This window comes from Bos indicus x Bos taurus, chromosome 27, assembly GCF_003369695.1.
Source record: "Bos indicus x Bos taurus breed Angus x Brahman F1 hybrid chromosome 27, Bos_hybrid_MaternalHap_v2.0, whole genome shotgun sequence".
Classification (NCBI taxonomy): domain Eukaryota; kingdom Metazoa; phylum Chordata; class Mammalia; order Artiodactyla; family Bovidae; genus Bos; species Bos indicus x Bos taurus.
In genome coordinates this window covers 32891071-33177894 of record NC_040102.1, presented here as the reverse complement: position 1 = coordinate 33177894, position 286824 = coordinate 32891071, and the positions used below count along the sequence as shown (strand labels likewise).

At 45.1% G+C, this 286824-nt stretch overlaps 5 protein-coding genes across 28 annotated transcripts; 3 read left to right on the top strand and 2 right to left on the bottom strand.

Annotated features, from left to right (window-relative positions):
• The first annotated feature begins 67246 nt into the window (after nt 1-67246).
• Nucleotides 67247-118809, top strand: FGFR1 (fibroblast growth factor receptor 1). 14 transcript variants are annotated; one of them, XM_027529679.1, is made up of 18 exons: nt 67247-67593; nt 76127-76305; nt 102543-102809; nt 104165-104254; nt 104515-104687; nt 106371-106494; nt 107467-107657; nt 108664-108814; nt 112033-112235; nt 113047-113192; nt 113390-113511; nt 114019-114129; nt 114640-114830; nt 115418-115540; nt 115694-115764; nt 115970-116107; nt 116275-116380; nt 116562-118809. In XM_027529679.1, exons 2-18 carry the CDS (start codon nt 76215-76217, stop codon nt 116736-116738), a joined length of 2475 nt encoding a protein of 824 aa, XP_027385480.1. In that variant the 5' UTR covers nt 67247-67593; nt 76127-76214; the 3' UTR covers nt 116739-118809. The 14 variants fall into 14 exon arrangements, with proteins under 14 accessions (XP_027385480.1, XP_027385487.1, XP_027385485.1 ...); XM_027529686.1 differs by lacking the exon at nt 108664-108814 and adding an exon at nt 109969-110113 and having other exon boundaries at nt 104165-104248; nt 112033-112229; nt 116562-117356; XM_027529684.1 differs by lacking the exon at nt 108664-108814 and adding an exon at nt 109969-110113 and having other exon boundaries at nt 104165-104248; nt 116562-117356.
• A 1788-nt stretch (nt 118810-120597) lies between these two features.
• Nucleotides 120598-139115, bottom strand: LETM2 (leucine zipper and EF-hand containing transmembrane protein 2). 5 transcript variants are annotated; one of them, XM_027529696.1, is made up of 11 exons: nt 137427-139115; nt 137056-137196; nt 136129-136209; nt 134480-134933; nt 133763-133906; nt 130788-130925; nt 130182-130382; nt 128875-128994; nt 125177-125290; nt 122893-122985; nt 120598-121907 (listed from the first exon to the last, which is right to left on the bottom strand). In XM_027529696.1, exons 3-11 carry the CDS (start codon nt 136173-136175, stop codon nt 121854-121856), a joined length of 1365 nt encoding a protein of 454 aa, XP_027385497.1. In that variant the 5' UTR covers nt 136176-136209; nt 137056-137196; nt 137427-139115; the 3' UTR covers nt 120598-121853. The 5 variants fall into 5 exon arrangements, with proteins under 5 accessions (XP_027385497.1, XP_027385501.1, XP_027385498.1 ...); XM_027529700.1 differs by having other exon boundaries at nt 120598-122630; nt 137427-139100; XM_027529697.1 differs by lacking the exon at nt 137056-137196.
• Nucleotides 139116-141519: 2404 nt separating this feature from the next.
• On the top strand, nt 141520-245196 carry NSD3 (nuclear receptor binding SET domain protein 3). 4 transcript variants are annotated; one of them, XM_027529669.1, is made up of 24 exons: nt 141556-142070; nt 176575-177296; nt 185393-185464; nt 185915-186077; nt 192052-192206; nt 193923-194438; nt 196356-196482; nt 200980-201080; nt 203390-203435; nt 206430-206560; nt 207164-207292; nt 208105-208231; nt 214025-214222; nt 214917-215090; nt 219209-219355; nt 222575-222731; nt 227359-227561; nt 228581-228693; nt 229249-229518; nt 234740-234856; nt 236355-236496; nt 237494-237600; nt 238226-238430; nt 238784-245196. In XM_027529669.1, exons 2-24 carry the CDS (start codon nt 176619-176621, stop codon nt 239023-239025), a joined length of 4320 nt encoding a protein of 1439 aa, XP_027385470.1. In that variant the 5' UTR covers nt 141556-142070; nt 176575-176618; the 3' UTR covers nt 239026-245196. The 4 variants fall into 4 exon arrangements, with proteins under 4 accessions (XP_027385473.1, XP_027385470.1, XP_027385471.1 ...); XM_027529670.1 differs by having other exon boundaries at nt 234740-234823; nt 238784-240635; XM_027529671.1 differs by lacking the exon at nt 219209-219355 and having other exon boundaries at nt 238784-240635.
• PLPP5 (phospholipid phosphatase 5) lies at nt 241477-250524 on the top strand. Of its 4 annotated transcripts, XM_027529678.1 has the most exons (8): nt 241477-241565; nt 245311-245402; nt 245793-245901; nt 246263-246353; nt 246714-246777; nt 247243-247367; nt 248277-248447; nt 249358-250524. In XM_027529678.1, the coding sequence occupies exons 3-8, from the start codon at nt 245842-245844 to the stop codon at nt 249519-249521; spliced, it is 675 nt and encodes a 224-aa protein (XP_027385479.1). In that variant the 5' UTR covers nt 241477-241565; nt 245311-245402; nt 245793-245841; the 3' UTR covers nt 249522-250524. The 4 variants fall into 4 exon arrangements, with proteins under 4 accessions (XP_027385479.1, XP_027385477.1, XP_027385478.1 ...); XM_027529676.1 differs by lacking the exons at nt 241477-241565; nt 245311-245402 and adding an exon at nt 245544-245653 and having other exon boundaries at nt 245793-245871; XM_027529677.1 differs by lacking the exons at nt 241477-241565; nt 245311-245402 and adding an exon at nt 245544-245653 and having other exon boundaries at nt 247243-247337.
• Nucleotides 250525-250803: 279 nt separating this feature from the next.
• Nucleotides 250804-281025, bottom strand: DDHD2 (DDHD domain containing 2). Its single transcript, XM_027529674.1, has 18 exons — nt 279406-281025; nt 277928-278155; nt 277092-277279; nt 276171-276260; nt 275373-275493; nt 273016-273105; nt 271925-272060; nt 271372-271580; nt 271018-271085; nt 267977-268099; nt 266793-266888; nt 265661-265771; nt 265397-265552; nt 265040-265142; nt 264729-264899; nt 263688-263850; nt 253485-253592; nt 250804-252719 (listed from the first exon to the last, which is right to left on the bottom strand). Exons 2-17 carry the CDS (start codon nt 278145-278147, stop codon nt 253511-253513), a joined length of 2127 nt encoding a protein of 708 aa, XP_027385475.1. The 5' UTR covers nt 278148-278155; nt 279406-281025; the 3' UTR covers nt 250804-252719; nt 253485-253510.
• Between the last annotated feature and the right edge of the window lie 5799 nt (nt 281026-286824).

Sequence of the window (286824 nt, the reverse complement as noted above, 5' to 3'; positions counted from 1 at the left end):
GTAGGAGTCCATCTAGAAGTTTCCCTAGAAATTGTGGTCCCCAAAGGGAGTCAAGCCTAGGCACTGGACACTATGTGTGAGCACGAGCGCACGTGTGTTGGGTGTGTGGGTGTACAGCGGAGGGCACGGCCACAGTGGACCTTTGGGAAACTCACTCTGGCCTGAGGGAGGGGATACAGTGAAGGAGCAAGGAGCCGGCTCCAAGAGCAGGGGAGGCTCTCTTAGGTACCTGGGAATGATCAGCCAGGTGGTGGTGACCGGGGATGGAGAAAAAGAATGAGTGATGTTAAAGGACTGGGGAGTGTTTGGAAGTGAAGGGTGAGGAGGGGTGGTACTCTGGGTGTGAGGACAGGGCTGGACAGCCCCCGCCGGCCACCATCGAGGATGAAGGCCCTGCCAGAACTCTCCTCCCCTCCCCAGCCGGTCCATCCACCGCTGAGATGCCAGTGAGGTCACACGTGCTGCCACGGTCAGGATGACTAACTAGTCACTGCGGAAAGGAAATCGCGTATACACATGTGGGAAACGCTCCAGGCTCCAGCTGGCCCCACAGGTGGGGGCGGGAGGGCGAGCTCCAAGAGGAAGGGACCAAAGGGAAGAGATGCTCCCCCATCAAATTTTTTTACAAAAGTGCAAGTGGAAGAGGATTTTGCCCCAAGGAGCAGCTAAAGCAGAAGAACAGGATCTTCAGTCTCCATTTTGGAGGCAGCTCCCTCAGTGGCTGGTAATTTTTCTTCTGGAAGGTGAAGTGTTTGCAGCTCTTGTTCCAAGAACTTGGACCCCACGTCCTTTTTTTTTTTTTTTTGCAGACTTTGGCTTTGGTCAAATGGGAGATGCTGGAAATCTTTCTGCAGGAGACCGGACCAAGTTGCACTCTTGGCCACACTTCCTTGGGCTGGGCTCCAGTTGCGGGGGGAAGAGGAGAGGGCTGGCGGGGGTGGCGCTGACGGAGCGGAGAACACACAGGGGGATGACAAAGCAGGGATGGACAGCTCTTCCCAACAGCCCTGGGAAGGAAAGACAGGAAGGAGAGTCCTGGCAAAACAGCTAATCCTCCGTCTCTGCTTCCTCGCTCAGCATCCGCAGGCCTGGACTTCTCACCCTCTCACTCCAGGTGAGAAGGAGGCGGAGGAGCTGTGGATGCAGCATGTTTCCAAGACCCCTGCTTTGCCAAAACCAAGGCCACCAATCTGGAAAACACGAGGCCTTGGCTCACCGCAGCCACACCTGCCTCCGCCCTCGCAAGTGAGGCGACCCGGGCTTGTGTCTCCAGGATGTGGTTCACATCCGACCCGGACGACGACGAAGGGAGGAGGACCGGGAGCTGCAGCTGGCTGGTGGACGCCTGGCCTCGATGCTCTGGCCTTCTTGTCTGCCCCCAGAGCAGCGGCAGAATCTGGGAAGGAGTCAGACGCGAGGTCCGTGACTATTTTCAGAAGATGCTCAAGGAAATCTCTTCTTCAACCTAAAAACCTCGCCACCCAATCACCAGGAAGGCCACAAGGTCAAAAGCGGCCTTTTGGCTCCTACTCCGCCCCCTTCTTCCCTCTCACTGAGCACCGAGAATAACTTCCTGCTGGGGATGAGGTGGGTAAAAAAAGATTTAATTACAGTTTCCGTTTCGGACCTATGCTCCCCCACCCCGGGGCAGCCATGTTGCCCTGCCTGGCTGCGGTGTCAGTGAAAGGGCACCGGCCTGGGCCGCCACCACAGGCCAAGACGTCACCCAGCAAGAGCCCGGGAGGTGGAGGGCCAGCTATCTCCTCGGCCAAGCTCACGCGTTCTCACAGCAACCCCTGAGCAATCTCTGGTAATGCCTAAACATTTGGCCTTGGGGTATCTTCTCCAGATGCCTAAGGCATGATCAGTTCAGTTCAGTCGCTCAGTCATGTCCAACTCCTTGCAACCCCATGGACTGCAGGACGCCAGACCCCCTGTCCATCACCAACTCCCAGAGTCTACCCAAACTCATGTCCATTGAGTCGGTGATGCCATCCAACCATCTCATCCTCTGTTGTCCCCTTCTCCTCCTGCCCCCAATCCCTCCCAGCATCAGAGTCTTTTCCAATGAGTCAGCTCTTCCCATCAGGTGGCCAAAGTATTGGAGTTTCAGCTTCAACATCCGTCCTTCCAATGAACACTCAGGACTGATCTCCTTTAGGATGGACTGGTTGAATCTCCTTGCAGTCCAAGGGACTCTCAAGAGTCTTCTCCAGCACCACAGTTCAAAAGCATCAATTCTTCGGTGCTCAGCTTTCTTTATAGTCTAACTCTCACAGCCATACATGACTACCGGAAAAACCATAGCCTTGACTAGACGGACCTTTGTTGCAAAGTAATGTCTCTACTTTTGAATATGCTATCTAGGTTGGTCATGACTTTCCTTCCAAGGAGTAAGCGGATGGAAGGATTCTAAGTCTTTGAAAGGGAGGGTGATTTTCCTCTGGGTATCTCTAGGCCAGCACTGTCTTCTCCCCCAGTTTCTTAATCTCACCCTCTCCCCCCGCCATCCTTCCCCTCACCCCATCACATCCTTGCCGCTCTGTGGCTGGCCACCAGGACTGCTTCACGCCAAGGCTTTTTCACATGCGACTCTCATCAGCATCGGATGAGGCCCCACATTGCGTGGCCTGCCCTTCATTGTTGGCAAGCCCAGGGCACACACACCTCCCTGGATCCTCCACCACTCCCACCCACCCACCCCTCACCTCCAGCTTCCAGTGGGAGATGTTTAAAAATCCAATATTCACAAAGCAAACATTTTGCAAGTCCTTCTCTGCCCTCATCCAGCCCTTAGCTGTCCTGTTAAACAAGCAGGTGAGGTGGGCCCTTCTCCCCACAAAGTCCCCTAACCTCCTCAGAGATGCCTTCTAATCTGGTCATCAGATATTTCTGAAAATGAAGACTGGCCCGGATGGGGCATCAATGGAGCTGTGGTAAAGAATGTTTTTCTGGTTTGGGACTTCACCCGCTGGGTTTCCGTTAACTGTCTTTGTTGTCCAAGAATGCAAGTTAGGAATCCCTCCAGAAGGTGGGAGGGGTGATTAAAATGAAGAAGAGAATAAAAGCTTTTAAACATGGTCCCTCGGTGCCAAGAACAGCTCCCAAGGCTTACAAGTACTAGCAGGCCCATCAAAGGGAAGCCAGGCCAATAGCTCTTATTTGTTGACTCGGTGAAACACTACGTCTCAGGGTTACTGCCATTGAAAACATCTCTTCTATCTGGGATCTTTTCTACACCAAATGCACAATTGCTTCATTCATCTCCTCGGAGGAATCTGTCACCAAATCTATAAACTGCCTCTGCCAGCAGGCAGGGCAGGACACCCACCTGCCCGGCCTCTGCCCACTGGGATGAGATAAGGATGTGGTTCCTGGGTTAATAAAGCCCAGATTCTCTCCCACCCTGTGGGAGGCACTCTCCTCCTTTCCCCAAACTAGCCCCAGCCCCCCTCACTCTCATAAAGAACCAAGGCAAAGGGAGAGGGTTGGAGGCAGGAAAGTGGTCTCCATCAATGTTCGGGGAGCTTCATGTAAACATACGATGTATTCCTCCCCACCCCAGAAAAGAAATCTAACCTCACAGTGTGCCTTCAATGTGCCAGACATAAGCTGTGTCACACGTTTGCTCTTTACCATAACCCAGAGAGGCGGGTCTTTCATGGAGGGAAAAGTTGCCCAAGAACCCAGTGGCAAGAGTAGGACTCGAGAGCAAGTCCCACCAGCCGATGGTAAGAATGTGGGCAAACCATGGAGAATCTGAGCTTTGTATCACCTGCCTCTTTACTGAAGGTAGTAATGGTACCTCCCCACTCCAGCTCCCAGCTCTGACTTCCTCAAGCGAGATGGGATCTCCTTCATCTCCTTCATGGTCCAGGTACCATGATCACCCTCCTTGGATGTTTGACTGGAATGAAGCGGTACCCACATCACATGCCATGGGGAGCAAGGAGAGACTCACCCATGGTCCAGAGAAGGGTATCAGTAGGAGCCGGGGGCTGGAGGGGGAGTGCCAGGCATCACGGGGCAGACCAAGGGGCGGGAAGGTTAAGCACATGCCCTCTTCTGGGAGTGGGAAGCACTCAAGGGTACCCTCCCCCCACCCCCAAGGCTCATCAGTTATATCAGTCAAATCTGCAGAAGTCTTACAGGGAGAGCCAAGTGACCCCATCACAAGAGGTGAGAGTGGAACCGACATCCAAAGCACCCTCCGTCTGATGGGACAGTGGGGTGGGCACAGGGGTGACACCTGCCTGGTGCCACCTTGAAGAGACCCAGCAGTTCCTCAAAGAAGGGCGGCCCCTGCCGCCTGGGTGGGACTCATCCATGAGTAAAAAGGGCAGGTTTTAGTCCGAGGGAGGGGGTTCCCCACAGAACCACCTCAGTCTAGACCCACCTCAGTCTAGACCCACCTCAGCCCTAGCAGAGGGGCATCTGCGGAGGCACAGACATTGCCCTCACCTCCTCCTCTGCTCCCTGAGTGAAAGACCGAGTCCCCAGGGCACTCCTCTGTACATTTCAGGGCACCACCTGCATTCTGCGTTTTGCTGAAGGCCCTGCTGTTCTGTCTTTTCTTTGTGGAGCCCAGGGCGGGGCCCTTATGCCCGCCCCCCGGGTCCCCTCAGCGGCTCCAACGGGCCCCGCCACGGATCCCCACCACCCCGCCAACCCCGGTGGAGATGAGGGTGGGTTCAGGTGAGGCGGGGGTTGGGGGCAGAGGAAGGTGAGAACGGCCCGGTTCACCCATGCTCCCTAGTCTTGCCCACCCACCGTCCACCCCAGGCCCCGAGATGGCCCACCGGGGTGCCAGGCGCATTTCAGCGGGGGTGAGGAGTGCTGCCCCTGCTCTCTGGCCCCCGGGCCCCCGGGCCCCCGGGTGTGAGCCCAGCGCCGCCTCCCAGCCCGGCAGGAAGCGCTCCAGCGGCTTCACCGCGTCTGCATCACGGCCGTAATTGAGCCTCGCCCTCCGGGGTGATGTGTGTGTCAAAAATACGCCGAGGCTGTAAATCAGGCGGTAGGAAGCTCCGTCTCCTGTTTGCCTGCTCAACCAGAGGGGGACGAAATGTCCTGTCACGGGCTCCCCGAGTCTGCGAAACCGCGTGTGATTTCAGGAGATTTGTAACCTGCATTAACACCGGCCTGCGCCTGGGGAGCCGGGCTCCCGGCGCCCTGCGCGCCCCCAGCCCTCCTCCGCAGCTGGGGCCGAGCCGGCGGGGGACCCGGGGACCAGGTGCCGGACCAGCCCTGGTGTTCAGCAGCAGCTGCTCCGGCTCCTCCCCAGGAGGATCTGGGGGGAATTTTCCATTGCCCAGTTCCATGGAGCTTTCACCTGCCCCGACTGGTCACAGGGAGGAGAGCGGGGGAAAGTTGCGGGGGGGAGCCGCACGGAGACCCCCCCAACCCGCATCCTACAGGCATCTGTGGGGGGTGGCAGGCGGGCGAGTCCCGAGAGTGGATTTTGTTTGTTTTCTCTGGCCCTGGAATGCCGAGGTGTGTGGAGGTGGCTTGTGGGTGGGAACCCGGCATCCTTTTTGTGGGGTAAGAAAGGACAGGATCCAGGCCCAGGTTTCAGAGAGCGAGCACAAAAGCCAGCGAGAGGCCTGAGCCGCCCAGCGTGGGTGAAGGCTGCCTGCGCCTCTCGCTGTGGCCTCCCTGCCTCCCTCCCGCTGCTCCTCCCCCTCCCGGAACCCGCCCCCACCCTCAGCCCTGAGCCGCTGATGCCCTCGGGGTTCTGTTTTCATTCCAGGCTGTGGATCCGGTCGTGGGAAGCAGGTAGGAAACCATGATTCTGGAGGTTAAATGAAGAATTATATTTAGTGCTCACAGAAAGCCAAATATTGGGTTAGCAGCCAGGAATGGAGAGGGGGAAAAAAAAACCCAAAGCAAACAGCAGAGGAAAGAAATTCCTACCAAACAAGGTTCCTATTCATTCTCCCAGTCCCAGGTGCAGAGGCGAGACCTGGCCCAGTGGAAGGGGTCTGCCTGTCGTGTGTTCATGGCTACAGAGAAGCTGTGGACCCCAGACTTCTGTGCCACCCCAAACTCTGATCCCTCACTGCCTGTCCCCATGGGACCAAGGGACTCTCAGGCCTGCCCACAAAGGTGGTCAGCAGCTTGGCTGGCAGTGGTACCCCAGGCTTACTACATCAGGAGGTAGGGATGGAGTGGGGAAGGGGAGAGCAAAGTGAAACGCCCCTGCCTTGACTTTGAATGAGTGATTCAACCTCCCTGATCCTCACCTATGGAATGCAGAGTTGCATAGTGATTTCACAGGGCATCACTGACTCATCGGACAAGAGTGTGAGCAGACTCTAGGAGGTGGTGAAGGACAGGGAAGCCTGACATGCTGCAGTCCACGGGGCTGCAGAGGCAGACACAACTGAGCGACTGAACAACATCCTATTATTCTGTTCTGCCTAAAATAAATCATAAAAGTAAGAGTGTGAACAAGACCACCACAGCAGCACCCATCTGCTTCCATCAGAGCTTAGGGTGAGGCCCAGACGTGGCAAGCTGCGTTTTAGCTGGTTCCCCATGACTTCTAGGATCTGAGCTGACTCCGCTGGACTCCAGTGATGTTTCTGGAACCTGCTCTGACTGCTGCAAAATCAGACAACAGCCTGGGCTGGGCCGGGGTGGGGGAAGGACTGGAGGTTCAGGAAGAAATTGTGAGTAGGTGGGAGAGAGAACGGACAGAGGAGGAACCATCACAGACCCCGCCCCCGCCACCACCTTTAGCCAGCATCTTCTGTGGGACCACGGAGATGGCCATTTGTTTTCCTAACTCCAAGGCTCATTTCTGTCCAGCCACTGGATTGTTTAATTACCTTCTCCCTCTGTGGATTTCTCCCATAGGGGAGATCTATGGTAGGAGGCTGGATCCCAAGTGAGAAAGGACCTTTAAAAGCAAAATTGCTAGCTAGTAAGGACAAAATTCTGACCAATCCTGAAAGGAGAGACAGCTCTCCTAGGTCTGTCTGTCTCTGTGTGTCTTTATTTGTTTCTCAGACACTTGAGTCTGTCTGCCTCCCACACTCTAGTGTTCTCTAATGGGCCCAAGCTTCAGGCAGAATTTGGGCACCCGCACACCCTGTGGGTAGGAAGTGCCAGCCTGAGGACTAGCCTTTCCTGTATGTTGATGATGATGAATGCGCCCTCCAAGGAGCCCAGCCTAAGGGCACACTTGTTTACTAGCTCATCCCCGGCGCATCCACAATTCCCCAGGTTCCAGCCCGCATCAGCCAGCACTCAGAAACAGGCATCGGTCAGGTGAGTCAGACCAGAACCCGGGGAGAGGGCACCCAGAGCCCACGGACAGAATTGTAAGATAAAATGAATTCTCACAAACCTGCCCCTTCCTTTGCATGCCTTAAGCTCAGCAAATAACACCGCCTTCCACGAGTTTTCTAGAAACTAAAAATCATCCTTGACGTCCATCCAATCCACCACCTCCTATTTATCTCCCAAGTTTATCTCTATAGTCTCACCACCCCCACTGCCACTGCCCTCGTGGGCCCTTGGACGATGGTATCGGGAGGATGAAGGGACAAAATAGCATCTGCATGTGGTGAGAAGCAGTGGAAAGAGCGCTAAAGCCTTATTGTCCATGGAGGGAAGTCTATCAATAGTACACAAAGCTGAAAAATAAAGAGGTAGAAATATAAGCATATTATTTGGTGTTTACAAAGGTAAACACCCAAAGAAGCAGTTAAAGGAGTTGAGGGACTTCCCTGGTAGTCCAGTGGCTAAAACTCCGCACTCTCAATGCAGGGAGCCTGGGTTCGATCCCAGGTTGGGGAACTAGATCCCACGTGCTGCAACTAAGACCTGGTGCAGCCAAATAAATAAAAATAAATATACAAAAATAAAACGACTGAGTAGGAATAGATGATCAGATAAATACAAATAGCATAAGACAAATAGAAAAGACAGATAAAGACAAATAGAATAAAGAGCCCAGAACATCAGTAGGGAAAGAATTATTTGGTTAATGGTACTAGGGCACCAGAGCCGTGTCCAACTCTGTGCGACCCCATAGACAGCAGCCCACCAGGCTCCCCCGTCCCTGGGATTCTCCAGGCAAGAACACTGGCGTGGGTTGCCATTTCCTTCTCCAGTGCGTGAAAGTGAAAAGTAAAAGTGAAGACACTCAGTCGTGTCCGACTCTTAGGGACCCCATGAACTGCAGCCCTGGAAAAAAAATTAAATGGCTACTTCACACCATATAGAACATATAAATTCCAGGTGTTCAAAAGACATAAATTTAAAAAAGAAAAATTTTACAGTTTCAGAAGAAAATATGAGGAAAAAAGAAAATAGGATACCTTTGTGATCTCAGTGTTGAAAAAGAGTACTTAAATAGAATACAAAAGCCTGATCCATAAATGAAATTATTCATAAATTTACTGTAAGAAAATGTAATGAAGAGAAAACTAAAAGTTTTAAGACAAGAACTAGGAAAAGATACGTGAAGCATGCACAACAAGAGTTGAAGGACTTCCCTGGTGGTTCAGAGGGTAAGATTCCACACTCCCAATGCAGGGGGCCCGGGTTTGATCCCTGGTCAGGGAACTAGATTCCATATGCTGTAACTAAGTGTTCAGATGTCACAGCTGAAGATTTCATATGCTGTGATTAAAGATCCCACATGCCTCATCTAAAAGATCCTGCGTGGGCCTGGCCCAGCCAAATAAATACATGCATATTTTTAAAAAGAGTTTAATAAACTAATACAACATTGTAAATCAACTATATCTCAATTAAAAGTAGTTTAATGTAAGTATTTCATCCATATTTGATAAGGATCTCTTAAAGACAGTTTAAGAGAGGTTCCAGTTCCAGTGGATGGAGTAAGCATGCCCCATCCTCCTCCCCCATTAAATACAACTATAAATCCCACACAGACTGTATGGAGCAGGTAACTCTCCAAGGACCCTGAAAAGTAAGTGGTAATAAGTTGATGGGGCTTCCCTGATAGCTCAGCTGGTAAAGAATCTGCCTGCAATGCAGGAGACCCCGGTTTGATTCCTGAGTCAGGAAGATCCCATGGAGAAGGGAACAGCTACCTACTCCAGTACTCTGGCCTGGAGAATCCCATGGACAGAGGAGCCTGGTGGGCCTACAGTCCATGGGGTTGCAAAGAGTCGGATACAACTGAGTGCACGCGCACACACCCACACACACAATGGGCTAATGGGGGAAGGATGCCAGAATTCAGAATTTTACCCAACCGGGGTTGAGGTTGTCAGTTTTTCCCCTTCAATATCACCTGACCCAAAGGAAGCTCGAAACCCAGAAATACATAAAGATGAGCACAGAAGCAGCTCCCAGAGAAATCTCCTTTTTCTGGTCTGTGGGAGGGAAAATGGGAAGGGACATGACTTAGGGTCAGAACGGGTTCCCTGTTTTTGTTGGTTTTTTTTCCTCTTTTTTTGCTGTTCTCACTCCAGTCACCAGGCAGTACTGAAGTGGAAGCATGATACCTGTAGGTGCCAAAGCCTGGAGGGACACAGAGAAGCAGAGGTCTCCAGACTGGGCGGGGTTGGGGGGACATATTTCCTGTTTATTACTCTTTGATTTGAATGACTGGCGGTCTCTCATCAGATACCATGGAAGCTAAAAGGAGGAGGAATGACATTTATAAAATGCTAAAAGAAAAAATAAATTGAACCAAGAATTCTATACACAATTCAATGCAATCCTTATCAAAGTTCCAATTGTGTTTTTGTCAGACATAGACAAGCCAATCCTAAAATGTATACAGAATTGCAAGGGACTTTTAACAGTCAAATCAATTTTTTTAAAGAGGAATAAAGTTAGAGAACTCATACTTCCCAATTTCAAAACTTACTACAAAGCCGCAGTAATCAAAACAGTATAGCACTTGACAGATGAATGGCTAAAGATGTGATGTATATATACACACAAACAATGATACACAGTGGAATATTACTCAGCCATAGAAAACAATGAAATAATGCCACTTGCACCAACATGGATGAACCTAGAAAGTATCATACTAAGTGAAGTAAGTCAGAAAAGAAGACAAATATCATATCATTTATATGTGGAATCTAAAAAAATGATACAAATGAACTTATTTACAAAACAGAAACAAATTCACAGACATAGAGAACAAACCAATGGTTACCAAAGTGAAAGGGGGGTTAGGGATAAATTATGAATTTGAAATTAACAGATACACACCACAATATATAAAATAGATAAACAACAATGATCTGCTATTAAATATATGGCACAGAGAGTTATATTCAGTATCTTATAATAACCATAATGGAAAACAAACTGAGAAAGTATATATATATATATATTCTTTCTTATATATTCTATATCAAAGACCCAACTGTAAGAGCTAAAACAACAAATCTCTTAGAATAAAATATAGATGTAGATCTCTGTGATCTTAAATTTGATAAGGAAGTCTTAGATATGTACAAAAGGCATAAGCAGCAAAATAAAAATAGATAAATTAAACTATCAAAAGTTTAAACTTTTGTAAATCAAAGAAATGAAAAGACAACCTACAGAATGGGAGAAAATATTTATATGTCATATATCTAGTATCTTTGATATATAAAGAACTCTTACAACTCAACAACAGAAAGACAAGTCAATTAAAAAATGGGCAAAAGACTTGAACAGATAATGACCTAAAGAAAATATACAAATGACCAATAGCACATGAAAAGATGCCCAACATCATTCATTATTGCTGCTGCTGCTGCTAAGTCACTTGGTGCTTGTGTCCGACCCTGTGAGACTCCATAGACGGCAGCCCACCAGGCTCCCCCGTCCGTGGAGTTCTCCAGGCAAGAATCCTGGAGTGGGTTGCTCTTTCCTTCTCCGATGCATGAAAGTGAAAAGTGAAAGTGAAGTCGCTCAGTCGCGTCCAACTCTTAGCGACCCCATGAACTGCAGCCCACCAGGCTCCTCTGTCCATGGGATTTTCCAGGCAACAGTACTGGAGTGGGGTGCTATTGCCTTCTCCGTCATTCATTATTAGGAAAATGCAAATAAAAAAGCTGAGATACCACACCCATTAGGTTGGCTATAAAAAAATAAACAGGAAAAAACATGTAAGAGTAAGGATGTGGGAAAGTTGGAACCCTGATACGTTGCTGGTGGGAACACATAATGGTGCAGCCACTGTGGGGAACAGTTTGGCAGCTTCTCAAAGGTTAAACAGAGAATTACTATATGACCCAGCAATTCTAGTCCTAGGTCTATATCCGAGAGAATTGAAAACAGGTGTTCACACAAAAACTGGTACACAATTGTTCATAGCAGTATTTATTCATAGTAGCTAAGAACTGAAAACCACCCAAATGTCTGTCAACTGGTGAATGGAAAAGCAAACTGAGATATATCCATACAATGGAACATTATTTAATCACAGTAAAGAATGAAGTATCGATACATGCTGCAATGTGGATAAACCTTGAAAACATGTCATGGGAAGGGAGCCAAATAGAAAGATCATGTATTATATGATTCCATTTATATAATGTGTCCAGAATAGGTAAATCCACAGAGACAGAAGTCGGTTAGTGGGAATGGGGGGAGGAGACTAGGGAGTAACTGCTTAATGAGAAGAGTTTTTTGGGGAAGGAGGGGGTAATAAAAGTGTTTTAGAGGTAGATACTGCCAATGGTTGAGCAACATTACGAAGGTACTAAAAGCCACTGAACTGTGCAGCTCAAAATGGTTACAATGGTGGATTATATATCACGAATTTTACCTCCATTTTTTAAAAAGCATTCTAAATCCAGTGAAAATATTCTTCAAGAATGAAAATGAAGTAAAGACATTCTCAAATAAAACTAAGAGAATTTGTCTGCAGCAGACTCATTCTAAAATAAATGCTAAATATTTCAATAAATATTTGAAGAATAATTTTTACAATAAATGCTAAAAATTATTCTTCATATAGAAGGAAAATAATACCTTAAAGAAATTTAGAACATCAGAATGAAGAAAGAGAAAAAGTGGTAAATAGAATAGACAATCCTTCTCTTAAGTTCTTTAAAATATGTCTGACAATTGAAACCAGAAATTATAACATGGTTCAGTGAATTTCCGGTGTATATAGATGTGATACATATGACAACTACAAGATGAAGGGGGAGGGTAAGGGACCTATATGATGGTAAGGTTTCTACAGGCTACATGAAGAGGTACAATACTAAATATATATTATAATCTTTGGGGGACTTCCCTGGTGGTCCAGTGGTTAAGACTTCATGCTTCCAATGCAGGGAGTCCAGGTTCAATACCTGGTCAGGGAACTAAGATCCCACATGTCACAATCAAGAGTCACAGGCTGAAATTGAAAAGATCCTGAGTGTAACAACTAAGACTCCACACAGCCAATATATATATACTAAAATATATATATGTATACATATATAGAGAGATAGAGTTGGACCCGAAAGAAAGCTGAGCACCAAAGAACTGATGCTTTTGAACTGGTGTTGGAGAAGACTCTTGAGAGTCCCTTGGACTGCAAGGAGATCAAACCAGTCAATCCTAAAGGAAATCAGTCCTGAATATTCACTGGAAGGACTGATGCTAAAGCTGAAGCTCTAATACTTTGGCCACCTGAGGCGAAGAACTGACTCATTGGAAAAGACCCTGATGCTGGGAAAGCTTGAAGGCAGGAGAACGGGATGACAGAGATTGAGTTAGTTGGATGGCATCACTGACTCAATGGACATGAGTTTGAGCAAGCACCAGGAGTTGGTGATGGACAAGGAAGCCTGGAGTGCTGTAGTCCATGGGGTCACAAAGAGTCGGGCACAACTGAGTGACTGAATGGAATTGAACTGATATATATAATAATCCTTGGAGTAACTACTGAAAAAATTCATTTAAAACTATACTAAGAGATATAGTTAAAAGCTCAACAGATAAATTAAAATAGAACACAAAATACTAAACATGTAGACCTAGTTTTAAACATTATCAGTATACATATGAAATAAAAGTGGTCCGAAAGACAGGGACTGTCAGATTTAACCGACTATTCGCTATCGATGATTTTGTAATATAAGTAGGTTAAAAGTAAAAGAATGGGGAAAATACCATGCAAACACTAATCAAAAGAAAGCTGAAGTGGCTGCATTAATATTAGACAAAAGACACTGCATAGCCAGGATAATTTCTAAGAATTAAGAGGAGCAATACACAATAATTAAAGAGTCAATTCTCCAAGAAGGCATAGTAATTTTAAATATGTTTGCACTTAGCAAAAGAGCTTCAAAATACACACAACAGATGCTGGTAGAAGTGAGTTAGACAAATCCACAATTACAGTTAGAGAGTTCAATACTCTTCTCTCAGTAATTGATAAACAAGCCAATAGGAAATCAGCAAATATATCAAAGAACTAGTCCTTCTACCAGCTGATCCGATTGATATTTACAGAATACTCCACCCAACAAGATCAGAATATACATTCCTCTCAAATGTACATATACATTTCACTATGACAGATCATATCCAGAGTCATAAAACAAACCGTAATAAATATAATAGACTTGAAATCATACAAAGTATGTTCTCTGACCATAATGGAATTAAACAAGCAATCAATAACAGAAAGATAGCTGGAAAACCTCCAAACACTTGGGAATTAAACAACGTAATAATTCATGGGTCAAAGAGGATGTCTTGAGGGAACATCAAGTATTTTGATGGGACTTCCTTGGTGGTCCAATGGTTCAGAATCTACCTTGCAATGCAGGGGATGTGGGTTCGATCCCTGATCGGGGAAATAAGATCCCACATGCCACAGAGCAACTATGCTCGAGTACTGCAAGTACTGAGCCCATGCACTTTGGAGCCCACACACCACAACCAGAGAGTCTGTGCACCACAACAAAAGATTTGACACAATGAAGATGCTGTGTGCCTCAGCTAAGACCTGATGCAGCCAAATAAATAATATATAATAAAAAAAAAACCTTCTGTTTAAAAAAAAATTGACCTGAATGAAAATACCACATGTCAGAGTTTGTGGGATGCAGCTAAAGCCATGCTCAGAGGGAAATGTATACTGTTACATGCTTGCATTTGAAATAAAGAAAGATCTCAAGGCTCTAGTCTAAGCTCCCACATTGAGAAAAGGGCTTCCCTTGTGGCTCAGCTGATAAAGAATCTGGCTACAATGCAGGAGACCTGGGTTTGATCCCTGGGTTGGGAAGATCCCCTGGAGAAGGGAAAGTCTACCCACTCCAATATTCTGGCCTGGAGAATTCCATGGACCGTATAGTCCATGGGGTCGCAAAGAATCAGACACGACTGAGCAAAATTTCATATTAAGAAAAACTAGAGTAAAGTAAACCCAAAACAATAAGAAAGGACAAAACAAAGATGAAAAAGAAACCAATGAAATTAAAAGCAAAAACAATGGAGAACATCAATGATAAAACTAAAAGCTGATTCTTTGAAAATTTCAATAAAAATGGATACATCTCTAGTTAGAGTAACGAAAAGGGGGGAGTGAGACAGAAGAGAGGACACAGACTATGGTCCTCCCTCATTATCTCGGAGGGATTCGTTTCAAGACCCACCTTGGATACCAAAGTCTGCAGATTCTCAAGTCCCTTATATAAAATGGCAAAGTACAGAAAGCTGTATGAATCCATGGGGTCTCATCCACCCATAGGAAGGAAATACCATACTAGCTGCCAGAGTGAAAGAGAGGATCCCCCAATAGACTCCACAGACATTAAAAGAATAATAAGAGAGTACTAGGAACGAAGAACAACTCTACACAAATAAATTTGACAACTTAGATAGAATGAACCAATTTCTTGACAGTTACTAATTAACAAAGCTTCCCAAGGAAGAGATAGATGACCCAAATAGTTCCTATCCATTAAAGACATTGAATTCATAGTTTAAAGTAATCTCATAGTGTCTTTCAATTTCATTGATTTTTTTTAACATGTGTTAGAACTGCAAAACTCCCTCTCCTCAAAAAAAGTCAGTTTTACTCTGATTTTAAAAATCAATTAAGAAAAAACCCAAATGAACAGATATTAAAGTAGACATAAGTAGGAAAGTCACACAAGAAACAAACAAAATCTGTAAAGATCTTCAACTTCCCTGCTAGTCAGAGGATGCAATTCAAATGACGATAAGAAGTCATTTGGTACCCAGAGGTTGATCAGAGCAAGTACTGGGAAGCTGCAGAACCACAAGGCTGTCACTTACTGCTGGTAGGAATACAGCTGGCCAACCCCTCTGGAGAGGCATTTCACAAGAGGAAGCTAAAAATGGTCCTGCCCTTTCCCCGAGCAATGTCCCTTCTAAAATTCTCTAAGGAGTGCAAAGAAGGACATGCCAAGAAAGTTCATTTCAGCGTTGTCTGCAATAATACTTTATGCAAAATATTTTAAGCCAGAGATTTATACATGGTGTATTATTCATACAATGTAACACTATACCATATTCTTAAATGCTATTGATTTTATACGGTTTTAAGTAAATGAACTTTGAGCTATGTGAACTCGAACATAGATAAAATCTCATAGATAGAATGTCCAGCGCAAAAGCAAGTTGTAAAAATGACAGATGACACTCTATATAAAGTTTGAAAATATGCAAAACAGTGTTATATATTGTTGATGGATACATAAAAATGCTTGAATGGTATAAAAACATGTCTCTAGAAAATTGTACAGATGAACTGAGTTCCAGGGCAGGCATAGAGATGCAGACATGGAGAAAGGACCTGGACATGGGGGGAATGATGAGTTGGGAGACTGGGATTAACAGATATACTCCATCATATGTAAAATAGATAGCTAGTGGAACTTGCTAAACAGCACAGGGAACTCAACTCAGTGCTCTGGGATGACCTAGAGGGGTAGGTTGGGAGGGAGGTCCAAGAGGCAGGGGATATACGTACACATTTAGCTGAATCACCTCGTTGTACAGCAGAAACTAGCGCAACATTGTAAAGCAATTATACTCCAATTTAAAAAAAAAGAAAAAGAAAAATCATGCCTGGAAACATAAACACAAATTCAGGACAGGCACCACCTCAGGGGCCAGAAAGGAATGTGCTCAGCATAAAATACACAAAGGGGCTTCCACTGGACCTAAAATTTCTTTTCTCTTTAAGAAAACTATGCAAGCAAGGCAAAAGACTGAAATTCAGTGGAGGTAGAAGATGGATTTATGAGACTTCATTATGTTATTCTTTGTATTTTTTTTTTTTTTACATAGGGGATATTGGAAGTGTTTCGTAATGAAATGGAAAATTGCTTTTGCACACAATAATGAGCCTAGTGGTTAGCGTCCTTAGCCCTGAGCAATGTGGTCTGGCTGCCCAGGCTCTGATTCTACTTGTTCTGCTCTCTGGCTGTGGGATTCAGGAAACGCTACTTAACTTCTCTGAGCCTCAGTCTCCTCATCCATAAAATAGGGATAATATTAGGACTTTCCTTACAGTATTTTTGTAGCGGTTACAAGCGATGAAATGTAAGCCGCTTTGTGTAATTCTGGACACAGAGCAAATATAATTTTTGTTAGTGAGGCAGGAGATAGATGGGCCCCCAGGCTGAACGGTTTCTCCCCTGTGGACAGAAACTCCGTAGCAGCAAAAGCTCCATAAAAGCAGGATGATGGAAGAGGCTGGGCCCGGCTCAGAAGAGACAAAAGACCACATATTCCTCATTCTCGAAGTCAAGCAGACCTCCCTGACTACACATGTACAGAAAGGCTCCTGCGTAATAAGTGATGCCAGCTACCCATAAGCCTCTTCACTAGAACCCGTCTTGGCTAAGAGATGCGCGCGCACACATGGGAGAACCCTGAAAGATACCAAATACGGACTGAGTCCCAGGCAAAGCAAGACGAACCATCAAAGGAAAACCCAGGACGAATGCCCCGTAAATGTGAGTCAAACTACTACGAGGGCGCGACTCTCTCAGCCCACCCCATGTCGATCCCCCCGTACTGAACTCTTTTTCTTCCTAATGAATACTTTACTTGTTTCACGACTGCTCGTCTTTCCAGGAATTCTTTTCTGCAAAGCGGAAGGACCAGGACCTTGCCGTTGACCACTGGTAAGTGGCTAGGAATCATCGCTCTCGGCACCAAGACCCGGCCTCAATCTCTGGCTGAGAAGTCCCACTTCAAGCCGTTGCAGGCCAAAGCCACCTGAGATCATTAGTTTTTTTTTTTTTTTAATGATTATTCCTCAACCTTTGCAACTCAACTATCACCTCTGTGACACCTTCCCCACCCAACACTGCTTCCATGTCAAATCCATCTATCAACCCTGGACCCAGGAGAACTGGGCATTCCATTCTCACTGTTCACCTTGCTTATCTGTGTAGCTTAACTATTCGTTTGTCTGTCTACCTGACTACGCTATTTTCTCATTTACCATTTTATCTCAGCGTCTGGCAACAGTAGGAATGTGAGAATTGTGATGAATGTCTAAAAGAACAAACCACTGACTATCCCTCCTGTCTCTAAATAAACCCACTTGTGTTTTCTCTCCCTATTCCCTCCTCTTCCCCAAGAGCCTGAGACCCCTGAGAGCAGCTTGTGCTAAATCACTTCAGTCATGTCCGACTCCTTTGCAACCCCATGGGCTGTAGCCCACCAGCCTCTGTCCATGGGATTCCCCAGGCAAGAATACTGGAGTAGGTTGCCATTTACTACTCCAAGGAATCTTCCTGACCCAGGGATCAAACCAACGTCTCTTACATCTCCTGCCTTGGCAGGCCAGTTCTTGACCGCTAGTGCCACCTGGGAAGTCTGGAGACCAATTTAAATCCCTCTAATCATAGGAGAAATACTTAACAGTCAGTGCTCTGAACATACACTCTTTTTGGATCAGAGAAGACAAGCTTAAAACAGAAAAAGAGTCTCTGATGGTGAAATTTCAGACCCTAAGGATTGCACTACACACACACACACATCTATCTCTGCTCCGAGAAGGATTGTCTCAACCAGTGAGGTATATTGAAAAATAACGAGGGAACAGAACTCTCAGGAAAAGAGTTGTGAATGTTCTCTTGAAAAATTGTGGTGAATCACATTTTTTAAAAAAAAATACAAATCATATTCTTCGTGAATAAAAGAATGTTTCTCATTTACTGGCAAAAGCAGGCTAGTTAAGCCTTCTAGTGAATTCTTTATTAAAGACTGAAGTAAGGAATTCTTTTGTTAAGTAAATATTCAGGCTCTTCCTTGCCAGCAAGCTTTTGAAACACTTGCTGTAATTATGCTGATGTTTTCTGAGTTTATATGTTAAATGCCTAGGGTTTAATTGTTAATGGGTAAATAAGAGAAGCCGCAGGTCCCTGCCAAAAGAGGCCAGATCACTGGGGCCCGGAGGACAATGGCTCGGCGGGACTCCCCTGGACGGGCTGGAGGGCAGTTAGGACAGAGCGTTGGCCCCAGCTTTGCTCTGCATAGACACGGCTCCCCTGGGCCGGGGGTGACCCGCACCTGCGGGGAGAACAAAGCGACGGTCAAGTCCTGGCCCTGGTCCTGAATTCTAGCCTGAGCTTTCTTGCTCCTCATCACCCCCACCAAGGTCAAGAATTCCAGTTTCCCCGAGAAACCAACCAGAGCATATGATGCTGTTCAAGCGACCATCAAACAGGCGGAGAGCTGGGTCCCGGGCAGGTGGTACCGAGGCAGGAGGCCTGGGCTGGAGACCCACACCCTCCACGCACCAGCCATGGTTGAGGTTTCATCTCTGTACAGGGTCCTCATAGGCCTGATAGAGCTTCCCTGGGGGCTCAGTCGGTAGAGTCTGCCTGCAATGCAGGAGGCCACCTGCAGGGCACAAGACCCGGCTTTGATCCCTGGGTTGGGAAGATCCCCTGGAGAAGGGAATGGCAACCACTCCTGGGAAATCCCACAGACAGGAGCCTGGTGGGCTACAGTCCATGGGGTCAGAAAGGACTTAGCTATTAAGCTACTACTACTGCTACATCAGCATGATGGGGATGAGGGTACCTACCTCCTAAGGGTTTCATGACAACTAAGTAAGTGAATACTGTAGAAACATGCTTAGAACCATGTCTGGCACAAAGTAAGTGTATTTAAGTTAAAGATCTAGCTGAGAGTTAAATAAACAGTGTGTTAGGTTTCCAGGTATTGAATTTATCTGGAACAGAGGCACAAGTCACACCGTCTGCGTGGATCTTACAGACCGTTTGCTGAGTACAGTGAATTGCCATACATATTTCATGGGTCCTCCTTCACATCAATGCATATTTAATTATAGTGTAGTCTTTCTTGTCTCTGCCAGCATTCTCCGGAAGATTACACACAGAGGATGGCAGTTAGTGAGGAAACTTCCATAGACCCCTGTTGAAAGCCCAACAAGGCTTGTTCGGATCAATTCTTGTCTTATCTTTCCCTTAAATTCCTCCCCTTTAAGGATGGAGGTCCTGCAGGAAGCAGGCTGAGAATGGTTAGCCTGCTAGGGTATCTCCAAGATCATCTTAGCTATTCCAGGCAAAGTAACCTTAAATCCCAAGTCAGAAGGTCCACTGGAAGGAAGGAGTTAACTGGAAATCTCTCTAAGAATGTTTGGAGTGGAGAGGAGAGGGCGGAGATTCCAGAGGATACAGGCTCAGCTAAGGCTAGGTAGTCCCCTCCAGAATCCAGACCTTCAGATGGGTTGGATGCAGTCAGAGATAAGGTTCTTAAACAAGCAGCAGGGGAAAAGCTCTCCAGGATTATTGTTGCTGTTGTTCAGTTGCTCAGTCGTGTCTGACTCTTAGCGACCCCGTGGACTGCAGCATGTCAGGCTTCCCTGTCCATCACCAACTCCTGGCGCTTGCTCAAACTCATGTCCACAGAGTCAATGATGTCATCCAACCATCTCATCCTCTGTCATCCCCTTCTCCTCCTGCCTTCATTCTTTCCCAGCATCAGGGTCTTTATCAATGAGTTGACTCTTGGCATCAGGTGGCCAAGTATTGGAGCGTCAACATCAGTCCTTCCAGTGAATTTTCAGGATTGATTCCCTTTAAGATTGATTGGTTGGATCTCCTTGCAGCCGAAGGGACTCTCAAGAGTCTTCTCCAACACCACAGCTCAGGGCTTATTAGGCTCTTAAAATTTCAGAGTTGAAAAGGGGCATCTCAACCCTCAGCTATCAACACGGCACCAAGAACTGAGTCCCCATGTTTCTAGGCACAGAAGGCCCCCTAGTTCTCACCATCACTGGGCCAGCGCCTGCTTGGGTGTGAACTCCCTCAGAGCATAGACCCCACCCATTCTCTCTCCTGGAGAGAGGAATTCATCATAGCATTGTCAAATAATCTCCCTGGCTCCCCACAACCACATCTTTGAGGGTAGATGTGTGTGCTAAGTCGCTTCAGTCATGTCCGACTCTGCAACCCTATGGACCATAGTTCCTCTGTCCATGGGATTCTCCAGGCATGAATACTGGAGTGGGTTGCCATTTCCTCTTCCAGGGGATCTTCCCGACCCAAGGATCGAACCTGTGTCTCTTACACCTCCGGCACTGGCACGGAGAGCTACTATTAAGGCATTTAACAGCCAAGGAAGCAGATGCTCCTGGGGGATAATGACACACCCAGGACCACGTGGCTGCTTCACCTGACCCGATAAACCCACTCTCGGTTTTTGAGAGAGCCCCAAGGGGGTGTCGACTGCAAATGGCACTTTCGGTAGGCACTTGCCATCCACCTGTGTGAGGATTAGATCGGGTGCTGCTGCAGCTGCTGACCTTCAACACCCCAGAAGGAGTTCAGGGTTGAGACCAGGAATGAGGCACTCTGTGCTCAGGGTAAACTGGCAGGACCAGTCTTCAGATAGTTGGATATTCTCATTTGCCAACTTTATGAACCCAGTTCTTGTATCTCCTCATATCTGGAAAAGCACTAAAATCCTTCGTGGTGACGACTGTTTCTCATGACCAGCAGAAGTTTCATGAGTCCAGGAGTAACCTTTTGGAAAAATATGTGCTTGATTGCATGTCTTCCCCCCTTCACCAAAATCACATTGTATACTGACCTTCCCCTGCCTCTTTGGAGCAATCTCTCAGAGCTATCTGAGCTATCTCCTGGGCTGCAGTCCTCATTTTGACCCAAGTAAAACTTAACTCACAACTCTCAAGTTGTGCTTTTTTGTGTGTGTGTGTGAACAGGGAGGAAGAAAAGCAAGGACTCTACCTTTTGTGTGAGCACCAGGGCCTGATCCCCACGTCCCCATTAGAACCGTGGCTGGGGCCCACATCAGGGGAAGGCAGGTCAGTGAGGACCCCTCACAAACCTCAGAGTGCAGCGAGTCCCTCCTTCCTTGGCACCTTCAGAAGCGGCTGGTCCTGCTCAATGCCCAGCAATGGGCTCTCCAGACACCCCTTTATCCTCCTGCCTGGGATACTTGGAAGAAAGGTACTCCCAGAGATGCTGGGGACCACGCTTCACAGGTGCCAGGATTTCTACCTCGTGACAGCTCGGTGGAGACAACTGCACACCAAGACCCTGGGAGGAAGTCAGGAAGAGGTGCCCAGCCAGATAGGGGGTGAATCCTGTGGGGAAAGAAATGCTCACAGTTTATTCAAAGAGCCTTGGACTTGGAGAGGGCCCTGGAGATGGCGGAGTCCAGTCCCAGAAACTGCTTGAGGAGCGTCGGAGCAAGAAACTGAAGCCAGCCAAGGAAGGGAGGATGGGAAGGAGAGGGTGGAAAAGGGAACGGAAAGACAAAGAACAGGCGGTTCGGAAGAGCCAAGAGCGTAAATCGTTTGCAGACGCCCGTGCAATGTGCAACCGAGGCTTCAGTGGGGGTGTGCCCATCGCTGTGGGCTCAGGCACGTCACACTGAGTGTGAGCTTGCGCGTGTGAGCAACCCCATGAGTCATCTGGTGTGTGTAATGGTCCTGGCAGTTCGTGAATCACAGAGAGTGTCAGAGCTGTGTGTGTGTGTCTGTGTGTGCGTGTGTGTGTGTGTGTTTCAGTGCACAAGGCCATGATGCCCAGAATGACGCGGGAGAAGGACGAACGCCAGCCCTCCCGGGGCGAGCTGTGTTTAAAGGGCACCACGCTTCATTCACACCATGCATCACGCTCCACATTTCTGAACTGGGTCCAGAGAACGCCATCTGTCCCCCTTCCTGCTGAAACCTCCCCCCGTCGTGGAGCAACAGTGTGAAATTCTTTGGGCTTGTGGGGTTGTTTTCAGAGTCAGAGATGGCCAGGATCCTAGAATCCCAAATTTCCATCCCTCCGTTTTAAAGAGAGAGGAACCTCGGCAGGGAAGGCCAGTCCCAGAGTCACAGGGAGAGCTTACAGCACAGCTTACAGCACAGCCAGGTGCAGCCACGGGTCCCCTGGCCTCCCCCCGCCCTGCTGTGCTCGGTCCACCCGGACAGAGTGGGTCCTTTTCCCTTTTCTGCTCAAGGATGTAATGAGATCACTTCTTTTTACTGAAATGCACCGGACCCTTCCATGGACTGAAGCACTGATGTTGCATCTTAGAGGCTGGATGACCTCACGGGCAAAGCTGGGGCGTCTCTGGCCAGATGGCTTCAACTGAGCGTCATTCTACCTTTTCTCCCAGAGCCTCCCTCTCACCGCACCCAGGTCAGGAGGAACCCTTGGGGAGACCGCTCTTGGGTCTGCATCTGTAATTGGTGGGGCCCTTTGGCAGACGACACTATGATTCAGAAGTTGCTTATGAGCCATCTATGAATGCCTCACTCGGGACTCCTGGTTCTGTCTCCTTTCACCTCCCTGCTCCATTTCACCAGCTCCAGAAAAAATGAAAAGACAAGTACAGCAGCAGGTTTACTTTGGCAGTTCTGAGGCAGGGTTACTAGGTAAAGGGCCTGAACCTATTAACTATTAGGATGAGGTGTGGTATTATCTATGAGTTTCAATTATCCATTCCCTTCATTCTTCCCCAATGGCTCAGAGCTGACTTGAACTTCAAAGGGAGAGCTCCAGCCCCCTGGATTTATTGTTCTTATTTCATATTAATTAAGTACTTACTACACACCCAGCACGGCTGAGGCCATTCAGGAGGCACCGACTCAGCCCAGCATCCCTGGAGAGCAGAGATTGATTATATCATCTACCGGGACTTCAAAGCCCTTTCCTCCACAGCATCTTGTCACTGACTGTGGGGGCGGCTGGGATGCTGAAGGCACAGCAGGGCAGAGGGAATAAAAGGAGCAGAGAGGTCGAGGCTCTGGGGCAGGCGTGGAGTGAGGCTGATCTTGTATCTGAGTCCAGGTTCCGCAGTTACAGAAAAGTGTCTTCCAAACATGCTCTGCTAAATGCATGCACTCAGGAAGGAAGTGAAGATGACTTCTCGTGTGGTGGACAGACGAACAGACCCAGCAGACCTTAACAGAATCAGTGTCCCTCATACACACGGCACATGGGCCAAAGGAACATAACCACGTGTTTCTTTGAATATAAATAATTGTATTCAGGAAGGTATTTCTTTCAGCAGCATACATAATAGCAAAAAGCTGTGAACAACCCAAAATATCCGTTAAGCATCAATTATTAATTAATTAATTAATCATGGTACATCTATACAATGAAAAACAACGCAGCTGCAAAGAAGAATGAGTTATATCTATGTCACCCTTATGGCAGAAAGTGAAGAGGAACTAAAAAGCCTTTTGATGAAAGTGAAAGTGGAGAGTGAAAAAGTTGGCTTAAAGCTCAACATTTAGAAAACGAAGGTCATGGCATCCGGTCCCATCACTTCATGGGAAATAGATGGGGAAACAGTGGAAACAGTGTCACACTTTATTTTTGGGGGCTCCAAAATCACTGCAAATGGTGACTGCAGCCATGAAATGAAAAAACACTTACTCCTTGGAAGGAAAGTTATGACCAAGCTAGATAGCATATTGAAAAGCAGAGACATTACTTTGCCAACAAAGGTCCATCTAGTCAAGGCTATGGTTTTTCCAGTGGTCATGTATGAATGTGAGAGTTGGACTGTAAAGAAGGCTGAGCACCAAAGAATTGATGCTTTTGAACTGTGGTGTTGGAGAAGACTCTTGAGAATCCCTTGGACTGCGAGGAGATCCAACCAGTCCATTCTGAATATCAGCTCTGGGATTTCTTTGGAAGGAATGATGCTAAAGCTGAAACTCCAGTACTTTGGCCACCTCATGCGAAGAGTTGAGTCATTGGAAAAGTCTCTGATGCTGGGAGGGATTCGGGGCAGGAGGAGAAGAGGACGACAGAGGATGAGATGGCTGGATGGCATCACTGACTCGATGGACGTGAGTCTGAGTGAACTCTGGGAGTTTGTGATGGACAGGGAGGCCTGGCGTGCTGCGATTCATGGGGTCGCAAAGAGTCGGACACGACTGAGTGACTGAACTGAACTGATGTTAACTTGGAGAGATCTAGTTATTAAGTTTAAAAAAAAAAAGCAAGTTTACAGAAGATGACTTATTTGTATGAAAAAAATTTAAAGGATAGCCTATAAAGAGATACATATGGGGCTTCCCTGTTGACTCAGTGGTAAAGAATTTGCCTGCCGATGCAAGAGACACAGGTTCAGTTCCTGGTCCAGGAAGATCCCACATGCCATGGAGCAACTAAGCCCATGCACACAGCTATTGAGCCCGTGTGCCCTACAGCCTGTGCTTTGCAAAAAGTGAAGCCGCTGCAATGAGAAGCCCGACGACCACAACCAGAGAGGAGCCCCTGCTCCCCACAACTAAAGAAAAGCCCACGCAGCAATGAAGACCCAGCACAGCCAAAAATATAAATACATAAATAAAATTATATAAAAAAGAATGTCAGATGACTACCAGAGCTTGAGAAAAATGAGAAATTTTTTAGTGTTTATTAGAGAAAGAGATACATATGTTTATGAAAGTTTGTATATGTTAAAAAATGTAGGGAAAATCTGGGAACGATGTATATGAAAAATGTGGAAAGATACTCATGAATGTGGTTACACTGTTTACTTCAGAGGGTGGGGTTGGAATGGACAAGAAAATTCATTTTTCTATACTGGACTCTATTGTTTGACTTTAGGTCTGAGCTAGTTTTATAACTTCAATAAAGAAGAACGAAATGTATTGTGAGACTAAAGAGAATAAAAATAGGCTTGTCAATGCTTCCCGGCCACCCTCGACCCCAAAGCATGCCCCCAAGTGAAATGCCTCGCCAGTTATGACATTTGGAGAGCTGGCAGCGTCGCTTGAGAAAACATGGCCCATCTGGCCTCTGCTGCAGCGTCATGGGACAAACAGAAACTTCAGCTGTCAGCTCCAAAGAAAAATACTGATTTGCATAAACATATGTGACCTAAACTTATTCCGTGACTTTGAGATATCTCACTCTAAACATATAACATTAATTAAAAGGAGCGCAAGTTTCTGGCAACTGTACCCTACCTCCCCTATTTTTTTTTTAGTTTATTTTTAATTGGAGGATAATTGCTTTACAGTGTTGTGTGGGTTTCTGCCATACATCAACAGGAGTCAGCCACAGGTGTACATATGTCCTCTCCCTCTTGAACCTCCTTCCCACCCCCCTCCCCCACATGATGATCCAGGGCATTGAAAATTGGAACACATCACAGATCCTTAAATCCCATCCTGAGTCAGGAGGAGGGAGGGGACAGGGAAAGAGGGTTTGCTGTATGTGCCAGGCCCTGGGCTGGGCACTGGGCCTGTGCCGTCCCACTGGACCCTGTGATCATTCACCAAGTTTGGAGGAAAGGACACACACACACACACACACACACACACAAGCATGCACTAGAAACTACAGAACAAGGCACAGAGGAAGCACCTAAGACTCAAGGAGGCAGTATGCCCATGGCCTTCAAGTGGGTACCTGGCAGGCTATCCATCAGGGCAGGAGAATAGGGATGCTGGGGTCCCCTGGACACCTTGGCGAGGAGACTGGCTAGTTTAACTCTGCCTGGGTCTACTTCATCCCCACTGAGGGTCTGAAGCTCTGGAGGATGGAGCCTACGCATGAGAGGAAGCTGTTATTGCTAGGACTGAAATCTAACTCAAACCAGCTTAGGTAAGACAGTGAGTTATTTGACTCTTAGAACTAAAAATGTCCATAAGTAGATGGCTCCATGGGCTCAGGACTCAACTAATGTCAGTCAAGTTTCATTCTGTCTCTGAATTTTTCAGCTGTGCTTTCTTCTGTGCTGTCTTCATTTTTCAGGCAAGCTCTTTGAATGTGGTAGCGAAGATGGCCTCAGAAATTCCATGTATTACTTGGTTTCTTGCAGCTACCCATTCCAATGAAAAGCAAGCATTTGTGCAAAAAAAAAAAAAGGAGGTGGGGACTTCCCTGGTGGTCAGGTGGTTGAGACTCCACTGCAGAGGATGTGAGTTCAATCCCTGTTCAGTGAACTAGGATTCTGCATACCATGCAAAAAAAAAAAAAAAGCAAGCATTTGTTTCCCAATCATTTCAGCACAAGTGCCAAGGATGGCTCTCATGAGGACAGCTGGGGTCACATGCCCATTTCTCAATTAGTTACTGTTTCCCAGACTTCTCCAGATCACGTGGATTAGGAATGAGGGTGTGGTCTCCCTTCTCCAAAACTGGAGGAACAGTACCAATGGAAGAAGGGAAGGATGTTGGGCAAACAGACCACAGATGTTTATCACAACCTCTCAGGGAAACCTGCCAGGAAAATGTAAACTGAGAAACTGGGAGGTGTTGGTTTTTTTATACCTGTCATCTCTTGGCAACCATAAAGCTCTTGGAAATTGCTGAGGTTCTGCAGACACTAAGGATCCGGGTCTGCCATGATTTGCCCTCCACTCTTGGAGACCCAATCCCTACTCTTCCCTGCTTTGAATCCCCTAACCCCTTTACTTAGTGGGAAGATGAGGGTGGACACAGAGGCACAGGCTGCCAGGGGCACCTGTGTCCTGGCATCAAGGGGGAGGGGCAGGCAGGGAGTATGAGCAAGTGGGGATCTGGGCAGACGTCTGTGTCCTCAGGTGGGACTGCCTCGTGCTGGGGTGCAGGAAGGCTCTCTGCTGGGCACAGCCAGGGTAGGGCTGCCTTGCACACTTGTTCGAGCTGGGCCATAATATACTAAATTCAACCAAATTTTCCTTAAGGAAGGGGCATCCTCATCTGCTCAGAGAAGCCATATGGGTAAGCAGAAGCCCTGCTAATCAATGACACAGACAGAACCCACTCCGTTGTTAGCTATGTGCTTTGGGGGTAAAAATATCATGGAAGTGACGGCGCTTTTTTCAAAGTCATAAATATCAGGGACCATTCTCAATCACTCTCCAATTCTCCAGCCAGTGGAGTGTGGCACGTTACCTAATCTACTCCCGGGTTCTGGGCATATGAGAGCACCAGCCCCTGGGAGCTACTGACGCCTGCGGTTCCCTTAAAAACACCACACCCACGGCAACCTCTCATCTTTCCACTTCTATTACATGTAGGACTGTATCAGGTATTTAGAAGTTAGGGCGTTTTACAATGTTGATAACCTTTGTTTGAGTGGATGTAGTGTATGTGTTGGGGGGTCCGTGTGGGGACAGGGAATGAATAGGTCCATTCTCAGTCAGATTATAAACTCCTAGAGAATGCACATTTGTCCTTGTGTCTCCCATATCAATTACTTTTCTCCCCTGGTTACTGTGTTAAGAGTTAAACAAATGAAAATGCTTCTAATAGAGATGAAATTAAATAACTTATAAATGATGCCTAAACAGTATTTGGTCTATAGAAGATGCTTATATTTCTTTTCCCTTACTCCTCTTCTCTCTGACCCTCCTCTTACTTCAGATGCTGAAGGAATAAGAACATTTGTTCAATAATATTAACTGGAGAGGAGGGATAAATTGGGAGATTGGGATTGACATACACACTCTACTATATATAAAATAGGTAACTAGTGTGGACCCACTGAATAGCACAGGGAAACTCTGTATTGAATGTATGGGAAAAGAATCTTTAAAAGAGTGGATATATGTACACGTATAACTGATTCACTTTTGTAATGCATCATTGTAAATCAACTATACTCCATTGAAATCTAATTTTAAAAAACAATATTAATATGAGGCCACTTGTTAAGAGCCGGGCATCACGCTGTGTACTGGAGCTGCAATGATACAGAAGAAATAATATGTTTTCTACTCAAGTTCTGTAGGCCATCTGGCCTGAAAAATACCCTTGACTGTAATCTTTCCGTGTTATATGGAGTTGTAAACAAGATGCTCTTGGATAGAGGACAGTGGAAGGATAGTTTGATAGTTTTAATGATTTTCTGGGGTTGGAAGGAGAGCAGGAGAATGCCAGTTTGGAAGGTGATGTTTGAATGGGGTCTTGAAGGATGAATAGGAGTTCACAGAGCCAAAAAGAGGAAAGAATGTTACAAGCAGAGGAAACAGAATAAGCGAGGCTAGTTTCAAGACTTAAAGCTTGAAAATAACCACCTTCTTGAACAGAACTATGATCCATTGCAACTGCTGGGGCAAGGGCCCCAAATCAAAGGCTATTGGTGGGAAGACAGAAAAATGCCTCAGAGCTGGGCTCCATTAATCATCTCACACTTACGGCTCTTCAGGCCCTGGTAATAGCTTTTACATACTTTTAGTTTGAGGATGTTCTGAGCTCTTTAAATGATGCAAGTTATTGTTTTCCATTATCTAGAAAGGAACTGTTTTTGAAGCCGAAGACCAAAGACTGAAACCCCTAGGAATTTATTTTAAACTCGGGAATTTCCCCGAGGCCTGGAATCTGGTGTCTGGGTTCCAGATTTGGGGGTAACTGTTGGGCTCCCTTCTCAGACTCTGCCTCCCACATGTGTCTCCTGCCTCCCCCGCCCCTACCCGTACCATCTGTTCAGCAGGGCACAGCTTTCCAAAGCTCTGGGTCAGCCCTCGCCTGGTAACTCTACCTGGGGAGAGAGGCTGCTCTGATGACCCACCAGATCAAAGATAAAGCCCAGAGTGTTTACAGCATCAGCTTTCGCTCCCTGGAGAGAAGGACTGTATCTTTCTAAATGGCTACAAAACCCAACTGTGGCTTTTTGAATGACTGGCCCTGTTGACACCTCCAGGCCCAGGCTCCCAGCTGCTGCCCTGGCCCAGCCCAGGGAGGGACGGAGGGAGACCACTGATAGGACACCCATCAAGAAAACAAATCTATCAGCCCCATCTTCCCTGAGTACCAGCCTCGCCCTCACACCTGCCAGGCGGCGCCTCCTCTTTCTTGGTAAACGTCTTTGTCCCTTCATTGGGCCATGTGGGAGACTCTCGGGGCTTGTGCTTGATTAGCAGCTGGATCTGTGTCCAGAACCTGAGATCTGGAATCCATAGATCTGGGCTGATACTCTTCTTCCAACTGTGGCCGATTGTGCACCGGAGCCTTAGATAATTATGCCTCTCAAAGCTGTTGACTCATTTACAAGGATGCCAACACAGAGCAGAAGAGGCAGACCGGGGTGGATGGAAGCCAGGGCTCAGCTCCTGCTTGTCACCCTCCCTGGCTTCACATATAATCTGTCGCTTCCCAGTTAGGGGACCCTTTGGTGCCTCGGTGTTCCTCATCTGTGAAATGGGACTGCAAACATTCCTCCTTCACAGGGTCACTAAGAGGATTAAGGAGGATTAAATGAGATATACTTATGAAGAGCTGTGTACGCTGTTTGGCACAAAATAAAATTTATCCAGGATCTACCAGCTTCCGGGGCTGTGGAAGGTGCTGGGGTGCCAGAGGCACAGGGCTAACAGTAGGGTAACTGAGAGGAGAATCAAATAGAATAACAAATACAGAAGCAAATCAGATTACTGGCCCTCCTCATGCACCTCACTTCAAAAATACCCCCTTATGTGTGTGTGTGGGAGAAGGCAATGGCACTCACTCCAGTACTCTTGCCTGGAAAATCCCATGGATGGAGGAGCCTGGTGGGCTGCAGTCCATGGGGTCACTGAGTGTCGGACACGACTGACGCTACTTAGCAGCAGCATGTGTGTGTGTGCATGTCCTCACCATGCAGCACGGCCCCCGCCTACCTCTCCAGTGTGTGTGTGTGTGTGTGTCTGTGTGTGTGTGTCCTCACTGCATGGCATGGCCCCCGCCTACCTCTCCAGTGTGTGTGTGTGTGTGTGTCTGTGTGTGTGTGTGTCTGTGTGTGCCTGTGTGTCTGTGTGTGTGTGTGTCTCCTTACTGCATGGCATGGCCCCCACCTACCTCTCCAGTGTGTGTGTGTGTGTCTGTGTCTGTGTGTGTCTGTGTGTATTGTGTGTGTGTGTCTGTTCGTGTCTGTGTGTGTCTGTGTGTGTTGTGTGTGTGTGTCTGTGTCTGTGTGTCTGTGTCTGTATGTGTGTGTCTGTGTGTGTCTGTGTCTGTGTGTCTGTGTGTGTGTGTCTGTGTGTCTGTGTGTGTGTGTCTGTGTATGTGTGTCTGTCTGTGTCTCCTCACTGCATGGCATGGCCCCCACCTACCTATCCAGTGTGTGTGTGTGTGTGTCTGTGTGTGTGTGTCTGTGTGTCTCTCTGTGTGTGTGTCTGTGTGTGTGTGTGTCTGTGTGTGCCTGTGTGTGTGTGTGTGTGTGTCCTCACTGCATGGCATGGCCCCCACCTACCTCTCCAGTGTGTGTGTGTCTGTGTCTGTGTGTCTGTGTCTGTATGTGTGTGTCTGTGTGTGTCTGTGTCTGTGTGTCTGTGTGTCTGTGTGTGTGTGTCTGTGTATGTGTGTCTGTCTGTGTCTCCTCACTGCATGGCATGGCCCCCACCTACCTATCCAGTGTGTGTGTGTGTGTGTGTGTCTGTGTGTCTGTGTGTCTCTGTGTGTGTGTGTCTCTGTGTGTGTGTGTGTGCCTGTGTGTGTGTGTGTGTGTCCTCACTGCATGGCATGGCCCCCACCTACCTCTCCAGTGTGTGTGTGTCTATGTGTGTGTGTGTCTGTGTCTGTCTGTGTGTGTCTGTGTGTGTGTGTCTGTGTGTGTCTGTGTGTGTGTGTCTGCGTGTGCGTGTGTCTCCTCACTGCATGGCATGGCCCCCGCCTACCTCTCCAGCACCTTGCTCCTTGTCCTCCAGCCACGCTGGACTCCTTTCTAGCCCTTGAGCCCACCAAGCTCTTTCCTGCCTCAAGGTCTCTGCTAGGATCCCTTCTGCTTTGAACAGTGGTTCCAGGACCAGAAGCATGTCAACATATTCTAGGAACTTGATGGAAATGCAAATTTCCCAGCCCCGCCCAGGCCCTCTGGAGTCCAGCGTGCTAACATTTAAGCATCCCTGGCTTCTGCTCAGGGAAGGACACCCCCTTAGCCTCTCAGAAGAGCCCGCATGACCAGGCTGTGTCTGTGTGTGTGACTTCCTTGTTGACCTGTCATTTCGTCTGGAAGAAACAGGACATCCCTCTAAGAAGCCAGTCTGGAACCGGCGGGACCAGCTCTGGATAGACGATGTCAGCAAAGCGGGGGCCGGCACCTGGGATACACGCAGACCTCCTGGCCCACACGGCCGCATCTCGGGACACGCACAGGCCAGAGCAGGGGAGCCGGCTTAAGTGAGAGGAGCCAAGTCACTTGGGCATAGTTAGCACCTAATGGAAAAGCAGAAACGTTAAGGACGTAATTAACACCTATATTCTAATCTCACTGGTAGCTAAAGTAGGACTTAACCATAAGCTTGAAAATAACAAAATAACCCCAGGACAAAAGCAAAGCTATAAAGATGTAGCTAACAGTTAAGTGAGTGATACTCGTTTCAAAAGAAACGAGTTTCTTTTTCCTTTGAACATGTTGACTTACTGTAGTTTCACCCCCTCCCCCCCTCAAAAAAAAACAAGTTCCGTGAGTTGCATTGTTGCTGTTGAGTCGCTAAGTTGTGTGACTCTTTGTAACCCTGCGAACTGTAGACCTCCAGTCTCCTCGTCCATGGGATTCTCCAGGCAGGAATACTGCAGTGGGCTGCCAAGCCCTCCTCCAGGGGATCTTCCTGACCCAGGGATTGAACCTGTGTCTCCTGCACTGGCAAGCAGATTCTTTACCGCTGAGCCACCAGGGAATCCCAAGTTATATAGCTGTCTTTTAAATATTTGTCAAGGCAAGGATGAGTCTATTCCTGACACATTTTGAGTCTGCATTGCCTAGGAAGACCCCCCCCACACACACATGTACACTCACCTGACAAATAGCAGCTTCCTTCCAGTCAAAGCAGAGAGAGAGAGACTCTGGAAAGACTCAGAAGGTGCCATCGGCACACGGAAAGGCCACAAAGTCCTGAACGGGGTGTGGCCCAGGCCTGCGGGCACAGAGGAAGCCCGGCTGCTGATGCGCACGGCAGGCTCCCTCGTCTGCAGAAATAATGCAATTGTGAGGGGCCAGAGAAGCCACAAATAGAACAAAGGAAGGAAAGGAAAAATCGATAGCTTTAGAGGGGAGGAAGGGAGCCAGGCATGCTGCCTGAGTCTTGCCGGCAAGAACAGTAAAGAGGCAGCAGGGCTGGCCGGGGGGCCCCTCACCCACATCACAGTCCCCCTGGGTGGGGGCCGTGTTCCTGAATCCCTTGCTAGGCAACCTGCACCCTGCCTCTCGCCAGCAGGCCCTAGTGTCCATCTCCCACACCTGGGGATTGAGAGGTGGAAAGACTGTGTAACTCGCTCCAATTCTCACTCTCAGTAAAAGCACAGAGACTTGAACCCAGGGTTGCCATCTGTCAGCCCAAGCTCTTCCTCACCCACCACAGCTATTTGGACCAGGAGGGCTCTTGTGGCTTAGGAGCCAACGTTGAGTTTGGAAGGAAGGAGGACCATGCTACCTGTGTGCCTGGAGCTGGCTTCCCCAGGCCTGATTCACCTGGAAACAGCCTCTGGGGAAACTTGATCCCCTCCCACCCCCCATCCCTGTGCAGCACAAACTGATGGGTATCTCTGAAAGCAGACGGGATGAGACCCGCAAGTGGCCTTCCCAGGACCTCAGAAGATGAACGCCTTGCTCCTTGGGATTCGCTCCTTCTTCCCCTCCCCGGAGGGCCTGCCAAAAAGAAAGGTCTCAGAGGAGCAGGACAGGGCAGGGGTGGGGCCCCCAGGGAGCAGGGGGAAGTGGGGTCTGCTCTTGGTTGATCCACACCCCGAGCCCCTGGGACCCGACATCTGCCCACCCCCGGCTCCTCTCCCTCTGCAGTGTTTTAGTTGGAAAGTAAGACCCAACTCGTTAAATCAAAGTGGTTTCCCCAGCAACCCTGGGAGAAGCAGGTTTACTTACAACAGGTAAATAATGCATGAGCTCAGGCTGAGAAATACAGCAACCAAGTTCATGTTACTAACAGATTCACTGAACCTGGAGGCTCGGCTCCTGAGCCCAAGTCCCAGGGGATAAGGTTGCAATTCCCCCCACCTCACCCCTCCTCTCCTAAGGAATCCTTTCTGCATTCGGGTTGTGCATGTGTGTGTGTTCTCAGTTTTTTTTTTTTTTTTTCCTGGCTATTTCTTACTCCCTAAATCAAACTGCCTCTGCCTTCAAGAGCAAAAGGAGTAGGTGTCCATCCTCCGTGTGGCTTCTCCAATCTCTAAAGGCAGGGCGCTGAGAAAGTCTCTTCTTTTGCAAAGTCGGACAAAGCAGACCAGACCTGCACCACGCTCCTTGGTCTGGCAGGAGACGGTTCATTTCCAAAGCCAGTTGGTGTACCTGACGGTCGGCCAGGTCCCCATGCTCCCTGGCACAGATGAACGCCGCCAAGAAGAAATGTACACTGAACCGAATTGTGAAAGAACAACTCTTGATAAAGACATTGCGTTCCTCCCTCCCCGCTGAGAATAACTGATACTGAACCTACATCTCTCTACCCTCCTGGAAAGATGCTGGGCTTTCCCTGCCTGGCATTCTGGAAGTCGTAAGTTTTGTTTTTAATTTTATAAATAGGAAATGAGAGCGCAATAGAGAAAACGCCTTTTCAAATTACACAGAGCCCTCCCAATTTGATATCCCCACACCTCCACTCCAAAAAGAATCCTTTATATATTTAGATGATTGAAAACTCAGTACAAGGAGAAATTTTAAAATGCCAGTCAGAATGAACTGGCAGGCTTAAGTTGGGGACAGGGTTGCTTTGCTGGTGGCTCAGATGGTAAAGAATCTGCCTGTGATATAGGAGACCCAGGTTCAATCCCTGGGTTCGGAAGATGCCCTAGAGAAGGAAATGGCTACCCACTCCAATATTCTTGCCTGGAGAATTGCATGGACAGAGGAGCCTGGCGGCATGCTACAGTCCACACAGTCCGTGGGGTCGCAAAGGGTCTGACAAAACTAAGCAACTATACACACATAGGTTTAATGGGGGGTGGGGGTGCATGAAAATTTAGTCCCTGCCCAAAAAGATTTGCAAGTTTCAGGGTTCTCCTAGGAGGGCAGTTGGCCCTCCAAATCCCAGAAGATGAAGCACTTGCAGATGTGTGTAGCACCTGACTTGTCCCCTGTGTCAGCAGATGTGAGAGAGCAGCCAGATCCCTGTTTGCCTTGGTTCACTGCCTTGTAAACAGTAGGTACCATCTAGATGAATAAGGGAAGACAGAGAAGCTGATGAAAACGTCTAGCTCCCCTGAAAGCAAAAAAATTTACAAACTTGCCTGAACACAAGTAAGGAGATTTAGGCAACTACAGCCACTTGTGTCTGCTCAAACGTAGTTGCAGTATTATAAAGTGGCCTGACTCAGAGATTGTGTGGAGCATCAAGGTGTTAATGAGTAACTCTCGGTGGAAATGCTCCTATTGGAAATCCCCCAGTTTCTCAGGTGGAAAGGAAGTAATTCACACTGACAATAGATACCGCTTCGTGACTGCAAAACGAGGCATGTCTTCAGTGAGTATCATAGCAACCTCGTTGGGTCTATGAAAATTATGTCAGCTTTGCATTCAAAGCTGAAAACCCAACAGCCAAATCTGTTAGAAAAACTACTCTCGAAAGAGGAAATTCTGACATGTGCTGCCACATGGATGAACTCGAGACATTACATGAAGTGAAATAAGTCAGCTACGAAAAGGTAAATACTATAGGATCACACTTATGGGGGTGCTTAGCATAGTCAGGTTCATAGAGACTGAAAGATGGTTACCAGGGGCCTGGGAACAGACAGGAAAGGGGAGTTGGTGTTTAATGGATTTAGAGTTTCAGTTTAACAAGACGAAATGAGTTCTGGAAATGGATGGTGGTGACGGTTGTACCACATTATGAATGTATTGGATATGATTGAACTGTAGGCTTAAAAATGGTTCAGATGGTAAATTTTATGTTATGTGTATTTTACTGCTATTTAAAAAAAATGGAAAAGGAAAAAAAAACCATCCCAGGCACAAATGTAAACAGGATGACGGAAAAACCTTCAGGTTGACTATTGAAGCGGCTTAGACAAAACCACCCAGATAAAGCAATGTCTGACTTGAGAGTGAAATCAAGTGAGGTGTTTGGTCTGGACTGAAAATTTGTTTAGTTGGTCCCAGGTCATGCATCCACCGCTAAACATTATGACAGGCACATAAGAAATGAAAATGTATTCGGGAACAACCAACTGAGGAAGTGGTGGAAGGTATAATTGGAGGGCAGGCACCCTGTCTGTCACAGATCTCGTGGCAGGGATAGAACAATTAGCGGGCAGCCAACAGCTCGCAAGGGCAGGCTGCCCCGGGGATGGTGCAACGTGATAGCACGCTCCAGAGAATGCTCTGGAAAATCACCACCACCGAAGGTATTGGACTGAGCCCTAACGGCACATCAACAAACCTTGTCCAACTGGGCAAACAGTCTGTCTGTGGGAGAAAATGAATAATTACTGTGGAAGTCGTTGACAGAAGTACAAAAGTCTCGGGAGCAACATCCCAAAACCTACTGAGAAAAATAAGACAGTGCGTGCCCCTGGCAGGCCAACCCTAGAGGAACAACAGAACCGCAGAAACTTGTGGAGTAAAACCTGCTACCCCTTTGGAAACCAGAGAGGGATCTGGACACTCGCTGACCGTCTCATGGGCATCAGGCTGTCAGCCGCTTTGGCGTCAATTCAAAAGGCAGTACATCAAAACGATTACGTATCAGTGTGACATTCCTGTCCCAAACACAGATCGTGTTCACCATTCTTGGCTAACAGAGCACGGACTGTGATAATAAGTTACGTAAACCCACTCAGGCTATACGTTAACACGTTGCAATATACATAGTACTTCCAAAGCACGATTGGATCTCTTATCAAAGGCGTGCTTTTACATCTATCCTTCCATCTTTACTACCCCAAGAAAACAGGGAGACCAATTGAAATAACAGTGTTAAAATAATTTATTTTTATTTTTGGTTGCACTGGGCCTTTGCTGCTGTGTGTGGGCTTTCTCTAGTTGCAGTCAGCAGGGGCTACCCTCTAGTTGCAATATGTGGGTTTCTCATCGCTGTGGCTTCAGGCACCTGGGCTTCAATAGTTGCAACATGCGGGCTCAGGAGTTGCGGCTCACGGGATCCATTGGTCCAAGGCAAGTTGAATCCTCCCGGACCAGGGATCAAAGCCATGTCCCCTGCATTGGCAGGCGGGATTCCTATCCACGGTACCACCAGGGAAGCCTTGAAGGAGCATTTTACAAGAGAAAAAAACTCAAGCCGGGCTGGGCCTTTCCCAGGGCCTGTCTCTGTGGTCTGACCCATCCCTGTAGCTGCACTGGACATTCATTCCTTGTGGACACAAGACACTTTCCTACAGGTCAGGGTGGGTCATCCAAATGGTACCTTTCAACACTTTGAATGCTTCCCTGGGTTACCCCCATAACTGAGGGCCCCAAGTGGATGGGCGACTAGCACACCTCTGCCTCCCTTAGTGCTGGGTAAGCCAAGAGATCTCTCTGGCTCCGGGGGCCACGTCACCAGTGCACGAGCGTCCCTCCAGGACGACCTCGCCCTGGGCTCTGACTCACCTAATCACAGCCCCGTGCCTCTCTGTGAGCCGCAGGGAGTAATTTAGGAGTTTGGGCCCGTGGAGTGCCAACAACCCGGCCAGGGAGGGAAAGCCCCACAGAACTGCTGAGGCCTCCGGTCAGGGCGGCAGTGGCTACAGAGCAGAGGGCGAAAGGCCAGTGTCCCGCGGGCAGAGGGCTGACCGGGAATCGGGCTGTGCTCACAGAGGGCTCTGTCCCATGGCACAGAGACCCCCGCCCACAAGCACATGCCTGGTACAGTTAAGAACCAGGCAGAGACGTCCCTGCAGAGCCACAGATGCAGCCTAAACCTCTGATCGGTTTTAGAGGGGGGTCTGGGGAGTCCTCAGTTCCTATCAGAAGGAACTGCCCACAGCCACAGGGAGGCCAGGCCTCCCTCCACTGGACTAGACGTCACCCCACCCACCTCCAAGCCTGGCTTCTCTCCCAGTTTTTCCAGAATTCTCTTCCGCTCTTAAAATGTCAAAAGCTCCAGTTTAACTGCGCTGACCACCACCCTGCCCTTCAAGCTCCACCTCCACCCCTGAAAGGAAAACCAGACTCCCCACAACCTCAGATGAAACTCCCAGTTCTCAGACCCCCACGGCCACACACTTCCGCATCCAGCTCTCAGAGGAAGTCTGGGGGCTGCGGGAAAGGGGAGCGACCTGAAGACCCAGCGCTCTGGGCTCTACGTGCGCGCGTGCTTGTATGCTAAGTTGCTTCAGTTGGGTCCTCCTCTTTGCAACCCCGTGGACTGTTGCCTGCCAGGCTCCTCTGGCCATGGGATTCCCCCGGCAGGAGTACTGGAGTGGGTTGCCAGTCCCTTCTCCAGGGGATTTTCCCCACCCAGGGATCGAACCCGTGTCTCCTGTAGCTTCTGCACTGCAGGTAGGTTCTTGACTGCTGAGCCACCGGGGAAGACCCTCTGGGTACAACAGGCACTGGATTTCATCTTCCCCTCACCCTACCCACCCCTAACACAGCCTCATCTCCCACCCTCCCTGCACTGGGGGTCTGGAGAGCACCCCCAGGACTCAAGCATGCTTTCCCACACTCCCAGAAGCCCCGTGGGGCAGGTGGTATTATCTGGTCCCTAGAGAAGGATGCTGAGGCCAGTGGAGTTAACTGTACACGGTAGACAGGGCATTGGAGCAGTGAATGGCTGAGCTCCCAGATCCTCAGGATGGCGCTCACAGCAACCTCACAGCTCCCCTGCAACCAACATTCTCCTCTCCCCTGCCGCCCCTACAGCAACGCCCCCGCCCCCGACCCTTGAAGTAGGAACTCTGCCCCTATTCAAGCTTCCCTTACCTCTTGGGAAAGTGGGGCACACATTATTTCCCTCCACACCCTTGACCTACAAGGGGGATGGGGAATGGAAATTACAGCGGCACCAGGGAAGCTGGGCTCTCCTTTGATTCCGCTTGTGAAGGGCACGTCGGGGCACAGGACATCAGAAGAGCTGCCCAGAGCAAGGCCAGGGGCAGCACCCAGGGACAGCAGGCAGGAGAGCTCCTCCCACCAGCAGGTCCCACCGTGGGAGGTGGGGGTGGGGGAGGGGGTAGGAGAGGTTGTACCATGCCCATCGGTTCCACCCTCTGCAGGCATGGGCACCCTCTGCTCTGGGTTCCTTCTGAAGGAAGACTTGATCGGGACTGCTGAGCTTCTGAGACTTCAGCGGTCTAATGGGATGCAAATTGGAATTTGCTCCCATAAAGATGCATTATGCATGGACTTTCTATTAGATTTCACTTGGAAACTCATCATCCATCACCCGGCAGGGCCTGCTGTACCTCGGGCCTGTGTCAGCAGTTTCTCGTCATCTGGTGTCTGAGGCCAAAGTCATCTCCCTCGTGGGGGGAGCCTGGGGGACCCAAAGCTTTGGAAGGTGGCCCCGGGTGGATAGCAAAACAACTTCCTGGCTGGCATCTTCCAAGGGGATCCCAGCCCTCTTGTGAGGGAGCAGGGCCAAGATGAGAAGGCAGGGCCCGACCCGTGGAATATTCCTTGGAAGGACTAATGCTGGCCACCTGATGCGAAGAGCCGACTCACTGGAAAAGACCTGATGCTGGAAAAGATTGAAGGTGGGAGGAGAAGGGGACAACAGAGGATAAGATGGTTGGATGGCATCACTGACTCAATGGACATGAGTTTGGGTGGACTCCAGGAGTTGGTGATGCACAGGGAAGCCTGGTGTGCTAGTTCACGGGGTTGCAAAGAGTCGGACATGACTGAGCAACTGAACTGAACTGAACAGACCCGCAGAAGCAGAGGATGGAGCCACTTGTCTCAAGATGCCACAAAGCCCACTGCACAGCCGATAATTTGAGGGACAGGCCTGAGCTAGGGGGGAGGAAGGAAGGAAGGCTTTGTCTGAGGGCCCAGACTTCTGCCAAGGGGGTCAGGACCACAGTCTTCTACCCACAGGGGCAAATAAAGTCCTGAGTCTTCTAACAGGATTAGTCTGGAAGACTTTTCTTCCTAAGGGTTCACATACCCACACTCACACATACACACAACCCACATCCCTGTACCCTTACACACACTCACAACCTTGCATACACACATCCAACCCACCCACACCCCCACATTCACACATACAATAGACACACACACACACTTACAGTCACACATGCACAACATACATGCACACTCAAACACGGCATCCCTTTTCATACACGCCTGTGTTCTCACACACACACCCATCTGCTCTCCCACTCACACCCACTCAAACACATGCGACACTGCAACACACACACCCATATCATCACACACCCACACTCACACAGCACACACATGCTTATATACATGCACACGCACATGTACACACTCACAGTCACACCCATACAACACACATCCTCATATCCCACCCCCAAGATGCAACACATACACCCACACATGCACACATGCTCATTCACATCCAAGATTACCTCTGAGGCCACAGAAGTCAGAAGGGAGTTTTTCTTCATTCATGAAAGACTGCGGATGCAGCCTCCCAGAGTCACTAGGATACAGACTCTGTGGGTGTCATCAGAACAATGGTAGCCGATTCCAGGCTCTTGGGAACAGAGATTGGGCAAGGGGGAGCCATGTTCCCTCCACCAGTGGAAAGGCAGGTGGGCAATGAGGCACAGGAAACCCAACAGGAAGAATCAGCTGGACGTTGGAGGCATGATACAGTGCCAGGTAGGAAAGAGAGTGCTCAGTCCCTGAAGCGTGTGAAACAATCCACTCATCAACTGCTGTTGACCGAGCATCTACTGAGTTCCCCAGGCTGAGCTGGGGGTCGTGAGACCCAGAGTTTGCATGTTGCAAGGCATCAAGCCAGTTCACAAAAGATTGCCCACAGTTCGGGATGGGAACAAGGGCTTTGAAACCGGAAGTGCTCATCTGGACCATCAAAGAGGCAAAGCCACTGTGGGCTGGAGTGATTCCAGGAGGAGGAGAAGGCAGAAATGGGTGAGGGCTAAGACTTACAGGCAAGACCATGGGAGGCATGAGGAGAGGAGCTAGCCCTGAAGAATTGGGCGATGAGAATCTGGCCCCTGCAGTGCACTGAGGTTAGGAGCCTGTCTTTAAATTTACCTCTGCATACTCCAGGGAAGGAGGAAGGCCTTGGTGTGTCCCTTAACTGTGCTTCCAAGTTCATCTCCTCCAGGAATCCATCCAAGATCTCCCTCCTCAGAGCCCAGCACATTTAAGGCTTTAATTTCTTGTCATCTCAGATTTAGACCAATTCAGCACATAGTAAGTTTTCATGGTAAGCCTCTATTGTTAAGAGTAGAATTCCTGTCTACCAAGGAAAGTCATATAAACCAAGAGCTATACTAGCAGTGTATTAATGCTTAAAAGGATTGATGCTTTTGAACTGTGGTGTTAGAGAAGACTCTTGAGAGTCCCCTGGACAGCAAGGAGATCCAACCAGTCCACCCTAAAGGAAATCAGTCCTGAATATTCACTGGAAGAACTGAAGCTGAAGCTGAAGCTCCAATACTTTGGCCACCGATGAGAAGAACTGACCCATTGGGAAAGACTCTAATGCTGGGAAAGATTGAAGGCAGGAGGAGAAGGGGATGACAGAGGATGAGATGGTTGGATGGCACCACCGACTCGATGGACATGAGTTTGAGTAAGCTCCAGGAGTTGGTGATGGACAGGCAGGCCTGGCGTGCTGCAGTCCATGGGGTCTCAAAGAGTCGGACACGACTGAGCAACTGAACTGAACTGAACACTAGCAGTGCCATTCCCTTACACAGAGTGGTATAGGGCTCAGAAGTGGAGAAGCAAAAATCCAAGAGGACAATCAGAAAGGGTTGCATAGGGACTTCCCAGATGGTCCAGTGGTTAAGGCTTCACCTTCCAGTGCAAGGGGTGTGAGTTTGATCCCTGGTCGGGGAGCTAAGATCCCATATGCATTGTGGCCAAAAAAGCCAAAACATAAAACAGAAACAATACTGTAACAAATTCAATAAAGACTTTAAAAATGGTCCACATTAAAAAAAAAATCTGTAAGAGAAAAGGCTTCACAGAGGCAATGATGTTCAAGGCCAGGCAGAATGTGCCTTGTCACTGTTCATCAGCTTACCTCTGGCCCCCATAGTAAATTGTGTTTATTACATCATATACCTCTTCATCTATAATGCTTGCTTGTCTGCTAAGTGGCTTCAGTTGTGTCTGAGTCTTTGTGACCCCGTGGACTGTAGCCCGCCAGGCTCCTCTGTTCATAGGATCCTCCAGGCAAGAATACTGGAGTGGGTTACTATGCCTTTCCAACCCAGGGATTGAACCCGCGTCTCTTGTGTCTCCTGTACTGGCAAGCAAGTTCTTTACCTCTAGCACCACCTGGGCAGCCCACCATACCTCTTCATCTCCTATAATACCTAGCATAAAACTGGGCATCAGCAAGTTCTTAATAAATTTATTATCTTGGTCATTCATTCAACACCAACTGGCTTCCTTTCATGCTCATTGGTGGAGCTTCTAGGATGCTTCTTTACCCTCCAAAATGCTGACGTTTATACCCAGCCAGCACCCAGACTTGACAGGACAGCAAATCGAGGGAGGGTGGAGTGCTCCCTGGGCGGTCCTATGGTTGCCATCTTTTCTCTGTAGGTCAGAGTGTAGACAGGGAGTACAACTGAGAATCTTAGAACCAGACCTCAAAGATGTCCTGTATCTTCCTTCTACAGCCAGAGGCTAGAGATAGTAAGTGGGTGTGCAAAGTCCCAAAGGCGGTTAGATAAGATCAAAGGAAATCATATCTTAAAAACTGTGCTTTGATCTAACTTGACAGTGGAGAATCCTAACCTACCTCATCTGGTGGCTTCTGGAGGAGGTGAGCCTTATCTCCAGTGATAAGTCAGATAGTCTCTCCTGTCAGTGGGATGGACCGAAAACCCCACTTAACTTCTATGCTCTTCCTCCCCAAGCCCCTACCTCCAGTCTAATCATGAGAAAAACATCAGCCAAGTCTCAGTCAAAGGAGACACGATACCTGACCAATATTCCTCAGATATCCAAGGTCATTCAAGATGAGGAAAGTCTGAGAAAGTGTCACAACCAAGCACAGGCTATGGAGACACCAAACTGAATATAATGTGGAACCCTGGATTAGAACAGAGAAAGGACTTTAAGAAATCTGTATAAAATTTAGACTTTAATTATAGTGATGTATTAATGTTGGTTCCTTAATTTTAACAGATATGCCATACTAATGTGAGAGGGTAGTAGTAGTGGAAACCAAGTCCTGGTGTGTGTGAACCCTCTGTACTATCTTTGCTTTTTTTCTAGAAATCTAAAAATGTTCTAAAAGAAAATTTTAATTAAAAAAAAAAGTTGGGAGGACTTCCCTGGTGGTCCAGTGGTTAAGATTCCACAACTTTCACTGCAGCGGGGTATGGGTTCAATCCCATGTGCTGCACAGCATGGCAAAACATACAAAAATAAAGCAACTTTTAATTAAAATAGGTTTTTAAAAAAATTTTGCTCTGCAGTTATAAAAACAGGCCACCCATCCTAGTTCTAATGAGCGTGAATCACAGACTCTCAGCCCAGGGCTCGCCCTGTCCCACCGCATGGTCGTTAGACACATTGATGTCTCTTTAAGCCCCTCTTGGTTGTGACAGTCTCTCAGACTTCCCTTGTTTCTGATGACCTTGGTGGTTTTGAGGAGGACTGGTTGGGTATGTTGTAGAACGTCTCTCAATCAGGATTTGTTTGATGTTTGGTTCCTCAGCGTGATTTCAAGTCCTTTAGAACCACAGTGGGTCATCTCTTTCCCCTAGCAGGTTAGGGAGGGAAGCAAGTGTGCTTTTCATCCACTATGAAGCCTGTGTATAGGGTGGGTGAGGAGCCAGCGCAGAAAGGTAAAGCCATACCTTTAGGGCCCAGAGACCACCTGGGCCATTCTGAAATCAGCCTTGGCATCCTCACTCCAGAAGTGCTGGGCCTGATGTATCTCTCAGCTTCGTCTCCTGTGGGAGCTCCGGCCTCCAAGAGAGTCTTAGCTGGGGGACTGGGGACTGCAGAGAACTAGCTCTGTTCGCGTCTCCCCAGAGCCAGTTCCAATAGAGAGGCTTCTTCTCCACAGCCAGTTCCTGTGGTCCATGGGGACCCATGAAACTGAGAATACTGGGGTCTACGAGATGTTGCCTTGACAACCCAGCCTTCCAGGTATGGGAGGGGAGAGGGTGATGCTTGTGTGAGTTCCGAAAAAGGCAGGATGCTAGAGCTGAGCTGACTCTAAGGGTGTTATCATCTTTACCTCCCCCCAGCCCCACCCAGGTCCCTTCATTCTACCGTCTCTTAGCCTCAGTCCTCTGATCCAGCCACTCCTTCTAGGATGCCGCCCTGGTGAGGGGGGAGGCAGCCACCGGGCACTGAACTGTGTGGGTTTGACGGGAGCTGGCAGGCAGACTCGGCGAGCTAAATCCAGTGGACCATTCGAGATGTCTAGACAGGAAGCCAGGCTGGGAGAAAAGCAAGGCCACTCCCTGAGGCTGGAGGCCTGAGGCAGCCGGGCGGGCAGCTGCCACTGTTTCAGGAGCCCAGGGGATACATCCGCAAGGGCCGGGGTGGGGCGGGGTGGGGGGCAGCTCAGGGCACATCCTTATGGCCGTAAACGGCATGCCTTGCCCCCACACAAGTGCAGCAGGGGCGTGCCAGCTGGAGCAGACATCCCATTAAGGGGCAGTGCTCAGGTGACCATGTAGCCCACCTTGACACTGAGGTTGAGTTGGAGAGAAGGGGACCTGGCATCAGGCTTTCAGGCTCTCATCCCAGAGCCAGTACTGACATCCAAGTAGGGCAAGGAGAGGGGGATGAAGCACCATCCAGGGTCCAGCCCTGGGGCCTCGAGCCAGTTAGCCACCTGTCAGTTTCCCCATTTGTAAAATGGGCTAGTCGGACACCTGCCACCCCTGCTCCGTGGGTCATTAGGACGGGCAGATGAAACGCTATATGGGAGAAGACTTGTGTGAAGTGCCTGGTAGGCATGACGATCACGAACAATGTTTATACTGTAAGCTTCAAGGCTGTTGAGATATTCGGTTGCATTGAACTGGCAGGCTTGAGTTCTTTGGCTGACAGTCGCCGACTCACTTAGATTTTTCAGGTCATTTAGTTCCAACACACCCATCTAGTCCTTGATGAAAGCTGGACATGGTTCTGTGACCTTCTGAGGTCCTAGAACAAGTTGGTATCTGAGTCCAGGGGCCTGCAGTCCAGGGTTCCTGATTCCCACCAGGATCTGGAGCGCCGTGCATGCCACGTGGCCTCCGAGTCCTCTTGTTTTCCGCATTCCACTTCCATCTCCAAGAGCTGGTCCTCGTTCCCTGCATTTGCATTTTAGCGCACACCCACTCTCGACAGCTTATGCTAGAACCAAACACCCCTGCCAGGTTCTGAGATCTTTAAGGAAATACAAAAGGGTGAAAGACACAACAGAAAGAAGATAAGCAAGTGTGCCTTTGGAGCCCGGCCAGTGTGGATCGGCAGGACGCCCTGGAGCTCCCGCCCTCAATCTGTTCACCAACCTGTTTCTCTCCCCAGTCAAGCTGCTCCTGAAAGCCTCTCTGGGAAGACTTCCCAGATCAACCAGGCACTGGCAGCTTCTGTGGCCTGGCCCTGTCTGAACCTAGCACTGCCCTGGGTGTCACTCACCCACCTTCCACCTTGCTCACGGGGCACTTGGTCTTGCCCTCCGCACCCAGCTGCTGGGCCAAGCAGCTCCCACCTCCTTGCCCAGCTTCTGTGCGAGAATGCTTGCCCGCTCTCTGCCTTAATCCCAGCCAGGCGCTTGACATACATCTGACATCGATCCTGAACCATCTCTTGATGTATTCATCCCCTGCTTTTACTGGGTCACGAGCTCGCCCTCTCCTTCTCTCTGCACGCCTGTGTTGTTGGTCTGAGACAGTTATAACTCAGGGGGTCTCATTATCAAGAAGGGAGAGTTGCTCACCTCTGGTCTTGGGTTGATTCAATCAGGAGGCGATTGGACTCCATTGGGTCCCAACTCCATGTCTCTTCAGCCCTGGCTCCAAAGCTGAATTCCTGACATGCTGTCTCTTTTCTTTAGAGTGACAATTCTGTCTTTGATTTAGACTAGACAGATAGATAAGTCCATCTTCTCTTGCCAGACAGTCTCCTTACTCTGACCTTTTACTATCTGATCATAATGTTGTTTGAAAGGAGCCTGCGGACATGCTACCAGTGTCTAAAAGGGAGAGGGAAGGAAAACAGAATACAAACACACAAGTGTGCACACATGCATGTCCATGTATGTTTTGCTGTCAAATATAACTTATCTCTAAATAATGAAGTATCGATTTGTCTCTGTAAGCATACATGATCTCCAAATGATATACACAAATCTGAAAATAACAGCTGCCATTGGAGAAAGATTTTCATGATATATATTTTTCTGCCTTTTGAATTCTTAAAGCATTTTATGATGAATTATTTCATATGTACAGAAATATATGAGATTAATGTATGTATTGAGATAGGATTAATAAATAATTCTTCCCTGTGGATCTACCACCCACTGTAAGAAATGGAGCATTACAATAGGGTTAAGACTTCTTGCAGCATGCCCCTGGTCCCACAAAGGTCACTGCTGTCTGCTTGCCCTCAGTATTGCCTGCTTTTATTTTTTTTTCTTTTTAATTCTTATTTAGTTAGCTGCACCAGGTCTTAGTTGTGGAATGAGGGATATTTAACTGTAGTGTTCATACCCTTAGTTGAACCATGTGGCATCTAGTTGCCTGACCAGGGGTTGAACCCAGGCCTGCTGTATTGGGAGCATGGAATTTCAGCCACTGGACCACCAGGGACGTTCCAAGTTTGCCTGCCTTTAAAATTGTGTTGTGGTGTTGGAGAAGACATTTGAGAGTCCCTTGGACTGCAAGGAAATCCAACCAGTCCATCCTAAAGGAAATCAATCCTGAATATTCGTTGGAAGGACTGATGCTGAAGCTGAAGCTCCAATACTTTGGCCAACTGATGCAAAGAACTGCCTCATTGGAAAAGACCCTGATGCTGGGAAAGATTGAGGGCAGGAGGAGACGGGGACGACAGAGGATGAGATGGTTGGATGGCATCATCAACAAAATGGACATGAATTTGAACAGACTCCAGGAGATAGTGAAGGACAGGGAAGCCTAGTATGCTGCAGTCCATGGGGTCGCCAAGAGTCAGACATGACTTAGGGACTAAACAACAACAGCAATATATCCCTAAGTAATATAGTTTTTCACTTCACTTGTTTGGAACTGTACAAAGATGGTGTCAAACTGTATGTATTTTTCTATGATGAATCAATGTCTGTCACCCTGGTAGTAAGATTCACTCATGCTGATGCTTGATTCATGTGTTTTCATTGTGTTAATGCTTCACTGTATGAATATGCCCACTTTATTTACCCATTTTCCTGGTGTAAGACATTGGACTGTTTCCCATTTTTGCTGCTATGAGCTTTCTCTGACTGCCTTTGGTGCCCACATATAAGAGGGACCTAGGGTGTGATCCTGGCAGTGGTGCTGCTGGGCCAGAGTAGCTATACCTTCAGCTCACCGACCATTTGCCAAAGGGTTTCCAAGATAGTTGTGCTAATTCATAATCCCACCTGCACATGAAGGGTATTTGTTTCTCTGCCTTTTCGTCAATGGGATATTAACAGACTCCACATTTATCGGGTGTAAAACGGTGTGATATTATGCTAAGTCACCTCAGTCGTGTCCGACTCTGTGTGACCCCATAGACGGCAGCCCACCAGGCTCCCCCGTCTGTGGGATTCTCCAGGCAAGAACACTGGAGTGGGTTGCCATTTCCTTCTCCAATGCGTGAAAGTGAAGTCGCTCAGTCGTGTCCGACTCTTAGCGACCCCATGGATTTCAGTCTAACAGGCTCCTCTGTCCATGGGATTTTCCAAGCAAGAGTACTGGAGTGGGGTGCCATTGCCTTCTCCTATAATATGAACTTAATTTACATTTCTCTGGTTACTGGTGACATTGAAAGCATCTTCTTATGTTGGTTATCCATTCACGGTTCCTCTTCCATGACTTTCTGAATTTTGAACCATGTGGACATCTTATCTATTCAAAAACATATATACTGAAATGTGCTTATCATATCCCATTTCTCATATGCAAAAAGGCGGGAAAAACATCTTCCTACAAAGCAGGAGACCCGGGTTCAACCCCTGGGTCAGGAAGATCCCCTGGAGAAGGAAATGGCAACCCACTCCAGTATTCTTGTCTGGAAAATCCCATGGATGGAGGAGCCTGGTAGGCTACACTCCATGGGGTAGCAGAGTCAGACACGACTGAGCAACTTCTTTCTTTCTTTCTTTCTCATATGCAAAGGGCCACTGTCCCTGCAAAGCACACAAATACTCTCTCTGAAAAGTGTCACCATAAATAAAATTGCTGGGCTTCCCTGGTGGCTCAGTGGTAAAGAATCTGCCTGCCAATGCAGGAGATGTGGGTTCGATCCCTGGTCTGGGAAGCTCCCACACGTCACGATGCAACTAAACCTGTGGGCCTCAACTACTGAGCCTGTGCTCCAGAGCTCCGAACTTCAATTGCTGAAGCCCACACACCCTAGAGCCCATCCTCTGTAACCAGGAAAGCTGCCTCAATGAGAAAGCCACGTTTGGCAACTAGAGAGTAGCCTCCACTCTCCCCAACTAGAGAAAAAGCCCACACAGCAATGAAGAACCAGCACAATCAAAAATAAATAATAAATAAAAGGTTTTTTTTTTTAAATTGAGGACAATAATACATTGGTGAGTGTTGTGAGCTAAATTTTTAAACTTTTTTTTAATTGTTCCTTTTAACTTCTTTTAAAATATTTGTTCATTTGTCTATTTGGCTGTGTCAGGTCTTTGCAGCCCATAGGATCCTTGTCACAAATGCAGGATCTTTCGTCGCAGCCTATGGACTCTCTATTTGCGAGATGCACGGATTCTCTAGCTGTAGTGAGAGCTCTGAGTTGCTCCGCTGCATGTGGGACCTTAGTTCTCCAGCCAGGAACTAAACCCACGTTCCCTGCACTGCAAGGTAGATTCTTAACCATGGACCACAAGGGAAGTCTATGGGCTAAATTGATGACCTATCAAATTCATATATTTAAGCACCAACTCCCAATACCTCCAAATGTATCCATAAAGTCTTTAAAGATGTATTTGGTTAAAAAGAAGTCTGTACGGTGGGCCTTACAAGAAAAAGGAAAACGGGACACAAATGACACAGGGCAAGAACAGCCATGGGAGGACGCAGTGAAAAGGCAGCCATCTGCCAGCCAGGCAGAGATGTCTCAGAAAAACCCAGCAGCTTGCTCTTGAACTTTCAGCCTCCAAATGGTGAGAAAAGAGTACGATTCTGTTGTTTAAACCCCCCAGGCTGTGGTACCTTGTTCTGACAGCCTGAACAGACTAATGCAGCAAGCAGATTGCTGTTTGCACAGCGCTCTCACATACTCATTCATCTACTCATTTATTATCAAATATTAATAGAGCCCAGCCCGGGTGGAAGGTACATTTCATTGTTAAATCCTCCCTGAGTCAGGAATAACGATCCCTGCCTTTAAAACAAGAGGACTGAGTCTCATCGTGTTTGGGTGAGTGCAGAGAGGCAAAGCAAATGGCAAAGGAACGAAGGTGGCTTGTGGGGGCCAGAGAAAACTCAGGCAGACACGATCAGCTTTAAATGCATGACTGTCACGTGGGGGACAGAATCTATTTTTCTTTATGTCCTGAAGGGATAGAAGTATGGTAAATAGGAAGAAACATCAGGAAGACAAATTTCACTTTGAAAGAACAACTTTGCACAGAATTGTCTAAAGATTCCCAGCCCAGGGATCGAACCCAGGTCTCCTGCACTGCAGACAGATTCCTCACCATCCGAGCCACCAGGGAAGCCTAACAACAATTCAGCAAGATGTCTCAAATGTAGTGAGCTGTTCCTAAAGAAGCTGGACTTTATGAGAGATGGTGTATATGTGTGCATGTGTATGTGTGTGTGTGGAATAAGGGTCAAGCTTCAGGTTTGTGGTTGGAGGACATGACCTTGAAGGGCCCTCCCCATCCAGAGAATCACATATCTCTGAGACCAAGTGGTGGACCAGAAAGAGAAGCTGTCTTCTGGATTCTGATTCTCTAGTCTTCCCACCAAGCCAAGCTGCCTTTAAACAGATTAGCAGCTGGATAAATGTGTCCTGGGCTTCCCTGGTGGCTTGCTGCTACTGCTAAGTCACTTCAGTCATGTCCGACTCTGTGAGACCCCATAGACAGCAGCCCACCAGGCTCCCCCGTCCCTGGGATTCTCCAGGCAAGAACACTGGAGTGGGTTGCCATTTCCTTCTCCAATGCATGAAAGTGAAAAGTGAAAGTGAAGTCGCTCAGTCGTGTCGGACTCTTCGAGACCCCATGGACTGCAGCCTACCAGGCTCCTCCATCCATGGGATTTTCCAGGCAAGAGTACTGGAGTGGGGTGCCATTGCCTTCTCCTTCTCCCTGGTGGCTTAGACAATAAATAATCTGCCTGCAGTGCAAAAGACCCGAGTTCAATCCCTGGGTTGGGAAGATCCCCTGGAGAAGGAAATGGCTACCCACTCCAGTATTCTTGCCTGGAGAATCCCATAAACAAAGGAGCCTAGCGGGCTACAATCCATAAAGTCACAAAGAGTCGGACACGATTAAGGAACTAAGCACTCACAAATACATTCTAATGATGACAGCATTCACTGAGCAGCCTGGGGACAGGACATAGCAACAGGGAGTGTCCAATTTTTAAAATGAGAGAATTACTTCTACTCACTTTCCCCTTCTCAGAAGTCTTGATTGCAGCCAGGTAGGTAGCAGGGAGCAGGAGGGAACACGCAATTTTGAGAACCTACTTAAGCACTGGGGTTCTCATACACCTTGATTGCTATTTCATCTTTATATTAGCTCCAGCTGTGATATCATTCTTTATCTCCACTTTACAGATGTGGAAGCTGAGACTCCAAAGAAGCCAGGCAACCGTCCAAGCTTCCAAAGCTAAATCACAGCAATGACCTTGAGCCAATTCCCTGCCTCGCTCTTGGAGCCAGAGCTTGCCTGATTCCAAAATCCATCACGTCTTGTTACCTAATGGGTATCGGAATGTTAAAAATGTGGGTTTTCTTTCTCTAAATCCAAACTACTGTCCTTGAGGACAAACCCAGGATAAACAAGTTGTCTTGAATTAGGACTTACAAGCTGGGGGGTGGGGGTAGGGGGTGGAAACATTTCGTTCCTATTCTCTGATTGGACAATTGACACCTTCTCAGCTTCAGGTAGGGCTTCACTGGTGGCTCAGTGGTAAAGAATCTGCCTGCAATGCAGGAGCTACAGAAGACATAGGTTCGATCCCTGGGTCAGAAAAATCCCCTGGAGAAGGGCATGGCAACCCACTCCAGTATTCTTGCCCAGAGCATCCCATGGACAGAGGAGCCTGGTGGGCTACAGTCCGTGGGGTTGCAAAGAGATGACTAAAGCGACTTAGCACGCACAGCCTCAGGTAAGGGGCCAGCTCCTCCCTCGGTCCCCAAGTTCTCTCCTAACATATTTACTATTTCCTGTGCAGTGAGTAAATATCTCCTCCTCCTCTCTCTCTGAACACTTTTATTTCTGGAGGTAATGAGACCCACCTCTAGAAGAATCTCTCCGCAAAGAAGGGCAGTACCACTGGTCATGGCCCAAAGACCTATGTGGGTCCTGTGTCCAGCTGAATGATCTACTCAGTCTTCATTGATCTGTGATCTGGGCTGAGAGCCCTTTAAGCTGGCGGGAGAAGAGAACTCTGAATGGAGAGTGCTCTTCTTTTTTATTTTATTTTTTTTCTTTACCCAAGGCAAAATGCAGCTTCTGTTTTAATCTGAACCCCCCCTCCTTGGTTAGGACAGATAAACAGAAAGCTGGCCGTGGTCCCCTCACCAGACAGTAACAAAGGAAGGGAGGTTGTTTTTGCCTGGGAGCTGGAGGGCTGGAGGAACCCACTCTCCAATTCAATTCAATAGGAAAGGAAGCCGGGAAGTTTCCAGAATAGGAAAGAGCCTTCCCTGCTCTCTACCAGCCTTGCTCTGACTTCTAGGGGCTTCACGTGGCTTCTTCCATGCCCAGAAGTGTCAGAGCTTATTTCCTTCCCAACATAGCCTAGTCCTGGAGCTGAACCTCCTTAAGCTCCAACGTTTTCACTCTCACACCAAGCTTTGCTTTAAGAATCCTCCCCTCCACCAGCCTCCCAGCTCCAGTCTGCCTCATTATTCAATCCATCTGATCTTTTTGGAGCTCAGAACAGAGGGCGTTGCTTTGTTAGAGATAATAGACCCAAAGAGGTGGAGAGTCTCCAGAACAAAGAGAATAAACGAATGTTTTTTTTTTTTTTTTATCCCTCAGGAAGTTTAACTTCGGTCAGGTGAGCACAAAGGGAAGCCAGGTAAATGGAGTGTTTATGAGCCAGTGAGTGGCACCTCGCACCCCTCCTGGAGGTCAGACTAGGGAGCGCTGCAGAGTGGTGGCCTGGGTTCTACCTTTTAGGGACTCGGTGGAAGAGGCCAGCTCTCAGCTGTCGAAGGGGAGGGCTGGGTTGCTGTCTGCCTTCGAAGGGGAGAAGAGGTGCTCCATTCAAGGGAGCTAAGGTAGAGTCCCGTGCAGTTGGTTAGAGAAGACTGAGAATTTACCTGGTGGTTCAGTGGCTAGGACTTCGCACTCCCGGGTCAGGGGGCCCCGGGTTCCATCCCTGGACAGAGAACTAGATCCCACTGGCCACAATTAAGAGTTTGCCGGCTGCAACTAAAAGACCCCACCATCCCTCAGTTCAGTTCAGTTCAGTTCTTTGTGACCCCATGGTCCGCAGCACGTCAGGCTTCCCTGTCCATCACCAACTCCTGGAGTTTACTCAACCTTATGTCCATCAAGTTGGCGACACCAACCAACCATCTCATCCTCTGTCATCCCTTTCTCCTCCTGTCTTCAGTCTTTCCCAGCATCAGAGTCTTTTCCAATGAGTCAGTTCTTCACATCAGGTGGCCAAAGTATTGGAGCTTCAGCTTCAGCCTCAGTCCTTCCAATGAACATCCAGGACTGATCTCCTTTAGGATGGACTGGTTGGATCTCCTTGCAGTCCAAGGGACTCTCAAGGGTCTTCTCCAACACCGTCCCTCATACCACAGCTAAGATCGAAGATCCCACATACCACAACCTGGGGCAAGTAAATAAATAAATATTTTAAAAAAAAATGGGAAGGAGACTTTTCACTTCAAAAAGAGAGAGAGAAACAGAGAGACTGATTCTCTAATACCAGAACCAGGGAGGCAGGAAGATCACTGCCCTTTCAGGGACCACGCAGTGTTTGTCACACATTCTAAGGCCCCATCACACAAAGGCCCCAGAATGGGGAACACATTGAGAAGAGACAGAGGGCACCTACCTGCTATCTGACCTTGGATGGGTCCCTTGAGTTTGTTAGGCTTCAGTTTCCCCACCCCCAGGAGGAACGGGTTGGATTTGATCCGTGATTCCCAAATTTGGGTCCAGTGCAATTTACTGAAACTTTACTGAAAACTTGTCACCAGATAAGAATATTTTTAAAATATCGCTGGCTCCTCTATCATTTAAAAAAGGAAGCACATTTCAGGACTAAAAAAAGGAGGAGAGACACAATCTTAGAACATAAAAAAAGGAGGGGACACACAATCTTAGAATATGAAGGAGAATCCTTTAAAAGAAATATGGGAAAACTCACTACGTGATTTTATTTTTCTCATTTCGGGGCAGACGCTTGTTAAGCTTCATCACAGAGGGAAATCAATTCAAGAAATGGGAAACTACCTAGCATCCTAGCTCCTAAGATTCCATGATTTGAAGCCCAACGGGGCAAATCACCCAGCCTCCCTCTGATCCTCGCTTGGCATGTCCCAAAGCCTGAAGCATAGTGAGGCTGGTGGACGGTGGTTGCCGCTCGCTGTGCAGGTGACCCCTGATACCTGAAATGCAAGCTTTATTCTCCCTTCTTATGCCATTATGTTCCTCCTGTCTCCTGAGACGCAAAGGAGGTCCTGTCACCGGGACAGGGGCTGGTGGGTGCTTCGGGGAGAACGCTTGAGATATGCCCCCTTCCTGCATCCGCTGGAGGAAGTAAGTCAATGGGCAGGGGGTTGCCTCTCACTCACCTTGGACACCTTCACAGCACCTGTACATGAAACCTCTCCATTAATAGATATGTGAGTTCGTGTCTGTACACTGAGGTCCAGAGATACTAGAGTCCACAGAGGGAAGAGGGAAGCTGGCACATGTTCAACCCCTGGTCCAGGAACTAGATCCTACAAGCCATGCAGCACAGCCAAAAGATAGATAGATAAATAGTTTTTAAACTAAAATTAAATAAAAATAGTTATGACAGAAATTTTAAAAATAATTTCATTGTAAGCATCACCACTCCCCCTCCAACTTAGAGTTCTCCCAGTCGCTCAGTCATGTCCGACTCTTTGCGACCCTCATGGACTGTAGCCTGCCAGGCTCCTCTGTCCATGGGATTCTCCAGGCAAGAATACTGGAGTGGGTTGCCATACCCTTCTCCAGGGGGTCGTCCTGACCCAAGGATTAAACCCAGGCTTCCTGCACTGCAGACAGATTCTCTACCATCTGAGCCACAAGGGAAGCCCTGAAAGATAAATAATTTTTAAAAGACTTTAAAATTAAAATTAACTAGAAATGGTTATGACAGTAAATTTTAAAAAATAATAATTTCATCGTAAGCATTGCCATTCCCTCTCCAAGTTAGAGTTCCCCCAAGCAGGAGCCAAACAGTTTCTTTTTCTTTGCCAGAAAGAAGCATCAGAAAGGTCTCATCCAGGAGGTGTCTGCCTGCTCTTATTTCCTTCATCTGCAATGCAAGGGGCCACGTGCAGCTGGGGCTGACCCCATCCTGGGCTCAAGGCCCATTAGGGCATCCCCTGGGTGCCCTCTCTACAGCCTGGCTCAGGAGCTTGGGGCCAGTAAGAAACCCCACCACAGGGAAGGGTCAGCCTCTGTCACTGCCGGCTTCTCTTCACCATTCACCCCTCCCCCTGCACCCCTCACCTCCACGCACCCCCGTAGGAAGCAGAGCCGTGGAAAAATCAGCATTGATGAATGGGGATTCTGGGTTCTGTGTTTTTACAAGCCGTGGTCTGGAAGTGCCAAGAGGCTGCCTTAGTTTGCTAGCGGATTGATTCCCTAGAGAAGGATAATGCGATTGACAAGAGATTGAAAGGGACCTCTGAAAGAAGAAGGTCAGCAAGTTCTGTCCAGGAGGAGAGAGCGGTGAAGCAGAGGGCAGAAGCCAGAGCAGGAACATTGTGGACACTCCATAAATCTTCAGCGTTACATCATTCATTTGAAACCTGGCTGAGAGGCGCAGAGAGAATGAGAATCCGAGGCCAGAGAGGCATGGCCAAGGAGGCTATTGAGAAAAAGGATCTTGAGAATCACCAGTCTGTTTCACTCGCCTTGATTGCTCACCTTCTGTTTTTCTTAGCCTCAATCACTTCTTCTTTGATGTCAGTCCTTACGGAACCTGGGCACTGCAGGTACTTTTCAGGATGAAGTGTGGAGTGGGGATGTGGGCAGATGAAGCCCATTGATGGTGATGAGAAGAAAGGAGGGAAGGACTTCCTGGTGGTCCAGTTGGCTAAGACCTCTACACTGCCAATGCAAGTGGCAGGGGTTCGATCCCTGGTTGGGGAGAACCAAGATCCCGCATGCCGCGTGGTGTGGCCAAAAAAAAAAAAAAAGTGGGGAGTGGAGTGGGGCAAAGGACTCAGGAAGTCTCTTTAGACCCAAACTGGGATCAATCTGGGTGAAGCTTTAGCATCGCTGAGTTGGGGTGGCCAGCCTGATCCCCCTCCTACCACCAGGGAATGGATTTGAAGCTAGAGATTAGCCCCTTGGTGTTCCCGGTAACTCCAGTAAAGCCAGGCTGCATTTAATGAGCAACTACTGCAGTGTCCGGCACCACCTGCGGGGCTTTAGATGGATTGTTTTGGCTTTTTTTTTTTTTTAACATCATCACGACCCTATTTATCCATTTTACAATTGAGGCCCAGAAAAGCTACTAACCTTGTCAAGGTGACACATAAAAAAAATATTCGGATTCCGGACCCACCAATGCTTACCTCGCCCCGGAGGAATACTGGAAACTCACTGAAGCAAAAGGCTAGGAGATCCCTCCCTGGTTATCCTGCATTTTTGATTAAGGCTAAAGAAAGTCTCATTTAGATCCTCCAATGCGCTTTAGAGTTTCAATAAAAGGCCACCTGAAGCAGAAACAGGAAAAGGAGGGCAGGAGGGGGGCCCGACCGCTCCCCAGTCCTAGGACAAAGCATCTTCTCCCCGGTCAGGGGCGACATGACCTATCCCGCCGTCTGGACCAAGTGGGATGTGCATTCCCTATCCTAGTATGTTCCCAGCAATTCACTACCTGTCATCAATACTCTGCCTTTTTTTTTTTTTTTTTTTGCTGCCACCAACACACGATAATCTGATCTGTAAGGGGAAAAAAGGGAGTGGAGGATCTGTAGAAACAAACATCATCAAATGTCCTGGCTCTGTTCCCGGTGCTTCAATAAAAATGCAGGAAGGAAGAAATTGCAGAGATGAGCCTTGGCGGCCAGGCTCCCTGAGTCTCCATTAAGTCATTAAGAGAGGACTTTGCAGCATCGGAGCCAATCGCCAAGATGCTGCCGCGGAGGGCGGCCCTCGCATTGGAGGGTCCAGCTCGGTGACACAGAGGGATGAGCCATCTGACTTGGGTACTTGTCTTCCTCTCGGTTCTCTTCCTTCACCCCGACATTCGACTTTTTACCATAACAAACTTTCTCCCCTGACTGTTTTCATAAGGTTTACTGCACTGAAGACCTGGGCTTGGAATCGTACTACCCACGGCAGCTCTCATTTGGGTGATTAGTGACCCGAATCATACATACTCTTGGGAAGGTGGGCTGTGGGGCCAGGGGACCTGCTTCTGGGATCTTCTACAGAGGTGACAAAACACCAGAGCCAAACAAGAATTTGTGGGGATCATTCCTACGGGCAACCAAGCCAAACAAGCCATCCTTCTAATCAAAATGCCACCCCTTGTTCTTCTTCTGAAAACTTTGAAAAGCAGGAAATGGAATTATAAGAGGGTAGGGGTATGGAAAAAGATTAAAATGAAAAATAAACTTGAAACATACCTAGCAGAAAGCACATTTGATTTGAAAGATTCTTTCCATTTCAATTCTCTGTGGGCCTATTCATAACAGAGATATGGTTACTTAAAATACAATTTCTGCGCTGGCTGGTTGAGTCTCTTGAAAAATGCCTTCCATGTTTTCCCAAGCCCTCACTTCAACTTCACCACAAAATTCCTGAACAACATCTCCAACAGCACCAGCTGAACTCAAGCAGAGTAATTCTGAAACCTAGTGACACCCCTAAGAGATGTTGACGCTTGGGCTCACAGATGCCAGATTTCAGTTCTTTCTTTTCCCTGCCACCCGACTTCCTACCCCCGACACATACACACTCCCAAGATCTCAGAAGGCGTAAATGTTTTAGGGAAAAAAAAAAAATGACTCTGGTATTGATTGAGTCAAGCAGACTAGTAACAAGTTCTCTTTAAAATACATACTCAAACTGTGACAATTCTGTTTAGTGTGGTTTAAACTTTTTTTAAAAAAATAATTGAATCTTTAAAGCAAGAACAGTTTTAAATTCCCTTTTGTAGACATTGCTAAACCAAGAGCAGCTTCTTTTCCCGAGGTGAAAGGCTGGCAGTGAAGGCTCTGGAGTCAGACTGTCTGGATCTGCAGAATCACTTCCTTAGCTCACCACTTGTGGGTCAGGTTAGCCTTGCCAAGCCTCAGTTTTCTCATCCGTGAAATGGGAGCTAACAGTCATCCCTCTCTCATTGTTGTGAGATTTAAAAGTAATGACCTCACTTAGCAAATGTAAAAGCATTTAGAAAGGTGTCTGCCTGGCAAGCATTCATTAACTATTAGCTCTTGGGGATGCCAAGCAAAACATTAAAAAAAAAAAAAAAAAAAGGCTTAGGCAGAGAGATCAACCCTAATGCAGTTATTTGCGTTTCCTATACACGTCTTAGAAAATAAGCTCACGTGCTTAGAAACCTATGACAGTCAAACAAGTAACTTTGGGAATAACAGTGAATTATTAGCCTTTGCCTAGCTTTGGCGAGAAACTCCCCGTAAGACTGAACACTCATCCGGATGGTTTCCTAGTAAGGTCTCAGAATTCCACCCCAGTTCACTCAGCTGACTCCCCCGCCTTGGACTGCTGACTGAAGCCACTCATGGGCTACAGGGCACAGCAGGAGAGGGCCCTGCTTCTGACTCGGGAAGAGCCTCCCCACCCTGCACCCCAGCACCCCGCCCTGGGGCCCTGCTGTTCAGAGGAGAGCTGGTTTCAGGAACCACTCATGATGGGAGGGGTCTGCAGCCCCCCCTGATTCCAGTGTGCTGTTTATAATCATCTGCCATTTCAGAAATCAGCTTTCTTGTTCTCTGTCTCTTCAGATCTGGGGCCATTTTGCAGAGTGGTTGGGGCTGTGGTCACTGTGAAAGAAAGAACGGGTGCATCTGCGAAGGCCTGAGAGTGGCCACTTAAACGCTGTCCCTGTGGACGTGCATTGGTGGGATGTGTCTCCATGATTACTGAAGATAAAGTCATAGCACTCAGTGTACCTTTGCTTTTTCCACACATGCCATCATCATATCATCATTACTTTATTATCTTGCTGATCATAAAAGTAGTACATGGTCAGGAACAAAAGAAGGTGCCACCTCCTCTGGACAGAGGTCAGGGGAGAAGTGCACAGAAATTTTAGCCCCTGAAACACACACCCAGCACTCAGCCTGATCGACTGTAGAGACTACCCTATAGACAAGCTCCGTTCCCAAAGTTCAAATGATAGAAAGGTATGTAAACAAACAACGTAAGCGTCCTATAACTGCATCACAAAGGAAACCGCTAATAATAGTTTAGTTCATAGAAGTTTGCTTTGTTTTAAATAATGACATTCAACTAAGAGGGAAAAAACATAGGCACAGGATGAAATTTTTATAGTAGTCCAAAAGGGTAGTCTGAAGGGCCCCTTCCCCAACTTACACCCTAGACATTCAATTCACCTATTGTGTGTGTGAGAGTTTCCTTCCAGGTAATCTACAATTAGATAAACACACACATATATAGGTATCTGCATATGGGCTTCCCCAGTGGCTCAGAGGTAAAGAATCTGCCTGCAATGCAGGAGACGGTAGTTTGATCCCTGGGTCAGGAAGATTCCCTGGAAGAGGGCATGGCAGCTGACTCCAGTTTTCTTGTCTGGAGAATCCCATGGACAGAGGACCCTGATGGGCTACAGTGCATGGGATTGCAAAGAGTCGGACACGAATGAAGCAACTTAGCAGGAGCCAGGCAGGCAGGTATCTGCCTGTGTAATGGTGTGTGTGCCCCCGTTCTTTCCTTAAACAGAAAAGATCTGTTATATATACAGTCCAAAGCTTCTTGCTCTTTCCCTTCCATATAGATCTATCATATTCCTTTTAATAAATGCACAATTTTGCATTTATAGACCACGATTTATTTCACCAAGTGCCCTATGGCTGGTGTTTTGTTAGGGATGGATGCCCTATGTATGGTGTTTTGCAACCACAATGTTGTAATGATTATCATATACATTATATAAATGTATCTATATCCATGTGTTATATAGTCTTTTTATATAAACATATCTATGTATTAATATATATTATATACACAGTCTTTCTACACATACAAGGACACCTGTATCTTGAATTCCTAAAAGAAGAATTTTTGGGTCAAAGAGTATGTGAGGTATGTACCTTTTAAATATTGATAAATATTATGACATGGTCCCCAAGGAGGTTATACCCTCAGCACTCTCACCAACAAGCATTTGGGGTGTCCATTTTCCCACACCCTCACTGACACCTTCATCTCTCTGTCTTTTAAAATGCATGCCTATCTCTCCTAACCTAACACTGTCTATTTTTAAATTCTTTTCCTCTCTGACCCTGCTTGTCCGATATCACCAAAAGTTCTTAACAACCCAGGAGAAGTCATCTGCAACTCTGTTAGCATATCCTTGGATGGAATCCACTTCAAAGGTGTATCCCAGTCTAACCCTGCATCTTTGATCTTTGTCCCTGGGCAGGGCAGAAGCCTCAGGAACTGGGTTCTCTACTCCTGGGGAGTCCTCAGAAATGCAAATGTCCACTTTTCGGTCACTGCCACCTCTGTCACCTCTCAGCTCCCCAGCACGGTGGTTTGGACGGGCGGCTTTTACGGGGAGAGGGTTTGTACTTTGGGGTCAGAAAGAGGGGATAGTTCAGGGAGCTCTGAAGGAAAGCAGAGGACAAAAGGCCAGCTGGTTTGCCATGAGCATCCTGGAGGGGGTCTGAAACCTAGACCAGGGACCACGGCTGTTAGGATCGTGGAGGTTTTATAAGCCTTGTTAGCTTCTCCATATGTGTTCTTGTTATTTTCTTCTTGTTTCACGGTTAAATCTGTAACAAAAGGGGCTGCTTATCTTGATGGGGTCAGCAAGGAAAGAGGAGATTAGTGGGAAAAAATATATATCCTTTACTGCAGATCTTGGGCAGAGGATCTGAGGGTGGTGGTGATTGGGTAGTCTCACCACAAAGATACCTGAAAAAAGGCACCCAAAGAGGTGATTCTGGGTTAAAATGGAAGAGCAAGGTTAGCATTTATGGAGCACTTGTTCTGTGCCCAGCACTGAGTTCATCTCTCCGGAGCAAGCCAATTCAGAAGCTTCAGCATCCTGACATGCATGCACTCTCCCATCTTGCCTTCCTTCAGCATCCCACATGGGCTTGTGAGTTTCACTTTCAAGACTCAGGCATTATTACTTCCCCTGAGCCACCTCCTCCCCAAATACTCAGCAGGTGCCCCTGACTCCCCAACAAGATTGTCAGCTCCTGGAGGCTCATCTCGGGGCATGAGCTCCCCCTCATCTCATTCAGTCTTCGGAACCATGTGCCCAGCACAGTGCCTGACACAAGAGATGTCCCCCTCCCCCACCACCCCACCCCAGTGCTCGGAGGATAAATGTTGCACTCAAGCCAGAGAATCTGAGACCTCCCTTTCCCACTCTCAGTTGGTCGGGAGAGAGTGAAATGTTATTTACAGAAACACCAAGCCAAACAAGACCCTCCCTTCCCCGATATGCTGAAGCTGTGCTGAGAACAGCCAGGGGTCACCAAATGGCAGCCAGATGGTAACTGACTGCCGCTCCCTAACTCCAGGAGCCTAGGGCAAAAGGCTGGCCGGCCCACCTGCTCCCGGGGACCTGTGAACCTCCACCGTGGAGGGAGAAATCCTGACGGTTCCCTCCTCTCGAGGCTGCTCCCCTGCAACCAGTTCAGCCTCTACCGGTACCCCTCCCAAGTCTGAGGAACCCCCAGAGCTGGCTAGAGCTGCTCTCCAGCCCTTCCTGCCCTGCTGGTGGTAGGCTTTGCTAGCCTCCCCCTCCACACTCTTCCATAACAGGGAGGTGTCAGCTCTGCAGGGCCACGCCAGCGGAGCAAGGGTCCTCATCGCTGGCGGGAACAGCTGAGCCCTAAAATAACTAGACTCAGATGGGGCAGGGGAGTCCTGGGGAGGGGAGGGCCTGCCTTCTCAAGGAAGAGGTCTGAGGACACTGCAGGAGGAGAGAAGGGCTTTTCTGCAGTGTTCCCAAACAAAGACACCCGATCCGGCTTTGGGGAGAGCTCCTTTTTGCTGGGTTTCATTCAGCACCGCTCACCTCCTCCCATAGACACAGGAGGCAACAGGTCCCCAGACGGTTATCAGGTCCTCGAGGCCGTGCGGGCCTTTGTCCCCCTCCCCACCCTCCTAGACATCTAGCTGGCAGGGCGAAGGACCTACAGATCCTCCCCAACCCTCCCAGCTCTTTGTTATCTCAGAGGGACGATTATATTTCTGTGCAGAGAGGCAAGGTGCCAGGAGTCCCCAGAGCAGGACAGAGAAGCAGAGTGGCGATCTGACCCCCTCTCTGCCCGGAGAGGCTGGGGCCGCCCTGGGGAGGCGCTCCCTTCACTGGCCTGGGACCCAATCCTCCAGTGGAGGGTCCCCCTTTCAGGAAGAGGAAGGGGAGCAGCAGCACCCAAGGGGAGCTGGGCTGGGAGGAAAGAAGCCCTGGCCTCGCAATGACTCAGGAGCCCCGTCCGAGGTCTGTGGATGGCCTGTTCATTCATTCCTTCCCTGGGTTTCCCACCTTTCCTGTGCTGTCTTTGGCTGTTTCCCTGAGAACTCAGGGAGTGAGAACTACCAAGTTGACCACTTGCTTTCATTTTGGTTTCTTGCTACACCTGCAGAGACATTTCCTCAACCCCAGGTTGATGCCACTCAACAACAAACAGACAAGCATCAGAACATCGAAACAACATTTGAACATTTTCTGTTGAAATCAAGGACACATTCTTTAGCGTCATCTGTGGGATTCAAGGTACCTGTAAAATGCTTCTAAATCAGAAGGCAAAAGGGCTGGATTTAAAAATAAATAAATCAATAAAACCCTGTTGGAACCTCCCCAGTGGTCCAGTGGTTAAGACTGCTTTCCAAAGCAGGGGGTGTGGGTTCAGTTCCTGGTCAGGGAGATAAGACACATGCCTCAGGGTCAAAAAATAAATAAGACTGGAAAACTCCCTGTTTTAGAAGAATCAGAAAGACGAAGTGTGATCTATTCTCTTGCAGTAACAAAGTGTGAAAACACTGGTTGGATGTTAAATGCTGGACTGTCTTGGCTTGTATTCCCTCTCCAACTATATTGTCTTGTCTGGTCACCCAGGTTGGTAATCAAGTTCACCAACAATATAATGAAACACCTCCTGAGAGGAATCCCGAGCTAGGTCAGATACAAGATGGGAACCAGGCCCTAAGACAGTTTGGGAGCTGGTTAGAAGAAAGAGTAAAAAAGACAACCAACAAAGAAATGTGTGCTTAGTCACTCAGTCGTGTCTGACTCTTGTGACCCCACAGATTGTAGCCTGCCAGGCTTCTCTGTCCATGGAATTCTCCAGGCAAGAATACTGGAGTGGGTTTCCTTGTCCTCCTCCAGAGGATCTTCCCCACCCAGGAATCGAACCCAGGTCTCCTGCATTGCAAGCAGACTCATTACCAAGTGAGCCACCAGTTTTGTTACATATCAAATCAGTGGGATATACCAGAAGGTCAGTAGGGATCCCAGGGACTCATAGAGCGGAGATTGGCTGGGAAGGCCCCACCTAGGGGGAGGAGTGTGAGTCTGGCCTTCTTACAGGGCTGGAATGAGCAGGATTTAAAATGAAGGTGGTGGAGGTCTCTGGTGGCACACTGGATAATAATCAGCCTGCCAGTGCAAGGGACATGGGTTTGATCCCTGCTCTGGGAAGGTTCCACATGCCAAGGAGCAGGAAAGCCCACATGCTACAACTGCGAAGCCGGCATGCCTAGAGCCTGTGCTCCGTAACAAGGAAACCACAGCAATGAGAAGACCCCACACTACAAGGAAGAGGAGCCCCCGCTCTCCACAACTAGAGAAAGCATGAGCAAAGCAATGAAGATCCGGGAAAGCCAAAAATAAATAAATAAAAATTGATAAAGAAAGAAAATGAAAGAGGCCTAATATATGGGCAACTTGTTTTGTTGTTGTTGAGTTGACAAGTCGTGTTCAACTCTTTGCTACCTCATGGACTGTAGCACTCCAGGCTTCCCTGTTCTTCGCCATCCCCCAGAGCTTGCTTAAACTCATGTCCATCAAGTCGGTGATGCCATCCAACCATCTCATCCTCTGTTGCCCCCTTCTCCTCCTGCCCTCAATCTTTCCCAGCATCAGGGTCTTTTCCAATGAGTCAGTTCTTTGCATTAGGTGCCCAAAGTATGGGAGCTTCAGCTTCAGCATCAGTCCTTCCAATGAATAGAACTTAATCAGGAGCAGAAGGGTTGAAGGGTAGAGAGATAAGCTCACAGGGGGGATAACTCCATAAATGATAACTGGGACTTCCCTGTGGTCCAGTGGACTTCCCTGCCGGTTCCATTCTGGGCTGGAGAACTACGATCCCACAGTCTACGTGGTACAGAGCAACACGTGGTGCTGGAAAACTTGAATACCTCTATACAAAAAACACAGCAACAACTGACCATGCCTTGCACAATTTACAGAAACCAACTCAAAATGGTTCATGGACCTAAATGTAAAACCTAAAATGAATAAAAAAATTGATGACTGAAGTTCATTTATTCCACAAATATGTGAGTTCTTGCTTTGTATTTAATGTTTTTTTTTTCATTCATTTGTAAATATTTATTTACTTGTCAGTCAGTCCATAAACATGTACTGAGCTCCTACTATGTGAACAACACTATGATAGTCACTGTTCTTTTACCTGCTGGTCCAATACAAAAACTAACTTGAAGGGAATTTCCTGGCAGTCCAGTGGTAAGGACCTGATGCATTCACTTCTAGGACCTGGGTTCCATCCCTGGTGGGGGAACTCAGGTCCTACAAGCCACACAGCACAGCCATAAAAGAAAAGAAATAACTTGGAGATACTTTCCTTAACCGTTGGGGTGGGAGGGGGTTGTCTTGTTCAGTTTTTGAGCTTCCACAACCTTGTGGGTTTCAGTGAGGTGAGGATGAGGGAATAGGCCCTACCAGTAACTTACACAGCAACTTTATTTATATCAAAAGTAACACTTTGTGTGCACTGAATTCCATTATTTTATTTGATTTTGGTGACAACCTTGTGAGGGGGCCCCAGCCAACTGAGGGAAAACATGTAAACAGGTCTTGATTTCTTTCAAATGCATGACTTATCCAAAATCAAACAGTTCTTAAGTAGTGGGCCAGAAAGAAGGTATCTATCATATCTAGGGTGGCACACTTCTCACCTGCAGGTGGTCCCCTACCTGACACCATGGGAGCGGCAGAAAAATATAAACTCTTTGCTCCTTCCTGGGACAGCCTGATCTCTCAAGTCTGAGCAGGTCCAAGAATTTATATTTTTCAGAACTTTTTGGGAGGACTCATGTCCATTTGGATCAGGGAACCACTAGATTATACCAGCCTGCAGAAGGACCCAGGGAAAAGGCCATTTTAGCTACTTTCCCTTGAGTTCCATGGAGTACTGGAGTGTGTGCTGGGTGGGCTTTGATCAATTTCCAAATCAACACCTCTTAGCTCCTTTCACTCTTTGCTTCTGAAACATTCGCTGCAGACTGAAGACTCCGGAGGCGGAGAATGGTGCTGCAGAACTGACAAGACTCAGCAGCCCTGGACCACAAAACCTAGGCCATATGTTTGGGAAAGTGAGATGGAAGCAAAGTGTCTGAGGAGCCATCAAACTTCTCATGAATAAAAGCAATTTGACTTTGCTCAGTAACTCTGTGGCAGGTCTTTATTTAATCCTCAACTGTATATGGAAAGTGCTATTGTTCCCCTTTTTGTTGTTCAGTGGCTAAGTCGTCTCTGACTCCTTGCAACCCCAAGCACAAGGGGCTTCCTGCTCCTTCGCTATCTTCCAGAGTTTGCTCAAACTCATGTCCACTGAGTCAGTGATGCCATCCTCTGTCGCCACTTTCTCCTCCCGTCTTCAATCTTTCCCAGCATCAGGGTCTTTTCCAACGAGTCAGCTCTTTGCATCAGGTGGCCAAAGTATTGGAGCTTCAGCATCAGTCCTTCCAATGAATGTTTAGGGTTGGTCTCTTGGGCTCCAAAATTACTGCAGATGGTGACTGCAGCCATGAAATCAAAAGATGCTTGCTCCTTGGAAGGAAAGTTATGACCAACCTCAGTTCAGTTGAGTTCAGTTGCTCAGTCATGTCCGACTCTTTGCGACCCCATGAATTGCAGCACACCAGGCCTCCCTGTCCATCATCAACTCCCGGAGTTCACTCAGATTCACATCCATCGAGTCAGTGATGCCATTCAGCCATCTCATCCTTTGTCATCCCCTTCTCTTCCTGCCCCCAACCCCTCCCAGCATCAGAGTCTTTTCCAATGAATCAACTCTTTGCATGAGGTGGCCAAAGTACTGGAGTTCCAGCTTCAGCATCATTCCCTCCAAAGAAATCCCAGGGCTGATCTCCTTCAGAATGAACTGGTTGGATCTCCTTGCAGTCCAAGGGACTCTCAAGAGTCTTCTCCAACACCACAGTTCAAAAGCATCAATTCTTCAGCGCTCAGCTTTCCTCACAGTGCAACCCTCACATCCATACATGACCACTGGAAAAACCATAGCCTTGACTAGACGGACCTTTGTTGGCAAAGTAATGTCTCTGCTTTTCAATGTGCTATCTAGGTTACTTTTCTTCCAAGGAGTAAGCATCTTTTTATTTCATGGCTGCAGTCACCATCTGCGGTGATTTTGGAGCCCAAAAAAATAAAGTCTGACACTGTTTCCACTGTTTGCCAATCTATTTCCCATGAAGTGATGGGACCAGATGCCATGATCTTCGTTTTCTGAATATTGAGCTTTAAGCCAACTTTTTCACTCTCCACTTTCACTTTCATCAAGAGACAGCACATTAAAAAGCAGAGACATTACTTTGCCAACAAAGATCCATCTAGTCAAAGCTATGGTTTTTTCAGTAGTCAAAGCTATGGTTTTTCCAGTAGTCATGTATGGATGTGAGAGTTGGACCATGAAGAAAGCTGAGCACCAAAGAATTGATACTTTTGAACTGTGGTGTTGGAGAAGACTCTTGAGAGTCCCTTGGACTGCAAGGAGATCCAGCCAGTCTATCCTGAAGGAAATCAATCCTGAATACTCACTGGAAGGACTGATGCTGAAGCTGAAGCTCCCATACTTTGGGCACCTGATGTGAAGAACTGAGTCATTGGAAAAGAGCCTGATGCTGGGAAAGATTGAAGGCAGGAGAAGGGGACGACAGAGGATGAGATGGTCGGATGGCATCACTGACTCGATGGACATGAGTTTGAGCAAGCTCGGGGAGTTGATGATGGATAGGGAAGCCTGGCGTGCTACAGTCCATGGGGTCGCAAAGAGTCGGACACGGCTGAGCAACTGAACTGAACTGACCTTTAGGATTGACTGGTTTGATCTCTTTGCTATCCCCTTTCACAGATGTGAAAACTGAGATACAGAACAAGAACATCGTTTCCCCAGGGCACACGGTCAGAGTCCATGTGCAACCTGAGGGCTTCAGGGTCTCATCTCCATCCCTCCAACTGCTCATCCGTCCATGGCCCGAAATTCGTGCGCCCTCCTGGAGGGGTACAGTTGGAGGGGCGGGCACGCGCGTCAAAGGAGGCCAGACAGACTGAGGCAAAGGAGCAGCGGATCGCCGGGCGGCTCAATCCGCTCCCCCCTTCTCGGGGGCCCTCGGTTCAGAACTACAAGGCCCAGCAGGCAGTGGCAGGGGGAGGAGGAGGAGGTGGGACCAGCGCGGGGTGGGAGTGAGAGAGGGAGCCCTCGCGCCTTGCCGGCGCATAGCGCTCGGAGCGCTCCTGCGGGCACTGGCGCGGCGGCCTCGCCTGTGGCGGCGGCGCGGCGCGGGAGCCCGAAGTCTAGTCCAGCCGCAGCGCGCGGAGGAGCCCGGGCTGTGCCCAGAGCTGGGCGGCGACGTCCGGACAGCCCCGAGACTCCGCTTAGCGCATTGCGGCGACCTCGCCTTCCCCGGCCGAGAGCGCGCGCCGCAGCTGGAAGAGCGGCGGAGCCCGTGGACTTTTCTCCGGTCCGAGGGGCGCCCCACCGGGCGCAGGGGACCAGGGCGGCAGTCGGGCACGCCGCGGCGCCGGGGCCCCCGCCGGGCGATGGAGTCCGGGCTGCCAGAAGCCTGAGGGCCGCCGCCCGGTGCTGGAGAGGGGGGGGCCACAGGGTCTGGAGACCCCGGGCGGCGGACGGGAGCCCTCCCCCCGCCCCGCCTCCGGGGCACCAGCTTCTGCTCCATTGTTCCCGCCCGGGCTGGAGGCGCCGAGCCCCGAGCGCCACCGGGAGTCGAGCGCCAGCCGCGGGGGCTCTCGCGGCCCCGCCAGGACCCGAGCGGAGCCCGGGGGCGGCGGGCCGGAGCCAGGGACGCGGACTCCCGCCCGCCCGCACGAGCCACGGCGGACTCTCCAGAGGCGGAACCGCAGCGCCGGGTGAGGTAAGAGCCGCGGCGCCCCCGGATCCGGGGCGGGCTCGGCGTCCCGGGCGGCCCCCCGGCGCCGGAGCCTCCCGGCTGCGCGCTCTCCCCGCCGCAGAGCAGTCGGATCCGGCGCCTCCCTCCGCTCGTTACCCGCCCCTCTCCACCCCCGGCTCCCTGCCCAGCGCCCGGCGCCCCCCTTTTGTCTCCCCTCCCTTCCCTCCGCTCGCGTCGCCTTCTGCGCCCCCTCCCCGCGCCCGTCCCGCCGCCCAACTTTTCCGCCAACTCGCGCTGGGGAGCTGGCGAGGCGGCGGCGGCGGCTCCGCGGTGAGTCCGGGGAGGGACAGGGCCCGGGGCCGAGGCGGCGGCGGTCCTGGGTTTCCTGGGCCTGGGGAGGCAGGCGGGGGTGGGCAGCGAGGTGGGGTGTGTGTGTGTGTTGCATTCCACACCATCTCCTTTTAGTCCACCCAAGGGGAGTCTCCCCGATCCAGCAGGTAGCTTTGGGTGGAAGGCAAAGAAAAAGAAAAAATCCGGGGTCTTCCTAAATCCTTTTCCATCTCCGGGAAAGTCTGGGGTCACTGCAGCAGGCGGGTGGGCGGCTGGGGGCCTGAAGGGGGAAGGAAGTGGAGGGGTCGGTTCGCTTCTCTTCCAGTCGGTTTTAAAGGGGGGTGTCGTCACCAAATGGCTGAAGCTGCTTCAGCGAAGAGCGAGAAAGGAATTCCCTTTTTCCAGAGGCGCTGATCTCCGACTTAGTCCCTCTCTGAAAGGGTCGGAAGTTTGGGGAAGGGGAGGGCGCCCAGCGGGTGAGGTTAAGCCCCATTACAGGGTCGGGGGGAGGGGATTGGTCAGTTCCTATCTGGTTCGAGGAGGTGGGGGAAGGGATGAGGGTTTTGTCCGGTGCGGTTCGCTCGGCACCGATGCTTGTTGCTTCGCGGGCCCAGAACCCTCTGCCCCCTTCCCGCTCCCCTTTCCCGCTATGTTTGGGGTGAGGAGAAGAGAGGGGCTGAAACCTTCGTTTGCAGAGGAATTTATTAACGTTGTAGATGGAATCATTTAACCCAGATCCTATGAAAGCAGTCAGATGCCTCTGGTTGGGGAGCCGGGGGCTTGGGGAGCGGTGAAACCTGCATCTCTTGTCTGGACCCAGAGGCTTTGGCCCTGTTCAAAGTTTCCGCCGTGTCTCCCCCCACCTCACCACCACCACTCCCCCCGCCGCGCCCCATTTTCCAGATGTAGCCGCCGCATCTGGTTCCGTTTCACCCCACCCGGGTACACCGCAGCCGCTTGAACGTCCCTGTTCCTCCCTGCCCCCTCCCCCGGATCGAAACGGAGATCCTATAACTTGTCCTCATCACCTCGCTCTTTACGAGTTTTTCTTAAGACCTGGGGACGAGGCGCTGGGACTGGGGGAGAAAAGAAGTTACCCTGGATGCCAGGGTACTTAGGCTGTACTGGCGCTTTCAGGCTCGTGCGAGAAAGAAGCATCGCCGGCGAGAGGGCCGAGGTTTAGGGGGTGACAATATCTCATCGGATAAGTTGGCCTCTTTGGCCATCGGTCTGACCCAGAGCTGGCCCTGACAGAAGTTTCTGGAACCGGAGCATTGCAGTCTCCTCCCTTTTCAGTTAGAGCCGGAGCGGCGGGAGTGTCTGACCCTGTCCGGAGCCCGCCGCCGGGTCTCGGGCCGCCCGGCGGTGGCGTCACGCGTCCCCTTTTCCACCCTCCCTGGAGTGAGCCCGGGGCGCAGAGGCTTGGGCGTGGGAGGGGGGCCCGGGCTGTGGCTCCCTCGGTGTTTTGAAGGAGTTCTTTCTTTGGGCGGCCGCTCCCGGAGGCTAACGTGGGGAGTTTTACCAAGTCCGCGCCGGCCGCAGGTTTGAAAGGGGTTGGCCTGTTGAGGGTTTTTTGGTTCTGCCCTTTGAGGCAGGAAAGCGCTTTCTGGTTCCAAAGTTGCGAGAGGGTGGGGAGAGTTGGTCTCTCACCCTCTCCTCTCCAGCCTCTTTCAAATTGAAAACACTTCTCTGGTTTCCTCCTTTGGGCGGTCGTTCGGAGGCTGTAATGAAATCGCACTTTCTCTAGACATGGTAATTAAGGTGACTGTTTCCTCCGCAGATGGCGCTCTATCCTTTGCACCTCCGGCCCTGCGCTTTTTTTGGAAAACCGTCTAAATTGTACAACCTTAGCCTTGAGACTGTGGGGCAGAAAGTGGCCATTCCCCCCACCCCCACCCCAACTATTGGCCCGGGCTCCCAGTTTCCTCCCTGAGGCTTGTTTAAAAGCTAAGTAGCAGGGCCCCTTGGGACGTGCCTCTGTCTGGTTAATTACCCCCCCGCCCCAAGCCTGGGTCATCAGCCTTCCTTCCAGTGACCCAGGGGGAGCCCTTGGTGGTGCTGGAGGGGAGACCCAGAGACCTTAGGGAGGATGGCCTGCCTCCCTAATGACTTGTTTACGTATTCTCCCCACCTCCCCCGCCCCCGCCCCCAGTTAGCTGGGAAGACCTCCAGGGCTGCTGCCGTGGACCGCCCCCACCCCCACCCCCCGAGGAATACAAGGTGTTTGGGGACTGGGAAGCTGCCGGGGGTCTCGGCTCCAGCCGGCGATGGTTGCATACTGCATCGGGTGAGGAGCTCGTTGAAATATCTGTTGCATTTATTCTTAGTCATAGCGGAGTGTCAGCTTTTTAATGAGGGTCATCCGGGTGAAGAGCCACTTGGACAGTGTGCGTGCCGCGCGCTGTCTGCTCTGACGGTGCCCGTACAAATGCGCGTTGGGGAGGCATTTTCACGAATGGGATTTGGGCCAGAGTGGGCACTGTTTTCTTTGGCTCCCAAGTAGACAGCCTTGGGTACTTCTTTTCCTTGGCTCCTGGCCATGGAGGATGTGAGAAAGTTCCGTTAGGCACCCTTAGAATAGCAAGTGAAGCCAAAAGCAGGAGAAGACACAGAGAAGGAGCCTGGAAGGTGCTATGGCCCCACCCCTCCTGGGGCAGAGGATCAGAACATCTCCAGATGTTCTCTCAGGTCTGGTCCAGCTTTGTTCCTGTGGACTCCAGAGGCCAGGAGGATGGAGTTGAGAATAGAGGGGGTAGCCTCCAGCCACCGAGAGCAGGCTGGGCTGCTTTGGCTTTTAGGTGTCTGCTTTTTGTTTGTTTGGGGGTGTTTGGGGAGTGTTTTTTGTTTGTTTTGGCCTGGGGGAAAAAAAAAAAAAAGAGTCCTAAAATAAGAGATTTGCTCCTGTGAGCTTGGGCCTTTAGCGGCCTCTGAACACTTTCTTCAGGTCTCCATTTTTTAATCTCTCTCATCAAAATGGCCGTGGTTAAGAGCTTCCTAGGAAGGTTTCAGCCTGTTGCTGCAGGAGGAAAAGGAGCTACAGAGTAAGTGATTCAAACATCTTACTCTGAAAAGGCCTCACCTCACTGGAGAGGAGTTTTAATTTCCTCTTGGGAAATAGGTATTGCATTTGGCTTCCCAAGAGCTTTGTAAAAGGTCTGAGTCAACCCCAGGACTTGTTGGGAGTCCAGATGCAGAGCTTCAGAGAAGATTCTGGAGTTTCCAGAGAGGATTAAAAAGCCGACCTGGACTAAGAGAATTGCTTTTCCCCCTAAGGTTACATCTTCCTGAGATAGAAATCCCCTGCTCATCACCATTCCACTTGCAATTACAAGGAGCCACATTTGGGCTCCAAGAAAACAGCCCTCACCTGGGTGAACACCTCCAAGCGTCTGGTGGTCCACAAGCCATCCTTCTTCAGTGGCAAGTCTTCCTAGATTACGGTGGGACAGTTAGAGTTTCTCTTCTTATTACTCATTTCTTACATACCTCACTCCCAGGGACATCTGGGCACTTTTTTTTTTACAAGGACTCAAAACTTTTAAATGAGCGTTTCTGTTGGACCCACTCATGTTTCGCAAGCCGAGCTGCGTGTGTTCTGTTGGGTGTTTGTGGAGTATTTGCCCTGCCACTCTCCGCCGGGAGTAGGGAATGCTCACTTTGGGGAAAAGCAACCATTTCTGTTAAGAAGTGTTATTCCCAACTAAAGGGATTAAAGTTTTGGCATTACTTCCTCAAGTCTGAGGAATCAAGATGTTTAGAAAATGTCCGGGTTGGTATGCTTTGTAATCGAGTTTGGCTGGCTAACAGGGACGCCTGACGATTTTCTCTGGCGTTGTCAACCTCTTCTCTGCAAGCGCAGCTCTGTCAGTTTCTTTCCAATCGGCCCTTCTTTGTTTTGTTCATTTATTCATCCAGTTACCAAATGCAGCAGCATCCGCTCTGTAGGTGTTAGGTGCTAAGGGTGTTAGCAAGGAGTAAACCAATGCAGACCCTCCTCTATAGGAGCTTGCCACCCTATGATGGACGTTTTTGGAAATTCAGAGGATCCTCGAAAGGCCCAAGAAAGACTTGTGGAAGACGTGGCAGTTTGAGGTGGGGCTCAGAGAATGAGAGAGGAATGAGAGAGCGTGGCCTGCCAAGGATAGAGGAAGGGCAAAGAAGAAGCGCTTGGCAGGCCGTGGAAGTTACCCAGAGCTGTCCTGTCCCCTATAGAGTAACACAGGCCGCGTGGAATCTCAGAGTTTTCTAGTGGCCACATTTGAAAAGGGAACAGGTGAAGTGCATTTTCATTAGTTCACCTGGATGTCAATAATATATCTGATTTAGCCCAGTATATGTGAAACATTATCATTTGAACATGTAATCAGTATTTTTAAAAAATCATTGAGAGACTGTACATTCTAGTATGTACTTTTCATTTCCAACACATTCCGACTTGCACTGGCCACATTTTAAGGGTTCCATAGCCACGGGGGCCACACGGAACGGGACCCCAAGGTCTAGAGTATGGGGTTTGGAAAGACTGGAGAGGGAGAAATGGTTTTGCAAAGGCAGGAAGTTCATGTCCTCCGGTTGCCAATTACCAAAGTCCCCTGAGAGTGCTATCAAGGAGTGACTCAAAGCACAATGTTTATAGATAATTCCTTACATTTGATTAGTGTTTTCAAGAGGAGAGAGCAAGTCCTTTCACCCACGCTGCGGGTTTAAGGCTTGTCACCCCCTGTGGTGTAGGCAAGGCAACTATAATATTTCAGCTCCCTCTGACGACAAGTGGGAAAACCGAGATGTCACGTGTCCTCTCCCTGCCCCTCTTCCTTCTTTTTCCCCCTCCTCGCCCCCCAGTGAGGACCTCTGCACCCAGAGCCAGAGCTGGGCTGCCAGTCCCAGGAGACGAAACTGCTGGAGAGAGGCTGATGGGGCCAGCTGCTGTGTGCACCTGCGGGGCTACAGGTCACATCTGTCAAGCAGTGGAGGAAGGAGACTGTCCCTAAGGGACTTAAAGAATTCCTTAATTAGTAGAATGGGAAGAAGGTGAGGTGAAGGGGGAGGGGACAGTCCCTAGGGTTCCAGACAGCGTGTGGACTAGTGGTCTGAGTCGCTGTGTTTTCCGCAGCAGGATGTGTACCCAACTTACCTTCTGGTTCCAGAAGGGGTTGCCCAGGGAGCTGGGTTTTCTGAACATCTTTTGTTTTACAGACTGGGGACTCAGTGCCCAGAAGGGGAGGAACGGAAGAGACTTTGCAGGGAAGCTGCCAGATTAGTTTGAAATGTGTTGATTGCAGAGCCGAAAAAGAGAGCGGCCAGCAGCCAGACCCCACCTGCCAGGAGGTGGCCAGGCTCTTGGGGGTTGGCAGGGGGGTAGGCAGAGTGATCAAGTAGTGGTGGGACCTGCCTCCCTGCTACCTTTGAAAACCATCTTTTTCATCTCAAGATGATACCACCCTTTCTCCTTGGGTACTAAAAATTCGTTCCTGACTCTGGCCATTCTAGGGGACTTATTGAGGTTCTTAGTCAGGTGTACCTTTCTCGGTGACTGCCCTGCATGCATTTGGTGTATCTTTGGGATGTAACGAGATGTGGAAGGTGGTTTCAGCATATTCTCTGGCCAGCATCACTTCTGTCCCTGGCTGGGGATCCGGCCTGTCCTGTGTCCTAGATGGTACCCCCAGGAGCTGCTTCCAAGGGTCTTTCTCTTGAGCCAAGAAGTTGAGAATCAAAGCTTCGCTTGTCGAGGAGCAACTAAGCCCGTGGGCCACTACTGAGCCCGCGTGCTGCAGCTGCTGAAGCCTCTGCACCTAGAGCTGTGTTCTGCAACAAAAGTGGCCACTGTAATGGAAGCTCACATACCGCACCTAGGGAGTGGCCCCCACTTGCTGCAACTAGAGAAAGCCCGAGTGCAGCAACAGAGACCCAGCACAGCCAAATATAAAGTAAATCAATTAATAAATTGTTGGGGAAAAAAAGAAAGAAAACCCTTTCCCATTGCCAGAATCACCTGGGATCTGTCCTTATCTACATGGTTTCTGTAAGACACGGGGAATTACCCTCTGGAGAAAATAAGCTTTCATCCGGTAGAGCCAGTTTTGATCATGCCATTTTTTTATATATATTTATTTGTATTTATTTATTTGGCTGTGCCAAATAAATAAATTAGTTGCAGCATGCAGTTCTTTTTTTTTTTCTATCTGTGTCGGATCTTAGCTGTGGCTCGTTGTAGCGCACAGGCTTCTTTGCTCTTCAGCATGTGGGATCTTAGTTCCCTGACCAGGGATCAAACCCAGGTCCCTTGCTTTGGAAGTCAGATTCTTAACCACTGCACCACCAGGGAAGTCCCCATGCAAATTCTTAATTGCAGCATATGAGATCTAGTTCCCAGACCTGGGATTGAACCCAGGTCCCCTGCATTGGGAGCATGGGTCTTAGCCACTGGACCACCAGGGAAGTCCCTGATCATCCCCACTGTATTCCGAAAGCCCAGGTGATGGAGACCTCATGCTCTTGCCTCCCCTCTTGCCCACCCTGGGCAAAGCACTTAACCTCTTTGAGTCTCAGTTTCCCCATTGCTTAAAGGGCAATAATAATTCCCACCCTCCCCGAAGTTCATAGTGAAGAAGAGCTGAAGTTTTATAGTTTAAAATCGTACATAGTCCACACTTGGCATGGGTTTTAGGTACAGTAAATACTTACTCGATTCTGTCTCGTCTAGTCCTTTTCCTAAATTCAGAAAAACAGAAATGTTTACTTCTCGTTTGATTTGAAATCATTAAAACATTTCAGGAAAGCCTTGGGAGGGACGCAGGCACCGCCTGCGTCTTCCGCGCTGGCAGGCACTTGAGAACGAGGCCAGGAATCCAGGGGTTTTTCTGCCAGCCGGGACTGACTCACTCACAAGGGGCCCTGTCTGGCTCCGGGGAGGCCAGGCTGAAGCACCACATGAGGACATGTTCCGGGGAAGTGGATTCTCTGAATAACTCGGATGGTTCCCTGGAGTATTTAGGACAAAAGCCACCTGGAGGACTGAGAGGGTCATCCCCTTGCAGCCCAAATGGTGCCCAGAAGGGTTATCACTTAGGAAAGGTTGAGCAGCAAAGACCATTATCCTGAAGACCCTGGAGGACTGTTTTACATGTTGCTGCTCTAGACATGAGAAGGACTTCCTAGGTGGCTCACACAGTAAAGAATCTGCCTGCAATGTGGAAGACCTGGGTTCGATCCCTGGGTTAGGGAGATTCCCCTGGAGGAGGAAATGGCAACCCACTCCACTGTTCTTGCCTGGAGAATCCCATGGACAGAGGAGCCTGGCGGGCTACAGTTCATGGGGTCGCAAAGAGTCGGACGTGACTGAGTGACTAACACTTTCAGACAGGAGAAGGATAAAGGGCCGAAGTCCCTGCCTTTCACCGGGGTTGGCATGAGCCATCTTTGAGTCAGGCCTTGCAAGAAACCTTCTTCTACACGACCTTTCCCCATGTCTGGATCCATTTCTGCTGGACGACTGCTGTCACCTCTCGGTCTCAGGGAGAACTGGGCTCCCCATCTCACGGCTCCCCACTTGGAAGCCTTGTTTAAGTAGCTGGTGAGAGTTGTGTTGTCTCCATGAGGGAAAGCTGCTGGAATCCTAGAGGTCCCCATGATGGGTCCAGTTTTGGAGACAAAAAGAAAGCACCCTGGAGATGGCTTATTTCAGCTTCCTTGCCGTGTGGGTTCAGAGAGGGTCAGCATCTCACGTGGCTCTCAGTCTGGGGACTTATTCTATGATTCCTCATCTCTCTTCACCCCTCACAAGGGTTGGTGTGCCCTAGAGGGAATGAAGACTTATCCTGGGAGAGGTCACATTCATACCCCCGGGCCCCCTCTGGGAGACTTTCCTGAGGCTGTTCGCTTTCCCAGCACAATCGATCGTGGGGCTCATCATGCCTTGGGGAGCTTGATGACAATTTTCCCAATATGGGAAACAGTCCACACTCAGTAAATAGTTGTTGGAGTGAATTAAAGCCCTCCTTGGTCTAATTAAGGCTTCTAACCTCCAGTTCAGCGTTGGGGCAGGACAACAATTCCCTTCTTTGTGTCTGAAGGAGTAAGAGATTGCTTTGGGCACCTTCTGGGCAGGGTGGTCGTGTGACAGGTTTCCCTCTTTTTTTTCTCCTTGCAGTGTGGGAGACCCCCCACCCCACCATTCAGACCCTCCTAACTTGGGGTTTTGTTTTTTTTTTTTCCTTTTCCCCAGAGTCAGCTTGCAAAGAAGGATCGAGCCCACGGCGGAGTCTCCATGGAGGTGTGGAGCCTGGTCACCAACCTCTAACCGCAGAACTGGGATGTGGAGCCGGAAGTGTCTCCTCTTCTGGGCCGTGCTGGTCACAGCCACGCTCTGCACTGCCAAGCCGGCCCCGACCTTGCCGGAGCAAGGTAAGGCGCAGGCAGAGGTCCAGCGCGGGCACACGGCCCTCAGCAGCAGGGTGGGCCAGGCCGGATGTGATGTGCTCAGCCAGGCAGATTCCATCCCAGGGGGCCTGCAGGAGAAACCCCTGAGCTGGCTGGGGCCTGCCAGTAAATGCAGCCAGCTTCATCAGAGGTTGGGTTGTAAAGGCCGACGACATCCATCTGCCAGAGGTGACATGCTCAGGGTGGGTCTGTGCTTTTCTTCTCTTGAAAAAAGAGCTGGTTGGAACCCAAGAGCCAGTTCCCTAAGCTGGATGGTGTCTAAAGTGGGGGCTGGGCGGTGCCGTTGGGTGTGGTGACCTGTGAATTTGGATTTAGAACTTGGATGGTCTACAGAGGATGTGGAGGGATGCGGGAGCTTCATACAGACCTCTGGCTTCTAGAAATCGTTCCCAAGACATGTCTTTTATGAGGGTTGGCCATCATGGCCACATGCCTGCTATTCTGTCTGTCTTGACCATGTCTCACAAGCCCTGTTGGGAGGCTTGGTAAGAGGTTTGCTTCGGATAAACTGCTGGAGGGATTTCAAAGAGATTTTGAAGAGCACTGCGGGACGAGGGTGCTGGTAGAGACCTGTAGTTTACTGGAAACTCAGGGGGATTTTTAGTAACAGGAAAGATTTGCCCCCACTGCTGATGGCATTTTTCCGGACTTGTGAAAATACCTCGTGGAGATTACAGGTACGGCACACCTGGCAGCTTTTGAAGGTCTTTGAGAACTAATATTTGGGCATTTCTGCTGCCAAGAGGTAGTGTGGCTTATGACTCAGCAGCTGATGACAGAAGCAGAGGAGGTTGGCAGGCACTGGGTGAAGGGCTCAGGCATGCGTGTGACATGGTGACTGCGTGTCAAGGGCCACCAGTCTCACTCGCAGGACCTGCGTGAGTGACAGATGAAGAGTGAGCGTGTTTATCCCCTTGTAGGGTGATGGAGAAGGAGGCAGAAGGGTGAAGGGGGCTTTCTAGAAGCTGGAGCAAGCAGGCTGGAGCAAGCAGGTACCTGTTGCATTCAATGACAGAACTGAAGGCAGGGCCTGACCTGGAACATATTGGAGACCCTAAGTGGGGCAGAGGGGGCCATCCTACCCACAGGGAGTTCACCATCAGGTAGAGGGTGACAGGTACAAAGACAGCTAAATTCAAGGTGGACCATGTTTAGACCACACAGCGGAGTTATAACAAAGTGCAGTGGGAATGCCAGGGAAGCGGGGCAGCAGAGAGCTTCTGAAATGGTCCAGAGGGATGGGCAGGGGCTGGGAAGGAAATTCGGGGTGTTCCAGGTGGAACAGCATGAGGGGGTGCTGGGCAGGATGTATAAGGCGTTCTGAGAATGACTCACCTGATGCATAGGTAGTTGGAGGACATCATGCCTGGAAAAATTGGACTGAGTTAGCGAATGGAAGCCTTAATCCCCTGCAGAGGAAACTGTACTTAAATGGGTAAATACTGGGAGTCTTGAAAAATCTTGAGCAGAAAGTGACATGATCCAGCTTTCAGATTTTCAAGCATTTGGGTTTGGACGAATGGGAGGAAGAAGTCAGACAGACCTAGGTTCCAGTCGTGCTCCACCGCTTAATAGCAGCGTTACGTGCTTTGACAAATGACTCAAACACACTAAGCCTTAGCTTGCTTATCTTTAAAATGGGGAGAATGACACAGGATGCAGTGAGATAATCCACATAAAGCATTTGCTGGTAAAGCATGGATTAGTTATGACTGCTGCCGCCACTGTTGCCAGAGAGATGAGTTACTTTTATTTTTTGGCTGCAGCACGCGGGCGCCTTTCTAGTTGTGGCAGGCTTAGTTGCCGCATGGCTTGTGGGAACTTAGTTCCTCAACCCAGGATTGAACCCATGTCCCCTGCATTCATTGAAAGGCAAATTCTTAACCAGTGAAGCACCAGGGAAGTCCCCAGAGGCGAGTTACTTTAACAGTTGTTTTTGCATGTCTAGCTGGAAAAAGGGAGTGAACTAGGGTTGAGGGTTGTAAAGGAAGGAAAAACAGCAGAGATACTATAGAAATAAAACCTATAGGCTTCAGTAGGTTCAGAGACACAGATAGAGAAAGAGAAGTCATATTAGACTCTTTGCAACCCCATGGACTATAGCCCACCAGGCTCCTCCGTCCCTGGGATTTTCCAGGCAAGGGTAGGGCCACCCTGGAGTGGGTGGCCATTCCCTTCTCCAGGGGATCTTCCCAACCCAGGGATCGAACCCAGGTCTCCTGCGTTGCAGGCAGACGCTTTACGGTCTGAGCCACCAGGGAAGCCTCAGAGACAGACAAGGCGAGTGTAAAGGAGGTGAGTCAGGATGGGAGGTTTGTGAGGAGCAGGTAGAAATTGGGGTCAGCCACAGCAATGGGCAGCCACGAAGAGGGGTGGGTTAGGTTTGAGGATATGAGTTTACGCTCAACCCCAAAGTTGTTTTTTTTTTTTTTTTCCACTTTCTCTAACAAACCCTTTTGCAGCCTGGGAATGAAGGGTAGAGAAACTGAATAGTAAGCATCTCGAGCCTGGGCTCCGGTAAACAGAAAAGGAATGTCCAAGGGTCCAAGGATAAGGAGTGGAGGGCAGGGGGAAAGAGTCCTTGAAGCTTCTGGCTGTGTCCAGACTGGGAGAGGAAGCTGGGGGCGGGTGGGGGCGGGGGGTTGTGCGCTGGAAGTCTTGGTCAGGACGAAGTCCCTGCTCCCCTGAACAGGAGGGAGGGGGTGGGAGAGGGGGCTGTTAGGAGGCGATGTGGCGGTGAAGAAGGAAGGAATAGTGCCATGTTTTAAAAAAATTCAGCTTAACTGAGGTATCACTTACATTCTGTAAAATGCACTGATCGTAAGTGTAGAGCTCGGTGTGTTTGATAAATATAGTATTATCCCACGTAACTACACCCTCAGTTAAAAAGACATGAAACATTTTCATCATCCCCAAACCTTGCCTCGTGCTCCCTTTGCAGTCCACTGGGCTCGGGCAATGGCAGATCTACTTGGTGTCACTGCAGGTTAATTTTGCCTACTTTAGAATTTCTCATAATGAAATTACCTGGTGAATGTGTATCCCTTCACGTGGTGGTGGCCATTTGGGCTGTTCACACTTTGGGCTGTTATTACTAAAACTGCTGTGAGCATTCGTGTATGTTATGTTCATGTACTATGGGCATGAAGTTTCCCCTGGACTGCCCTGGTTTGGATTTTGGCTCCGTTTCTTACCGACTGTTGCCTGTTGGCTGTCCCTCTCCGCCACTCTGCAATATTTATTGGTAATGAACATCTACTCCAGAGATCCTTGTGAATATCAGATGTGAATGTCTGCAAAGCTCTCAGAACCCTGGCTGGACATAGTCAATGAACCGTACGTGGGAGCCGTGGGTACCTTTTCCGGGGAAGCATCAGGTGATAAGGGGCTTGCTTCATGGCCACGCTTGGAACACCTTAGGATGCAGAAGTAGGAAATCCACTCGTCTTGATGGGCATCGGGTCCCTGCTTGGTTGAGTCAGCCCCTCCCCATGATTATCCATCCTGAGCTTAGTGATGGCAGACCACAGCCCCCACTGTCTGAAACCCTAAGGGGAAATCTCTCTCTGTGCTTTGTAAACTATAAGGTATCTCATAAATGTAAAGTATTACTGCTGGTTGTTGAATGACAATGCCGCTCTTGTCCTCAGAAAAGACTGGACTGTATAAAAAAGGTTTGCCCAAAAGTTTAAGACAAACTACCTCAAACCCTGCTCCCACTGACTGAGAGCTTTTCCCCTTCAGAGAGGCTTTGCTGTGAGTGAGAGTGGTGAGTGTGTGTGTGTCTTGAGAGCCCCTCCCCCAGTCTGCAAATGCTCCTCGGGGAGTGGGGAGGGCCTGGAGTTTCTGGCTGTCCTTGGAAAGTTGATTTAATAAGGGTTCCAGGAAAACCAGCCTCCCTCCTTCTCCCCCTCTCCTTTCCCTTCTCTTTAAGGTTTGGGATCTTAAAGAGGCTGAGCTGGTTTCAGACCAGGCTTTGTGGGGGAGTGGTAGGGGGAGACCGAAGCGGGCTCATGGGCCAAGGAGTAAGAATGCCCCTTTAAAAAGATAAGCACTGGCTTGAAAGACACTTTGAGCTTGAAGAGGCTTGTTTCTGTGTATTTTTCTCTCTTTTAGAATAAGACTTGGAGAAAAGCAAGTGGACGAATCCAAAACCGCTTGCAAGACCACTTGTCACATAGTTGGGGTGGGGGTCCTGCCCTTTTTTCAAAGCAATAACCTGGGCTGAAACCCCCAGACCCCATGGTGGAGGGCACAACATGAGTCTCAAAATACTTGCCTACATGCTCAGAAACCTGCAACTAATAAATGGTTTAGTGGCTGGGGTTTTACAGCTCCTCCCACCTACCCAGATTTGAAGGAGTCTGGTGGCCGGTTGAAGGGGGAGAGGTTACCCTTAATGGAAAAGCCGCACGTTTCCATTTCTGGCTGCAAGCCCCCTGGAAGCCGGGCACCACAAAGCGAGGCTTTGTCTTTGTGTGCTGCAGAAACCTGGGCCCGTGGGGGAGGCAGCGAGTGGTGCAGGAGACATCACCCCAGCTTCAAGTCCAGTCCCAGGCCCTGGCCGCCCCAGGCAACTCCCCAGGGGTTCCCCCAGCTCTGCTGGGCCCAAAGCGGTATGCATTTCAACCTGGCTACAGGCGGCAGCTCCAGATCAGTACCAGAAGGCATCTCACTGCTGTCCTCCTACAGGCCGTGGCCCCACTGGCTGCAGCTGATCAGCAGGGCCAGAGGACCGGTGTCCGCTGGGCCAGTGTATCCAGTGGCTATCCCATCCCATCCCCCGTATCAGATCGTTTTGCAAAAAGAACCTGTTTGCTTCGGATTCACATGGGGTGGGGGGCGTTGAAGAGAAGCTTCTCCCCGGTGCCGGAAGGCGGGTGGCATTCTGTGGAGCAGAGGGCGGCGATGCGGGGCAAGCCACTGGCAAACAAGGCTGGAGGATCTCAGGACCTGGGAATCTGCGGGGCGCCGGGCTACCCCCGCTTTCCCAGACTATCTCTGTCCCCCGCCCAGGAGGGGCGGCTCCTGTACCCCGAGAAGGGTGCGTGAGCAAGTGTTCTGGAGCGGGGCTTTGTGGACGGTGGGGGTCGGGAGAGGCTTTGAGGGAGGCGGGGAGGGCTCACATGTCCGCCTGACCACGCCGGGCAGAGCCACCCCAGGGCCGTGCTCTTGGCTCTGGCTCCTGCATTGCTGCACCATTAGCTTCACTGATTTTCCACTCTGGCTCTGCCGGCCAGCTCCCCCCTGAAGCCAGGGAGGAGGAATTTCTCAGCGAAGAACAAATGGCTGTCCAGAGCCCTGGCCCGGGGTAGGGGGAAGGGAGGGATCCCACACTGAGAAGCAGGCTGGGCTGCTGTCCCCCCTGGCTTCTGTGACCGCCGCCCACCTGGAGTTGAGGAGGGTGGGCAGGGACCAGAGGGAGAGAGAGGACCAGGGATGCCCCTGGGGAGGTGAGTGATGGCTCATGTCTGGGGCGGTGATAGACGGCCTTGGGAGAAGTGGGTTCTGGGGAGTCGTGCTCCGGGAGGGTGAGGTCCAGGGTCAGAGAGCCTGACCGGCAGCTGCGCCCTGTTTTCGCAGGGCCTCGGTCCTTGGGGGCCTCTGGGGGCTCCAGCTCACCCTGTGGACACCACCTTTGCCTCTTGCCTCCTGAAAGCCTGGCAGCGGGACAGCTGTTTCCCTGCTGACCGGGAAAGTCCAGCTGCTTCTGGCACTGCTGATCTCCCGGATTCAGCTGCCCGGGCCTCCCTGTTTGTCCTGGAGAAAAGGCACTTCCACGCACTTCCCTTCCTTCTGCCCACCCTCTCCCCGACCTGCGCCCCCCAAGTGATTCAGCTGCAAGCCAACTGCTCGACATGGGCTCTTAAGGCCAGGAGGAAGTCCCACCCTGTTTCCTCTTAGGAGAAACTGCCTGGACTTGGGCTGCTCCTGAACTTGAAGGCTTGCTTTGACTCACAGCTGGTGATGGCCAAGTAAGCAGGGGACGATGGCTCAGTGCCCCCAGGGCAGGCTGGTTGTGGCTCCTGCCCTGAGCCCCCCTGTCCTGTTCTTGGTTCACACTGACCCTCGTTGCCCCCCTTGCCAAACGAGGTGCCCCCTGCCTTCATTTAAAGGCTTTCTCTTTACAAACGGGAAAGCTCAGGATGGGGCTGTATCCACTCAGTTCCACGCACTGAGAACCATCGCCTGGGTGGAGCTGGAAACGCAGTGCTCCTTCCCGAGCCCACGTGTTGTGGCATGGCCAAGCCTCCTGGGACAGGTTGTGTAAAAAAAGGAGGTGAGTGTTGGCGTGAATGTGGTTGTGTTTCCCGGGCCCTAATGTGTAGGCGTGTTGAGCCTCAAGTGGGTGAGAGGGTCAAGGAGTTCGGTGAAGACTGGACATTAGTGGTCATGAGTTTGGGCAGGGAAAGAGATGAAAAACCATCAGTGCTAAAGCTTCACATACTTGATCAACAACGAAAGTTGAACTGAAGCCTTTATCCCTTCCTCTGTGTTCTCCAGGGTTAAAAACTAGCCTCTGGCTAATGGTCTCTTTGCCATTTGTTTACTGATCACATTTTCTTCCTTTCTCCTTCCCTTCCCGCCATCCCTCCTTCCTTCCCACCCAATCACCTTCCTTCCTTCCCTCTCTACCATCCATTCATCCATCTGACCAAACAAGGCTTCCCTCTTTTTTGTTTAATACAGCATGCACATGCAATTATAACCATTGTTTATCCTGGTCCTTTAGCGGAAGTGTTCATCCCTAGCCTTTCCTGCTTTCACTCTGTCGTTTCTACTCCTAGCTTAAGGTGTAACTTAAGGGCCATCTCCCGATTGAAGCCCTCCTCTGTTTCCAGATAAATCACTTTTTTTTCTCTCTCCTTTTTGTGTAGCATTCAATCTAGCACTGACTTTCCCCTGCCTTACATTATTTAATATATGGCTGTTTCCTTCACCAGAGCAAAGTTCTGGGCAATTAGAAAGAATGTTTTTATTGCTCTTTTAAACCAGGGATATTTGGGGGACTTCCTTGGTGGTCCAGTGGTTAGGATTTTGCCTTCCAATGCAGGGGGTGGGTGTTTGATCCCTGGTCGTGGAGCTAAGATCCCGTATGCCACACAGCCAAAACACCAAAACATAAAACAGACTCAATTTTGTAACAGATTCAAAAAAGACTTTAAAAATGGTCCACATCAAAAAAAAAAAGGAATATTTCATTATAGAAAATTTAGAAAATATAGGCTTGCACAGAGAAAAACTTATATGCCCACCATCCGAAAAGAATCACTGTTAACAATGAATCTATTTCTTTAGTTTTTTTCTACATTTATACAACGTGACTTTTCAAACAGGTAATTTATACATTATATACTAGTGTGTAACATAAGCAGGTACTTATTGCCTTGCAGAGATGTTTCCATCATGCTCAAGTAACTACACAGAAGTATAGATGTACAAGATTTATTTATTCATGCAGTCCTCACTATTGGGCACTTAAGCTATTTTCAATAGTTTGCACTTAAGTGAACATACTTTCACAAATAAAATTTGTCCATGTATCCAAAGATTTTAGATACATTCTAAAATCTTTTCAATACATTCTAAAAGTTGTGATTTAGTTCAGTTCAGTTCAGTCCCTCAGTCGTGTCCGACTCTTTGCGACCCCATGAATTGCAGCACGCCAGGCCTCCCTGTCCATCACCAACTCCCGGAGTTCACTCAGACTCATGTCCATCGAGTCGGTGATGCCATCCAGCCATCTCATCCTCTGGCGTCCCCTTCTCCTCCTGCCCCCAATCCCTCCCAGCATCAGAGTCTTTTCCAATGAGTCAACTCTTTGAATGAGGTGGCCAAAGTACTGGAGTTTCAGCTTCAGCATCATTCCTTCCAAAGAACACCCAGGACTGATCTTTAGGATGGACTGGTTGGATCTCCTTGCAGTCCAAGGGACTCTCAAGAGTCTTCTCCAACACCACAGTTCAAAAGCACCAATTCTTTGGGACTCAGCTTTCTTCACAGTCCAACTCTCACATCCATACATGACCACTGGAAAAACCATAGCCTTGACTAGATGGACCTTTGTTGGCAAAGTAATGTCTCTGCTTTTCAATATGCTATCTAGGTTGGTCATAACTTTCCTTCCAAGGAGTAAGCGTCTTTTCATTTCATGGCTGCAATTTTGGAGCCCCCAAAAATAAAGTGTGACACTGTTTCCATTGTTTCCCCATCTATTTGCCATGAAGTGATGGGACCGGATGCCATGATCTTCATTTTCTGAATGTTGAGCTTTAAGCCAACTTTTTCACTCTCCTCTTTCACTTTCCTCAAGAGGCTTTTTACTTCCTCTTAACTTTCTGCTATAACGGTGGTATCATCTGCATATCTGAGGTTAGTGATATTTCTCCTGGCAGTCTTGATTCCAGCTTGTGTTTCTTCCAGTCCAGCGTTTCTCATGATGTACTCTGCATATAAGTTAAATAGGCAGGGTGACAATATACAGCCTTGACGTACTCCTTTTCCTGTTTGGAACCAGTCTGTTGTTCCATGTCCAGTTCTAACTGTTGCTTCCTGACCTGCATACAGGTTTCTCAAGAGGCAGGTCAGGTGGTCTGGTATTCCCATCTCTTTCAGAATTTTCCACAGTTTATTGTGATCCACACAGTCAAAGGCTTTGGCATAGTCAATAAAGCAGAAATAGATGTTTTTCTGGAACTCTCTTGCTTTTCTGATGATCCAGTGGATGTTGGCAATTTGATCTCTGGATTCCTCTGCCTTTTCTAAAACCAGCTTGGACATCTGGAAGTTCATGGTTCACGTATTGCTGAAGCCTGGCTTGGAGAATTTTGAGTATTACTTTACTAGCATATGACATGAGTGCAATTGTGCTGTAGTTTGAGCATTGTTTGGTATTGCCTTTCTTTGGAATTGGACTGAAAACTGACCTTTTCCAAAAAGTTGTGATTACATAGTACCAAACTGCCCCAGAAAGGTGATAACCAGTTAAGATCTTTAAAAATTGTAATTAATACTGTTTATTACATTTTCACATTCTGCATCCTTTACATATTTTTACCTCTACACCAGTCCCTTGCCTATAGGTTTTATTTCCATAATCAGATGAAGAAACTGAGGTTCAGGGAGTTAAGTAATTTATCTAAAGTCATGGAGTTGATGGGCCTAGAAAAGGGACTAGCAGCCCACTCCAGTATTCTTGCATGGAGGACCCATGGACGGAAGAGCCTGGCGGGGCCACAGTCCACAGTCTCAAAGAGCCAGACACTACTGAGCTGCTAACACACACAGCTGATGAGAGGGGAAAGTGGAATTCAGGCTCAGGTAGGTCTGACTCCAGTAAATTTTTTTCCAGTGTAAGACAACTCTATCAAATTGGGTTTCTCCCCAGAATTCAGGCAGACCAGCATTACAATTTAAATGCTGCTAGGTTGGTCGCTTTTGTCTCACAGGAAGTAGGCGTCACCTCCCTTTCTGGGGTGGGACATACATGTGTGTGATTGGGGTAAGGCTGCTTACCTTGTGCCATTTCTTGTGGCACATTCTTCCGCTCTTGACTGTGAGGCTGTGCATTGCTCATAGGTCTGTGAGCCGCCCCAGTCAAAGTGGTTCCCTAGCCTAGAATAACCAATGGAACAAAAACAGCCTCTCCCAGTGTAGCTGAGACCTCCTACCTGGCGAAGGTCTGGGATTAGAGGTCTCTAAAAGCGTCAGAGTCCACACCTTGAGTTTTCCTTGTTGGTCGCACTTGTTTTGAATATAGTGTGTTGTCTGGACATGAAACCACCTGGAGTGCTTCTAAAACGGTCCAACAGTGTCTGATAGATGAGAATAAACATGGCTAGAAGGCTCAGCAGGCCTGAGCTCTAGTGTCCTTTTGAGGCTACCAGTATTTGTGTGCATGTGTGCTAAGTCGCTTCAGTTGTGTCTTTGCAATCCCAGGAGCCCGCCAGGCTCCTCTGTCCATGGGGATTCTCCAGGCCAGAGTACTGGAGTGGGTTGCTATGCCTTCCTCCAGGGGATCTTCCTGACTCAGGGTTCGAACCCATGTCTCTTATGTCTCTTGCATTCGTATGCAGGGTTTTTTACCACCAGTACTATGTGGGAAGCCCCCACAAATATATATATATATATATATATGTGTGTGTGTGTGTGTGTGTATGTATATATATATTATAATATATTTTTTTTATATTTAAAACATGAAGAAATGCAAAGAAAAATCCACAAGGTGATAGGGTCTTGAAATTTTGTTTTTCTTAGTGTTTATATTTAGCAAAGTAATATTTTAAAAAATATATATATTATAATGCACTTGGACCAGTCACAAAATACTTAAATTGAAAGAATATTCAGCGTATATATTAATTTGTAGTACTCTGTCTGAAGTGTGTCCCAAGAATAGAACACACATTTATTGTAAGTTATTTGGTAAATATTTTCTTCCAGTTCTTTTTTTTTCTTAAGAGTTATATTTTTCATTAGTCCAAACATAGGAAATACACATCCGTGTTAAGTACTTCATTTTTTTTTAACTTTATTTATGTATTTATTTTTGGCTGCAGTGGGTCTTCCTGCTGCCCTTGGGCTTTCTCTGGTTGCAGTGAGCAGGGGCTGCTCTCTAGTTGGGATGCAAGGGCTTTTCATTGCGGTGGCTTGTCTTGTGTAGACACGGGTTCTAGAGCTCAAGGGCTTCAATAGTTATGGCGCACGGGCTTAGTTGCTCCTTAGCATGCAGGACCTTCCTGGACCAGAGATCGAACCCATGTCCCCTGCATTGGCAGGCAGATTCTTAACCACTACACCGCCAGGGAAGCCCCTGTTTCAGTTCTGTCAGTAACTGTCTGTATGACGTTTGGGGGAAAAGCCTGCACGTCTTGGTGTCCCCTCTGGATTGGACGCCCAGGACAAAGGGCATCCCTGCCCCAGCCTCGCCATGGGTCAGGCTCAGCCCCAGCCAGTGTCACTCTGACTCCACGTAGGAAAATAGAGTAAGTGACTCATTGAAGAAGAGTCACCCAAAGACAACCTCAAATAAGGACATAAAACCTAGGTTATGAGGACATCTGAAGCCACAGGAGAAGGCTTCTTCCCTAAAGTGAAAGGACAAGCTGACCACTGTTAGGGGGCGGTGACATGTGTGCACATATATATCAGGAAGGCAGAGGTTTTGCTCTGTTTTTTGTTCACTCCAGCACCTTAGTGTCTGATATGTATTAGGCACTCAGTTAATACTTTTTGAATAAATGAATGCATGCATGAATGCACAGGGAAGTAACCATCCATTTTCTTTTTTTAAAAAAGATACTTGCAACTGATAAGAACCTTCTGTAAAGCACAGGGAACTCTACTCAATACTCTGTAATGACCTATATGGGAAAAGAATCTAAAGAAGAGTGTGTGTGTGTGCACGCGCGTTTCTGACCAGATGATAAAGAATCTACCTCCAATGTGGGAAACCCAGGTTCAATCCCTGGGTCAATCCCTCTAGAGAAGGGAATGGCGACCCACTCCAGTATTCTTGCCTGGAGAATTCCATGGACAGAGGAGCCTGGCCAGCTATAGTCCATGGGATCGCAAAGAGTCGGACACAACTGAGCAATTAACGCCGCTACCACTACATGTGTGTATATATATATATATCTGATTCACTTTTCTGTACAACAGAAACTAACACAACATTGTAAATCAACTATACTCCATTAGGACTTCCCTGGTGGTCCAGTGGCTAAGACTCCAAGCTCCCCCCAATGCAGGGGGCCTAGGTTAGATCTTAGTCAAGGAACTAGATACCACATGCTGCAAGGAAGATCAAAGATCTTGAGTGCAGCAACTAAGACTCGGCACAGTCAGATAAATTAATTAATACTGAAAAGCAAAATCCAGGGGACTTCACTTTCACTTTTCACTTTCAGGCATTGGAGAAGGAAATGGCAACCCACTCCAGTATTCCTGTCTGGAGAATCCCAGGGACAGAGGAGCCTAGTGGGCTGCCATCTATGGGGTCGCACAGAGTCAGACACAACTGAAGGGACTTAGCAGCAGCAGCAGCAGCAGGGGACCCCCCATTTAAAAAAATCCATACTCCTACTTTTTTTAAAAAAGGAACTAGAGGGGAAAATACCAACAATTTCCAATTTTAAAAATAGGGAAGATAGGAATGAAATCCTTTTCAATGAAAAGGTACAGCAAATAGGTGAGAAATAATTACTGCTACCCCATATTGAGCCCTTTATGTCACCTAATGCAGTTTTCTGCGTTCTCATTTCTGCAGGTTCTCAGATTTTCGCTGCAGGGACATCACCCGGTAGACCTGTTAAAAACCCATGTCCACCCCTAGAGCTCTGGAGCCTGCAATGGGGCCCCTACCAGGTGGTTCTAACAAGGTCCCCAAAGATGTGGATGCTGCTGGTCTGGGGATCACACTTTGAGAATCTCTGATATCTCTTAATTCTCACTCACTTCAAAAAGTCTACAAGGTAGATGTTTAGGAAACTGACTCAGAGAGGTCAAATGAACACTCCCCAAGGTTAAACAGCTAAAATAAATGGAGGATCTGGAGTTGACTTGGGTCTGTTTAATATAGGTGCCTATGACTCTAACCTCTGTACTGGGAGGTGAGGAGGGTAAAGAGGGCTGAGTCTGAATGCTGGGGGGTTTCGGAGGAAGGAAGACGAGGAGTAGAGAGTTGTCTGAAGGCCTGTCTGGAGGGAAGGAAACGCCCTCCTGCTTTGCTTAGGGCTTGAAGTCAGTTATCACTGCCGTTGGAATGTCATCAGCTCTCCCATCATCGGACCTTTTGCGTTCAGAAATGTCTGCCCCTTGTATATACAACTTCAGGGTTTACTTTGGGGATTAAGGTTTGTTTCCCTTCAGTTTTAGGAATTAGCTTTTAAAGAGTCAGGTTCCTTGACTAACCTACTGAACGAAATTCTCTCTTCGGCATCCAAAACTTTAGTCCATGTTATTTGCTCTCTCAAGCCTCTCTTAATGCCTGAAAGGTACACTTGGAAGAGGCATTTATTTTATAATGTTAGTCTTTCGCCACTACCCACTGACTACCAGTCCATTTTTTAAATTTATTTGCCTAGCTAGTGAGCATCAAAAAAAAAAAAGATAAATTCTTCTAGAATACCTGGGTTCCTAGCTTATTCAGTCATAGTCTCTGGGCTACCCCACACCCTCAGTTCTGAGATTTCTTCTGGAACATCTTAGGCCAGAGGGAAAAGATGAAGAGAGACATGTATTGAAGGTGCTGGTGGCTATAACTCTGTGGCCAAAATGGAATCCCCTCTTCTTTTTCTTTCTTTCTTTTTTTAAACATTGACTCTATTTTCTGTGCTTTATATTACATGTTTATGGTGCTTAGTTACTCAGTGACCAACTCTTTGCCACCCCATGGCAAAGCTGTAGCCCGCCCAGCTTCTCTGTCCATGGAGTTCTCCAGGCAAGAATACTGGAGTGGGTTGCCATTTCTTTCTCCAGGGGATCTTCCTGACCGAGGGATCGAACCTGTGCCTCCTGCACTGCAAGCGGATTCTTTACCTGCTGAGCCGTCGTGGGCTGGGAGTGGGGAGGGTGAAGCCCTGTAAGTTACATTCTTGCGTCTTACCTGTTTCATTTTGGTCACATGCTGCTGCTTTTTCTTTTCTTTAATATTTACTATATTCTCTTTGCTGTATGTTACATCCTTGTGTCTTACTTAGGCAGGTGGGATCTTAGTTCCTTAAGTGGAAGCACAGAGTCTTAACCACTGGACCACTAGGGAAGTCCCCTCCCTCTTTTAAGGAAAAGTAACTTGAACTCTCTTGTCTTCCTTCACTGAAGATGGAGTGCTTTGCTGGTAGGGGCCGAGGGGACACAGTGATTGGTATTCAATTCCCAAGGCTGGGTTGAAACTTAGAACGTTGGTTAGAGCTGCGGGCCAGGCGGGGGGTAATTAGGGCTTGTCCAGTCGGCCTTCCTATCTCAGAGTTGAGGACACGGAGGCCTAGAGAGGGATGACTTGGCCTAGGTCACGCAGTCCTCCCAGCGACTTCCATGCCAGTACTCTTTCTGCAACCATTTGGGGCTCAAGCAGAGTTTGGGACTAAGTGGTTTTGACAGTTTCAAAGGGGGCTCTCATTTCTTAGGACACCCAGAATGTGAACCCTGCCCACAGTAGGTGGTCTCTCCTGAGAGGCTTATTGTTCTAGATCCCCCAGTTCATCTGAGCACAGGAGTCTCCAGTGTGGGCACTGACCCCCCAGGCAGCCTTTGGTCCTGGTTCTTCTACCTGCTCCATCTGAGAGCCATTTCATCTCAGGGAGAAAAATCCCCAAACCACGCTCTTTCAGTTTCTGAAAACAGTTTTGTTTGTTGTTGTTCAGTCATGTCCGACTCTTTGTGACCCCATGGACTGCAGCACGCCAGGCTTCCCTGTCCATCACTGTCTCCCGGGGCTTGCTCAAACTCCTGTCCATTGAGTCGGTGATGCCGTCCAACTGCTCCCTCATCTCTGCACCCCCATCCCCTCCTGCCCTCAATCTTTCCCAGCATCAGGGTCTTTTCCAGTGAGTTAGCTTTTCGCATGAGGTGGCCAAAGTACTGGAGCTTCTGAAAACAGGATGAAATGCTCGACTTTCATGGTGAATATGAAGGAGAGAGAAAATGAATACATGGTATGTCCATGGGCCCTCTGGCCCTCGCTTACCTCCCAATCTGTGGAGAGGCCATTCAGTTCAGTTCAGTTGCTCAGTCATGTCCGACTCTGCGACCCCATGAATTGCAACACGCCAGGCCTCCCTGTCCATCACCAACTCCCGTCAGATTTTAGATTTCACAAGCCAAATCCCCACCTCCCAATATTTTGGGTTGACAACTTATTTTGCCATATAAGAACATCTTAAAAAAAACCAAAACTTAACATTGTCCACGACCAATACTGTTTATTATGGTAAAATATACCTACTGTAAAATTCACCTTTTTTAAGTGTACAGTTCTGTGGCATTAAATACGTTTCCATTGTTGTACAACCATCACCACCGTCCAGCTCCAGAACTTTTCACCTTCCCAGCTGACACTCCACCTGGTAAACCAGTTTTTACACCATTGCCTTTTAAAACACTACTGCTGGTGGTCCAGTGGTTAAAACTCCCGGAATCCGAGTTCCCAATGTAGCAAGCCGTAGGTTGGATTCCTGGTTGGGGAACTAAGATCCCCACACAGTTCTGCCAATAAATAAATAAAAGATGTCTATTACCTTTATTCTCAAATAAGGGGCATTTCTTTAACAGGGAAAAAAAAATGTGACTTTATGAAGAGTCCCTTTCCCCACTGCAGTGATCGTCATCCTTCACTGGATCCGATGACCCAGGCCCACCATCGCAGCCACAGGACTGGCCGGTGAAGGAAGGTGGCCAACCCCAAGGGCGCTGATAGCCCTGGCGCATGTGCTCCGAAGCCCCCATCGAGGTCTGGTGGGGAGGGCAAAAGGCAGATGCTGAAACAGCTGTGGCCTCGGCTAACTCATCAGCAAGTTTAGGAAGCCACAGTGTTTTCCTAGCCAGCTGCTGGGGTTTCCTTCCCCAAACCAGAGTCGGGGGGGGGGGGGGGGGGGCGGGGGAGGGGAGGCCCTGGGAGGGGGCAGGGCGGGGGAGGCGCCTACATTCTTTTCTTCGAGGAACCTGACCGGACTTCTAAGGTCAGAGCCGGGTGGAGTGGGAGCTGCCTGGTTACCTCTTCGCCGTCGTCCCTCCCCCACTCTTAATGATCTTTCCATTACAGAACCCAGACCAGGAAGTGCCTGACAGGTCACAGCTGCAGACACATGGCTGGGGAGGCCTGGGCTCCGGGCCAGTGGTGGGAGGGCCTGAGCTCCCCTCGGAGCAGCGGGACCCCTGCACACTCACACACATACACACACACACATACATACACACACACACACACACACACACCTCTTCAGCTAATCCAGCTTTCCCTGACCGCTTTGGGGGGAAGGTGTTCTGTGTTGTCACAGTTGGTACTTTGGCCCCGCCCCCTTGTATTTACTAAGGGCAGGAGAAGTTCCCCACTCCATCGTCCTGATCCCTACACAAGTCCCCTTCCTGGGCGTGTGGTTCTTTAGGGGACGCTTTCCGTGAATGAGCAAGACTCTCCAGCTTCTTTTCCTAAGATGGAACCCACCAAACATGGCTCTAGAAGCTTCCAGGGCTGTGGTGAGGCACGGTCTTAATGCTGCCCAAACAATCGATTTAGCAACCAATCTAGCATGTGTTGTGTTAATTGCTCGAGTCAGTAAGTGAGTGAAGTCACTCAGTCATGTCTGACTCTTTGCGACACTGTGGATTGTAGCCCTCCAGGCTTCTCCGTCCATGGGATTTTCCAGGCAGGAGTACTGGAGTGGGTTGCCATTGCCTTCTCCAGGGAATCTTCCTGACCCAGGGATCGAACCCCAGGTCTCCTGCCTTGTAGGCAGACCCTTTTCCTGCCTGAGCCATCAGGGAAGATGTTAATTGCTCAGTTGTATCCAACTCTTTGCAACCCCGTGGACTGGAGCCCACTAGGCTCCTCTGTTCTTGGATTTCTCCATGCAGGAATACTTGAGTGGGTTGCCATTCCCTTCTCCAGGGGATTTTCCTGACCCAGGGATTGAACTTGGGTCTGCTGCACTGCCCCATCAAAATGCCAGATTCAAAAGATTTTGCAGGGGATGGTTTAGAGGCAAGAGCATGAACTCTGCAAACCCACAGGCCTGGCTGGGCCAGCCCCCTTCATTTTGTTATCTTCACGGAGGCCGGCTCCTTCCACATACAAGTTTGCTCAGGAAATGTTAATTTACCCTAAACTGTGTCCAAGGGGGGCAGTTGTCACACAGGAGTTTCTGTCTCCACCGCCAGCTGTGTTGTTGGCTTTCTTCCCTGAATCTGCCAAGGCTGATTCCTCTGGTGCCAAGTGTGAGCTAGTGACAAACTTCTAGGAACCGGGAACTGAGAGACCTTGCTTCCCAGTAGCTGCAGACCACAACTTAGGTGAACTTGCCCCAGCCCAGGGCAGCTCTTTCTTCCTGGTAAGGCAGGCGGGAAAGCAGCCAAGGGTACCGGGCATCCTTTGGAGGAAGTGTTTCTGCCCGGAGTGCTTCTGTAAACACTGGGGCAAGAGGAAAAGGGGAGATTTCTCTTAGAAACTACTCCTGGGCACATTCCTTTGTTAATCACGTAATTACAGCCCTCTCCCCAGCCTGGAAGTGTCCTCCTCCTCGTGGTGGGAGGTATGGGGGAAGGGGGGGAAGGTGGGGAACCCAGTCTCTAGGAGGGAAGAAAATGCATCAGCTAGAACGCCAGACTCAACTTTGATGCTGGGCTACCCATCGCTGCATCTTTGGGGAAGGTCTGCACAAAATACAGGGATTCACCTGCCTGCCCTGCAACTTAACCGGGGAGCCGGTTTTGGGGGGTCTTGGAGTGGGTGCCGGGTCCTGGCTGTGGCTTCGGCCAGCACAGGCGGCTCAGCACTAAATTACAGTGACGAGATGGGACGACACAAAAGCCCCGGGATCTTTTTTTTTTTTTTTTAATAAAAACAAAACACAACTCCCGGCCCCAAGCCCCTGGGCTGCTGAATGGCGAAGGCTTCCTGTCAGGATTAGCCGGGCCGCCTGGGCATGTGTGCACTGCCTTTCTCCTCAGGAAATACCTTTGGTAAGCCCGGGTGGGGTCCCCATGGCAACGCGAGAGGGGACCCGCTGACTGAGACCATTCAGCTCCCATTGTGGCCGGGCCCCTTTGTCGGGAGCTGTATTGCTGCCCCTCTGGCCCACGCAGCAGTTTGCACCGTTTTGTCAGGCTGAATGTGGAGTTTTTACATTTTAATGGGCTCTTCTGGCAGCGGCCCATTTGCATGCAAAATGTTCCTTCTTACTTCTTTCCCTTTTTCTATTTGAAAAAAAAAACACCTACATTCCAAATCCCCCCGGGTTGGGGGCCCGGTGAATGTGGCTGGATCAGGGTGTCAGGCCCCACTAATTGACTGGTGTCCCCGTGTCCCCTCCCGCACACTTCTGTGTGCACCCCGTCTCAGGGACGCCGCATGTCCAGGGGATCACGCATCCAGAGGGCTTCCTCCCTGGACCCCCCACCCTTGCAGGATGACCGTTGTCCCCTAGGATTTTGATGAGAACCCCCTCTGGCCTGGCGTTGCCAGACTAAAGTAAGTTTTCAGTTCCATTTCAAAGCCAAAATAACGTAATAAAAACCTTGACAGAGGGCTCCCGGGGCCCCGCTGGGCTGTTCTGTCTTCCTTTTAAGTTGCTTTCAAAGCCACCCCGAGTTCCTCCCCCACCCACAATTGCCCCCTCATTTATCTCTGGGGAGTTTGTGTCAAGACTGTAAACATTCCTGGACCACCAGTTCCCCACGTTACCAAAGAGCACGGCCCCTCTTCTAATTTTCTCAACCCAGAAACACAGAATCCAAAGGATTTCCTAGGAATGAAGAAGCTCCAATCCTTTGGCTACCTAATGCAAAGAGCCAACTCATTGGAAAACACCCTGATGCTGGGAAAGATTGAGGGCAAGAGGAGGAGGGGGCAACAGAGGATGAGATGGTTGGATGGCATCACTGACTCAGTAGACATGTATTTGATTAAACTCCAGGAGATAGTGAAGGACTGGTGAGCTGCAGTCCATGGGGTCTCAAAGAGTCAGACAGGAATGAGCGACTGAACAACAAAAAGGGAAGACAACTGTGAAGAGCTGTCACACCTGGATTTGTTGGGGGGCTAGCTGTTCAAGCCTACACCCTTCCTCTCCAGAGTGGGCATAGAGATGATGCCACACTGACCTCACAGGATAGATGAGACGTACTGATGGATCGGCCCTCGGCTGAGCATTTTGAATGAGGGCACGATAAAGCTGTGAAAATCTGTAAGTCACATTACAAATGAGTTGAGCGACAGAGCTGCAGAGATTTCCAGAGAATGAGTTTTCATGTCTGGGGAAGTGATGGAGAGACAGAAACAGTGTTATTTTAGGAGAAAGCAAAATAAAGGGCGGTGAGGGTATTGGCTTGGCAGGGTGAGGGGACAGGAGAGCTGGGGGGGGCCAGGACTTGAGAGGCCCCAGGTCCTGGAGGAGGGCATGCAAACCAGGCAACCAGAGGCATGAGGGGATGGGACGCAGAATGCCTGGGCCAGGGCTGGGACAGTCAGGATGTGTGATGGGGGAGGAGGGGGGAGCTGGCCCAGGGGAGGGGTGGCCAGCCTCTTTGCCTGACATTCTTGATCTTTTCAGTGGATCAGGCAGGGGTCATCTGAGGTCATCAGCTCAGCTATAAGCTGCACTCAAGAGGGACTTGGGGGGACTTCCCTGGTGGTTCAGTAGTTAAGACTCGTGACTGTTTTGTTTTGTTTTTTTTTCGTGACTGTTTTGTGACTTTGGGAGAAGTCTCTCGACCTCCACTGTCTCGTGTTTAACTGAAATGCATGCAAATGAGCACAGACGTGAATAAGCACACTCTGTAAAGCATCAGGTGCCGCGCCAAAGTGGGGCACTACTGTTAGCCCTGGGTCCGCCATGGTCACAGGGCTGCCCCACCCCCACCTCCCAGTTTCCTCCTCGGCCAAATGTGCGCAGTCTCACCTGCTCAACTCTAAAGGGTAGATGAGCATGACCAGGAAAGTGCACTGTAAGTAAAAAAAAAAACACCAAGTTATCAAGTAGTGGTTGTGGAGGTGAAGGAATGAGAAGAGGAGGAGGCTAAAGCAGCCAGCTGCAGAGTCCCATGGGAGGAAGGTAGGAGACACAGGTGTCATTAGGCGGGACCCAGGGGCCGACCAGAAAGGGTTTCTTTCGCCTTCCGCAGGCAAGGATTGCAAAGACGGTACAAATAGAGACCCTTTGCACTGGTCTCTTTCAAAGGTTCTGGATGCATGTGGATTCCAGAGAGTCAGGCCACCTGGGGGCAAATCCCTGCTCAGCCACTTACTGACTAGGTAGGCTGTCTTGGACACATCCTGAACCTCCCATGCCTCCATGTCCCCTCTGTCGAATGAGGGTGACGGTCCTCACTTCAGGGGGTTGTTGTGTACTTGGCATACCATCAGCTTCTGCATTCCCAGGGTAGAGGTAACAATGGTATCAACCTCCTCTGGGCTTCCCGGTGGCTCAGTTGGTAAAGAATCCGCCTGCAATGCAGGAGACCCAGCTTCGATCGCTGGGTTGGGAAGCCCTGGAGGAGGGCATGGCAACCCACTCCAGTATTCTCGCCTGGAGAATCCCCATGGACAGAGGAGCCTGGCGGGCTCCAGTCCGTGGGGTCACAGAGTCGGACACGACCAAGCAACTAACACTTCACTTTTCATGGTTGCTCTGAGGATTCAGGGATACTCTGTGGTAAAAGCATTCACAGGATATGGGATGTAGATAATAAGCCTGCTGCCAGTATTGGCCAATATTGGAGTTACTGTTTTCAGAGTTGTTTAAGGATCCCAAGATAATATATGGGGAGGCGTGTGGTCAGTCGTAAAGTGCTATACAAATATGGTGCTGTTCCTTGCTGGGTTCATGCGAAGTTGTGGGGCTCCGGGATGGATAGCTTCCAGACCAAATTGGTTCTTATGGGACCAAGGCTGGTGAAGTGGTATTTTTAAAATACATTTTCAGGTATGTTTGTCCATGTGGCATGAAAGGCCTGCATTCACAGAGACTGCAGAGGAGTGTGTTCGCTGGGACTTCTTCAGTGGTTCTGTTCTATCCACCCACCTTTAAGTTGAAATCATTTGGAGGGGGCTGTTTTCTGCTGTGTCTTCTTTTATTCCAGGCAGGCCATATGGTCTAGCCTCATCTCCCGTCCCCTTCATCCCGAGGCACAGCCTTGCTCGTAAGCACCCCATCTATTTCTGCTCCCTACAAAGTTTCACTGCCTTCCCCTACCATCATGTTCCCCAGTGCTGCGAACATTGCCATCTGCCTTGACCACCAATACTTAAGTTCTGAAACCTTGGAGCCTGTGCTGGGTCACCTGCCCTGGGCTCTCATATTCTTCTCCCCTTACCTCGTGTTGTATGATAAAGTCCTCCATACCAACCAGGTATTGTGTAAATCTTATCACCCTGGCTAGCCCAAGGCTGGAAGAAGGAACTGGCAACCCACTCCAGTACTCTTGCCTGGAAAATCCCACTCCAGTGTTCTTGCCTGGAGAATCCCAGGGATAGGGGAGCCTGGTGGGCTGCCATCTGTGGGGTCACACAGAGTCGGACACAACTCAGCAGCAGCAGCAGCCCAAGGCTGACCAGCTCTTTTGCTCCTTATTTTAATCCATGACCTCTCTTTGCACAGAAACAAGGGCTCACAGAGACAACCCACTGATAGCCATTCTGGAGAAAGTCCCTGTCTTCTTCGATTTGGGGGAAACTGGGGTCTCATCTTCCAATGAACACGTTTGTATGGATTTGAGCCTCCTCGTGGTCGTTGCCCATCCTACATGGTACCCGGGGCTGGCAGAAGACTCAGAGTTTAGAATCAAGAACTTGGATCTGAACAGATGAACCCAGATCAGAGCTGCCTGCTAGATGACAGTGGCAGATTTCTGGCCAGTCCTGCCATGAGCCAACTGCTATATCCTGTTGGCTCATTGGCAATTACAGAGCCCTGGTGTTTTGGAGGAAAGTAGGGAGGGAGAGGGACTCCGTAGGGCCCCACTAACATTAATCACATTCCTAGACTTGAGAAATACCACCTCTCACCTCTCTGTTTTTCTAGCTGCTTCCTTGAGGATTACTAAAACGTTTGGGTCCCTGATCTGTTTCTAGTTCCCCTTGGAGGGTGGAGAGGTTCCATTAGAGAAGCAGATGAGACTGGTGATTGCTGTCTGAAGCCCCATCCCTCCCACTAAGAGTGTCCTGGGTCCAGCCAGCACGGCCTTCCATGGTCCACCTGCTGTCTGCACTGTCCTAGAAGCTGCCCCACAACCAGAGTCCTCCTCAGCCCCAGATTCAGGAGGCTAAGCAGGAGGCTTCGTTCCCTCCTGTCTTCCGGAGAGATGGCCAGGGCACCTTTGATCCTCTAAGGGTGTGCAAGTCAAGTCCAACCCTAACCCTAACCTTCTTGCTCCCAGTGACGATCATAGTGACTCTGATGTGGGCATGGAAGCAGGATGCACCGTTTTCCTCCGGGGCACCCCAAGCACCCTGCACCCAGAGCCTGTGGGGGTGAAACGCATGCCAAGTGCTTTCAGCCTCAGGCCAGGTCCCCACGGAATACAGATACCCAGTGTCCCCCAGCCTCTGTTGCCCACCTCATCTCTCAGGAAACAGGACACACAAAGCGAGTGTGTGGCTTTGCAGTCTCCCCCACAGCCTCCCCACTCCAATTCATCAAGCGTTGGAATGTCTTTTCAAGTCGCTGCCCAATAAACTGCTTTCTGTTCTTCATCAGTCATGGCCAGCCCAATAAAGGTGTCAGCTCCTTTCTTGCTTCCTGATGCCTAACGACACGAAGAGCCCTGGTGCATGGGTCCTGGTCAGAGAAAGGCCAGCTCAGTGGAGACGGAGCCACAGATGCAAAGGCCTTTCTAACGGGGACATAAATGGGGGACCCTGCAAGACCGCAGGAGAATGGAGAGTAATGACTTGGTTGTTGCAGGCAGCCAGTGAGCATGGATGCCCACATCAGTTGCCTTACAGACGACGCTCCAAGATCAGGGCTGCTAGTCCAGGTGGTGACACAGAGGGGCAGGGCCCAGTAAGCCAGCAGATGGTCAGTTACCTTTCCATTACCTCCTCGAAGAAAGTGGCATTTACCTGCTTTGTAAATGGAGGCTTTGACACACATCCAAGAGCACTATTAGCCACGAAAAAAATCCACCTGAAACCAAGAGCCATAGGTTTTGGTTCAAATTGAGAAGAATGTTTTCAGTTCCCCTAAAATTTAGTCTTTGCCAGATGCTAACTTCAAGACCTACTGAGTATTTTTCTGTGTTTCTGACATTGTCAGGCACTGTGGGAAAACTATAATAGACCATTCTATTGGTCTGAGTTGCTTTCTGTTTCTTAGGCAAGACATGGACACTTTTGACAATTAGGAAAAGATACACCCAAATGTCCATCAGCCAACAAACAGATTAATAAAATGTGGTATACTCACACAATGGACTATTATTTGGCCACTAAAAGGAATAAAGTACATGAGACAACATGAAAAGAACCTTGAAAACATGATAAAAGAAAAGAGGACACACCAAAAAAACTATATTGCACAAGTCCATTGATATTAACTATCTAACATAGGCAAATCTATAGAGACAAAGCAGATCAATGGTTGCCTAGGCTGGTGGAGGGGGAGGGGATAGTCAGTGACTGCTAATGGGTATGGGGTTTCTTTTGGGGGTGATACAAGTGTTCTAAAGGTAGATTGCGGTGATAGTTGCATTCTGTGACTGTACTAAAAAGTATTGAATGATACGTTATAAATGGGTGAATTTTATGATACGTGAGTTATATCTCAATAAAGATGTTTGAAAAAGCAACAGTGCAAGATGGCATGGAATTAAATGAAAATTTGTGCTATTCAGATGGTAACTGTTTTTACAGAAAAGGAGGGTGGGCGTCTTGGATGGTGCACTTTGAGTAGGTGGGTAGGAGAGTTCTAGAGAGATGCCTGACAGCCTTGAGCAGAAGTCAGTTTTGTTGTGGCTGCAGAATACGGTTAGTGCAGAAAACAGCCAGACTTGGCGTGGAAGGCAGGGAGAAGACGGTTGCATGGGGAGGACGGAACAGACTGAGAGGAGCCTTGACGGCAAAGCATGGGGTTAGAGTTCACCGTCTACACAGTCTTCGATATTGATCAGGAGAATGAACGGGACGAGCACACCGTGGCATGGAGCATGGGGCTGAGCTTGACCTCCAGGGACTGGGACAAGAAAGCTGGCTCTTGAGGCTTTATCTAGATCGTGCAGAAGAGTTCTGTTTGCACGTCCTGGCCAGGAAGATCGGGGAGTTTCAGATCCAAGTGGAATCAGCCCGAGCTGGCCCCAGCAGAGCCAAGTGTCCCTTTGTTGCTTTCTCTTGGGGCAACGCCCGTGTTCTCCCTGCTACCTTTTTGTTTCTGAGACCTGTCAGAGGCTAAGAATTTGAGTTTACCGGAGTTTACTGTTTGACCAACGGCTGGTACAGATCATGAGCTGCAAAATATTTAATCAGTGAGGTCATTGCAGGAAAATGAGATTTGATCCATAGGAGCGTCTTCTGTTTCCCTAAGGGTCAAGTCTGAATGGCTTTTCTTCTGCCTCCTCTTGGCAAAACCACAAACCATTAAAAATGGAAAGAATAACTTTTATTTTCCAAGACCCACAAAAGCTTATTTTTAATCAGTGTGTGGTCTGCTCACCTTTGCGGTGTGCCTCTTGACCTGATTCACAAAAATAAATGAGTGCAGGCCCAGTGGTTTGTTTCCAAACCCTTTTAAACCAGCACCTCCTTTTTGATGACTCAGTATTTACCTAGGATTTAAGACAGAGCCCTTGGGTCAAGGGGCACCCGGCCTGCAGCCGTGGCCTCTGAGCCTCGTCCGAGGCCTCCCCCCACAAAAAGCTACTGTTAGTCCCTGGTGCCCAGGACACATTTCATCGGTGAAGTTTCTAGCAGAAACCTGTTGGGGACTTCAGAAAGAGTGGGTTAAAATGAGGTGGTGAAGGAGAAGCGGAGTTTGGAAGGGAAGACAATGGAGAGACAGTGCATCATCGTCAGATTATTCAGCAAGCCTTTCTTGGTAGCTCTTGTGGGCCAGGGCCCTCCTGGGTAATGGGGTTTGAAGGTAAATGTGACATGTTCCCACTCTGGCAACCTTATCGAGAAAGGGGCCTTTCCTCCAGGGTGACAAGTGCGAGGGGAGGGCCCCTGACCCAGACTAGGGTCAGAAAGGCCTTTGAGGCAGTTTCCAGCCAGGCTGAGAACCAGAGGGTGGGTGGAGAGCCAGGCAGAGACGCCAGCGCGGCGGGGCCAGGTGCCTTTCAGAGCCTCCCAAATCCGGGACCTGCAGGGGGGCTGCCAGCAAGCCTCTGATGGCGAAACGGGGGTAAGAAAGAAAGAAGGCTGCAGAAGGCAGTAGAAACCAGGCAGGTGGTGGGTGTGAGCTACTTCAGGTGTGTTGTTCTGGTGGAGGCCGGGCAGAGGGCGGAAGATGCCAGGAGCAGACGTGCAAGTGCCGAGAGGGATGGGGAGGTGCGTTTCTCTGTGTTAGTGTGGACGGGGTGTGCTTGGGAGAAGACGGATACGCCCGAGGCTGGCCTTGTCCTGTGTCCGGCCTCAGGCCTTCCTGTTGGCGCGAGTTCAGCGTTGCTGGTCGAGAGGGATGGGTGTGTGGACCCCCGGGCTTGGGGTGGGGTGGGGGAGCAGTGCCGGGGAGTGGGTGTGTGTGCCTGTGTGTCAGGGGAGGGCAGCGGAGAGGAGGTTGGGGGCTCGAGAGGGGGAGCCCTGCAGTGGGACGAGGAGAAAGGAGCTTTGTGTGGAGCGGCTTTTGCTGCCAGGGCAAGTGTGGGTTTTGTGGCAGCTGCCGGCCTCCGTTCCTAATATAGTCAAAAGCTCCGAATCCTCTGGCCCAACACCTGTTAGCCTGAGGTTCCCCTGAGTTGACCTCTCCTCGGGCCGTCTCTCCCACATATACGCCCTGTGCATCGGACTCCTTGCGGGGCTCCAAGCACCCCCCAGTACTGATCACTTGAATCTAGAACCCCACCCATGACACGCTGCCCACCACATGGGGGGCTGCTGCATTTTAGTAGAGGCTTGTTCCTGGGGAGAGGGGTGAGGCTGCCCCACCCAAAAGTGAACAGTGTGTTCCCCTGGGAAGCGGCCGCTCTTGGTAAAGAGCTGTGTGTATGGGGAGGGGGTGCTCTTAGACACCCAGGGGTCCTGGGGAGGGCCAGAGCTGCCCCCCCTACCAAAAGATGGATGGAAACCCACTCTGAACCGCTTAATGCTGCTGCAGCTGCTTCCTAACTTCGCCTGTCTTCCTTTGCCCTCTGGAGGAGTAGGGTGGATGGGAAGCATTGGGAGTGCCCAGGGAGCCAGCCGTCCCCCCGACTGACCCGCCACCCCAGCTCCGTACCCCGCCCCCCGGGGATGCTGCAGCTCTGTGCAGCCGGCCGGCATAATGCCTTTGTCTTTCCCCATTCCTCCTGCCCCCTTGCTCCCTCTGCCCTCTTCCTGGTCCCTGCGGCGGCTGCAGCCCAGCCCTGGGGAGCCCCTGTGGAAGTGGAGTCCCTCCTGGTCCACCCCGGTGACCTGCTGCAGCTCCGCTGTCGGCTGCGGGACGATGTTCAGAGCATCAACTGGCTGCGGGACGGGGTGCAGCTGGCGGACAGCAACCGCACGCGCATCACCGGGGAGGAGGTGGAGGTTCGGGGCTCCGTGCCCGCCGACTCAGGCCTCTACGCCTGCGTGACCAGCAGCCCCTCCGGCAGTGACACCACCTACTTCTCCGTCAACGTCTCAGGTGGGTAGCCAAGTCCACCCTCCGCCTCTCCCCCGCAACCCCCCGCCTCCCTCTCTGCTGGTCTCAGGGGGAGACCGGCCTCTTCCTCTGCCGTCATCCGCGCCCTCCCCTCTGCTGCAGAAGCTGCCACCCACTAACATCGCTCCGGCCCGCTGCGCGGCTTAGCTCTCAGGGGGTGACTCGGGGTGCTGGCCTCGGGTTGGAGAGCGAAGGACTGCCTGAACCCACCTCGGCGGTGCTCGCTAACACCCCTCGGGGGGGCAGTGAGACACGGTGGTTTCTCCAGCACAGCCTGCCCAGGTCATCGGGGTGCCCCAGGGCTCAGGCAGCTTCCAAACTCTTGTTCCCTGGCCGTTTGGACTTGGTGCTGGGCTTAGTCATCAGCGCCCCCAGATTCGTGGTGAGGTCCCTTTGGGATAGTGGATGACCCAGTTGCACCACTGTAGTCACGGCTTGATGGGAGACACGTGTTCTCTAACTTCCAGACCTGTGTTATGGCAGCCAGGGAACCCTAGAGCTCTGTGACTCAGGGGACTTGCCACTTGCAGGATGTGACTTTTACAAAACCTTAGGATTGAACCGCGTAGAGCTGGAATTCTCTTTACACCACTTATGCATCTCAGGCTGTGAGCCTGGCCTCTCCCCCGCCCGCCAAACATCCTCTAGAACGCCCTCTCCCCAGCAGAGGGACATGCCTCCTTCACTTCCCTCCAGATGCCCCCAAAACACTAGAAAGGACTGGGGAAAGATCTGGCACGAACCCTGATGGGTGACCACACATTCAAAGGAGTGGATACTTGTTGGGGGCAGGTGTTGGCAGCTGCCCACTGTGTCGTGGGTTCCTGTCCACTGTGGTTGAGAAGCGCAGTTCCCTGACCTCAGCGGACACGTGCTAGAAACGTTGCAACTCCAGAGAGTTCAGCCCAGGGCTTCGGAAATGGCTTCTGGCCATAGTGCCTTGATCTGTCTGGGTTTCCAAAGGAGGGTTTGGGTGCCCTGGCTGCTGGTTCTGAGATGCGGCGTGAGCCTCTGAGTGCAGGGTGGACTTAGGTTAAAGAGAACCCCACCTATCCGTGATGGGGCAAAGGCTTCGGGGCAGGGAAGGGCAGTGTGTTGGGGTCGGTGGAGGAGGGGGACAGGCACAGGGCGTGCAGTTCTTACATAAACCGTGTCTGTCCCGCGGAGGGACGGACACTGAGGGAGGCGTGGTCTCAGGAGGCTCGGTGGGGAGCGGTCGCTGCGGTCGCCTGTTACTGGACTGGCCCTCGTGTTCCCGGGGTGGCTGTGGACTGGATGCGAGCTGCAGCCTCTTTTCCTGGGGGAGGGACCTCAGCGCCCCCTCCTTCTTGCCCTAGATGCGCTCCCCTCGTCGGAGGACGATGATGACGACGATGACTCCTCTTCGGAGGAGAAGGAAACAGATAACACCAAACCAAACCGTATGCGTGAGACACTGTTTCCTTCCTTTCTGGCCTCCGGGCCCGGGGATTGGGTTGGAACAGAAAAGGGAAAGCTTAGGCAAACGACTCGAGAAGGGAGGGGTAGCAGGGCACATGGGAGTCACGACGGGCCACATGGGGGACCCTGGGGGACCACCCCTCTGGGGTCCGGACCGGTGTGGGCATTGTTCACAGGTGGCGAGCAGGTGGGTGGGGCCTCCCCCGAGCCTGACCAGGCTCTGTCTCTCTCTGCTCTCCCTGGGCAGCCGTGGCTCCGTACTGGACGTCACCAGAAAAGATGGAAAAGAAACTGCACGCAGTGCCAGCTGCCAAGACAGTGAAGTTCAAATGCCCTTCCAGTGGGACCCCGAACCCCACGCTGCGCTGGCTGAAAAACGGCAAAGAATTCAAGCCCGACCACAGGATCGGAGGCTACAAGGTATCTGGGTTTTTATGAAAGCTGGAGTAAGGCGGGCAGGAGACGCTGCTTAGAAAATCCTTACTTATATGCCTTTAATTGTTTTAAATAACACTCTAGAAAATTTTCAAATACTAAAAAAGAAAATAAACTTAAATCTTTTTAGTCTTTTTTTCTACGTATTTGATTTTTGCATGGTCAGTCACATTGACTATCTAATTTCTTGCCAGTTGTTAAGGTTATGAGTCTTTTGCCATGTATTTGAAAGATAATTTTTCATGGCTTTATAATATCCCAGTATTAATTGCCCCATAATTTAATGAACTATTTTGTGATACTATTTTCCAGTTTTGCACTGCTGTAAATAATGTTATGGTGAATATCTTTGTAAAGTCTATGTCAGTATTTTAAAATACTCCTCTTTAGGGACAGATTGCTGGAAGTTACTAGAGCAAAGTATAAGCATTTTTAAGCTCTTGATGCATGTTACCCAATTCCTTTTTTTTTCCCCCCTAATAAAGTTAGGTAATTTTATTCATTTGTTCACTTATTCATTTTTTACACCAACATTTTGTGGATACATGTCTTTCCAGAAAATGTATTAGGCAGTAGAGTTCAAAGTCCAATGGGAAGACATAAAATTTTACTGTGACATTTGCTCTAATGGAAGATGATGTAATGAGTAGGGGTGTGATTTTTTTTTTTCATTTTATTTTATTGTGGTAACAGTTACTTTCTTAAAGGGGACAATGAATTTGCCCTCCCATAGCAGAGTATGAGAATGATAAACTGGCTATACTTTTGCCAACAAATTTGACAGGTGAGAGTATCAGATTGTTCTCTGTGGGCTATTTTGCTTAGGAACAAACTTAGAATTTTCATGTGTTACTAAGTGGTTTCCATTTCTTGCTGTGGAAATTGTTCAAGTCCTTTGCCCGTTTATAATTCTAGGAAGAATGTATTCATCTAATCCTCCTTTAAACCCTGTGATCATTCTCACCATTCCTGTTTCTCTCCCATCTCACCTAGCTGCTCTTTTCTCATTAATCTTGCATAAGAAAAGTAGAGGAGGGGCTTCCCTGGCTGTCCAGTGCCTAAGACTCCTTGCTTCCAAAGCTGGGGGCCTGGCTGTGTCCCTGATCAGGGAACGCGATCCCACATGCCGCAACCAAGACCCAGAGTAGCCAAATGACATAGATGTTAAAAAAGGGAAGCAGAGGAAATCAGAAAAACAAACTGTTTATAAAGTAACTCAGCCAGCAGTTGCTGTGTGCAGCACCCTGTGCTCTGGGTCTTATGAGGCAGCGTCCTGCCCAACAGGGTCCATCTAACGGGAGCGCGGCACCTGTGAGGACTGTGAAACGAGACATCAAGGGTGGACACGGCTGGACTCTTAGCAGGACGCTGCTCTGGCACAAGAGCAGTGTGGACAGGGGTGCAGGGCTAGGAAAGTTCCCAGTGTATCTGGGAGGGCTCCGAAGGCACATTTGTCCAGATTGCAGATGGCCTTGGCCGTGGCAGGCAGACTTTCCGAGTCCTCACACCTCTCTGCCTGATGCCTTCCTGCAGAATGTGAGTGGGCTGGGATGATGGTCCCCAGCTCCCTGTGCAGCCGGGCTGCGTGCTCTGACTGGAGGGTGCGTGGCTTCTGCCCACCTTTCCCTCCAGACCCGCATTGGGGCCCTTTGGCATGTTTCCCCTCAGGTCCGTTATGCCACCTGGAGCATCATTATGGACTCCGTGGTGCCTTCGGATAAGGGCAACTACACCTGCATCGTGGAGAACGAATACGGCAGCATCAACCATACCTACCAGCTTGATGTTGTGGGTAAGAGGGTGGCGACAGGAGGAGGAGTTTGGTGGAAGGAGCAGGGATGCGGAGAACACAGCCTGGGAGCCAGGTTCACTTAGGGGTGGAGTCAGGATTCTGTGGCGTTTATTAGCTCCGTCACTTTCCTTTTTCAAACCTCCCTTTTCTTATCCATCAGTAGAGTTGGGAGGATCAGTGGTACCACAGGTTCATTGTAAAGGGAAAGGTGCTGTTGAGTCTCTCCTGCAGGAGGTGACTGGCATAGTGGTGGTTAATCTAGCTTAATAGTAGCTACCACTCCACAGATGCGAGTGGTCTGCCGGGTACAGTAAATACACCACAGGCAATTCTTCTAGCACCCTGCAAGGCAGGCGCTGTTGTTCCCGTTGTACAGAGGAACACACTGAGGCTCAGAGAGGTCAGTCCACGCAGACTCCAGGCACTGCACGAGACACTAGGAAGAACGCCGTGCCTCTTGGTGCTGTGGTGCAGCCTCTGTCTTCCAGAGGCTCTGAATCTCATTCTCTGGCAACCTTAAGGTAAAGAGTTTCACAGCCAGTGTTCTGCCTTGGCTTTAAGAATATGGTATGCAAAGAAGCTTCTGGGGAATTCCCTGGAGGGTCAGTGGTTAGGACTCAGTACTTTCCCTGCCATGGCTCGGTTCAGTCCCTGGTTGGGGAACTAAGATCCTACGAGCCATGCAGTGCAGCGCCAAAAAAAAAAAAAATACAAGCTTGTGATCCAGGAGGTCTGGGGTAGGACCTGAGGGTCAGTGTTTCTAACAGGCTGGTGAAGCTGGCGCTGCAGTACCCAGACCACACTTTGAACAGCAAGAGTCTGAGTGACTGTGGGTTTAGTTGCGGGCAGGTAGGCTGGGCTGAGGTCCGGGAATGTGTCTCTGTGCTGGTCCTTGGGATGCTCTATCAGCATTCCAGCCAGGAGCAGCCATGGCAGGGCCTGACGACCCTCTCCCATCCCGTGCCCTCCCAGAGCGGTCCCCTCACCGGCCCATCCTGCAGGCTGGCTTGCCAGCCAACAAGACGGTGGCCCTGGGCAGCAACGTGGAGTTCATGTGCAAGGTGTACAGTGACCCGCAGCCCCACATCCAGTGGCTGAAGCACATTGAGGTGAACGGGAGTAAGATTGGGCCGGACAACCTGCCTTATGTCCAGATCTTGAAGGTAATCCTGGCTCCGGTCTCCGTGGGCTAGGTTCGGGGAAGGAGGCCTGTATCTCCTGGGGTCCAGGTGGCTGGGGTCCGGCTCAGTCCCCGCAATCGGGCCCCGGTCCTTCTGCTGAGTCCAGCCTCCATCTTATGTGGGGCCCTGGCCACTTTCTGAAGGACCAGTGGCAGGTCGTAGGTGAAGGCTCGTGGGGCGCCGAGGGCTGGGGGTGAGCACTGCTGGCTTCTGAAGAGCTTGGACGGTGACCGTGCCCAGGCTTTCAGGTCAGCTTCTCCGGGAAGGCATTGGCACTCAGCTCTCCCACCGCCCACTACCACAGCCTTCCCAGCAAGCGTCTCCCGGTCTCTGCCCTGCTTCCGGAGTCACGTCCTTTCTGGCACGTGGGCACGGTTTAGCTTAGGTAGGGCTGGAAAAGCCAAGGCCACGGGTCAGTCCTCAGTGGTTTCAGGAGTAATGGCACTTTCTTCTTTTTTTCCTCCCACTCCCAGACTTCGAATGTCCCTGAATGCTCCATTAATCCAGGGAAGCTAATTGCCTAATTCTCCAGTGGATCTTGCAACAGGAAGTAGCCAGAAGCTGGGAACCTGCTTTCCCTCCTGGTCCCAGCCTTAGACCTCCTCCTCCCTGGCTTGGCTGTTCCAAAGATTTCCCAGCCAGCCGCCACGCTCCTCACCTTGGGCCCTGCAACTGCCGTGTAGGAAGTGGGCCCGGGGCCTTGGACCTTGGCTGCTGTCTCCATTGGCAATCTCTGCCCTCTTCCTGGAGGAGGGGGTTTAACACAAATGAAACATTTGCTTGGGGCAATGATTTTTTCATTCAGTTTGTTTTTCAGTCACATGGATTTTTAAAGTCCACTTTTTTGTCCTGCTAACAAGGGAAAGAGGACAAGTGTTACCTCAGCCTCTTGCCTTAGCTCCTGGGCCCACCTTAACACCACACGGGAGCAAATACGGCCACATCTCCGTGTTGGCCCAACTGACGGCGTGTCGTTGGTCTGTTCCAGCATTCGGGGATAAATAGCTCGGATGCGGAGGTCCTGACCCTGTTCAATGTGACAGAGGCCCAGAGCGGGGAGTATGTGTGTAAGGTTTCCAATTATATTGGTGAAGCTAACCAGTCTGCGTGGCTCACAGTCACCAGACCTGTGGCAAAAGGTAACGGGGAGCTGGAGGGGCCCCTGTGCTGGGGTTTGATGGAGGCCCTGAGCTGCCAGGGCAGCTGTGGGGAGGCCAGCGCCCCACTCTCCCTGTTAGCCTGCTGTTTCTAGTGCCCGGAGCCATGGAAAAATACCCGGCCTGGGGCTGGATTGGTTCGGCTCTGTGTTGGCGTCACCCCTCTGTGCCTTGTGTGTGTTCTTGGCTGCGTGTCGGGTGCGTCCTGGGTGATCCTGGAGACTGAGGGTCCGAGTGATGGCGAGGAGAGAGGACCAGCATCTGTAGTGATGTGAGTGTGCGTGTGGGGGATGTGGATGTGAGCGAGGTGTGTGGGGGGGGGAGGTGTGGGGGTGTGTGTGTGGGATGTGGGTGTAAGTGTGAAGGTGAGTGTGGGGAGGGCTGAGTGTGTGTGTGTGTGGGATGTGGGGGGGTATGTGTGTGAGAGGGTGTTTGTGTGGGTGTGAGTATGGGAGGGTGAGAGTATATGTGGGGTGAGTGTGTGTGTGTGGGGTGTGTGTTATGTGTGGGGTGGGGGGGTATTTGTGTGGGTGTGAGTGTGGGGGAGTGGGTGTGGGTGTGTGTGGGGGCTGTGTGAGTATGTGTGGTATGTGAGGGGGTATGTGTGTGAGTGAGTGTGTGTGAGGGGTGAGTGTGTGTGTGTGTGGCTGTGGGGTGTGTGTGTGAGGGTGTAGGGGGAGCTGTGAGTGTGTGGGATGGGGGTATGTGTGTGGGTATTTGTGTGGGTGTGTGCGGGGGGGGTGAGTGTGGGTGTGAGTGTGTGTGTGAGGCTTGCAGCCCCCTCCGTCCCTCCTGTGTGCCCCCTCCGGAAACCAAACAGCCCTCGCGCCGGCCCATTTCTCCATGCGCTCGCACCGCATGCTGGGCTGGGCCGGGGCTGCCGCGCCTGGTGACGGGTGTAACCAGCCATCCGCGTCGTGCCGTCAGGTCTGCCGAGTTCCTCCTCAGGCTCTCACCCTCTTCCTCTAACAGGTCTCTCGCTGCCTGGTGATTTTTGTCTGTCCATTGTTGCAAAGGAGATGCTGGGGAACCTTTCTTCCTCTGGTTATTTTTTTCTTCCCCCTTTCCTCCTCCCTCCCTCTCTGAGAGGTCTCCGGTCCTGGGCTTGTCCATGTGGCTTCCGTTGTCTCTTCTAGACGGCCGGAGTTAACACCACCGACAAAGAGATGGAGGTGCTGCACTTAAGGAATGTCTCCTTTGAGGACGCGGGGGAGTATACATGCTTGGCGGGTAACTCTATCGGACTCTCCCATCATTCTGCATGGCTGACCGTTCTGGAAGGTATACACTGTCCTCCTCCTCTCGATGTCCTGCCCTCACCAGGGGCACGGGGGGAGCATGCATCGCAGGGTTGGGGGAGACACAGAGCCGGGCTCCATACGCAGCAGGCGGCTCCGGCAAGTCATCCAACCTGTCATTTGGCCTCGTGGGTCGAACCTTCTTGGCTCACCCCCAGAGCCTTCCTCCTGGTGCAGGATCTCAGATTGCTCTCACTTGTGGGCCTGCCTCCGTCTCTCCCCCGGGCCAGAGCGATGCATGCGTGGGGTCTGGATCTAACCTGCAGCCGGGCTCTCCTCCAGGGCAGGCTCCTTCCCTCCTCGGGTCCAGTAGTCTTCCTTTATCGCCAGCCCCCCGAAGTCTCCGAGAGGCTCCCCCTGTAACTGAATATAGGTGCTCTGAAGTGAGGGGCTTGCCGCTCGGAAGCATCAGTGCCCTCCACCCTCCCCCTTGCTGATCTCGGTGGGCAAGGTTCCTCCAGACCCAGACAGTGGACTTGAGCTGCTTTGAGCGAGTCCTTTCCCAGGCAGCACAGGGGGCTCAATGGTGCCCATTTATCCTTTGGCTCCCAACACAGCTCCTCTCCAGAGGGGGCCGTGGAGGTCGGGCCAGGAAGGCAGGAGCCTGCAGCCTGGGCAGGGTGGTAGGCTGGTGGCGTTGGGGCTGGAGCCGGGCGTGGTGCTACTCATCCTGCGGACTCTGGTCTCTTTCTTTGTCCCTCCCTCTCCTCCTCTGATAACGTGCACCCCCACTGGAGGCACAGAAGCGTTTTCTGTTTTTTTTCTCATCACTGTCTTTGTCCTGTGTTGTGCCTCCCGGTGGATGGTCTCTGTTTCTCCACGCTGGGGAAAGAGAAAAACAGAAACACTTCTCCCTGTTATCAGTTCTGCCGTCCCTTGTCGCACCTCGGAGAGTTTTCTTTGGGCTAGTTTGGGGTCATGCCTGGGGCCTCCTGGGGGAGGTCCTCGGGGTTGCTGGCCCCTGCGGCTGGCGGGGGTCTTTAATAGGGGAGGGGTGGGGGAAGGGATGTCCTGCTGGATGGGACCCTCCCCACCTCCGTGCGAGAGGGAGAGGCTTGAGTTGTCTGGGCTTCAGTGAGGGTGGGAGGCGGGAGAGTCTGAATGGAGAAACGAATAAAACCCTCTCCCTGACTTTGCTCAGTGTGAGGAGTTAGACCTGTGAGTGGAAGTCTTAAGAGATGTTTCCATATTTATCTTTAATAATCCAGACGACATTTGCAAGCGAAGTTCTGTCTCCAGTTTGGCTAGGTGTAGACATTTTCACATCTGACCTGATAGAGATGACATAGGCAAAGCTGAGCAATGAAGTCGGGACATACGCTGGTTTTCTTGTTTCCTCCCTGCATCATTGTCTTTGTGTTATGAGTGCCACCGGATGCCAGGCGCTGTGGCCTGCAGACATGGATGAGGTGCCACCTGGGCCCTCAGGGTACCCCTGGGCCATCAGTAATGAAAGGCCGATGGATGGTTTGCCGTCCCGTGATAGTGTTGACGCAGTGCTCGGGCACTGTGGAGAAGGGCCGTGTGTCCATGGGAACACTGAAAGAGGCATCTAGCCCAAGTGAGTGCTCAGCTGTCTCTTGCAGGGCAGCAAGTACCCATCCAGTCCAGCAGTCCCTGAGCCAGGAGGGCTCCTGAGTTCGTGGGCATGGGCATCGGCTAGCAAGATACAGTCCATCCCTCTGGGGATTCAAGTCAGGATCAGGGAACCTCACAGATCCCAGGATGTCTGCTGTGTGCTCAGTGTCAGGACCCCAATCCCAGCTAGGACCTAGCTCGGTTCGTCTCTGCCCCAAAGATTCCCAGAGTTTAGGAGATGGATGTTGAGTTTCTTAGGGAGCCGGGACCCTAGTGGACCAGCCCTGCCCTGAGCCCACTAATGTTCTGTTCACGCTGACCCAGCCCTGGAAGAGAGACCGGCGGTGATGACCTCGCCGCTGTACCTGGAGATCATCATCTATTGCACGGGGGCCTTCCTCATCTCCTGCATGGTGGGGTCTGTCATCATCTACAAGATGAAGAGCGGCACAAAGAAGAGTGACTTCCACAGCCAGATGGCCGTGCACAAGCTGGCCAAGAGCATCCCTCTGCGCAGACAGGTAACAGAAAGTAGACGGGGGGTTCGCACACTCTGCCTCGCCCTGTGCATCCTCCCTGCACCCCAGGGGGGTCTGCGGTACCCGCTGCAGGGTCCCTGCTTCAGACTTTGGTGTCCGGCTTCCGGGTGGCAGCAGGGGAGTGTCCTAAGTGCTTGGGATCAGGCTCCATTTTCTTCTGGCCAATGAATCCTGTGAGCCCATCTTATCTCAACCACGGTGCCCTGCTCAGCCAGCCTGGGGACTGGGAGATGGTCCTCACCGGGCTGAATGCCTAGTTGATATTATGAATCTGAGCTTCCCCTGAGGGCCCATTAGGGGTGCAAACGTGCAGAGGAGAGGAGCTGAGCTGGGTCCCAAGATGCCCTCTCGCTCCTGTGCATCCGCCTCCCCCCATCCCAGGAGATGAACAGAGGGTGAAGGTGCGTGAAAGGAGAAAAGGAGGCAGGCTTCGCTCCGAACCGTGCTAATTCTGGAAGGGGCTTCAGGAGTCAGGAACCCCTCATCCACAGCAGGGTTTTCACATAAGGGTGAGGACAGGAAGAGAGTTGCTCTTGCAGTGATAAGTTACAGAATGTCAGGCTGTCATGCTCATGTGAAAGGCGAGTAATCCAAAACCCAGAAAGGAGTTGGTGGCAAACGTCAGTGTTAGAACCTCGGTCTTCCGACCTCCTGTGGCCTTTCTGCCTGTGCTGGGGAGGGAGCACCAGATGCCAGGTCCACACCTCTAACTTTAGCAATAAGTACTGAGCGGGGAGGGGAGGGACCTGCCGCTGCTCCCCTGTCCCTGCTGGAAGGGTGACCCCACGCCTCCCTGCAGGTGTCGGCTGACTCCAGCGCGTCCATGAACTCCGGGGTCCTGCTAGTTCGGCCCTCGCGTCTCTCCTCCAGTGGCACCCCTATGCTGGCCGGGGTCTCTGAATATGAGCTTCCCGAAGACCCTCGCTGGGAGCTGCCTCGGGACAGGTAACCCCCACCCCCCACCCAGGCTCATTATTCTAACGGGGGCAGTGGTGTGGGCTCAGACCTTCAGGGGAGCATCCAGAAGTGACTGCCACCATCTGCTCTTAAGTCAAGGGAACTGGAGGCGGAGGGGGAGTGGGGGTTCCTGTCAGGTTTGAACATTACCACCCCAGCTTATCCCACCCTTTGTTTCCCCGAAGACTGGTTTTAGGCAAGCCCCTGGGAGAGGGCTGCTTTGGGCAGGTGGTGCTTGCGGAGGCCATCGGGCTGGACAAGGACAAACCCAACCGTGTGACCAAAGTGGCCGTGAAGATGCTAAAGTGTATGTGGTGCCTGTGTCCCTGCAAAAACGACCCCTTCCCTTTCCAAGCGAACTCTGGGCCTCAGGCTATTACCTGCACCTGCTCCACAGCCTGCTGAGGTTGTCCTGGAGTTGGGAGGCTTTGCACACCCCGCCATCTCACCATGACCTCACTTTGTTCCTTGGCGTCCATCATCAGGTGGTGACCCCAGATCCTTTTTTTTTGGCAACACCGGCAGCTCTCGTAAGAGGGAAGGGGAGATAAATTTCGATGTGAAAAGGAGAGGGGAGGGACTTCCTGGCAGTCAAGCAGTTAAGTCTCTGCACTTGCTCTGCAGAGGAAATCCCACGTGCCCTGTGGTGCCGCCAAAAAAAAAAGCCAAGGAGGGGGGGCGCGTAAAGAGAGAAGCAAGTCCCAGAGGAAAGGGACCCCTCGGTGTTCACCTCATCCCCCTTCCTTAGTTTTTGTCCTGTCGGCCTTCCTTCCAACGCAAATGCTTCTCCATCCCCTCTGCTTTGTCCATGCAGCGGATGCAACAGAGAAAGACCTGTCGGACCTGATCTCCGAGATGGAGATGATGAAGATGATTGGAAAACACAAGAACATCATCAATCTGCTGGGGGCCTGTACACAGGATGGTGGGCGCCTTGCCTGCGGGCTTCCACCCATTACGGGGAGGGGCTCAGGCAGGCACTCAGGCTGCTGCCATCTGTCTGTCAGGGAGAAGATGTCTAGCTGGGGCGTCAGGGATCGGGCATTTCTCAGCCACGAGGGAAGCGGGTTGGGGGGAGAGGCCGGTTTCCATAGTCAGAATGTGTTTCTCGGGGTCCGTCCCAATGCCCACGGGGGTTCATCTGAGAGTCCAGGCACCTGGATCCACGCACACCATGTGGCCAGAAAAGGTGACTTGCTCCGGTTGAGGTCAGGGCTCTGGCCCTAGCTTTGCTTGGGAATGTCCTGGACTAGGCTGAGAAGAATGACTGCCCTTGCTTTCTTTGGGGAGTGAGATGAATTTCTGGAGCTCCCCTCAAAGGGGAGGTGAGGCCTGGGGAACAGGCTCGCGATGTGCCTTGGGGTTCCTCCGGGTGAGGCTCAGCACGTGCACCTGCCCAGTGGCCCTGACGGCCTCTCCGCGCCCGTGTCCCCAGGTCCCTTGTATGTCATCGTGGAGTACGCCTCCAAGGGCAATCTCCGAGAGTACCTGCAGGCCCGAAGGCCGCCAGGGCTGGAGTACTGCTACAACCCCAGCCACCACCCCGAGGAGCAGCTCTCCTCCAAGGACCTGGTGTCCTGCGCCTACCAGGTGGCCCGAGGCATGGAGTATCTTGCCTCCAAGAAGGTGTGGCTCCTGACGGCTCCCCTGGGTAGCGAGGGATCTCGGGGGGTGGCGGGGACATCAGAGCCAGGAGAGCTACGTGGCCTTGAGGCCTTGGGATTGGGCTGGACCAGTGTGAAGTTAGAATGATGATGCCTCAGCTGTAACTGGTTACAGGGAGGAGATGAGGTCCTGTGTGACAGTTAGGTGCAGCTTTGGGTGCTGGGTAAATGCTGCTTTGTTTGAGCCCAGCCCTGTATGGATGTGCTTGGCCGGGGAAACAGGGCATCCCCATGAGAGCTCATATGCACACTGGACAGAGAGGGGTTCAGCTCACTGCCTGCATGTTGAAAGCCAAGCACCGGGAGGGAAACATACCTGGAGGGTTTACTGAAGTGATTGGGCGGCCCAGAGCTGGGGGTGTTTGGATGTCTGGCTTTGACCTACAGGAGAGGGACCCTGTAGCAGGGAACTGGATGGTTCAGGGGGTCGATGGGTGGGGAAGGCAAGGGCTGGTAAGGGAGGTGGGCCCACAGGCGGCTGCTGACCCTCCCTTGCGCCCCACCTCCACCCCCACCCCCCCAATCCCTCTTGTCCTCCGGGCCCCACAGTGCATCCACCGGGACCTGGCCGCCAGGAACGTCCTGGTGACGGAGGACAACGTGATGAAGATCGCGGACTTCGGTCTTGCTCGAGACATCCACCACATCGACTACTATAAAAAGACAACCAACGTAAGTGCGGGCGCTGCCCGTCCTCTGCCCCAGGACTCTGAGCCGCTGGGCTACCCCCACCCCGACAGGCTGGGTGGACGGGTGAGCTGGGTCCAGCCCTACGTCCGCCCCTGCCTGCCCCGGGCCACCCCAGTGTCCCCGTGCTGCTTGCAGGGCCGACTGCCCGTCAAATGGATGGCACCGGAGGCCTTGTTTGATCGGATCTACACCCACCAGAGCGACGTGTGAGTCTGAGATAAGCAGTTGCTGGGGAGAGCTTCCAGGGTGGTACAGCTCCCCGTCCTGTCTCGGAAAATGAACTAAACGTTGCCCCTTCACTTTGTTCCCAGAGGTTGACCCTCCATGGTCCCCTGGGGTCGTGGACTTGGGGGGAGAGGTGGTGAGGTCAGTGGGGGGCCCTAGCTCTGCGCCCACAACGCTCATCCACAGGTGGTCTTTTGGGGTGCTCCTCTGGGAAATCTTCACTCTGGGCGGCTCCCCATACCCTGGGGTCCCCGTGGAGGAGCTTTTCAAGCTGCTGAAGGAGGGTCATCGTATGGACAAGCCCAGTAACTGCACCAACGAGCTGTAAGCCTGAGAAGAGATGCCTGGGGTCCTGGGCTGGGCTCTGGGGGCGAACTGGGCTCGGGGCATAGAGGGAGGAGTAGGAGGCGCGCAGCCAGCCGCCCGCGGCCCGTCCGCCCTGAGCCTGTCTGTCCTCTCCCCCCCACCCCGACCTCGCCATCCTGCCCCAGCTACATGATGATGAGAGATTGCTGGCACGCGGTCCCCTCTCAGAGACCCACCTTCAAGCAGCTGGTGGAAGACCTGGACCGCATCGTGGCCTTGACCTCCAACCAGGTGAGTCTGCCCTTCCCAGACCCTGTGTGCCCGCCGGCCCGAATTCTCGCGGGATTCATTCCAAGTTCTCCCGGGATTTATCCCTAGTTCTCGCGGGGTTCATTCCGAGTTCTCGCGGAATGAATCCTGCCGCCGCGGGAGGGAGAGTGCGGGTCCTCCATCTTTTTGTCTCCGCCCTCAGGAGTACCTGGACCTGTCAATGCCCCTGGACCAATACTCCCCCAGCTTCCCCGACACCCGCAGCTCCACCTGCTCCTCCGGGGAGGATTCCGTCTTTTCTCACGAGCCCTTGCCCGAGGAACCCTGCCTGCCCCGACACCCGGCCCAGCTGGCCAACGGCGGACTCAAACGGCGCTGACTGGCCCCCACACCCCGCACCCCTTCCCGGACTCCATCCTCAACGCCTTGCCCCTCCTCCCGCTGGACTCGCTGCCTCCCCTGCGCTCTGCTGGCCGGCCTCCCTGAGGCCCGCACCCCCGAGCTCCCCTCCTCTCCTCCTCCCAGCCTGACAGAGGAGCAGGGAAGCCGGTCCTTGCTGACGGCTACTACGTGGCCTGCCCAACGCTGGACCAAGACCCCCTCCCTGCCGCCTGGAGGGTTGGGCAGTGAGGGCTGAGCCGCCCTCGAGCGAGAGCCGACTGAGCTTTCCTGCATTGGTTTTGCCTACTCTGCGCAGCCCATGGCCCGTGTTCTGTGGCAGATCCTCGGGCCAGAGCGGGAGTTGGGTGTAGGGGTGGTCAGCGCCCGGGCCTCCGCAGGCGACCTCTGTTCCAGACGGATAGTGCCAGTGGTTTATTGATTCCGAAATTAATTTGCTTTGCTGACCAAATACCTGGTACCCGAGGGTGGGGACGCAGAGGCCGGGAGCCGGCGGCGTGGCCCTGGGGCCCAGCCCCAAAGCAGGGGCTCTGTACATAGCTACGAAGAAAACACAAAGTGTATAAATCTGAGTATATATTTACATGTCTTTTTAAAAGGGTCGTTACCAGAGATTTACCCATTGGGTAAGATGCTCCTGGTGGTTGGGAGGCATCAGTTGCTATATATTAAAAACAAAGAAAAAAGAAAAAAAAAGAAAATGTTTTTAAAAAGGTCATATATTTTTTGCTACTTTTGCTGTTTTATTTTTTTAAATTATGTTCTAAACCTATTTTCAGTTTAGGTCCCTCAATAAAAATTGCTGCTGCTTCATTTTTATACGGGCTGTGTGACACGGGAGAGGAGGTCGGCTGTGAAGGAGCGAGGCTGACGGGCTCTGGGGCTGTCTGTCCCAAGGTCTCTTCCCCATGGGTCCTGCTCCGAGGCCACTGGACAGCCCTCCTTCCTCTGCCGGGCTTTGGGAAAGGCAGGGAAAGAAGGCAGGCAGCTGTGTGGTGGGCAGGTAGAGGGGCACTGGGCCCAGGGCCAGGCCCCACCGCCCCTCCACCACACGTTTCCTTGTGGGGAACGTGGAGCCTGTGGGGTCTGAGAGTCAGACAGGGAGCTGAGGGCCCAGCTGGGAAGAGCCAGGAGTGGGGCTGAAGTGATGGAGAGGCAGGCCACGGATAATTTGACCCTGGGCAGCAGGCACTTAGACCTAGATAGTGGCTCCTCCTCTGTGTGGGTATGGTTCTGCCTGTGCTGCTTTGTCAGGGAGGACCCGTCACCTAAGACCAGCTTCACACCCAGGGCTCTGGCTTCAGGTTTCTTGTCTCCCAGGCTATTCTGTGTCCATCATGCCTACCCACCCCCCAACACCATTCTGAATTCGAGTGATCAGACCGCATGTGCTGGGGCTAGCACTTGGCCTCCTCCAGTTCTTCCCGTAGGAACTCCACCCCAGCCCTCAGGAAAAGGAAGACATTCCGTGAAGGTGCATTTTGGCTGCTGGGGAGTTTTCTTCCTCTGCCCCCACCAAGTAGGTGCTGGCTCCTTGGAACCTTAGGGCTCAGGCTGTTAGTTCTTCCTCTGCCCCCAAAGCTTGCTCTTCGCTAGATCCCTTCTGAGTATAAAAGCAAGTCCAGTTTCGTTTGGGAAGAATCGGGTTGCTCCTGAAGTTTCCTTTCTGAGCTGTTTCTTGGCCCCTTTTAGTGTTGGCTCATTATAAAGTTCTGTCTTCTGCTGGGTAGCTCTGTGAATATGCAACTGTCAACATATTCTGATTTGTGTTCACGTTTGAGGAAGGCATACATTGGTGAAGAACAGAATCAGGAAATGAATTTTAGCTTTTAAAACCATTTGTGGGACACCTTGTAGTGGTGCCTTTCATTGTAAAATACTGATGATAGTTTGGGCCCACGGTCATGTGAATGCGTGGTCGCTCTTTCACAAAGGGCTTTACGTGCCTTCAGTAGAGGTGGTGGGACACAACTCACTGTTGCTGTAACTACTCTAATCACCCATGAATTTCCCGAGAGACTGAGCTGTCAAATTAAAGATAGTGAAATTGACCTAAGAGAAAATGAAATGGCCATTTTACTTAGATGACCGGATTGGGTCTCTTGAGGAAAGAGATCCAGTTTATCTAATGAAGATGTCATGCTGTCAAGGCACTGAGTCTGTCTGGTTTCCTGAGGGTTAAAAGATGAGGGCCGGAGCATCGATCGATACCACCTTCCCGCCTTTTCTAATTGCCACAGGCCAGGGGTCACCGGTCCCCCGGCACCGCTAATGTACTGTATTGATCTCAGGTAAGTAAGATTGAACCACGGCTGAAGGAAATTTATCTCTGACAGTGAAGTCGCTGTGTTTCTCACAGCCGCCACTGGGGGGAGCCAGCGGGCCAGAACCCTGGGCAAAAGGAAGGTGTCGATCAGCGTTCAAGTTCCGTTAGTCTGACCCTACCTACCGGTGTGCACTGGTGGTGACAAGGAGATCTTTAGGTTTTAACACTATAGAGCATTTATTCGATATCACCGTTGTGACCTGTAATGACTGAAACACAATTAGTCACGGCACAGGTGCAGGTCCGTACGTGCCAAGCCACCAACACCTTTCTGTTGCAGAATTCTAGGGTGTGAGATGGGCCAAGTCTGACATCACCACCGGGGTTGGGCTTTAGAAAATGCCTAAAATTATACTCGGTGAGATTATTAGCAGCTGGTGCAGCCACAGTAGATGCATTTGTGGGGAAGAGCAGAGAGCAGGGCAAGGAGACAGGCTTCCACTCAGCTGTTGGGAGGCAGGTGGGCAGGGACCCAAGCACTGGGGCAAGTTCTAAGTTGCCACTTAACAGTATTTAGGGCCATTTACGCTACACTGCCTCCTAGACGTCTGTCCTGGCACATGGAAATAATGTTTGCTGCTGCTGCTGCTAAGTCGCTTCAGTCGTGTCCAACTCTATGCGACCCCAGAGACGGCAGCCCACCAGGCTCCCCCATCCCTGGGATTCTCCAGGCAAGAACACTGGAGTGAGTTGCCATTGCCTTCTCCAATGTGTGAAAATGAAGTCGCTCAGTCATGTCCGACTCTTCCCGACCCCATGGACTGCAGCCTACGAGGCTCCTCGGCCTAAGGGGTTTTCCAGGCAAGAGCACTAGAGTGGGTTGCCATTGTCTTCTCCAATAACGTTTGCAGCCTGCACCAACTAGAAGTTTAAGTGTCTCTTGTTCCTCCCAGAGGTCGGGGGTCAGTTAAGTGGGGTGTTTCAAGCTGACCATATCCATCTCTCCCCAACTGTTGTTCAGTGACCTATTGATAGCTTGAAGATCAGCCGTGTGGGAGTATTTACATCACTGCTTTGCAATGCTTCAAGTCAGGGCTCCCTCCCAACCATGCCCCAGAATTGGCTATTAATTTTTTTTTTGAAACCACGCCACACAGCATGTGGGATCTTAGATCCCAACCAGGGATCGAACCCAAGCTCCCTGGAGTGGAAGCACAGAGTTCTAACCACCAGACCGGGTGTTAATCATTTACCAGAACACCACTAGCTCAGTCTCAGCAGTACTCACCAGTGAAGTGAGCTCTCTGAGGCACTATCAGAAGAAGGGAAAGAGAGGTGTATTGAGGGTCTCAGATGCCTATTTATGACGCAAACATGAGTGAAGTCCAGCTGAGGTCTGAGGTGGCCAAGGGCCCCTTTCCCACTCTGTTCACAGGGAAAGACAGAGTTGTAGAGCAACCCCACAGCACCCACGAGGCACCCAGCTGCAACAGGGTTGCATAAATGAAAAAGCTAATCCCTTTCTCACATGCAAACTCTTGAAATATGAACTAATTAAAATAAACACTCATCATTTTAAAAATGGGAAAATTTACTGTGAATCACCTTCCAAGGCCAATGGCAGAGAGTTCCTCAGCAGGACAGGACATGGTGAGGCTTGTCCCTTGGCGGAGGGGAGGTTTAGGGAAGGTTTTAAAGTGCATTTCCTTGCTGTCAAGTGCCGATAACATTCCTCTTTTAGATTACCCCAGACAGGTTGATTTGAGTTTTCCTTGGTTCCATGGATGCCCATCTAACTGCCTTCAATTCCACAGCAAGTACAGAAATCTAATTTCTGCAGCTGAAACACCTCTTCCTTTCTAAGTACTCCCCAAAGGAAGAAGGCTGGTGGTCAGCTGCATGGTGATCGATTTATTATTAAGGTTTTTCAGTGTGGACAACACTGAAGATAACCAACATAAATATCTGAACATAATATCTGTTCCTGGGTAGTATTGGGATTGTATCAGACTCTTAACAACCTGTGACTAACAGATAGTCTTGTTTGTGAAAGACAAACAGACCAGAAAAACACACACACCCAGCACAAACAAATGGTTCGGTCTTAAGCCCTTAATTATGTTTCCTAGCAAGATGGAGGCTAATGGAAGCCATATGTGCCGGAGGAGTGGCGGCCTCCCAGATCCTTGCAGCCTCTGCAGGCCCGAGGGGGGCTGCCAAGTCTCTGATTGCCAGTCTATTGAACTCCCCATCTTCTTCCCTAAGAAGCTTTTTCTTCTTTAGATCTGGGAAGACCTAACCAGGGACTTTACATCCATCCCATCTCCAAAGGTACTTTGTTTCCAGGGCACTATTCCTACTGGTGTGTGTGTGTGTGCTCAGTCTGAAAAAGTTGTACAGGCAGTGAGAGTGTGAGAGTGCCTGTGCAATGCTCGTGATGACTGGCTTTGAAATTTCCCTAGTTCCTACCCGGCTTACCGAGCTAGAGGAGACAAGAGGTATCTTAAGGCATCAGGCTGATTCCATTGCGCAAAAAAGTTTCCTCTCTTAAAAGGACGTGAAGTTGCTAAAAAACAATATGGCAGATGGGCCTTACACAAAGTCCAGTGGGATGATCTAATGCTACAGAGAACATGGACTTTGCAATTAAATAGTTTTCCAAATGATCCGAACTTGGTCTTGCCACTGACGTCATCTGAACGGTTACAAGGCCTCAAAAGACTGCCCTGAGGACTAAATGATTGATCTTCTATCTCAGGGACGTTCTTTACAGATGCCACTGCTGAGGGCAGCAAGCCAGAGAGAGTAAGCTCCATCCTCCATGAGTCCTTATGCTCCATTCGAACTAGCCTTGCTGTTCTGGGTTGTCTTTTCTGATTTTGCCTGGAGTATTGGGGTACAAAAACATAAGGACTTTAGGGATTGGTCACAATGAGAAAGAAGACATGCAGACAAGGCCTTGGGTTGAACAATCCTGGTGCTCAGTGGCTCCCTCTTTGGTCCTGGAGAGCCAGCAGAGCCACTCCACAGCTCAACTCTCCTGTGACCCCCTACTGTTCACTGCCTCCTGCTTTCTGCTCTCACCCCCAAACAGGAAAAGTGGATAGATAAGTAATTTCTCATTTACATGCACTTCTCCTAAGATTCTTAAATTGCTTTCCTGCTAGTATTTCCTGACATCTGAAGCCTGTGTGAAATACACAACATATGGGAACTATTTCCATCTGGCGCAACAGAAAATAAGAATCTGCCTATATTGTAATTAGCTTCTAGACTTAACATGTTTAGTTCTGAACCACGATTGCATTTGTTGATATATGTATTTGCTTTTAGATCACTGAATTTTTTTAAATATAGTGGTTATAAGGTGACTGAAGTTCAGCCTACAGCTTCCTGTTTGGAGGACACGGAGAGAGGGTGTGGTGTTTTGCAACTATTATAATTCTAGATTCTCACTGCCCCTAAAAGCAACTTGAGGAAAAGTTTCCTTTTATAGAAATTTACATCTTCTTTAGCAGAAGTGATGGATTCTTTAGGTAATGAAATAGACTTTGATGGTGTTGTGGGTGATGACATAACTGACGGCAGCTGTATCCATTCTTCATCCTTAAACATCAGAGCTGAGAGTCGGGTTACTGACGTAGGACACGAGGTGTACTGGAGCTACAGTCACACTGCCGTGACTACCAGATCCTGGAAACAACTTCTGAATGTCTGCCACGGGACTCAACAGGCAAAATCTGGAACCTAAATGCATACAGCCAGATGCCGAACTTTCTCAGATCAAGCAGTACCCCAAAATAAGTCCTTATTAAAGGACCAATGAAATTAACTTCTTGTTATTTTCACGTAATCAAAAGTGTCTCACCTTAGTTTCCTTCAGTTGAGGTGCTAAACCGGCCGTGTTCTCTTTAGATTCAGGGGGAGTGGGTGATCCCAGGGGAATATCTGTCTTTGGAGCCTAGGGAGAGAGAGATTTTATATAAATTAAGCTGTCTGCTCCTCCTGAAACTCAGAAGCACTTCTACTTTAGTACTTTTCTGCACAATTTGCTTTCCTGACTTCCTTTCTGGATGAAATAGGCAGTATAGGTCCCTGAAATAGCAACTTAGTATTACCTTTTAACTTTTGAGCACTCTAGATACAAAAGTTGCAGTCTAATCAGATTCTGATATTTAAAATCCTTTGTTATTAACAAGCTACTTATTTGCCATTCTGATCCTGTCCTCACTCCCAAAACAAACAAACAAACACAAAAGTTGCCATTTCTCACTTAGGCATCAGTTTCTGCCAGCATTGATATAACTTAAGTTAAAACTGACATCTTTGGTGTCATTTTTGGTGGCTAGTAATAAATGATTTATTCAAATGAAAGGTGTTACTTAATAGAAGCTCCTGCAATACCTGAAGAGGGAGGGAGGGAGGGAGGGAGGGAGTGGTATTTTAGAAGAGCTAGCTAACCTGTCTTCAACAATTACATTAATTACATTTGAAAAGTAAATCTCTGCTCTTTGGAAGTAATTTCTTCATGTACTTTGGAGGGAAGAGGGCTACATATATCCAAAACTATAGTATATTCAGTTTCATGTCTCAGTTCTCTACTGAATCTACCATGCTGCTTGTTTTCATTTTGTACATATGAAGAACAGAAGTTTAAAAGCATGTATTAAAAACAACAACAACAACAATAAAATGCCTAGGAGCCTGTCTTTTTGTCCTTAATTCCCAGGTAGTTTTTCTTAATAGTACTTCTTTTTTACTTTTTTTTTTGGGGGGGGGGGGGCGGCGCTGTGAGGCATGTGGGATCTTCATTCCCTGACCAGAGATAGAACACAGGCCCCTGCATTGAAGGCTGGAGCCTTAACCACTGGACCACCAAGGAAGTCCAATTTCCAGGTATTTCTTAACTATTCCAGAAAGCAACATCTGGATCAAGAGTTTATAACCCTCTAGATGGAGGACCCTGGTAGGCTGCAGTCCATGGGATCACTAACCGTCAGACATGACTGAGCGACTTCACTTTCCTGCATTGGAGAAGGAAATGGCAACCCACTCCAGTGTTCTTGCCTGGAGAATCCCAGGGACGGGGGAGCCTGGTGGGCTGCCGTCTCTGGGGTCGCACAGAGTCGGACACAACTGACGCAACTTAGCAGTAGCAGAATCATTCTGAAACTAAAATTTAGCTCTGAGACATTTCGCTACTCTAAGACTTCCTTGCTACTGAGAGCAGTCTAAGAATGACAAACAACTGGTCTCTCTCAAAGAAAGAGTAAGAACCCAGGAGCCTGGTAGAACATGCTCTACGCTCCAGACTTTATCTCCTAAGTCTCCCTAGAATGCTTCTGGACAAAGCCCAAATCCAGATCGGTTTCTGAAAATTTGGAAAAGGAAAGCAAGATGGTGTTTCCTGAAGTACATTTTTCATGTTGGACTTCATGTTTTCCTCAGCTTGCCCGAGGAGTTGATAGCATAACCAAGATTCCAAATGATTGGTCCTCATTCCAGAGTGCTTAGGTCCATCCACTCGGCCACGAGTGCAGCCTCTTCTCTCGTGGGCCCTCCTTTCTCACACATGCAGCTTCCGAGTCAGATGTGAAGCCACAAAGCAGGGAAGTGAGAGGCCCCTTCTGATGGACCCAGAGCAAGATGCTCTGGTGATTGGGCCAGCTCTTCAGAACACCAGGAGAACAACAGCTACTAGTTAAAGGCGATCACAAATGATTAAGGAAATGGGCTGAAAGGAGACAAAGGAATTTATTTTCTAGATTGGCCATTCACCACTTAAAAATTAATAGGAATCTGGGCAAATGAGACAGACAGGAAAGAACAGGAGCCATTCAGTCTCAAAGGAGAAAGAATGGTGAGGAGGAGAAAAAAAAAACCTCTAAGAAGACTAGATACTTAGAAAGAATAAAGCCAGACTCCTAATAAGAAATCAAATAAAACTCCTAAACACAGCAAACAGCTCTAAAGCTAGAGGTTGTTTGAGTGATTTTCATTTTTTAAAGGAATTTTTAAAAGATCTTAAAGCCAGTGGGGCCAAATTCCAAAAGATAAGCCAAAAAAAGAGGCCTACTCTGACTAGAAGAGGAAACGGGTTTGCGGAGCAACCCCAGTCGTGAGGTCTGGGTTCCCACAGAGCCAGGACTCACCTCCCCACTGAGTGGTATCTCAATCGGCTTCGGCTTCACGTCTATTAGGTAGAAGGTCCGGGACAGGAGCAAAAGAGAAGGTGGGACATTCTCCTTCAGGTGGAGGTCCTGCCACTGGAGAACAGAAGAGGGATGAAACATGACAATCACAGACCGTTAGAGTTGGACGTGACACCCCCCCCCCGCTCCCTGCATCTCCTCCTCTCTGGTCTCACAGCCCCCCAGGCATATGCTGAGTACTAAGAGCAAGGACAGGGGCATGTCTCCTGGCTGCTGCATCCCTGCTTGGGCCCTACAGCCCCTCACAGTCAGAGCTGCTGCTGCTGCTAAGTCACATCAGTCGTGTCCAACTCTGTGCGACCCCAGAGACGGCAGCCCACCAGGCTCCCCCATCCCTGGGATTCTCCAGGCAAGAACACTGGAGTGGATTGCCATTTCCTTCTCCAATGCATGAAAGTGAAAAGTGAAAGTGAAGTCGCTCAGTTGTGTCCGACTCTTAGCGACCCTATGGACTGCAGCCTACCAGGCTCCTCCATCCATGGGATTTTCCAGGCCAGAATACTGGAGTGGGGTGCCATTGCTTTCTCCTCACAGTCAGAGAGGGAGGTTCAATTAACCTCTCACACCAACTGTGGATCAAAGGAGGTAAGTATCTTCAGTATAAAGTAGATAAATGTAAAAGATTACATCAACCTCATTCATAACTAAAGAAATTAACATTAGACATTAGAATGAGATGTAATTTTTCAAGCTCCAAATTGGCCAAATTTTGGATAGGGGTGTGTGTGTGTGTGTTAGTCACTCAGTCATGTGAGTCTTTCTGACCCCATGGACTATCGCCCACCAGCTCTTCTGTCCATGGAATTCTCCAGGCAAGAATAATGGAGTGGGTTGCCATTCTCTCCTCCAGGGGATCTTCCCCACCCAGGATCGAACCTGGGTCTCTTGCACTGGAGGCAGATTCTTTACCTACTGAACCACCAGGGAAGACCATAGATAGATAGATAGATGCACACAAGACAAAATTCAAAAGGTAAATTACCCTATTCTCTAGCTACCCTATTTCCCTCCCTGGAAGCAACCACTGGTACAGTGGTTTGTGTCAGTTCCTGATACAATCTTACAGCAATATCCTATGCGTATACAAATATACATTTAGGGACTTCCCAGCACTAGTGTTTCTACTACAGGGGGCGTGGGTTCGATCCCTGGTCGGGGGAACTGGGATCCCACATCCCTGCGGCATGGCCCAAACAAAACAAAACCTTAGTGGTGGCCACAACACTTGAGCCAATAAAATATTAACAACAAAACCAAATATATATTTATATGTTTATCTTTACACTAGGGTGACACATACACACTTTTGTCCCTTGCTTTCTTTCACTGAAGTATCTTGGAAATTGATTTGTACCAGTAGATGTAGAGCTGCCTTCTTTTTATTTCTTTATTTTTTGGCCACACCATCCAGTGTGCTGGATACAGAATCCTAGTTCCCCAACCAAGGATCAAACCCACGCCCCCTTCAATGGAAGCACAGAGTCTTAACCACTGGACTGCTAGGGAGGTCCCAGAGCTGCCTTCTTTTAAATGTCTGTAAAGGATTCCATTGATGGAAATGCCATAATTTATTTGATTATTGTACTAATTAACTTTAGGCTGTTTTCAGTCTTTTGCTATCATAAGTGGTGCTGCAATGGATAATCTTCTAGGTATGTCATTTTGCACATGTGCAAGAATATAGGATAAATTCCTAGAACTGAAATTTCTAGGTCCAAGTAAATGCATTTTTAAATCTGGAAAGCTGTTGCCAAATCTCCATGCAGGATTTTACCAGCACTCCATGAGTGCCCTTCTGTCCTTACACCCTCCCCAACAGCATGTCACCCACCTCTGACCTTTCCCAAGGTAACAAGTGCATGTGGAATCTGATAGTTTTAACTTTTTTTTTTTTTAAGTTAAGACATTTTGTAAGTTTATCATTTTTAGCTTTTCCTTTCTATGACATGTCAGCCATATCCTACCACAGGATTTTGGGAACAGTAATCCATAGCAATCCATGAAGATTGTATGGTTGGCTTAGTTTCCTTGCTCCCTTGAAGGGGGATTGTAAAATAACACATCCATCCAACAAAACAATTTGACAGGATGAAGTGACTAAATACCCTACATGCAGGAAATAAATGATGTTTAAGTACCCCCTGGAACATGCTCCCCTTCCAGTCAGAGCAGGTCCAACATGGAGGAGGAAATCACTCCCTGATGTGGTTCAAAGCCACAACAGTGGTTCCTAGCCCTACATAATTTGTGCACACTTTTTTTTCAGCTGTGCCAGACCTTAGTTGCAGTATGCCAGATCGATAGTTGCATAACTGAGGCATGGCGGCCTTATCTGCGGCACGCGTGATCTTTAGCTGAGGCAGGCAGGCTCTCTAGTTGCGGCGTGTGGGATCTAGTTCCCTGACCAGGGATCGAACCTGGGCCCCCTGCACTGGGAGTGTGGAGCCGTAACCACTGGACCACCAAGGAAGGCCTTCCACAGCACCTTTTACAGTAAGGGAATGAGGACTGTAATAGGAGTTATTACTTTGTTTTAAAGCAGTTATAACAGTTTAAACGCTCCATTAAAATCCACTGTTTGGGAGAGAGTATGTTATCAGAGGGGAAGCTGCTACAAAGCTAACACTTGACCCTGGTTTGGGGTATGAATTGGGAAAGCAGCCCCAAAAGGTGTAGGCCTTCAGGGGGATTCACCCGGATGACAGGCCCTGTGTCAGAGCTTCAGCTCGGGGCCCTCATGATACCCGGAGGAGGAGGCACATTGGAGGGTGGTCCCAAGACTTCTGTTCCTTGTGTACCTATGCCTTCTCCCAGTTACTCAATTAAACGTTAAACTCCGTGCTGCCATGAAGGGATTCTGCAGATGTAATTCCAAGTCTAAAGTCAGCTGACCTTAAAATATGAAGATTACCCAGGTAGGTCTTGCCTAATCACATGAGGCCTTAAATACGGAGCTAGAGGTTGGGTGAGAAGTTCACTGTAGATGGAGAGGCCGGAGGGGCTGAGAGTGGCCTGGGGCTGGGAGCCAGTGAGGAAACAGGGCCTGCACTCCCACAGCTGTGAGGAGTTGAATTCAGCCAACAAACTGCATGAGCTTGGACATGGAATCTCCCCCATGGCCTCCAGAAAGGAAAACAGCCTGTACTTCTGACCTGCAGGACCCAGAGCTGATCAGTGGGTGTTACTTTGAGTGGCTAAGTTTGTGGTGGTGTGTTAGCAGCCACAGACAACTATTCAACAGAGTACCATGTTGCAGTCAAAGCCAGCTTCTTCAGCGGCCCATGGCTCTGCCAAAGAAGGCCAATTAGGTAAGATGGTAAGGCAGAAATTTAAAAACAAGGCCTGAAAATGGCGGGGGGGGGGGTTCCCAGATGGCTCTAGTGATAACGAACCCTGCCTGCCAATGAAGGAGACATAAGAGACATGGGTTCAATCCCTGGGTCAGAAAGGTCCCCTGGAGGAGCGCACGGCAACCCATTCCAGTATGCTTGCCTGGAGAATTCCATGGACACAGGAGCCTGGAGGGCTACAGTCCATAGGGTTGCAAAAAGTCAGACATGACTGAAGCAACTGAGCAGACATGCAAACAGGACGGGAGAGAGTTCCAGGGAACAGGGCCCAGGAAAGCGACCACTTGCCTCTGTGAGCTGCTGTCTCAGCTGCCCCTCAGTGAGACCCAATGACAGCATCCCTCTGGCCCTGCAGGCAGCTTGGAGCTCTGACACACTCAGAGCATTCACCCCTTCCTTGGCAATTACCTGGGGGAAAAGAAAAAAAAAAAAACAAACAGAAGGAATGGCATCAGGTCCTTTGGTTCCAGTTTTGCCTAATCCTTCAATTCCTACAAGTCAGGGGAAAGGCAGAATCAGCTAGCTTTCCCACTCTGTCCCCTGCACTGACTGCCACAAAGGCCAGGCGCTCAGTAAAGCCAGGTGACCTCAGGAGGTGCAGTGGTGGAGGTGAAGGGAATCCTGCCAACAGGTGTGAATAATATCAGAAATTTATAGAACTCCACCGCCTGACCCCGAGGTGTTTCTCCCTCTTGATTGCCTTGCGCCTGGTTGTGACAGCTCCACTCCACTTCCCTTGAGTGGCGACTTTAAGACTCATTAGAAAAGCATTCCATTTGAAACGCTTTCAATGTACCATTTGTTGCACATCCCAGCAATATTCCTCCCCCACCCCCCAACCCCGTAAGAACAGCCCCAACTCCCTGGGCCTCAAAACTCCTTCAATAAATAACACAGTTTCTACTTGGTAAGACCCCAAACTATGGGACTTCTGGGACCAGTATTGTTTATTCCACAGTTTTGAAAGCAACCACTGAAATCTAAATGGGGCCAATGGGATCCTGCCTTCTCAGTTCTGGGAATCCTGCTCCCTCAGGCAGAATGCTTTTAAAGCAGCTAATTCAGATTCAAGAAACATTCTTTCCACTTTGTTAGGACACTAACCAGTAGTTACAGTCCAAATGGTGCCCTTACTCCTGAAGATGTTGGGGTCCTTCCTTCCCTCCTTGGTGGTCCTTGGCCACCCCTTCTTGCCAGGGCGGCTCACCAAGATCCAAGGGAAGGAAGCACAGGGCAAGTGTGGGGGGCGGCAGGGGAGGGGTGGGCGTTGAGCACTGTCCTTGGCAGTGAGATCTGCTGTTCCCCGGGATCTACTAAGCTGCTGTTCCTTCCCCATGGGTCCTAACTGGTTTTGATTAGCCCCAGCTAAGACATCCAAGCTACTCACTGCTTACAAGACCTTCTCAAGAGCCCAACAGGCAACTTCGAAAGTGAGTCATCAAGGTTCAGGTTATCAGCGGTTGCTCAGACCACTCATTCTGCCAGAACCAGCCTCCAGGCAGACCTAACAGAAGGCACTGCACTTTGTCACAGAGCCACCCTAAGACAGTTCCCAAGGCCAGGCTAATTCCCTCCAGCTGTAGTTCAGCTCTTACCTCATCATCTGCTTTTATAGACTTCAGCCTCATCAGTAGCTGGAAGCGAAGCAGATTGTTGGTTCCAAAGGACTGCAGTTCCAGCAGTTTGCAAAGGGCCACCAGCTGAGGTCGGTCGAGGTGCTCCAGGGTCAATTGATCCTCAAAGAGTTTGGAAAATTGAACTATCTCCTTGGTGCTGGGCTTGTGGCCTGTCTGGACCTAGGCAGTGGGACACAGGGACTAATAAAAACCTGCTTCCTGCTTAAAGAATCTTCCCTGTAGACCACGTGAAAGATGCCAACGCATTTATGGATTCTATCTTATGTCTGGAAGTGGGCCCTGAGTTACAAAGAGGAGTTAAAAAAAAATCTGTCAGAAGTCAGCCTAAATCAACTGAACATCAGGAGACGTTCAAAAGTTTGAGTTTCATTGTACTGTTTTTCTAAGTAGTTATTAACATCTTCAAAGCATTGATGGCTTTAAGATAGGTTTTCTGCAAACTCCAATAAATTTTTGAAATACTGTATCTCTGTAACTGAGATATTTGCAAATTCAGAGATGAGGAACAATCTGGAAGCTCCGTGATGACACGGAGTTGTCTGGTTTTATATAAAAGACTGACACCTGTTTGACGTAGGAGGAGAACTGGGTTGAGGCGTCCCCCAGCTGGGCCCTGTTCCTCTTTGCCATTTCTGTAATCGTTTCTTGAAGGAATTTCGCTAGTTCCAACTTTGCAGCCATTTTCTTTCTCTGTTTTTCTTCCTTCATGATGGAAGAGGAAAAAGTTAGAATTAATCCTTCATGATTACAACTTGATAAAGATGAGAGAAACATAACTGTGGCGTTGTTGCTTGTCATCTCTACTTCATGAATGAATATTCTTGTTAAACCTAATTGAAGGAGTTTTGTGAAAACCAGAGAAAATTAAAAAGTAGCCTCGATTTACAACTTTTCTCCTTAATCTTACCTTTCTCACTAATGCAATCATCATAAATATTGGATGGGTTCAAAATAGTTCCCTCAGTGGAAGACTTTGTCACTCTTTAGAATAAAATACACACTATCTCTTAACCTGGTGCAAACCATCTAGGTCATTGGTCAAGCTGACCCCTGGTCTGAGTGACCCCAGATTTTCCTTGCCCACAAACCAAACTAGGAAATTAAGCTAATGAAGCTTACAGGTTAAGAAGAAAACAAACACAATTAATTACAAGATAATAAAGTGCTATAACAGATATAAACAAAGCACTACGTAGAAGGGAATTAAATGCATACTCTTAAGACATATGTTAACCACTAATTCTAAATTCTAGTTCACTATCAGAGATATAATGTGGTAGTATTTTCAAAATAACCATGATCAGGGTACATACAGAGGAACAGGAATAAATGTGTTTTATATACATACATCAGATCAGACCAGATCAGTCGCTCAGTCATGTCCGACTCTTTGCGACCCCATGAATCGCAGCACGCCAGGCCTCCCTGTCCATCACCAACTCCTGGAGTTCACTGAGATGTCCATCGAGTCAGTGATGCTATCCAGCCATCTCATCCTCTGTCGTCCCCTTCTCCTCCTTCCCCCAATCCCTCCCAGCATCAGAGTCTTTTGCAATGAGTCAACTCTTCGCATGAGGTGGCCAAAGTACTGGAGTTTCAGCTTTAGCATCATTCCTTCCAAAGAAATCCCCCCCATTAAGTTGCCCAAGAGATTCTAATGACAAGCAAATCATAGCAATCATTGTTTTTCTTTTTTTATTTTTTAGAAATACCTTAGAAGAATCAGCCCCCTAGAATCACACAATGGCAATACAATAATTAAAACTCACGCAACCATCGGTTTCATTCATCTATTTATTGAACATTCACCGTGCGCTAGGTGCTAGGGTAAAATGGGCAACAACAGGTAAGAATTCCTGCCCTCTGGAAACTTCTAGTCTAATGGGAGAGACAAACATTGTCAATAATAAACCAGCAATTCCACTGCTGCTGCTGCTAAGTTGCTTCAGTTGTGCCCAACTCTGTGCGACCCCATAAATGGCGGCCCACCAGGTCCCTCCATCCATGGGATTCCCCAGGCAATAATACTGGAGTGGGTTGCCATTTCCTTCTCCAGGTGGTTCCACAAATTAATGTAAAAGTATATCAGGCAATGAAAGAGAAGTGCATGGTGCTGGGACCTTGTGTAAGCAGAAAGCTAGGTACTCATCTTCATTCTCTTGCTCTCTCCCTCTGTTCATGGAACAAAGCAAAGGAGAAAGTATTTTCTAATACTGTGGCCATGATATGTATGTGCATATGTTTAGGAAACAAGCAATGTTGAGGAAAGAGGAATACTTAGACAAACCACTACCTCATCCCCCACCTCTTTCTGCATTCACTAACAAGTTCCTTGGGGACTTCCCCGGCAGGTCAGTGGTTAAGACACTGCACTTCCACTGCAGAGGGTAAAGGTTCAATCCCTGCTCAGGGAATTAAGATCTATCATGCCACATGGTGCAGCCAAAAACAAAACAAAACAAAAAACCCAATCCCATGGTATTAATCCTAGACCCTGACTACTTTAAATGTAAGTAAACTAATTTAAACCACTGCCAGGCAGTTAAATATTGCAATTTGATTCTACCCTTTAAATCTGTCTTAAACCTATCTTCAAAGTTTTACTCCTGATGAAACTTATAATTCAGGTTTTGTCCTCCCTCCCTCTCTCTCATGCTACTGTAATAACATTCCAGCTGATTCTCATTTGGCTCTGTCCTCTTTAATCCTTCCTGCCAGCAAATTGTTTTCCTAAAATATAGCTCTAATCATGATTGATTAGGTGATTTAGATTGATCTAATATATAGATCACTTTTTTTTTCCTCATCCTCTGCTTTGCATTCACCTTCTATCAATCAACATAGTCAAAGTCTAAATTCCTGAGGGTGGTGGATACTTTCCAACCTGACTCCAGCACAGTATGTGAGTCTCATCTTCTCCCATGGATCCCCTGGTGCTCCCTGCTCCAACTACAGAGGACCAGTTGGTGGTCTCTGATTATGTCATACACTTTTATATTGTTAAAGCATCTTAAACGCTAGTCCTTCTATCCAGAATGCCTTTCAAACAGTGTTGTAAAATTCTACTATTCTGTCATTTCCATGGTCACTGAGGCAGGGAGACATGTCTCAGTCTGATTTAAAAGTTGGCTTCTTTGTTCTCTCATGGGGCGGAGTCCATGCCTTCATCCGTCTGTCTGGCAGAGTGGCCAAGATGGAGAGAATGAAGGCGCTGCCTTGGTTGGCCAGCCCTTCACCTTCATAGTGGCCATCAAAGGAGGAGGAGGACACCCTCCGCTCGGGAGCTACTCATAAGCACGCAAGGGTCTGTTTGAGTAAATCATGCCTGCTGGTCATCTAGTCACAGTTAATTTTTGTGTGGCCAAAAAATAAATTGAAAAAAATAATTTAAAAAAATTTATAGGGGAAATAGGAGCAGGGGTCAGGAGGTAGCTGGACATCCTCTCTACTTTCTGCTCAATTTTTCTGTAAACCTAAAAACTGCTCTTAAAAAGATAAAACTCTATTAATTCTTTTAAAATCTTTCAAAATCCTCATACCTTTTTGGATTCACTTTCAAAAGTTGATGGCAACATCTCTGGGAAAAGTTTCAGAAACACTGGCAGTAAGAATTCCATGAAGGGGACGATGATGAACACCATGAACGGAACCAGGCGGAAGAAATCAGCACAGGTTCTCAGCAGCTAAAGAATTAAAGGCATATGCAAATATCCATTATTCCTGGCCATGCCAAAAACAAAAGTCTGCCTCAATTCTGAAAGCATTAAAAACCCAAGGCAGCTATTTATAAAATGGAAAGGCCGGATTTTCCTCTGTACCTTAGCTCAGAAGTAATGTTTATGGGATATCTTCAAGGAAATCTATGACAATCAAAACATATTATTGGCATCTCTGAGCTTTCATCTAAGTCAGTACTTTAATAACATGGTATCTGTTACAATTGGTTTTTCAAATGCATATACTTAATACATTAACAGCAGTTTCTACTCCAGATGCACAGATCAAACTTGAAGCCTCTCAACTCCTTGGAGAAATTAGAAAACACAATTATAACCATTCCATGGGCAACTATACACATATTTTAAGAGCCCATCTACAGGTATACAGCAAGTTGGTTGCAGATAAGTCAGAAACTCTGGTTCTCACCGTGAATTACTACTCCTACTCTGGGATTTTTTCAGAGGAATTTAAAAGTTGGTTCATCAACAGTTGGTTTCAATTTTACATTTTCTTTCTCAAATATGACTCTTGCCTACCCTTCTTCTCTCTCGTCTGGTCAGCACCTGTCCATGCAACAGCCTCCAAACCATCCTGGCAGCAACTTTGGTGTCAATCCAAAGCAAATAGAATCCATTGTAATAATATTTCAGTTCATCCATAATTATTTGTCTATAAGATCGCTTTCCTTCCTTAATCTTCATGCCCGCTTCTTTCGTGGGCTGAGGGCTTGGCACCTGAGGCTTCTTTGCTGTTTGCTCCTGCTGATGTTTATTGGGGACCTCCTGCAACCAGCAAGTTGAAGTGTGCAGCTCTTGGAAGATTCTGGCTCGTAAATGAAGTACTTTATTGCCTGACTGACTTGGATGGGAGTACTTTTTGCTTCCATAGTTCTTCATATAGGTTTTGTTTAAATGGGAATCTGGCAAGTGAAGAAATGCAAATGATGGGGAGTAAGAAGAGCTGGTAGGCTGGACAAAATGGCTAGGGAATCTGGAATAAAGACCAACAGCCTCTAAGTCAAGCACATACTATTACAGAATGAAAGAGTAAAGAAATAAATATTTTATCTGGTAAAAATAAAACAATAGTTTTTAATCCTGCATTTTTCAAAGCTGATCATGTTCCTGAATGAATGACATACAACTTTTTAGCCCAAACGAATAACAGTATGTTTTGTGGGTGAATGATACACTCTGTGAGATATATTAATAAGTTAATTCCTAAGGATAACTGTTGTGTTACAAGCTAGAAACTTTGTGACTATTAATTTAAAAAGCAAACACTTTTCCATCGGGGCTATGTGTGACAGTTTTGTCTCTATTGTCATTAAGCAGGTTGTACACTTGTTTTCAGCTACTCTACTGATGATAGAAATATTGTTTGAATGAAACACTTCATGGTCCCTGTGGGGATTAACCAATCACATAATACTGCTTTGTCTATGCAGTGCCCAGGGACTCCTTCAAATAAGAAGGACTTACAGCTGAAATGTTATTCATCTAAGACTCCTAAGGAATGTTGGGAATAAGAATTAGAATTAGGCTCCCCAGCCAGGGATCTCTACATTCCAGTTTTGCAACAATTCACAATCTTCAGCTAAACTGACACATCAGATTGTTTGAAAATAAAAATAAGACCCAGTTAGGTAAAAGAAAGTTTCTGGCAAAGAGATTTCTTTTCGCAAAGAGATGGCTTTTTCCATTCCTTCAGACTATTTTTGCCAAGATAAAGCACTTTTTGAATGGCCAAAAGGGAAAATGTACAATGTATTTGGCACACAGTAAGTTCTCAGTTAATATTCTTTGGAATAAGTAAGTGATAACAGACCGTACTGCGGCAAGTATAAGCCCTAGGATTGGCTTGCTTGCCAGCCATTTTACTCCTTTTTACATCTAAGGGCTGCATGTAACATTCATCAGTTACGGTGGTGTCACTGTAAAGCCATTACATTTTCTATCTTACCTGTTCCACACTTTTACAAATTATTCAGCTTGAGTTCTAAAGCATATAGAAAATCTAGGATAAGTTTAAATACATTAAAATGCCTGCTTCCGAAAAGCCAACACAATTAAAACCAAGAAAGCTTTAATTGTGTACTGAGTCTATCCTTTTACATGTATCTTTTCCATCTAGAAAAATAAGGTTCATATAAATAGTGGAGGGAGGAGGGAATCCCAAGGCTTACCTTGTCCGGGCAATAGCTAAGACTGTTTTATAACTGTAGAAGGCCATATTTATATTTCTTTCAATGAGTCAACATAGGGACCTGGGCAGAAGGAGTAAGTAAACAATTCAGTACCTTAAAAACATACCAGTTATTCAGATACTAGGATTTAAGTGTTATAAACTACTTCAAGGGTAGAAAATTTGCATATTCTATTCAAAGTGTAAAATCTCCCTCAAGTTCATTTCCAATTTCATTCTTCATTTCCACCAATCAGGAGTAATATTTTCTTAGCCCTGCATTTGAGAATGGTACTTTTAGATCCCCACACATAGAAATGATCTCTAATACAATGATGTTCATATTATGTTATGGTCTTCAAAGATATTTTGATTTCTGGTAAATAGTACTTAGTAATTTACTTGAATGGTTGCCAAGTGTCTAAGAAACTGATCGAGACACACTTATTTGTAGCCTAAAATTACAAGTAGACAGTAAATTTTCTTCTGCATTTGTTTTCAATTATCTTTACTCCTTACTTGGCCAAGCTGCTGCCAAACCTTTAAAGACTGAAAATACTCATCAGTGAAAATATGCAAGATACCTACTAATAATTCAAAAGGGGAGGAAGCCTGGTTTCCTATGCTAACGATTCTCCAAAGAGCCCAAGTGAAAGTCGCTCAGTCGTGTCTCTTTGTCGTGTCTTTATACAGTCAATGGAATTCTCCAGGCCAGAATACTGGAGTGGGTAGCCTTTCCCTTTTCCAGGGGATATTCCCAACCCAGGGAATGAACCCAGGTCTCCCGCCTTGCCGGTGGATTCCTTACCAGCTGAGCCACAAGGGAAACCCAAACTCAGCTTTAAACCTTTAAATAAGCTTTGCCAAAAATTTTGACCATCCTACCAGCGCTTTTCAGCCAAAGGCAGCAAGGGAATTAGTTTCTCACACTGTCAACTGTTTTCCTGCAGCTGGGAAAGGAGTTCCAGTCCCTCCTGGTCAGAAATCTCAACCATAGAGCTGACGTCTTGAACAAGAATTCAAATGATACTCCAGAACATCTGAACCCAGACCAAGGGCATGTCGTCTCCTGTTGGAAGGGGACAGTTACTCTGCTCTGAGCAACCACTTCCCAGGAGGGCGGGGCCGAGGCCGAGGCGGGGCGGGACCGAGGCGGGGCAGGGCCGAGGCGGGGCGGGGCGGAGTCGGGCCCGGGGTGGGGCGGGGCCGAGGTGGGGAGGGGCGGGGCCGTCGGCAAGCCCCGCCTGCGCTTCCGCACAGCGCCTCCGGCTCACCCGGGCCCCAGGCTCCCTGGGTTACCTTTGCCTCTGATTCTCCGCGACACTGGGGCAAAAGGCGCCTTCGGCTTCCCCAGAAGATGGCTTTTGTGCGCCTTGTGCGTTGATGGGCTGTGTTTGCTGTGGTAGGGCCGGGGGGGGGGGGGTCTTTGTTTTTTTGGAAAGCGGATGATGCGGGCAGTGGGACCACGAGCTTTGGCGGTCCGAGTTTATGGAAGGAAGGCGAGGAGCATCGGGGCGCAGGGGGCGGGAAAGAAATGAGGAAAGGAAGCGCAGGAGCGGGGGGTGGAGGCTGAGCTCAAAAGTTGGGGCGCGGGTAGGGGACCGAGGTCAGGGGCTGAGGAGAGAGCGGGGTGGGGCCTGGAAGATGTGGGGAAATCTGGGCACCGATGGGAGGAGCAGGATACGGAGAGGAGCGGGCTCCGGAGGAAAACAGGCGGGCGCGGTCCACCGAGTAACAGCCTGAGGACTTGGCCCGCCCGCCCCTACCTCCTCCGGCCGGCTCCCGGAACGGTTGCCTCAGTCCTCCAGTGCCTTCCCAATGCCCCTCCTCCCCAGGCTCCCCCAGCTAGAAGGGCCAGAAGCCAAGTCTCTATGGCTCCACCTCTTTCCTCTGCCATCACGTCACTGTGAGTGACGACACCACCCGCCAATCAGCTCGCAGATTCTGGGGCGCGAGGGCGTCCTTCGCGGTGGCAGCCCAGGAGGCAGAGAAGTCCGGTTCCCACCGGCGAAACGACTCGTCTACCAGGTTTAGTTTAAGGAGTTGTCTGTGATGGGAGGCTCAGCCCTGCCTGTCCCTCTTCTGTAGGCTGTGGATTCACATCCCTCCCCCACCCCCAAAACCCTTTCTTGAAGACTAGATGGAAGAAGCTCTTACTCTACCAGTAGCATAATATGCCTGATAGTCGCCATGGTAACCATCTGGGAGTCAGCAATTACATCACTTTGATGTATCCCCCTTCACCTTCCAACTCCGCAACTGCGGGCGGGGAAAATAGCAGGGAGAGGGCATGGCAGAAAGGGCCGGAATGGTGAGGAAAACATTCCTCTCCTATCTCTAGGGTCAAAAACTGGAATATTGTGAAATCTGCATATGGAAATATGAATTCCACTAAAGAAAACTGCTTTATTTATGTTATCTCGACAGACATTGTTTATGTTCAATAGTGTAGAAATCTCAGTATTTAAAATGTATATTACAGTAGTCGTGCGGTGACACTGCAGGTTTGGGGGCACTTCAGTTCCCAGGTTGGGGAACTGAGTCATTTTGGGAACGTGAAAGATGTAAAAATGTTTTCGCTCCCCAGTTACCTCTACCCATCCATTTTATCTTACTCTAGAAGGAAAACAATTTTGGTGGGTCACCTTTGACTAACACCAGACAGGAAGGAATCGCTTTCACACGAAGGCTTCTCTTAACATGTGAATGACCACAAACTTTACTCATCTGGGCTGCGCATTTGAAGAATAAAAGCTGACGGGTATAAAATTTCATTCTTTAAAAAAAATGAAGGCAGCTTTTAATCCACAAAGCTTTTTTTTTTTAAACTAATAACCAAATAGATGAACTGTGTTAAATGGGCAAAACTTCTCGGTGTGGCCACTAGAGGGCCCATTGTGCATGTCTGATAGCCAACTTTCCACATAAAGGCTTCCCTTCATGTTCTATGTTTTCTACAATTAAAATCTATAAAGCTTTGGTTTCTGTACCTTTCCTTCCCTGAAAATTCCCAATGGTAAATTCTGAACTCTAAAAGGCTAGGTAGGTATACTTTTCACATTAATTTCATAAATTAATCACTGCATTATCATGCACACGTACTTTTCTGGAAAAGATCATAAAAGATGCAAAAATATTCCTCTCAGTTCCCTGGGAGACATTTTATACCGGGAAATTATTCTTATTCATGCATTGTATTCATTTACAACCAGGCACAGTGAAAATCATTAAGTATTCATAAACCAGATGAGCGATTCCAAACCCAGTATTTGAAAGATGAGCTAGACTTTCTACCATGGCCATATGTCAGCAATCCCATTTTAAAAAGGGAAGGGTTAAAAAATAAAAATAAAAAGGGAAGGGTTAAGAATCTTCCTTATTGAAATCCATTGGTTCAAAGCAGTGTCTGCCTTCTGTTACCAGACCTGGTGGGTGGTTTTTATTTTTTAATTTCAGGATAAGTTATTTATCATGTAATGAGTTTCTTAATATAATCTTCAGAAGAGAAAAACAATTTTTTTCCTCCCTAACCTTGGCCCTGAGAATTGTAGGTTGCTTTCTTAATGAGCTATTTGCTCACTTTCTATGAAGAAGAGAAAGCATGTCTGAACCTAATGTTAGATGCTAAAAATAGAAATTATTATTTTTAAGTTATTTCCCTAAATATGGCTCCAGACCAAATATTATTGACAATGTATATCTTATGCAGGAAGAGACTGTGCATTTACTTTACATAAACTCTTGACAGCACAGCTTTAGAAGCAGATTAAAATAAAATCCCTGGGAATAATTTTCCACATTCTCCTCAAGGGGACAATCCAAGTGTCAGGCCAAGGAAACCGCTTATCAACAAAGCAAGAAAGATACAGGAAGCTGGAAAAGAAGATGGAGGTAGAAAGGATCTTAGGAAAGAAAAAAAAAGACCAATTTAACCTCTCTTTCCAGGAGATAGAATCAAACATTGGAAATAAGTTCACGAATCACCTTTGGAGACTTGTGTTCTGAAAAGACATTTAAAACAAAGAAAAATGTGCTTTTATTGATTCCTTTAACTTCTGGTATCACAAGCATAGCAACCACACAAGTATAGGTGTATAAATAGTTAAGGATAGTAATGGAGATGCTTAATCCTGAATATCATAACTTAGCATTATTAACAGGGTGGTGCTTTTTAAAAACGAATCCATAATTAGTAACCATGAAAATCATTGATATGTAGGACTCTTTAAATTTCCTGTTTAAGTGGTATTTACAGATAAAGATAGCAGGAATTGCCCGTAACAGTACCAAATAGGTCCCGCACTGTAACGTCGGTGGAGAGTCTAACGTCTAGTGGGTGATATGACTTCATGATTCTCGGAACCGAGTATTGGTTTCCTCATCTCGCTGCCTGTGTTTCCTTTGTACATTCACGTCTGCGCTGCCGCGTCCTAAGTCATTATCCCCAGGCCCCAGGAAATATCACCAAACCGTCACACTCCTGCAAGACTCGTTTACCGTGTCACGCACTGAGACCTTTTATTGTTTCACATAAGTTTCCTAGGATGGGGTGGGGGTGTGTGGATATAGGGTAACAGAGAATCTCGACTCCCGCTTCCTCCCTCTCCTTCCTGCGTGCGTGAGCTTGGACGAGGACAAACGCCCCCATCCCTCGAAGCGGAGGTGTGGCCGGCGAGCAGGCGAGGGCCTGGCACGTGATGGGCGGGGAGCCCTCGGGATCGGGGTGCGGGTTGCGCCGCCTTTCCCCCCCGTTACCCACAAGCCTCCGGGCCCGCGGGGCGAGCAGGAAGCGGGTGTGCGGGGGCCTGAGGCCTGCCCGGGAGGCGTCTGAGAAGAACTGCGGTCCGGGCTTGGCCCCCAACGGGCTCCGGTCTGAGGCCGCCGGGTGGGACGCTGAGCTCCTCTTTGACAGCGGTCGGGCGGGAGCCAGTCTGGGAAGCACAGACATCTCTGTCCCCCTTCCCCCCCCCCCTCATCTTTATCAACGGGGCGCCCGTCTGCAGGGGGATTTCTAAGGTCTGGAGACGGCCTCGCGGTGTCACCCCGAGGAGTCCCGCCGTCGGGTGACTGACAGACGCTGTTATTTCCTCAAGCATCAAAGAACACGCACGAGCACACTTTGGCCTCACCGGCCCAACCTCCACCCCGTCCTCTAGTTTTGTTTTGTTTTTCACTCGGCCTCCGCATCGCACCTTCCTGTCTCTCCGCCCGGATCGCCTGCGGTCTCACTTCTCGTCTAGACTCCGCCAGGCGGCTCGCGTTTCTGGCTCCCCCCACCCCCACCCCCGCTCCTCCTCTCCACAGGCTGACGAGCCTCTTCCTCCTTTCGGCCCTTGGCGCTCCCAGCCCCGGACTGCATTTCCCGGCAGGCGCCGCGGCCAGCGGCCAATCAGCGGCTGAAGATTTGGCGGCGGCGGCGGGGGCGCCCAGAGAGTCGGGGTGGGGGGGGGCTTTGTGCGCGGTGGCGGCGGCGGCGGGAGCGGGCGGCGGCAGCGGGCGGCCAGGACGGAGGCGGAGGCCGAGGGGGACTGTCCACACTGATCGCCCGCGGAGAGGCGCGCGAGGCCGCGTCGAGCCCCGAGGACCCTACTGCCCCGGCCCGGCCGCCAGCCACGGGCTCGTCTGTGGGAGCTGCAGCTGCGCGGCGACCCCCATCCCTCCGTCTCCGCCGCCCACCCTCCCGCCCGCAGCCTTCCTCCTTTCGCTGCGCGGCCGGCCCCGGCCCGGCCCGGCCGTGGCCCCCTCCTCGGTGCCGGCCGGCCATGGCAGAGGCGTCCGGCGCGGGGGAAATCTAGCCCGGGGATTTCATGAGGCCTAGCTTGGTTCCGCCTCCTCCCGCCGCGGACCCGGCGGCTGCCCGCGCCCCAGCCCCACTCCGGGCCTCCGTGTCTCTCCTGTGATCGTACTGACACGGCCGGGGGGTTAGAATGGAACAAACTGAAGGTAAAGTGAATGCGCGCTTGTATGTGTGTGAGAGAGAAAGTGTGAGGGTGTGTGTGTGTGTGTGTGTGTGTGTGTGTGTTGGAAGGGAGGGCTGAGGAGGGGACGACGAGGAGGGGGCGACCTAGGAATGGGACCCGGATCGGGAGAAAGACCTAAGCAGGGATGGGAGGACCACTGGGTGGCCCGGAAGGGCTCGAGGGGGGCTGGAAGGATGGGGCAGGGTCGGGGTGTGGAGGGGATTGGGAGGTGGAGCTGGGGAGGTAGGGACTGGGATGAGGGATGGAGTGGCGCTGAGCTGGGAATTGGGAGTAGAGGTGGGATGGGGGCGGGGATAAAGATGGAACGGGGGAGGGGGCAGGGAGCGAGGAGAAGAGTTGGGTTCGGAGATGGGAGACCTGGGCGGACTGAGCAATAGGCAGGTTTAGGGGTGGAGTGTGTGAACTAGAGGAGAGTCTGGGGGAAGGAGAAGGAATGTGATGGAGAGACGAGGCCCTAAGGGAGCTATGAGGGAATGAAAGTGGAGGAAAAGGTGGATTAGGAAAAAAGGATAAGAAGTGATTGAGACAGGATGTAATCGGAAGATAGGAAATAGACTCAGGAAACCGGGAGACCCAGGATTGGGCTCGGGAAGGAAATGAACTGAATGTTGACAAGGGGTGAGAACTACGAACCAAGCGTCACAGAGTGGGAGGAAAAGAAGGAGCAGGGGGATTGCTGGAGTGTTAGGAAGGGAAAGCCTTTTGTTCCTATATTTGTGTATTCTGTGCGTTTTCTTTCAAGGCTCGAGAATGGAGAAGCTAGTGGTTATGGTGTTGTGAAATGGAGAGGTGTGGGTTTTACTGCTTTGAGGGAGGAGAAGGTGTGTTCCTGTAATGGTAGCAAGACAGGGATAGCCATGGCCATAATTTGATGGTTTTGGTGAGGGAGTGAAGACTATTCAGATTTAAAGGGGGCAGGGGCAGCCATGTTTGCTGCCAGGCACTGCAGTGTAAATAAATTCCTTCTTGTCTCCGACATCAGTAGGATTCTAGAAGGGGCCAGTCCAGATTTTTAACCCCCCTTCTTTCTATTCATGAACTCTTCCCATACATCTTGGGGTCATATAAAATTATTTATATCCACCAAAGGAGGTAGTAATGTTTTCCATCTTGTGTGTTTCGCTGCTTTCTCTCACCTCTCTTTTCCCTCTTCCTGCTGGTTGCGAACACGGCATGCTAATGAGCTTCAGTGTAAAATTTAACCCTTTTAATAAAGTTAAAAGTATTTAATACTGGGTGAAGGAATCATAACTAGTCTCTCTATTTCAAGCATGCTCATGAAAAGTCTTTTAAATATTGGAAATGCATTTGTTTCAGAAGCTTCCGAAGCAGTCAACGTGTTTTCTGCAATTCTTTGAGTAAACAAGGAAATTGCCTGGGTTGTTTTACTTGGGCTTGTGCTCTTGGCAAAACACTGTGGGGGAGAAGAGGGGATTGGAAGGTCTCCTGTGGTAGAATATCTACTTTCTATAGTTCGAGTGTTGGAAAATTAGAAATGTGTGTATTTTTAAAAGATTTTTCTGATAGCTCTTGCTTATAGAGGATGGGTGTGTTAAATGTTTTCTTTTTAAAAATAAACCCTCCTGCATCCCTTCCCCTTGCTTCCATACAGTTGCTCAATACAATCTCCAAATGTCAGTTCAGCACAGTGCAATGATCTGTGAAGCAGGCATGCAGATCTCAGAGCATCGTTTAGGTGCCAGGTTTTTTTGGTGGGAACTTCAGATCACACTCTCCAGGAAAGCAACAGTAACTCTAATGTATTCAAATGTATCTACTTGTGTGATTTGAAAATAGTTACTTACTATTCTAAAGGTTTAAATACTAACAAATTTAGATAAACTAAGTGGAGCCTGGTTTATTTTCATACTGAAAAGGATTAAATGTGTGAGTGACCTTTTGTTTTTGCTATATTATTGTAATTGGGGGAATCCAAACTTTAATCCGTCATATTGATATTGAAATTGTTCTCTAATACCAGTAAAGCCTGTTAAAATTTTAGTATGATTTTATGGACTCAAACCAGTTGTACTACATTTTGATTTAATCTTAGTGCATTATCCTTTTAAGTTGTTAAATAGAGTTTTAAGATATGTTCTTGGTCTTTTGGAAAAATTAAATAGAAAATTATTAGAGTGTTACTCTGGGAGAGCACTTTCAGAAGAGGGGTTAGATTTACAGCTTGGAGTGTTTTTGATTTGATAATATTCAGCCTGAATTTTTAAAGAATCTTATGAGGAAAAGCTACTCTCAAAAAAACTGTTCAATATGCTTTTTTTTTGGAATTTCTTTATATGGTGGTTTCATTTTTATATCTCCTGCTTGATTGACATGTGATTTGTAGTTAATTTGTAAATGAACTAACAGTGCCATACATTTTTAGGAAAATGAGAGACTGTTGTGTATTAAAATAAGAAAAGATTCTTGGAAGCTTGCATTACTTAAAAAAAAGTACTCCTATAAATTCAGCCTTTTGTAAAGATTCAGAATTTTGTAAAGAGAAAGGTGCCCTGCCCAGCTCCCCTGAGTATTCTGATTCCTTGGCTAGGGAGTCATATAATGAGGAAGGCTACTCTGAATAGATGATTCTTAATTAAAATCCAGACTTTGCTCTCATTACCATGTCCATCATTAGCTCACCTGTGGCCTGTGATAGCTTTTTTTTTTTTTACTTTAAGTTAATAGATATGTGATTTCTTAGACTGATCAGATTGAATGAGTTTTGGGTAAAGGAAATTGGTTGCCTTGAGGTTGGTCATGCTTGAATGAATTGTCAAAGTCCTCAGTCAGTTGTCGGATTCTAAGTATCCAGAAACTGGGTATTCAGTTTCTGGAGTTCATCATAACAACACTAGTAATAGCTGCTGATAGTTGTTGTCCTCTAAACATGTTCTGGGCTAAGTGACTTTTGTGAATGATTTCCTTCTATCCTTCCAACAGTTGTGTGGGGTTTCAAATATTAAGAGAGACTGAGAGATTTTTTTAAGGTTAGCACTCCATTCTCCACAATAACCATTTTGAGGTTTCTTGTGTGTCCTCCTAGAAAATTCCTGTACATATGTATATACGTTTGTCTTAAAATACATAAAATTGGATCACACTATTCGCATTTTGCTTTTTTTGTTTTAATAGGCTACCTGGGACATCCTTGCAAACCAGCACACATGGACCTACAGCTTTCTTGTTTTAATTTTTTAAGGGTTATATAGTATTCCATTATTTGGAATAGGACGTTGTTAACAAGTTTTTGCTGTTATAAGTAGTATAGCAGATCCTGAATTAAGTCCCTGACAGCCTCTTTATATAGAAGAGGTATAGTCCAACTACTTTATTTTACAAGAGAAATCACTGAGACCAAAAAGTATAGTCCAAGGCTTCGGTAACAAACCTGTTTCCTGACTCTTTATCCCAGGGGTCCCCAACCTCAGATATCTAATGCCTGATGACTGAGGTGGAGCTGAAGTAATAATAGTAGAAATAAAGTGTGCAATAAATGTAATGCTCTTGAATCATCCTGAAACCAACCCCTCCACCCTGGTCTCTAGAAAAAATTATCTTTCACAAAACTGGTCCCTGGTGCCAAAAAAGTTGGAGACCGCTACTTTATACCACATCATGTTACTTAATTATTGTGAATGTACTTGTGCTTTCTGTCAAAGCTCAAGGTGAGGGGGAATACTCAAGGTTAGGCATGGTTAGTATAGTGAGCGCAAGGGGCTTAACTTGCAGTGAGGTCAAGGCTTTTCTTTTTTTCCATACTTTGTTCACCATGCCGTACATATATCATATGCACAGAATATTTTTACATGTATAAGTGAGTCTTGCCCAGGTATCTTGAATTTTGTTTTGAGTAATCAAGTAGCTTTGGCAGAATTTTTCCTGTTTTAATTAAATTGTCAATGAAATTTAAAAAAAGAAGAGGTCCAGCTTGGTCCTGGAAAAGAATTTGGAAAGAAGATTCAGACAGTAGTAAGTTTGTTAAATGAGCTAAAAGCACCTAATTGAAGACAAGTTTTTTTAAAAAAATCATAGGCACCATTGATTGTTTTAAATTATTTTTTACTATAAGAAGAAAATTCATAACCATGGATACTTATTCATCGAGTTCTTTTAAAACAAAAAATCTGTTTTAAACACTTAAAAAATTAAAATCATTAGAGCTTTAGAAAGGTTTAGAATTTGATATCCATAAAATCTGTTTTTGATGCAATGCTGTTTTTAGTTTTACTTAAAAAAAAAGTTTGTATTATATGTTGAAAGAGCAGCTGATTTATTCATTTGTTAATAAACAACATGTCCAGCATTTGAGTTTTTAAATGAATGGTGAGTTTTACTTCTGCAGGCTAATCTTTTAATAAATATAAATATAGATAAATTTAAGGAATTGATTATACTATGACTATCTAACACTTTTTTAAATAGAGGGTTTTTGTTTCATTTTTATTGTTGACCTTAATAAGGACTTAATGAGTATTTTTAAACACTTCTGTGTTACATTGTGCTCATACATGACAATAAGGGAAAAGGCATATTTAAAATTTTGTGATTTAGAAAATGTTCAATTTTTACTAAACGGATGTGTGTCGTTACTTCTAAGGCACATCTGCCTGTTGAAAGATTTTGGATTTGAAAAGCTCTTTGATAAATGGTTTTTGGCTTATTTTTAAATTTTATCAATAGATGTGCATCTGTGTTATCACTGAGTGATCTACAATGAAAGCTCTTTATACTAGGTTCCCTTTTTCATCTAGGTTTAGAATTATATTGAGAGGAAGGCGAGTACGAAAATGAAAAAAAATTTACTTTCATATAGTTTCCTTTTAACAATGTTTGAGTATGAATATTACGGTCTGATAATCCTTTGCTGTTACATGACACCTTCTGAGAGTGTCCCAGTCTTTTTCGACCCCAGCGACTGTAGCCTGCCAGACTTCTCTGCCCAAGGGATTCTCCAGGCAAGAATACTGGAGTGGGTTGCCATTTCCTCATCCAGGAGATCTTCTTGACCCAGGGGTCAAACCCACATCTCCACAGTCTCCTGCATTGCAGGTGGATTCTTTACCTCTGAGCCACTGGGGAAGCCTGTTTGATAGAATTCCAGCACAGTAACGTGTGTGCGTGCGTGTGTGTGTGTGTGTGTGTGTGTGTGTGTGTGTGTGTGTGAAGTTGGAAAGCCCAAGGATTATTTAACTCAATTTAAATAAGTAGGCATTTTAAATTAAAGAAATATGTGGCTTCCTTGGATTTTGTGGGTGAAACAAAATTTAGTTTATCAAATTGATTTGAGATAACGAAGATTAGGAAGTCTCATGTGGAGGCTTGCCTACTGGCATTTTGGCCTTAGGCAAGACGGTATTGTGTCTGGTGAGTCTTACTGTGGAGTCATAAGAAAGCAATACATAAAAAACAAAACCTTAAAAGCCCTCTTTAAAGACTTTAAGTTGTAAAATGTGACATATTTATAAAAAAAGCATAAAACCTAAATGTACAGTATAAACAAACAATTAGAAAGTGGACATCATGGAGTCATGTCCCAGGTAATAAGTCCTTTAAGAAAAGCTGCAAAGACAGCCTCATTGGTTTAAGTGATATTGCTGTAGTTGTAGTTGGTCTTGAGGGATAATGGTGTGCTGAAAACTAAGCGGAAAAATGAATAACCAAGAGGGAGGGGTCAACACTCAGTAAAAACTGAATTACCAGTTTTTGTTGTTATCAAAGTGTTACCTAGACAATTAAAAAAAAAAGTTTCCCAACATTTGGTGTAGTCATTTAGTGATTTGAAATCTTGGTGCTTTACTAATGAACGTGGAAAAAAATAATGCTGAATCCTACAACAATCATGCTGTGTTACACAAAGTTGTTTCTTCAGAGTTCGTCTCCGTTACACTTTCTGGTCAGATTCAGTGACTACTGGTTTTAGATTTATGTGCAAACTCTTAACAATGGCTTTTGCTTCGAAAATGTCAGATTTGCCTATATCAATAATCTCCTAACTTAAGTATCTTATTTACAAAAACTAGTTTGACTCTCTTGCTTTCACATTAATGTAACCATGAGGAAAAGTACCAACCTGAGAAGCAGTCAGCAGTGGCAGCCTGTGTGACTCTTCATCTGTGGTGCATCCTGAGTTTTACCCTCACTGCATCTTGGCTAGGTGAACCAAATTTCTTTCTTAACTGGAGAAACCTATTTTAATATGCTCCCCTCGATTTCTAGACTATTTTCTTATAGATTGGGAAAGGTTAAATGTTGGCTTTAGGGTTTTTTTTTTTTTTTTAGGGAATTAAAAAAAAAAAGACATTTATTTATTTGGCTGTGCCAGGTCTTAGTTGCATCATGCAGGATCTAGTTCCCTGACCAGGGATCGAACCTGGCCCCCTGCATTGGGAGTGCAGTCTTAGCCACTGGACCGCCAAGGAAGTCTCTGGAGGATTTTGATAGCAGAAAAAAGTTGAATTTTTTTCCTCTCTGACTACCTGATGAACACAGTCTATTTGAGTAAAATTCTCCAACGTGACTTTGTGAAGGACATTTTTATAAATGACAAAGGACATCTGCATACATAAAGCCTCTTCCTGGCTTTTGAAATTTTGTTATTTTAAGCCCTCTGTGTTTCTCATGATCTCTTCAGGATCCAAATACATCAGAATATGGTATTTCATGTTTGGTTGTGGTAAGAAGCTTCTTGTTATGCTTTACCTAGAATTCCAATAGAATGTTGTTCTTTTTTATGTTGGGTGAACGTTAAATACATGCCTAGCTAATTTTTCCTCCTGCAAGAAAGAGAAATGTTTATTTTCAATCTTGAAATGAGCATATATGTTTTCCTAGATATGGAAACAAACATGATTTGATACAGTTTTTAAACCTAAATTAGGTAATTTGGTTTTGTGTATTAAGTAAGGTTAATATGCTTTTGGTCATCTCATGTTTTCTATGTTATCACCTGTACATGTAAGCCTTGATCATTAGAATTTATTTTATTGTGTAATGGAATTAAGGTATTGAGGTTAAGGCATTAATTAAAAAATTACACCTTTATGCCTATAGGTCTACACAGGTAGCACCCCAAAGAAATGCTGATAGCCCTATTAGTTTTTAATTTTTAATGGAAAATTGTCCTTTCCAAAGTGGCTGCTAGTTTAAAAACATTTATTATGTTTAAATTATGTAAGTCTTATTTATTATAGAGAAATTGAAAACTGCAGTAAGATATAAAGATTATAATCCCCTGAAATCTTACCAACTGCAAATAGCTGCAGTTAACATTTTGTTCTGTATCCTTCCGGTGTCTTTCCTATGCTTTTTTTTTTTTTTTTGGACAAATTGTAATGGTGCACAATATCATTTTATAACCTGCTTTATTGTGAAATAAATTTTCTTGAGAATGTGATTTTTTTTAACTTGATATATATAATTGTATGTGTGTGGCATATCTGTTTATCATTATTCTGTCGATGGTATTTTAGGCAGTTTGCAGTTTTTAGATAGATATTGTAATTTGATGAATATTCTTAAATATTAAAAAATTATATGACTGATGATTTCATTACAATAAATGTAGAATTAAGAAAGGTTTTTTAATAACATTTTTGTTGAAAAATAATTCACATACTCTACAAATCAGCCATTTAAAATGTACAGTGTAATGGTTTATAGTATATTCACAAAATTGTTCAGCTGTCACCACAGTCAATTTTAGAACATTTCCAGCAAGGTTCAAACAAATTTAAACTCCCAGCAATATCATAGAGGCTTTGTTTTTTAAAAATTGCATTTATTTGTGGTTTTTAAAAGTGTAGTATAAGTATACAAGGACACAGCAGCTTGTGTGGTATAGTTTTTTCCTTTATAATTCCTAGCATTTATTTTTGAAAAATTTTATTTCCAGCTTTATTAAGATATAACTGATGCATACTTTGTATCTGTGTATGCATTGATTTAAAACTCACCTATGATAACAAGATGCTCATATTCCTATGTTAAGAAAACATGACAAAGTATGTGGTAGATTTTTTGAATTATAAAATCATCTTTCTGTTCAAGATGCCTTTAATGAGACAGTATTGTATATGGTTTTAAAATACCTTTCTTTTCATTCAAATTTTATTTAGAAACATCTTTTTTTAGAAATTGTCTATGGAAAGTATGCTATACCTATATAATCAACTGTAGCAAACTTGTCATCATATAAAAAGTACGGCTTTGTTTTTATTAAGAGACTTGCTTTGCTCTGACTGACCTTCACCCTGAAAGTTGTTCTGTTTGCTTTGAGCCATTTAACAAAACATCCTTTTTTAAAAAAAAAAAAAAAACGGGCAGTGGACTATAGGGCAAGAGTCAAGGAGAACTCAGTTCTTATCCCCACCATACCTCTTACCACTGGGGCTCAATGTTTTCTTACCTCTAAAGTAGAGATGAAAAAATGACTACTTTTGGAAATTATAGGGATCCAAACTAGAAGTGCTAGAGAGTACTTAGAACTAGACTGGGCACGTAGCTGATAATAAATGTTTTTTTAATATAAGAAAAATAACATGCAACATGAGTTATTCTTTAGTCAGATGTTTCTTGGGTGAAGATGTGAACTCAGTTGGCCTAAATGCACTTCCATAGATGTTAAAGGTTGAATGGTAATTAGTGCTTGAGCCGATCTTTGCATGGGTTATATGGGTGTTTCTCAGTTGGTAAAGAGAATTCATGCTGGTGCAAGTATAAACATGAAGTTAACTTTCCAGTCGAAATTTACTTCCACTGTTGTTATTACAACAGCTTGATGGCTATAGCTTCACCAGTGCTTCGTGTTCTGATGAAGCAAATAAGTGATAATGTAAAATTTGAATATATGGTATAAAGTCCCTTATGTTTTCTTCATTGTTTATTTTAAAGGTGAAATGTTGAATGCAATTGAACCTAAAATACTAAAGTGATGAACCAAATGAAAAAAACACTGGTCTTTATAGGAAAGATAAACTTAGTAAATTATCATTTTAGATGTTATGGTAAATTGCTTAGTACTTTAAAAACTACATATCATTTCTGTGATACATTGCCTTGCTATGGTAAAAGAAAGTAAAATTTTAACAATCTCAGACCAATTTACTATAATTAAACATTTTGCCAGGGAAAGAGGAAGGAAACTATGTGGATGAACTTGTTAGTTTACTAGACTTCATAGTAAGTAGAACAAGATGACGGATGTAAGTCACATGTCTGTCATAATTTTCACTGTGAGCTAGTCTCCTTGACGTAAGGGATTGGAAAATAATTTGATGTGAATTTTCTTTCAGTGGTTGCCATATCTGTTGTTACCCAATGTGGTCAAGAACAAAGTGAGGATGGCGAGGTTAAACCAAACAGATAAGGGAAATTGGGTGTTTTGTATTGGTGCAAGGAAGTTCAATAGTAATGTGGTTTAGTCAGGAAAAAATAAGAACTACAAAGCAACCTAAAATGTTGTGTAACTTAATGGAATAGTAACTTAATAGTCAAGTGAAAATTGTATGACAGTATTTAGTGACAGGGCTCCTGGTTAAATGAAATTATAGAGTGGGGTTTTGGGTTTTTTTTGTTTTTATATTTCATTCACTAATTGTGTTTAATTTCACATACTTCACTCCTTTTTCCAGGATATTTTAATGTCCTTGACCATCATCTTTCTCTTAACATATGTTTAGTGGAAAATTATTAAGTGAAAATTTTAGAATATATTTGAGGTGATGACACTGGAGTTAAAACAGATTACGGAGTAGTTATGTTTATAACAATTATGTTTTAAAAATAGTGTTGCTGCATGGAACTCTGCTCAGTGTTCTGTGGCAGCTTAGATGGAACGAGAGTTAGGGGGAGAATGGATATATGTATGTGTATGGCTGAGTCCCTTCACAATTCACCTGAAACTGTCACAGCATTGTTTGTTTATCGGCTATACCTTACTACAAGAGCAAAAGTTTAAAAAAAATAGTGTTGCTCTATTACTAGTGGTATACACTCAGAAAAATTAAAAATGATAAGAAAAAGTGCCACTTCTCTAACACATTTTGATCCCTTATTTAGTGAATTTTGTAGAAAGAAATATGGTGATCATGCTTTACCCTTAAAATCTTATTTTTGTAAATAGGTATTGGTTGTGAATTCAATGTAATTGTTTGCTATTGCAAATAATTAACGCCTTTAAATAATATCAATAGGGTAGGTGAGACAATAAAGTTAATTTTTAAAATCACATGTTCTTGTCAGCATGCATATCCAAACCATACATTTATATGTTGGTGACTGGGAGGAATCATAGTTCGTTTTCCCCTTGTTTGGGGTCATTTCAGGTGACCTGGATCACCTCATTTAACCTTTATTATGGGCTGTAAACAGAAGTCCTAACATGTTGTATGTCTTCAGAATTCATGAAGCCAAGCCAGAGAGGTAGAATCACAACGAAAACCGAAGGCTCACGACTTCAAGGCCAAAGTCAGAGCACATTTTCCCTTGTCCCTGATTTATCTTACCTTATGTGGCATGCAGGTCTGATTGCTCAATTTCCTTGTATGTGATTTCTGTCGAGCTTTACAGTATTGTTCACCAGTTTCTTGAAAAAAATGTATTATCACCTTTATGTTTATAAGCTTTTTTTAGGATGTTTGTGTTTGGGTCAAATTGGAGAAATGATTTACATCCACACTGACCAATAGAGTTTTCTGCAGAGATGGAAATACCCTGTCTCTGGCTGGCCGGTATAGTGGCCACTCGTCACTGTGGATTTTGAGCACTTGAAATGTGGCTAGTGTACTTGAGAACTAAATTTTATTTAATTTTACGTTGTTTAAAATTAATCACATAGCCCAAATTTAGGTATTCTTTAAGGGAAGGAATTAAATAGAAGTGGACATTTTCACCCTTTTTGCCCTTGTGGTTATGGTATATTGTGTTTTTGTGGGGTTGGGATTTTAACATCTCATTTTTTCAAATGCTCATTATTTTAGATAGTAAATCATTTACAGGAAACAACTTAGTTATTTGATTATTTTATACCATACAAATTTTAAATATTTAAAAATTTTAAGTAAAACAATTTATAAAAGTCTTTTTAAAAACTTTTGATTGTTGCAGTTATAAACAGACTGTGTACAACTGATCAATAAAATGGTTTCATTTCAGTATTTTTTTGGCGTCATTATGGTTAAATAATGTTGAAATCTTAAACTTCTTATATTACGTGGAATAAGTGACTATAAACTGTTATTTAAATCTTTTTACTATAGCCTCGGAAGCCTTTGAGACAAAGAGAACTTGAAAGAAAATAAAAGATATGGCTGGTAATCACTTCTTCACATGTCTTCCTCCAGTCTTTCTATATGACTAATTCCTGGTTTGGATTCTACTAATCCTTTTGATAACAATCCAGGAGTTACTGTATCCTGCAGTCACTGTATCCTGTTTTATAGTATTGATAGCTTATCATCATCTGAAATTTTCATGCTTCTTTAAGCTCCATGAGACTAGGATCATATTTCCTTTGATTTCCTAGGACCTAGAACAGGGCCTGGTACATAGTTGATGTTCAGTAATAAACCATGTCACAAACAAAAGGAGAAAAAGACTTTGTGGGGAATTAGATATATTAGTATATCTGGAATAAGAAGCCACTTAGAGTCTGGGTATAGGCAGGGTGAGGGTCAGCTTTTGATTCTCTTGGTGATGTTGGCGTGAGCAATATATGGGATTAGTTTAGAATGATTTTGTATAGAAGCATTTCTCTGGGAACTCTTATTTTAAAAAGAGACTTTTGTCCAGGCATACACATATGTACTAAATAAATCGTCTCCACATAAAACATCATACAATTGACAAAATGGAAAAACAAGTGAGAAAATATTTCCATGGTCGGTTTTTGAGTATTCAGCCTTATTTCCTAACCTCTTAGAGATTAAGGGATTTACTTGAAATCACTTATTTGTTTGCCACTGGTCGGAACAGAGAGCGCTGCCAAACTGGTTTTCCAGTGTGGTGTTTTGACTTATCATCTTTGAATGGACATCACTGCGCAGCAGACATGGGCACTTTACCTGATAAAAGCACTGTTTGATAGTGGTTTGAGTTATCTGTGGGTAGTCAGAGATCAAATGTCTCTTCCAGTAAATTGGGTGATTTAAGTTCTGATCTTTAAATGCCAGCATGGTAAGTGTGAAAAGGGTGTTATTTTTACTAATCTGTTCCTGTACATAGGCTTAAATAGTTAATGTTTTGAAATGTGAATGAAAATCTTTTTATTTAGGCAACATATACATTATTCACCTTTACCAAATAAATTTCCAGTGAGAGGTTGTTCATTAGACAAAATGTTGGCTTGGTAGAGTTCTTTTGGATGGCTGCAAGGGGGCTTTATTAACTGTGGCTATTACATGTTTAAAAGACATTTAAACAATAGCTCTTACCGTAGTGCTGTCTTTACTACTGCAAGTTTTCTCCATACCCATCACATAATTTTGTGAAAATCAACCACAAATTCCAGTGTGGCCTGAAGATTTTGATTGTCTGATTGAAAGATACAGTATTTTAGTAATGAAAGGATCCATAACATTATCATGTCGTGCATGATGATGGCTTTACTGCCTTTTCGTTTTTTGTGTCACGTCTCTGACTAGAAATCCAGAGCATGGACAGTGGCAGTGATTGTGGTAACAAAATGGGAAGAAATCCTTTCCTTCCCTTCCGCATTGTTAAAGGTGGCAGCAACACCTTCTTAGCAATTAAAATCTAAAGGCTTCTGGCTGTCTAGGGGCAGGTCGTAGGTCACATTAGCATCTTTGTATCCATAGATAGGACTATTCATGTTGTGGTGGACTAAAACCTTTGCAAGTGACATTTCTGTTTCGTGCTCCCCAAATCTTAGGTTAAGGAATCTAAGGGAATTTTGCTCCTCCCTACCTATTTTGCAGTAGAACTAATAAAGACAAAGGGAGTGTTTAGAAATGCCGTCAGAGAAGACACGGCATTAGTTTCCTGTTGACTCACTAACAAATGTTGTCAAACTTAGCGGCTTAAACACAACAAAATTTAAAGCAGTACACATTTATTATCTTATCGTTCTGGGTGCTGGAAGGCCTCCGTGGGTCTCATGGGGCTAAGATCAAGGTATGAGCAGGACTGCGTTCCTCCTGGAGGTTCTTGAGGAGACTCTCCCGGCCTTTTCCACCTTCTAGAGGTGCCTGCGTTCCCTGGCCCATGTTCCCCTTCCTCATTTTCCGTGCCAGAGCAGAGCGTCTTCAAACCTCTCTCTGACTCTTCTCCATCCCCTTTTCACTTGTAAGGATCCTAGGCACTACCCTGGGCCTATTCACACGGATAATCTCTCCATTGTCAAATCCTTGACTTCATCACAACTGCAGAGTCCTTTTTTTTGCCACGTCAGGTAGCGTGTTCACAGGTTCTGGGGATTAGGATGTGGGCGTTTGGTTGGGGAGTCCTTATTCTCTCCATCACAGCTTCTATGCAAGTTGAAGATGCAGCCTTTGTTAATTGTAGGGATGTTTCCTGAATGGTTGTCTTTCTGAATCGATACAGATGTGACAGAAAAGTGATTCCATGGCTACTGACGGTATAGCGTGTGGTAAAGGGTACAGGTCATGAGGCAAGACTACCTGCTTTGACTCCTGTCTCTGCCCTTATTTCATGTGTGACCTTGGGGAGGCCACCTAACCTGTCTGTCCTTCAGTTTCCTCATCTATAAAATGGAGATACTGCAAAAAACTGCAGGAGTTTCCTGAAGATTAAATGAAAATACTTGTAAAACACTTGGAACATCACAGTGTAAGTGCTCAATAAATTATTTTACTTGAAGCATTTGAAAGTATTTTTGTTGACATTTCAGAGAGATTCTTAATATATTACAGATTAAAATCTGGGTCTATTTTGAGTTGTTGCAGGTTTCTTTGTTTAACCTTTGAATACTCATAAATATACCATATTCAGGAAAACATCTGTGTATTAGTCATTGAAAAATAGTATACAAGCTGAAGAAATAATGAGCATTTTCTTAATTAATAATTAATGAATTTATTTCCTAAAGAGACATGCTAACTTTTTTTTTAAGATTTTTAAATCTTTTATATCATTTATGAATTGTATTTCTTAAAGTGACATGCTAACTTTTTTTTTTTTTTTTAAGATTTTTAAATCTTTTTTCTTGTTTGGTTGTGGTGGGTCTTCCTTGCTGCACGCGGGCTTTCTTTAGTTGCATCTGGCGGGGGCTACTCTTCTTGTGGTGTGCGGGCTTCTTGTTGAGGTGGGTTCTCTTATTACAGAGCATGGGCTCTAGATGTACGGGCTTCAGTAGTTGCGGAGTGTGGGCTCAGTTGCTCCTCAGCACATGAGATCTTCCCAGACCAGGGATCAAACAGGTATCCCCTGCGTTGCAAGGCAGACTCTTAACCACTGAACCACCAGGGAAGCCCTTTATTTGTTCTTTATAGACTCAACAGAGAAGCAAAAGACAAAACAAAAGAGAACAGACTCTAGTAAGGATGTACATTTTGGTCAACATCCTTTTAGGGCAGTGGTTCTCAACCCAAGGGTGATTTTCCCTTCCAAGGGACATTTGGCAATGTTTAGAGACTTTTTTTAAAAATTATTATTGGCAGGTGCACTACAGGCATCTAGTGGGTAGAGGCCAGAATGCTGATAAATATCTTGAATACACATGACAGCCTTCTCAAATGTCAGCAGTGCCGACGCTGAAAACCCTTGTTTCAGAGTGTGAACTTGATGAGTTGTGTTGCTTTCTCAGTCTGATTCTCAGTCATATGTTTGAATTTTGGACCACTTTTTAAAATACTTGGCTGCACCAGTTCTTAGTTGTGGCCTATGGAATTGTTAGTTGTGGCAGGTAGGATGGAATCTTAAACCACCGGACCACCAGGGAAGTCCCAGATCACTTCCTTCTTGATCAGTGGGTTACGTCAAGTCCAGATGCTAAAGACCAAATTTGATTTGGTAACTCATATTTGGCTCTTGGGAAATGTCAGTAATTTTAGAGATTAGTATAACGTGCACATTTGATGAGGTACACATTGGAATTATCTGCATAATTTCAGATTATGAAGTTGAAGTCCTACTATGGTAAATACTAATGCTGTGATTTGGGGTTGTACTTCTCCCCCCCTCTTTTTTTTTAGTTTGAGGCTGCACTGTGTGGCATGTGGGATGTTAGCTCCCCAACCAGGGATCGAACCCACACACCCTGCACTGGAAGGTAAAGTCTTAAACACCGGATTGCTGGGAAGTCCCTGAGGCTATACTTTTGACTGTAGTTTGATAGCCAAATCCTACTTAATTCTGTCTTCATTACCTGGTTGGAAATGAACATTCAATAAGATAGAGGTTCTAATTTCCTTTTGTCTCTTCTGCCTTTCCTGTGTTCATTTAGCAGTCTTGTTCATTCCCTAACTGTGTTGGGGGAGAGAGTTAACAGCAGTGAGCAAAACATAAAAGTACCCGTACCTCTGGTAGAAGTGAAGTATCAGTTTTGTCTTTCTGGTTGGTTGGTTTTTCCATGACCAAAGAAGGCATGGCTACCCTTTGCTTGGAAATTAAAGATAAATATGAACTTTAGAAATCAGAACACATTTGGCAATTCTCTGAATGCTGAAGTTACTCAAAGACGCCTCTAATACAGGTTGGCATTTTAATAGAAGGTGATTTTGTATTTAGTCCGGGTTTTGTATTAGCCTATAAATGATCAAAAAAAAAGGGTGTACCTGGTGGCTCAGTTAGTAAAGAATCTGCCTGCAATGCAGGAGACCCGGGTTTGATCCCTGGGTAGAGAAGATCCCCTGGAGAAGAAAATGGCAACCCACTCCCGTACTCCCTTGCCTGGAGAATTCCATGAACAGAGGAGTCGGGCAAGCTACAGTCCATGGGATCACAAATAAGGGACTGTGTGATTTAACTTTCATTTTTTCACTTTTATTAGTTTCAGATTCTTCTTATAATTTGTTATCCTCAACAGAGATAATGTTGTGATAGTTTCTCTTAATCCCATTAGTAGTGGTTGCAGTTTTTATACTCTGAACAAAAGACAAAGCTTCATTGCTTAATATAACTGCTCTTTTGGAAAATATGAATGCTAATATGTTAATAGTTTATATATGCCTATAGAATGATTAGATTCATGCTAGCAAGCTTCGTATTAAATACAGTTATGTAAATATTCAGTTTTCTGGGAAAAAACATCTCTTGTCAACCAGTGACTCTTTTGTATGCTGTGTTTATACTCTGAATTTCCAGAACTTAATAAAGTATCTTCCACAATAAGTTAATTCTCATGAAAAGATTACTTGATGAAATATAGTAAAAGTACATACTAAATTTTTGAAAAAGCTTAAAAATAGTAGGGGGAAATTTTGTTTTGTTTTATTTCCTCTTAGTCCTGATTACCTACTTTTCTTTTCTTTTTTTTTTTTAATTCTTGCCGCCGCCCCCTCCCTCCCGCTTCGGGCTAGCGGCCGACCTCGCGCCTGCGCACACGCCCCGGTGCCGCGATTACCTACTTTTCATTTGGTTTTATGTTGGTCATATAAATCAAGGTGCAGATACTTGCCTGCTTTATTCATGATGCTTTTAGGAGGGACAAAGCAAAACTGTATAATCAGTTGTAAATTCATGCTGCTAAAAAGGAGCCTGTGGCATTTCAGTAACACTGGTTACCTAACGGCTCTTAGCACATATTAACATACATTGTTCATCTAAGCCTGTAGCCCGTTGCTGTAGCATTCCCTTGTGTTTGATCTGTTTATTGACAACGTGCTCACCACTTGATGTCAGTTTCAGAGATGGAATAGTCCCGTTCCTCATTGTAAACTTCCAGTCTTGCCATATTCTCTGGCATTGAAGTTGTTTTATTTCCCTGAATTATGTAATGTCCTTTCATCAAATCCTTGTAATTTGGTTTTGCAGCATATCAAGAAGTATATGTATATAATCTAGATCATTTAGAAGGTGTGAAACTAAGATGCCAAGGAAGCTTTTAACTGTTTTAGGTGATGTAGGTTAATGTAACTCCCCTCCCTTCCACAGTTTAGGACTGTTTGTTTTCCTATGCCTGGAAATGTCTGAGGTCCCCTGAATCCTCTCTGTCCCACATCCCCCCACTTCTCACCCTCAGATGCTTTCCTTTGGCTTCCAGGACACTTGTCCCTTTGTGTCCACAGAGACTCTTGTCTTGCTCATCTTTTATCTCTAGTACTTAGGACCAAACGTAAGACAGGCCCTCAGTATGAAATGAATAAGTGCATTTAATGGAGCCTCATCTCCAGCACTTTCCCTTCATGCTTTTTTTTTCTCTCTCCAGTAGTAATGCACCTGTGGGATTCCAGGAACCACGTCTGAATTTTCATCTCTACAGCTTTAGTGCTTAGTGTGGTGACGGGTACATAGTAGGTGCTCAGTAAACAACGTGCTTTATTAGAGGAACCTGTATGGATTGGGGTGGGGACAACCTGGCTGCAACTTTTGGTCTCCCTCCTATTGTAGCAGCAGCAGAATGGGAAGGAAGGAAGAGCTGGAATGAACGTCGGCCCAACATTGTCTCGGCCTACGGAGGGCAATTAGCAGACAGCATCTGGTATCCAGACTGGATGTAATTAAGTATTTTACTCTTATTTCTTACTCCGATGTTTTGAGATTATGTTGACTTGCATACATACCCTTCCTATAGCTCAAGACGGCTCTCTCTGGTGTATTAGTGCTCTAGTGGGGTATAGGTAGGATGTGGGTGAGGGGTGGTCTGGAAAAGCTTCTTGGGGCATTTTAACACAGCCGAACAGAAGCTTAAAAGCTGAGTGATATGAGAGAGGAAATGAGAGCAAGGTGGAAGCCAAGGTCGGAATACAGAAGCAGGACGAGAGAAGGCTGGACAAGTAGGCAGGGGCCAAATCTAGAAAAGGCATTTTGCTTTCTGGAGTTTATTTTAAGGCGTGGAGAGCCATGGGAAGTTAGTGCATTTTTGTGTGTGTAGGGGGGTGTTTTTAAGTACTGTCAATACTAGACAGAGTAGATTGGAGGTGGACAGTTTTGGAAGCAGGAAGAACGGCTTGAAGTTACTACTCGAATTCATATGAGAAATGACAAGGCACAGCCAGTGAACATAGCCAGAACTGAGCAGATCTGGCAGAAGGTTGGAGGGTAGAACCCAGCTCTGCTCTGCACTTCGTTTATCTTCTCCTGGTCTGGAGTTGTCTTCTCACTTATTTGTGTTATCTTTTGACGTACAGTTAAAAAAATATTGTTGATTTTATTCATCAATGTTTTGTACTCTTTATGTATTGTTTAAGAAGTCCTTCCCCACCTTAAGGTCATAATGATCTACTTCCATTTTATGTTTTTGTTTTTCCTTAGAAGTTTTTAATTTTTGACTTTTTATATCTGGTCTTTATTTCACCTGGAAGTGGTATATTACATGGTGCTGCTGCTGCTGCTAAGTCACTTCAGTTGTGTCCGACTCTGTGCGACCCCATAGATGGCAGCCCACCAGGTTCCCCCATCCCTGGGATTCTTCAGGCAGGATCCTGGAGTAGGTTGCCATTGCCTTCTCCAGTGCATGAGAGTGAAAAGTGAAAGTGAAGTCGCTCAGTCGTGTCCGCCCCTCAGCGACCCCATGGACTGCAGCCTTCCAGGCTCCTCCATCCATGGGATTTTCCAGGCAAGAGTACTGGAGTGGGGTGCCATTACGAGGGTGTAATTTTTTTCGTATGTGGATAAACAGTTGTCTGGTACCATTCTTTGAATCTCCTATCCTTTCTTCACTCATCTGCCATGACTCTTCTGTTCCATGCCAAATTCCTGTGTAAGCTTAGGTCTGTGTCTCAGGTCATAGTCTGTTTCATTGTCTGTCTCTTTGCCAGTACCTCACCTTTTAATCACTGTAGGTTACTAAATGTAGAGCTTTATATTTCGAGTACATTGTATATGTGTGTACAAACCAGTAAATCTTTGTATGGATATTGTAGACTTTATTGTTGAGAAATATATGCAAATACTTTCTTTTTATTTATTTATTTATTTTTTGCAAATACTTTCTTGATTTCATTTTAGAGCATTCCTTTTGATATAGCCTCGGTTGTTTCCTCCTCTTACCTAACCCCACAACCACCACTCTGCTTTCTGTCTATGGATTTACCTATTCTGGACATTTTACATAAATGGAACAAGACACTATGTAGCCTTCTGTGACAGCATTCACTTATTTAAATTGAGTCAAATTGACAGATTAGCAGGGCATTCTGTAGGAATATTACTGTGTCTTTTAAGAAAGTAAGACTATAATACTGTATCTTAGTGGGGAGCAAGAAAAGAAAACCTTACCAGTATTTATTTCTGTTTCATTTTTATTGTTTAAGCATCAGATTCAGATTTTATTTCTTCATTTATTAAAGAGAGTGGCCAGTCTTATGCTTTTGCTTAATTGCTTGATGAATAAATGTCCTGTAACAAATCCTGTTCTAGAAGAGCATTTTTGATGCATCTTGAGTTTATGAGATAAGGATGGAGCAAGACTATTTTGATTTGGGTAGATGTTGGTAATTGTATAAAAACGATGTGATTCCTTTTCTATCTTGGTGGATAGATGAGTAAAATCACGTGACAATATACAGGAAATATATTCTCTCCTGAATTGTTTATTTTTTAAAGCAAGCAGATTTTCCAGTTTAACCCAGAAATTAGTCACCAGCTTAGAGTTCTTTTTAGAAGGCTACCTCGGAAAGTACCTTTAAGTCGTGTACCCAGATAAGGTTTACTAATAAAGAACATTCATTTAACATACTAAAATACTGTGAGCCTTGGTATCATTTGGAGAATTGATGTTTTATTAGTATAATTGCTGAAATATAGTTCAGAAAAGAAAATATTTTCCCCTTAATCATAACATGAAATTTTAACTTTTTTTGGGGGGGTTGCACCACTTGGCTTGCAGGATCTTAGTTCCCTGACCAAGGACTGAACCCAAATCCCCCACAGTGAAAGCACAGAGTCCTAACCACTGAACCACCAGGGAATTCCCCACACTTTTTTTTTTTTTGCATTAAACTTTCAAAGAGTTAGCCTCAATCAGAATGGTAGTAAACCTCTTTAAATGATTCAGAAGTTTGACCAGCACTCTTTTCAAACCTCATGATTTTGACATCCTCAAATTTTCATTCCAAAGTCATAAGGAAATTAAAAGAACCTGTAGAGTTAATATATTTATGTAGCAGCCTCCAAATTCAAGCCTTTGTATTATCATGGGAATTTAACAAACTGAGAGAAAATGCCCAATTTGTCAGAAATAATTTGCTTTTATACCACTATAGTTACAGATATGGATAGACCGCTGTAACTACCAACTGTGTAACTCTTGGTTGCTTTTAGAAGTACTTTTGTTTGTTTGTGAATAAATGTTAAGTCTTGTAAACTGATACAGTTTTAGTTCCTTCAAAAGATAAGATAACTTAAAAACAAATGGAACACCACTTCAATTTATTAACTTTGTATTTCCTTGACAGTGGCATGCTCCAGTCCATAATGTCGCAAAGAGTTGGGCTTGACTTAGCGACTGAGCAAACAAAAAAATTTCCTTGATTAAAAATTTTCAAGCAGGACACACTTGGTTTGAAAGATTGACATTGAGTTGTATAGTCACTGTACCAAATTCAGTTAGTGCTTTTTGTCTATAGCATAGCCAGATAGCCAGATTAGATGCTATCAATTCTAGCTACTTTTAGTGATTAAAAGGTAAATATTATTACTCATTCCCTTTTTGGTACTAAAGAGGCATGATCAAGTTCTTAGAACCAAATGGCTGATTTTTTTCCCCATAACTTTCACCCCCAGTTTTCTGTATGTGCAGTGAAGTAAAAATGTCAAAAGGCTTGTGAAGGAAGAATATTAATTTTTAACATAATTTGCATCTTGTTCATACTTGGTAGCGGTTTTATGTTTCCTGATTTTTAAAGGTGTGTGTTTGGACTCTTTAAAAATATTTCTGTCTTATTTTCAAAAAGGATGAATGACTCACAGTTTTAAAACAGAAAATTATAACAAAATTATATACCTCTGTTCTTTTTTTAACAGTACACTTTTGTCATTACATTACTAACAAACAATTTTTAAATTATGAAAGCCAAAATGGGTAATACAGAATTTATAGCTTATAGTCAAAGGATCACTCTGATCATGGATGTGATTAAAATATGAAGAGAACATACAAGCAAAAAGAAAGGGAGTCTCCTAGCATTTAGGGGATTTTAGCATTCTTCCTATATAGATTCTGCATGTTTTTTCAAGTTTTTACTTTATAGAGGCCCTGGTTTTACCTTTGCAGACCTATGTACTAAAAATAATGGACCCTTTTTAAAAAAAATAAAATTAACTCCTGTTACCATTTTCTTCTTGGTGTAGATTTGGGGAAAAAATAGTAAAATGACTCCCTTGATGCTGTCATCAAGAAATCTTCATATTCTGTCATTAAATATGAGTCTCAGTTGATATTTTTGGAGGGGTAATGCTTGTATGTATTCAACTGATTTCAAATACAGGATCTGACTTTCAAATGTTAGTGATCATTCAGTTAGAAGTCAGTATATGAATATATTTGATAGCTTTCTCTTGTTACACCTCAATTTGTATATACTTAAATTTAATATCAATTTTTTTTTGCTTTAAAGCACAAATAACCTCTAAATTTTGAACATGATGTATTGTTTTTATAGTGGTTTGCCACAGAAATCATCAAACAGTAAAAATGCCAGGTTTTCAAGAAGCAGCATAGCTGGTTCACATCTGTAAACTGTCTGCGTGCACTGTTACTATAGAAACACATGCAGACTGTGGATTTATCATAAACCTTGAGAAATATTTCTTGTGCAGTTCACATAAAGAAACATCTGGATCCCTTGTTTATCCTGGAGTAAAGGGAGGCCACCCTCTTCTGTGTTGTGGGAATCACGTTATATTCTACTATTTTTCTTTAGCTGTAAAAATTGTAATGATATATCAAGTACACTGTGTATTTTAGTAAGATTGATTATAACAACTGGAATAGGTTTCAAAATAAGGATTCATTTTCATGCTAAGTCAGTTAACTGTGATTTTGACAGTTTGAGCTAGAGAGCTTCCACATTCTGAATTTCATATCTGCAGTATTAATAACACTAGGGTTTTATTTCTATTTTTTGCATGGTTCCAAAGAGTTTATCAGATTACTTAAAATGTTGACATTTGTGTATTTGCATATATACATAAAACAATTACGTAGAATCTTCAGGTCACTGGGGTGCTAATGTGGTACACACGTAAGCCTGGCAGGAACTCAAGTGAGATCAGGCTTGGAGGCACAGGACTTTGAAAAACTGGATGTCTGAGAGGAGTCGGGTGAAGAGGAAAGGGTCACTTCAGGAGTTTGGCTTAACCCCACTGCTCAGATCTCCACCTCTAGCTCCTTTCCCGTCCTTGGGAGAAGGGGCCCCATTTTCAGACTGTATCCCCACGACATACTAGCCCACTCCCTAACATCTTGATGTGGTGAACGCTCTCCAGAATCCTCTGAAGCAGGTCCTTGTAAATATATTTGTATCAGAGAAAACAAGGCACTTTGGGAACATTACTGCTCATTCTCCTACACATACATCATTCTAGGCAGAAAGTAAAAATTGGTTGACACTGGGGTTTTAAATAGATCCCCTTATAAAGGAGTTTTTGATATCTTTCAGTCTTTCGTTGGGTTAGTAGACTCTCCTTGGAAATGCATTTGACTTCATGTCAGTCTCTCGGGGCTTTAAGCCTCGCAGGGAAGCATAGTCCAGAACTAAGGAGAATCTCAGTAATGGCTTAGAGAATGGTCAGATTTTGCCAAGGATATTCCTGAGGAGACCACAGTTGCCTTTATATTATCTTTATATTATCTTGCATTCTTCATAGAAAGATCCTCAACTACTCTTTGAAGCAGTTCATTTATACGTAATAGCTCCCTTAAGTTCATACAGTTTAGTTTCAGAGATTCACTGAAGCCCCGCCTCTAGCCTTCAGTTTGGGTTCTGGGAGCATATGGATGAATAAAATTACTTCCTGCTCTTAAGAAAATCACACAGACAGTTTCATGATGAATTCTAAGAGGTATTATTTATCTTAGGAAACAGAGAAAAGTTACTCAGACTAGCATGGAACTTAAGTGAATACTTCTAGGAAATGACTTTCTGAGTTCAGGATGGTTAAATAAGCCAAAAAAAAAAAAAAAAGTAAAAGAATTGGGCTTCCTGGGTGGTGCTCATGGTAAAGAACCCACCTGCTGATGCAGGTTAGGTGTAAGAGATGCCTGTTTAATCCCTGGGTCAGGAAGATCCCCTGGAGAGGGGCATGGCAACCCACTCTAGTATTCTTGCCTGGAGAATCCCATTGACAGAGGAGCTGGGTGGGCTACAGTCCATGGGGTCACACACAGAGTGGGACATGACTGAAGTGACTCAGCATGGCAGGCATAGGAGACAATATTAGTAAAGGTACAGTGGTGTGAAATCCCAGCGTGTACAGTGATTCCAAGTAACCTGACGTTACCAGTGTACAGAAGTGACTTGAGTCTGGAGATGGGGATGGGGACCTTGCTTGGAGGGCCTGTGTGCTCTGTGGGCCAAACTACTTTGGCTTTTTCTAGAAATCATTGACAGCTTTTAAACAGAAAAGTGATGTGGTTAGATTTACAAATTAAGTAACCTAGGAATGTATTGAAGGGGTAATTGATCTGAAGACAAAAATGGGTTATTTATATGACACCTTTAGAGCTACTTCCGATTCCAAAAAGCCTGAATAATGATGTCAGTATGAGGAATTTTAACCTATAATGAAATATGAAGTGTTTTTTTCTTGTGGAGAAGAAACTGATGTTAAACATAGGAAAATAAGTACATACAGCACGGTGTGTAATTCTGTAAAGTAGAATCCAGCAGTATGTACAGTCTACAAAAGGAAATTGTTCACATTAGGATAAGAATTTGTTATGGTGACTTAGACTTTACATTTAACATGTCATGAATACTTGAGTAGCTCAGTTGTTCATCTGAAACATCATATGCTTTTTTTTTTTTTTTTTTAGACTTTGTATCTGAGATTGACTTAAGTAAACTTTTCTGTTATCACTCCTCTCCTGAACAAGCTGGAGAATGAATGGCCTAAAGCTTTAGTTGATAATTTTCAACTGTTTTCCTTTAAAAAATGTCTATGGAGCTTCCCTGATGGCTCAGTGGTAAAGAATCCTCCTGCCACGGGTTTGATCCCTGGTCAGGGAAGATCCCACATGCCTCGGAGCGACTAAGCCTGTGTGCCACAGCTACCAAGCCTGGCTCTAGAGCCTTGGAGCCACAGTTATTCAGCCCACATACCACAACTACTGAAGCCCGTGCACCTAGAGCTTGCATAGCATGACTAGAGAAAAGACCATGCACCAACGAAGACCCAGAACAGCCATAAATAAATAAACAAAATTATAAAAAATGTTTGTGAACAGCTTCATCAAAAATAAGGGAAAAGTATTCATTCATTGATTTCTTTTCATCTTTTTTTTTTTTTTTCATTCACTGATTTCTTTCATCTTAAAAACCAGTGTGAAAACATTGGTCAGAGGAAGAATTTGTCCTAAATTGTTGGCCTGTGGTGGTTTCATTTACTTGGAACTACATATTACAATGGACCGAATACTAGTCCATTACGTCTCCCACCAAATTGTTAGCTCTGGGCAGCGGAGCTAACGCTCAGGAAGTGTGCGTTATGATTTCAGTAAATAATTCAGTAAATAATTACTTCAGTAAGTAATTCAGTAAAGTGAATGTTTGTGTTGCTGTTTACTTGACATACTTAGGGACTGTGGGCAATGCGTTTACTTGTCAAGAGCCAGTTTGTGGGGCAGAGGGCCTCTGTGTGGATTCTCCATTTACAGGATGTCTGGCTGAGGAAGTCACTTAATCACACTGGCCTTCATTTTCACTTGTGAAATGGGGGTAGTAATAGTATTTCCTCAAAGACCTGTTTTGGGGAGTGAAATAATCACAGAAATGTGAAGTATTTGAGATAGTATTGACGTGTAGTTAAGTCCTCAAATGCTAGTCATTATTACTATTACTTTAGTAATACAAAAAAGGTTAAAACATCTTTATCAGGGCTTTGTTAATGACCAAGGTGTGAGAGTTTTTGATGACTCTTGTGGAGTAGTTTTAAAATGTGTGGGTGAAAAACACCTAACCTCCAATCCTGCCTGTCTTTCGTGGTCTAGAGGCCTCCTTGCCTACATGAGCACTGTTCTCAATGTCTGTTGTAAGTGTGATGACACACAGTGTAACTCTTAGTCACCTTCTGTTTAATGTTGTTTACATTGTTTACTGTTTTATGAGTCCTGACCATAATATCCTATCTTGTCTTATATACTAAAGAAACTGTAAATGCCTTTGGGTCAGAGATCAGGTTTTTCCTAAGTTCTGTGTGCCCAGCATTGTGCTGAATGATAATATTATGGTAACAGCCAACAGATACTGAGCTCTAACTCTGGGCATTGTCCAAAGTACTGCTCATGGATTCTCTTAATTCCTACAGCAACACTTTTGCTGTTGTTTAGTCACTAAATTGTGTCCAACTGTGTGAACCCATGGACTGCAGCCCACCAGGTTCCTCTGTCCATGGAATTCTCTAGGCAAGAATACTGGAGTGGGTTGCTATGCCCTCCTTCGGGGAATCTTACCAACCCAGGGATTGAACTCGCATCTCTGGCTCCTAATTCTCTATATCAGTGTGTCTGCTGTTTGAATGCTGGCCACCAGACTCCAGTATGTATAAAAATCACTATGTAAAGAATTTTATAGTTTCAAAATATCTTTTTTTTTTTTAATTATCAAAATTGCTTTCTTGATTGCATTATTGTGTTATTTGGAGGTGCAATATGAGAAAGTGTGGCTCTATTCATGCTTAGACTTCCTAGAAAATATGATACAGTGAGCCATTTGGCTGAGTTGGTCAGAATACGCTGTCAAGATTTAATGCATGCTGTTCTGCCTTAAGAAGCAGTTGCTTTTTCTTTTTAATATTTCTTCCAGCCCCTTAGCTAAATTTTTTTTTTCCCCAACATTTCACTTTCAAATTTTTCAAATCTTTAGGAAAATTAAAAGACTATTATAGTCGACACCTGGATTAGTTGTTAACATTTTTTGCCTGCTTTGTTTTACTCTAGATATATGTACTGTTTAAATGTTAAACCATTTGAAAGTTGTGGATCCTAGGACACTTTAAATATTTAAGCATAGCTCTTCTAAGAATAAGGACATTCTCTTACATTAACAGATTAGTGTTATCATACCCTTGAAAATTAACAGCACCATTGTTTAATAGCTAGTTATTTTATTTATTTTTGAAATATTATTATATTTATTTCTTTGGCCGTGCTGGGTCCTAGTTGCTGCAGGCAGGACCTGCAGTTGCAGTGTGTGGGATCTAGAACCTGGGCCCCCTGCATGGGGAGAGTGGAGTCTTGGTCATGAGGGAAGCCCCTAGTTTGCGTTTTAAATTTTCATTTTCTCCTAAACACTGTTTTTTACCTCATTGTGTATGCTTGTGTTTACATCCAGGATTTAATCAAAGTTCACGAATTGCACTGGTCTTTTCAAATAAAGAGTTTTGTAACTTTCACTTTTTTAAGAGCCGGGGCCAGTTTTCTGAGAGAAGGTCCCACACTTTGGATTTGTCTGATTGCTTCCTCATTTTGAGGTTTGGTGTAAGCACTGGGAAGGGGACTTGGGGAATGATGATGTGTGCATGAATCACACCACGAGGCCCAGGAGGCCAGCTGGCCCGCCTCTGGTAAAACCGTGTCTACTCCCTCGTGTGAAGTGCTCTGTCCTGTGCGCAATCCTGTTTGCAATTGGTAAGCCACCTGTAGAGTGATGAATATTGAAACCGTCATTTAACTGGTCCCATTTTTGCTCAAAAACCCTTAGTGGGTCTCTCCCCATTTCCTAGAATGTAAGAGTGTAAGGATATTTTTTATGAGATATATACTTTGCAGATACCTTTCTCTCTGCCTGTGATTCACTTTTTTTCCCTTTTAACTGTGTCTTTTGAAGAGCAAGAGTTTTTAATTTTGAAGTCCATTTTATCCATCTTTTTCTTTCGTAGGTCATGATATTTGCATCCTGTGGAAGAAATCTTTGCCTAACACAATCGGATATTTTCTCCCATGTTTTTAGTCTAGAAGTTTTATGGTTTGAGTACCAGGTTTATGAACTAACTTTAAGTATTTTTTTGTATAAAGTAAAGTAAGGGTGAGGTTTGCTCTTCCCAAACAGCTATCCAGTCATATTTTTTTTCCAGCCTTGTCTGTTGAAAATACCATCCTTTTTCCTTGAATTAGTTGTTGTTGTTCAGTCACTATGTTGTGCCCAACTCTCTTGCAACCCCATGGACTGTAACCCTCCAGGCCCCTCTGTCCGTGGGATTCTCCAGGCAAGAATACTGGAGTGGATTGCCATTTCCTTCTCCAGGGGATCTTCCTGACCCAGGGATCGAACCCGTGTCTTCTGCATTGGCAGGCGGATTCTTTACCACTGAGCCACCAGGGAAGTCCTTTTCCTCGAATTACTTGACACCTTTGTGGAAGATCAGTTGACCATGTAACTATGGGTGTCAGTGTTTCTGTTTGTTTTTTTGCAATAAGCATAACTCATTTTCTACCAAACCAGGGATTAGTGGGTGAGTAGAGTTACATTATAGGCGAATATCCCCAGAAATCCTGCAGGTCAGTGAAGGTATACTAGTTTTAAGCCCTTTGAAGTCAGGGATGCTTTCATTCATTTATTAACTGAACAGTATTGAATATCTAGCCTTGAATAAGATATCCATAGTCCCTGTGCTTGTAGAGCATGCAGTGGAATGAGGGAGAGAGACCATAAAAAGGCAAACGCATATTTGTATAAGGCATGTTACTGTAAGTGCTGTTATAAAGGACACAAAACAGACTCAGTGAGGAGAGGGTGCTAAGGACTGCAGAAGTCTTCTCTGAGAGATAATGAGTGTTCAGGTAGTTGGAGCAACAGAGGTGAAAATTCCAATGACAGAAATGAAGTGGGCACATTTGAGAAATTGATAAGAAGCCCCTGTGGCCGGAGTGCGATGCTTCTGTGGCGAGTGATGGTAGATGACTTTGGTAGTTTACAAACTGAGGCCTGAGCGCGCAGGCATGATACTGAGCCCGGATTTTACTTGAGTGCCACTGGGAGGGCATTGAAGGTTTTGTTGCTTATTTTTGCCTATTTCAGTAAATCATGTCATTACTATCTAGATGAATAACTCAAACATAACCAACGGCTCAGAAACCTCCCTGTGGCCCCCTTCCAGTGTCTACAGCACCATTTTCAAGAAAGCAGCTACTATTCTGACAGCCGTCCCCATAGATTTAGGCCTAACTTCATCCTGTTTCTGACCCCTGTGTAAATGAAATCACACTGTGTACTGTGTAAGTGGAATCGCCGTGTCTGACCACTTTTGTTCAAAATGACGTTTGTGAGAGTCCTCCCTATTGTTCGTCTTTCCTGCTATATTTTGAGGGGCGGTTGCACGGTTGGATTCATTTTTTTAAAGGTGACGGGCCATTCTCTGGGGACGTGGGTTGTGTGGAGATCGGGGAGACGGTTGTGCAAGAGCCTCGGTGAGGAACCAGAGGTGGAATGAGATAGACCAGCGTGAGTCAGATGCCTGGGGAGTAAGGCTCGGGTATTTTATGGATCGGCTGGACAAGAGTAGAAGTGAGGGAAAGGGGTGTGTCATGATTCCCAGGCTTCTGGCTTCTGCAGCTGGTAGGTGGAGGTTTCATTTTCTTCTCAGGGGAAGGACTAGGGGAAGGACACATTTAAGTAAAATAGAAACTGAGAGTTCACTATTAGACATTTTAAGGTGCTTGTGGGATGTGAGTGAAGCTGCCTGACAGGCCCTTGGGTTGTGTGTCTGGAGCATATTGGGTTAAAGTGGGAAGTTTGGGTAGTTCAAAGATTATGAGGCAGCCGCCATGTAGAGCATCCCATGCTTGGTCGCTCAGTCCTGTCCAACTCTTTGCGACCCATGGGCTGTAGCCCCCAGACTCCTCTGTTCAGGAGATTTCCCAGTAAGGATACTGAAGCAGGTTGCCCTTTCCTCCTCCAGGGGATCTTCCCAACCCAGGGATGGAACCCGTGTCTCCTGCACTGCAGGCAGGTTCCCTACCACTGTACCACCTGACATTACTTGGTTCTGTACTGGAGTTAAAAGATACAAATTTCACCATTTTATTCAACTTCTGTTGGTCGTGTGACTAAGGGCAAATCACATGATCTTTCTGAGCCCCATCCCTTCTCATGTGTAAGATGGGGGTAATACTTTGCATCGTAGGATTAAATAAAGTATATTAGGCCACAGTTTATAGATATCTGGCTCAGTGGATGCTCAGAAAAGGTCATTCATGCCCTTGCAATTTGGGTTGGTAAAAAAAAATCAGATTGTGGAAAATCTCGAAAGGCACAGAAGAGACTTGGTGTGTGAAGTTCAGAACATCAACATAGGAACAGACTCGGTGCAGGTTGGCTTTAGAAGCATCCCCTGGCAGCTGTGCAGGAAGAGACTAGAGGTGAGAAATACCTAGAAAATCAGTTGTTGTAGTTCCAGGATCAGGTGCTGACGAGGGCCTGGCCTGACATGGATATAGAAATCAGAGAACAAATCAAGGACTTCCCTGGTGGCTCAGCAGTAGAGAATCTGCCTGCTAATACAGGAGCTATGGATTTGATCCCTGGGCTGGGACGATTGCACATGCCGCAGAGCAGCTAAGCCCATGCACCGCAGCTGCTGAGTCTGTGCTCTAGAGCCCAGGAGCGGTGACTGCTGAAGTCCATGCACCCTAGCGCCCGTGCTCTGCAACAGGAGCAGCCACTGCAATGAGAAGCACACACGTGGCTGCTAGAGAGTAGCCTACACCCTCTGCAGCTAGGAAAAAATGCCTGAGTAGCAGTGAAGACCCAGCACAGCCAAAAATAAATAAATAAAATTGTTTTTTTAAAAAGGAGAACAAATCAGAGTTCAAAGGAATAGGTACTAGACTTGTCCAATGTTTAGTTTTATGGCTTCACTGAGAAGGAAGAATCAGTCACCCTCATATGAACCTGAGGCTCCTGGCCTGGGAGCTGGAAAAACAGTGGAAGCAGCGAGCAGTGCAGGGTAGTCTGGAAGCAAAGCTGAGTTAGGAAAGGACAGTCTGCTAAGCTTTGAACATACGACTCTCAAGACGATTTTGTGTTGTCTCTGGGTGGTTGGATAGTCTCTGGCATGGGGTCTCGTGAAAGGAACACAGGATTAGAAAGCTAAGAGATTGATTCTTTTTCAGGCTTACTCGCTAATTAGCTTTGTAGTCTTGGGAAATTTGGCAAATATTGAATGTAGTTATCTGAAAAATGAAGCTAACACCTGCCCTGTCAGCTTTACAGGATTGTTTGGCCGATCAAATAAGAAAGTGTGTGAAAACACTGTGTAATTGCAAACTCGTATGCGTGCATGTGTGCTAAGTCACTTTAGTGGTATCCAGCTCTTTGTGATCCTTTGGACTGTAGACCACTAGGCCCCTCTGTCCGTGGGATTCTCCAGGCAAGAATACTTGGGTGGGTTGCCATTTCCTTCTCCAGGGGATCTTCTCAACCCAAGGACTGAACCCATGTCTCTATGTCTCCTGCATTGGCAGGTGGGTTCTTTACCACTAGTGCCACCTGGGAAGCCCTCTAACTTTTATACTGTAATTGTAATATAGTAATGTTATTTCTTTTCTTAGTTCAAACTAAAATAAAATATTTGGTTATAGGGCTAGAGAAGAGAAGGGGGAAAATGCCAGACTTCTTAGAAGTTTGTGTTTGGAACTAAGTCAGAAGTATCAGAAATCTGAATTGTTGTTCAGTCGCTCAGTCATGTCGGACTCTCTCTGACCCCATGGACTGCAGCACACCAGGCTTCTCTATCCTCTGCCGTCTCCCAGAGCTTGCTCAAACTCACACCCATTGAGTTGGTGATGCCATCCAACCATGTCGTCCTCTGTTGTCCCCTTTTCCTCCTGCCTTCAATCCTTCCTAGCATCAGGGTCTTTTCTAATGAGTTGGCTTTTCATATCAGTTGGGCACAGTATTGGAACTTCAGCTTCAGTATCAGTCCTTCCAGTGAATATTCAGGATTGATTTCCTTTAGGATTGACTGGTTTGATCTCCTTGCAGTCCCTGAGTGCATGTGCCTGAAAACCTCTAAAGACTATGGGATGTTATCTGGAAGCTGATCTTGTGTATGACAGTTACAAGAACCAAAAACACAGATTGCATGATGTCAAATGCTGGTGTTTAATTTGCTTTCAAGTTGGAAGTTTGGAGAACTGTTGAATTCTACCTGTATACTTGCCCCATGTGTGTTTACAGAATTTAGAACATACTTTCTTGTGTCTGTGAAGTACATATTTTTGTCAAGGGTCAGATTAGGGTAAGGTTCAATTCTTAAGCTATATATGATTTCTAACCTTTATGAGCATTATCAGTATGATATGCTGGTTAGGAACACGGACTCTGAGACCAGACTGTCTGTTGGGAGCGTTAAATGGTGTCCTGTTTGTAGAGCTCTTAGAGTGGCTCCTGGCATGTACTAAACTGTCTTTTAAGTGTTAGTGGTGGTTATTATGAAATGGTTAGTTGCTGTTTTAGCAGTGACCAAGCAATAAAGAACAGAGTTGACCAAAAGGTTCATGTGGGTTTTTCCATACAATGTAATGGAAAACATCAAATGAACTTTTGGGCCAACCCAATACGTGAACAAAAGAAGCAAATCCTCTCAGAACTTAACATCTGAGGAAAGTGGCAGTGGCATGATGGCAAAAATCTTGGGCTTCAGAGTCAGAGATGCCTACATGCAAATCCTAATTCAGCCTCCTTGGCGTTGGGGTTTAAGCAAGCCCCCGAAGAACGCCTCTGCAGCTCGCTTTCTTTATCTGTGAGCCAGGAGTCACTCCACCTTGAAGAGTTGTTTTGAGGATTAAGTGAGATATGTAAAAAGTGCTTGGCCCAGAGTAGATGCTAAGGAAGTGGGAGTGCTCTCTCACATCCTGTGGCTGCCCCCCTCCCCCTCACCTCACTCCAGTATAGAGCAGTAAAGGCAGTTTGATTTTCTGTAAGCTCTCATATTCATTCGTTTGCAAGTTAAGAACTGGTAACATTCATTCCACTTGCAAACATCAGAATCAACAGCTGTTTTATTGGCTACACCTTGGAAAATGTTGTCCGCTTTTATTTCCTTCTTCCCTTCACTGTTTTGGCTTACTTGCTTTATCGTTTTTCTACTAGAACCACGATGGTGAACATTACCAGTAAATCACGGAATTGAACTGGGCTCTAGTCTCCGAATCCACTTCCCTGCATTCTGCCCTCTACAGTTAGCTCATCAGACTTGACACAGTAGTGAAATCCTCTCAGCCTTAGAGCTTTTTAGAAGAGGTGTTTACAGGATTTTCAAAATTATATCTGGGCAGTCCATTAATCTCCTGTCTCAGGATGTGGACCTGTCAAACCTATGACAGAGCAGAGTGGTCTTAAAGCATTTCCTAACAGATGCTCATCCATACTGTAACATTGTCACACGGTGTGGGCAATTCCAGACACCTTCTAGAGAAGGCACAGTAACTGTAAGTAAAGCAGTGACCTGGCCAACAGTGTGCAGCAGGATTAGCTGCAATATGGCCTTAAAATACTCGTGCTCTATATATGGAATCTAGAAAGATGGTACTCATGAACCTACCTGCAGGGCAGCAGTGGAGATGCAGACAGAGAGCAGACTTGTGGGCATGGAGGGTAGGGGTCAAGGCAAGGGTGAGACGAATGGAGATAGTAGCATGGAAATATATCCAGTACCATATATAAAATACACGGCCAGTGGGAATTTGCTGTATGACTCAGGGAGCTCATGTGACACCCGAGAGGGGTGGGATGGGCTGGGAAGTGGGAGGGTGGTTAAATGGGGAGGGGACATATGCATACCTATGGCTGAATCAAGTTAGTGTATGACAGAAACTAACACAATATTGTAAAGCAGTTATCCTTCAACTAAAAATAAATAACAAATACATATAGAACTGGAAAAAAAAATACTCATGCCCTAGGCCTCACCCCAGATTTACTGAATCAGGGTCATCAGTATATAGATCTTGACATGTGCCTTTTGTAAAAGTAAAGATGATTCTATTATCTGTATCACTGATTAAAAACAACTAGACCAGGTTCGATGCACGATACTGGATGCTTGGGGCTGGTGCACTGGGACGACCCAGAGGGAGGGTATGGGGAGGGAGGAGGGTTCAGGATGGGGAACACGTGTATACCTGTGGCGGATTCATTTCGATATTTGGCAAAACCAATACAATATTGTAAAGTTTAAAAATAAAATAAAATTAAAAAAATAAAATAGGAAAAAAAAATAAAAACAACTAGATACTGGCGAGAGCATGGGAACTAGCTGTCCCCTCACACTGTTGGTATGAGTATAAATTGATATGGTACAGCCTATAATAAACTGTTCTATAGAACAGTTGTACAGTATCATCGGAATTTCAGACCTGTCCTAGAGAAATATATATACGCATAAAGATACAGTTTCAAGAAAGTTTTCTGTAAGCCCATTTATAATATCCAAGAGTTGTGAGCAACTGAGTGGTTTTCATGGTTAAATATGGTAGATTCCACAGTTGTTTACAGTGTGACCACAGCCACTTAGAGAGTAAAGGATGTATGAGAATGATCTGTACATGGCTGATGTAGAAAGATAGCTAGGATTTATTTTAAGTTGAATAAGCAAGTCACAGATTAAACTATTTTAAACATTTTGTGTGTAAATATATAGAGAAAGATCTAGAAGAATACCCACTGAAGTATTTACAGTGGTTACACATGACTTATTCGGCCTTTTAAATTTTGTATTTAAAATATTTGCGATAAGATTTTATTATTTTTGTAATAACAGAACCACTGGACAAAACATGAATGATCCAAGGAAAACTCCCATGGAACTTAATTTGTATGCGTCAAGACACTGCTGATTTTGCAATTACCAGTTTTAACTGAGACTTATAATCTCTAACTTGGGAAACAAAGGAATGTCAAAACTATTTTGCATGTTTGCAAAGAGGACAAAATTTTTGTTACTCAAGTTATTATGACAGTCATTGAGTTTCAAACAGATAAGCATTACAATAAAAAGTGTTTGTTCTGTGTCAGAATCACATTGCTGCTTGTTTTAAAAACAGTGTTTGTGCAGATCTGGATATGAAAATGGGCTTCAGAATATTTTATTTTAATCCTTTGCTATTGATTAGCCATCTAGCCTTTGAGGTTATTAACTAACACTTTTTGATCTTTCTTTTAAAACTTTAGGCCCGATGAGAGAAAGGGAAAGTTAAGGATGCTGGAGCAGAACAATGGATTTCTCTTTCTCTTTCATGCAAGGGATCATGGGAAACACAATTCAGCAACCACCTCAACTCATTGACTCCGCCAACATCCGCCAGGAGGATGCCTTTGATAACAACAGTGACATTGTTGAAGATGGTGGCCAGACACCATATGAAGCTACCTTGCAGCAAGGCTTTCAGTACCCACCCACAACAGAAGATCTTCCTCCACTCACGAATGGCTACCCACCGTCCATCAGCATGTACGAAACTCAAACCAAATACCAGTCGTATAACCAGTATCCCAACGGGTCCGCCAACGGCTTTGGTGCAGTTAGAAACTTTAGCCCCAGTGACTATTACCATTCAGAAATTCCAAACACACGACCCCATGAAATTCTGGAAAAGCCTTCTCCTCCACAGCCACCACCACCTCCTCCTTCGGTACCACAGACTGTGATTCCAAAGAAGACTGGCTCACCTGAAATTAAACTAAAAATAACCAAAACTATCCAGAATGGCAGGGAATTGTTTGAGTCTTCCCTTTGTGGAGACCTTTTAAATGAAGTCCAGGCAAGTGAGCACACAAAGTCAAAGCATGAAAGCAGAAAAGAAAAGAGGAAAAAGAGCAACAAGCATGACTCATCTAGATCTGAAGAGCGCAAGTCACACAAAATCCCCAAATTAGAACCAGAAGAACAAAATGTAAGTTGAAACATCTTTTTGAAAATTTTTGTAATATTTTCACATTTACTGGAAGTCCAAGAGATCTTTTTCCAGTTTTATCTCTTCAAATGTAAATATTTCTGATAACTTATTTCTTCTGATCTCTGGCAAGGAGCTTGGGTTATGATGACAGGTGGTAAGTAAATATTTGTTGAGTAAATGAATGGACATCATCAGAGTAAAGAAATATTTTAAAAACATGTGACACTAAAAGTCTTGCCTCCGATGTCTTTGTTTAGCAGTCTCACTTAATCTTGCTTGTAATAAACTGGCTTCTGAAGATGAAGAGGAAAGTCAGTGAGAATATGGTTAATGAAATTGGTTTCCCATTGTTCCAGAACTTCAGCTTTTTTTTTGGTCTGGTTGCACCAGGTTTTCCTGGCTGCTCGTGGACTTTCTCTAGTTGTGGCAAGCAGGGGCTAATCTTTGTTGCAGTGGGCAGGCTCCTCATTGCAGTGGCTTCTCTTGTTGCAGAGCACAGGGTCTAAGGCACTGGGGCTTCAGCTCCGTAGTTGCGGCTCCTGGCTCTAGAGTACGGGTTCAGTAGCTGTGGCTCATGGGCTCAGCTGTTCCACAGCATATGGGATCTTCCCCAACCAGGAATGGAACCCATGTCTCCTGCATTGGCAAGCAGATTCTTATCTACTGTGCCACCAAGGAACCTCCTGGACCAACGTTTGCCAGGAGAGCTTAGATTTACACTCATCACTAGTGTGTTTGCTGCAAAATAACCTGAGGTAAACAAAGGAACTCTTTATTAAAATCAGAGTTAGTATTCATCAGTTCAGTTCAGTTCAGTCACTCAGTCGTGTCCATACATACTCATTAAAACTTCAGGTAGCATTTTATAAAAGTCATCCTTTGGTAGTAACTTAAGATGCGTGCTACTAATTTTTTTTTTAACATCTCTGAGGCTTCAGTTTTAATTTCCTTAATAACGAGGTATGTAACAAATCAATTCTAGCTTGAATGAAGAGTTTTTCATTAATATTCTAATGTACAAGTATGACTTGAAGATGTCCCCAGACCTATTTGGGAAGAAATGAATGCTTTTCTATCTGGTATGCAAGTTAATTTGTTATCTTCTATTCAAAGAAATGTTTACATCTTACCAACTCATCTTTTCCTTAGTAGCTGAGTTCCACTTCTTTATGCAGATCAACATGATCTTTCACTGGAGTAAAAGGTCACACTTGTCCTAGGCTCTCACAAGTGTCGGTGTGATAAGTCAATATGTTTTTCTCATTTTCTATTGTTTATCTTATTCAGTTAACAAATATCCACTGAGTACCCAATGTGTGCTAGACACTTTTCTAAGAATTGAAAGTTGGCCAGCAAGTGAAAAGATGCCTACTTCCTAGTAAGAGGAGCCAGAAAATACACACACACACACACACACACACACACACACGTGTGCGTGTGTGCATGTAAACGTGTCTAGGTTCAGATAGTGATAAGTGCTATGAAGAAAATAAAACTGAGTGATGAGATAAAGAGAAATTGTGGACACTAGCAGTTCTGCCATCTTAGTTCTGTAGCTGTAAAATGACACTGAAGCTAAGTGGTTTATGAAATGCCTTTAAATTTCTTAAGTCATTTATTAAATGCACTCCCCCTCCCCACACAGATCTTAGCTCGTGTAGTATCTTACACTGCTTATTAAGTGAATGAATCAGTGAAAGGAGAGGAGTTAACTTTTTCCCCTCCAAATACATCCACTGTAGTATTTCTTTCACGGACCTGCAGTGAAAAGACATGCGAAGCCCTGGTGACTGTTGAGATCACGAAAATGCATAAAACCTGAATTTGGTTCTAGCTGAGGTTCTAAGAACCATCTTGCTGGCCCGACTTTCTTTTGCTGTAAAGAATCCGGCAAATAGGAGAATATCCAATTTTACTTACTAGGCTAGACTTCTTGCCTCATTGATAAAAATATTAAAATGTACAGTTTAAAATATATCTCACAATAGAAATAGGGCTGGAAGCAGTTAGAGGCAAGAGAAGATAGCCTATTCATTTTTCATATCCACTCTGCTTTATTGGAATCCAGGAAATAGTTCAGTGCAATGATATGTCTAGTAGTCACTTTTCAGTGAGACTTTAAAGCCGATTCTGTCTTTGTTGGTTGTCTGCTATGTCTGACCGTTTATATCACTTAAACCTTCAGTTAATGGTTATATCCAGGAATTAGAATGGTTAGATGTGATTTAAGAGTTTTAGTTCATTTTCTTTTTTTTAATCATGTAGAAGAAGGAAATGGCAACCCACTCCAGTGTTCTTGCCTGGAGAATCCCAGGGACAGCAGAGCCTGGTGGGCTGCCGTCTATGGGGTTACACAGAGTCGGACATGACTGAAGTGACTTAGCAGCAGGGGCATAATTTAATATTTCATTATTTAGGATCTTACAGTCTCTTGGGGTAAAGGAATGTCAGTTTGTTTGAAGATATAGACGTGGTAAGTGGCATTGATTGCTTTAAATGTTACCAAGACCATTGCCTTAAAGTTGAGCTTTGGGGGAAAATCTAGGGTTGTTTTTTTTTCCCTTGTTTTTCTCCCCTCACCCACCACATTTTCTTTCAAAGAAATGTAGTGAAGAGCTAAGCTCTTGTTAGTTGAATTTGATTAATTAGACTTTTATGGCACACACGGGGCAGGTCTAAGCTTATGGGAAGGTGCCATAAAAGTGATGCTGCGCTCTGACAGTAGAACATTGAAGCTGGTGTCCCAGGACCCTGCTTGTTGTTAGGGCTATGCCTCTGCTAAGCCGTGCAGACAGGGATGTGCATGCATCAGCCTGTTTTTTTTGTAACCGTGTATGGTTTTGTAGGGGTTTCCTTGAACAACGTTCCTTTTGCTTCCTTGAGGATGGTTGATTTAAGTGTTTTAACTTTTGATACCCTTGTGACTCCTGGCTGTCGCTAGAGGTCCACACCCTTGGTGTCCAGAGGGCTCGGAAGGGAAAGAGAAGCCCACGGAAGTGTCTGCAGACACCACTGGACAGCTCCCCTTCCCCTTCGCCCGAGGGAAGCCCAGTGAGAGCTGGTGCCTGGAATGACTATCCTCAAGCTGGGTTCATTGATAACTACATCTAGGTGTACAGATGTATATTTCTTCCTTAAAAGCTCACTCATATGTTCTTTTTTGAGACAGATAAAGCAAACAAAGTCTCATCTAAAAACAAGATTCCACTCACTCCTATTTTCTTTCCTTTTTTCTTAGTATTCTCTCTCCGAGTATTTCCTCCCAATTCTGAGCTATCTTTCCTTCTAAAGAGCGGCTGTTCTGTGGAGCAACCTAAGTACATCTTTCCAACAATGAAGATGTGTGTCCAAACAGCTCAGCAGCAGGAGACCTGCTATCACTACTGAAATTGTGTATTTTGTAAAGCTGCTTTAGCTGCTTTCTCTCCCACCAAATTAGAAACATGTGGAAATGTTTCTGCACTTCTTCCTACTTGGCAGGTGTAATGCCTCAGGCATGTGAGCGTAGGCTCTGTTTAAACACTGGCTTCCACCAGCCCTCGGTGGGCTTATCCACTAAGGCCAGGCCCAGTAACTCTCAGCTTGCCGTTTTCACATATAAAAAGCCAGACAGCTTCTTTGGCCCCATTAGCACTAAGTTAGAGGTTATATCTCGTTCTCCAGCCTCAAATTGTTAGATCTTAAAATCCTTAGAAACTGTTTATATGCATTACGAACTTACAGGTTATTCAGAAAGTAAAAGAAAAAAATGCATGAGCAGTTTACTGGCTGTACATTTTTCTTTCCACCTTCAATGATGACATAAGGTTTTGGTTCCTGTAGAGAATACGATTTTACTTAATGTTTGAAAACTCTTAAGGATTTGGAACTCTGCCGGATTTGATGTGTATTATTCATCCTGATAAATTTCTTTCTTGAATTTTAATAAAAATACTAGATATTTGTGTGTGTGTGTGTGTGTGTGTGTGTGTGGTTAGAACTGCGTGGCTTGCAGGATCTTCGTTCCCTGACCGGGGATTGAACCCGGGTGTTGGCAGTGAAAGTCCCGAGCCCTAATCACTGCACCACCAGGGAATTCCCCCAGTTTTTTTGAAAGGAATATTTAGGGCAATAGAATTTTATTTTAGCTGCCATTAGCATATTTTTTTCTACCAGATTAAGAAATTTCCTATGATTCTTTACTGGAAAAAAAAGGTCTTTCCACGTGAAATCAGCTAAAAATGTAAAGAGATTGTATACCCATAAAAATCATTCACTTGAAATTAAGATGACTCTAAAGCTATGAAGAGTTCGCTCACTGTCATCTTTTTCTCTGATGCTTTCTCTTCCTAAAGCAGCACTGTTAGTACCAAAAAGGTATCTTCAGTCCCTGTTTGGTTTTAATCTCTTTTAAGCTTATCTATCTTTTGAACAGTCGAAGGAAAGTGGATTTTATACCCAGCAATATTTTATCTGTTGGCAATTTCTGACTCCTTATTTTTCTTGACTCCTAAGCATTTGACTGCCATTGACCATTTCATCTTAAAAACTCCCCTTCTTAATTGATGTTTGTGGTAATATGTTATCTCTCTTTACCTTTCTTTTGAGCTCAAGTCTCAGATCTCCAAACGCCTCCTAGATATTTCTGCTTTGCTCACATGTTAGCACGTTTTGCAATGTATATTCACGTTCTATTATTGCATTACCTTTATTTGACTTTTTTTTCTTCTATTTTTATAGTTTGAAAGTTTAGAATAAATCTTCTTAGGCTTCTTTTTCTCCCTTGTCATTTCTTTCCTTTTAAAATGACTGTGTTTATAAAAAAAAAAAAAAAAAACTTAGTTCTTTGAATGATTTTAACTTTGTTTCAAGCCAGCCTGAAGGCAAGGCAGGCTTCCCTGATGGCTCAGTTGATAAAGATTCCACCTGCAGTGCAAGAGACCCTGGGTTGGGAAGATCTCCTGGAGCAGGGAAAGGCTACCCACTCCGGTATTCTGGCCTGGAGAATTCCATGGACTGTATAGACCATGGGGTTGCAAAGAGTCGGACACGACTGAGCGACTTTCATTTAAAGGAAAGGCAAACAACCTGGAACCAACCAGGAAAATCAGGAAGAGATAAGACATTTGAATAATATAAAGATTTTGAAGGAAATCCTATCTTTAATCCAGAAAGGGAGAAATGTTTATGAGCTTCAGATCAGCTCTTACAATAGTAGGATTCCATCATCTGGCAGAGATGAGTCACTCCTTATCTGTCTGGCCTCAGAGTTAAAGGTCCTTGCGAACGCTCCGACATCCCCAAGACTGAAGGCAGGGGAGGAGGAGGACTTGCTTTCCCAGCTACGCACAGGCTTGCCCAGGTGGCCCTGTCCTCCTGCTGTAGCTTGAGAATTCAGAAGCTGAGGTCAAGGCTTGCTCTATATCTTTGGACTGAAATGAAGCTGCTTATGCAAATGTGGACAGTATTTTTAAACTGCCTCGTCACACCAGTGACCGGGGGTGGGAGGGGGGGAATTCTCACTTGAACATAGGTTTCTGTCTCCTGCTCAGTGAGTGAGTCCTATCGGATTAGCCAGTCATAGCACCGCCACGGACGATCAGACAGAGCTCACGTAGTGCCGCCACCGCCTTCTTCCACGCGGGCTACTTCCAGTATTTTCAGTAGCCTCCTCATTAAACATCCCGCCTCCCCTCTCGCTCCTTTCCAAGATATTCTCCACACAACAGCTAACACGATCGTTTTAAAACAGAAATTGGCACGTGTTACTTCTCCCCCTAATCCTCCTCTGAGGCTTTCATTGCACTTGAGATAAAACCCTTGAACATGGCTCACAAGGCCCTGGTGAGGTCGCCTCCTCCCCTCCTGTTTTGTAACCTCTCTCCTCTTTGGGGCAGTTGTGGCTGCCGTAAGGGCTCCTTTGAAGTTCCTACCTTTGTTTAACCTCGGAGACTTCACACATGCTGCTATTCTCTGGAATGTTCTTTCCCCCACTTTTTTTTACTGGACTACAACTCCTCTTCTTTTGGTTCAGATTATACTTTCTCAGAGAGGCTTTTCCTGATAGCTGCATGCCCATACACTGTTAACTTCTCTTCGTACATTGTATGAGTGTATGTTTGTGTTGAATTCCCAAATGGTTCAGCGGGTAAAGAATCTACCTGCAACGCAGAAGACACAGAAGACGAGGGTTCAATCCCTGGGTTGGGAAGATCCCCTGGAGAAGGGAATGGCAACCCACTCCAGTATTCTTGCCTGGAGAATCCCATGGACAAAGGAGCCTGGTGGGCTATAGTCCATGGGGTTGTAAAGAGTGAGACATGATTGAGTGACTAACCGTGCTTCATGTTTGTCTGTCTGTCTGTCCTACCTACCTGTGAGCTCTTTGAGGTCAGGCGTCACATCTGTATGTTTTGCCATTGCACACCAGCTTCTAGAACAGGCCAGGAACTCTGGGCGCTGTCCAGTGAACGACCGACACGTGGGGATTGGCATATGAGTCTCGCTTATCATTTCCTAACAATTTTCACAGTTTCTTTTACTTAATAAAACTTTGTTTTTATAGCGGTATCTTAAATGTCTTGAATGGAGAATAAGTAACTTCTAGAATTAGCCATAGTTTTTAAGTGAAATTAGACCTAAGTGAATGGTCTCTTAGACCTCTCTTTTTTTTAAGTCATCTACATTAAATTCTGTTCTTTGACAAGTAAGAAGTTTTTGAATATTTTAAATTACAAAAGCAATTGCTTTTTACAGAAAATGCAATATACAGGTATCTGTCTTTTCTCCTCATTTTCCTAATCTCCTTCCTCAAACATAACTACTCTATAATCAATTTATTGTACAATGTATCAAATATTTTTCAAGGCATGTCCAGGTTATTTTTTAAAATATTTTTTTAATTTTATTTTTTTGGCTGCACTGGGTCTTGGTTGCTCACGGGCTTTCCCCAGTTGCAGTGTGAGGGCTTCTCTTGTTGCAGAGCATGGGCTCTAGGCTCCTGGGCTTAGCTGTTCTGAATCACGTGGAGTGTTCCTGGACCAGGGATCAAGCCCGTGCCTCCTGCGCTTGGCAGGCAGATTCTTAACCACTGGACCACCAGGGAAGTCCTTACAGGCTGTTTTTAAATAACAGGACGATGTTGAGGGGTGTGGGTTACTGACTTGAGATCGTGTTGCAGTCACCATCCCTGTGCCTAGATTTTCTCACTTTGTTTATTTCTATAGGACAAGTTCCTAAAATACAATTGTTAAACTAAAGAGTTTGAGTTTTGCTCCCAAATTGCCTCCTCAAAGGTGTGTAGAAATCAACTTTTAAATAACGTATTTGTAGGTTTTTATGAATAGGAAAGTAATGTGATGTTATTGTAGGCAATTTGACAAATATAGAAAAGCACATCCAGAAAATCATGTAGTCTGTCTTCTGGTGGTATCCTTCTACTCTTTTTTTTCCTGTACACATAAAAATTATTTTTCCAGGATTGGAATCACATTATACAAACTGCTTTGCAGTTTATTGTTTACAAATAACATTATATTGTTATTTTTCTGTGTCACTTAAAAATTCGTATTAAAATTCTACTAACTAGTTGTATTACAGTTTATTTAGTTAACTCTGTACTTTTGGACATCCAGACTAATTCTAGTATTTGCTCTTGTAAAATCACCAATGTGATTGTCTTTGTATGTATGTTTGTGTGTATATATGTATGTATCAGTGCTTTTTCAGTATACATTTTTAGAATGGATTTGCTGGGTCAGAGTCTGAAAATTTAAGGCTTTTCATACATATTACCAAATTGTTCTCTAGAAAAATTCCAAGTTACTTCTTACTAGCAATCTCAGAGTGCCCATTTTTCTGTCCTCTGATAGGTTAAAAAAAAATGAGACTCAACAGATTAAGAAATTAAGTTTTTAAATGGATAGCGTAAGAAGTAGGAGCATTGGCTGTGGTGTAGAGTGGACATGGGATGTTAAGACACAGTGTCATATGCTGTGGACGTTATACTCCTCACATTATTCAGTTAACGTATGTGCCTGATTTCCTGTTTCGCTTTCTGTTTATATGTGTGTCACTGTTCTTTGGTTTGCTGCCATTTTATTCTTTTCACCCAGAGACCAAATGAGAGGGTTGACCCTGTATCAGAAAAACCAAGAGAAGACCCAGTGCTGAAAGAGGAGACCCCGGTGAGTGGCTTAGTGAATACTGTCTAACCAAACGTGGTATGAGAAGGTGGGTGCAGAGTGATTAAATCAGGACACACATAGCACCGATTATTACTTCAGGAATTTTACTGAAATACATCTTGGAGCTGGCTTAAGAGGCAGTTTTGTTTTTTTTTTAGGGAATTACTTTCTTTTAAAATCTATGACCATTTTTTCATACTTGTGAATTTTTGAGATCACTTATCAATAATTTGGCGATAGAAACCATCCATCCTAATTTTAGTATTTGGGGTGGGGCTTATTAATTATTTTCCTCCTCTCTTCCCTTTTGCTAGATATGGATAGCAGGCATCAGACAAAAGTATGAGTGAAGATAAATTTTCCATGGTTAGCATGTTTGATGTATTTTGTACATTTTTCTTTTTAAAAGTTTCTTTTCTACTGACAGTTTTTTATGACCTTTTCCTACAGGTTCAGCCGATGCTACCTTCTGTTCCAACAGCAGAGGCGTCCGCTGGTGTGAAGTTCCAGGTCGGCGATCTTGTTTGGTCTAAGGTGGGAACCTATCCTTGGTGGCCTTGCATGGTGTCCAGTGACCCCCAACTTGAGGTGCACACCAAAATTAACACAAGAGGTAAGAAGAGGCATGAATGGGTATTGGGGCAAAAAAGTGACTCTTAAGGGTTATTATGAATATAAAAGTACATACATGATAATATAATCTGACTCCACAAAAACACATATGTGTGTGTGCACTCGTGCTTAGTAGTGTCCAAGTCTGTGCGACCCCCGGACTGTAGCCCGCCAGGCTCCTCTGTCCGTGGGATTCTCCAGGCAAGAATACGGCAGTGGGTTGCCATTTCCTCCTCCAGGGGATCTTCCCGACCCAGGGATCAAAGCTATACCTCAATGCCAGTTTTTGATGAACTGTGTAATAACAACGGTTATCTTAACTGGCAGAGGCTCTACAGCTGACATAGTCCTTGTTTTCCCTTGAAACATCCTATGTTTGTTTTATAATTTCTCTCACATTTCTTTTTTAAAAACAAACAAACCTTAATCTGACTGTCCTCTGGTATGAATTCCAAAAGAAAGCAGACCTGTAAGTAATGAAACACCTTATGTGAGCTTAAAGACATTTGGGCCAAGCTTTCTTTGAACATTTTTGTTTCATCTTTGATGCCTGTGGGTACTAATTTTTTACTCAAAGAGGTGCTTTTAATCCTGATAAATTTTGTGAGATGCTTTTTTCCTCCTTAACTCCCATTTTATTTTTGTGGTTTTTTGAGGTTTTGTTTATTTTTAATTAAAAACTTTCTTTTTACTCCATTTTCAAATCTGTAAATTTACTGAAACATCCCTAAATATTTAATGTGATAAATAAGTATACTTTGAATGGCATAGAATCCTACCTTAGGAATGTTAATAAATGTTAAGAAGATGTTTGACCAAAATCTATAGGGTAGATTCCTAGGAATGGACTTGCTTATTAGTAGCCAAAGGAAGGTTGGAGTTTGGAATTTATTTCTGGATATTTGCTTTGTGGAATCACTTGTCAGTCCCTTATTGCCTGTGACAAGTTTGCACCTATTTCTTTTTTTCTCATTTTAAACTTCCTATATTGGTGCCTGTTCACTGTTATGAGGCGGAAAAAGGTCCGACAAGTCAGATTTGTGATGAGATCTGCCATATTTGCAACTGTTGTGCTGCCCAGCAAGGGATCCAGCCAGATGCAGAAGACAATCATCTTGTCATTATAGTGCACTGATTAACGGTTGGGGAGACTGGAAGCATCAGTGGGGCAGAAGTTTAAAAAAAAGGAACATTACCTACTGTCCAGCACAGGGAGCTCTGCTCAGTGTCACGTGGCAGCCTGGGTGGGAGGGGAGTCTGGGGAGGATGGAGGCGTGGGCATGTGCGGCTGCGTCCCTTGCTGTGCACCTGAAACTACCACACAGTGTTAACCCAGGACAAAATTATGAAGTTTTTTAAAAAGTACATTGTTGAATGTCCACTTTTGTGCAAGGCACACTGTTGAACAGTTCTTTTGTAGGACTTCCCTGGCTGTCCAGTGGTTGAGACTCTACACTTCCAGTGCAAGGAGTGCAGGTTTGATCCCTGGTCAGGGAACTAAGAGCCCACATGCTGTGTGGCATGGCCAAAAAAAAACCAACAACACAAAAACAGCTCCTTTGTATGTGTTCTTAAGCAGCCCTTGTGGCATCAACACTGTGAAGCAGGGCCTAATATCATCTTGCTTCAGATCTGTAAATAGAGTCTCAAAGGAATCTTCCTCCATCACCTTCACTCTTAACCGCTAGTGTATAATAAGGGGAGAAAATAACTGAACCCCCTGCTCATGAGTTATAGAGGCTGAGGAAGGCAGTCCTAGTTCCTTCATTTATGTAGTAAGAGTGTTAGACTATTAATCTCTGAAGTGCCTTGCACTTTTAATAATCTGTGAATATCTTGAATGAGAGAAGACAGGGACAAGGATTTCCCAAGAGGGACAAGCCTTCTTAGATAAAACAGTGCGTGTCTGGGCCTCCAGAGCATTCTGAGATCCTGCATTACGTGAGAGCTGTGGTTCCTCAGTTCTCTCCCCTTAGAAAACCAGCCTTTTGGGATTATATAAAGAAATTTTTTTTTTTTCTGGGATACAAAGGAAGGTACAATTTATGCCTCATCTTGTATTTCAAAGGAAGTATTTGCATTCATTTTATGAATTAATCTGGTCTGGTCCTCAGTACTTTAGTGCTGGAAAAACTGAGTTTTGTTTGTACTATTGAGGAAACCAAAATCTGAGAATTTAGGTTTCAAAAATGTACCTTCTGATAATATCTTCAATTTTCTCTTTTCTGCAATAGTTTTTGAAGTAATAGCCTTCCCAAGATACGTTTTACGTGCCGTAAAGTTCACCCTTTTAGAGCGTGCAATCTGGTGGTGTTTAGCACATTTACAGTTATGCGGCCATCACCATGACCCGATGGGCTTCCCTTGTGGCTCGGCTGGTAAAGAATCTGCCCGCAATGCAGGAGACCCCAGTTCAACTCCTGGGTCAGGAAGATCCACTGGAGAAAGGGATAGGCTACCTACTCCAGTATTCTTGGGCTTCCCTGGTGGCTCAGACAGTAAAGCATCTGCCTGCAATGAGGGAGAAAGGGAGGATCCCCTGGAGGAAGGCATGGCAACCCACTCCAGTATTCTGGCCTGGAGAATTCCGTGGACTATTCCTTGGGGTCGCAAAGAATTGGAAGTGACTGAGTGACTTTCACTTTCACCACAATCTAATCTGAAAACTTTTTTTCATCAACCCAAAAAAGAAGTCCCGTATCTATTAGCAGTCACTCCTCATCCCCCACTTTCACCCCCCAGCCCTGAGCAGCCACTAACTACTTTTCATCTCTGTAGATCTGCCTTTTCTGGACATTTCATATAAATCAAGTCATACGATATGATGCCTTTTAGGTCTGGTTTCTTTCACTTAGCACCACGGTTAGAAGTTCATCTATGTTGTCTCTTTTTATTGCAAGATAATATTTCATTGCATGCCTGTGCAGTGCAGTTTTAAATGAAGTAGTTTTTTGACAGTTTTTCTGAAAACCAGAAACACAATATAAAACTTGATTTTGGTGATTACACTCTACACGTGATACCTGAGAAGCATTTTGTGTTGCTTATTATCTAAACTGCTTTGTAAAATTTACCTTGAATTTTATACAGTAATCTTTGGTTTCCATATTGTTTTTAGTCAGTATTGCTATTAGTCAGATTCTTAGCATTGGAAAACATAGTTAACGGTTTTCACACATAAAGAGATAATTCTTTGAAAAGCACATTGAAAGATGTTTGGATCGGATACCTATTTTAAGTTGTATTTTATCGTTTAGGTCTTTCTCATTTTAAGTTTAAAAGTTAAAACTGAAATGCTTTTTCTGCTTATAACAATACATTTGGTCAGAAGCCAGAGGTGCCCAGTCTCATCCTCCAGATATGGAACTTCATTCTATATGACAAACTCTAGGTTTATCCAATATGATAAAATTAACTATTAGAGAAATGAAAAGCCTCCCCTTTCAAAAAAAAAATATACAGTACAGGATCCCTGGGGACTTCCCAGGCGGCACTAGTCCTAAAGAACCCTGCCTGCCAGTGCAGGAGACATAGAGATGTGGATTTGATTCCTGGGTCGGGAAGATCCCTGGAGGAGGGCATGGCAACCCACTCCACTATTCTTGCCTGGAGAATCCCATGGACAGTGGAGCCTGGCGGGCTGCAGTCCGTAGGGTCACAGAGAGTCAGACATGCCTGAAGCCACTTAGCACACACACACACAGAATCCCTGATTGTGAGCCTAGATATCATGCAGTGTCAAATTATCATAGTTTCTAAAGGCTCACTCTTAGCGTCTCTGTTTTGTAGCATACTTATCCTGGGAACCAGTCTAAGAGTAGCACCACTGGAGAGCTATGGTTCTCAGATGTTTTGGTCCCAGAACCCCTTTTACTCTTGAAATGTGAGGACTCTAAACACTTTAGCTTTATATAGGTTATATCAATTACTGTTTATGTTAATTTAAAAGTTAGAGCTGAGAAAGTTTAAAATATTTACCAATTAGAAGAAAATATACTCTGTTATTTGCAGAAATTTTTCATGTTTTATGAAAAATATTTTCTCAAGCAAAAAAATTGAGAAGAATGGTATTTTTACATTTTTGCCAATTGCTTAACTGAAAACACTAGATTCTTGTATCTGCTTCTACATTCAGCCTATTATGGTTTGTTGCTCTGAAGAAAAGGAAGATAATCTGGCTTCACACAGATGTGTAGTCGGAAAAGGGAAGTGTTTGAATAGCCTTTTCAGATAATTGTGGACCTATTTCTTTGATATTACACCCATACTCAGCAAGAAGTGGGTCAGTTGCAATATGGAATCTGAAATCCTGTCAATAAACTTTTTGTACTTCATGACATTAAAATCCATTGGTTCTGTCTTATACTTTGAGTGGATCTTTGCCTTTTATGACTTAGAACATCATATATTAGCCATTTAAAACATATTTTGTGCCTATCTTCCAAATGTTGACACATTCCTTTATAGATAGTTTTAAAAAATCACTTTCTTTAAGTCACCACTTATTTCATCAGAAAATTCTTTGATTACTGAGAAGTTGGAAAATTCCTAGGGACAGATACTAGTTTTCCAATATTCTAATTTTTCTTGAAAGATCAAATTTTATTATTGGCAACAAACACCATCAGTTGTTTTTCTTGAAGTGAAAAACTTGTTTGTTCATTTTTGAGAAAATATCTGCCAAACTCTGAAGTTCCAATAACCTAGTTTTCCTCGCAGTCATTCTTTCAAGTAAAAATGGTGTTCTGTGAAGAGGTGGCCGGGTCACCATGCAGTTCAATCACAAAAATTTTTCCCCTCTTGACAGCCATCATATCTGAAGTGCACAGAAGTGATTTACACCCTTCCTGTGTCATCACGCAGAATATGAGAAAGACGTATGTTCAAGGGTCGAGACGTTGTTGTTGTTCAGTTGCTCAGTCGTGTCTGACTGTTTGCGACCCCATGGACTGCAGCACACCAGGCTTCCCTGTCCTTCACTATCTCAAACTCAAAGGGTTGAGATGTAGTAAAATTAATCATTTTTACTGCTTCATCAAGGGCATTAAGTAAAACTGGCCTTTTTTTTTTTTTAAACTGCCAGCGTGTGACTGTGAAGGATACAACACCAGTGTAATTTGGAGTCACTCGCTGCCTTTATTTGTGCTGAGATACCAGCAGTCTGACCCAGCTTGCTCTTGCCGTATCGACTGCACATGTCAACATCTCAAAAAAGACATCTTCTTCATTACAATGACAAAGGTTTTGACCTCATGGGAGCCTGGGGATCTCTGCAACCTCTCCTCTTCTCCTGGGTCTGTGTGCCACGCTTTTCAGTTCAGTTCAGTCGCTCAGTCGTGTCTGACTCTTTGCGACCCCATGGACTACAGCACGCCAGGCCTCCCTGTCCATCACCAACTCCCAGAGCTTGCTCAAACTCATATCCATCGAGTCAGTGATGCCATCCAACCATCTCATCCTCTGTCATCCCCTTTTCCTCCTGCCTTCAGTCTTTCCCAGCATCAGGGTCTTTTCCAAGGAGTCAGTTCTTCATATCAGGTAGTTAAGTACTGGAGTTTCAGCCACACTTTTATGTCAAGAGAAAAGCAGTTTGATCAGCTCTTAGCTTTTAAAAGTCCAAGAAAATATGCCTTTTTTGAGGGAAAAATTATTTATACCCAGATTTGTTTGTAAAAAGGTTTGAGGCCTGTGAAAATACATCGTGTAACCAAGGTAACAAATCTGATAATGAGCAGAATATTTGTAATATTTTTTTCTTCTTAAAACTCACTGTACTAATTTTAATCGTTTGAGGTGATTTTTATAGTAGCTATTAGTTGTGTCATTGGTAGATGTTGGATTGCATCTTTGGATGATCCAAAAATTACAAGTTTTAATCAGAGTAAACCGGGGAACCCAGCTTAGGTTCACATTTTTGGCAAAATATACGTGGCTGCTTATGCCGTGAAATGACTAACAAGAATTTCTGCTTGCAGGTGCCCGGGAGTATCACGTCCAGTTTTTTAGCAACCAGCCAGAGAGGGCGTGGGTTCATGAGAAGCGGGTCCGAGAGTATAAAGGCCACAAACAGTATGAAGAACTACTGGCTGAAGCGACCAGACAAGCCAGCAATCACTCTGAAAAGCAGAAGGTGACTGATGACATAGAAGCATGGTCAACTGAATACGGATTTTAAAGGACTTAATAATTTAGTAGAGCTTTTCATACTTGAATTCAGGCAATTACAATGATTTATTTTAGTCCTCTAAGTTCAATTTTAATAATTTATTATCACTGTGTCAAATTTTACATATAAACAACATCACAGTCCTCTCAAAAACTTTTTCTGCTTAATACAATTTTGGCTTCTATTTTGAATTCTAATGCATAAAGTCTAATAGATGCTAGTGAAATGTGAATATTGTCAGAGATTTCTATTCTTTTCATTTAATTTCAGCATCCTGCCCTAATTCCCCTTTATGCTTGTTTAGCAAAATTGTTCTATGAAAGTAAAGTTTTAAAAATATTTAGTATTTACACTGAGACAGGCACTTTTTTAAGCATTATATTTATGTGTTAATCCATTTAATCTTCATTACAATGTCAATGAGGTGTAGAGACTATTATTCCTATTTCTACGGATGAAGAGATTGAGGCACAAAAAGCTTGAGTAGTTGGTTCAGCCAAGGTCACATTAGTGATGGAACCAAAGATGACGTGGTGGTGGACGCATTAGAATTTGGACCTGTATTCTTGATAATGTGTCTGGTTGAGTTTTTTAACTCAACTAATTTAGTGTGGGCCTCTGGTGATTCAGAAATGTGTTCTGTTTTCACAGTAAGCTAATATTATTTCAGAGGATTTTGATGACTTTTATTAAACATTCTGTAACATGTTACAAATTTAAATGTCATTGTTTGACACATACTATACTATCTGATGGTTCCATTAGCTAATTTCTGGCTCCCTCAGTCTAAGCTCCCTGGCTAATTCCTGCTTGTTTTGGTCATTCACATACCTTTATTCAAAATTTTCTTAACTGTCTTGCCAATCCAGTCGTCTGATCAGGACTGTGGAAACTGTGATTCAGGTTTATTTTTCCCCTCATACGTTCCTGTCTTCTCGTGTCTTGTCGACTGTCACGCATTCCTCGGGGCTCTCCTTTCTCTGCACCCTGTTTGCATCCTGGCACAAGCCGGCCGCATAGCTCCAAACACTGGTTCTCTGCCCCTCCCTTAGCTCTGTTGTGGTCTGTGCAGCACCCCTGAGCTTGAGGGTGACGTTTTTAATGTTTGTGTTTCCTAGGCCACTGAAAGCAATCATTTCTGTCACCTTCCTTCTCTCCGCCATCATCATTACTAGCTTTTTATGACTGTGATGTGAAGAGGACAACTCCTTGGAGGGACTCGTCCAGCAGAGTGGGCGACAGGGAAGGGTTTACCATCAGAGAGAGTGGACCTGCGTGTCCTCGGTAGTAGCACGGATCCATCAGAATTACAGGCTCAGAACATTTCCTTTATTTGCCTGAAGACCCTGAAGGTGTGTATGCACACCTGGAAAGACTATAAGACCACATGGGAAATACGCATGGGTTTCAATGTCCCTGTTGGAATAAAGTGTTAGTCGCTCGGTCATGTCTGACTCTTTGCGACTCCATGGACTGTAGCCCACCAGGATCCTAGGTCCATGGGATTCTCCAGGCGAGAATACTGGAGTGGGTTGTCATGCCCGCCTCCAGGGGACCTTCCCGACCTAGGGATCAAACCTGGGTCCCCTGCATTACAGGCAGATTCTTTACCAACTCCGCCACCAGGGAAGCCCAGTTAGAATAAAGCGTGTTCCCTAATGCCTGCATCTTTCTTTCCAGATTCGGAAACCGCGGCCTCAGAGAGAACGTGCCCAGTGGGACATCGGCATTGCCCACGCCGAGAAAGCGCTGACCATGACCCGGGAGGAGAGGATAGAACAGTACACTTTCATCTATATTGATAAACAGCCCGAGGAGACTTTATCCCAAGCAAAAAAGAACGTTGTCTCCAAAGCCGAAGTGAAAAAGCCCCGAAGACCGAGGTCGGTGCTCAATGTGCAGCCAGAACAGACCAACGCCGGGGAGGCAGCCTCCTCGCCCTCAGGTACTGAAATGCGGAGACACAGCCAGCGGCGGCACACGGGCGTGGACGAGGACGAGCCCCCTCCCGTGAAGGTGGCCTGGAAAACCGCGGCAGCGAGGAAATCCCTACCAGCATCCATCACCATGCACAAAGGGAGCCTGGACTTGCAGAAGTGTAACATGTCTCCCGTGGTGAAAATTGAACAAGTGTTTGCTCTGCAGAATGCTACAGGAGATGGGAAGTTTATCGATCAGTTTGTTTATTCGACGAAGGTATCTCCTTTTCTCATGGGTTTTCTGGGGGAACCCAGGTGTCTAGTAAGTAGTCAGTGTTGGCATTTAAAAAAAAAACAACCCAGATAACACAAGGTCATCATCTAAATACCCTTTGTATTCACCACACTTGAAATGTACAGTCAGTTTACTATGTTTAAGATGGGGACAAAAAGGACATAGGCAAAAAGGCTTTGTTTTCCTTCTTTTTCCCCCCCTCTTTTGTAATATCCCCATCTGTACTAGATTAATCTTGAGCTGTGCAGCCAAAATTGAGCTCAGCTCCCTAAAATTATGGGAAAAAACTGGGCACTTTGCCCATTTCTAGTTTGTGTGGTTAGCTTTTTTTTTTTAGTTGCAAAGTATGTTTCTGATTAAATCATCTCTGTCATTTATCTGAATTAACCATTGTAAGCATTGTACCTGCTGATCCATTTGGTGGCACCAGCAATTTTGTTCGGCTCACGTTGGCTTGGGGTGCTCATGCATTTTAGGGAAATACCAGAGCTGTGTGTGTCCTGTCACAATGAACCATGGTGATAGCCTGGGTAGGGGCATGAATTCAGCCTGTTCAGACAGAATGCCTTCTTCAGCCCGCCCTGCGCCTCCAGTCAGGGCACTTACAGTTTAAGGCTTTAAAACTTTTATAACATTTGTCATTTTTAATATACCTCTTCACTACCCTCCCAGCCCGCCCCGTAACCGTGGGCTTGTGTATTCAATTTAGTGACTCCTCATGGTTGTGTGGGGTTCCCTTGTGGCTCAGTAATGAACCGCCTGCCAATGCAGGAGGTGCATGTTTGATCCCTGGGTCGAGAAGACCCCCTGGAGAAGGAAATGGCACCCCACTCCAGTATTCTTGCCTGGAAAATCCCATGGACAGAGGAGCCTGGTGGGCTGCAGTCCATGGGGTTGCAAAAGAGTCGAACATGACTTAGCAACTGAGCTCACATGCATGGATGTGTACAAGTTTTGAAGAATTCTGTGGTTATTTCTTAACAGTGTCACATGCTCATTAAAATAAATAAATATAGGGGCGCCTCATCAGTGATAAATTTTCCCCAGGTGTAAATGTCCTCTGTTAACCTGTTTCTGCCTACAGAGTCAACTAATTTCACTAAGGTGAAGCTCCATGGAAAAACTTAAGTTATAGTCCCCATTTGGTTCTGTGAACAGCTTTGACTAGCAAATAAATCCTTTGCGTGCTTTTTGAATGTGAATTGGCTTCATTCTTGGAGCTGGTTTTTATCTGCTTTGGGATGCACAAGTCAAACTTGGTCACCCCCCTCCAAAGAGTGCTATTTAAATGAAATTTGAGGTAAAACTGACATTTTAAAAATGAAGGCTTTAAAAATACATATACTATATTTATTAATCACTCTTTTATTTCACTGCATTAAAAAATACCTAAAATGAGACAGAACTGAAATTGGACTTCTGTCTGCTCCAAATTGTTTATTGGGTGCACAGTTTGGTCATACTGTGATCTAAGGAGAGTCTTGTCTTTCAAAGACACATTGGCATTTTTATCCATGTAGTAGAGTACTTTACCACATAAAAATGCCTACAGTTCTCTTACTGCGATGTGGGTAAAGGAAGAGACCATTCAGACCAGAAAATGTTTTGGTTTTGACAGAAGAATAGGTAGTACGGGTTTTTTTTTTTTAGTGATATTTGTCATCTGGGCTTAACAAATAGTTTTTTTTTTCCCCCAATAATCTCATCATACATTTTAGAATACAACCTGATGACTTAATAAAATTGTTCTGATAATGGCAAGGATAATAAAGTAACTGCAATCAAAAACCGTATAAAATCCAAGCACATTATGATGGTCTTAAGCCATCTTTATAAGCCAGCAGTGCCATTTGTCTGGTAATCACCTGTTTGTTTTTTTTTAATTTGCCTTATTTAAAGGGAATTGGTAACAAAACAGAAATAAGTGTCAGGGGACAAGACAGACTTATAATTTCTACACCAAACCAGAGGAATGAAAAGGCAACTCAGAATATGTCGTCTCCTGAAGCAACATCTGGTTCTGCAGGTGGGTATGAGTATAGAGTACACAGACCCATTTGAGGTCTTGGTTCTGCTGGATGATCACATGGCAACTGTGTTCCTAGGAAACCTTCATTATCAGAATCAAGTTGTATTTTTAAAAAATCAAATTATAAAGGCAATTATTTCAATAGAGAATGGTTTAGGGACCAAAGAGCTTTATTGATAGTAACAGTGATGGTTATTTTTCCTATAGGAATTTAAATAATAGGATTCTATGATGAAAAGAGCATAGTTATAAAATCTATACATATCTGACTTAGATGCATCATTTGATGATCTGTCTGTGTGAAAATAACAGCTTTAGTTTTTCCGGCAGTATTAATACACACTTCTGTTTCCTCCTTTATCCCCTGTGGAACTCAAATTGGTGGATGCCCACGCTTTTTCCATTTCCCTTAGGTGTGCTAGATATCGGTAGCTGAGGTCTCGGGCCTAACTCTCTTATTAGAATCTTCTCTGATTAACAAATAGCTTGAATTGAAAACCAAGATACATTAGTGTAACTCAAAGGAGAAATGCCTATATTCAGTAAGATTGTGCCTTTGGAGTAGGCAAAGACTGACTTGTAACTTAAATTGAGTGTCTGGTTGGTTTGGTTTATATAACAGTATTACTGCTGCATACAGCTGTCAAGAAAAGAAATAGATATCAACTAACTTGATCATTTGAAATCTTAGAAGAAAGGAGTATGTTTCACTTTGTTCTTTATTTTTTTTTTTTTTTAATTTTTTTGGAGTATAGTTGCTTTAAAACAGTGTTGTGTTATTTTCTACTGTATAGCAGAGTGAACCAGCTATACATATACATATATCCTCTCCCTTTCGGACTTCCTTCCCTGTTCTTTTGAAATTTTTTTGGAATCTAAGAAGTGACCAAATAATTGTCCAAAAGGATTAAAGTCTTGAGACCTGAGGTCGTAATCTTAGATCAATAATAATTCAGGGAAACCTGTAATTGAGGGACACTAAGAGATAAATGTTTTTGTAAGGGAAATTTTGAGTCAAAATTCTTCTTACAAAAGTTAAATAAAAACAAACATTATTCAGGAAAGAACTTGGGCTACTTTTCTTTTAAAAAAAAGTGACAGGCCTGCAGGATGGGACGAGATGGTGGCGTATTCGTAGTGGGGCGGAGTAAATAGGAAGCCTTCATCCGGCAATGAGTTGGGAGAGGAGGCTGCATTCAAGGGGAGAGTGGCCAAGTCCAGAACCGAACTTGCAACTTGTGTCGTTTCAGAGTCCTGTACAAAAAGTGAAATTACAATGTTGAAGCAATGAATAATGGACTTAGAAGATCCTGCATTAATTAGCCATAGTTGAACGCTTTTGTTACCTTCTTAGATGCCGCGAGACGGTTGGCCTCAGTGCTTTTTAGTTAGGTCCAGGTTTTGTCATCTTTCTTTACACTGAACGGGTGGTAATTTGTCTGAATGTCAGCATGATACTTAGACTAGGAGGATCAGTAAACATCCATTTTTCTCCAAACTAGGGAGAAAGTAAATTCTGCATAGAATACTAGATTGATCTTCAATATTAAACTTTGACTTTTAATGGAGCTTGGTGTTTTCTTCCCCTCAGCTACTGAACATTTTATCTTCATGTTGTCCTTTCCATTTAAGTTCTCCTGTGAATTTTCTTCTTTCCTTTTTTTATTTTTTTAAGCTGTGGAAGGTTGTAATTCTTTTTTAAAAAATGATTTTATTTGTTGGCTGTGCTGGGGCTTCATTGCTGCGCAGCTCTTCTCTAGTGGTAGAGAGCAGAGGCTGTTCTCTACTTGTGGTGCACAAGCTTCCTGTTGCGGTGGCTTCTCTTGTTGCAGGGCATGGGCTCGAGGGCACGTGGACTCTAGGGCACATAGACTCTAGGGCATGTAGTTGAGGCTCCCAGGCTCTAGAGCACAGGCTTAGTAGTTGTGGTGCAGGGACTTACTTGCCCTGAAGCATGTGGGATCTTCCCGGATCAGGGATCAAACCCGTGTCTCCTGCACTGGCAGGTGGATTCTTTACCACTGAGCCACCATGGAAAGTCCAGTTATTATTCTTTATATCGAGAAAAAGTTCAGTTTCTTCCCTAGGCAGACATATGTAAGTAGATTGTAAATGACTTTTGTGATCTTACTTTAGAGATGAGCAGTCTAAAGCTTTGACCTTGGTTTAAATTTGGTTGCCAGCTGTAGCTGATAAGCATATTTTGCCTCCTTAAATGACCATTTTGCTCCTTGTGAAAAAACTTCTGTGGTTGAAAAGTCAGAAAAGAGACCTGGTCTCCCTTCAGAAACTGATTGCATCATCATCATCTCAGTTGGTGTTAACTACTCATGGAGAATTCTCAGGCTTTTTCTCAGTAAATTTAGGCGCTACCTAGAATGTGTGGCACTGCTTCTTTTCTGTGGTTTGAGGAATCATATTTGCATTTGTACAAGATCTCTATGCTATTTTCCAAATCCAGAGATGCTCACTTCTTATCCCTTAGAACATAAACAGAATACTTTTTCATTGTTTAGGGTTTTTTTTTTTTTTCATTTTTGAGGTTTTGTTGGGTTTTTTTTTTTTGGCTGTGCCACATGTCATGCGTGATCTTAGCTCCCTGACCAGGGATCCAACCCGTGTCCCCTGCAGTGGAAGCACGGAGTCCTAACCATTGGACCACTAGGGAATTCCCATTTTTAGTATTTTTATTTTATCTAAATTTTATTTATTTTTATTTTTGGCTGAGCTGGGTCTTCTTTGCTGCACCTGGGCTTTCTCTGGTTGTCATGAGCGGGGGCTACTCTGCAGTTACAGTGCGTGGACTTCTCATTGCAGCGGCTTCTCTTTTGGCTGCAGGCTCCAGGCACGCAGGCTTCCGTAGTTTTGCAGCTTGCGGGGTCTAGAGCACAGGCTCCGTAGTTGGGGCACATGGGCTTAGTTGCTCAGCAGCATCTGGGATCTTCCCTGGACCAAAGGATCAAACCAGTGTCTGCCTGCATTGCAAGGCAGATCCTTAACCACTGGGCCACCAGGGAAGTCCAATGTTGTTTTTAAACATAGTAGAGTTTATATGTTCCTTGGGTAGCTTTCAGAATAATTTGAAGGAGTCACCACATTGCCTTATCTTTATAAGATAATAGATCAAATATCATTTGCCCTTGATGGAACAATTATATGTTGTCATCCTCAAAATAAGCAAAGATTTTTGTTTGTTTGTTTGTCTTATGCAGTTCTAGTTTCATTTTCCTCTTTCCTGGTAGGTACTTGAGTATTGATAACTAAACCGAAATATGGATCTCTGGAATACTCAGGTGTCTGTGAGGGTGGGATGCCTCTTGTTTTAGTTGATGTTTCCATCAGTGTAAAGAGAAGAGTGAGAGTAAAGGACACATTCATTTTGTGACTTCTGTGCTAGAAATTAATTAAGCACAGCTCAGAAACAATACGTTATTGTCAAACTGCCTGCTCCTGCCCCTGAAAAAGTAATGGGATCCTTCTTTGGGCTTTCGACAAAGGTGATGAGAGCTGTTTCCCCTTAGACAAGACTAATGAAGCCAAGAGGTATACAGGTGATGTGAACCCTGTATTGAGGTAGCTTCTGCAAGGTGGTTATCATCTAGTGAGGACTGTTCAGGTGGGCCAAGTGCTGAGAAGACAGAGAACAGCTGCGCGGAAAGCGTTCTTCCTGCTTTGGGTCACAGAATGAACCATTCTGGGATCCATTCCTGACTTAGTGTTTTCTCACACTGTGGCCTTAAATGTCAGTTTTATCCTTTCCAAAACGGGGTCGCAGAGTTGGATACGACTGAGGGACTGAACTGAAATAATGTGTTTTATTGCAAAGACTCTTACTGTTTAAAAACCTTCTTAGTTTCTTTTTTTCACTATTTAATATTAACAGGCTTGAAAATTTTTTCAGTGAGTTTTCCATGACTATTTTTAAAGGATTCTAGTCCCTTGATAGTCAAATTAATGATTCATTATTCGTCACATTTTTGTGTTTTTCCTCCTTTTTTCTCTTTGGTTGTTAGTAATATAACAATAGTACATCCAGCAGCCAGCCCTGTTAAGCATTTTAAAGGTAGAATTAATTTATTTGTTAATGCAAAATACATAGTACTGAATAAATTTTGAACCATTACTTCCTAGTGTCAACTGAGAATGCAGTCGTTTTCATACATTTCCCACCATCCCTTCATTCCTTCACTTATTATTGCCTACGAGTGTTGATCGTCTATTTTAGTTTGACTGTATAATTTTTAGAAACTTAATTCCTCTTTATTTGTATAGTTTAGCGTCTTTCATGAATCCTAGTCTCAACTTATCAGCCTTTACAATTTAACCTACAGTTTTCTGTGTACTCCCAAGTGTTTTAATAGTTTTTAATGATTTGTAATTACAAGACCAAAGGTAATGGATGAGAAAAGCAGGGAATTTGGTCAGATCTTAATTATTTAAATGTCAAGGCATCCTCGAGTGAGTTTTTATTTGCTTGTTTAAATTATCTTTTAGGCTCAGTAGAAAAGAAGCAGCAGAGAAGATCAATTAGAACTCGTTCTGAATCGGAGAAATCCACTGAGGTTGTGCCAAAGAAGAAGATCAAAAAGGAGCAGGTTGGCTTTCTACCTGTAGAGAGTTAAAGCCTTGTATTTGTAAATGTTGTGGCTTATGTTGGTACCTTAAAAGAAGGCGAGACCTCCCCAACACTGGATTTCCCTTCTGGACTATCTCATGCTTCTGCCCTGATGAATTCCAGTACCCAGTTCTAAGACAGCATCCCTGTGATTCTGCTTCAAGCATTTTCACAGAAAACAGTCAGGCTTCAGGAGATGGGAAACCAGTGGTCCAAGACTTTTAAAAATTCCTCTCATTTATTTTGAATTTTCTGTTATGAGCAAAATGATTTCATGTTTTCATGATTTTTATTTGGAACCATCTCTCAGTCCCCCCCCCCTTTTTTTTTTTAATTTTAATTTTTGACCTAAGCTGCTAGTATGTGTTAATTTTATTTTTTAAACAAATCAAATTAACCGTAAGAGTTTTATTTAAGAAACATAATCATAGATGATCTGGTTTTTCTGCTGATATCACAGATTTTTTTGGAATGTTGTTTTCCCAGTAGAATGACACTCACCTGTTATTGGGTTATCAGATACACACTATTTAAAAAGGGAGGGGCATGTTGACTGAAGGGTATTCAGCCAGTGTAATCATTGTAGTAATAGGCATACTAAGTTACATTTTCAAAGAAATTTTTAGAAACCATTACTCCTTTAACTTAAGCTCACAGTCAGAATTTCTCTTCATTGTTTAAAAAGATATTCATTTTTACAGACCAGACGGCTGCTATTAAACAAAAAGAATTGTGAATAGTATTAGTTCCAATAAGCTTTCTATTTTTAAAACCACTCAAATACATTTAGAAGAATGTGGAGTTTTCTATTTAAATGACTTCCTTCAGAATTTTAAACTTCCAAACTTGAGGTGATTTTGTGGGTGCGTCATGGTATCAGCAAGCATGTAAAACAATTTTTTCAGAAATAGTTTAATACAAATTTAAATAGTATACTAATCTGATGTTCTTTTATCATCATTAGCTTTCATACTTAGGAAATTATATTCCAATAAATCTTTCTAAGCTCTTGCAGGTCTACAGTATTCCTTACCAAAATGAAGTTGCGACTTTGCCAGCTGGTTCTCCAGTTCAGTCTGTGACCAGCCAGACTAAAATTAATAAGGAGAATGAGTACCAAAACCGGGACAGATTGTTAATGCACTGTGTTTAGTTAGTAGCAGAACAATACCAGTGATTATTCAGAAGATTTTATATTTGTATCGCCAATTGTATCTTGTAAAAGCTCTTCTGTTGTATGCTTTTTTCTACCTGTTGTAAAAAATAAAAAATAAAAAAATTTTTAAAAAAGCTTAAAATAATCCTTAAATATTTACAAACTGTGTTGCAACATGCATATTTCACCACATCTCAAAGAAAACTAAAATTCAGTTTGTAGCTTAAGCAGGAACTCCTCCAAAGAGCATCCTTCCTTCAATTCCAATGGTTCAGCCCTCCAGTTACCACGCATTTTACATATCCTTTGGCAGAGTAACTTCTGATCTTGCTGTCCTAATGTAGGATCAAGACATTGTTCATAAGACACTCAAGAAAGTGCTTTTGCAATGTCGCAAATTTAAGTTTGTACTAGCAGCAGAAGTATTGAGCTTCCAGCTGTATGGAGCCCATAGCACTCTCTACAGAGAGAGTCCTGGTCCCCAGCAACTGAGATGCCAGTGCAGGTGCGGAGGGTCTTTAAAGTGGTTGTGAGTTGCATTAACCTGAGTATCATAGTGGGACTTCCCTGGTGGCTCAGACGGTAAAGCCTCTGTCTACAATGCGGGAGACCCAGGTTTGAGTCCTGGGTTGGGAAGATCCCCTGGAGAAGGAAATGGCAATCCACTCCAGTACTATTGCCTGGAAAATCCCATGGACAGAGGAGCCTATCATAGTAAGTAAAAGAGGAGTATCATAGTAAGTAAAAAATTACCCTAAACCTCTTTGGGGTGGGTGGAGCTTACAGCAACCCTGGGGCTGCTTGTACAAACAACCCCTCTCCTGCCTCCCAGATGCAGAGGAAAGCATCTGGGTTGTCTTCAGGCACCGAGGAAGCAGTGGGAGAGGGCTGCCCGAGCGCATGTGGCTGAGTGTGGTCCCTTGGCGCCCAGCACAGGCAGCTCGGACTGAAACCCTCCCTGACCCTGAGACAGCTTTACCCAGAAAACGGGACCATGTCCAGATTTCAGATACATTCATTGCTCATCATGACTTAAATTGATGGCCATATTATTCCCCCCATCCCCACTCTGTTAATTTAGCAGAAGGAAAGAAAAATTCCCTACTCATGCTGTATTTTTCTGTCCAAAACAGGTTGAAACAGTTCCTCAGGCTACAGTGAAGACTGGATTACAAAAAGGTGAGTTATTTATAATGTTGCTCTGCATTTTCCTCAATTAAAACCAATTTTAAAGAATTCTTCGTACTTCATGTATTTTTGTGTGTCTCTGTAAATCATTGTTGTCGCTCTTGAGTCAATGATTTGTGTGAAACTGAAGCATTCCCCTGTGTTTGTGTGTGTGTGCGTGTGCGCGCGCCTGCCTGCGTGTGTGTCTCTTAGAGTTGATCTTACTCTGTGCCTCCATGTGAAAAGTCTTGTTCGTTTTGGTAAATTGGAGAACACCACGTAGGCTTAATACCTGTTTCCAGCTTTTCTCCTTAAGATTCTGGGGTTTCACTGGTTTATAAACTAGGGATGTGACGAATCCACTTTTTTGGTATCGACTGAATACCGAATAGTAGCTATGGCAATGGTTGGCAAACCTGGACAATGACAAATCAGACGAGACCACCTGATTGAAAAAAAAAAAACTTGCCACGTTTATTTTTTACAGTGCTGTAAAATCTTTTTTTTTGTAAATTAAAATGATTCATAGCCTACTTATGGCCATTATTTGCTGATCTTATGCAGAATCTATTTGAGATATGCACAAAGTTTAAGAAACCTTAAACTTAAGTCTGTACTTTCTGTGTGCAATTTGACTGCAGTACAAACTCCATAGCATTGATTCGTGCGTTTTTTGGTGAGATCAGACTGTATTTAATGCCTGTAGTTTACTCTGGGCAAATTGCATTATTAAAAAAAAAAAAAAAACACCAGCCTCTCTGCATTCTCGGGGAGAAGTCTGCAGCGATGGTCTCCGTGGAGATCCTCAGCAGAACTGAACAGCCTCTCGGAGGGAACACTGCTTGGCGGAGCTCCAAGAAAAGACATCGCGATCGCTGCGAGATTAGGAGGCCTGATTGCGTTGTGTTTCCACCATTCCACAGGGTCGGCGGACCGGGGCGTGCAGGGCTCTGTCAGATTCAGTGACAGCTCCGTCTCCGCAGCGATTGAGGAAACTGTGGACTGAGATTCCTGTACAATTTCATCCCAGAAACTCCAGACTTGTAGTCTCCATGCAAGATTTCTTTGTCGGCGGCTCGATAAAACAGTTTCTTTGTTTTCGATTTTGATTTTGCCAATCATCACTATTGGCGTTTTCCTGCCTGGTTTCTTCTTCAAGACTCTGAACAATTGCTTTAACATTCAAATGATTTTTTTTTTTTTTTGGTCTGAGCTGGATGGGTACAGCTTAAATCATGGGTCCAGCCTAAAAAAACCATCGTTTAACTTACACTGATCAATTTCAACATGGACTGTTTTTGGGGTTTTTTTTTTGTTTTTTGTTTTTTTCGGTTTTACGTTTTTAAATAAAGCATCATTAATGCACATCGCAGGGTTTTGCCAAACAGCCCAAACTGTATACATTACAATCATTAAAAGCTCTTATTTTTTTTAACATTAGTGCCGTTATCATGGAGAACAGCGTGGTGGCTGCCTGTGGGCAGTCTGTCCTTTTTCTAGCATTTTCAGAAACTCATCGGAAATGGCGGTACCTGTGTTTCCCTCCGAAAGCCTCTCAGTACAGCACTCCTGTTCCTCTGTTAAAACTCCTTGTTAATCCAGTGATCTTTTAGGCCAAGGAAATATGTTGTGGTGGTGTTCTGGGTCCATACACCAACAATGAAGGAGATAGATGTGTGTACTTGTGGTTTTTTTTTAAATCAGCGTTAACACGGGCAGGCACCCTCACTTTATAGATGTAAGGAAACCCTCAGTTGAAAACCTTGTAGGATGGGATGTGATGACGAGGTTCCGGTTAACCTGAGCAGTCTCACGAGGTCCACATCCTCCACCACAGACCGTGGCCACACACCAAGTACTGCTCCCTGCCCAGCCTTTGCGGATCGTCACGGCCCTCAGGAGACCTGTTCCTCCTGGGTCTCTTCTGGACTGCACACCTCCACCATAGCTTGCTGGGCTGATCTAAGATGTCTGTCTGTTGTATGGAAATTTTGGGGGAAAAAAAAAAATGTCCCAAACACAAAACTGTGGGTTGAAATATTAAGCGTCTCCTTGATTCCTTTGGTATCCACCGTGGCTGATCCACACGTTCCACCGTGGCTGTTTCTGTATAGCCTATTCTGCATTAGCCTGAGAGATTGTTGCTTTGTAACTTTTTGCACTATTGTTTTGGCCGGATTTGTATTACACACAGTTTTAAAAAAAAAAAAATTCCACACTATTCTCTGCCTTTTTTTTTTTTTTTCATACTTATTCCTTCCCGCACCAATTCCACACAGAGGCCTCTCATCCAGCTGTTCGTGATTTGGCTGCACTTGAACATTGATTGTCTGTTTACAGCCCTCAGCACTGTGTTGCCTAGATGGCATGACGTATGTCGCGGTGCTGCAGCACTTGTGATGGTCACAGTAACTGCCCTTCACCGAGGAAGTCTCAGATGAACAATTGTGAACATCCAGGATTTATCTGGGGTGGGGGGCAATACTCATCTGAAATGCAAAATTCGGGGGAAAATGGCACTATCCGTGTACAAATCGAATACAAATCAAAGATTTGTCACATCCCTAATAAAAAACAAGAAGGAGGTGTCTCTGCAACCGTATTTGTAAGCTGCACAGTGTGTTGGGTTTTATGTCTTCCCTCCCCCTGCCCCGCCAAATTGAACTGCTCTTTGCATTGCTCCAAATCGATCCGCTGTCCTGCAGTTCTCACCGAGATGGTGTTTAGGTCGGAACTTGGGCTCTGTGCCAGAAAATAGCTTTAGTGCAGGAGCTCGGAATTAAATGTTTTCAAAGAGCGGTTGTAAATTACATCACTCACCATCAGGAAGGTCAGAAGCTTATGAAGTTTTGACTCGTGACTTCAGTGTTACAAAGAGAGCTATGCTTTTTTTTTTTCTCACACTACAGATGAGTTTGGGGAAAGAAAATATTCTCCCACAAGAAAAAATTAAAACAACAAATGTTAAGCACTATTTTAGGATTAATTTCGGTGTGTTGTATTAAGGTGCCAGCGAGATTTCAGATTCCTGTAAACCTCTAAAGAAAAGGAGCCGCGCCTCAACCGACGTAGAAATGGCTGGTTCCACGTACAGAGACACGTCTGACTCCGATTCCAGAGGGCTGAGTGACCTGCAGGTAAGTTTATGTCCCAGAGCCTGGGCGCAGTGCCGTCTTGCTTTGCCAAACCAAGTAACCAAGTAATGCTTTGCCTGGCTCTTTTTTTTTTGGCGAGAATGGGGAATTGGGGAAAAAAAAAATACGGGTAGTAAAGAAACCATTTTGGTTATTTCGTAACTTAGGAGTCTCTTAACTTTGCTGTTTACATCAGAGGTCTCCAACCTCCGGGATCTAAGACCGGATGACCCGAGGTGGAGCTGATGTAGTAATAAGAGAAATCAAACGCACAACAAATGTAATGCACTTGAATCATCCCGAAACCAACCCCCCTGCCCCACACCCCCAGTCCATGGAAAAGTTGTCTTCCATGAAACCTGTCCCTGGTGTCAAAAAGGTTGGGGACTGTGGTTTTACATAACAGAAGCGTAGTTTTTTGTTTTGTTTTGTTTTTCATTTTAACAGTTTCTGTCAAAACAGCAGACATCTGGTATCCAGGGGTTTTAGAAAGAAAGAAGAGGTTGTGGGAAGGTTTATTTGACCAAGGCTTACTAGGATTTTCACAGCACCTAATTTTGAGGAGATTTTTGTTTTTCTTAAAAGCCTGTTCCGTTTTCCACGCAGGCAGGCTTTGGAAAGCAAGTCGATAGCCCTTCAGCTACTGCAGAGGCAGACGTTTCTGATGTGCAGTCCGTGGATTCCAGTTTGTCACGAAGAGGCACTGGAATGAGCAGGAAGGACACTGTGTGTCAGGTAGGCAAGGGACCTGTCCTGCAGCCTGAAACAGTTGCCGGGACATCCTGCCAGTAGAACGCTTCCATCCTGTCAGAGAGGGTAGTATATTTCTTTAAAAAAAAAAAATTGTATTCCTTTATTTGGCTTCATTGGGTCTTCCTTACAGTATGTGGGATGTAGTTCCCTAGTTAGGGATCGAACCTAGGCCCCCTGCATGGGGAGCAAGGAGTCTTAGCCCCTGGACCACCAGGGAAGTCCCAGAGAGGATAGTATCTTTCTGACTTGGAATATTACTTTAAAGCTACAGACCTCAAAGCCACTTCTGGCTCTTTTCTTCCCTTTCGGAGTTGGAATACTTAACTATTCACATGAAACTGTGGGTCCTCGCTGGGATGTCGTTGCTTAGTTGCTAAGTCATGTCTGACTCTTTTGCCACCTTGTAGACTATATAGCCCACCAGGCTCCCCTGTCCATGGGATTCTCCAGGCAAGAATACTGGAGTGGGCCCCTTTCTGAAAAATACTGCTTTGTGCAGTGAAGCAGAGTTGAAGTCTGTGGATTCCAAAGAAGGAATCATCAAAGATCGAGTATAACTTTTAAACTTTATACATATTGGGTGCAGGGAAGAGTTTGCTAGTTCAGTGGTTCTCAAAGTGAGGGCGAAGGGCTAGCCGCACAAGCACCATCAGGATACTTACTGGAAATTCTCAGGCCCAACCCAGACCCACTGAATCAGAAACCGTGGACCAGCAAGCTTGTCTTCACAGGCCCTCTAGTGGTCCCGACGCCTGGTACAGCTTGAGAACTGTTGGTTTTCTGCCTTGTTACAGATCTGTGAAAGCTCTGGTGACTCTCTGATTCCCTGTGAGGGAGAGTGCTGCAAACACTTCCACCTGGAGTGCCTGGGCTTGTCATCACCCCCTGATGGGAAGTTCGTCTGTGTCGAGTGTAAAACTGGTGAGCATCCCTATTCTGGTAGATACGGGCAGCGGGTCGGGGTATGCAGGGCCTCTGTCTCCTCTGAGTGTACAGAGGTTACATCAACCTCTGACTGTGATGGTTACATCACAAACTGTAACCATGGGGAGCTGTATTTTTAGTGGAAAGATGGAGGGGCCAGAAATTGGTTTGGGGGTGGGTGTTACCATTTATTTCTTTTACTCCATATGTAGGCTTCCACCAATCAAAATAATTTATAGAGAAAGAAATAGATAAGTTTTTATTTCTTCTGTGTCATAGCCTCGCTTCTAGGTAAAGTCATGGAAAGCAGGATGTTACCAATAATGTAAGTGAAGAGTCACCTGGTTGTGAGATGGCCTGGTAGTGCTTCTAGGAACCTGTTTGTATGTTTTTGTGGGCTTTATCTCAGTTTTGCTGTGAGGAACTATGAGCCAGTTGGATGTCAAGTATTTATGATATGCTGACCTTACCATTGATACTTTATTATTTTCCTACTCTTTCTCCCCTTTATTTGGATTCTCATAGATACTTATTTTATACTTTTTTACTTGTGTGCCTCCAAAAATCTTTTGTATATTCCAAATTCCATTAGAACAGTAACTTTGTTTTTAACCAAACACTTCCTAAATGCCAGCTGCTGTTAATACTCGGCATTTTATCTTCTTATCTTGTTTGATCCTCATTACATTATGAGATCGCTACTATTATTATGTCCATTTTACAGAGTGTGAAACTGAGGTTCAGAGCGTTTGGTTCCCAGCCTTGCCCAGAGTCACAGACGTACAGGGTGAAGCTGGGGTTCCGGCCCAGGAGGCAGAGCTTGACCCCAGAGTCCTTGCTCTTTCCCACTGCCTTCTGCCACCTTGACCCAGTAGACGGGGATCATGTATCATATATCCTGACCACACCCACACACCCTTACTTATATACACAGGCAAAACCTAAGCTACAGAAGGTGTTTTAAAGAAATAACTTATATTTTTCCCTACGTAAGGTATCGTTTTATTGATCACATTTAGACTCTGCAGAAGAACTTTTGGACAGTTTGCCAGCTGACAGCCTCAGAGTCAGATCATCTACACATTGTTTTATTTGGCCTTCAGAATGAGTTCTGGACGTGTAAACACACAACAAGCACGTACTCTTGGTTCCCCACCTTCCCTACCATGCCCCTTTTCTGAAACTCTGTCACTGAGTCGTTGATGTGCCTGTAGTTTAAATTAAGCTTTCAAATTTTCAGCCTGTAGTTTAAATTACTGATGGGAAGGACCATGTATCTCAGTATTAAAACACTCTTAGGGCTTCTTTTCTAACTCTAGAATCCAGCAGAAATCTGCCAACAAATGTTAGATGTAATCTAATTTGGTACACATCTGCTAGAAAATTTAAGAAGGAAATTTGCTTTAAAAACAATTTAAGTAAAACAAAGTTAGAGGACTCATACTTCCTGATTTCAGAATTTACTACAAAGCTACAGTAATTAAAACAGTGTAGTACTGGCATAAAGACATAAACCAATGAAATAGATTAGGGAGCCCAGAAATAAACTCACATATATGGTCAAATGATTTTTTAACAAGGGTGCAAACACTGGTCAATAGTGTTTTCAATAAATGGTGCTGGGAAAATTGGATCCACATTCATTGAACTTGAACCCTTACCCTATGCCATATATATATGTGTGTGTGTGTGTGTGTGTGTATATATATATATATATATACACATATAAATTCAAAGTGATCAAAGACCAGAACATAAGAGCTAAAAGTATAAAACTCATAGGTGAAAATACCAGAAATAAATAAATAATCCAATTCAAAATTGAGCAGACATTTCTCCAAAGTAATAACACAAATGGCCGGTAAGACATGAGAAAATGTTCATTTTCATTACAAACATCATTAGTAATTCAGGAAATGCAAAAGTAACTTTTTTAAATTGCTTTTGATACATTTTTTTATCACATGAAAATCAGTTGGATACCAATGTGGTACACTGCCAACATATTAGGAATATAAACTCAGATTCTTTAGGAAGTTTTTTAATTTGTTTGTTTATCAAAAGATAAACAAACACATTATATGTAAAAAGTATTACAGGATACATGCCTGATAAGTTCTTATACTTCCACTTTCTATTGTTTAAGACAAATGTGACTTCTGGATAGAAAACATTTTCATTGGCCCTTTTGAATAAAATGTGTAACAGGCAGTTTTACTTGTTACTTTCTTATTCTAAGAAGACCATAGTTTTAGGAAGACCATGTCCTACTGGGGCTTCCCTGGTAGCTTAGTTGGTAAAGAATCCACCTGCAATGCATGAGACCCAATTTGATTCCTGGGTCAAGAAAATCCCCTGGAGAAGGGATAGGCTACTCCAATATTCTTGGGCTTCCGTTGTAGCTCAGCTGGTAAAGAATCTGCCTGCAAAGTGGGAGACCTAGATTTGATTCCTGAGTTGGGAAGATCCCCTGGAGAAGGGAAAGGCTACCCCCTCCAGTATTCTGGCCCGGAGAATTCCATGGACTGTATAGTCCATGGGGTCGCAAAGAGTCGGACATGACTGAGTGACTTTCCCATGCCCTAGTGAGGAGGGAGAGCAGTGGAATCATCCCCATGCTAGAGCCCTAAGCCTGAGTCTTACAGGGATTTATAGCTCAGCTCTGTTAGTGTAATGGCACTGCTCGTTACAACAATTTTCATTTATATTAGACTTACTTTGATCATTATGAAAGCCTATTTCATTTTTACATGGAGCAGTTTATGCATTAGATACAGCCAAACCTTTTTAAACTTTAATTTTCTTTTAATTTTTTACATTTATAAAAGTTATTTTAAAAACAATAGTATTTCTTTCTTATCTATCCATATGTTAAAATATAATTTGAAATCATATATATGCAATGGGACAACAGCAACCAAAAAAAACCCTGCTGTTCTTTATTTCTGTAATAAAAACAATTTTTAAAAAAATTTGAACATCACTGTTTGTAAGTACTAATTTTGAAGAATTTTTGTAATTCACCCAATTTAACACTGCTGTATTTTATTTCTGCAACAAAGCCAGTTAAAAACGACAACAAATATTTGAACATCACAGTTATAAGTACTGATTTTAAAGGATCTTTATGACTTAGTCAAATTGTAATGGTTAGCTACTTCCAAAACCACATCTAACTTTCTGTAAAAAATCAAAACAAAAAACTATTCCTTGTACATTTTTTTCCTTCAGAATTTTTATAGCATCATAAGAAAAATGAGCAAAAGACTTGAACACTTCCCAAAAGATGAATCCAAATAAATAGCCACTTAGAATTTCCATATGTCACAAGACACAAAATGAAAACGCCAGTCCTGATTTTCAAAGGCAGATAACGACAGCTTTCGGTTGTTTGCAGTTACAAACAGTACTTCAGCCAACACCCTTCTACATGTACAGGCCTTCTCTAACGCAGACAGCAAGTAGAATGTCTAGGCCACAGAAAGTGGATGTCTCCTTTCAGAATGGACACTGCTCTGCTGCCTTCTGAGCTAGTTCTTTCCAGCTTAACTCCCACCAGCAATGCATGAGTGCCGTTTCACCACACCCTGATCACAGCCAGCACTATCAAACTCTACATTTTTTTCCTATTTGATGAATTTTTCCAATGTTACTTGTGGTTTTAATTAGCATTTATCTGATTACTAGTAAAGTTGAGCATTTTGGCATATGTTTATTGGCTGTCTGTCTTTTTTGCTTTCTGTAAATTGCCTGTTCATACCCTTTGCCCACTTTTATATTAGGCCATTTCTACATTGATTTATAGTTCTTTATATCGGTTCAGTTGCTAAGTCACGTCAGACTCTCGTGACCCCATGGACCATAGCCCACTAGGCTCCTCTGACCATGGGATTTCCCAGGCAAGAATACTGGAGTGGTGTGCCATTTCCTTCTTCAGGGGATCTTCCTGATGGAAGGGTCGAACCCCATGTCTCCTGCATTGCAGGTGAATTCTTTACTGCCGAGCCACCAAGGAAGCTCATAAGTCTTGTGATCTTTGCTTATATATGTTACATATATTTTCCCCATGATTCTTCTTTATTTTGTATTGATTGATGATTGGCTAATACATGGATGCTAAGTTGCTTCAGTTGTGTCGACTCTTTGTGACCCTATGGACTGAGCCCTCCAGGCTTCTCTGTCCATTAGATTCTCCAGGCAAGAATACTGGTGTGGGTTGCCATTTCCTCCTCCAGGGGATCTTCCTGACCCAGGGATCAAACCCGAGTCTCTTATGTCTCCTGCATTGGCAGGCAGGTTCCTTACCCCTAGTGCCATCTGGGAAGCCCGATTGATTGGTTACAGCATAGCTGATTTATATTAGTTTCAGGTGGAAACCATAATGATTCAATATTTTCATAGAATATACTTCTTTCAAAGTTATAAATTATTAGCTATATTTCCTGTGCTGTACAATATATCCTTGCATCTTACCTATTTTATTGTACATAGTAGTTTGTACCTTTTAATCACCTACGCTTATCTTGCCCCTTTTCACCACTCCTTCCCACGGTAACCATTAGTTTGTTCTGTTTCTGTGAGACTGTGTTGTTATATTCATTCATTTGATTTTTAGATTCTACATATAAGTGATAATATCACATATGAACTCTTTATATAACAAAACATAATCCTTTGTCATCCTTGTTGCATTTATTTTTCTACATCTGTTTGTTTTTCACTTGTTCCCATTTTTTGTGGTTTTTTTTCTTCCCCATTCTAATTGTTTCTATCTCAAAATGTTTGGCAGATTGACCAGTGGAGCCATCTGAGCTTCAAAGTTTCTGTATTGGTTTCTAATTGTAGTTTCAATTTCCTAAATAGTTTATAGAACTATCATATTTTCTATTTATTTTTGTGCCAGTGTTAATAAGTTCTGTTTTTCTAGGAATCTATTCATCCAAATTTTCAAATTTATGCAAAAAGGTAGTGACATCCTCCTATTTGTTTAAACATTTGTAGGATTTGTAGTGATGCATCATTTTGCATTTCTGATATTCTTAATATTGCTGCTTTTTCTGCATTTTTTTATTAGTTACTTGTTGCCAGGGATATCAGTTCTTTTTCAAAGAACCGAGTTTCAGTTTTGTTAGTTCTTCCCAGTACCTATTGACTTCACCCCCTTCTTGCAGAGTGCATTCACTGGTGCAGAATTCTGGCTTGGTAACAGTTTTCTTTCAGCCCTTAGTGATAGCATCCCCTGGCTTCCAGCTTTCTCTTTCCATCAGCTTTCAGTCTTGTATCTCTGAAGGGGATTTTAATATTTTCTCTTTGTCCTTGATTTTCTGCAGTTTTAATAAGACATCTAGCCATAACTTTCTGTTTTTATTAGGATCATGAGTTTTCATTTTATGTCTGATCTACAAATGGAAATTGTGATTATCTGATGACATCTGTCTTCACTGGTTATTTGTTTATTCTCAGTTGGGAAGACCTTGCCACTCTCAGGTGTTGAAAAATTCTGCTCTAGGTTTTCTATGGACTCTATTTTAGTGTAAAGTGAGAAATGGGGATCTGAATTGCTTTTAGTGCTGTATCTTCAAATGGATGATCAATTATTGTAGAAAGTCAATTATTCTAGCAAGTTTTATTGTCATATTTTAACTATTTGTATATTAAAATCTTTTTGTATATTAAAATCTTACACATAGTAGTAGAATCTGTGGAGGGAGGAGTTAGCTCTCTGATATCAGTAGCTGCTTCTGTTTAATCCAGATTTTCTTTAAACTGTGTTCCTCACCAATTTTGCAGGACAGCACCCGTGTTTTTCATGTAAAGTGTCTGGTGCGGATGTGAAGCGTTGCTCTGTCAGCGCTTGTGGGAAATTTTACCATGAAGCCTGTGTCCGCAAATTCCCCACTGCCGTCTTTGAGTCAAAAGGCTTCCGCTGTCCCCAGCACTGCTGTTCCGCCTGCTCTATGGAGAAAGATATCCACAAAGCAAGTAAAGGTAAAACAAAGCTAACGAAGGGGACAGCGTTTGGGGTTGTTTTAAGTGCAGTGGCAAACAGTAAGCACGTTATTATAAAGAACATTGGGCATCCTCCCTTTGTTTATCTGTAGCTATTGCAGCTGGGCCACAGTAGATAGTAAAGTAAGTGGTAAATAGATAGTAAAATAAGATAGTAAAAAACACAGTCGTATCTGACTCTCTGTGACCCCAGGGACTGTAGCCCACCAGGCTCCTCTGTCCATGGAGTTATCCTGGCAAGAATACTGGAGTGGGTTGCCATTTCCTTCTCCAGGGGATCTTCCCAACCCAGGGATCAAACCTGTGTCTCCTGCACTGGCAGAAGGATTCTTGACCACTGAACCACCAGGATAGCCCTAAGATAAGTGGATTCTAGGTTCTAATCCAGACCATGAGAAGAAAATTCCATATGTTCAAAATTACCCCTGGAAATTCCTTCAACAGGTGCCATACTGACAACCACCATTTCTCCAGCACTGGAGCAGACACAGATTTTTTGAGTGACCTCTAGATGGGCACTACATTTAGGGACCATACAGCATAGAAATGGCAGAGCCAAACTAGTGAGATTTTCATTCTACTATAACCAGCATCATCCTGGGTCCCCAAAGATCTCCCTTTGTGTCAGCAGATGCCTTGTGACCCAGGGTCCTCCCTGACCATCTTCCAATAGGTCGCATGGTGAGATGTCTGCGGTGCCCAGTCGCCTACCACTCCGTAGATGCTTGCATTGCCGCCGGCAGCACCCTCGTGTCTTCCTGCGTTCTCATCTGCAGTAATCATTCCACACGGAGCAGTGGCTCTTCGTCTGCTGTAAATGTAGGCTTTTGTTTCGTTTGCGCCAGAGGTGAGTCTCAGTCCTTTCTCTTCGGGTCTTTCTGGGTTCATTGGTATATTTCCCCGTTAAAAACAAGTTCCAGGAATACCCCTAAGAGAGATGAACACTTCAGCAACCGGTCCCTTTTGTTACATTAGATACTCAGACTGTTAGAATATTAATCCTTCCATAAATTAAGCTAAATTCTGCTTAATTTCTTAGTAACTTAGAATTAAAGATGAGTCCTCAGTGTTCCTATTTGGAGCGTCAAAAGATTGCAGTTGACCCTTGAACCACATGGGTTTGAACTACCCGCACCCACTTGTGTGCACTGTTTTCTCAGTGTGTACTCCAAGACTTCGATCCAGTGTTGGTGGAATCCGCAGATGCGGGAGAGAGACGACTGTAAAGTTACAAAAGATTCTGACTGCGATTCTGACTGTTTAAGGGTCAACTCTCTTCACTTTTCCAAACAATTCTTCTGTTTGAAATAGAATCTTCTCATGTCATATTATGTAATCCAGAGTTTTCAACTAATTTAGATTTCACTTGCAAGGCAAGAAGAGCACATTTATTTTTCAATTATTTATGTTGTATTTTATCATGTTTTGGTCTGGCATCGAGGGAGGCCTAATGGGATACAGCCAAGGCAACATATGGGGTGTATTACTTAAGAGCCTGCAGTGCAGGCTTTCTTACTTGCCAGCTGTTGATATTTAAGTCTGCCAAGAGATTGATCAATTAAAAACAATATTGTGTCCCTGAGGGTGTCAGTGAACTTGAGTTCATGATAAATCTACAGTAGAATTTCTTTAGTTGAATATGATACGGAGTATTCAGCTTTACAGAATGTCTCAGCTATATTATAATAAAAACAGTGTTTAGTGTAATATAAAGTGTAAGCATTTTAGAAATCAATTAATATCCCCAAACACAGTTTGTTGGGATTTTTTTGTCATAAATGCTGTTTTCTAAACTTCCCTTAGTGTGAAATTCTTGAAAGGATTCTATGGCATATCAGGCCTATTAGATTATACTTAGCCCATATTGCGGAGAAGGCAATGGCACCCCACTCCAGTACTCTTGCCTGGAAAATCCCATGGACAGAGGAGCCTGGTAGGCTGCAGTCCATGGGGTCGAGAAGAGTCAGACACGACTGAGCAACTTCACTTTCACTTTTCACTTTGATGCATTGGAGAAGGAAATGGCAACCAACTCCAGTGTTCTTGCCTGGAGAATCCCAGGGACAGGGGAGCCTGGTGGGCTGCCGTCTATGGGGTCGCACAGAGTCGGACACGACTGAAGCGACTTAGCAGCAGCAGTAGCCCATATTGAAAAAGAAGTTTGAGATCTTGTTTTCTTTTTTTAAAGAATTTTTTATTGGAGTATTGTTGCCTTACCACGTTGTGTCAGTTTCTGCTGTACAGCAAAGTGAATCAGCTCTATATTTACATATATCCTAACCCTTTGTTTGGATTTCCTTCCCATTTAGGTCACCACAGAGCATTGAGTAGAGTTCCCTGTGCTGTACGGGAGGTTCTCATTAGTTATCTACTTTATACATAGTGGTTGTGTTTTATTTTGTTTAGGAGACAGTTCTTTCAATTTGGTAAAAGTACTATAAAATATTTTTAATAGAATTTAGCTAGTGTGATAGATCTTGAGTTGTTTTACTTTTGTAACTCTCATTTTAAAAAAAAAAAAAGGACCAGAGGAGGTGGACAATAAAGGATTAAGTAACTGGTAGTCCTTGTAGCAGCCAGCTGAGTCAGTGTACACATTGCTTTGAGCTGGCCTGTTTGGCAAGCATGTGGGGTGGCCGCTGTCAGAGAGAAGTGCTGGGTAGAACAGTGAGGGCAGCTGTATTCTGCCCTGAAGGCTGGACGGCACAGGGAGGAGAAGATTGGACGTGTCTCATGCCACATTGCATTAGCCAAAGAAAATGTCAGCATGTGCCTTGTCCCTCTCCCCCTTCCTAAGAAAGGCATGACAGGGTGAAAAAGCTGAATGACTAGCTTTAGAGACTTTCAAATAGATGAGTATCAGTGATAACATAAAGTCTCTGTTGCTTTGTAAATAGTACTTTTACTCACTTTCACTTGGAGTGATGGGGGTGGTGTGTGTGTGTGTGTGTGTAACTGAGCCAACATTTTATTAATAAATATCAAGTTTAAAACTATTGTGTTGGCTTACTCGAGAGTACATTCTGAATCAAGTACCATCAGTAAGTATATCAACCAATATTTGTTTTTGCTCTATTTCATTCAATGATTGGGTGACCTTTAAAGCAGGTGTTTTTTTTATTTAAGTAAGGTAGAAAATAACCCCTTGTCAAGGAACCTAGTTTTAGAGCAAATTCTAACCGTTTTAACTTTCATGCCTTGATTAAAAGCTTGACATAATGGAAACTCCATGTTTTAACAACAGGATCACATTTGGATTTTATCAATTTGGCAGTTATTCTGCAAGATTTGCTGTACTGAAATGCCTTTTTAAGAACAAGATTATTTAATTCCCAAATACTCTAACTGCAGCTTTGCACAGTAAACAGAAACGTTCATTTTCTTTTCCAGCATTTTACAGAAAATGATTCTAAATAGATCAGATGCTAGGATTTGAGAAGGGCTTAAAAGTTCTCCAGAAGTAAATGATATGTGTTCCTTTATCAGTTTTTATAGAGGGTCTCCTTTTTTAAGGGGATCTATTGTAATAAATCCACACTTATTAAAAGGGATACTTCAGTCCTTTATGTTTTGGCGTTAGGAAACTTAGCTTGTGTTGCAGTTGTTTCTCCCTCTGCACAGAGGATTTTTGTCTTAGTTCCTGGTTATTGGTTGTTTAAAATCATTAAGCTAATTCTTAAAGTCTGAAATATCTGGAAATATTTTTGGAAATGCTTCAGTGTTTAGAGGAACAACCCACCTCCCCTGCCCCTCATGGTGTTTGTCATAGGTGCCATTTCAGTGCAGTAGAGATTCTTCTGCATTCCCTTTCATCTGGAGGGTGCTGTAAAATAAAAGTTACTTAGCATTCTAAGTTGTTCTTCCCTATTTAAAAGCCACTGTACCACTTTTCTCTATTAAATGTATAAAATTCATTCAACATTATATAACCTTTATTCAAAGATTCTTCTGTATTACCAATTAGCAATTTCAAGTTCCATTCACATGAGAGATATTTCCTGAATCTGTCTCAGTGTCGAGCAGCACCAAATGAAGATAACATCCACCAAAAATAATAAATGGTCACCCCTTTAGAAACAAAACTCTTCCCTCTTCTCAAAAAGATCTCTGCGAAGCTGCTGTCATGATTTGTACTGTAAAGTCTTAGATTGTTATAAACTGACCGGTAACCACAAACAGAAAGTTTCCCTGGTCCTGCAGGTCCCTCAGCCACAGGATGGACTGAACTCGGGGCAGGAGGAGGAGGGAGTGGGGAGAGGTGTGTGCTTCAGGTGGGTTAGAGCAGATGGTGTTTCCTCCAATAGGACAGCTGTATTAGTGGATTGAAAGGACATTTTTATAAACCCTTAAGTTGGTTATTATCCTAGCAGGACAAAATTTTAAAGATTTGCAGTACCTCAGTGAAGTTCAGCAACTCACAGCATCTTTAAAATCATGTATCATACTGATAAGAGGAAAGCTTCATTGTCTGACTGAGAAAGCTGGAATTTGAGGGTATCTAAAGATCTTAGCAGAGAGGAAGAGAGGCCCAAGTCTGCTGTTCAATGCTGTTTGATGTATTGAAGGTGACCAGCGTCTCTACTGTGTCATGTAGACAGTTCTTATTTCCACTATTAAGTGATACGTCATTTTGTTCTTTGGGTTGTCATCATAGTCCTTCTAAACATTGAGGAACATAGCTCTGTTTTCCAGAGTGGGTTTTCAGAATGACATCAAACACAGTTTAATCCTCAAATTCGAGTCTTTTTTCTGGGTGTGTAGATTTCTGTGTAGAGATAAGGCACTGAGTAGCCTAAACTCCCTTTACTAACTGTAGAAAGCTTTTTCTGTCAGATCTTTCTTTTTCTTCATATTCTTTTTCCCCCACCTTGAAGCACAGCTACATAGTAGGTGTTGGTTTATTTTTCCTCATGGAATCATGGGTAGTTTCATTGCAGCTCACATCTTTCTGTTTGTCTCGTATAGGGCTGATAGTGCAGGACCATTCAGACCCCATGTTCAGTTCCTATGCCTATAAGTCCCACTACCTACTGAACGAATCAAATCGTGCAGAGTTGATGAAATTACCTATGATTCCTTCTTCGTCAGCTTCCAAAAAGAAATGTGAGAAAGGTAATAATCAAAATAGTTTATCTCTTACTTTTATTTTTGCATTTCCTATTTTTTTTCTCTTTAAATGAAGGGGGAAAATGTATGCCTGTCAAGCACCATCTGTTGCTTTCAGTAAATTCTACCTTGGTGGCTGTGACTGTCTTCATATGGCTGCAAAATTATTAAAAAGGGCTTAAAATAATTCTGCTATTACAAATTTTTACTTACACTTCTTGAATAAATTTTCACACATTCCATATATCTGTAGTTATTAAAATTGAAAGACTAGGATTCTGCTTAATATAGAAATGTATTCTGAGACCTCTTTCTCTTTTGCCTGAACTACCATTCATTGTAGAATAGAAGAGACAGGATGTAATTTGTTACTAACTTTCAACTAAATAACAAAATAGGTTATTAAACAGAAGGGAACAAAGATAGCTGACACTTAAAATTTTGACTCTGGAATACATTCTGTCATTTTGTTTCTTAAATGTTTGCTATGAAACCTAATTGCCCTTCTCTCAGGAGACATTGGTGGGCAGCTGGGAGAATGCACAAATACTGGAGCTTGAAAGGCAGCCCAGCAGAGCTGAAGAATAACTTATGGATAATTTATACACAGAGAACAAAGAGCTAAATGTATATCTTTATATTCTCCCAGTTAATTTAATCTATGGAAGAAAAATCTTGTGTTTTGCCTTACAGAGCCTACGTGTAATGCAGGGGGGGAAAAGTAGTTTAACAATAATGTATTATTGGGGGAGTTATTATTCTAGAGGGTAAGATAAATAACCTAGAAGGTGAAGGCCTTTTCCGGTATACATTTCCGTTATGATCTGGGGCCAGGCTCAGAATCTTTAAAGAAAATTTAATTCATTTTTTTTCTTTCTTTGTGTTGCCTGCTGCTGATGTATGTTTGCTGTTTGTCAGACATCTGAAGTAGCGACCCATGACTAAAGGAAAGTATAACTAAGCAAGTTGGTTAGAACCCATGGAGAAGGAGGCTGAGAGACTATTGACTTTTTTGTCTGTTTTCCATTGAAGTCACAGTATGGCATCTTACTGGTGATACCACCTGTTTCCAAAAAAAAGATGGACATGGGTCTGACTAATTCCATAGTGCAGTAAAATTAGACTACCCAAGGCATTTTAGGAAATGCCTGATTTCCCTCCTGGCGCCTTTATAAAATTAGACAAATTCAATTGTTGCTTACTTTGTGTTCAGTACTCGGTATTGGCCTTGACATGAATTGAAATTATTTTGAGCCCTCTGTTTGCTTAGCTTGAACCGTTATCTTTCTTCTCTCGCACCCTAAAGCAGTTTTCTTGCATAGCACCAAGGTGGAGTGTTCATATTTTTATTTTTCTATTTCCCTGTGTATTTTTGTCAAAAAATCGTGATGATTTTCACTGATGATTCAGGGTCTGTATTTCCTCTGAAATAAGACTTAAAATTCAGGACTATTCCATAATGTTAAAAATGGCCAGCCTGACTTTTCCACGTCAACCCAAAGAATCACATGTCCTCAAAGCTATTTGCAAAGACCGCTCTCCCTACTGGTCATTTCTTTCTGATGGAAAAATGAATTATTTCATTTTATTTTAAACTTACAGAAGAATTCCCTACCTAGGCTGAGACCACTCAGGCAGCTAATCTCTAGGTTGGAGAATTGAAACAATTAATCCACATTGAGATCTTCAGACAAAGGGGAAAATCCAAATGATGGAAGTAAAAGCTTTTAAGCAGAGGAAATATAGTAATTTAATTCATCACTGATTGTACATGGATTTTCTTTTTGTTTTTATGTTAATTAGTTAGAAGTTTGAAAGTCTACAGGAAGACAAGATTTTCTGGAAAATTGATAGCAAACACTCAAAAGGTTGGAGCATATAATTTGATAAAGTTGTATAGTGGGCTCTTAACCTTTTGCTTACAAGACTTTAAATCTCAGTACACTCATGGGTTATAGACTTGGTTTTCCAATGAAAAAATGATTTTTTTTTTTTTTACAGTAAATGTCTTTATTGTATTTCATCTTCAGTGATTAACATTCTTCTCTGTCACTTGTTGAAATACCTAATCTCCCCTCAAATTTCTTTAATTTTTTGCATTTAAAAATAATATTGTTTCATTTGCTGCACCTGTTTTTGTCTTAATACAGAGATCATTTTGTTTTTAAAAGGAGAGGATTTTGCTAGGCTACTTAAAGAGATCTCCTTGTATGTTATTCTTGATTCTACCTGATGCTTCTTTCATGCTATAAAGCAGTGGTTCTCGATATGATGTCAGAAAATATTACAAACAAAATTTTGAACTATGTTTAATATTTCAGAAAGTCTAACGGAATCAGCCATTTGTGCAAAATACAGTTGCATGAGTTTCTCTGTATTTGGCTATGATTTTTAACAATTTAATATGATAAGACTAGTTTTGTTACTGGGATCTGAAGCTCCAATTGGCTATTAGATATTTCTGTAGTTAATTAAAACATAAAAATTATTGTGGCTTTTTAAATGTTTTTTTTGTTTTGGTGGGCTTTTTGGTTGATAAAATATTTGAAAACATGAGTCCATGGGAAAGAGAAAGGGGATCCTTGGTGATGAAAAAGTTGTAAACCACTGCTATATAGCCTGTTTGACTTTCTTTGTCTTTCCTGAAAAGGTAATGATAATGTAATCACAAATTCAAGATCCTTTTGCTTTTTTGTATTCTTACAAGTGAAGAAAAAAGTAGTGGTCAGCCTATTGGCTATTTTCATTCTCGCTAATATTGTTATAAAGGGATTTAGTTAGCTGTGCCACTGGATTAAAATACAAAGCTGACCATTGTTTACTTTCTTAGCTCTCAAGGAGAAAAAAAGAGTACATATTTTTCTGAAAATCTGTTCTCACATCTACTCAAGGCTAAAGATTTTATGCACCTATTTGTCATATGTTAAGAGTCTTAACCCCCAGCTAAACCAGTGCCTTATTAGTCCTCATTTCAGAGGGGTGAAGAGTCATATTTTTCCTACTCACAGTTCCTCACATGCTCTGAGTTTCTGGCCACTGAAGCCCTCCCTAGGAAGGACTGAAGTAGCTAAGTCTGTTTATTGTCTTGTATTTTAATCCATCACTATATAACTCAATCCCTTTGTTAATTTCTCTCAATCTGAATCACATTTAACTGAAAAGATAACTTTCTTGTCTCTCTCTTTCCTCTCTTCTTAGTTATTAAGACTGTTTGTTTGTTTCAAGGTGGACGACTGCTCTGCTGCGAGTCGTGTCCAGCCTCCTTCCACCCGGAGTGCCTGAGCATAGAGACGCCTGAAGGCTGCTGGAACTGCAATGATTGCAAGGCTGGCAAGAAGCTGCATTACAAGCAGATTGTTTGGGCCAAATTGGGAAATTACAGGCAAGTTTTTCCAAGGACAAAGAGGAAGTATTCAATCACTGTTGAGTAGTTCACAGTCTGTACAAGCGTGGCCAGGAAACAGGTACAACACACAGCACAGCCACTTCCTCAGAAAAAGAAAGAAAAACATTTTTAGTCTGGGTTTTTAGAAGACTGGGAAGGTTAGTGGTGGTTAGATTCCCCCACACTGCCCCCCCCTTTTTTTTGGTTGATTGACTTTTGTTTTTAAGTTCTGAAAGTTATTTTATCCTAATGAACTATGGTACTAATAGGATTTGGAATAAAAGGTTTCATATGGATAGTGGGGAAGACTTTTTTCTTTTTGCATTCTAATTAGATTTATGTTCATTCCTGGTTTCTAGTGAAGTTAACAGTTTATATTCTGGCCAAAATAACTCTTTCTGACCCAAAATCTGTTTTATTATAGTTCTAGCTAGAAGCTCTAAACTGTGTGCAAAGAGGGAGCTTTTTAGACTTTAGGGAGAGAGGTATTTCATTAGGAGCCTTTAGTTCTTAAGGGAATGAAGCAAGAAGTATGCATGGGTGCCATTATTTTATTAAATCTTTCTCCTCTTAAGAAGCCTATTTTTGGACCGCCCTTGAGCCGGGGTTGCGGGGCCAGGAAGTCGGACCCCCGAACCTGAGTGGTCGCCATGGCCAAGTACCTGGCCCAGATCATTGTGATGGGCGCGCAGGTGGTGGGCAGGGCCTTTGCCCGGGCCCTGCGGCAGGAGTTTGCAGCCAGCTGAGCAGCAGCGGACGCCCGGGGACGCGCAGGACACCAGTCTGCGGCCGAAAATTTTTCTTTAAAAAAAAAAAAAAAAAAAGAAGCCTATTTTTAACAAATCTTCACGCAAAAGGATAGTGATATGTTTTTAAAATTTTACATTCTACATTTTGAGGTATATGCTTATTATTTTACTAAGAAAATGGATGCTATTCAAAAGAACACAGTGAAGTTCTGCTTTTCAGTTAGAATCCTAAATATGTTTCCATAGAATTTCAAACATGCTGTAATTTTTTTAAACAAGAGTTCTGTCATTTTCTCTGTTTTAAATAAACTGCTTGCTTACCTATTTAACCTTAAAAACTTCATTTTTAGCTGACATGAGGGGCATTGAGAAGCTCCCCTCCAACCAATTTTTTTAACAAATGACAGGAAACTTCCATGTTCTTTTTTTTTTAAATGGACACTTTGACTATATAAATAATTTTCCACTTTACAGCAAAAGATATAAATTTTAAAAGGCAAATATCAAACCAGGTGTACTCGTCTACTCTCAGTAAGAAAAGAAAAATACCTTCCTGAAGGAAAAAGGAGCAGAGAAAGAGCCAGTTTGCAGAAGAAGAGCAAGTGGAAAATAAACATGTGAAAAGTGCCCTGCCTCACTAAAAATGTACATGAAAAAAACAAAGTTTATTTTCAATTAACAGGCTCGCAGAGATTTAAGAATACTAATTCTGCAGCTCAGGTGGGCCTGGAGAGACAAGGGCTCCTGCACAAGAAAGGCATCATGTGACAGAGCTGAACTGTGCACCCCTGGACCCCGCACTTCCCCTTCAAGGAGTGAATCTAAGGAGAGACACTGGACACTCGGGCAAACTTGTCCTGTAGGGATGCTCATTGCAGTGGTGCTTCTAGGTGCAGAAGGAATCCAGATGGCCAGTCAGTAGGCGATGTGTCAATCCATATTGCAGGATGCCTAGAAGACAGAAGAAGGGTAATGCTCACGGTAACATGGGAAATGGCCTCAGTGTACAGTTAACCTCAGGAAGCACGTTAAATAGTACATAGGTTATCTCTCCGTATACGTATACAACTTGTAAAAATTGGAGCTTGCGATATAATACGTTTGTATTATTACCTGGAAAAAACATCTAACGTTAATAGTCTGAGGCATGAGATTATAAGGAGGAAGCGTATTCAGCTTTTCTGTTACACATTTCTGCGTTGTTTTAATTTTTAAAAGAAACTACATTTTTTTGTGTGTGTATAAAACTACATTTAATAATTTTAAAGGTATGTCCTTTTTTAATTGAAGTGTAGTTATAGTGTTGTGCTAATTTCTGCTGTTACAGCAGACTGACTCAGTTACATACATACATACATTCTTTTTTATATTCTTTTATGGTTTATCACAGGGGATTGGATATAGTTTCCTGTGCTCTACAGGAAGACCTTGTTGTTTATCCATTCTCTACGTAACAGTTTGCATCTGTTAACCCCAGGCTCCCAGTCCTCCCCTCTCCCTCCATCCCCTTGGCAACCACAGGTCTGCTTTCTCTCGGAGTCTGTCTGTGTTTTGTAGATAAGTTCCTTTGTGCCATGTTTCAGATTCCACATAGAAGTGATGCCATATGTACTGGTCTTTCTCTGACTTCCTTCACTTAGTATGATAGTCTCTAGATGCGTCCATGCTGCTGCGAGTGGCATTTTTCGTTCTTGTTTATGGCTGAGTCATGCTCCACTGTGTAGACGCACCGCATCCTCTTTACTCGCTCATCTGTCGGTGGACAACTAGGTTGTTTTGTAAATGCTGCTGCTGTGAACATAGGGTGCGCACGTCTTCTTGAATCCTGGTTTTGTCCAGGTCTGTGTCCAGCAGTGGGGTCGCTGGCTCATGTTGTAGTTCTGTTTTTAGTTTTCTGAGCACCCTCTGTACTGTTCTCCCTAGTAACCATACCAACTACATTCCCAGCAACAGTGGAGGAGGGTTCCCTTTGCCTCACACCCCGACCAGCATTTGTTATTTGCAGACTTTTTAATGATGGTGATTCTGACTGGCACACAGAACTTTTATAATTAAAAATATATATATTTTCCAGGAGGGGATAGATACAGGTTTGACGAATAATAGATAAGATATTCCCGGATAGAAATATCAGAAATAGTAAAAAGGCTTTGTTGTTGTTTAGTCACTAAGTTGTCTCTGACTCTTGCAACACTATGCACTGTAGCCTGCCAGGCTTCTCTGTCCATGGGATTTCCCAGGCAAGAATACTGGAGTCAGTTGCCGTTTTCCTCACCAGGGGTTCTTCCCAACCCAGGATCGTCTCCTGCATCAAGCCCTCATCTCCTGCATTGACAGGTGGATTCTTTATCACTGAGCCACCAGGGAAGCCCCAAGGCCTTCAGATAAATTTCAGAATGTTTCCTTTTTAAAACTTTCTTTTGTCTTTAAAAAAAATATAATTGACATTATGTTAGTTTCAGGTATACAGTATGATGACTCGACATTTGTGTACATCACAAAACAATCACCACAATAAATCTAGTTAACATCCATCACCATATATAGTTAAAGTTAGGCCCAAAGCAGAGCTTGACAGGCCAGTGACATTTTATCTGCCTGATTTTATGTCCATGGACTAATTCGTAATGTATTTTTTTCAATCAGACCTCTCTGGGCCCCATGAAACTTTCTTTTCAATGACTAGTTATTCTGATGGGAGACTTCCTGGGGGAGACGTGGGCCTGGAACAAGGGTGGCAGAAATCATACCCCCGTCTGTCTGAGCCAGTGTGTGTGGTTACCACACGCACCCCACATGTGGCCTTAACACGAATCAGAAATACAACCACTGCCCAGCCTGCTTTGAGAGGAACCAAATACTGATTACACAGAATAGTGTTGTTTTTAGCAATTTGAACACAGGCTTCTACCCACGTTTTAATTAACCCACAGGTGAACATGGGGTGCTTTTAGGTGAAGCATGTTCATCACTTATCTTCCCAATAATGCCATTCATTGTTCATCAAGTAAATGGTTTTATGAGGCATGTGTAAAATGCGACTGAAAAACATTACGTCTGTGTGCACCTACTGTTGGTATCAACGATCGGATGTACTACGGGGACCCCCCTCAGTTCCCGACCTGCCCAGTTGCAGGAAATCTTCCAGCGCACCTCGCAGGTGGCTCCCCCAATGATCACTGTGGACCAGTCATCACGTGAAGCATGGTTTTTTTCAGGCCTGTCCCAAATCCCACATCTATTATGATCTAAGATGAATTAGATTCTGAAATACACACTGATAAAAGCCTAGTACATTTGGCCGGAAAATATTTTATCCTGCTTGACTAGAGAGTCAGAAAATGCCAGTTTGAATGGGAGCAGGCATTCTCCCAAGAGTTTATTCTGATTAGCATCAGTTTATTCTCAAAGGATTCCCTTGACTGCCAGGAATAAACTTCTGTAGTTTGAAAGACAATCTTGGAATTAAGAATGTCACATTTGGAGAAAAATGTGACTTTTCCAGGACTGAAATCTGGTTTGGAATATTTTACTGGCCAATTCTAATTCTTAAGTTGTATTGTAGGTTCACTGTTAACCTTATTAGTGTGCTTTATTCTTATGTATACTTTTATAAATATCAAATATTAATATTTAAGGAAGAAATCAGATCGGGTGTTTAGGGCCTAGTTTGTTTAGTCTGTGTTCACCATTTCATGCATTAATTCATTCATCAGTATGTTGTTAAATGACTTGTGCTTTGGGCAGGATTAAAGGTAAGCGAGGTGTTCTGTGTCCTTAGATTTGCAATGAAAATTACACAGTACGAAACCTGTGTCTTTCGGCTCCCGCCAGCCGTGTAAAGCATAGCGCAACTCTCCATCCTCCGCTTTCAGATGGTGGCCGGCCGAGATCTGCAACCCCCGGTCTGTGCCGCTGAACATCCAGGGCCTCAAGCATGACCTGGGCGACTTCCCCGTGTTCTTCTTCGGCTCTCACGACTACTACTGGGTCCACCAGGGCAGAGTGTTCCCTTACGTCGAAGGAGACAAAAGCTTTGCCGATGGACAGACCAGTATTAACAAGACCTTCAAAAAAGGTACGTTGGACGCCATTCACCGTGGCTCAGAACTGACGCTCCTGTTGATCTGTCCGCACGCCTCACTCATGGAGGACATGCCGGTAGGGAGTTTCACCAGGTGTTATGACCTGGCGTCCATAGTTTCCAGTCACGTTAGAACCACCTCACAATCCAATCACTCAGAAAAACCCGTTCAGTGGAGTAGACTGTGCTGTGTGTGTGAAAGAAGTTTTCTCAGTGATCTTACTACAGACGTGGAGATTTTTCTGGGAACTCAGAGTCTCCTTAATTAAGTGAAGCACCTTTGCCACAGAAGAGTAGTCAGCACTTCCCATGAAGAGCCTTACAGCTGTTTTCTGTAAAATTTTTTGCTGTCTAATTTTGTTAAACTTTTTTTTGCTGTGTATTGAGGTAAATCCCATCTACAAACAAGGTTGTGATGGTTTCAGGTGAATAGCAAAGGGACTCAGCCGTACATATCCACGTGTCCATTCTCCCCCAAATTCCCCTCCCATCCGGGCTGTCACATAACCTTGAGCAGAGTTCCCTGAGCTACACAGGAGGTCCTGGTTGGTTATCCATTTTAAATATAGCTGTGTGTTCGTCTCCATCCCACACTCCAGAACTGTTTCCCCACCCCCTGGCAGCCATAAATTTGTTCTCTGTCTTAACAGCTGTTTTTGCAACAAGTTGACGGGAAGTTTAGCTTTCTGGGGCAGAGTGAAGTGAATTTAAATCTGGTACAAGGTAAAAGCTGCTGTCAGGTTCCTGTGGAAACCCCTGACCATTGAAGGGGGGCCTCTTTTCCATGGTGGCAGCTTGCACAGAGCAGTCAGTGTTCAGCTGCAGATGAATTATATCCCATTTCAGTGTTACTCTATCCTGGTGGTAAATGGTTACTTCCAGGACATAATTTTAAAAAGAAAACCTCAGGTCCCATTTCGTGCATGGGGAAGGCAGGGTAATAACAACTCTCCTAGTGGTTTTTGTTTATTTGGTGTGGGGTGTTTTTATGCTTTGTCCGGTCTTATTGGCAGCGTTGGAAGAAGCTGCAAAACGTTTCCAAGAATTGAAAGCACAAAGAGAAAGTAAAGAAGCACTGGAGATTGAAAAAAGCTCAAGAAAACCCCCTCCATACAAACACATCAAAGTGAGTCTTCACCCATGAAAATGCTGGTATTTGACAGACAAGGTGAAACTGCTCTCTTAGTAGTTAGAAGGCCCCGACTGGCTTGTAAAAACTTTATGCTGATTACAGCTCAGTCTGTGCAGAACAAGCTTCTGCTGGAGCATCCGCTGGGAGCCGAGGCTGCTGCGCCGGGAGGGCGAGGACTTTGACGAGTGAGCCCCTCATACTGAGGAACAACACGTTTGATGGGAATTTCTGTGCTTGCTCCTCAGCCTGTCCTGTAACCAGCAAGAATATAGGGATTTAGCCCCTTTCTTCCAGAGAGCCCAGAGCTGTTTTCAACTTTATGAAATGGTCATCAACTGATAGGAGGGGAAAGACACAGGATAAATGAGGACTCGCGTCAGGTTTTGGTATTTTTGTCAACTTAAGAGAGGCAGCTGTTAATCTCAGCTTACTCAACTGGGGAAATCCTTTCTCAGGGTCACCCCACAGGCAGTAGCGGGGCCAGGCGGGCCTGGGTGTCTCCGATGTCCTGTTCAGATTCCTCCCTCCCACTTGTGATTTTGTTGCCAGGCCAACAAAGTGATAGGAAAGGTACAGATCCAGGTGGCAGACCTGTCGGAGATTCCCCGCTGCAACTGCAAGCCGGCCGACGAGAACCCTTGTGGCTTGGAGTCCGAGTGCCTGAACCGGATGCTGCAGTATGAGTGTCACCCCCAGGTGTGCCCGGCGGGGGAGCGCTGCCAGAACCAGTGCTTCACCAAGAGGCTCTACCCGGACGCAGAGGTCATCAGGACCGAGCGGAGGGGCTGGGGCCTCCGGACCAAGAGGAGCATCAAGAAGGTAGCACGGGGCGGGGCGGCAGTGGGTCAGACCAGGACCCGTGCCTCTCAGAGTGTGTCAGTAAGGATTCAGTACACAGGGATTCATTCCACAATTCTGAAACTTCTCAGGTTGAGAGTTTGGTACTTCTGGAGCAAGTAAGAAATGGTTAGAAGAGCAGATGGTAAAGAATCTGCCTGCAGTGCGATCCACGTTTGACCGCTGGGTTGGGAAGATCCCCTGGAGACCGGAATGGCTACCCACTCCAGTATTCTTGCCTGGAGAATCCCATGGACAGAGGAGCCTGGCGCACTGCAGTCCATGGGGTCCCAAAGAGTCGGACACGACTGAGTGACTTTCACTTTTCCTGTGATCAGTCATAAGAAGGAGAAGGGATATTGGTCATTCTATCTGAAATATTTTTTACTTGTTAAGCAAACTAGATTTAACATAGGTAAAAGGAAAAATAGTGAAGTTAAGAACATACTGGACAGAAACTAGCAAACCCAGGACTTTGCTCCAACGTTGTAATTAACCATGAAGCCCCAGTCAAGTCACTTAACCCAGGGGTCTCCAACCTCTGGGATCTAATGCCTGATCTGAGGTGGAACTGATGTAATAATACTAGAAATAAAGTGCACAATGAAATGTAATGCACTTAAATCATCCCGAAATCATCCCCCCTCCCCCATCCATGGAAAAATTGTCTTCCATGAAACCAGTCCCTGGTGCCAAAAAGGATGAGGACTGCTGACTTAACCTCTCTGAGCCTCAATTCCTCTATCTCTAAAATGGATATAATAAACCCTGCCCTACATGTGAAAGAGTTGTGGCTAGTCTCAAATTAGATCATATATACAGAGCAGCTAGAAAAAGTTGAGATCTTTAATACTTATAAATTATCTTCATTCTTATACTTTGAGGTAATTCTTCAAAGCAGTCTCTTTGTTTAACACAGGAAATGTGTGCCCATTGTGGAAAATATTTTAATCCAAATAACTCAATTGAAAATCACCAATAAATCCTACTATTCACACAGTGGCTTTTAACCTTTAGAGACCCTGAGAATCTTCCAGGGTCCTTGTTACAATGAGTGTCAACTGAAATATTGGTGACAGGCCTAAATAATCTGTTTTTTAAAAAGTTTGTCTTCTCCACCTAGTCCCCACCATCACCTTCTGATGTGTACAACTTACAGCCATGTTCTCTGAGAGAAGATGGGCCTAATAGGAATTTAAAATTACTCTTGGCATTTTTCTGCCTTAAAAAAAAAAAAATCACCTTTATAATGAAATGCTGTATAACATAGAACAGAAATTCAAACAATACAAAAAAGATAATAAAGAGTGAAATTCCCCAATTCCTGCCCTCCACACCAGAGAAGACCATTGTTCTTAAGTTGGTGTGTAGCCTGTTAGAACTTTTTCTGTGCAGTTACTACACACAAACGGAGAGAGGTTAATAAAAGGAGACCATGATCGTCCAGGCTGTGTGGCCTAACCGGGGCTGTAGTTGAGCAGGAAAGAAGTGGTTGGACTTCTGACATTTCGAATGTAGCACCTGCAGGATTCGCCAGCTCAGTGGGTATGTGGATTGGGTTGCTTGGTCAAAGGCCATCTGCATTTAAAGTGTCATCATATAGGGACTTCCCTGGTGGTCCAGTGGTTAAGAATCCACCTTGCAGTACAGGGGACACGGGTTCGATCCCTGGTCTGGGAACTAGGATTCCGCATGCTATGGAGCAGCTAAGCCCCTGTCACCACTGCTGAGCCCACTGCCGCAGCTAGAGTCCATGTGCTGCAACAGAAGCTCCCACATGACGCAACGAGGACTGCCATGCCACGACTACGACCCGACGCAGTCAGATAAATATTTTTTTAAATGTCACCATATAATGCACACATTTTGATACTACTTTAATGCCCTGCATATCACTTGCAGGGTTTTACTTATGGTTTCAGGGGAGTTTGTGGAGCCATCCTGAAGTTTAATATGGTGTTGACACCTTTTAGTAGTAGTTATATTTATTCTAAACCATGTTCTAAGTTACTAAGTTAATGATATAATCAAAAGAGAAGAAAACAGTCAGGATTATTCTGCCCTTTAGCACCTACTAAAGGGAATTGCTAGTAGAAGACAATTGGTCATTTACAAAAGAGCTGAACATACACAGTCCCTGAACAGCATAGTCAAAAAGACTGTAGCAATGTGGAGAAGGCTTGGGTACACTCAGAGACAGGAGCCCAATGGGAGACTGAAGTACACCATCAGTCCCCTTCTTTTCACACAAAACAGATTCCTAAAAACGTGTGCCAGTCTTAAACAAAGGACCCTGTTATGAAGTGGTTTCTTTCTTAGAAATTAAAAACATGTGTGCGTGCTAAGTCGCTTCAGTCGTATCTGACTCTTTGTGACCCTATGGACTGTAGCCCGCTAGGCTCCTTTGTCCATGGGCTTCTCCAGGTACCAGTACTGGAGTAGGCTGCCATGCCCTCCTCCTCCAGGGGATTTCCCAACCCAGGGATCTAACCCACATCTCCCACGGCTCCTGCATTGCAGGCAGATTCTTTACCACTGAGTCACTGGGGAAGCCCTAAAAAAAATTATATTAAATACTAAATTAAACTGTCCTTTTGCTGTTGCCTTTAAGGATAGATTTCTAGCATTTTAAAATTTATTTATTTCTTTATTTTTGGCCATGCCTCACGGCATGGGAGATCTTAGTTTCCCGACCAGGGATCAAACCTGAGCCTCCTTCATTGGTAACATGGAGTTGTAACCACTGGACCACCAGAGAAGTTCCAGATTTCTGCCTGCTTAAAAGTTCTTTATTTTGTTACTTTTAACCACAATTGAATTCACAGTTAATGGTTTTAAGTCCAGTAAGCAACTCCTTGAGGCTAAAGATTTGTCACTTTTTAGATGCCTAAAATATTTCTTTTACAAAATAACTAGACAGATGTATTCACAACCATATCGAGTTGACAAGACTTAACATACCTCGTTTGATATCAGCACTTTTTTTCAGTATTCACCAGTTTTCATAGAATAGTAAATAGAAACCATAACACATGGTTTCAGACCTTAAAAAGCCACAGAACCCTTTCTTCAAATGAAGCCTTGACTTGAATCTCAAGCGTGTCAGGCAGGTAAAGTGGAGCTGATTTGGTCTGAACCCCCTGCTCGGTCTTCAGTCCAGAAAACTCGCCATAAAGTAAGGTATCACCAGGTGGCAGTGCAGCCAAGATGCAATGAGACCCACCTGGGAGGGCGGCGAGACCGCGGCCGGGCCAGGTGTTCTCAGCGGCCAAGGCCCAAGTCCGGACCGCGTGGAGGGAAAGCCATTCAGGGCCGACTGCGCACAGTACGTGCCCGTGGAGAGCTGTCCTGTCTCGGCGTCTCAGGCGGAGGGGAAACGCGGCTCCCTGTCGGAACCTGTCCCATCGGTTACAACGGGGGAGAGAAGCCCCCAGAAGCGCGCTTGTGTGTTGACCAGGCCCAGCCGAGAGGAGCTGTAGCTGCTTGAAGCAGAGGGGCCCTCGCCCATGTCCCCTGTGGCCAGCCAGCCGGCCGGACGCCCAGGCTGACCCACCATCTCCCTTCTCTCATGCCAAAGTCACAGTCTCGTCTTTTTATCGGTGGGAAAAGTCTTTTTATCGGTGGGAAAAACCTAAGTATCCATACGTAAGGACATTGGCTTATGCTTTTAATGACTCATCAGAATCAGAAAAGACTACAGTGCTTCTGTTTAGATGACTGATGCTCTCGGTTCTGTGATACTGAGCAATGAGCGGTGAGCACGGCTGGTGAGAACTTGGGTTGGGGGCTGGGGGAGGAACACAGGTCTAGTAAAAACAATAGCAAATACATATTAATTTACTCCCTGAAGACATTTCTCTGCCTCGGAAATGTATTTTTAACACCAAGAAATCCTATAGTTAATGTTGTTGCCCTAGATTGAATCAGCCAAGTCTTCGAGGTGAAAGGGTGATTCATGATTATGCATTTATAAACATGAGAGGTTGAATGTACGGTATTTACGCTTATTTTAAAAAGGAGCTTATTAGTACACACCTGTTAGAACAGCAGAATGAAAAACAGTGACTATCCCATGGGCTTCCCTAGTAGCTCACCTGGTAAAGAATCTACCTGCAATGCAGCAGACCCTGGTTCGATCCCTGGGTGGGGAAGATCCCCTGGAGAAGGGAATAGCAACCCACTCCAGTATTCTTTCCTGGAGAATCCCATGGACAGAGGAGCCTGGTGGGCTACAGTCCACGGGGTCACAAAGAGTCAGACACGACTGAGCGCACACATACCACATGCTGACGAGGACGTGGGGAGGCCGGCGCTCTCATACATGGGGAGTGTGTGGTGGGAACTCAAAATGATCCCGCCACTCTGGGAAATAGCTTGGCAGTTTTCTAAAAAATTAAACATATGCTCACCATATGACCCAGCATTTATCCCAGAGAAATGAAAACCTTTGTCTACATATAAACTTTATCAAAATGTTCACAGCATCTTTATTTGGTAATAAAAGCTTTATTTGTTACTCAGCAGTAATGAAACAATAAACTATTGATACCCACAACAGCTTGGCTAGATCTCAAGGAAATTAAGCTTAGTTTTTCTTTAAAAAGCCAATCTCTAAAGGTTACATATTGTGATTCCATTTATAGCACACCCTCAAAATGATAAAACTATAGGGTTGGGAAGGTCCTACTGTTTAGCCCTGGGAACTATATTCAATATCCCATGATAAACCATAATAGAGAAGGATATAAAAAAAGAGTCTGTGTGTATGTATAACTGAATCAGTCTGCAGCACGTCAGAAATTAACACAACTTTGTAAGTCAACTAAACTTCCATAAAATATAATTAAGGAAAAAACGATGGAGTTGGAGAACAAACGAGGGACGGAGGATGGGCAGGGTTGTGAAGGAGCGGTTCTGGGCCTCTGTGTTGACATGACTGTGGTGGTGGCTGCCTAACTGCCCACCTGGTAGAACTCCGGAAACGCACGTGTGTACACATAACAACACACATGCACACAAACAAGTGCTTGTGAAATCCTCAAAATCTTGTCCCAGTGTCAGTTTTCTGGTCTTCCTTTGTATCGTCATTCTGTTTCCAGGAAGGTTTTGGGTTAATTCTCTTGGGTTACACATGTGGTGTTTGGGAATGCTTTCTAACACAATACACTAATTGTTCCTCTGCATGTTGCATGCTCCTCTGCAGGGTGAATTTGTAAATGAATATGTCGGCGAATTAATTGATGAGGAAGAATGCAGATTGCGAATCAAGCGAGCCCACGAGAACAGTGTAACTAATTTTTATATGTTAACTGTTACCAAGGTAAAATTGCTTTTTTTTTTGGTAAGAACAAAGGATTTTTTTGGTTTAGTCTCATAGTCTTAGGTTGAATTCCGTTTCCTTCCTCTAATTTGGTTTCATTTCAAGCAAAACATAATGGTCTGTGGTAGCCAGTATGCGTCCCGCTGTAATATGCTCATTTTACCAGAATACAAATGTGAGGGATTGTCGCAGGTCACGTGACACAGCGCCGTGCATGAGAAGGTGACCAGCAACAAGGTTAACATACCCGGGTTTGAGCCTCAGCTCTTAGTCCTGGAAGACCTGGTCCCCAGTTTGGTTATCACCAAGGGAGAGAGTCACCGCTGTGATTCTAAGTCACAAACCACCAGGAGAGTTCTGCTTTAGCAAAAAAATCCTAACTATAAATCATTCTGTATATTTAGACTTTTTTTTTTTAATGAGTCAGGAAAAATGAATGCTGTCAAAAGAGACAGTAAAACTTCTGATTTAATACATGCAACTGTGGGTGTTACTTGAAGCACATTCACTGCAAAACCTACTTTATTGAATTTCTCCAACAGTCCTCTGATTTATAGGTGACGAGAAACTGAGGCCCAGCCATGAGAAATGATGTGTTGAATATCTTGTTACAGCTTAACGAAGTACCTGTGTTTCCTATGTTCCAGGCTCTCTCTAAAACTGAATCAGAATAGCATTAAAAGAACTAGAAATCACTGAAGAGTATTAGTTTAACTGTTATGTCACTGAAAGTTTTACCACTTTCACAAACAGATAATATATAAACATAAAATGCCATTTATTCATGGCTGCCGACTGTCCCCTTAGCTCCCAGCCCCACTGCCAGTGACCCCTGCAGCCATCCAGACAACACTAGGGGGCTGTGTCCTCCAGAGCCTTTCCGGATTATCAGAGTGTAAATTCAGGGAGCCAAAATGTTGGGCTTCTTATGATACCTTGAACTTTCATATAAGTAAATGTAAGTGACAAAGATTATATCCCAGACTCTAGCTTTTCCATCAGCCAAATCTCCCAAGTCTTTGTGCAGAGAAGTGTCTCGCTTCTGTTCCCTCTCTCTTTGTGGCCTAAGTTCTCGTCCACCTGCGCCCCTGGCCCCCAGCTCTGCTTCTCGCTCAGAGCAGGGGTGGCAGCAAACCACCATCATCCCCGTCTCAATTAACATCCTAACTGAGCACGCTCTGCTCAGAAAACACCTTTCCTTCAGCCCCACACCCAGCTGACATTCTAAGTGGCGTTATCTGCAGTCTGTTCCTAGAAGCAAACTTTAAAAGAACCCAGACTTCACATTGTCTTACTTGCTCTGACTTGGTCTCCATGTAGAGAAGAGGACTCGGTCAGTCGTCCAGGAGCACATCTGTGAAGCTGTAGGTGGTCAGGCCTCGGCTGACGGTGCTTGGCGCTACCCTGGGGCTCCTGCCTGCGCTGGGGGTTTCTCCGACACGCTGATGCTCAGTTTTATGTCAAAGGAGCTCTCTCTTCCTTTCTTTTCTTTCTGAAGGACCGTATCATTGATGCTGGCCCAAAGGGAAATTATTCTCGCTTTATGAACCACAGTTGTAATCCAAACTGTGAAACCCAAAAGTGGACCGTGAATGGAGACGTTCGCGTTGGGCTTTTTGCTCTTTGTGACATTCCTGCAGGTAAAAGGAACTTGCTTCCTCTCCCAGGACACTCTTCAAGTTTTGACCCTCACATATTTATTCAAATAAAATAAAGAGCTGTGTTTAGAATTATCTGTCATTAAGAAGTAAAACTCTATCCTGCAAAAGGGAGATTAGTAGAAGCAAATTCGTTCTCCAAATGATTGCTGTCTGTTTAATGTAAGCAGATGTTTAAACTTTTGTTTTCTTTTTTAATTTAAAGTAATGAGCCTGTGTTAACATCAGCTGGTTTCTTGGGCTGTTTGTGGGAGCTTTCTTATTTTGTTTTTTAGTTCGAAAGAGCATTCTGTTCCAAATTAGACATAAAAAGCTTTTTGAAGCAGTCACTGCTTTTATTTTTCCTTACCCATCCACCATCATAACAGCAGAACTTAATTTCTCCTTTGTTAGAAAAATGGGTGGGAAGGGAAGTGCCATAACTGAAAGGGATTTAAACTGTTTCTAGCACTCACTGTGGATTGCTGAGGAAGCTTGGACCTCCTAGTTTGAATCCCTGGGTCTTCGGTTTGTATAGTAAACCTGCATTTAGAACTCTTTTTCTGATCATAATGTAAGACATTAGCTACTGAACATGGTATGGTTGTGACAATTCCACGGTCATATTGTTCACTTGGACACTAGGTGTGAAATAGTTTTAGAAAAAGAGGCCTGAACTAGAGCCTGTTTTTCTTGAGCACAGGTTTCAGATTCTCAGTCTCTCTATCATAGTGTTTGACCACTTCAGTGAAAAGGCTATGATGGCCTTTGCAGAATATTTCTTTTGCTTTAATCATTGGTGGATGGGGACGTCTTCTTCTAGCTTTTGTTTGTTTGTTTGTTTTCCTTTTCCCCATCACTGTGTTCAGTGTGGAACAAGGAGGAGGGAAGGGTCTTCATATCAGAATCATGTCTCTCTTATCAGTGTGAGGCTGTGTCTTTGACGGCTTCTCTCTTCCCCGGGACTTGAGTATGAACAGTTCTCTCTCTTGTGGCCTAGGGATGGAGCTGACATTTAATTACAACCTGGACTGTCTGGGCAACGGCAGGACGGAGTGCCACTGCGGGGCAGACAACTGCAGCGGCTTCCTGGGCGTGCGCCCGAAGGTCAGTGGTAGGGAGGGCGCTGCTGGAGAACCGTCTCAGGAAGAGTGGGCCAGATGGTTTCATCTGTCAGGTTCCGAACATGTTTGTATTTCTGATTGAACTGGAAGTTAGTAGACTCCTTTTCAAAAACATTTTAAAAAAATTCACCTTACCCTAAAAGCCACCCAGTTACACACTTTAAACTGGTGGATTTTATGGTTTGTGAATGATATCTCAGTGTCTTTGCAATTTTGAAGAAAAAGCACCTATTCAAAAGTCAGTGAAAATGAAGCACAGTTTTTTAAAATAGAGCAGTGTCCTTCTTTTTTTTTTTAATTTGGCTGCACCAGCTCTTTGTTGCAGCACATGGGCTCTTCTAGTTAAAACATGTTGACTCTAGTCCCTGACCAGGGATCGAACCCAGGCCCCCTGCGGTAGGGGCACAGAGCCTTATCCACTGGACCACCAGGGAAGTCCCAATAAAGCCTTGTTTTTCTTTCATTTCTGTTACGGGACAAGCCCTTCTGGAGTTTTATCTAACCGGACAACAGATGGATTTAAGTGAACCTGAGGTTGTAGGATTTTCCTTTTCCGTAGCGCTTCATGCGCTGTGATCATTAAAACTATGGTCCCTCTTTCCCGCCAGTCGGCATGTGCCTCCACAGCTGAAGAAAAGGCCAAAAATGCTAAGCTAAAGCCGAAGCGACGAAAAATCAAAACGGAGCCCAAGCAGCTGCACGAGGATTTCTGTTTCCAGTGTGGGGATGGCGGGGAGCTGGTCATGTGCGACAGGAAGGACTGCTCCAAAGCCTACCACCTGCTCTGCCTTAACCTGCCGCAGCCGCCCTACGGTGAGCGCCTCCCCCCCGCCCGCCACGTCCAGCCCCCTGTGGGCCATGCGATGGGCAGCGGAGAGGACAAGTGGCTGGAGCAAGCAACTCTCAGTGCACGGGGGGACGCCTGTGGGCGGCAGGGCTGGGGTCTTGTGTTCCCTGAGGTGGGCAGCTGGCTCTTGTGGTGTGGAGCTGGGGGCAGAGCTCACACTCACGCCGCCAGGACCACACAGACCTCTCGTGGGCCAAGGCCTGGAGCTGTGGTCAGCCGGACGCAGCCTCCAGCTGGAGAGGCAGGTGGGAGGTGGGGTGTTTGGCGGGCAATGGACCCGGGCACTCACTGGGCTCTGTCCTTCTTCCCGCCTCTCCAGGAAAGTGGGAGTGCCCCTGGCACCAGTGCGACGAGTGCAGCGCTGCGGCCGTCGCCTTCTGCGAGTTCTGCCCCCGGTCCTTCTGTAAAGATCACGAGAAGGGGGCGCTGGTGCCCTCCGCCCTGGAAGGCCGGCTCTGCTGCTCAGAGCACGACCCTGCGTCCCCTGTGTCCCCCGAGTACTGGAGCAAGATCAAGTGTAAACTGGAATCACAGGATCACGGAGAAGAAGTCAAGGAGTAAATGGGCAGGGAAAATGTCCTTCTTTTTATTTAAAGGAAAAAAAAGGAAAAGAAAAAAGTAGAGGACGCGTCAGTGCAAGAAGAGACCGCTGCGACGTGGGCAGCCTTGGCCAGCGGTGCTACCTTGCAAAAGCAGGAGCGGGGAGATGGTCCGCAGGCCGAAGCCGGTGGTGGGCTCTGGTGTTTTCAGTTCTGTCGGTTTGGGAATTCCTGTGTGGAGGGTTAGATTCACTTGGTCTTTTCTTGCCTTTTACTGTGCTTCAGAGCCTTTGCAGCTGGGAAAAAAGAGCTGTCTTCACTTTTTAAAATAAGAACAGACAGAAAAGAAAGTTTTTGTTAATGAGATAAATTTAAAGTCTAGGATGTGTTCCATGGGTGTACAAAACAAAAGTAGTCATCATTCCTTTATTTATTTTCATTTTTTAAGATTCTGAGACGCGTAGTTCAGATAGTCTGATCAGTGTATGTGTGTACATGTGTGTTTTAAGTAGGAATTGCAGAAAGCCCTCTAGAAAAGGGTCTGGCGGTGTCACAGGCCCCTCTCCCGGGCAGAAGGGCGGCTGGCTTCGCTTTCCCTTCCAGGTGTCTCTCATGGTCTTAGAGACGGCTCTGGGAGGACTGAACCTGGCCTCTTGAAAACAAAAGCCCTCAGTGGATATTACCTCTGTGGTCTTAAACTCGGCGGGCTTTCTGATATGACTTTACCTAGAAAGGTATGTAATGTGGTTGCTGGTTTTTCCTTCTGGAGGAAACTAGAAGCGGATGGCCTCACCGAGTCTGAAATGTTCTCCGATGATAATGGGTATTTTGGTGAAGTGCATTTATGTGGGATGTGAATGCAGTGTTTGAATGGACATTCCTATTATCCTGGGGCACTGGTAAAGGCAGCTAAAGGCAGATGAAGGGCACGGACCAAAAGTTGGATCAGAGGAGCTCCCTTGTCTGTCCAGCGTGCTGTGGACCCTGGTCTGGCTTGGAGAGAATGTGGGCGTTTTATTTTCCGTCTCCTGGTCAGACATCAGTTTCCTCAGGGAAACTACACAAATGAATTTGAATTTGTGTGATTTGAGTAGCTCTTTCTGTTTAACTCCACATTTGAGGGTGAAAGGGGTCAGGGCATTCCCCAAGTTACCTGTCAGTTATCCAGTCCTTAGACTCGCCCCACTGGGGAAGGGAAGCACTTGTGCAGGGTAGGTAAGGGCCCCGCAAACACACTTCACTGCAGGAAGCACTTAGGGAGAGCTCCCGAGAAAGCAGTATTGGCAAGAATAGACGCTCGTGAAGCGGACTGTCTGCCCCCACAACTCCCTTGCTTGTAATGCGTAGGAATATGTCTACTCCAGGATCCCCTGTATGGATCCATTAGTCCTGTCAGACCTTGTTGTAACACTGTACTAAGTAGAAGTCTAGGGTTAGCTTGAATGAACGTTAACTTTCTCTGTGAATTTTGACTGCTTACAATTGCCTGTACCTGGCAGCATTTATTTTCCCTCCCGAAGTACCCAGTGACCTTACAAAAAGGCTGGGAAGATGGATGCTCCACGACATTCCTTCAGTTGTGCTGTGTGTCCCCTTTTTTCTTATCAATTTAGAGCTCTTCTCTGGAAAAAAGAAAAAAAAAATCTGTTTTGTGCCTCTTTTTTTTTTTTGTATGTATATGTGCAATTATACTGGATTTTTTTTTTGTTTAAAAAAAACAAAAACAAAACAACAAAAAAACAAACACTACAATTCCTTTACTTAAGCTCCTAAACTGCCATTTGCGTGATTCCAGCAAATAATTTTGAGGTAACTTACTGAGCCTCCAGTAATTGTATTGATTAGATACGGTCTCAAAAGAAAGAGCAAGATAGAAGATGCTACACGTGTTACCAAATGCGACTGCCGCCAGTCACATGAATCACAGCTCACCAAAACACTACACTTTGCTCTTGAGCAACTATAGAGTTTGATGTCCTTTTAAAAAAATAACTTAAGAAAATCTATGTTTTATCATACTAAAACTTTATTTTATATATGTATATGATAAACGTTTGCTTTTCTAAACTTACTAACATGAAGGAGTTCCTTTAATATTTGAACTGTAACTCGCGTTGAATCAGTATCCAACATGAAATCTTCTTGCTTTGTTTTGGACTTAGTGCTATTTAATATCTGACTTTTATATGGTAAGCCAGGGTATATCCTGTATACTACAAATACCTTAGGTTTAAGTATTTTTATGCAACTTCTGCATTGTGTCACATTTGGTTTGTGTATCTGTAACAGAGCTCTGCTGAGAGTGTTCTGATTTGGGGTGGGGGACAGCGGGGTGGGTAGGTGGGGCGGGTGGGGGTGACTAACAGGATTGTTCTGCCATTTCAGAAATCAGGTTGGAAAGCAAAATCGCTGACCGCAGCTCTGGAGTCCCTGTCCGGGAATGTCCTCTAACAGTCTCAGAAGTGTTTTCAGTCCTGCCAGTGCCAAGGAGCTCTACTCACACCTTGTGGTGTCAGAAGTTTACGTATTTTAAAGGTGCAGGCTGTGGAAGCAGGCCAAAGAGTAAGTCGTGCTTTCTGTTTGCGAAGTATCCATCCATACAGTGTGCATAGTATCCGAGCAGCATGCTTGCCTGTGGCTCGCCATGAAATACTGCGACAGACACGTTGCTTACTCACAGCCGGAAGTTGTTATTTGATTTGCTAACTGTGAAATCGAGCTGTAGTCAGACTGAAAATGGCTGGTTTTTACTTCTTATCCAAAAATGAAATAACATCAAGCAGCATGGGATAACAACGGTCATATTTTTTTTTTGAACCTTATGTTGGTTCAGAGAAAAAGTGAATGTTAAGGTTTTTGAGAATCAGCAGAACGCTTCAGAAACTGGGTCTGTAACAACTAGAGGTGAGATTCCAGACCTTCCAGGCCCTGGTGGGAGTGGGGCGCTGCCTGTCGCTTGTCAGGGGGTGGGGGGGTGGGCTGCATTCCTGGAAGGCGGAAGCAGCTGGAGGAAGTGAATCATTTCTTGACTGTCTAATCAGGGCTACAGTTAGGAGTGACGTGGGTTTTATTTTCATTTCTCTTTTTAACACGTTCCCACCCTATCCTAATTCTCAAAAAAGCTCTTGCCTAAGCTATAAAATAGGCTGACTTTTAGAATCATTAAAACTTGGAGATTTCTGTGTGTTCAAGTCAGGAACACATCTAAAGACTAAAAAAATAAAATAGGGAAGGGGAAAGGCTGCTCCCTGCTGCCATTTCCACAAAGTATTTGGAAGCAGGTCTGGGAAGAATGCTGTGACACCCACAACCTCGAGATAATCACATAAAGGACTCTCAGACAGGGTGGCTATCAGATACCTTTCTTTCCTGATCGTGAAGCAGTTTCCTTACTTCACAGTAGCTTGTTGCATGGTGTGTTCCTGACAGGGTCCAGCCCAGACCTGCAGTTTGGAAGCAGACGGGCCAGCCATGTGGAGCGCAGGCTCTGGACTCCCGGGGATTTGTTGCTTGTCTCTCATTTCATTTTAAAACAGAAAGCTCTTCTTTAGCATTCACCTTAAAGTTAAGATGCTTCCGTATACCATGTCCCATTAGGATGAGAAAATTGGTCACCATGGCGTGCTGACAGTTTGGGAAGCTCACACCAGTTGTTCTTCTGCAGGAGGGACAGCACGAAGGGACAGGGGAAGTTGCTTAATTGGCGAGCAGTGCAAATTAGACTTGAATTACTTAAAAAGCTGGTGTGTCTAGATTCTTCGAGTTGGAGCTGCAGCAGACATGAAGTGATCATTTGGAACAACTTCCTTTAGCCTCAGGCCACCTAGACTTGGGCTTCCCTGGTGGCTCAGCTGGTAAAGAATCCACCTGAAATGCAGGAGACCCTTGTCCAATTCCTGGGTCGGGAAGATCCCCTGGAGAAGGGATAGGCTACCCACTCCAGTATTCTTGGGCTTCCCTGGTGGCTCAGCTGGTTAACAATCCGCCTGCAATCCGGGGGACCTGGGTTCAATCCCTGGGTTGGGAAGATCCCCTGGAGAAGGGATAGGCTACCCACTCCAGTATTCTTGGGCTTCCCTGGTGGCTCAGCTGGTTAACAATCCGCCTGCAATGCGGGGACCTGGGTTCAATCCCTGGGTTGGGAAGATCCCCTGGAGAAGGGAATGGCTACCCACTCCAGTATTCTGGCCTGAAGAATTCCATGGACTATACAGTCCATGGAGTCACAAAGAGTTGGACACAACTGAGTGACTTTCGCTTTCTTTCACCTAGACTTGGTCTCTGGTTATTTGTAAACAGAGAGTGGAACTCACTTCCATTTCCAGATAGGCTCGGAAATAGACTTAGACAGCTTTGCCATGTACTGACATATACGAAAGAGCTGGAAATTTGTATATACTGAAATCTACCAACGTTTATCTGGGGAGGGGGACTGGGAGAAATGGGGTCACAGTAGGGTGAGGGAGGGGAATTATAATGTTTACCACAGGTACGAAGTAGTCACTTTAACATTGAGACCTCTGCCTCATTGAATTCAGGTTTTTTAAGTACTTGAAACTCCTCAGATTCTCCTTGTTTTACAATTATTTTTAAATTTATGAAGTAGAAAGCATTGTTTTGTACACTGTTTTGTCTCTTACCCTCTTGAAGTTGGATTAGAGGCGAAGTTCTGCACACGGGAGCGTCCACACTAGGTCTCTCAGATTCAGTGCACGTAGTCGGGGAAGAGACTCCTGCATGAAATACCAGCAGCATTTACATGAGTATTTCTTACGTATGCTCTTTACTTTGTTACTTTGTCAACCCTATCCCCACACACCTCTTCTTTCCTTTTAATAGATGCCTGTGTAGGGAAAAAAAGAACTTTGCACTTATGTTACACTCCTGAAATGCCAGGTGTGACCTGTGTGTTTCAAACTCATTTCCGTTCTTTCTCCAGTCAGTCCATGGCTTAAGTGACAAGTTCAGGTGCGTGTGGCACATTTGTACGAAGGGGTAGGAGGTAGAGAAATACCTGTCCTTCAGGAGTATCTCAAAGTCATTAACGTGTAAGAGAAAGGGAAAAGAGTAGTTGCCAAAGTCCTTTATTCAGTCCTTCGTCTTCTCGTGTGACATCACTGCATCTGCTAATTGGCAAGAAAGCACCCTCGGGTTCCCCTTCCCCAGCCACCAGACCCCTGATGTGTGCATACCGCTGTCGTATCCATCAGATGACGTAGATGAGGGGTGTATATGGTGTAACTCTTGTCAGTTTAGAAGTGGACTGGATAAAATGTCCTTTTCCTTCATTGTCACTAACATTGCTCTTTATCTCATTCGTGCTGTCACATGCCCTCCATGTTAAACAAGAAAATCCTATCGCCACTGATAACTAAGATGCTAAATGATGATTGCAACTGGCTAATAATAAGGTTCTTTTTATATATAAGGGTGTGTGCATAATTGGAATTGACATGAGAAATCCATTTGTATCCACTTGTGATATTGCACAACAACCACAGATACCTACAGATTCTGTTTTCATTTCCTCCTGATCTTTATCTATGATAATGACCTTTGTAGATTGGTTATTTCTGTACTTTGTTTATCTGTAATAAACTTTGTAGATCCTGTGAAATGTTATTTTGCCTAAATCACTTGAGACTTGAGTCTTTAATAACAAAGCATCAATATTCACTAAAAGTCAATCTCTTTTATTAGAGTTTCTGTGACTTGGCTAGAAGCTCCTGATACTAAGGATTAGTGTTCATTTTCCCTGGGGGGCGTTCCACTAGGGCATTACTGAATAATGACTTGATGTTGCCACATAGACTTCAAGATATATGATATTTGGGGGATTTTGTTGATTGGCCCATGTTTTATTGCATAGTGTGAAATGTTTAAAGCTTGGTTAACCTGTATATAGATAGGTTATTGTTGACTAGTTACAGTGTATTAGGATTGCCTGTAATATTTAAGCTTCTTACTACTGTGTGTGCTGGTAGGAACATATAATTTTTGTACATTCTATTTACTGAGATGTTACCTATTTTATTTTACAAATACTTTGGGATTCAAATTTTTTTTTTTTTTTTGCTTCCGTGAGGATTAATTTGGAAGATTTTTAATGACATTCCACTGATTTCCGATTTTGCTTGAGATTGACTTCAATAAATTGTCCTGTATGTTCCAAAATTAAATATATGGACTTGTTCATTGCCTGTAACTTCTTGCTACAACTCAGTGGCCAACAGGCCACCCTGGGCGGGAGGGGGCCAGAGCGGGGTTGGAAGACCTCGTGCGTCTAACCTGCCGGTGGGCCCCGCAGCCCAAGGTCTAGCCGAGCCGCGGAAAACTTGGACCTGGCAACGCAGCAACACAAAACGCGCACTCTGCGCGCTTCCCGGGAGCGGAGGCTGAGTGAGTACGAAGCGTCGGGGCGGGCGTAGGAAGGCGGGTGGAGAGACACGTGGGGAGCGACCCCTCCCTCCGTCGGACCCGCCCCACCCGTCTTCCCCGTCCCCGCCCCCGACGTGATGCCCCGCCCCTCGACTCCCCGCCCCCAGCGCCGCCACGTCAGCCTTGAGCGCGCACCGGGCGATGGGCAAGGGGAAGGCGGCGGCCCTCGCGGCCGAGCTGGGCGTGCGGCTCGCGCTGTTCGCGGTCTTCCTGTAAGGACTTGAGCTCTGGCCCCCTCCCCGACCCCGGTCCTGGTCCCTCAGCCCCCGACCCTCCTTTCCGAGACCCGGCCGGGTTCCGCGCGCGCTTGCCAGAAGCCGCCGACGCTCCGCTCCTTTGTGTCCCCTTCAGGGTGACGGAGTTGCTGCCGCCCTTCCAGAGGCTCATCCAGCCTGAGGAGATGTGGCTTTACCGGAATCCGTACGTGGAGGCAGAGTATCTCCCCACCAAGCCGATGTTTGTGCGTGGAGGACCAGCCTGCCTTCTGACCGCGCTTTTCAGGGCGTTGGGCGGTCATCCCGACTCCGCGGCGACATTTATGGGGAGTTCGCTGCTAGACGGGGCTTCGCGTCGCCGTGCTTCTCGGCGGGGTTGAGAGCGGATGTCCCTCCGCTTTGGCTCGGGGACACGTGCTGGGGGGCAGTGCTCAGGGCGGCCAGGGGAGCTCGGGGCCGTGGCCCCTGGACGCCACACCTGCAGGGGGCAGTTCAGGTCTGGTGTGTGACTTCTACTGTTACTCCGCTCCTCTTGCTGTCGGAGGTCTTGTTTTCAAGCCGATTCTGTACTCTTTCGTGTGCTCAGCTCCGCTGTGTCCCATGCAGGTCATCGCCTTCCTCGCCCCGCTGGCTCCAGTCCTACTGGCCAGGTGTCTCAAGGCGGCGGACGCAGCCGACAGCCGGCAGGCCTGCCTGGGTAAGAGTGACCCCCACGCTCGGCCATCGGGTCTTCCCCCGCCCCCCCCCCCCCCCCCATGGAGCTGGTGGCCTCAGTGTGTGGAGGCCATGTGCTGCGACTCCCTAAGGTGACTCTGCCTCCCCTCTACCCTACTTTTTACCTGTGACCTCTGGGTCACCTCCCAGGTACACCTGTACGCACAGGACTGTATGCACCTGTGGCACCGCAGTGGCCACCAAGGCCCGCGTTCCTTTTATGCTCCAGTCTGGCTGGAGGCTGACCTCTCTGCTGTCCCAGGAGACAGTGTCCCCTGTGGCTGTGCTGAACGAGACAGGGACCTCCGCAGACCCACTGACAGTGAGTTTCTTTGCTTTGCAGCGGCCAGCCTGGCGCTGGCCCTGAATGGCATCTTCACCAACACGATCAAACTGATAGTGGGGAGGTGAGTGCCCGAGCAGCCGCCTGCCGTCTCAGCCCTCTCCGGTCAGGAGAGCGGGTCACGCAGCCCCAGCCCTATCTTCCGGAGCCTCTTCTCTCTTAACGCTTCCTCCCTTCCCTCTGCCTTGGTGCCCGGCTGACTCTCGGGCTCTTTTCTGCCCAGAACAGCACATTTCCCAGTGCCAGAGTCAGTGTCCTCCAGAGCACCCTGAGGAAGCTGCAGCATGACTGGCTCTTTCCCCTAACAATTATGCGCTGCAGCCGCTTTTTTTTTTTTTTCTGATTTAAATACTAACCTTGGAAAAATAAGGCTTTTCTCTTAGTGGTGACTATCCAGTCCAGTTTCACTATTTTGCCTGGGATGCTATTTGACTGACAGTTAATAGGTTAATCGATGTCTAATACAACCGAAGAACAATTTCTGGAGTTGTAAACGATTCACGTTCAGACCTGGCCGTATTTCTTCCAGGCCACGCCCAGACTTCTTCTACCGCTGCTTCCCGGATGGGCAAGCCCATGGAGACTTGATGTGCACAGGAGACAAGGCCGTGGTGAATGAGGGCCGTAAGAGCTTCCCCAGTGGCCATGCTTCCTGTATGAATACCATGTGAACTCTACATCCCTGTTCTGGTTTTTTTAATCATTGAATTTAACCCAGGGGAACTAACTTGTGAGGATGGGAACATCTCACGCAGTCTTGTTCTTGTATCTAGAAGTCAGAGAGCCCCCGTTCTTTAATAACAAGCTTGAACCTCAAGTATTAAACATTTAAGGACAGAGGACGTAGTTTCCCTTCATGAAATTTGAACATTTTATTATTACTGTATTATCCTGCCTAAATCCTGCAATCTCGTGCTAGTCGTAAAAATACTAACCAGCCTTTATGGAAGAGTTCGGAGAAGGCAGTGGCACCCCACTCCAGTACTCCTGCCTGGAAAACCCCATGGACGGAGGAGCCTGGTGGGCTGCAGTCCATGGGGTCGCTAAGAGTCGGACCCGACTGAGTGACTTCACTTTCACTTTTCACTTTCATGCATTGGAGAAAGAAATGGCAACCCACTCCAGTGTTCTTGCCTGGAGAACCCCAGGGACGGGTGGGCTGCCGTCTCTGGGGTCGCAGAGTTGGACACGACTGAAGCGACTTAGCAGCATGGAAGAGTTACTACATAGTCAGGTGCTTCCAAAAGCATTTTAGATTCATGTCTCATTTGACAGCAATATTAGCCCAATGAGATGGCTTCTGTTATTTTTATGATTCCCATTTATATACGAGGAAATGGAGGCACTGGGAAATGAAGTCCCATCACTAGGAGTCCAAAAACTCTCTTCCGGGTACATGTCACTCACTTTGGGAGATAATCCTTCATTTTCCCTTGTTTTCTCCTCCCTCGTAACTGACAGTCTCGATCAGTGATCTACACCAGAAGCTACAAAAAGGGCTAAGAATATGTTCCTAACCCTGTCTTCTTCTTTTCCTTTAAAAGACGTTTTCCCCTCTTCTAGTTGCATTTGCCGGTCTGGCCTTCGCATCCTTCTACCTGGCGGGGAAGTTACACTGCTTCACACCAAGAGGCCGAGGGAAATCTTGGAGATTCTGTTCCTTTCTGTCACCCCTACTCTTTGCAGCTGTGATTGCACTGTCCCGCACCTGTGACTACAAGCATCACTGGCAGGGTAAGCATCACAGGCCTCCAGGCCGTGGACCCTCCATGGTTCTCCCGTCATTTGTCCCCCGCACGTGGCATGGGACACACCCCTGGGTGTCTGCTGAGTGAACAGACAAGTGTGCAGAGGATGGTCTGGATCTGAACTGAGAGTGTGGTTTATTGCTACATGGAAAATGAGAAAGCACACTGTTATCTTTTAAACAGATTACCAAAGAGGGACATCCTAATTTTCCCATTACTTTGAAGCATCGTAAGTTCAGGAAAAAATCAAGAAATTTTTTACAACCAACCTCAAAGTTCAGTTTACTTACTACCTTAAAAATCAACTTCACTGTCAAGGTTTTTGTTCAGTAATGGAAGTAAAATTTAAGAAAACATAAAATTGTAATTAAACCAAAGAAATTTAAGTTGAATGATATAGTAAATCATCCAAATTACAGAGTATCTGCAGAGAAAGCCCAAAATTCAAAAAAAACAAAACAAAAAAAAAACAAAAAAAGCTGACAGTATCAGCTAGAGGCCCTTAAGAGCTGTTCTGAAGAATAAACTAAATTTTTACAAAGAGAGGCAACTCCTAGAGAGTTTATTCCTTCCTCTAGAACCCTTTGAATGGTGATGAGGAGTTTTTTATAGTATTCAATGAATCTGTTATTCTTCCAAACTAAAAAACTCAATGCAGTGAACTCAGAATATGCCTTGTTATACTTACCTAACTAAAGATGTGTTTTGATTTGGTGTTTAAGGGAACGGCTTGATAATGACCATACTGCAGCTATATGATAAAACTAAGAAAATCCCCCAAAACGATAACCCTGGAATGTAGGGGTTTTGCAGAGTAGCCTTGGAGGGTCAAGCTCCCTCCACCAGCAAGCATGACTTGTGAGTGAGGGAAAGCCATCTCCTCTGTCTTCGTCCAGACGTCCTGGCTGGATCCGCCATTGGCCTGACGTTCGCGTACAGCTGCTACAGGCAGTACTACCCTCCGCTGACAGACGCCGAGTGCCACAGGCCGCTGCCCCTCAGCCCCGCTCTTCCTGCCCCGCAGAAGCAGCCCCGCGACCTGCAGCCTTTCTGTGTTTAGACCCTGGAGCCGCCTCCCTGGAGAACAGGCCCATCGGACCTCCTCTCTCCCCACGCCCAGGACAAGAATGTCTGACCTTCACCTCCTGAGGACAGGTGAGGACAGACGCCCACAGGCTGATGCAGTTTTGCCCCGGCGCACGGCTCACAGGGATTTATCAAGAGGGGTCGAAGTCCTTTTTCACTACTGTTTGCCATGCATAGTTCCCCAACAGCTTACGAGTCTGGTCCACCAGATTGGTATCCCAAGATCCAGTGTTTTCACATGTAACTTCAGTACGGCTCTTAGAAGGATTATGTCACAAAGAAGCATTTACCTTAGCATCACTTTATCCTAGACACTAGCATTGATTACCAAAACTTAATTTCCACTTTCCATAGCTCAGAATCTTAAAATCCAGGGCATGAGCAATTAAATTATTTTACTTCTGTTTACTTTCTCTGGTGGGACAATTCCACCCCTGAAATGGGAGAATGTCCAATTCTGGCTAATTTACCACTGTTATGCTTATCCAAGTCCAGCTAAATAGTGCTGTCCCTTCTGAATTCTGTGAACATAAGTGATTTGATAATTTGCTGAATTACTGAGTAAACACAGTAAACAAGAAAATGGTCAGGAGCGTCGATTCAGTACCGACAGCAGATCCCGGTTCCTGCCGCACCTGTGCTGAGCCGAGCTCAGGAGCCGCTCTACCTCCAGTCACGGCTGCAGACCTGTGCGAACACACCCACCCTGCCACGTGGCTGAGGCAGGAGGGCGCTCAGAGACTTATCTGGAGGACAGATCAGCGTCTCCTGTCCTGTCCCCAGTGGGCCATGAGGAACAGTTATGGGACGTGGTCGGAACTGATGCACGGAACCTGAAACCACCCTTCTCTTTATGCTGACCGTACTTTAATATGACCTTGTTTTGTGTATTTCTTTCTATAACATTTTCAGTGCACCTTTTCCTTATGTAAATGCAATATGCAAATAAAATGGTGAATGTGGGCTTTGCACTTAAAGTTCCATTTGAGAACTGAAACATTTCAAAGTTAAACACTGGATTCCCCTTCTAACATAAGTGATTCAACTGTCTCCAGCAGTGGCTGATGTTAATAATACCAAAGAGCTCTCAATATTTACCTTATAATCACCGTACTTTAAAGTCAAGGGGAAAAGAACCCGAATGTCCGTTCTTTGTCCAGTACTTTTTTTAAACTTGTTTTAGTAACACAAAAGGGAGGAGAAAATGGTTATTGTACTGATTCTCTTTGGTCTTTGATGGATGAGCCAGGTAGAAGTAGGCAACTGGTCAAATTGGTTTTATTTCATTATTTACTAAAGTTTTAAATATAATCACATAAAAAACAAACATTTCAAAAAGTGCAAAATATTAGAAAGCTAATCAGTGCTATTAATCTTTCCATGCAAACAATCTCTCTTGCTGAGAATAAGCAATACCAATTCTGCAGCTGGGAATATGTATAAAATGATACTCTACCAGAGTTTAAAAATAGGCTTGGTCAAGAGATTGCACATGATACAACTGAAGTAGTGCAAAAAATATACAACTGAATAAGGAATTTAAGTCAAGCTTAGTACCCTGTGTAAGTGCATCCATGATACCAACACGGGGATACACAGGATATAAAGCTCTTTTCCAGTCACCTGCCCTTCACCACCAGGAAGGAAACACTTCTTAGTATAAACAGTGGTTTATCTAACAATCCGGGGTGATGCTGTTCATCTTTGGTTACAGGGACTCACTCTTGCTTGTCCTCTGGCTTACTCTTACAATTTACTTACTCTGTTAATAGGAAGAGTAAATTTAAATTTGAAGACAACAACTTGATGAAAGCTTCCCCTTTACATTGAATGCTACCTCATTCTCAGTAACCCTTATTTCGGTCTCAGAGTTTATGTAGTAAATAAAGCATCTCATAGAGCTGAAACGTCTTAGTGGCTTGGTCAGCATTAGTCTGTAAGCAGATGGACACAGAGGCCAGGCTCTCACCAGTACCCCAACCTTATGCTGTCACAGCGATGGCGTGTGTGAATGGTAAACGCCGGGGGTCTACATTCACCCATCTCTCTTGCACCTCTGACACTGACTGCGGCAGCTGTTCCTAGCCCCAGAGCCAGGTTTCTCTTTCGGAATGAGAAACATCTCCCCCTGGGCAGACCCACCCCTCCCCCAGCGCTGCCTGTGCTGGGGCCTGTCCAGTTGTTCCCTGCACTGCAGGGACTCAGAGGCAACAGTGTCTGTTTAAAGAGAACAGTCTTCAACACTCCCTTCACACAAGCAGATGTGGCAGATGGCTTTCACGAGTTGTTCCACCATGAACACACCACTAAAAGGTTTTATTCATCACTTCATAAGCAGTCAAAGCTGTGTAACTGCAGGTTTGTCAGCATTTATAACTTTACCCTAAACTTAAGAACTAACAAATAACTAGGTTGGACTTCATCTAGAGTCTCCCAGTTTGAAGTATGATATGATATAAAAAGGCAAGTCTAGGATATGTAATATCTTTATAAAGATGTACCTGATGGAAACTAAACTGTCCACTTTAGACTCTTAGAGCAGCTCAAACAGCTGTAAAAACAATGAACATCCTCTGTGAGTCCTAGCAATAAATCTTGTCAGTCAACTATAGAAAGTAAACAGTATTTATAATTTTAGTCTTTCTTCATACAGTACGTGTAGAAAACAAAAGTTGGCTGGAGGGAATCTGACTGCCCACCAGTCTCCCTCCTCCACTTAGATCTAGCCTTCCAACGCAGAGAACACCCATGACCATAAGCAGACCCAGAATGGCTTCTGAGTCTCAGGAGCCCACTACCAGATTAGAATATTCTCTAAAGATAAACAATAACCTAGAAAAATTTACACCCAACCCAAAACAAACTCAAGGCAGGCTTTATACCATCTCAAGTAATAAGCAATAGAGTGTGGTATGTAAATACCATCAGAGAATTAAAGATACAGACTACCCGCAGCCATGAAGAAAGAATGGCGAATGTTTCTGTGAAGCCAGTGGTAAAAAGTAACAGGGTCTTCCCTTTGCTTTTCCACTTGCTTCCAGAGAGGAAGATTATCTTCCAGAGACCCCAGTGGTGAGTAAGTGGCAGGCAACATGCAGGGAACGACATAGCTGAGAGGAAAACGCGGGAACAAAGAGGCAGGTTTTCTGGGGAAGGATCCCCCAGTGTCCATCTAGGGGAGAAAGTGGAAGAGAGGTCATCACGCTGAAGGTAACCAGAGAGAATGCCAGAATCTGACACACAAGCTTTCTAACTATTAATACATATATACAAGGCTGAGTAATGTAAATCCCAGGTTGGGCTGTCTATACTTAAAGCTGAAACTGTTGTAACTGCAAGGAGCTCAAACCAGTCCATCCTTAAGACCACCAGCCCTGAATATTCACTGGAAAGGCTGATGCTGAAGCTCCAATACTTCGATGCTGGGAAAGACTGAAAGCAAGAGGAGGAGAAGGCGGCAGGGGATGAGTTGGTTAGATGGCATCACTGACTCAATGGACATAGATTTGACCAAACTCCAGGAGACAGCAGAGGACAGAGGAGGCTGTTGTGCTGCAGAACATGGAGTCGCAAAGAGTTGGACACAACTTAGCGACTGAACAACAATAACAATGTAAATCCCAGAATGGACTGTATGTACTTAAAGCTGTAAATGTTGTCATGGTAACTTTTAGACGGTCAGAACCATGAAGATTCTGAGTTTAGATCCTAAAAATGACAAGTGTTATTGGACCAAGTTGCTAGCAAAACACACACTAACCTTTCTCTAAATGGCCTCCAGTGCTTTTTTCCCATGAATTTTAACCAGAGTCCCTCTAAAAATTAGTAATAACCTAGATCTTGGTGACAAGCAACAAAAAGTACATTTCCAAGCAGCTTTTGAGGCTCCACATGTTATATAGGAATAATGCTACATACATGACATTTAAAAACTTACATTAAGCAGCCTTAGGTGGTTCATTTTTACTGTAAAGGCTGATCAAGGAAGATACCCTGGGTTTGGTAGATTTCTTTGAGGACCAGCAGTACTGTATCTTCAGACTCCCTGGAGAAAGAAAAGATGATGTCGTAAAAGGAGACTACCATTTGTACTAGGTGTTTTACATACACAGCCACCTCAGTTCATTTTTTTTACTGTTTTAAAAAACATCTGGCTCAGAAGTGGTGTATCTGACAGTGGCTTGGAAGGTAACCTAACAAAGAAGTTGTTTGTTAGGTTACCTTCTAACAAGTCTACGTTGCGTTCTGTAATATAAAAAAGCCAGTAGTAAATGACCAAGCCCTCCCTCCACAGAACTCCTTCTTGGGACAACATGGAAGAGTCATCCAATTCATCACCTTAATTTTTTAAATTTTGAGTCACCTTTTTAAAAGAAAAGCCAATACAATCATGTGGATAAAGATCAAAGATACAAAAGGATGTAATAATGAAATCTCCTTCCCACTATTTCTAAACCACGAGTTCCCAACTTCTGACAACTGATGTTATCAACTTATGTATCTTCCAGATATTATTCAGTGTGTGTACAAGCCATTACTTATATCTGGTTCATAAAGAAATATGACTATAAAAATAACATCCATGGATTGTCTTACAGGTATATGGCTCAAACACTTTTCTAGGTCTGGGGTTTGACATTTTTTGAGCCATGGACCTATTTGAGAATCTAATGAAACCTATGCATTTCTCCCCAGAAAAGACATCATACACATATACTATATACCCAAAATCGTAAGTAGAATTTCACTAGATTTGTAGACTTTTTCTGTCCCCTACAAGCTCTGCACGTGGACTGCAGGTTAAGAAATTCCTCCTATCCCAATGAGAGGAGATTAGCTAAACCAGATATTAAAATGGTGTGATCCTGGTGCATAAATAATGAGTGAATAGAAAAGAACAGAAAATTCAGAAGTAAGACTTAAAAACCCACAGAAATTTAATACAATGAAGTTAGAACCTCAAATCTATTAACAGCGTTTTCCAGATGGAGAGCCATTTGGAAAATGATTTGAATCAATTCACATCTTCTTACAAGGATAAATTTGAAGAGAATCAAAGATTTACATGTAAAAATGAAACCCTAAAATATCAGAATAAACTGTGGTAAGGAATTCTCAGGAGAACAAGGAAAATCTAAGCATGATACAAATTCCAGAAGCCAAAAAAGAAAAATCTGACTACATAAAAATTAAAGTTTATACTTAGCAAAAAAACCAATGTACACAATGTTAAAGACAAACTGGGGAAAAGTTATTTACAACTCATATCACAGATTTTATCAATTAAAAAAACAACAATTCAATATGAAAGAGAATAAAGAATATAGATAACTCCCCAAAAGAAAATTAAAATGGTCCTTGAGTATATGTCAAGATGATCAACCTTGTAACAGAGAGGGGAATAATTACAGCATGCATGATACATACACTAAAAGTCACAAAACATATCTGAGAGAAACTAAAGACCACAATACACTGAGAGATACGATGTTTGTGGGTCAGAAAACTCAGCATTATTAAGGTATCAGTTCTCCCCACACCCCCAAACTGATCCACAGATAAAATGCAATCACAATCAAAATCCCTAAAAAGCTTTTTGGTTGAAATTAACAAGTTCATTTTAAACTACATGTGGAAATACAGAGGACCTACAATACCTAAGGTAACTACTAATAGGCACAACAAAGATGAAGGGCTCACAGTACCTAATTTCAAGCCTTACTATGAAGCTACAGTAATCAAGACAGGGTTTTATTGATGTAAAGACTGACAAACAGATCAACAGAACAAAACAGAGCCAAGGCAATTCAACAGTTTCTCCATCTGAATAAACTTTTCAACAAATGTTGCCATAATAACAGTAAAGCCACAGGCAAAACAATGAACCTCAATCCTTTCCTCACACCATATTTAAAAATTAACCAAAATGGATCACAGACCTAAATGTAAAAGCTAAAATGACACAACTTCTAAAACTAAAGAGAAATAAGATTTGATGTTGGATTTGGGCTTCCCTGATAGCTCAGTTGGTAAAGAATCTGCCTTCAATGCAGGAGACCCTGGTTTGATTCCTGGGTTGGGAAGATCCCTTTGAGAAGGGATAGGCTACCCACTCCAGTATTCTTGGGCTTCCCTGGTGGCTCAGATGGTAAAGAATCCACCTGCAATGCCGGAGACCTGGGTTTGATCCCTGGGTTGGGACGATCCCCTGGAGAAGGGAAAGGCTACCCATTCCCATATTCTGGCCTGGAGAATTCCATGGACTGTATAGTCCATGGGGTCGCAAAAAGTCAGACACGACTGAGCGACTTTCACTTTCACTTGGCAAAGATTTCTTACCTGTGTCAGAAAAGCACAAACATCAGTAAATTGGACTTCATCAAAAGACATTTTTGCTTTTCAAAACATACTTGTTGGACAAATGAAAAAACCACATCCTGAGAGAAAAAAAGTATCTGAAAAGGACTTGTAAATAAAGTATAGGAAAATCTTGAAACTTAATAATGAAATAATCCAATTTTTTAAACGGGCAAAAGATTTTAACAGACAATTCACCAAAGATGATGCATGGATGGCAAGGGGGATCAATCAAGGTGGCAGAGGAAGAAGACATGGAACTCACTCCTTGCCAAAAACAGATCAAAAATGCATCTATATATGGAATAATTCTCATTGGAAACTGGCAGAAAAACTCCTGTACAACCAAGGCTGTGAGAGAGATCCACATGTAATTGGGCTGGACAGGAAGAAAAGTGATCAGGTCAGCACCTGTGCCCCTGAGAGGGGACTGGAAGGAAGAGGGAGAACACTGGGGCAGAGACCCATCCCGGGGAGTGAACAGTGAGCCTCAGGTGGGATGCTGCAGGCCTGGGGTCCTAGCTGGGGGAGATGAACCACCCCTGGCTGGCTGGCAGGCAGGCAGGAATAGCAGGAAGGCTGTGGGAAGGAGGGACAGGGCGTGTGTGTGTGTGTGTGTGTGTGTGTGTGTGCGCGCTCGCGCGCGCATGCTGGCTTGTGTACCCCCACAGGGAGAGCAGGGCAGAGGGGGCAGTTGGACGAGCGCTCTAGTGGCTGCCAGGTTCCCCGCCTGGGCATATACCTCCGCTCCGCATCCTCCACCAGGCACAGCGTCCAGGGGCAACCCGGGCCTGGGGCAGAGCCTGCTTGGGGGCAGCAGTCACGGTTGGCACTTACTCAAGTGGCGCATCAGAAGGAGCCTAGCACTCTGACAGCAGCCTCTACCCCACAGCTCCCGTAGGATATACCCGGAGACTACACACAGGCCCCAGGGACCCTGCAGGGTGGCCCTATGACGAGTGGTGGAGGCTGGGCACAGTGATGGGCTGTGAGGGGCCAGGGGGACATGCACGTGAGGCTGCGTGTGAGCAGAGCAAGGGAACAAGTGCAGCTCCGGCAGGCAGACAGCTCAGACCTCTGCCTGCAGAGGGTCCACGTGGGTGCCACTCTGGTCAGTACTTCCCGGCTCTGGGGCAAGGCTTCCAACGCAGGGAGAGGGGAAAACACACACCCGCAGGGAACAGAGCCAGCCTGGGCCCGACCCTTGCCTCCAGCAACTTGGATCAGATCCTGTCCCAGCAGGGTGCCAGCCACTGGGCAGGGGCAAAGGTCTGCCTCACACCCAGCTCCAGCCCCACCCCCTGCTGAGGGGATATCTGAGGGAATCCAGCTCTCCCAGTGGAGACACTGGGCACACGCAGTCTGTATAAGGATGCTCCCACATCAGAACACCCCTTTAAGACCACAAGAGGTAACTGTTTCACCTAAATTCACAGTGACAGAGAAAGTTAAGCAAAATAAAAACACAGAGGAACTGCTTTCAATTGGAACAAGAGAAAAAAACCCTAAAAAAACAAATAATGAAACAGAAATAAACAATTTACCAGGTAAAGAATTCAGAACATTGTTAATAAAAATGTTAATTGAATTTAGGGAAAAGAATAGATGAACATAGTGAGAATTTTTAAAAGGAACTAGAAAATATTTAAAAAGACCCAATCTGAAGAGAATTCAATAGCTGCCAAAAAAAAAACAAAAAACACCACACTAAAAAGAATGAATAGCAGACTAAGTGATACAAAAGAACACATATATGATCTGAAAGACAGAAAAATGGAAATCATCCAATCAGAACAGCAAAAAGAAAATCCGATTTTTAAAAATGAAATCAGTATAAGAAATCTCTGAAATAACATTAAATAACCAACATTCACATTACAGGAGAAGACAGAAGAGAGCAGGGCATCGAAAATGCAGCTGAGGTGATTATGGCTGAAAACTCTCCAAACCTGAAGGAAATAAGATATCCAGGAACAGGAAGTACAGAGGACCCCAAACAAGTTGAACTGAAGGAAACCCATACAAAGAGAAAACATAATTAAAATGGCAAAAGGTAGAGAGAGGCTTCTAAAGGCAGCAAGAAAAAAGAAAACAGAATCCCCACCCATAAGACTATCAGCTGATTTCTCTGCAGAAACCATGCAGGCCAGAAGGGAGTGGCATGATCTGCAACCTAGAGTACTCTGCCCAGCAAGATTACCATTTAGAACTGAAAGAGAGAACAAGAACTTCTCAGACAAGCAAACACTGAAAGATTGCATCAATATTAAGGGTTTTCTCTAAGTGGAAAAGAAGTAAGAACCTATAGAGAAGAAATAAATACAGAGTAAGGACTGAGGACCAACAACTGAACTGAGCAGTATGGAGATTAAAAGACAAAAAAATGTGAAAGCAACTGTAACTACAATGAACATGAAACAGGAAGATATAAAATACGACATCAAAATATGGAGGAGGGGAACAGAAATGTAGAATGTTCAGAATGTGTTTGAACCCATATGACAGCCAGTTTAAAACAAGGAAATATAGGTCAACATATATGAACCCCAAGGTAATCACAAATTAAAAAAAAAAAAACACAACAAATACACAAAAACTGAAAAGAAAGGAATACAAGCATACTGCTAAATAAAATCATTAAACCACAAAGGCTTAGTTGCTCAGTCATATTCGACTCTGCTACCCCATGGACTGTAGCCTGCCAGGCTCCTCTGTCCATGGGATTCTCCAGGCAAAAATACTGGAGTGGGTTGCCATTCCCTTCTCCAGGGGATCGTCTGGATCCAGGAATTGAACCCAGGTCTCTCGTACTGCAGGCAGATTCTTTACCATCTGAGTCACCAGAGAAGCTCCCTAAACCACAAAGGAAGAAACAAAAAGAACAGAGAAGAACTACAAAACAACTGGAAAACAAGTAATAAAATGCAATAAGTACATATCTATATCAATAATTACTATGTCAATGGGCTAAATATTCCTATCAGACAAAACAGACTTTACAACAATGGCTATAACAGAAGACAAAGAAGGGCATTCTATAATGATAAGGGATCAATACAAGAACAAGCCATAATGTTTAACATATATGCATCCAAGACAGAGCACCTCAACATGTAAAGCAAATACTAACACACCTAAAGGGAGAAGCTGACAATAACACAGTGACAGAAGGGGACTTTAACAGCCCACTTTTATCAATGGACAGATCATCCAGACAGGAAAGCTATAAGGCAACAATGGCCTTAAATGACACATTATAGACGATCTGAATATATTAGATATCTACAAGGACATTATGTCCGAAAAAAGCAGAATACAGACTTTTTTTTTCCAAGTGCACATGAAATGTTCTCCTGAACAGATCACATGTTAAGAGGATAGAAATTATACCAAGTATTTTTTCCAACCACAATAGTATGAAACTAGAAATCAATTACAGAAAGAAAAACAGGAAAAGAACTCACATGTGGAGATTAAATGATATGCTACTAAAAAAACAACAGATCAATAGAGAAATCAAAAAGGAAACCAGAAAATACCTTGAGACAAATAAAAATGGAAACACGACTCTCCAAAAATCTATGGGATGCAGAAAAAACAATCTAAGAGAGAAGCTTATAGTGATACAGTCCTTCCTGAGAGAGGCCTTCACTTCCTTGAGAAATAAGAAAAGTCTCAAGCAAACCTACCACCTAAAGGAATTAGAAAAAGAAAACAATGCAAAGTTAGCAGAAGCAAGGGAATAATAAAGATCAAAAAGAGAAGGAATAAAACAGATCTTAAAGAAAAAAAAACAACAGGGCTTCCCTGGTGGCTCAGTGGTGAAGAATCACCCGCCAATGCAGGAGACACAGATTCAATCCCTGGTCTACCACGCCCTACTCTAAGAGCCCTGAAGCTGCAACAGATTCAATCCCTGCAGCCGCCACAGTGAGAAGCCCACGCACTGCAACAGAGTAGCCCCCGCTTGCCACAACTAGAGAAGCCAGTGCAGTAATGAAGACCCAGCACAGCCATAAATAAATAAATACAAAATTTTAAAAAACAATAGAAAATATCAGTGAAAACAAGAGTTAGTTTCTTGAAAAGATAATGAGAAACTGATAACCTTTAGCCAGGCTCACCAAGAAGAGAGAACCCAAAATAATCAAAATAAGAAATAAAAGAGGAGAAATTACAACTGATACCACAGAGAGAGAAAAACATAAGAGGATACAATCAATAGTCATATTCCAGCAATCTGGACAACCCAGAAGAAACGGACAAATTTCTAAAAAAACATAAAAATTGGCAAGACTGAAATCAATAAGAAACAGACCATCTGAACAAACCAAACACTAGTAGTGAAATTGTATTTGTTATGTAAAAAACTCACAGAAGGCTTCCCTGGTGGCTCTGTGGTGAAGAATCTGCCTGCCAATGCAGGAGACACAGGTTCGATCCCTGGTCCAGGAGGATCCCACATGCCGCAGGGCAACTGAGCCTCTGCATCACAACTACTGAGCCTGTGCCCTAGAGCCCAGGGTCCTCAACTGCTGAAGCCCGCGCGGCCTAGAGTCCATGCTTCCCAACAAGAGAAGCCACCGCGATGAGAAGCCCACGTGCTGCAAGTAGAGAAAAGCCTGTGCAGCAAGAGACCCAGCACAGCCAAAAATAATAGAAAATAAGTAAAAATTAAAAATTAAAATACGTAAAAATAAGTAAAAGTTACATATTAAAAAAAAAAAAAAAAACTCCCAGGAAACAAAAGTCCAGGACCAGCTTCCCAGGGGGATTCTAGCAAACTACAAAGATTTAACACTCAACCTTTTTAAATTATTCCAAAAAATTGAAGAGGAAGAAACTCTCCCAAATTCATTCTTTGAGGCTATCATTATCCTGATACCCAAATCACACCAATACACTACAAAAAAGGAAAACTACAGGCCAATGTCTTGGATGAATATAGATGCAAAACTCAACAAAATATTGCAACAATCCAAAAAAATAAATAAAAAGATCATATACAATGATCAAGTGGGATTTATCCCAGGGACACAGAGATGCTTCAATATTCACAGTTCAATCAGTGTGACACACCACATCAACAAAAGGAAGGACAAAAATCACATGATCATCTTAATAGATACAGAAATAGCATTTAATAAAATTAAATATACATTGACAAAAATTCTCCAAGTTGGTATAAAGAGAACATACCTTAACATAATAAAGACTGCTTATGACAAACCCACAGCTATCATCATACACAACAATGAAAAGCTGAAAGCCTTTCCTCCAAATTCAGGAACAAGACACAGATGTCCACTTTTGCTTCTTTGATGTAACATAAATAGTACTGGAAGTCCAAGCCACAACATCAGAGGAAGGGAAGGGAGGAAGGAAGAAAAAGCACCCATGTTGGAAGGGAGGAAGTAAAACTGTCACTATTTACAGATACGTTATACTTTAATACAGAAAACCCTAAAGCCTCCACCAAAAAGCTATTAGAACAAATGAATTCAGTAAACTTGCAGGATACAAGATTAATATACAGAAATCTAATGCTTTTTATACAATATTAACGAACTATCAAAAAGTAAAAAAAAAATCCCATTTAAAATTACATCAAAAAGAATAAAATGCCCTAGGAATAAACTTAACCAAGGAAATGAAAGCCTATACTCTGAGAATTATAAAACGCTGAGAAAGGAAACTAAAGATGATATAAAGAAGTGAAAAGATATTTTGTGCTCTTGGATCAGAAGAATTAATATTATTAAAATGGCCATACTACCCAAAGCAACCTACAGACTTAATGTTATCCCCAATGAAATACCCATGACATTTCGCACAGAACTAGCACAAATGAATCTAAAATTTATACAGAATCACAAAAAGCCCTATATTGTCAAAGCTATCCTCCCAGACTTCGGACTATACTACAAAGCTACAGTTATCGAAATATATTAGCACTGGCACAAAACCAGACACACAGAACAATGGAACAGAACAGAGCCCAGAAATAAACCCGCACAGCCACAGTCAACTCACCTACAACAGAGGAGGCAAGAATATACAATGGAGAAAAGACAATTTCTTCGATAAGTGGTGCTGGGAAAACTGGACAGCAACATGTAAAAGAATGACATAAAATCTCTGCACACCATATACAAAAATAAACTCATAATGGATTAAACATCTAAATACAAGTGTGGAAACCACAACCTCCTAAAAGAGAACATGGGCAGAACACTCTTTGATATAAATCATAGCAAAATATTTTGGGTCTATCTTTCAAAACAAAAATAAGCAAATGGAACCGAATTAATCCATAAAAGCTTTTTGCCAGCAAAGGAAACCACAGACAAGATGAAACCAAAAGCTACTGAAAAGGAGAAAATATCTGCAAATAATATGAGCAATAAGGGGTTAATATTCAAAATATATAAACAGCTCATAAAGCTCAATATCAAAAAAGTCCCCAAATAACCCAATCAAAAAATACGCAGAAGACCGAAGAGGCATTTTTCCAAGGAAGACATACAAATGGATAATGGGCACATGAAAAGGTGGTCAATATCACTATTCCTCAGGGAAATTCAAAACCAAAATGAAACATTACCTCACACCTGTCAGAATGGCTGTCATCAAAAAGAACACAAATAATAAATGTTGGCAAGGATGTGGAAAAAATGGAACTCTTATCTGCTGCTGGTGGGAATGTAAACTGGTGCAGTCACTGTAGAACATGGTATAGAGGCTCCTCAAAAAAATAAAAACAGAACTACCATACGATCCAGCAGCTCTACTCCTTGGCATTATATCCAGAAAAAATGGAAACACTAACCTGAAAAGATATATGCACCCCAGTGTTCATAGCCACACTATTCACAATAACTAGGGTATGGAAGCAACCTCAGCATCCATCAACAGACAAATAAAGAAGATGTGGTACATATTTACAATGGAATAATACATAGCCATAAAAAATAACAGAATTCTGCCACTTGCAGCAACATGGATGGACCTAAAGAATATTATGCTTAGTGAAGTAAGTCCTCATTGTATCACAGGTATTTGATAGATATAGAAAAAGCAGGATAGGGCAGTGCTCATTTGAGATTAGAATGATGGCTTATTCATAATTATTAATACAAAATAGCACAATCATGTCATTTGAGGGATAATGGGCACGTGAAAGGGTGCTCAACATCGCTAATCCTCATGGAAATTCAACACCACAGTGAAATATCCCCTCACCCCTTTCAGAATGGTTGTCATTAAAAAAATAATAAATGTTGTTTAAAATAAATACAAATAATAAATATTTGGTCTTAATAAATAATTAAGGCTGAGCATTGAAGGCTTAATAAACAAAGAAGGCTGAATGCCAAAGAATTGATGCTTTCGAACTGTGATGTTGGAAAAGACTCTTGAGTCCCTTGGACTGCAAGGAGATCCAACCAGTCCATCCTAAAGAAATCAATCCCGAATATTCATTGGAAGGACTGATGTTGAAGCTGAAACTCCAATACTTTGGCCACCTGATGGGAAGAACTGACTCATTGGAAAAGACCCTGATGCTGGGAAAGATTGAAGGCAGGAGGGGAAGGAGATGACAGAGGATGAGATGGTTGGATGGCATCACTGACACGATGGACTTGAGTTTGAGTAAGCTCCAACAGTTGGTGATGGACAGGAAGGCCTGGCGTGCTGCAGTCCATGGGGTCGCAAAGAGTCAGACACGAAGGAGTGACTGAAGACAAAAAAAAAAAAACCCAAAACAAAAACAAACACTTACCAGTAGCACAGATGGCTTTGTAAAGCAAATAAATATTCATTAAAACTTTCAATGGGCTTCTCCTGTAGCACATAGTCAATGCGCTGGCCTCCATTCAGCATTCCCACATGGATAGGGGGGGCTTCCTCTTTCACTGGTACAGGGTTCTCTTCTGTGTTAACATCTGGATGTGAAGGAACCATGGTCAGAATATAGAAGCTTCCAGCCCTCCAAGGCTGTCCTTATCTCCCTTTACACTCCAGCCTCAGCAGAGGAGGAGCTACTCTGCTCAGAAAGCTCTCTCTCTCTCCTCTCAATGCCCTTAAAGCTTGTTTTCAAGCCACACTGATTTTATCCAATCCCCTTTCTTTCCCATACCTTTGACAGCTAATTCCATTTACCTTTGGTTTATAAACTAAATGCAAGCAGGGTTGGAGAAGGAAATGGCAACCCACTCCAGTATTCTTGCCTGGAGAATCCCATGGACAAAGGAGCTTGGTGGGCTACCGTCCACTGGTCCCACTGGTCGCAAAGAGTCAGACACGACTGAGCGACTTCACTTTCACTTTCTTTGGTTTACAAACTAAATGCAGTTAGATCGCCTTAGGCAGTTGAAAAGAAACTCCTTTTGCAGTTAAAAAGCAAAAGAATGCTGAACTAACTGTGCAATCAAAAGAAGTGTCCCAGCTAGTCCCCAGCCAGGAAAATAAAACTGACCCATGAATACACAAACATTCCCTGGTAAAAGCAAGGTTCTTCACAGTGTAGGCTCTTAGCATCACCACCACAGTGCCCGAGTGGGGAATGGTTTAAAGCCTAGTTACTAGATGCTCAGCTTCTCTTAACACTTTCCCTCACAAATAATGTGTTTCCACAATTTGTGGCTATTTGATGACAGACAGAAACCAGCAGAGCTGAAGGCCCAGTAGGACTCATAGTCTAGTGCTGGTTCTCAACAACAAGGGGAAAGTTAAGAAGACCCTGGGAGAATAAGAACCAGACTTCAGGGAGTCCCTCTTCTCTGGCCCGGTGCAGGTAATCACTGTGTACAGAGTCACTGACCACTATGCTTCTCCGAATTTGACTCAGGTTCTGCTTCTGTTTCTTCCGCAGTTTCCGAAGCTTGTAAGGCAGGGTATGGAGCTCTGGTGAAAGACTTCCAGGCCATCCGCAGCGAACCTAGCAAGTTATTCTTAAGGTCCATGCTCATCCTGGTCAAGCCTTCTCTCAGTTCTGAAACACATGTGAAAAAGAACGCTACATGGTTTACGGAGATAAAAGGGCTCAACATAGCTAAACAAAATGAACAAGGTCCAGTCAGCCTGCACTGACCAGAAGGTCTACAATTATCAGGTTCTGGACTCAAGACATACCTAAGTGCATCCGCTTCCTGCCTTTATGATGTGGGATCAGCATTGGCTCAAATTCCACTCCTGGGACCACCATTGGTTCAATCCTATAGGCCACAGGATCAAACTACATGCAGAAAACAACAGTTACATATACCTCTGCTGATCATAATGATGGTCTCAGGAATAAGAATAATTATAAGCTCATTTATTTTTAAATGTACTTGTTCTGTCCCCTTTACTTCCAGGTTCATATTATAAATTTTCTCATTAGTACAAAATAGTATAGAAAAAAGTAAATCAACACAATAGACTATCATATGCTCTTCACCAATAAGCCCTAACATTCAGGCAAAATCACAAGAGCTGTCCAATGCTTACAGGGTGATAAATATTGAAGAAACCTTTGCATGTTGGAAATCTGTAGTTGGGGTCAATTCTTTTCAGTCCCCGGACAGTAAGGAACATTCCAATGGGAGATCCAAAAGCAAAGAATATTTCTGGTTTATAGATAAGCCGGGGGTATTTTACAGGCACCTGGATGAAGGAAATAAAAGCATCTCTTACTGATAATAAAAGTTACATCTGTTTCTACAGTACAAATGGCAAACAATAAAATGACCAAAGAAAATGAGTACTGTTTACCTGCCCAATGCCGACGTCCAGACCATCAGTACTACTGTAGAACTCCGACTCTTTGGGGATATTAGACATATTTGCCCCAGCAGGTGATTGAGGGGTTGGTCTATTAACACCCTAAAGAATAAACAATAGTTCTGTGGAGCTGCTAAGTAGTAAAAAATATCCAAAGGATTATACAGTTTTCTACCGGTTTAAAAGGATGCTTGGGAAGGTTTTGAAACAACAGTCAACAATTTTAAGAATCTCTCAGAAAACAAAATACAGCTAATGAAAACCAAAGCTGCCTTAAATTATGAATTGATATCCCTACATGCTCTGAAATGATGAAAGCTGTACAAAGCCATCTGGATAGTAACTGAAATTTTGGGCAACCATCATGAGAGAAAACAGCAGCAGAGCACTGTGGGGCGCTGGGGGCTGCTGAGTTCAGTGCAGTCCTATGCCTTTCTAATCAAAGCAGACACTATGTCTCTATCAGCCTTAAACCAGAACCAAGCAACCTACTGAACAGTTGAAAGATAATCATCTAGGCTATGGAAAGGAATTCAGTGGCCAAAAATACTCAGTGCACAAGTACTGTTACAACGTGGTTATACTTTGAATACATTATGCTAAGTGAAAGAAGCCAGTCACAAAAAGCCACATATCGTGTAACTTCATTTATAAGAAATATCCGGAATAAGAAAATTCAGAGACAGAAAATACATTAGTGGTTCACAGGAGGGACGAATGGGGAGTGACTGCTGTTGAATATGATGTTTCTTTTTACAGTGATGGAAATGTTCTGGAATTCGATAGTGGTGATGGGTATTCAACTCTGAATATACCAAGACCCACTGAATTGTATATTTTAAAAGGGTGAATTTTATGGTATGTGATGTGCAATATATTTCAATAAACTAGTTATAAAGCTACCCAAAAAAGGAAAACAATTGAATGGTAGAAGTCCAGGGGAGATAAGACTTCTGACACTGATAATATTTTTAAAGATATTAATAAAATGTATTTAGTTTCTAAAAAACAGAGCCAAAGGTAAATTTTTACAACTGCTTAGCTCCCTATACATCTCAAAATGCACAAGGGTACAAGGGAGTCAGAACACTGTTTAATCCCGTAAGCTATATTAAGCACATACCATTGAATTTTTTCTGGTCCTAAAGTAGTTTAGTATCTTCTTTCTTGGTCCTAAAGGAATTCCCATTTCCTGAAGGTCTTTGTCTGTACATAAAGTCTAAGCATAAAAAATCAAACACTGTTTTTATTTCTAGGCAAAATAAAATCAATTAAATGTCCTATTCTCTGAGAGGAATAGGCCTAAGCACTCTGTTGTTCTTGGCTTTACATGACTAAGAGTCCCCAGTGGTAAAGCATCATTAATAACTTTATCTCTTAATAAAGGAGTTTAAAAAAGGAATATAAAATATCAATTCTGGAGTTATCAATGCTGTAGTAATACAGATACTATTGTAAAAAAAAAAAAAAAAAAGCCTACAGAAAGGAGTATCTAACTTCATGACAGAAAAATCCTCCACGGTTTCCACGCTCCTCAGATGTTCCATTCCTGAGAAAGGTTATGTTCCTGTTCATGCACGTGAGCAGTGACACACAGAGCAGAAAACACACCAACAATCCAGATGTCGGCTAAAGGGCTGCTCCCTGATGAAGTCTTCCTTCGCTCCCCCAGATTAGATCAGCTCATCCTGTTGGTATACTCCTAAACCACTGTGTACTTTCCCTACTTAGAACTTAGCACAGCTGTAATTAATTATGTGTTTGGCCATCTGTGTCTCTTCCACTAAGCTATAAGTACCATGAGGTTTGAACGATATCTGCCTTATCAGCACTCTACCTCATACTTGGTACAGCTGCCTGATCATAGTAGGTATTTAGTAAATACCTGTTAAATGAACAAATGTGTCACAAACCTTAAAAAAAAAAAAAAAGGCACACCTGAGGTGGCAAAAAAATAAGCAAATACCCATAAGTAGAGCTCTGGAAAGTGTAACAAAATAAGAGCTGGAAAAGTCAGTGGCCTTTACACCTGCTCTCATGTTTTCAGAGCTGTGCTGGATTTTAGTCTTTGCTCTATTCCTATTATCAACGTGGCTCCTCTGAACTTTGAACTCCCACAAAAAAAAGATCACTTTATATGATGGAAAAAAAAAAAACAACAAATAATGCTAAAGAGCATTACTAATGATAAAGTATGTATGACTAAAATGCTTCTAAAGGGCAGACTCTTAGCCAGCAGTATGATGAAAATAAGCAATAAAAATACTGAAAATGGAAGAGTGTACAGTTTTAAAAGATTATTTTTACCAGAGCTTCCTTATCTATTTTCTCCTTCTCAAAGATACTAAAGAATTCAGACAGTTGAAGTTTCTTCAACTCTTCCTCCAGTGTTGGTGTATCTCCTTGATCCATGAAAATACTTGGCAAATCCTAAAAATTAAATTGTAAAACTTATATTGTCTAAATTCATTTAGATTTTTTTATTACTACTACTTTGCAATAAAGAAAAGCACTATGTAAGATAGCCACACAGTATCTTAACTTTGACTAAATCGAAATGTATACAAAATATAAACTAAAATGTGATTGATCTTTAAGTTTTTGCAGTCGATTAAAACTTTATATGTTTTTAAATAAATGACTCGGTGAATGAATGACTATTAAAGTATTCTTCATCATCATTAACAAAACTTTCCCTGAGCTCTTAGTAGTGTTTAAGGACAGCTTTCAAGCAGAATTTCTATAAACTATATCAATTTGCATTCAATTCATTCTTCATTTCCTCATATGCAAATTCCATTTCAATTCAATGATTCTGTAACTCTAGTAACAGATCAGTAGAGAAGGCAATGGCAACCCACTCCAGTACTCTCGCCTGGAAAATCCCATGGATGGAGGAGCCAGGTAGGCTGCAGTCCATGGGGTCGCTAAGAGTCAGACATGACTGAGCGACTTCACTTTCACTTTTCCTTTCATGCACTGGAGAAGGAAATGGCAACCCACTCCAGTGTTCTTGCCTGGAGAATCCCAGGGACGGTGGAGCCTGGTGGGCTGCCGTCTATGGGGTCGCACAGAGTTGGACACGACTGAAGTGACTTAGCAGCAGTGCGTATTTATAATGAAATAAGATAACCATAATTATTTTCTGTTCAGTTCAGTCACTCAGTCGTGTCCGACTCTTTGCGACCCCATGAATCGCAGCACGCCAGGCCTCCCTGTCCATCACCAACTCCTGGAGTTCACTCAGACTCATGGCCATCGAGTCAGTGATGCCATCCAGCCATCTCATCCTCTGTCATCCCCTTCTCCTCCTGCCCCCAATCCCTCTCAGCATCAGAGTTTTTTCCAGTGAGTCAACTCTTCGCATGAGGTGGCCAAAGTACTGGAGTTTCAGCTTTAGCATCATTCCTTCCAAAGAAATCCCGGGGCTGATCTCCTTTAGAATGGACTGGTTGGATCTCTTTGCAGCCCAAGGGACTCTCAAGAGTCTTCTCCAACACCACAGTTCAAAAGCATCAATTCTTCGGCACTCAGCTTTCTTCACAGTCCAACTCTCACATCCATACGTGACCACTGGGAAAACCATAGCCTTGACTAGACAGACCTTTGTTGGCAAAGTAATGTCTCTGCTTTTCAATATGCTATCTAGGTTGGTGATAACTTTTCTTCCAAGGAGTAAGCGTCTTTTAATTTCATGGCTGCAGTCACCATCTGCAGTGATTTTGGAGCCCAAAAAAATAAAGTCTGACACTGTATCCACTGTTTCCCCATCTATTTGCCATGAAGTGATGGGACCAGATGCCATGATCTTCGTTTCCTGAATGTTGAGTTTTAAGCCAACTTTTTCACTCTCCTCTTTCACTTTCATCAAGAGGCTTTTTAGTTCCTCTTCACTTTCTGCCCTAAGGGTGGTGTCATCTGCATATCTGAGGTTATTGATATTTTTCCCCATAATTTTGATTCCAGGTTGTGCTTCTTCCAGCCCAGCGTTTCTCATGATGTACTCTGCATAGAAGTTAAATAAGCAGGGTGACAATATACAGCCTTGACATACTCCTTTTCCTATCTGGAACCAGTCTGTTGTTCCATGTCCAGTTCTAACTGTTGCTTCCTGACCTGCATATAGGTTTCTCAAGAGGCAGGTCAGGTGGTCTGGTATTCCCATCTCTTTCAGAATTTTCCACAGTTTATTGTGATCCACACAGTCAAAGGTTTTGGCGTAGTCAATAAAGCAGAAATAGATGTTTTTCTGAAACTCTCTTGTTTTTTCCATGATCCAGCGGATGTTGGCAATTTGATCTCTGGTTCCTCTGCCTTTTCTAAAACCAGCTTGAACATCTGGAAGTTCACGGTTCACATATTGCTGATGCCTGGCTTGGAGAATTTTGAGCATTACTTTACTAGCATGTGAGATGAGTGCAATTGTGCGGTAGTTTGAGCATTCTTTGGCATTGCCTTTCTTTGGGATTGGAATGAAAACTGACCTTTTCCAGTCCTGTGGCCACTGCTGAGTTTTCCAAATTTGCTGGCATATTGAGCGCAGCACTTTCACAGTATCATCTTTCAGGATTTGAAATAGCTCAACTGGAATTCCATCACCTCCACTAGCTTTGTTCGTAGTGATGCTTTCTAAGGCCCACTTGACTTCACATTCCAGGATGTCTGGCTCTAGGTGAGTGATCACACCATCGTGATTATCTGGGTCGTGACGATCTTTTTTGTACAGTTCTTCTGTGTATTCTTGCCATCTCTTCTTAATATCTTCTGCTTCTGTTAGGTCCATACCATTTCTGTCCTTTATCGAGCCCCTCTTTGCATGAAATGTTCCCTTGGTATCTCTAATTTTCTTGAAGAGATCTCTAGTCTTTCCCATTCTGTTGTTTTCCTCTATTTCTTTGCACTGGTCGCTGAGGAAGGCTTTCTTATCTCTTCTTGCTATTCTTTGGAACTCTGCATTCAGATGCTTATATCTTTCCTTTTCTCCTTTGCTTTTCGCTTCTCTTCTTTTCACAGCTATTTGTAAGGCCTCCCCAGACAGCCATTTTGCTTTTTTGCATTTCTTTTCCATGGGGATGGTCTTGATCCCTGTCTCCTGTACAATGTCACGAACCTCAGTCCATAGTTCATCAGGCACTCCATAATTATTTTAGAATGTGGCAAATATTTATAGAAGCATATTACTATTTTGCTTCTATCATCCAAGAATAACAGAGATAATTACAAATCTGTTAAAATTAAAATAAATGTAAATTTAATATTATGGTATGAGACTAAGTGGGAAAAAAAATCTAAAATCTAAAAATCCCTAAGAAATAATACGAGAAAACCTATCTGAACATCTAAATTACCTTTTTACTGTCAGTATCTCCCAAAGAATCTTTCTGATTTGTTAGGATATCAAACAATATAAGCGAACCTGTAAGTAAAACAGAAGAATAGGGGACAATTTTGAAGCATTAGCACTGAACAGCTGCCTTTTACACAAAAAAGGAATAAGCCAATTACCCATGTAGCAAAATCTACTAAGTAGGGAGTCTTTCTTTCCAATCCACCATCACCCTTCCAACCCCTTCCTAATATTTCATCACACACCAGTTCTAGACCTCTGAATCTGACACTGATAAAAGACACTGTACTTCAAAAATACTTAAAAGGTATCCATAAAATATGATAGTCCTCTCCAGTCATAGAGAATTCATTACCTAAACTATGACCAGCAATGGATACACTCCCTTTGAAATCAGGGTTCCTCTGCAGGAAAAGTATATAAATTCGGTTCATTTCAGAAGCGACTGTGTCCACGATAGTCTGACAGTAGGTGGGGCTGTTGTAGAAGAAGACATCCAGAATCGTGTCGTTTGTAAAGTGCCTGAGGCGGTTAATGCTAGGAAGGGTTATTCGCTGCAGATCTCTGAAAAAAGGAAAGATGTTTTAAGCAGAAAACTTAAATTCCATAACCTCCTTTATGCTAAAGAAATAGTAAAGCTGCAATAATAAACACTAATGAGCCATTAAAACATACTCGAAGAAGATACACACCATTCCCTACTCCTGACCCAAGCTGGTTAAACAAAGGGATTGTTCAGCACTTAATAATGTAACTCTAAGAAAATGACACAGAAGTACAAAAAGTTTTTTGTTGAACAGAATTTTATATACACTCTGAGCTAACAGCAGAGATGTTCCTAAGCATATTAATGATCAGAAAACATTACAATCACAGGTAACAACTCAAAGGTGTAAAGTACTACTCACACATCTACACCAGTGGAATGCAAGGGACTGTGCCAGTTGACTGGGAGAAATTCTACCCTCCCAATCTGCTGATTTTCTTGGGCTTTCTTAAAATGAGTCTGTAGCAGGTTCAAAGAAACACTGCGAAAATCATTAACTAGAAAAGAAAATTAACTAATGCATTAACAGTGAAGCAATCAATTCACAGAATTAGGATGCAACAGATCATACGATTATACCACACTCATCTACATTTGCTTAGAGCACCTACTGACCAGAGTCAAAACTAGAGCGATATTTAAGAAAAATTAATACTGCGTATAGGAAAAGACACTCCTTTCATATAGAACTGCTTATACTATACAAAACATTTTCATTAAACACACACATGCTAACTTCAAAACTTCTGTGTCAGATGAACTGTTTTATTTTTTTAAAAGAATCACTTGACGATGTCAGTTGGCCTTGCACTCAAACAATCATTCATTATCCAATATTTTAGGAAAACCACTGATGTTTAGAATTCATATTACATTGATCTTAACCTTCTAGAAAGTTTATGCTTAGAAGCATTAGTCATTAGGATAAGACTCCCAAATTGGGACAATTAGACTATGAATACTACCTTTCAAAATCAAGTTCAGAGATCAGATCAGATCAGCCGCTCAGTCGTGTCCGACTCTTTGCGACCCCATGAAATCAAGTTAATGACCTAAATATTCCAGAGTATCATGAGGTTTATCACAGTCTAAGTTAAAAAAATGTAGGTTTCAGTTGTTCATTTAAACTAGATTATCTTTATGGTCACATATTTATGGTTCCCTTTAAATTTGGAATAGTTACAAACAGGACAATCACATCATAAAACAATTTTATCAGACTTGAAGGCTTATTCACTCAAGAACTTAGTTAAGAGTATAAACCTATTAGCCTAAGGAAGTTACTAGCACTTTAGGTCTAAGCTGGGAGGCTTTACTACCTTGCCACCTGTCTTCAGCTCTCCAAATCTTATTATGCAGCTAAGAGGACAGCCTAAGACAACACTATCTCAGCTCAGAGGAGCACTAACAGTCCCTTTACATGATCTAACCTGACACGCTTTGCGAACCTACCACACTGTACAATGCTTCGAAAGCGGAGATCACAAGCAGGTCCGATCCCATGGACTACAAAAACCAAGTGATCTATTTGTAAAGGTTCCCCTACAAGTGAAATTATAAAGAAAAGTTATTCAGTATAACCAGTCATGTATTCCAAAATCAAACATTCACAACAAGTAGGTAATAGAAATGGGCAGGTTAAAATATGAGCAGATTTTTTTTTAAAGACACATATTTTCCTATATTTCACTACTTAGTAAAAATATTGCGATTTTACTTTGTTTCTAATTTATCTCAAAAGTGTTTCTAATTTATCTTAAAAATATTTGGTTGGTGCAAGAGTAATTGCGGTTTTTGCATTGTTGAACTTTGCCATTTGATATTGGAAAACATTTTAAATAAATGTGATTATGTTATAGATCTAACATCTAAATGTGTTTTAATACACATTTCTCACCTTCTTTCTTTGCTAAGTACTATTACTTGCTGTTTATTTTATTCTTATTTTAGACTATGAAAATGATGTTAGACAAAAAGCAAATTCGAGTGATTTTCTTAAATAAGGTCAAAATGGGTTGTAAAGCAGCGGAGATAACGTGCAACATCAACAGTACATTTAGCCTAGGAACTGCTAATGAACGTACAGTGCAGCAGTGGTTGAAGAAGTTTTGCAAAGGAGATGACAGCCTTGAAGATGAAGAGCATACTGGCCAGCCACTGGAAGTTGATAATGACCAACTGAGAGCCATCATCAAAGCTGACCCTCTTAAAACTAACAAGAAGTTGCAGAAGAACTCAGCATCGACCTTCTACAGCTGTTCAGCATTTGATGCAAATTAGAAAGGTGAAAAGGTTCGCTTAGTGGGTGCCTCATGAGCTGACCGAAAATTGAAAAAATTGTCGTTGAAGTGTCATCTTCTCTTATTCTGTGCAACAATAATGAATTATTTCTTGATCAGATTGTGACATGGGACAAAAAGTAGATTTTATACAACGACCGGCGACAGCCAGCTCAGTGGCTGAACCAAGAAGTTCCAAAGCGTTTCCCAAAGCTAAAGGTGTACCAAAAAAAAGTCAAGGTCACTGTTTGGTGGTTTGCTGCCAGTTTGATCCACTACAGCTTTCTGAATCCCAGCGAAACCATTACATCTGAGAAGTATGCTCAGCAAATCAATGAGATGTACTGAGAACTGCAACGCCTGAAGCCGGCATTGGTCAACAGAAAGGGCCCGATTCTTCTGCACAACAGCACCCAACCCCACGTTGCACAAACAACACTTCAAAAGTTGAACAAATTGGGCTACATAGTTTTACTTCATCTGCCGTATTCACCCGACCTCTTGCCAACTGACTACTACTTCTTCAAGCATCTTGACAACTTTTTGCAGGGAAAACTTTCACAACCAGAATGAGGCAAAAAATGCTTTCCAAAGAGTCTGTCAAATCTGGAAGCATGGATTTTTATGCTACAGGAATAAAACTTATTTATTGTTGGCAAAAATGTGTTGATTGAAATGGTTCCTATTTTGATTAATAAAAACATGTTTGAGCCTAGCTATAATGATTTAAAATTCATGGTCCAAAACTACAATTAGGTTTGCACTAACCCAGTAAGTCAGTGAAAGAATTTTTCAGGATTTTTAAACTTTTTATTTTGAAACAACTGCAATCTTACAGAAAACTTGAAAGAATAGTACAAAAAATCTCTTTTTCACACAGATTCCATACTTTACCATTGTTCACACACATTTATTTTTAGAACCATTTGGGAGTAGGCTGCATACATTATCAAACTACAGACATCACATCTCTTTAAACCGTTAATATTTTGTGTGTTTCCTAAGAATAGTCTCTTGTGTAACAGAGGGCAGTTACCAAATTCAGATAATTTGGCATTGACAGAATACTTAAAAGGAATTTTATAATCCAGTTAAATATATTACAAAACCAACCATAAATGCCCCTAGCTAGAGACCAGTGGATAACCATCAGGGTCCTAATAAAAAATAGTTTCCCCTGGTTGAAAAACTTCAAGGACACAAGTTACCAGGAATAAATAAGCAAGCAGGAAGAATCACATTTCTTAGAATTAGGACTAAAGCAGTTCATTTGTACTTAGTGACTTCCTGATTAGTAGTGCCCAAATTTTATCCATCCCACCATATATACTTAGCAACTTCAAAAGAGATTTTTATACCTATTAAGATTCTCACTAGATCAAGTAATACTAATCTTAACTTAGAATAAGCCCATTGGATTAAAGACCATTTTTTAAGCCTCAAGGTAATCAATATCATAGAAAAAGTCCACAGTTTAAGTCATAAACAAGTATATCAGAAGATAAGAAAAAAATGAATGATTAACATTACCACAGTGAATGTCAACAGAGATGTTCTCAACCCCCCTCTTCACTGTTCGAGGTCGACCTTGCTCAGCAGGTGCTGAACCCCATTCATCGGACCCTGCAACTGGCTGGTAATGCACCATAAGCTTAAATAAAAAAGATCAGAGCAATAAAGATATTTATTCTACATTAAAGACATCTTAATACCTTCTGAGGGGTGGGGACAAGTCTTTCAAAACATAAAGTGTGAAAGAGAAAGTCACTCAGTTGTGTCCAACTCTGTAATCCCATGAGCTGTAGCCCACCAGGCTCCTCTGTCCATAGAAGTCACCAGGCAAGAATAATGGAATGGATTGTCATTTCCTTCTCCAGGGGAATTTTCCCAACCCAAGGATCAAACCTGGGGCTCCTGCATTGCAGGCAGATTCTTATGAATGCAATATAAAAATTTCCAAAGGTTATCCTATGTAGAATCGCTAGAAAAAAGAAACCACTAAGAATTAATTGCATTCTCTTTAGTAACTCAATTAATCTTAATCCTATCATTAAAGTCAAAGTGAAGTCCCTCAGTCTCTTCGAGACCCTGTGGACTGTAGCCCACCAGGCTCCTCCACCCATGGGATTCTCCAGGCAAAAATACTAGAGTGGGTTGCCATTTCCTTCTCCAGGGGATCTTCCTGACCCAGGGATTGAATCCAGGTCTCCCGCATTGTGGGCAGAGGCTTTAACCTCTGAGCCACCAGGGAAGCCCAATCCTATCATTAAAGAAGGGCCTTAAAAAAAAAAAAAAAAGAAGAAGAAGAAGGGCCTTAATTTGCTTTACCTTTGGATTGTGTAATATAATAATTTCTCTGTTGGGAGACTCCAATTTCTTTTTCCATTCATCCAGAGTTACAGCAAGCATGTAAGTTTCCTTAAAACAAGACACATTTCATTAGATTTCTCTAAAGGCTTTTCTATTAAAATTGAACCTCTCTACAAGAATACTGCTAGATAAACAATTACAGTAAGAATATCTTACTCCAATTTATCAAATTTATTTTAATTCTCTTTAAATGACAACAGACACTAGTATAGAATAAAACAAAAAACAATCAACAAAAAATAATCATTCTGCTTCTATCATCTAGACTGGAAAAAACAGCTATACACTGTCAGTAATGCCTAAAGTGGCTTCTGACATCAATACACATTTTGATATATTTCTTTCAATGATATTAATGCATGTATATTATCCACAAAATTAGGATATTACATATACAGTTCCTTCTCTTGATTTATCAAATTTTAAAATTCTTTTAAAATTACAATAAGTATCAGAACAAAGACAAAAAATCAGTCCTAATTCCATCATCTAGACTAGAAATAATCATTGTTCACATTTTGATATATTTCTTTCAACAATATTAATGTCCTACTCCAATTTAAAGCAAATTTCAGAATAGTTTCAGAGCAAGAAAAATAAAAGCAAAAATGAACAACTTCATGGTCATAGTTTAAATACTAACAATGATCACCATTAGAGAAAAAAATTTTTAAAGACATAAACAGTTTCTGTAATATTTTAAAATCTGAAAACTACTTTATCCTGAAACGGACTTGCAAAAAGAAATGCCATAAACTGTGATGCAGATAGAACCAAGCTCTCTTTATAAATTCACAAAATAAGTCACAAAGAGGAAGAAAAGATTATTAAATAAGAGAAGAAAAGGAAGAAAATGAGTAAAAGAGGTCAAAGGAATACCTCTAGAACTTCGCTGAAGCTCTCCGAGTATGGAACATACTTATTATCTTTGTCTCCTTTGTAAAACCAGGTACATCGTCTCACTTCTGAAGCCAGCTCATCCCAGTAAACAGCATACCGCATCCTCTCCCCCAAATGAACATCATATCTACCCCCATCAGTGGGAACAATTCTATCACAATCTTTTCCTATTGAGGATTGGAAAGGGGAAAAGCAGCACATAGTATAGCAAAATAAATACAACTGCCACTCCCAAAATACAACTCTGAGTTATATGCTAAATAATGTTATAAAGCACATGAATGATTCCTTTCTTCTTGGCTAAACCATCAAAATCATTCTTGGCTTTAATGAAACATGAAAAAAATAATACCCAAATACTATTTTGCTCTTTTTCTGAGGAGATTATAGTATCCCTTAAAAAAAAAACAACTGTAAATAAGAAAGCTTTCCTGAATTTTTTGCTTAAGGGGTCAAAAGGTAAATTAATGACCTCATGATGATAAAGTACTAACCAGCATAGAAAAAACAAGTGAAAAATTAAAGAATTCATTCTTTTGTAATATGATACTACCACCCACCATTCTTTTTAAACAAAAACTGAAACATAAGAAACATTATTGGATAACTATGCAGAAATTACAATAGGCACTGTTTTCAAAATACAGACCAAATTTTGAATATTATAAACTCACTGGACAGTAATGCAGAACTTCAGTATTAAAATGCTATAGGAGATAACTAGAAACAGCACTCACTATAATGACTATCATATTACAGTTTTAAAGGAATGACAGTAAGTCCTCGCCTGTTACAAGTCATCACTTTCACCCTACCAGAGCTGTATGCCTCTTCCAGCTGCTGTGAATCCTGCGAGTTGAAAGGAATCCATGTCTCCTTAGAATCTATTATCTTACAATAAAACCAATGAGGAGAAACTGGTTCATACAAACTGCCAGCATCCATGTCTAGGAGCTCAAAGGAACTACATGAATTTGGTGATGGAGATGGGTCTGACTGGGACGACTGTTCCTGCTGTGACTCCACTGATGACATTTTGTTCTCTAAAAGACAAAAGAAAACTCTCAGAAAAAAAATTTCCTTCTATTAACAGTGTAATTGTTCATACACACAGACACACACACACAAAACAGGGTTATTTTTAGGAGGAATTTCTGGGAAAAAAAAAAAAAAGACAACACCTAAGGCAGCCACACAATTTAAAATATAAATAACAAATTAACAGCTTTTTGTTTGGTTGGTTTTTGTTTTTTTTAGGGAGGGAAGGAGGCTTTAAACAAAATGCTTCTTATAGTTAGATCAACGGGCTTTGCACTGATCTCCCAATCCTCCCAGAAAACTACGATTTTAATTAAACAAAACTGGAATCATGAGAAACGCATGGTCAAAATCTTGATTGCAAAAACACCCCAAACCACTTTACCCCAATTTCCAATATAAATCTAGTGCCAAAGCCAAAAACATTTACTCCAACTGTTTTTAATAACACCTGCTTTTAGGCTCCAGATTACGGGAATTACAACACTGAAAATAAAACTATTCATTTAAGGTAACAGTCACTTCTTATCAATCCTTGAAGGGTGCTGAAGCACGGACTAAGGTACAAATTTCTGAAAACGCGAACCCTCGCTTGGGCCACTGCGCGCAGGCGCGCGCCCACTCGCACGGTCCAGGTTTCAAGAGGAAAAAAGTAGCAAGTGACCTTCTTGCCCCAAGGAAGACTGACCATTGTGTTTCCCCTTCACCGCTCGGCAGAGACTAACCAACGCTGCAGACAGACCACAAAAGGGAAACCCAGGCTCCGGCGAGGGGAGCGGGCGAGACCACCTCGGCACTCAGTGCAGCTGGACCGAGAACACCCGGCCTTCCTCTGAGCCGCCGCTCCCCGGCTTCCGCCACTTTTTATCTTTTTTTCTCTCCAGCACGAATTTACCTCCACCACCTCGCATGTCCCCTCTCCCCAGGACCCCGGGCCTCCTGCGACCCAGGTTTGAGACCTCAGGACTCGCGGACGCCTCTCCCCGTCCCGCCTCCAGCCCCGCAGCGAGCAGCGGGACGCGGGTGGAAACCGGATGACTTCCCGGCGCCTCCAGGAGCCGTCGATACCAAGAGGGCCCAGGCCGCGTCCCTGAGACCGAGGCCACCCCCCGCCCCGCCGGGGCTGGTCCTCCCGGGCCCCCGCTTCCCTGCCTCCGGGCATCGCGCCCTCCTCCGCTCCTGGCATCTCCATCCCGCAGGGCCTCCCAGCCGCCCCTCGGGTCGGGGGCCCGGGGCCCGGCCGCCGCGGACTCACCTGGCTACCTCACAGCCTTTCGCGCTCTGCTGCCCTCGCTCAGAGGGGCACGACATGTCCCCGCGGAAGCCTGCCCCGCGAGCCGGGGCGGGGCGGGGCGGAGCTTGCGGGCCCGCGGGATTCGCGCCAACACCGTTCTCCACCGCGCTCCCAGTAGGCGAGTTGCCAGCCGGCCGGGCCGCCGAGAGCAGAGAGCTGAGGTGACGGGGAGCGCGCAGTGGAGCGACAGCCGGGGCTTGGAGACCCGCAGGGGCGCTGGCAGGAAGTGTCGCGAGAGGTGGAGGGACTCGCGCGAGATGTTATCCTCGGAACCGGCTGGAGGTCGGCGCGTGGGACTAGTGGGTGTTGCGTGCGGCGTGCCCTCCGCTCCGAAGCCTCCCGCGGGTTCTCGGCACAAGGCTCAGGAGGTCTTTGGAAGGGAGGGACGCGGCCTGAGGCGTTACGAGTGGAAAGCCTGTCAAGTCTCGGTGAAAGCCAAGGTTCTTCGAGCAAGGATAAACGAGCCCAGCCTCTTCACTTTATAGAGAGGAAGACAGACGTCCTGGCCCCCGTGGTACCCCGGCTGACCTGCTAATGGCCAGAATGGTGCGAGGACGCTGGCATGCTACCCCCTGCTGAAAAGTTGGGCAGGGCGCTGGCAGCAGCTGCGGCTGTCCAGACCTTCGCTTCTGGGTGCTGAGAACACACATGTTGGCATTTGCAAGGGGAAAAAGATCTTTGGGGCTTTGCCCTTCTTCCTGGCGTTTATTAGGATTTCGAGGCTGCCGAAAAGGTGTATTTAAAAGATGTTGAGGTGAGCTTGGCAGGATTCAGAAGCCGCAAGGGAGGTCGGAGGTGATATTTTTGTCTTAACAAGATGACATGACTGAGGTCAAGAGTTTAAATGAATTTCTTAAGTAGTAGAGCTGCCCAGATCTCCTGAGGATTTAGTTTTCTGCAAGACCTCAATTCCTTTGGGCCTACAATACTTTTCTGTTTCCTAACTAAATTATAGGGCAAGGGTTCAGGGGATGTTTGTCAATCTAATTTCTTCAAAAGCTGAGAATAGGAAAACTGAAAGTTTTTGTAACATACTCTCTTACTGTTTAAGCCACACACAATTATCCACAAGTTTACTTATACCTTCTCAAATTTATAACACCTGAATAGCTTCAGTTCTCTGCAGAGGATAAAGCAAGCCAGTTACTAGGATGCTGTTAGATGACTAATGTAACTAATAACAGTAGCTGGCTTTTACTGAGCTCTTACCATGTTCTAGGTACAGTTGTAAGCATTTTACAAGTATAATCCCATTTAATTCTCACAGCAACAGGGTTTTGTAGGTTATCTCTATTTGCAGAGGTAGTTAACATGCTACCAGCAAGTGATGGAGCTGTAAACCCATGCTCTGTCTTCTGAGCCTGCACCTAAGTAACTTAACCTAAAATCAGTTAAGTGATAGAATTGGAACTTGAATTCCAAGCTCCTCTTTCTCCAAATCCCTGATGCAGCCTCCATACCAGGTGTTCAGTTTTGGGGGGAGGCTCTCAGTACCCTCTATACTAACTGCTGAGAACCCTGTAGACAGGGTCTATCATGATTTAGTGTACTACATGTTACCACTGAGAAATTTAAACAATTTATTTGAAAATAAGAATCCATTTCATGTAAATATTTTTGTGGGAAAATATTTTCCAAACATTTTTTTTAATCAAAGAATATTGCTTTCATTTTTGTAAATTTCTTTAATGTCTGGCTTAATAGAAAGCCATTGGATTCGTGTATTTGCCTCTGCATTCAACCTGTTATTAATACAATTTTAGTTTTGGTTGAAGTACAATATATGAAGAAAATCCAGCCTCACTGAACTGTGTAGATGGAGAAGTCTTTTAATAGCCTTTTGAGATAAATTGTAGGATATTCTAATACTGCACTAAAATTCAACAAATGGTAGCTCCTTAAAAGTTAACTGCAATGTGGGATCTGAAAACTATTAGTGAATTTTTGTTCTCTGATACATTAAAACCCATTGGTTTATTCTGTACTTTAACTGGATCTTTTACTCATGCATGATTGATGGCATCATGCATTGATTTGGAAAATAGTTCACTGAGCTATGCAGTCTTTCAAATGTTAACATACTTCATTATCTTTTTAATTACCACCAATCTAATTAGAAAAGCATTTTTAAGTATTAGGAAGCTGTCAAGCTCAAACAAGGTAAGTTTTCCAAAATTCCTTTTTCTTTAAAGGTCTAATTTCATCATTAGCAACAAATACTGTCAGTTGTGCTCCTTGAAGCGACAAGCTCACTTGGTTTTCAAGAAAAGTTCTGCCAAATACCTAAATCTGCATAGCCACAGTTTTTGTGTTATTTGTACTTTCAAATAAAAATGATGTTCCAGGAAAAAGAGCAGCTAGTTTTCAAGTCCAGTATGTTAGTTGCATGTGCTTTTTCCTCACAAGACCAGCTGTGGTATTGTGACTTACAGGAAAAACATCTATTCGGTCATTCAGATGTATGAAAGTGAAAAGTCACTCCGCTGTATCCGACTCTTTGTGACCCGACCCCATGGACTATACAGTCCATGGAATTCTCCAGGCCAGAATACTGGAGTGGGCAGCCTTTCCCTTCTCCAGGGTATCTTCCCAACCCAAGGATCAAACCCAGGTCTCCCATTGCAGGTGGATTCTTTACCAGCTGAGCCACAAGGGAAGCCCAATACTGGAGTGGGTAGCCTATCCCTTCTTCAGGGGATCTTCCCAACCCAGCAATTGAACCGGGGTCTCCTGCATCACAGGCAGATTCTTTACCAACTGACCTATCAGGGAAGTCCCATTCAGATGAATATGTATATTCAATTCACAAATCCTAGCTCACAGCTCTCCAAACCCTTGGACTTGCCTGAGCTATAAAAGCAGTGGGATAATATTTGAACTCTCATCCTCAGGTCCTAAAATACCTCAGGGAAAGTGACTCTGGGACAGAAAGAGGGGGAGCTGCTTCTCTGGAGAATCAACCATGTGATTAGAGGGTGGTAACTTTCAGTCCCAACGCCCAGCCTCCGGGGGAGGGCAGAGGGGTTAAAGGTTGAATTAGTTGCCAATGGCCAATGACTTAGTCATGCCTTTGCAATGAAGCCTCACTAAAAATCCAGAGGCCAGGGTTCAAAGAGTTTCCAGGTTGGAGAACACCTGTGAAGATCAGGGGGACCCATGTACCTGGAGAGGGCATGGAAGCCCTGCCCCCTTCCACCAGGCCATGCCCTATATCTCATACCCTATGTATAAACTGGAAATCTAGTAAATAGATGGGTTTTCCCGGGATTTGTGAGCTGTCCTGGCAAATTCACTGAAGCTGAGGAGCAAGTCATGGGAACCTCTGATTTGCAGCCAGTTGGTCAGAAGCACAGGTAACGACCTAGATGTGTGACTGGCACCTAGAGTGGAGGACGGTCCTGTGGGACTGAACCCTTTACGTGTGGAATCTGATTCTGTACCCGGTAGACAGGGTCAAAAATGACTTGAATTCTTGGACACCCTGCTGGGGGTTCAAGAATTGCTTGTTGGTGTGGGGAGGCCTCCATCTCCACATACACAGTTGAAATTGGGTCTGGAAACCCTTTTTCAGCAGTGTAGTTTTAGCCTGCAGAACTGTTTCATGCATCCTAACCATTCTGTCACATAGAATGTCAAAAAGGTGTGAACTCAAGGGTTAAGAGTTAATAAAATTAATAATTTACTCTTCATGAAGTATGGAGAAGGCGATGGCACCCCACTCCACTACTCTTGCCTGGAAAATCCCATGGACGGAGGAGCCTGGTGGGCTGCAGTCCATGGGGTCGAGAAGAGTCGGACTCGACTGAGCAACTTCACTTTCACTTTTCACCTTCATGCGTTGGAGAAGGAAATGGCAACCCACTCCAGTGTTCTTGCCTGGAGAATCCCAGGGACGGGGGAGCCACCAGGCTGCCGTCTTTGGGGTCGCATAGTCGGGCACAACTGAAGCGACTTAGCAGCAGCAGCAGCATGAAGTATATTTTTAAGTGAAACTGGCATTTTTTTTTTTTACAAATGCATGACAGTGGACAATACAATGACGAATAGCACAATGTGTTTCCACTGCCTTAATTCCTGGAAAGGCACCAGCAATTTTACCCACCACTGATTTTCCATCAACAGTGCAAATGGCAGCAACGAAGCAAAAAAGGCACATCGAGTCCTAGTACTACTGGGAAAACAGTTTGCATCTCGTGACCCTTAAAGGGATCTCTAAGACTCCCAGCCTCCACGGACCACCCTTTGAGAACTATACAACAATTAAGTGTGCCTAATCTGGGGCTTGGAATAACAATACCTACCCTGAAGGAGTTCACAGTCTCAATAGGAGAGACAAGCAGGTAAACAAATACATCTTATCCAGTGCTGTAACAGAGACCAGATACACCAGTAGTTACAAAAGAGGGAGTAATCAAATGTCCAGGCATACCTCTAAAAGTTATCATTCAGTAGGTCTTCAGTGGGATTCAGGAATCTGCATTTTAAACAAGCCCTCTAGGTGATTTGGAAGCATAGGAGAAGGCAATGGCACCCCACTCCAGTACTCTTGCCTGGAAAATCCCATGGACGGAGGAGCCTGGTAGGCTTCAGTCCATGGGGTCGCTAAGAGTTGGACACGACTGAGCGACTTCACTTTCACTTTTCACTTTCATGCATTGGAGAAGGAAATGGCAACCCACTCCAGTGTTCTTGCCTGGAGAATCCCAGGGACGGGGGAGCCTGGTGGGCTGCAGTCCATGGGGTCGCTAAGAGTTGGACACGACTGAAGCGACTTAGCAGCAGCATGAGATCCACACTTTGAGAAACACTGCCTTAAGAAGTATAAATTGCAAGTTTCCCACTTCTTTCGAGAATAAGTCGTATTTCAATATTAAAAAGGTATTGCGTGGAGTGCCTATCAAGGCATTAAGTGTTCTGAGGACAGGCTGTGTTTGGAGAGGTTCTCAATCCCTGGTGGACACCTAGGCATCAAAAGTTGAGACGACTCCACAGATGTCTCTGATGCACTGACTCTAAGATAACAAGGCTGGGGCCTTGGGCTGTGACAGTGATTCTCAAACTCTGATGATCAGAAGAGTGTGCTAAGTAGATTCTTTACATTTCAGATCCATGCCCGAGGGGTCATGACTCTACATTGTAATCAAGAACATACAGACTGCTACTGTGAGGCAAGTACCATGAACTGACTTTGTTTTATAAAAGAAGTTAGAACAAGAGGAACCACAAAGACATCAGAGTGATGTTCTTTTCCAGCCCAAAGTTGGCGATTTTTATAAGTTCATAAACCATTCCTAAGAATGCATTTTATTACTTTATAGCCACAACTGAATACTTTTGCCCCCAACTTAAGTAATCTTAGCTTTTAGTTTTTTCGCTTTGAGGAAAGTGACTTGTACTTTTCCTTGTGTTGTCTCTTATTTCAGTGAAGGTTGTTTTGAGCTGATAACTTCGATTGAAACTGTACAGCAAGGCATCTCTCCTCAGGCCCCTGGAGGCTTCCATCAGACCAAGGTTTCCTCTTAGCTAGGGTTGTCAGAGTGAGCATATGCAAATGTAGCAAGTGCAAAAGTAAAATAAAACACTTCAAGAAACAATCAGAGAAAATCTTCAGGAAGAATAATGAGTTCTCAGAGACTTGATACCAAAAGTCCTTAAAAGGAAAAACTGATAAATAGGATTTCATCAAAATTAAAAACTTTTGCTCTGTGAAAAACTGTTAGCAGGATGAAAAGACAAGCCACAGACTAGGATAAAATATTTGCAACCCACCAATCTGACAAAAGACCAGTATCTAGAAAACACAAACAAGTCTCAAAAGTCAACAGTGAAAAGACAATCAATGGAAGCCAAATTTGGTTTCAATGCCATTCTTCAGGAACAAGGAGCAGGAAGAATAATTGCTTCTAGGACTAAACAGGAATATACAAGATGAGCCTGGAGACCCATGTAGTGCTGGGCTCCCAGAAAAAAGCCCCACACAACCATGGGGGTATATATGTCAAAAGGACACAACTGAAAGAGCTCCCAATGGCCAAAAGTAAATAAGGTAGCACTAGATCATAACATGGAGAAGGAAGTGGCACTCCCTCCAGTACTCTTGCCTAGAAAATCCCATGTACAGAAGAGCCTGGTAGGCTGCAGTCCATGGGTCGCTCAGAGTCGGACACGACTAAGCGACTTCACTTTCACTTTTCACTTTCATGCATTGGAGAAGGAAATGGCAATCCACTCCAGTGTTCTTGCCTGGAGAATCCCAGGGACGGGGGAGCCTGGTAGGCTGCCATCTATGGGGTCTCACAGAGTCGGACACGACTGAAGTGACTTAGCAGCAGCAGCAGCAGATCATAACATAAAGTATAAAATAAATAAATATGGGTCCACTCAGATATAAAGAAATACATAAATGGGAGACAATCAACAAATATACCTTGCAGGGAGAGTCTTAAGAGTTAACCAATAAATACTCTGAATGAGTTGGAGGACAGGGACTTTCTTCCAAAGAATACAGTTTGGAAGTGGGGGTGGGGGGTGGGGGAGTGGCGCAAAAAAGACTGTAGTGGAGAAACCTGACAGGCTCCACCTGAGCCAGGTGATGACAGGTTAGCATCGACAGGATAAGCTGCGTCGACAGTATAGCCATTCAATGTCTGATGAGAAAGGGCATTCACCTCTGTGGTCTTCCTCCCCAAAACACAAGCCCCAGTGTGATCAGGAGAAAAACATCAGACGAAATAAATCCCAGTTGAGGGGCATTCTATGAAACATCTGAACTGCACTCCTCAAAACCATACAGGTTATCAAAAACAAGGAAAGTCATGGGGGTTCTCCGGTGGGCTGGTGGTCAGGACTCTATGCTATCCACCCAAACCCAGATTCAATCCCTGGTCAAGGAATTGAGATTCCACAAGCCTCACAGTGAGGCCAAAACAAAACAAGGAAATTCTGAGAAACTGTCATGGCCAAGAGGCTCCTAAGGAGATATGATGACTCAATGTAATACAGTATCCTAGGTGGGATCCAGGAAAAGGAAAACGGTGTTAGGTAAAAACAAAGGAAATCTGGATAAAGTATAGACTTTAGTCAATAAGAATGTATCAGTACTGATCCGTTAGTTGTGACAAATACACACCACTAATTTAACATGTTGATGGTGTAGTATATGTTGGATCTCTGTATATCATAATCCCTCTATAAATCTAAACTATTCTAAAATAAGAAATTTATTAAAATAAATAGTTAGAAAATGAGCAAAAGACACACAGGGACATTTTTACAGAAGAGCATATACAACTGGCAAATAAGCATGAGAAGAGGTTCAACATTGTTAACCATTAAGGAAATGAAAGTTAAAAGCACAATGAGATATCATTACACACTGAT

Coding starts and splice junctions, on each gene's coding strand:
- FGFR1 (XM_027529679.1), top strand. CDS start 76,215: ATGTGGAGCCGGAAGTGTCTCCTCTTCTGGGCCGTGCTGGTCACAGCC. Junction 114,831..115,417: donor AGTATCTTGCCTCCAAGAAG/GTGTGGCTCCTG, acceptor CGGGCCCCACAG/TGCATCCACCGGGACCTGGC. Junction 116,108..116,274: donor AGTAACTGCACCAACGAGCT/GTAAGCCTGAGA, acceptor ATCCTGCCCCAG/CTACATGATGATGAGAGATT.
- DDHD2 (XM_027529674.1), bottom strand. CDS start 278,147: ATGTCATCAGTGGAGTCACAGCAGGAACAGTCGTCCCAGTCAGACCCA. Junction 273,106..275,372: donor CTCTGTTGACATTCACTGTG/GTAATGTTAATC, acceptor TTTCACTTGTAG/GGGAACCTTTACAAATAGAT. Junction 265,772..266,792: donor GGACCAGAAAAAATTCAATG/GTATGTGCTTAA, acceptor TTTATTCTTTAG/GGTGTTAATAGACCAACCCC.
- LETM2 (XM_027529700.1), bottom strand. CDS start 136,175: ATGGCCTTCTACAGTTATAAAACAGTCTTAGCTATTGCCCGGACAAG. Junction 134,934..136,128: donor TTAGCTATTGCCCGGACAAG/GTAAGCCTTGGG, acceptor TCTTTATTCCAG/ATTCCCTAGCCATTTTGTCC. Junction 125,291..128,874: donor TGAGACAGCAGCTCACAGAG/GCAAGTGGTCGC, acceptor TCTGTTCTCCAG/TGGCAGGACCTCCACCTGAA.
- NSD3 (XM_027529669.1), top strand. CDS start 176,619: ATGGATTTCTCTTTCTCTTTCATGCAAGGGATCATGGGAAACACAATT. Junction 185,465..185,914: donor TGCTGAAAGAGGAGACCCCG/GTGAGTGGCTTA, acceptor CTTTTCCTACAG/GTTCAGCCGATGCTACCTTC. Junction 194,439..196,355: donor AGTTTGTTTATTCGACGAAG/GTATCTCCTTTT, acceptor CCTTATTTAAAG/GGAATTGGTAACAAAACAGA.
- PLPP5 (XM_027529675.1), top strand. CDS start 245,583: ATGGGCAAGGGGAAGGCGGCGGCCCTCGCGGCCGAGCTGGGCGTGCGG. Junction 245,902..246,262: donor TCCCCACCAAGCCGATGTTT/GTGCGTGGAGGA, acceptor TGTCCCATGCAG/GTCATCGCCTTCCTCGCCCC. Junction 247,368..248,276: donor CCCCAGTGGCCATGCTTCCT/GTATGAATACCA, acceptor CCCCTCTTCTAG/TTGCATTTGCCGGTCTGGCC.